We start from the raw sequence: 288358 nt of genomic DNA, 5'->3' as shown, positions 1-288358 counted from the left end.
TTTATCTGGTCTCTGGTAACTTGCTGCATTGTGATATCACACAGTATAATAATGATGTCCTCCACGTGTATGACACCACATATAGCTGTATACTGCCGCACCTCTACACATACAGATGTAGCCACCTTTATCTGGTCTCTGATAACTTGCTGCATTGTGATATCACACAGTATAATAATGATGTCCTCTCCGTGTATGACACCACATATAGCTGTATACTGCCGCACCACTACACATACAGATGTAGCCACCTTTATCTGGTCTCTGGTAACTTGCTGCATTGTGATATCACACAGTATAATAATGATCTCCTCTCCGTGTATGACACCACATATAGCTGTATACTGCCGCACCTCTACACACACAGATGTAGCCACCTTTATCTGGACTCTGGTAACTTGCTGCATTGTGATATCACTCAGTATAATAATGATGTCCTCTCCGTGTATGACACCACATATAGCTGTATACTGCCGCACCACTACACATACAGATGTAGCCACCTTTATCTGGTCTCTGATAACTTGCTGCATTGTGATATCACACAGTATAATAATGATGTCCTCTCCGTGTATGACACCACATATAGCTGTATACTGCCGCACCACTACACATACAGATGTAGCCACCTTTATCTGGTCTCTGGTAACTTGCTGCATTGTGATATCACACAGTATAATAATGATGTCCTCTCCGTGTATGACACCACATATAGCTGTATACTGCCGCACCACTACACATACAGATGTAGCCACCTTTATCTGGACTCTGATAACTTGCTGCATTGTGATATCACACAGTATAATAATGATGTCCTCTCCGTGTATGACACCACATATAGCTGTATACTGCCGCACCACTACACATACAGATGTAGCCACCTTTATCTGGTCTCTGGTAACTTGCTGCATTGTGATATCACACAGTATAATAATGATGTCCTCCCCGTGTATGACACCACATATAGCTGTATACTGCCGCACCACTACACATACAGATGTAGCCACCTTTATCTGGACTCTGATAACTTGCTGCATTGTGATATCACACAGTATAATAATGATGTCCTCCCCGTGTATGACACCACATATAGCTGTATACTGCCGCACCACTACACATACAGATGTAGCCACCTTTATCTGGTCTCTGGTAACTTGCTGCATTGTGATATCGCACAGTATAATAATGATGTCCTCTCCGTGTATGACATCACATATAGCTGTATACTGCCGCACCACTACACATACAGATGTAGCCACCTTTATCTGGACTCTGGTAACTTGCTGCATTGTGATATCACACAGTATAATAATGATGTCCTCTCCGTGTATGACACCACATATAGCTGTATACTGCCGCACCACTACACATACAGATGTAGCCACCTTTATCTGGTCTCTGGTAACTTGCTGCATTGTGATATCACACAGTATAATAATGATGTCCTCTCCGTGTATGACACCACATATAGCTGTATACTGCCGCACCACTACACATACAGATGTAGCCACCTTTATCTGGTCTCTGGTAACTTGCTGCATTGTGATATCACACAGTATAATAATGATGTCCTCTCCGTGTATGACACCACATATAGCTGTATACTGCCGCACCACTACACATACAGATGTAGCCACCTTTATCTGGACTCTGGTAACTTGCTGCATTGTGATATCACACAGTATAATAATGATGTCCTCTCCGTGTATGACACCACATATAGCTGTATACTGCCGCACCACTACACATACAGATGTAGTCACCTTTATCTGGTCTCTGGTAACTTGCTGCATTGTGATATCACACAGTATAATAATGATCTCCTCTCCGTGTATGACATCACATATAGCTGTATACTGCCGCACCACTACACATACAGATGTAGTCACCTTTATCTGGACTCTGATAACTTGCTGCATTGTGATATCACACAGTATAATAATGATGTCCTCTCCGTGTATGACACCACATATAGCTGTATACTGCCGCACCACTACACATACAGATGTAGTCACCTTTATCTGGACTCTGGTAACTTGCTGCATTGTGATATCACACAGTATAATAATGATGTCCTCTCCGTGTATGACACCACATATAGCTGTATACTGCCGCACCACTACACATACAGATGTAGCCACCTTTATCTGGTCTCTGGTAACTTGCTGCATTGTGATATCACACAGTATAATAATGATCTCCTCCCCGTGTATGACACCACATATAGCTGTATACTGCCGCACCACTACACATACAGATGTAGCCACCTTTATCTGGTCTCTGGTAACTTGCTGCATTGTGATATCACACAGTATAATAATGATGTCCTCTCCGTGTATGACACCACATATAGCTGTATACTGCCGCACCACTACACATACAGATGTAGCCACCTTTATCTGGACTCTGGTAACTTGCTGCATTGTGATATCACACAGTATAATAATGATGTCCTCTCCGTGTATGACACCACATATAGCTGTATACTGCCGCACCACTACACATACAGATGTAGCCACCTTTATCTGGACTCTGGTAACTTGCTGCATTGTGATATCACACAGTATAATAATGATGTCCTCTCCGTGTATGACACCACATATAGCTGTATACTGCCGCACCACTGCACATACAGATGTAGCCACCTTTATCTGGTCTCTGGTAACTTGCTGCATTGTGATATCACACAGTATAATAATGATCTCCTCTCCGTGTATGACACCACATATAGCTGTATACTGCCGCACCACTACACATACAGATGTAGCCACCTTTATCTGGTCTCTGATAACTTGCTGCATTGTGATATCACACAGTATAATAATGATGTCCTCTCCGTGTGTGACACCACATATAGCTGTATACTGCCGCACCACTACACATACAGATGTAGCCACCTTTATCTGGTCTCTGGTAACTTGCTGCATTGTGATATCACACAGTATAATAATGATGTCCTCTCCGTGTATGACACCACATATAGCTGTATACTGCCGCACCACTACACATACAGATGTAGCCACCTTTATCTGGTCTCTGATAACTTGCTGCATTGTGATATCACACAGTATAATAATGATGTCCTCTCCGTGTATGACACCACATATAGCTGTATACTGCCGCACCTCTACACATACAGATGTAGCCACCTTTATCTGGTCTCTGATAACTTGCTGCATTGTGATATCACACAGTATAATAATGATCTCCTCTCCGTGTATGACACCACATATAGCTGTATACTGCCGCACCACTACACACACAGATGTAGCCACCTTTATCTGGTCTCTGGTAACTTGCTGCATTGTGATATCACACAGTATAATAATGATGTCCTCTCCGTGTATGACACCACATATAGCTGTATACTGCCGCACCACTACACATACAGATGTAGCCACCTTTATCTGGTCTCTGATAACTTGCTGCATTGTGATATCACACAGTATAATAATGATGTCCTCCCCGTGTATGACACCACATATAGCTGTATACTGCCGCACCACTACACATACAGATGTAGCCACCTTTATCTGGTCTCTGGTAACTTGCTGCATTGTGATATCACACAGTATAATAATGATGTCCTCTCCGTGTATGACACCACATATAGCTGTATACTGCCGCACCACTACACATACAGATGTAGCCACCTTTATCTGGTCTCTGGTAACTTGCTGCATTGTGATATCACACAGTATAATAATGATGTCCTCTCCGTGTATGACACCACATATAGCTGTATACTGCCGCACCTCTACACATACAGATGTAGTCACCTTTATCTGGTCTCTGATAACTTGCTGCATTGTGATATCACACAGTATAATAATGATGTCCTCCCCGTGTATGACACCACATATAGCTGTATACTGCCGCACCACTACACATACAGATGTAGCCACCTTTATCTGGTCTCTGGTAACTTGCTGCATTGTGATATCACACAGTATAATAATGATGTCCTCTCCGTGTATGACATCACATATAGCTGTATACTGCCGCACCACTACACATACAGATGTAGCCACCTTTATCTGGACTCTGATAACTTGCTGCATTGTGATATCACACAGTATAATAATGATGTCCTCTCCGTGTATGACACCACATATAGCTGTATACTGCCGCACCACTACACATACAGATGTAGTCACCTTTATCTGGTCTCTGATAACTTGCTGCATTGTGATATCACACAGTGTAATAATGATGTCCTCTCCGTGTATGACACCACATATAGCTGTATACTGCCGCACCACTACACATACAGATGTAGCCACCTTTATCTGGTCTCTGGTAACTTGCTGCATTGTGATATCACACAGTATAATAATGATGTCCTCTCCGTGTATGACACCACATATAGCTGTATACTGCCGCACCACTACACATACAGATGTAGCCACCTTTATCTGGTCTCTGGTAACTTGCTGCATTGTGATATCACACAGTATAATAATGATGTCCTCCCCGTGTATGACACCACATATAGCTGTATACTGCCGCAACACTACACATACAGATGTAGCCACCTTTATCTGGTCTCTGGTAACTTGCTGCATTGTGATATCACACAGTATAATAATGATGTCCTCTCCGTGTATGACACCACATATAGCTGTATACTGCCGTACCACTACACATACAGATGTAGCCACCTTTATCTGGACTCTGGTAACTTGCTGCATTGTGATATCACACAGTATAATAATGATGTCCTCTCCGTGTATGACACCACATATAGCTGTATACTGCCGCACCACTACACATACAGATGTAGCCACCTTTATCTGGTCTCTGGTAACTTGCTGCATTGTGATATCACACAGTATAATAATGATGTCCTCTCCGTGTATGACATCACATATAGCTGTATACTGCCGCACCACTACACATACAGATGTAGCCACCTTTATCTGGTCTCTGGTAACTTGCTGCATTGTGATATCACACAGTATAATAATGATGTCCTCTCCGTGTATGACACCACATATAGCTGTATACTGCCGCACCACTACACATACAGATGTAGCCACCTTTATCTGGTCTCTGGTAACTTGCTGCATTGTGATATCACACAGTATAATAATGATGTCCTCTCCGTGTATGACACCACATATAGCTGTATACTGCCGCACCACTACACATACAGATGTAGCCACCTTTATCTGGTCTCTGGTAACTTGCTGCATTGTGATATCACACAGTATAATAATGATGTCCTCTCCGTGTATGACATCACATATAGCTGTATACTGCCGCACCACTACACATACAGATGTAGCCACCTTTATCTGGACTCTGGTAACTTGCTGCATTGTGATATCACACAGTATAATAATGATGTCCTCTCCGTGTATGACACCACATATAGCTGTATACTGCCGCACCACTACACATACAGATGTAGCCACCTTTATCTGGACTCTGGTAACTTGCTGCATTGTGATATCACACAGTATAATAATGATGTCCTCTCCGTGTATGACACCACATATAGCTGTATACTGCCGCACCACTACACATACAGATGTAGCCACCTTTATCTGGACTCTGATAACTTGCTGCATTGTGATATCACACAGTATAATAATGATGTCCTCTCCGTGTATGACACCACATATAGCTGTATACTGCCGCTACACTACACATACAGATGTAGCCACCTTTATCTGGTCTCTGGTAACTTGCTGCATTGTGATATCACACAGTATAATAATGATGTCCTCTCCGTGTATGACACCACATATAGCTGTATACTGCCGCACCACTACACATACAGATGTAGTCACCTTTATCTGGTCTCTGATAACTTGCTGCATTGTGATATCACACAGTATAATAATGATGTCCTCCCCGTGTATGACATCACATATAGCTGTATACTGCCGCACCACTACACATACAGATGTAGCCACCTTTATCTGGTCTCTGGTAACTTGCTGCATTGTGATATCACACAGTATAATAATGATGTCCTCCCCGTGTATGACATCACATATAGCTGTATACTGCCGCACCACTACACATACAGATGTAGCCACCTTTATCTGGTCTCTGGTAACTTGCTGCATTGTGATATCACACAGTATAATAATGATGTCCTCTCCGTGTATGACACCACATATAGCTGTATACTGCCGCACCACTACACACACAGATGTAGCCACCTTTATCTGGTCTCTGGTAACTTGCTGCATTGTGATATCACACAGTATAATAATGATGTCCTCCCCGTGTATGACACCACATATAGCTGTATACTGCCGCACCACTACACATACAGATGTAGCCACCTTTATCTGGACTCTGGTAACTTGCTGCATTGTGATATCACACAGTATAATAATGATGTCCTCTCCGTGTATGACACCACATATAGCTGTATACTGCCGCACCACTACACATACAGATGTAGCCACCTTTATCTGGTCTCTGATAACTTGCTGCATTGTGATATCACACAGTATAATAATGATGTCCTCTCCGTGTATGACATCACATATAGCTGTATACTGCCGCACCACTACACATACAGATGTAGCCACCTTTATCTGGTCTCTGGTAACTTGCTGCATTGTGATATCACACAGTATAATAATGATGTCCTCTCCGTGTATGACACCACATATAGCTGTATACTGCCGTACCACTACACATACAGATGTAGCCACCTTTATCTGGACTCTGGTAACTTGCTGCATTGTGATATCACACAGTATAATAATGATGTCCTCTCCGTGTATGACACCACATATAGCTGTATACTGCCGCACCACTACACATACAGATGTAGCCACCTTTATCTGGTCTCTGATAACTTGCTGCATTGTGATATCACACAGTATAATAATGATGTCCTCTCCGTGTATGACACCACATATAGCTGTATACTGCCGCACCACTACACATACAGATGTAGCCACCTTTATCTGGACTCTGATAACTTGCTGCATTGTGATATCACACAGTATAATAATGATGTCCTCTCCGTGTATGACACCACATATAGCTGTATACTGCCGCTACACTACACATACAGATGTAGCCACCTTTATCTGGAGTCTGGTAACTTCCTGCATTGTGATATCACACAGTATAATAATGATGTCCTCCCCGTGTATGACACCACATATAGCTGTATACTGCCGCTACACTACACATACAGATGTAGCCACCTTTATCTGGTCTCTGGTAACTTGCTGCATTGTGATATCACACAGTATAATAATGATGTCCTCTCCGTGTATGACACCACATATAGCTGTATACTGCCGCACCACTACACATACAGATGTAGTCACCTTTATCTGGTCTCTGATAACTTGCTGCATTGTGATATCACACAGTATAATAATGATGTCCTCCCCGTGTATGACATCACATATAGCTGTATACTGCCGCACCACTACACATACAGATGTAGCCACCTTTATCTGGTCTCTGGTAACTTGCTGCATTGTGATATCACACAGTATAATAATGATGTCCTCCCCGTGTATGACACCACATATAGCTGTATACTGCCGCACCACTACACATACAGATGTAGCCACCTTTATCTGGACTCTGGTAACTTGCTGCATTGTGATATCACACAGTATAATAATGATGTCCTCTCCGTGTATGACACCACATATAGCTGTATACTGCCGCACCACTACACATACAGATGTAGCCACCTTTATCTGGTCTCTGATAACTTGCTGCATTGTGATATCACACAGTATAATAATGATGTCCTCTCCGTGTATGACATCACATATAGCTGTATACTGCCGCACCACTACACATACAGATGTAGCCACCTTTATCTGGTCTCTGGTAACTTGCTGCATTGTGATATCACACAGTATAATAATGATGTCCTCTCCGTGTATGACACCACATATAGCTGTATACTGCCGCACCACTACACATACAGATGTAGCCACCTTTATCTGGACTCTGGTAACTTGCTGCATTGTGATATCACACAGTATAATAATGATGTCCTCTCCGTGTATGACACCACATATAGCTGTATACTGCCGCACCACTACACATACAGATGTAGCCACCTTTATCTGGTCTCTGGTAACTTGCTGCATTGTGATATCACACAGTATAATAATGATGTCCTCCCCGTGTATGACACCACATATAGCTGTATACTGCCGCACCACTACACATACAGATGTAGCCACCTTTATCTGGTCTCTGGTAACTTGCTGCATTGTGATATCACACAGTATAATAATGATGTCCTCTCCGTGTATGACACCACATATAGCTGTATACTGCCGTACCACTACACATACAGATGTAGCCACCTTTATCTGGACTCTGATAACTTGCTGCATTGTGATATCACACAGTATAATAATGATGTCCTCTCCGTGTATGACACCACATATAGCTGTATACTGCCGCACCACTACACATACAGATGTAGTCACCTTTATCTGGTCTCTGGTAACTTGCTGCATTGTGATATCACACAGTATAATAATGATGTCCTCTCCGTGTATGACACCACATATAGCTGTATACTGCCGCACCACTACACATACAGATGTAGCCACCTTTATCTGGACTCTGGTAACTTGCTGCATTGTGATATCACACAGTATAATAATGATGTCCTCTCCGTGTATGACACCACATATAGCTGTATACTGCCGCACCACTACACATACAGATGTAGCCACCTTTATCTGGTCTCTGGTAACTTGCTGCATTGTGATATCACACAGTATAATAATGATGTCCTCTCCGTGTATGACACCACATATAGCTGTATACTGCCGCACCACTACACATACAGATGTAGCCACCTTTATCTGGTCTCTGGTAACTTGCTGCATTGTGATATCACACAGTATAATAATGATGTCCTCTCCGTGTATGACACCACATATAGCTGTATACTGCCGCACCTCTACACATACAGATGTAGCCACCTTTATCTGGACTCTGGTAACTTGCTGCATTGTGATATCACACAGTATAATAATGATGTCCTCTCCGTGTATGACACCACATATAGCTGTATACTGCCGCACCACTACACATACAGATGTAGCCACCTTTATCTGGACTCTGGTAACTTGCTGCATTGTGATATCACACAGTATAATAATGATGTCCTCTCCGTGTATGACACCACATATAGCTGTATACTGCCGCACCACTACACATACAGATGTAGCCACCTTTATCTGGTCTCTGGTAACTTGCTGCATTGTGATATCACACAGTATAATAATGATGTCCTCCCCGTGTATGACACCACATATAGCTGTATACTGCCGCACCACTACACATACAGATGTAGCCACCTTTATCTGGTCTCTGGTAACTTGCTGCATTGTGATATCACACAGTATAATAATGATGTCCTCTCCGTGTATGACACCACATATAGCTGTATACTGCCGCACCACTACACATACAGATGTAGCCACCTTTATCTGGTCTCTGGTAACTTGCTGCATTGTGATATCACACAGTATAATAATGATGTCCTCCCCGTGTATGACATCACATATAGCTGTATACTGCCGCACCACTACACATACAGATGTAGCCACCTTTATCTGGACTCTGGTAACTTGCTGCATTGTGATATCACACAGTATAATAATGATGTCCTCCCCGTGTATGACACCACATATAGCTGTATACTGCCGCACCACTACACATACAGATGTAGCCACCTTTATCTGGTCTCTGGTAACTTGCTGCATTGTGATATCACACAGTATAATAATGATGTCCTCTCCGTGTATGACACCACATATAGCTGTATACTGCCGCACCTCTACACATACAGATGTAGCCACCTTTATCTGGTCTCTGATAACTTGCTGCATTGTGATATCACACAGTATAATAATGATGTCCTCTCCGTGTGTGACACCACATATAGCTGTATACTGCCGCACCACTACACATACAGATGTAGCCACCTTTATCTGGTCTCTGGTAACTTGCTGCATTGTGATATCACACAGTATAATAATGATGTCCTCTCCGTGTGTGACACCACATATAGCTGTATACTGCCGCACCACTACACATACAGATGTAGCCACCTTTATCTGGACTCTGGTAACTTGCTGCATTGTGATATCACACAGTATAATAATGATCTCCTCTCCGTGTATGACACCACATATAGCTGTATACTGCCGCACCACTACACATACAGATGTAGCCGCCTTTATCTGGTCTCTGGTAACTTGCTGCATTGTGATATCACACAGTATAATAATGATGTCCTCCCCGTGTATGACACCACATATAGCTGTATACTGCCGTACCACTACACATACAGATGTAGCCACCTTTATCTGGTCTCTGGTAACTTGCTGCATTGTGATATCACACAGTATAATAATGATGTCCTCTCCGTGTATGACACCACATATAGCTGTATACTGCCGCACCACTACACATACAGATGTAGCCACCTTTATCTGGTCTCTGGTAACTTGCTGCATTGTGATATCACACAGTATAATAATGATGTCCTCCCCGTGTATGACACCACATATAGCTGTATAATGCCGCAACACTACACATACAGATGTAGCCACCTTTATCTGGTCTCTGGTAACTTGCTGCATTGTGATATCACACAGTATAATAATGATGTCCTCTCCGTGTATGACATCACATATAGCTGTATACTGCCGCACCACTACACATACAGATGTAGCCACCTTTATCTGGTCTCTGGTAACTTGCTGCATTGTGATATCACACAGTATAATAATGATGTCCTCTCCGTGTATGACACCACATATAGCTGTATACTGCCGCACCACTACACATACAGATGTAGCCACCTTTATCTGGACTCTGGTAACTTGCTGCATTGTGATATCACACAGTATAATAATGATCTCCTCCCCGTGTATGACACCACATATAGCTGTATACTGCCGCACCACTACACATACAGATGTAGCCACCTTTATCTGGACTCTGGTAACTTGCTGCATTGTGATATCACACAGTATAATAATGATGTCCTCTCCGTGTGTGACACCACATATAGCTGTATACTGCCGCACCACTACACACACAGATGTAGTCACCTTTATCTGGTCTCTGGTAACTTGCTGCATTGTGATATCACACAGTATAATAATGATGTCCTCTCCGTGTATGACACCACATATAGCTGTATACTGCCGCACCACTACACATACAGATGTAGCCACCTTTATCTGGACTCTGGTAACTTGCTGCATTGTGATATCACACAGTATAATAATGATGTCCTCTCCGTGTATGACACCACATATAGCTGTATACTGCCGCACCACTACACATGCAGATGTAGCCACCTTTATCTGGTCTCTGGTAACTTGCTGCATTGTGATATCACACAGTATAATAATGATGTCCTCTCCGTGTATGACACCACATATAGCTGTATACTGCCGCACCACTACACATACAGATGTAGCCACCTTTATCTGGTCTCTGATAACTTGCTGCATTGTGATATCACACAGTATAATAATGATGTCCTCTCCGTGTATGACACCACATATAGCTGTATACTGCCGTACCACTACACATACAGATGTAGCCACCTTTATCTGGTCTCTGGTAACTTGCTGCATTGTGATATCACACAGTATAATAATGATGTCCTCTCCGTGTATGACACCACATATAGCTGTATACTGCCGCACCACTACACATACAGATGTAGCCACCTTTATCTGGTCTCTGGTAACTTGCTGCATTGTGATATCACACAGTATAATAATGATGTCCTCCCCGTGTATGACACCACATATAGCTGTATACTGCCGCAACACTACACATACAGATGTAGTCACCTTTGTCTGGACTCTGGTAACTTGCTGCATTGTGATATCACACAGTATAATAATGATGTCCTCTCTGTGTATGACATCACATATAGCTGTATACTGCCGCACCACTACACATACAGATGTAGCCACCTTTATCTGGACTCTGGTAACTTGCTGCATTGTGATATCACACAGTATAATAATGATGTCCTCTCCGTGTATGACACCACATATAGCTGTATACTGCCGCACCACTACACATACAGATGTAGCCACCTTTATCTGGTCTCTGGTAACTTGCTGCATTGTGATATCACACAGTATAATAATGATGTCCTCTCCGTGTGTGACACCACATATAGCTGTATACTGCCGCACCACTACACATACAGATGTAGTCACCTTTATCTGGACTCTGATAACTTGCTGCATTGTGATATCACACAGTATAATAATGATGTCCTCTCCGTGTATGACACCACATATAGCTGTATACTGCCGCACCTCTACACATACAGATGTAGTCACCTTTATCTGGTCTCTGGTAACTTGCTGCATTGTGATATCACACAGTATAATAATGATGTCCTCTCCGTGTATGACACCACATATAGCTGTATACTGCCGCACCACTACACATACAGATGTAGCCACCTTTATCTGGACTCTGGTAACTTGCTGCATTGTGATATCACACAGTATAATAATGATGTCCTCTCCGTGTATGACACCACATATAGCTGTATACTGCCGCACCACTACACATACAGATGTAGTCACCTTTATCTGGTCTCTGGTAACTTGCTGCATTGTGATATCACACAGTATAATAATGATGTCCTCTCCGTGTATGACACCACATATAGCTGTATACTGCCGCACCACTACACATACAGATGTAGCCCCCTTTATCTGGTCTCTGGTAACTTGCTGCATTGTGATATCACACAGTATAATAATGATGTCCTCTCCGTGTATGACACCACATATAGCTGTATACTGCCGCACCACTACACATACAGATGTAGCCACCTTTATCTGGTCTCTGGTAACTTGCTGCATTGTGATATCACACAGTATAATAATGATGTCCTCTCCGTGTATGACACCACATATAGCTGTATACTGCCGCACCACTACACATACAGATGTAGCCACCTTTATCTGGTCTCTGATAACTTGCTGCATTGTGATATCACACAGTATAATAATGATGTCCTCCCCGTGTATGACACCACATATAGCTGTATACTGCCGCACCACTACACATACAGATGTAGCCACCTTTATCTGGTCTCTGGTAACTTGCTGCATTGTGATATCACACAGTATAATAATGATGTCCTCTCCGTGTATGACATCACATATAGCTGTATACTGCCGCACCACTACACATACAGATGTAGCCACCTTTATCTGGACTCTGATAACTTGCTGCATTGTGATATCACACAGTATAATAATGATGTCCTCTCCGTGTATGACACCACATATAGCTGTATACTGCCGCACCACTACACATACAGATGTAGCCACCTTTATCTGGACTCTGGTAACTTGCTGCATTGTGATATCACACAGTATAATAATGATGTCCTCTCCGTGTATGACACCACATATAGCTGTATACTGCCGCACCACTACACATACAGATGTAGCCACCTTTATCTGGTCTCTGGTAACTTGCTGCATTGTGATATCACACAGTATAATAATGATGTCCTCTCCGTGTATGACACCACATATAGCTGTATACTGCCGCACCACTACACATACAGATGTAGCCACCTTTATCTGGTCTCTGATAACTTGCTGCATTGTGATATCACACAGTATAATAATGATGTCCTCCCTGTGTATGACACCACATATAGCTGTATACTGCCGCACCACTACACATACAGATGTAGCCACCTTTATCTGGTCTCTGATAACTTGCTGCATTGTGATATCACACAGTATAATAATGATGTCCTCTCCGTGTATGACACCACATATAGCTGTATACTGCCGCACCACTACACATACAGATGTAGCCACCTTTATCTGGTCTCTGGTAACTTGCTGCATTGTGATATCACACAGTATAATAATGATGTCCTCTCCGTGTATGACACCACATATAGCTGTATACTGCCGCACCACTACACATACAGATGTAGCCACCTTTATCTGGTCTCTGGTAACTTGCTGCATTGTGATATCACACAGTATAATAATGATGTCCTCTCCGTGTATGACACCACATATAGCTGTATACTGCCGCACCACTACACATACAGATGTAGCCACCTTTATCTGGTCTCTGGTAACTTGCTGCATTGTGATATCACACAGTATAATAATGATGTCCTCCCCGTGTATGACATCACATATAGCTGTATACTGCCGCACCACTACACATACAGATGTAGCCACCTTTATCTGGTCTCTGGTAACTTGCTGCATTGTGATATCACACAGTATAATAATGATGTCCTCCCCGTGTATGACATCACATATAGCTGTATACTGCCGCACCTCTACACATACAGATGTAGCCACCTTTATCTGGTCTCTGGTAACTTGCTGCATTGTGATATCACACAGTGTAATAATGATGTCCTCTCCGTGTATGACACCACATATAGCTGTATACTGCCGCACCACTACACATACAGATGTAGCCACCTTTATCTGGACTCTGGTAACTTGCTGCATTGTGATATCACACAGTATAATAATGATGTCCTCTCCGTGTATGACACCACATATAGCTGTATACTGCCGCACCACTACACATACAGATGTAGTCACCTTTATCTGGTCTCTGGTAACTTGCTGCATTGTGATATCACACAGTATAATAATGATGTCCTCTCCGTGTATGACACCACATATAGCTGTATACTGCCGCACCACTACACACACAGATGTAGCCACCTTTATCTGGACTCTGGTAACTTGCTGCATTGTGATATCACACAGTATAATAATGATGTCCTCTCCGTGTATGACACCACATATAGCTGTATACTGCCGCCCACTACACATACAGATGTAGTCACCTTTATCTGGTCTCTGGTAACTTGCTGCATTGTGATATCACACAGATGTAGCCACCTTTATCTGGTCTCTGGTAACTTGCTGCATTGTGATATCACACAGTATAATAATGATGTCCTCCCCGTGTATGACACCACATATAGCTGTATACTGCCGCACCTCTACACATACAGATGTAGCCACCTTTATCTGGTCTCTGATAACTTGCTGCATTGTGATATCACACAGTATAATAATGATGTCCTCTCCGTGTGTGACACCACATATAGCTGTATACTGCCGCACCTCTACACATACAGATGTAGCCACCTTTATCTGGTCTCTGGTAACTTGCTGCATTGTGATATCACACAGTATAATAATGATGTCCTCTCCGTGTATGACACCACATATAGCTGTATACTGCCGCACCTCTACACACACAGATGTAGCCACCTTTATCTGGACTCTGGTAACTTGCTGCATTGTGATATCACACAGTATAATAATGATGTCCTCCCCGTGTATGACACCACATATAGCTGTATACTGCCGCACCACTACACATACAGATGTAGCCACCTTTATCTGGTCTCTGGTAACTTGCTGCATTGTGATATCACACAGTATAATAATGATGTCCTCTCCGTGTATGACACCACATATAGCTGTATACTGCCGCACCACTACACATACAGATGTAGCCACCTTTATCTGGACTCTGGTAACTTGCTGCATTGTGATATCACACAGTATAATAATGATGTCCTCTCCGTGTATGACACCACATATAGCTGTATACTGCCGCACCACTACACATACAGATGTAGCCACCTTTATCTGGACTCTGATAACTTGCTGCATTGTGATATCACACAGTATAATAATGATGTCCTCTCCGTGTATGACACCACATATAGCTGTATACTGCCGCACCACTACACATACAGATGTAGTCACCTTTATCTGGACTCTGGTAACTTGCTGCATTGTGATATCACACAGTATAATAATGATGTCCTCTCCGTGTATGACACCACATATAGCTGTATACTGCCGCACCACTACACATACAGATGTAGTCACCTTTATCTGGTCTCTGGTAACTTGCTGCATTGTGATATCACACAGTATAATAATGATGTCCTCTCCGTGTATGACACCACATATAGCTGTATACTGCCGCACCACTGCACATACAGATGTAGCCACCTTTATCTGGTCTCTGATAACTTGCTGCATTGTGATATCACACAGTATAATAATGATGTCCTCTCCGTGTATGACACCACATATAGCTGTATACTGCCGCACCTCTACACATACAGATGTAGCCACCTTTATCTGGACTCTGGTAACTTGCTGCATTGTGATATCACACAGTATAATAATGATGTCCTCTCCGTGTATGACACCACATATAGCTGTATACTGCCGCACCACTACACATACAGATGTAGCCACCTTTATCTGGACTCTGGTAACTTGCTGCATTGTGATATCACACAGTATAATAATGATGTCCTCTCCGTGTATGACATCACATATAGCTGTATACTGCCGCACCACTACACATACAGATGTAGCCACCTTTATCTGGTCTCTGGTAACTTGCTGCATTGTGATATCACACAGTATAATAATGATGTCCTCTCCGTGTGTGACACCACATATAGCTGTATACTGCCGCACCACTACACATACAGATGTAGCCCCCTTTATCTGGTCTCTGGTAACTTGCTGCATTGTGATATCACACAGTATAATAATGATGTCCTCTCCGTGTATGACACCACATATAGCTGTATACTGCCGCTCCACTACACATACAGATGTAGCCACCTTTATCTGGAGTCTGGTAACTTGCTGCATTGTGATATCACACAGTATAATAATGATCTCCTCCCCGTGTATGACACCACATATAGCTGTATACTGCCGCACCACTACACACACAGATGTAGCCACCTTTATCTGGACTCTGGTAACTTGCTGCATTGTGATATCACACAGTATAATAATGATGTCCTCTCCGTGTATGACACCACATATAGCTGTATACTGCCGCACCAGTACACATACAGATGTAGTCACCTTTATCTGGTCTCTGGTAACTTGCTGCATTGTGATATCACACAGTATAATAATGATCTCCTCTCCGTGTATGACACCACATATAGCTGTATACTGCCGCACCACTACACATACAGATGTAGCCACCTTTATCTGGACTCTGGTAACTTGCTGCATTGTGATATCACACAGTATAATAATGATGTCCTCCCCGTGTATGACACCACATATAGCTGTATACTGCCGCACCACTACACATACAGATGTAGTCACCTTTATCTGGACTCTGGTAACTTGCTGCATTGTGATATCACACAGTATAATAATGATCTCCTCTCCGTGTATGACACCACATATAGCTGTATACTGCCGCACCACTACACATACAGATGTAGCCACCTTTATCTGGACTCTGATAACTTGCTGCATTGTGATATCACACAGTATAATAATGATGTCCTCTCCGTGTATGACACCACATATAGCTGTATACTGCCGCACCACTACACATACAGATGTAGCCACCTTTATCTGGTCTCTGGTAACTTGCTGCATTGTGATATCACACAGTATAATAATGATGTCCTCTCCGTGTATGACACCACATATAGCTGTATACTGCCGCACCACTACACATACAGATGTAGCCACCTTTATCTGGTCTCTGGTAACTTGCTGCATTGTGATATCACACAGTATAATAATGATGTCCTCCCCGTGTATGACACCACATATAGCTGTATACTGCCGCACCACTACACATACAGATGTAGCCACCTTTATCTGGACTCTGGTAACTTGCTGCATTGTGATATCACACAGTATAATAATGATGTCCTCTCCGTGTATGACACCACATATAGCTGTATACTGCCGCACCACTACACATACAGATGTAGCCACCTTTATCTGGTCTCTGGTAACTTGCTGCATTGTGATATCACACAGTATAATAATGATGTCCTCTCCGTGTATGACACCACATATAGCTGTATACTGCCGTACCACTACACATACAGATGTAGCCACCTTTATCTGGACTCTGGTAACTTGCTGCATTGTGATATCACACAGTATAATAATGATGTCCTCTCCGTGTATGACACCACATATAGCTGTATACTGCCGCACCACTACACATACAGATGTAGCCACCTTTATCTGGACTCTGGTAACTTGCTGCATTGTGATATCACACAGTATAATAATGATGTCCTCTCCGTGTATGACACCACATATAGCTGTATACTGCCGCACCACTACACATACAGATGTAGCCACCTTTATCTGGTCTCTGGTAACTTGCTGCATTGTGATATCACACAGTATAATAATGATGTCCTCTCCGTGTATGACATCACATATAGCTGTATACTGCCGCACCACTACACATACAGATGTAGCCACCTTTATCTGGTCTCTGGTAACTTGCTGCATTGTGATATCACACAGTATAATAATGATGTCCTCTCCGTGTATGACACCACATATAGCTGTATACTGCCGCACCACTACACATACAGATGTAGCCACCTTTATCTGGACTCTGGTAACTTGCTGCATTGTGATATCACACAGTATAATAATGATGTCCTCTCCGTGTATGACACCACATATAGCTGTATACTGCCGCACCACTACACATACAGATGTAGCCACCTTTATCTGGACTCTGGTAACTTGCTGCATTGTGATATCACACAGTATAATAATGATGTCCTCTCCGTGTATGACACCACATATAGCTGTATACTGCCGCACCACTACACATACAGATGTAGCCACCTTTATCTGGTCTCTGATAACTTGCTGCATTGTGATATCACACAGTATAATAATGATGTCCTCTCCGTGTATGACACCACATATAGCTGTATACTGCCGCACCACTACACATACAGATGTAGCCACCTTTATCTGGACTCTAGTAACTTGCTGCATTGTGATATCACACAGTATAATAATGATGTCCTCTCCGTGTATGACACCACATATAGCTGTATACTGCCGCACCACTACACATACAGATGTAGCCACCTTTATCTGGTCTCTGGTAACTTGCTGCATTGTGATATCACACAGTATAATAATGATGTCCTCCCCGTGTATGACACCACATATAGCTGTATACTGCCGCACCACTACACATACAGATGTAGCCACCTTTATCTGGTCTCTGGTAACTTGCTGCATTGTGATATCACACAGTATAATAATGATGTCCTCCCCGTGTATGACACCACATATAGCTGTATACTGCTGTACCACTACACATACAGATGTAGCCACCTTTATCTGGACTCTGGTAACTTGCTGCATTGTGATATCACACAGTGTAATAATGATGTCCTCTCCGTGTATGACACCACATATAGCTGTATACTGCCGCACCACTACACACACAGATGTAGCCACCTTTATCTGGACTCTAGTAACTTGCTGCATTGTGATATCACACAGTATAATAATGATGTCCTCTCCGTGTATGACACCACATATAGCTGTATACTGCCGCACCACTACACATACAGATGTAGCCACCTTTATCTGGTCTCTGGTAACTTGCTGCATTGTGATATCACACAGTATAATAATGATGTCCTCTCCGTGTATGACACCACATATAGCTATATACTGCCGCACCACTACACATACAGATGTAGCCACCTTTATCTGGTCTCTGATAACTTGCTGCATTGTGATATCACACAGTATAATAATGATGTCCTCCCCGTGTATGACATCACATATAGCTGTATACTGCCGCACACTACACATACAGATGTAGCCACCTTTATCTGGACTCTGGTAACTTGCTGCATTGTGATATCACACAGTATAATAATGATGTCCTCTCCGTGTATGACACCACATATAGCTGTATACTGCCGCACCACTACACATACAGATGTAGCCACCTTTATCTGGTCTCTGGTAACTTGCTGCATTGTGATATCACACAGTATAATAATGATGTCCTCTCCGTGTATGACACCACATATAGCTGTATACTGCCGCACCACTACACATACAGATGTAGCCACCTTTATCTGGACTCTGGTAACTTGCTGCATTGTGATATCACACAGTATAATAATGATGTCCTCTCCGTGTATGACACCACATATAGCTGTATACTGCCGCACCTCTACACATACAGATGTAGCCACCTTTATCTGGACTCTGGTAACTTGCTGCATTGTGATATCACACAGTATAATAATGATGTCCTCTCCGTGTATGACATCACATATAGCTGTATACTGCCGCACCACTACACATACAGATGTAGCCACCTTTATCTGGTCTCTGGTAACTTGCTGCATTGTGATATCACACAGTATAATAATGATGTCCTCTCCGTGTATGACACCACATATAGCTGTATACTGCCGCACCACTACACATACAGATGTAGCCACCTTTATCTGGTCTCTGGTAACTTGCTGCATTGTGATATCACACAGTATAATAATGATGTCCTCTCCGTGTATGACACCACATATAGCTGTATACTGCCGCACCTCTACACATACAGATGTAGCCACCTTTATCTGGTCTCTGGTAACTTGCTGCATTGTGATATCACACAGTATAATAATGATGTCCTCTCCGTGTATGACACCACATATAGCTGTATACTGCCGCACCACTACACATACAGATGTAGCCACCTTTATCTGGTCTCTGATAACTTGCTGCATTGTGATATCACACAGTATAATAATGATGTCCTCTCCGTGTATGACACCACATATAGCTGTATACTGCCGCACCACTACACATACAGATGTAGCCACCTTTATCTGGTCTCTGATAACTTGCTGCATTGTGATATCACACAGTATAATAATGATGTCCTCTCCGTGTATGACACCACATATAGCTGTATACTGCCGCACCACTACACATACAGATGTAGTCACCTTTATCTGGACTCTGGTAACTTGCTGCATTGTGATATCACACAGTATAATAATGATGTCCTCCCCGTGTATGACACCACATATAGCTGTATACTGCCGCACCTCTACACATACAGATGTAGCCACCTTTATCTGGACTCTGGTAACTTGCTGCATTGTGATATCACACAGTATAATAATGATGTCCTCTCCGTGTATGACACCACATATAGCTGTATACTGCCGCACCACTACACATACAGATGTAGTCACCTTTATCTGGTCTCTGGTAACTTGCTGCATTGTGATATCACACAGTATAATAATGATGTCCTCTCCGTGTATGACACCACATATAGCTGTATACTGCCGCACCACTACACATACAGATGTAGTCACCTTTATCTGGACTCTGGTAACTTGCTGCATTGTGATATCACACAGTATAATAATGATGTCCTCCCCGTGTATGACACCACATATAGCTGTATACTGCCGCACCACTACACATACAGATGTAGCCACCTTTATCTGGACTCTGGTAACTTGCTGCATTGTGATATCACACAGTATAATAATGATGTCCTCTCCGTGTATGACACCACATATAGCTGTATACTGCCGTACCACTACACATACAGATGTAGTCACCTTTATCTGGTCTCTGATAACTTGCTGCATTGTGATATCACACAGTATAATAATGATGTCCTCTCCGTGTATGACACCACATATAGCTGTATACTGCCGCACCACTACACATACAGATGTAGCCACCTTTATCTGGTCTCTGATAACTTGCTGCATTGTGATATCACACAGTATAATAATGATGTCCTCTCCGTATATGACACCACATATAGCTGTATACTGCCGCACCACTACACATACAGATGTAGCCACCTTTATCTGGTCTCTGGTAACTTGCTGCATTGTGATATCACACAGTATAATAATGATGTCCTCTCCGTGTATGACACCACATATAGCTGTATACTGCCGCACCACTACACATACAGATGTAGCCACCTTTATCTGGACTCTGATAACTTGCTGCATTGTGATATCACACAGTATAATAATGATGTCCTCTCCGTGTATGACACCACATATAGCTGTATACTGCCGCACCACTACACATACAGATGTAGTCACCTTTATCTGGTCTCTGGTAACTTGCAGCATTGTGATATCACACAGTATAATAATGATGTCCTCTCCGTGTATGACACCACATATAGCTGTATACTGCCGCACCACTACACATACAGATGTAGTCACCTTTATCTGGTCTCTGGTAACTTGCTGCATTGTGATATCACACAGTATAATAATGATGTCCTCCCCGTGTATGACACCACATATAGCTGTATACTGCCGCACCACTACACATACAGATGTAGCCACCTTTATCTGGTCTCTGGTAACTTGCTGCATTGTGATATCACACAGTATAATAATGATGTCCTCTCCGTGTATGACACCACATATAGCTGTATACTGCCACTCCACTACACATACAGATGTAGCCACCTTTATCTGGTCTCTGGTAACTTGCTGCATTGTGATATCACACAGTATAATAATGATGTCCTCTCCGTGTATGACACCACATATAGCTGTATACTGCCGCACCACTACACATACAGATGTAGTCACCTTTATCTGGACTCTGGTAACTTGCTGCATTGTGATATCACACAGTATAATAATGATGTCCTCTCCGTGTATGACATCACATATAGCTGTATACTGCCGCACCACTACACATACAGATGTAGTCACCTTTATCTGGACTCTGATAACTTGCTGCATTGTGATATCACACAGTATAATAATGATGTCCTCTCCGTGTATGACACCACATATAGCTGTATACTGCCGCACCACTACACATACAGATGTAGCCACCTTTATCTGGAGTCTGATAACTTGCTGCATTGTGATATCACACAGTATAATAATGATGTCCTCTCCGTGTATGACACCACATATAGCTGTATACTGCCGCACCACTACACATACAGATGTAGCCACCTTTATCTGGACTCTGATAACTTGCTGCATTGTGATATCACACAGTATAATAATGATGTCCTCTCCGTGTATGACACCACATATAGCTGTATACTGCCGCACCACTACACATACAGATGTAGCCACCTTTATCTGGTCTCTGGTAACTTGCTGCATTGTGATATCACACAGTATAATAATGATGTCCTCTCCGTGTATGACACCACATATAGCTGTATACTGCTGCACCACTACACATACAGATGTAGCCACCTTTATCTGGTCTCTGGTAACTTGCTGCATTGTGATATCACACAGTATAATAATGATGTCCTCTCCGTGTATGACACCACATATAGCTGTATACTGCCGCACCACTACACATACAGATGTAGCCACCTTTATCTGGTCTCTGGTAACTTGCTGCATTGTGATATCACACAGTATAATAATAATGTCCTCTCCGTGTATGACACCACATATAGCTGTATACTGCCGCACCACTACACACACAGATGTAGCCACCTTTATCTGGTCTCTGGTAACTTGCTGCATTGTGATATCACACAGTATAATAATAATGTCCTCTCCGTGTATGACACCACATATAGCTGTATACTGCCGCACCACTACACATACAGATGTAGCCACCTTTATCTGGTCTCTGGTAACTTGCTGCATTGTGATATCACACAGTATAATAATGATGTCCTCTCCGTGTATGACACCACATATAGCTGTATACTGCCGTACCACTACACATACAGATGTAGCCACCTTTATCTGGACTCTGGTAACTTGCTGCATTGTGATATCACACAGTATAATAATGATGTCCTCCCCGTGTATGACACCACATATAGCTGTATACTGCCGCACCACTACACATACAGATGTAGCCACCTTTATCTGGACTCTGATAACTTGCTGCATTGTGATATCACACAGTATAATAATGATGTCCTCTCCGTGTATGACACCACATATAGCTGTATACTGCCGCACCACTACACATACAGATGTAGCCACCTTTATCTGGACTCTAGTAACTTGCTGCATTGTGATATCACACAGTATAATAATGATGTCCTCTCCGTGTATGACACCACATATAGCTGTATACTGCCGCACCACTACACACACAGATGTAGCCACCTTTATCTGGTCTCTGGTAACTTGCTGCATTGTGATATCACACAGTATAATAATGATGTCCTCTCCGTGTATGACACCACATATAGCTGTATACTGCCGCACCACTACACATACAGATGTAGTCACCTTTATCTGGACTCTGATAACTTGCTGCATTGTGATATCACACAGTATAATAATGATGTCCTCTCCGTGTATGACACCACATATAGCTGTATACTGCCGCACCACTACACATACAGATGTAGCCACCTTTATCTGGTCTCTGATAACTTGCTGCATTGTGATATCACACAGTATAATAATGATGTCCTCTCCGTGTATGACACCACATATAGCTGTATACTGCCGCACCACTACACATACAGATGTAGCCACCTTTATCTGGTCTCTGGTAACTTGCTGCATTGTGATATCACACAGTATAATAATGATGTCCTCTCCGTGTATGACATCACATATAGCTGTATACTGCCGCACCACTACACATACAGATGTAGTCACCTTTATCTGGTCTCTGGTAACTTGCTGCATTGTGATATCACACAGTATAATAATGATGTCCTCTCCGTGTATGACACCACATATAGCTGTATACTGCCGCACCTCTACACATACAGATGTAGCCACCTTTATCTGGTCTCTGATAACTTGCTGCATTGTGATATCACACAGTATAATAATGATGTCCTCTCTGTGTATGACACCACATATAGCTGTATACTGCCGCACCACTACACATACAGATGTAGCCACCTTTATCTGGTCTCTGATAACTTGCTGCATTGTGATATCACACAGTATAATAATGATGTCCTCTCTGTGTATGACACCACATATAGCTGTATACTGCCGCAACACTACACATACAGATGTAGCCACCTTTATCTGGACTCTGGTAACTTGCTGCATTGTGATATCACACAGTATAATAATGATCTCCTCTCCGTGTATGACATCACATATAGCTGTATACTGCCGCACCACTACACATACAGATGTAGTCACCTTTATCTGGTCTCTGATAACTTGCTGCATTGTGATATCACACAGTATAATAATGATGTCCTCTCCATGTATGACACCACATATAGCTGTATACTGCCGCACCACTACACATACAGATGTAGCCACCTTTATCTGGACTCTGGTAACTTGCTGCATTGTGATATCACTCAGTATAATAATGATGTCCTCTCCGTGTATGACACTACATATAGCTGTATACTGCCGCACCACTACACATACAGATGTAGCCACCTTTATCTGGTCTCTGATAACTTGCTGCATTGTGATATCACACAGTATAATAATGATGTCCTCTCTGTGTATGACACCACATATAGCTGTATACTGCCGCACCACTACACATACAGATGTAGTCACCTTTATCTGGACTCTGGTAACTTGCTGCATTGTGATATCACACAGTATAATAATGATGTCCTCTCCGTGTATGACACCACATATAGCTGTATACTGCCGCACCACTACACATACAGATGTAGCCACCTTTATCTGGACTCTGATAACTTGCTGCATTGTGATATCACACAGTATAATAATGATGTCCTCCCCGTGTATGACATCACATATAGCTGTATACTGCCGCACCACTACACATACAGATGTAGTCACCTTTATCTGGACTCTGGTAACTTGCTGCATTGTGATATCACACAGTATAATAATGATGTCCTCCCCGTGTATGACACCACATATAGCTGTATACTGCCGCACCACTACACATACAGATGTAGTCACCTTTATCTGGACTCTGGTAACTTGCTGCATTGTGATATCACACAGTATAATAATGATGTCCTCTCTGTGTATGACACCACATATAGCTGTATACTGCCGCACCACTACACATACAGATGTAGCCACCTTTATCTGGTCTCTGGTAACTTGCTGCATTGTGATATCACACAGTATAATAATGATGTCCTCTCCGTGTATGACACCACATATAGCTGTATACTGCCGCACCACTACACATACAGATGTAGTCACCTTTATCTGGACTCTGGTAACTTGCTGCATTGTGATATCACACAGTATAATAATGATGTCCTCTCCGTGTATGACACCACATATAGCTGTATACTGCCGCAACACTACACATACAGATGTAGCCACCTTTATCTGGTCTCTGGTAACTTGCTGCATTGTGATATCACACAGTATAATAATGATGTCCTCTCCGTGTATTACACCACATATAGCTGTATACTGCCGCACCACTACACATACAGATGTAGCCACCTTTATCTGGACTCTGGTAACTTGCTGCATTGTGATATCACACAGTATAATAATGATGTCCTCTCTGTGTATGACACCACATATAGCTGTATACTGCCGCACCACTACACATACAGATGTAGCCACCTTTATCTGGTCTCTGGTAACTTGCTGCATTGTGATATCACACAGTATAATAATGATGTCCTCTCCGTGTATGACACCACATATAGCTGTATACTGCCGCACCACTACACATACAGATGTAGCCACCTTTATCTGGACTCTGGTAACTTGCTGCATTGTGATATCACACAGTATAATAATGATGTCCTCCCCGTGTATGACACCACATATAGCTGTATACTGCCGCACCACTACACATACAGATGTAGCCACCTTTATCTGGTCTCTGGTAACTTGCTGCATTGTGATATCACACAGTATAATAATGATGTCCTCTCCGTGTATGACACCACATATAGCTGTATACTGCCGCACCACTACACATACAGATGTAGCCACCTTTATCTGGACTCTGGTAACTTGCTGCATTGTGATATCACACAGTATAATAATGATGTCCTCTCCGTGTATGACATCACATATAGCTGTATACTGCCGCACCACTACACATACAGATGTAGTCACCTTTATCTGGTCTCTGGTAACTTGCTGCATTGTGATATCACACAGTGTAATAATGATGTCCTCTCCGTGTATGACACCACATATAGCTGTATACTGCCGCACCACTACACATACAGATGTAGTCACCTTTATCTGGTCTCTGGTAACTTGCTGCATTGTGATATCACACAGTGTAATAATGATGTCCTCTCCGTGTATGACACCACATATAGCTGTATACTGCCGCACCACTACACATACAGATGTAGCCACCTTTATCTGGTCTCTGATAACTTGCTGCATTGTGATATCACACAGTATAATAATGATGTCCTCCCCGTGTATGACATCACATATAGCTGTATACTGCCGCACCACTGCACATACAGATGTAGCCACCTTTATCTGGACTCTGGTAACTTGCTGCATTGTGATATCACACAGTATAATAATGATGTCCTCCCCGTGTATGACACCACATATAGCTGTATACTGCCGCAACACTACACATACAGATGTAGCCACCTTTATCTGGACTCTGGTAACTTGCTGCATTGTGATATCACACAGTATAATAATGATGTCCTCTCCGTATATGACACCACATATAGCTGTATACTGCCGTACCACTACACATACAGATGTAGCCACCTTTATCTGGTCTCTGGTAACTTGCTGCATTGTGATATCACACAGTATAATAATGATGTCCTCCCCGTGTATGACACCACATATAGCTGTATACTGCCGCAACACTGCACATACAGATGTAGCCACCTTTATCTGGACTCTGATAACTTGCTGCATTGTGATATCACACAGTATAATAATGATGTCCTCTCCGTGTATGACACCACATATAGCTGTATACTGCCGCACCACTACACATACAGATGTAGCCACCTTTATCTGGACTCTGATAACTTGCTGCATTGTGATATCACACAGTATAATAATGATGTCCTCCCCGTGTGTGACATCACATATAGCTGTATACTGCCGTACCACTACACATACAGATGTAGCCACCTTTATCTGGACTCTGATAACTTGCTGCATTGTGATATCACACAGTATAATAATGATGTCCTCTCCGTGTATGACACCACATATAGCTGTATACTGCCGCACCACTACACATACAGATGTAGCCACCTTTATCTGGACTCTGATAACTTGCTGCATTGTGATATCACACAGTATAATAATGATGTCCTCTCCGTGTATGACACCACATATAGCTGTATACTGCCTCACCACTACACATACAGATGTAGCCACCTTTATCTGGTCTCTGGTAACTTGCTGCATTGTGATATCACACAGTATAATAATGATGTCCTCCCCGTGTATGACACCACATATAGCTGTATACTGCCGCACCACTACACATACAGATGTAGCCACCTTTATCTGGTCTCTGATAACTTGCTGCATTGTGATATCACACAGTATAATAATGATGTCCTCTCCGTGTATGACACCACATATAGCTGTATACTGCCGCACCACTACACATACAGATGTAGCCACCTTTATCTGGACTCTGGTAACTTGCTTCATTGTGATATCACACAGTATAATAATGATGTCCTCTCCGTGTATGACACCACATATAGCTGTATACTGCCGCACCACTACACATACAGATGTAGCCACCTTTATCTGGTCTCTGGTAACTTGCTGCATTGTGATATCACACAGTATAATAATGATGTCCTCTCCGTGTATGACACCACATATAGCTGTATACTGCCGCACCACTACACATACAGATGTAGTCACCTTTATCTGGTCTCTGGTAACTTGCTGCTTTGTGATATCACACAGTATAATAATGATGTCCTCTCCGTGTATGACACCACATATAGCTGTATACTGCCGCACCACTACACATACAGATGTAGCCACCTTTATCTGGTCTCTGATAACTTGCTGCATTGTGATATCACACAGTATAATAATGATGTCCTCTCCATGTATGACACCACATATAGCTGTATACTGCCGCACCACTACACATACAGATGTAGCCACCTTTATCTGGACTCTGGTAACTTGCTGCATTGTGATATCACACAGTATAATAATGATGTCCTCTCCGTGTATGACACCACATATAGCTGTATACTGCCGCACCACTACACATACAGATGTAGTCACCTTTATCTGGACTCTGGTAACTTGCTGCATTGTGATATCACACAGTATAATAATGATGTCCTCTCCATGTATGACACCACATATAGCTGTATACTGCCGCACCACTACACATACAGATGTAGCCACCTTTATCTGGTCTCTGATAACTTGCTGCATTGTGATATCACACAGTATAATAATGATGTCCTCTCCGTGTATGACACCACATATAGCTGTATACTGCCGCACCACTACACACACAGATGTAGCCACCTTTATCTGGTCTCTGGTAACTTGCTGCATTGTGATATCACACAGTATAATAATGATGTCCTCCCCGTGTATGACACCACATATAGCTGTATACTGCCGCACCTCTACACATACAGATGTAGCCACCTTTATCTGGTCTCTGGTAACTTGCTGCATTGTGATATCACACAGTATAATAATGATGTCCTCTCCGTGTATGACACCACATATAGCTGTATACTGCCGCACCACTACACATACAGATGTAGCCACCTTTATCTGGACTCTGGTAACTTGCTGCATTGTGATATCACACAGTATAATAATGATGTCCTCTCCGTGTATGACATCACATATAGCTGTATACTGCCGCACCACTACACATACAGATGTAGCCACCTTTATCTGGTCTCTGGTAACTTGCTGCATTGTGATATCACACAGTATAATAATGATGTCCTCTCCGTGTATGACACCACATATAGCTGTATACTGCCGCACCACTACACATACAGATGTAGCCACCTTTATCTGGTCTCTGGTAACTTGCTGCATTGTGATATCACACAGTATAATAATGATGTCCTCTCCGTGTATGACACCACATATAGCTGTATACTGCCGCACCACTACACATACAGATGTAGTCACCTTTATCTGGACTCTGGTAACTTGCTGCATTGTGATATCACACAGTATAATAATGATGTCCTCTCCGTGTATGACATCACATATAGCTGTATACTGCCGCACCACTACACATACAGATGTAGCCACCTTTATCTGGTCTCTGGTAACTTGCTGCATTGTGATATCACACAGTATAATAATGATGTCCTCTCCGTGTATGACACCACATATAGCTGTATACTGCCGCACCTCTACACATACAGATGTAGCCACCTTTATCTGGTCTCTGATAACTTGCTGCATTGTGATATCACACAGTATAATAATGATGTCCTCTCCGTGTATGACACCACATATAGCTGTATACTGCCGCACCTCTACACATACAGATGTAGCCACCTTTATCTGGTCTCTGGTAACTTGCTGCATTGTGATATCACACAGTATAATAATGATGTCCTCCCCGTGTATGACACCACATATAGCTGTATACTGCCGTACCACTACACATACAGATGTAGCCACCTTTATCTGGTCTCTGGTAACTTGCTGCATTGTGATATCACACAGTATAATAATGATGTCCTCTCCGTGTATGACATCACATATAGCTGTATACTGCCGCACCACTACACATACAGATGTAGCCACCTTTATCTGGTCTCTGATAACTTGCTGCATTGTGATATCACACAGTATAATAATGATGTCCTCCCCGTGTATGACACCACATATAGCTGTATACTGCCGCACCACTACACATACAGATGTAGCCACCTTTATCTGGTCTCTGATAACTTGCTGCATTGTGATATCACACAGTATAATAATGATGTCCTCTCTGTGTATGACACCACATATAGCTGTATACTGCCGCAACACTACACATACAGATGTAGTCACCTTTATCTGGACTCTGGTAACTTGCTGCATTGTGATATCACACAGTATAATAATGATGTCCTCTCCGTGTATGACACCACATATAGCTGTATACTGCCGTACCACTACACATACAGATGTAGCCACCTTTATCTGGACTCTGGTAACTTGCTGCATTGTGATATCACACAGTATAATAATGTTGTCCTCTCCGTGTATGACACCACATATAGCTGTATACTGCCGCACCACTACACATACAGATGTAGCCACCTTTATCTGGTCTCTGGTAACTTGCTGCATTGTGATATCACACAGTATAATAATGATGTCCTCTCCGTGTATGACATCACATATAGCTGTATACTGCCGCACCACTACACATACAGATGTAGCCACCTTTATCTGGTCTCTGATAACTTGCTGCATTGTGATATCACACAGTATAATAATGATGTCCTCTCCGTGTATGACACCACATATAGCTGTATACTGCCGCACCACTACACATACAGATGTAGCCACCTTTATCTGGACTCTGATAACTTGCTGCATTGTGATATCACACAGTATAATAATGATGTCCTCCCCGTGTATGACACCACATATAGCTGTATACTGCCTCACCACTACACATACAGATGTAGCCACCTTTATCTGGTCTCTGGTAACTTGCTGCATTGTGATATCACACAGTATAATAATGATGTCCTCCCCGTGTATGACACCACATATAGCTGTATACTGCCGCACCACTACACATACAGATGTAGCCACCTTTATCTGGTCTCTGATAACTTGCTGCATTGTGATATCACACAGTATAATAATGATGTCCTCTCCGTGTATGACACCACATATAGCTGTATACTGCCGCACCACTACACATACAGATGTAGCCACCTTTATCTGGACTCTGGTAACTTGCTTCATTGTGATATCACACAGTATAATAATGATGTCCTCTCCGTGTATGACACCACATATAGCTGTATACTGCCGCACCACTACACATACAGATGTAGCCACCTTTATCTGGTCTCTGGTAACTTGCTGCATTGTGATATCACACAGTATAATAATGATGTCCTCTCCGTGTATGACACCACATATAGCTGTATACTGCCGCACCTCTACACATACAGATGTAGCCACCTTTATCTGGTCTCTGATAACTTGCTGCATTGTGATATCACACAGTATAATAATGATGTCCTCTCCGTGTATGACACCACATATAGCTGTATACTGCCGCACCACTACACATACAGATGTAGTCACCTTTATCTGGTCTCTGGTAACTTGCTGCTTTGTGATATCACACAGTATAATAATGATGTCCTCTCCGTGTATGACACCACATATAGCTGTATACTGCCGCACCTCTACACATACAGATGTAGCCACCTTTATCTGGTCTCTGATAACTTGCTGCATTGTGATATCACACAGTATAATAATGATGTCCTCTCCGTGTATGACACCACATATAGCTGTATACTGCCGCACCACTACACATACAGATGTAGTCACCTTTATCTGGTCTCTGGTAACTTGCTGCTTTGTGATATCACACAGTATAATAATGATGTCCTCTCCGTGTATGACACCACATATAGCTGTATACTGCCGCACCACTACACATACAGATGTAGTCACCTTTATCTGGTCTCTGGTAACTTGCTGCATTGTGATATCACACAGTGTAATAATGATGTCCTCTCCGTGTATGACACCACATATAGCTGTATACTGCCGCACCACTACACATACAGATGTAGTCACCTTTATCTGGACTCTGGTAACTTGCTGCATTGTGATATCACACAGTATAATAATGATGTCCTCTCCATGTATGACACCACATATAGCTGTATACTGCCGCACCACTACACATACAGATGTAGCCACCTTTATCTGGACTCTGGTAACTTGCTGCATTGTGATATCACACAGTATAATAATGATGTCCTCTCCGTGTATGACACCACATATAGCTGTATACTGCCGCACCACTACACATACAGATGTAGTCACCTTTATCTGGACTCTGGTAACTTGCTGCATTGTGATATCACACAGTATAATAATGATGTCCTCTCCATGTATGACACCACATATAGCTGTATACTGCCGCACCACTACACATACAGATGTAGCCACCTTTATCTGGTCTCTGATAACTTGCTGCATTGTGATATCACACAGTATAATAATGATGTCCTCTCCGTGTATGACACCACATATAGCTGTATACTGCCGCACCACTACACACACAGATGTAGCCACCTTTATCTGGTCTCTGGTAACTTGCTGCATTGTGATATCACACAGTATAATAATGATGTCCTCCCCGTGTATGACACCACATATAGCTGTATACTGCCACACCACTACACATACAGATGTAGCCACCTTTATCTGGTCTCTGATAACTTGCTGCATTGTGATATCACTCAGTATAATAATGATGTCCTCTCCGTGTATGACACCACATATAGCTGTATACTGCCGCACCTCTACACATACAGATGTAGCCACCTTTATCTGGTCTCTGGTAACTTGCTGCATTGTGATATCACACAGTATAATAATGATGTCCTCTCCGTGTATGACACCACATATAGCTGTATACTGCCGCACCACTACACATACAGATGTAGCCACCTTTATCTGGACTCTGGTAACTTGCTGCATTGTGATATCACACAGTATAATAATGATGTCCTCTCCGTGTATGACATCACATATAGCTGTATACTGCCGCACCACTACACATACAGATGTAGCCACCTTTATCTGGTCTCTGGTAACTTGCTGCATTGTGATATCACACAGTATAATAATGATGTCCTCTCCGTGTATGACACCACATATAGCTGTATACTGCCGCACCACTACACATACAGATGTAGCCACCTTTATCTGGTCTCTGGTAACTTGCTGCATTGTGATATCACACAGTATAATAATGATGTCCTCTCCGTGTATGACACCACATATAGCTGTATACTGCCGCACCACTACACATACAGATGTAGTCACCTTTATCTGGACTCTGGTAACTTGCTGCATTGTGATATCACACAGTATAATAATGATGTCCTCTCCGTGTATGACACCACATATAGCTGTATACTGCCGTACCACTACACATACAGATGTAGCCACCTTTATCTGGTCTCTGATAACTTGCTGCATTGTGATATCACACAGTATAATAATGATGTCCTCTCCGTGTATGACACCACATATAGCTGTATACTGCCGCACCTCTACACATACAGATGTAGCCACCTTTATCTGGTCTCTGGTAACTTGCTGCATTGTGATATCACACAGTATAATAATGATGTCCTCCCCGTGTATGACACCACATATAGCTGTATACTGCCGTACCACTACACATACAGATGTAGCCACCTTTATCTGGTCTCTGGTAACTTGCTGCATTGTGATATCACACAGTATAATAATGATGTCCTCTCCGTGTATGACATCACATATAGCTGTATACTGCCGCACCACTACACATACAGATGTAGCCACCTTTATCTGGTCTCTGATAACTTGCTGCATTGTGATATCACACAGTATAATAATGATGTCCTCCCCGTGTATGACACCACATATAGCTGTATACTGCCGCACCACTACACATACAGATGTAGCCACCTTTATCTGGTCTCTGATAACTTGCTGCATTGTGATATCACACAGTATAATAATGATGTCCTCTCTGTGTATGACACCACATATAGCTGTATACTGCCGCAACACTACACATACAGATGTAGTCACCTTTATCTGGACTCTGGTAACTTGCTGCATTGTGATATCACACAGTATAATAATGATGTCCTCTCCGTGTATGACATCACATATAGCTGTATACTGCCGCACCACTACACATACAGATGTAGCCACCTTTATCTGGTCTCTGGTAACTTGCTGCATTGTGATATCACTCAGTATAATAATGATGTCCTCTCCGTGTATGACATCACATATAGCTGTATACTGCCGCACCACTACACATACAGATGTAGCCACCTTTATCTGGACTCTGGTAACTTGCTGCATTGTGATATCACACAGTATAATAATGATGTCCTCTCCGTGTATGACATCACATATAGCTGTATACTGCCGTACCACTACACATACAGATGTAGCCACCTTTATCTGGACTCTGGTAACTTGCTGCATTGTGATATCACACAGTATAATAATGTTGTCCTCTCCGTGTATGACACCACATATAGCTGTATACTGCCGCACCACTACACATACAGATGTAGCCACCTTTATCTGGTCTCTGGTAACTTGCTGCATTGTGATATCACACAGTATAATAATGATGTCCTCTCCGTGTATGACATCACATATAGCTGTATACTGCCGCACCACTACACATACAGATGTAGCCACCTTTATCTGGTCTCTGATAACTTGCTGCATTGTGATATCACACAGTATAATAATGATGTCCTCTCCGTGTATGACACCACATATAGCTGTATACTGCCGCACCACTACACATACAGATGTAGCCACCTTTATCTGGTCTCTGGTAACTTGCTGCATTGTGATATCACACAGTATAATAATGATGTCCTCTCCGTGTATGACACCACATATAGCTGTATACTGCCGCACCACTACACATACAGATGTAGCCACCTTTATCTGGACTCTGGTAACTTGCTGCATTGTGATATCACACAGTATAATAATGATGTCCTCTCCGTGTATGACACCACATATAGCTGTATACTGCCGCACCACTACACATACAGATGTAGCCACCTTTATCTGGACTCTGGTAACTTGCTGCATTGTGATATCACACAGTATAATAATGATGTCCTCTCCGTGTATGACACCACATATAGCTGTATACTGCCGCACCACTACACATACAGATGTAGTCACCTTTATCTGGTCTCTGGTAACTTGCTGCATTGTGATATCACACAGTATAATAATGATGTCCTCTCCGTGTATGACACCACATATAGCTGTATACTGCCGCACCTCTACACATACAGATGTAGCCACCTTTATCTGGTCTCTGGTAACTTGCTGCATTGTGATATCACACAGTATAATAATGATGTCCTCTCCGTGTATGACACCACATATAGCTGTATACTGCCGCACCACTACACATACAGATGTAGCCACCTTTATCTGGACTCTGGTAACTTGCTGCATTGTGATATCACACAGTATAATAATGATGTCCTCTCTGTGTATGACACCACATATAGCTGTATACTGCCGCACCACTACACATACAGATGTAGCCACCTTTATCTGGTCTCTGGTAACTTGCTGCATTGTGATATCACACAGTATAATAATGATGTCCTCCCCGTGTATGACACCACATATAGCTGTATACTGCCGCACCACTACACATACAGATGTAGCCACCTTTATCTGGTCTCTGGTAACTTGCTGCATTGTGATATCACACAGTATAATAATGATGTCCTCTCCGTGTATGACACCACATATAGCTGTATACTGCTGCACCACTACACATACAGATGTAGCCACCTTTATCTGGACTCTGGTAACTTGCTGCATTGTGATATCACACAGTATAATAATGATGTCCTCTCCGTGTATGACACCACATATAGCTGTATACTGCCGTACCACTACACATACAGATGTAGTCACCTTTATCTGGTCTCTGGTAACTTGCTGCATTGTGATATCACACAGTATAATAATGATGTCCTCTCCGTGTATGACACCACATATAGCTGTATACTGCTGCACCACTACACATACAGATGTAGCCACCTTTATCTGGACTCTGGTAACTTGCTGCATTGTGATATCACACAGTATAATAATGATGTCCTCCCCGTGTATGACACCACATATAGCTGTATACTGCCGCACCACTGCACATACAGATGTAGCCACCTTTATCTGGACTCTAGTAACTTGCTGCATTGTGATATCACACAGTATAATAATGATGTCCTCTCCGTGTATGACACCACATGTAGCTGTATACTGCCGCACCACTACACATACAGATGTAGCCACCTTTATCTGGACTCTGATAACTTGCTGCATTGTGATATCACACAGTATAATAATGATGTCCTCCCCGTGTATGACACCACATATAGCTGTATACTGCCGCACCACTACACATACAGATGTAGTCACCTTTATCTGGTCTCTGGTAACTTGCTGCATTGTGATATCACACAGTATAATAATGATGTCCTCTCCGTGTATGACACCACATATAGCTGTATACTGCCGCACCACTACACATACAGATGTAGCCACCTTTATCTGGAGTCTGGTAACGCTGCATTGTGATATCACACAGTATAATAATGATGTCCTCTCCGTGTATGACACCACATATAGCTGTATACTGCCGCTCCACTACACATACAGATGTAGCCACCTTTATCTGGTCTCTGGTAACTTGCTGCATTGTGATATCACACAGTATAATAATGATGTCCTCTCCGTGTATGACACCACATATAGCTGTATACTGCCGCACCACTACACATACAGATGTAGCCACCTTTATCTGGACTCTGGTAACTTGCTGCATTGTGATATCACACAGTATAATAATGATGTCCTCTCCGTGTATGACACCACATATAGCTGTATACTGCCGCACCACTACACATACAGATGTAGCCACCTTTATCTGGACTCTGGTAACTTGCTGCATTGTGATATCACACAGTATAATAATGATGTCCTCTCCGTGTATGACACCACATATAGCTGTATACTGCCGTACCACTACACATACAGATGTAGCCACCTTTATCTGGTCTCTGGTAACTTGCTGCATTGTGATATCACACAGTATAATAATGATGTCCTCTCCGTGTATGACACCACATATAGCTGTATACTGCCGCACCACTACACATACAGATGTAGCCACCTTTATCTGGTCTCTGATAACTTGCTGCATTGTGATATCACACAGTATAATAATGATGTCCTCTCCGTGTATGACACCACATATAGCTGTATACTGCCGCACCACTACACACACAGATGTAGCCACCTTTATCTGGTCTCTGGTAACTTGCTGCATTGTGATATCACACAGTATAATAATGATGTCCTCTCCGTGTATGACATCACATATAGCTGTATACTGCCGCACCACTACACATACAGATGTAGTCACCTTTATCTGGTCTCTGATAACTTGCTGCATTGTGATATCACACAGTATAATAATGATGTCCTCCCCGTGTATGACACCACATATAGCTGTATACTGCCGCACCACTACACATACAGATGTAGCCCCCTTTATCTGGTCTCTGGTAACTTGCTGCATTGTGATATCACACAGTATAATAATGATGTCCTCTCCGTGTATGACACCACATATAGCTGTATACTGCCGCACCACTACACATACAGATGTAGCCACCTTTATCTGGACTCTGATAACTTGCTGCATTGTGATATCACACAGTATAATAATGATGTCCTCCCCGTGTATGACACCACATATAGCTGTATACTGCCGCACCACTACACATACAGATGTAGCCACCTTTATCTGGAGTCTGGTAACGCTGCATTGTGATATCACACAGTATAATAATGATGTCCTCTCCGTGTATGACACCACATATAGCTGTATACTGCCGCTCCACTACACATACAGATGTAGCCACCTTTATCTGGTCTCTGGTAACTTGCTGCATTGTGATATCACACAGTATAATAATGATGTCCTCTCCGTGTATGACACCACATATAGCTGTATACTGCCGCACCACTACACATACAGATGTAGCCACCTTTATCTGGACTCTGGTAACTTGCTGCATTGTGATATCACACAGTGTAATAATGATGTCCTCTCCGTGTATGACACCACATATAGCTGTATACTGCCGTACCACTACACATACAGATGTAGCCACCTTTATCTGGTCTCTGGTAACTTGCTGCATTGTGATATCACACAGTATAATAATGATGTCCTCTCCGTGTATGACACCACATATAGCTGTATACTGCCGTACCACTACACATACAGATGTAGCCACCTTTATCTGGTCTCTGGTAACTTGCTGCATTGTGATATCACACAGTATAATAATGATGTCCTCCCCGTGTATGACACCACATATAGCTGTATACTGCCGTACCACTACACATACAGATGTAGCCACCTTTATCTGGTCTCTGGTAACTTGCTGCATTGTGACATCACACAGTATAATAATGATCTCCTCTCCGTGTATGACACCACATATAGCTGTATACTGCCGCACCACTACACATACAGATGTAGCCACCTTTATCTGGAGTCTGGTAACGCTGCATTGTGATATCACACAGTATAATAATGATGTCCTCTCCGTGTATGACACCACATATAGCTGTATACTGCCGCACCACTACACATACAGATGTAGTCACCTTTATCTGGACTCTGGTAACTTGCTGCATTGTGATATCACTCAGTATAATAATGATGTCCTCTCCGTGTATGACACCACATATAGCTGTATACTGCCGCACCACTACACATACAGATGTAGCCACCTTTATCTGGACTCTGGTAACTTGCTGCATTGTGATATCACACAGTATAATAATGATGTCCTCTCCGTGTATGACACCACATATAGCTGTATACTGCCGCACCACTACACATACAGATGTAGCCACCTTTATCTGGACTCTGGTAACTTGCTGCATTGTGATATCACACAGTATAATAATGATGTCCTCTCCGTGTATGACACCACATATAGCTGTATACTGCCGCACCACTACACATACAGATGTAGTCACCTTTATCTGGTCTCTGGTAACTTGCTGCATTGTGATATCACACAGTATAATAATGATGTCCTCTCCGTGTATGACACCACATATAGCTGTATACTGCCGCACCACTACACATACAGATGTAGCCACCTTTATCTGGACTCTGATAACTTGCTGCATTGTGATATCACACAGTATAATAATGATGTCCTCCCCGTGTATGACACCACATATAGCTGTATACTGCCGCACCACTACACATACAGATGTAGCCACCTTTATCTGGAGTCTGGTAACGCTGCATTGTGATATCACACAGTATAATAATGATGTCCTCTCCGTGTATGACACCACATATAGCTGTATACTGCCGCTCCACTACACATACAGATGTAGCCACCTTTATCTGGTCTCTGGTAACTTGCTGCATTGTGATATCACACAGTATAATAATGATGTCCTCTCCGTGTATGACACCACATATAGCTGTATACTGCCGCACCACTACACATACAGATGTAGCCACCTTTATCTGGACTCTGGTAACTTGCTGCATTGTGATATCACACAGTGTAATAATGATGTCCTCTCCGTGTATGACACCACATATAGCTGTATACTGCCGTACCACTACACATACAGATGTAGCCACCTTTATCTGGTCTCTGGTAACTTGCTGCATTGTGATATCACACAGTATAATAATGATGTCCTCTCCGTGTATGACACCACATATAGCTGTATACTGCCGTACCACTACACATACAGATGTAGCCACCTTTATCTGGTCTCTGGTAACTTGCTGCATTGTGATATCACACAGTATAATAATGATGTCCTCCCCGTGTATGACACCACATATAGCTGTATACTGCCGTACCACTACACATACAGATGTAGCCACCTTTATCTGGTCTCTGGTAACTTGCTGCATTGTGACATCACACAGTATAATAATGATCTCCTCTCCGTGTATGACACCACATATAGCTGTATACTGCCGCACCACTACACATACAGATGTAGCCACCTTTATCTGGAGTCTGGTAACGCTGCATTGTGATATCACACAGTATAATAATGATGTCCTCTCCGTGTATGACACCACATATAGCTGTATACTGCCGCACCACTACACATACAGATGTAGTCACCTTTATCTGGACTCTGGTAACTTGCTGCATTGTGATATCACTCAGTATAATAATGATGTCCTCTCCGTGTATGACACCACATATAGCTGTATACTGCCGCACCACTACACATACAGATGTAGCCACCTTTATCTGGACTCTGGTAACTTGCTGCATTGTGATATCACACAGTATAATAATGATGTCCTCTCCGTGTATGACACCACATATAGCTGTATACTGCCGCACCACTACACATACAGATGTAGCCACCTTTATCTGGACTCTGGTAACTTGCTGCATTGTGATATCACACAGTATAATAATGATGTCCTCTCCGTGTATGACACCACATATAGCTGTATACTGCCGCACCACTACACATACAGATGTAGTCACCTTTATCTGGACTCTAGTAACTTGCTGCATTGTGATATCACACAGTATAATAATGATGTCCTCTCCGTGTATGACACCACATATAGCTGTATACTGCCGCACCACTACACATACAGATGTAGCCACCTTTATCTGGTCTCTGATAACTTGCTGCATTGTGATATCACACAGTATAATAATGATGTCCTCCCCGTGTATGACACCACATATAGCTGTATACTGCCGTACCACTACACATACAGATGTAGCCACCTTTATCTGGTCTCTGGTAACTTGCTGCATTGTGATATCACACAGTATAATAATGATGTCCTCTCCGTGTATGACACCACATATAGCTGTATACTGCCGCACCACTACACATACAGATGTAGTCACCTTTATCTGGACTCTGGTAACTTGCTGCTTTGTGATATCACACAGTGTAATAATGATGTCCTCTCCGTGTATGACACCACATATAGCTGTATACTGCCGCACCACTACACATACAGATGTAGCCACCTTTATCTGGTCTCTGGTAACTTGCTGCATTGTGATATCACACAGTATAATAATGATGTCCTCTCCGTGTATGACACCACATATAGCTGTATACTGCCGCACCACTACACATACAGATGTAGCCACCTTTATCTGGTCTCTGATAACTTGCTGCATTGTGATATCACACAGTATAATAATGATGTCCTCTCCGTGTATGACACCACATATAGCTGTATACTGCCACACCACTACACATACAGATGTAGTCACCTTTATCTGGTCTCTGGTAACTTGCTGCATTGTGATATCACACAGTATAATAATGATGTCCTCTCCGTGTATGACACCACATATAGCTGTATACTGCCGCACCACTACACATACAGATGTAGCCACCTTTATCTGGACTCTGGTAACTTGCTGCATTGTGATATCACACAGAATAATAATGATGTCCTCCCCGTGTATGACACCACATATAGCTGTATACTGCCGCACCACTACACATACAGATGTAGCCACCTTTATCTGGACTCTGATAACTTGCTGCATTGTGATATCACACAGTATAATAATGATGTCCTCTCCGTGTATGACACCACATATAGCTGTATACTGCCGCACCACTACACATACAGATGTAGTCACCTTTATCTGGTCTCTGATAACTTGCTGCATTGTGATATCACACAGTATAATAATGATGTCCTCTCCGTGTATGACACCACATATAGCTGTATACTGCCGCACCACTACACATACAGATGTAGCCACCTTTATCTGGTCTCTGGTAACTTGCTGCATTGTGATATCACACAGTATAATAATGATGTCCTCTCCGTGTATGACACCACATATAGCTGTATACTGCCGCACCACTACACATACAGATGTAGTCACCTTTATCTGGTCTCTGGTAACTTGCTGCATTGTGATATCACACAGTATAATAATGATGTCCTCTCCGTGTATGACACCACATATAGCTGTATACTGCCGCACCACTACACATACAGATGTAGTCACCTTTATCTGGTCTCTGGTAACTTGCTGCATTGTGATATCACACAGTATAATAATGATGTCCTCTCCGTGTATGACACCACATATAGCTGTATACTGCCGCTCCACTACACATACAGATGTAGCCACCTTTATCTGGACTCTGATAACTTGCTGCATTGTGATATCACACAGTATAATAATGATGTCCTCTCCGTGTATGACACCACATATAGCTGTATACTGCCTCACCACTACACATACAGATGTAGCCACCTTTATCTGGTCTCTGGTAACTTGCTGCATTGTGATATCACACAGTATAATAATGATGTCCTCTCCGTGTATGACACCACATATAGCTGTATACTGCCACACCACTACACATACAGATGTAGTCACCTTTATCTGGACTCTGGTAACTTGCTGCATTGTGATATCACACAGTATAATAATGATGTCCTCTCCGTGTATGACACCACATATAGCTGTATACTGCCGCACCACTACACATACAGATGTAGCCACCTTTATCTGGTCTCTGGTAACTTGCTGCTTTGTGATATCACACAGTATAATAATGATGTCCTCCCCGTGTATGACACCACATATAGCTGTATACTGCCGCACCACTACACATACAGATGTAGCCACCTTTATCTGGTCTCTGGTAACTTGCTGCATTGTGATATCACACAGTATAATAATGATGTCCTCCCCGTGTATGACACCACATATAGCTGTATACTGCCACACCACTACACATACAGATGTAGTCACCTTTATCTGGTCTCTGGTAACTTGCTGCATTGTGATATCACACAGTATAATAATGATGTCCTCTCCGTGTATGACACCACATATAGCTGTATACTGCCGCACCACTACACATACAGATGTAGCCACCTTTATCTGGTCTCTGGTAACTTGCTGCATTGTGATATCACACAGTATAATAATAATGTCCTCTCCGTGTATGACACCACATATAGCTGTATACTGCCGCACCACTACACATACAGATGTAGTCACCTTTATCTGGTCTCTGGTAACTTGCTGCATTGTGATATCACACAGTATAATAATGATGTCCTCCCCGTGTATGACATCACATATAGCTGTATACTGCCGCACCACTACACATACAGATGTAGCCACCTTTATCTGGTCTCTGATAACTTGCTGCATTGTGATATCACACAGTATAATAATGATGTCCTCTCCGTGTATGACACCACATATAGCTGTATACTGCCGCACCACTACACATACAGATGTAGTCACCTTTATCTGGACTCTGGTAACTTGCTGCATTGTGATATCACACAGTATAATAATGATGTCCTCTCCGTGTATGACACCACATATAGCTGTATACTGCCGCACCACTACACATACAGATGTAGCCACCTTTATCTGGTCTCTGGTAACTTGCTGCATTGTGATATCACACAGTATAATAATGATGTCCTCTCCGTGTATGACACCACATATAGCTGTATACTGCCGCACCACTACACATACAGATGTAGTCACCTTTATCTGGACTCTGGTAACTTGCTGCATTGTGATATCACACAGTATAATAATGATGTCCTCTCCGTGTATGACACCACATATAGCTGTATACTGCCGCACCACTACACATACAGATGTAGCCACCTTTATCTGGACTCTGGTAACTTGCTGCATTGTGATATCACACAGAATAATAATGATGTCCTCCCCGTGTATGACACCACATATAGCTGTATACTGCCGCACCACTACACATACAGATGTAGCCACCTTTATCTGGTCTCTGGTAACTTGCTGCATTGTGATATCACACAGTATAATAATGATGTCCTCTCCATGTATGACACCACATATAGCTGTATACTGCCGCACCACTACACATACAGATGTAGCCACCTTTATCTGGTCTCTGGTAACTTGCTGCATTGTGATATCACACAGTATAATAATGATGTCCTCTCCGTGTATGACACCACATATAGCTGTATACTGCCGCACCACTACACATACAGATGTAGTCACCTTTATCTGGTCTCTGATAACTTGCTGCATTGTGATATCACACAGTATAATAATGATGTCCTCTCCGTGTATGACACCACATATAGCTGTATACTGCCGCACCACTACACATACAGATGTAGCCACCTTTATCTGGACTCTGGTAACTTGCTGCATTGTGATATCACACAGTATAATAATGATGTCCTCTCCGTGTATGACACCACATATAGCTGTATACTGCCGCACCACTACACATACAGATGTAGCCACCTTTATCTGGACTCTAGTAACTTGCTGCATTGTGATATCACACAGTATAATAATGATGTCCTCCCCGTGTATGACACCACATATAGCTGTATACTGCCGCACCACTACACATACAGATGTAGTCACCTTTATCTGGTCTCTGGTAACTTGCTGCATTGTGATATCACACAGTATAATAATGATGTCCTCCCCGTGTATGACACCACATATAGCTGTATACTGCCGCACCACTACACATACAGATGTAGCCACCTTTATCTGGTCTCTGGTAACTTGCTGCATTGTGATATCACACAGTATAATAATGATGTCCTCTCCGTGTATGACACCACATATAGCTGTATACTGCCGCACCACTACACATACAGATGTAGCCACCTTTATCTGGACTCTGATAACTTGCTGCATTGTGATATCACACAGTATAATAATGATGTCCTCTCCGTGTATGACACCACATATAGCTGTATACTGCCGCACCACTACACATACAGATGTAGTCACCTTTATCTGGACTCTGATAACTTGCTGCATTGTGATATCACACAGTATAATAATGATGTCCTCTCCGTGTATGACACCACATATAGCTGTATACTGCCGCACCACTACACATACAGATGTAGCCACCTTTATCTGGACTCTGGTAACTTGCTGCATTGTGATATCACACAGTATAATAATGATCTCCTCTCCGTGTATGACATCACATATAGCTGTATACTGCCGTACCACTACACATACAGATGTAGCCACCTTTATCTGGTCTCTGGTAACTTGCTGCATTGTGATATCACACAGTATAATAATGATCTCCTCCCCGTGTATGACACCACATATAGCTGTATACTGCCGCACCACTACACATACAGATGTAGCCACCTTTATCTGGTCTCTGGTAACTTGCTGCATTGTGATATCACACAGTATAATAATGATGTCCTCTCCGTGTATGACACCACATATAGCTGTATACTGCCGCACCTCTACACATACAGATGTAGCCACCTTTATCTGGACTCTGGTAACTTGCTGCATTGTGATATCACACAGTATAATAATGATGTCCTCTCCGTGTATGACACCACATATAGCTGTATACTGCCGCACCACTACACATACAGATGTAGTCACCTTTATCTGGTCTCTGATAACTTGCTGCATTGTGATATCACACAGTATAATAATGATGTCCTCTCCGTGTATGACACCACATATAGCTGTATACTGCCGCACCACTACACATACAGATGTAGTCACCTTTATCTGGAGTCTGGTAACGCTGCATTGTGATATCACACAGTATAATAATGATGTCCTCCCCGTGTATGACACCACATATAGCTGTATACTGCCGCACCACTACACATACAGATGTAGTCACCTTTATCTGGTCTCTGGTAACTTGCTGCATTGTGATATCACACAGTATAATAATGATGTCCTCTCCGTATATGACACCACATATAGCTGTATACTGCCGTACCACTACACATACAGATGTAGCCACCTTTATCTGGACTCTGGTAACTTGCTGCATTGTGATATGACACAGTATAATAATGATGTCCTCTCCGTGTATGACACCACATATAGCTGTATACTGCCGCACCACTACACATACAGATGTAGCCACCTTTATCTGGACTCTGGTAACTTGCTGCATTGTGATATCACACAGTATAATAATGATGTCCTCTCCGTGTATGACACCACATATAGCTGTATACTGCCGCACCACTACACATACAGATGTAGCCACCTTTATCTGGTCTCTGGTAACTTGCTGCATTGTGATATCACACAGTATAATAATGATGTCCTCTCCGTGTATGACACCACATATAGCTGTATACTGCCGCACCACTACACATACAGATGTAGCCACCTTTATCTGGACTCTGGTAACTTGCTGCATTGTGATATCACACAGTATAATAATGATGTCCTCTCCGTGTATGACACCACATATAGCTGTATACTGCCGCACCACTACACATACAGATGTAGTCACCTTTATCTGGTCTCTGGTAACTTGCTGCATTGTGATATCACACAGTATAATAATGATGTCCTCTCCGTGTATGACACCACATATAGCTGTATACTGCCGCACCACTACACATACAGATGTAGCCACCTTTATCTGGACTCTGATAACTTGCTGCATTGTGATATCACACAGTATAATAATGATGTCCTCCCCGTGTATGACACCACATATAGCTGTATACTGCCGCACCACTACACATACAGATGTAGCCACCTTTATCTGGAGTCTGGTAACGCTGCATTGTGATATCACACAGTATAATAATGATGTCCTCTCCGTGTATGACACCACATATAGCTGTATACTGCCGCTCCACTACACATACAGATGTAGCCACCTTTATCTGGTCTCTGGTAACTTGCTGCATTGTGATATCACACAGTATAATAATGATGTCCTCTCCGTGTATGACACCACATATAGCTGTATACTGCCGCACCACTACACATACAGATGTAGCCACCTTTATCTGGACTCTGGTAACTTGCTGCATTGTGATATCACACAGTGTAATAATGATGTCCTCTCCGTGTATGACACCACATATAGCTGTATACTGCCGTACCACTACACATACAGATGTAGCCACCTTTATCTGGTCTCTGGTAACTTGCTGCATTGTGATATCACACAGTATAATAATGATGTCCTCTCCGTGTATGACACCACATATAGCTGTATACTGCCGTACCACTACACATACAGATGTAGCCACCTTTATCTGGTCTCTGGTAACTTGCTGCATTGTGATATCACACAGTATAATAATGATGTCCTCCCCGTGTATGACACCACATATAGCTGTATACTGCCGTACCACTACACATACAGATGTAGCCACCTTTATCTGGTCTCTGGTAACTTGCTGCATTGTGACATCACACAGTATAATAATGATCTCCTCTCCGTGTATGACACCACATATAGCTGTATACTGCCGCACCACTACACATACAGATGTAGCCACCTTTATCTGGAGTCTGGTAACGCTGCATTGTGATATCACACAGTATAATAATGATGTCCTCTCCGTGTATGACACCACATATAGCTGTATACTGCCGCACCACTACACATACAGATGTAGTCACCTTTATCTGGACTCTGGTAACTTGCTGCATTGTGATATCACTCAGTATAATAATGATGTCCTCTCCGTGTATGACACCACATATAGCTGTATACTGCCGCACCACTACACATACAGATGTAGCCACCTTTATCTGGACTCTGGTAACTTGCTGCATTGTGATATCACACAGTATAATAATGATGTCCTCTCCGTGTATGACACCACATATAGCTGTATACTGCCGCACCACTACACATACAGATGTAGCCACCTTTATCTGGACTCTGGTAACTTGCTGCATTGTGATATCACACAGTATAATAATGATGTCCTCTCCGTGTATGACACCACATATAGCTGTATACTGCCGCACCACTACACATACAGATGTAGTCACCTTTATCTGGACTCTAGTAACTTGCTGCATTGTGATATCACACAGTATAATAATGATGTCCTCTCCGTGTATGACACCACATATAGCTGTATACTGCCGCACCACTACACATACAGATGTAGCCACCTTTATCTGGTCTCTGATAACTTGCTGCATTGTGATATCACACAGTATAATAATGATGTCCTCCCCGTGTATGACACCACATATAGCTGTATACTGCCGTACCACTACACATACAGATGTAGCCACCTTTATCTGGTCTCTGGTAACTTGCTGCATTGTGATATCACACAGTATAATAATGATGTCCTCTCCGTGTATGACACCACATATAGCTGTATACTGCCGCACCACTACACATACAGATGTAGTCACCTTTATCTGGACTCTGGTAACTTGCTGCTTTGTGATATCACACAGTGTAATAATGATGTCCTCTCCGTGTATGACACCACATATAGCTGTATACTGCCGCACCACTACACATACAGATGTAGCCACCTTTATCTGGTCTCTGGTAACTTGCTGCATTGTGATATCACACAGTATAATAATGATGTCCTCTCCGTGTATGACACCACATATAGCTGTATACTGCCGCACCACTACACATACAGATGTAGCCACCTTTATCTGGTCTCTGATAACTTGCTGCATTGTGATATCACACAGTATAATAATGATGTCCTCTCCGTGTATGACACCACATATAGCTGTATACTGCCACACCACTACACATACAGATGTAGTCACCTTTATCTGGTCTCTGGTAACTTGCTGCATTGTGATATCACACAGTATAATAATGATGTCCTCTCCGTGTATGACACCACATATAGCTGTATACTGCCGCACCACTACACATACAGATGTAGCCACCTTTATCTGGACTCTGGTAACTTGCTGCATTGTGATATCACACAGAATAATAATGATGTCCTCCCCGTGTATGACACCACATATAGCTGTATACTGCCGCACCACTACACATACAGATGTAGCCACCTTTATCTGGACTCTGATAACTTGCTGCATTGTGATATCACACAGTATAATAATGATGTCCTCTCCGTGTATGACACCACATATAGCTGTATACTGCCGCACCACTACACATACAGATGTAGTCACCTTTATCTGGTCTCTGATAACTTGCTGCATTGTGATATCACACAGTATAATAATGATGTCCTCTCCGTGTATGACACCACATATAGCTGTATACTGCCGCACCACTACACATACAGATGTAGCCACCTTTATCTGGTCTCTGGTAACTTGCTGCATTGTGATATCACACAGTATAATAATGATGTCCTCTCCGTGTATGACACCACATATAGCTGTATACTGCCGCACCACTACACATACAGATGTAGTCACCTTTATCTGGTCTCTGGTAACTTGCTGCATTGTGATATCACACAGTATAATAATGATGTCCTCTCCGTGTATGACACCACATATAGCTGTATACTGCCGCACCACTACACATACAGATGTAGTCACCTTTATCTGGTCTCTGGTAACTTGCTGCATTGTGATATCACACAGTATAATAATGATGTCCTCTCCGTGTATGACACCACATATAGCTGTATACTGCCGCTCCACTACACATACAGATGTAGCCACCTTTATCTGGACTCTGATAACTTGCTGCATTGTGATATCACACAGTATAATAATGATGTCCTCTCCGTGTATGACACCACATATAGCTGTATACTGCCTCACCACTACACATACAGATGTAGCCACCTTTATCTGGTCTCTGGTAACTTGCTGCATTGTGATATCACACAGTATAATAATGATGTCCTCTCCGTGTATGACACCACATATAGCTGTATACTGCCACACCACTACACATACAGATGTAGTCACCTTTATCTGGACTCTGGTAACTTGCTGCATTGTGATATCACACAGTATAATAATGATGTCCTCTCCGTGTATGACACCACATATAGCTGTATACTGCCGCACCACTACACATACAGATGTAGCCACCTTTATCTGGTCTCTGGTAACTTGCTGCTTTGTGATATCACACAGTATAATAATGATGTCCTCCCCGTGTATGACACCACATATAGCTGTATACTGCCGCACCACTACACATACAGATGTAGCCACCTTTATCTGGTCTCTGGTAACTTGCTGCATTGTGATATCACACAGTATAATAATGATGTCCTCCCCGTGTATGACACCACATATAGCTGTATACTGCCACACCACTACACATACAGATGTAGTCACCTTTATCTGGTCTCTGGTAACTTGCTGCATTGTGATATCACACAGTATAATAATGATGTCCTCTCCGTGTATGACACCACATATAGCTGTATACTGCCGCACCACTACACATACAGATGTAGCCACCTTTATCTGGTCTCTGGTAACTTGCTGCATTGTGATATCACACAGTATAATAATAATGTCCTCTCCGTGTATGACACCACATATAGCTGTATACTGCCGCACCACTACACATACAGATGTAGTCACCTTTATCTGGTCTCTGGTAACTTGCTGCATTGTGATATCACACAGTATAATAATGATGTCCTCCCCGTGTATGACATCACATATAGCTGTATACTGCCGCACCACTACACATACAGATGTAGCCACCTTTATCTGGTCTCTGATAACTTGCTGCATTGTGATATCACACAGTATAATAATGATGTCCTCTCCGTGTATGACACCACATATAGCTGTATACTGCCGCACCACTACACATACAGATGTAGTCACCTTTATCTGGACTCTGGTAACTTGCTGCATTGTGATATCACACAGTATAATAATGATGTCCTCTCCGTGTATGACACCACATATAGCTGTATACTGCCGCACCACTACACATACAGATGTAGCCACCTTTATCTGGTCTCTGGTAACTTGCTGCATTGTGATATCACACAGTATAATAATGATGTCCTCTCCGTGTATGACACCACATATAGCTGTATACTGCCGCACCACTACACATACAGATGTAGTCACCTTTATCTGGACTCTGGTAACTTGCTGCATTGTGATATCACACAGTATAATAATGATGTCCTCTCCGTGTATGACACCACATATAGCTGTATACTGCCGCACCACTACACATACAGATGTAGCCACCTTTATCTGGACTCTGGTAACTTGCTGCATTGTGATATCACACAGAATAATAATGATGTCCTCCCCGTGTATGACACCACATATAGCTGTATACTGCCGCACCACTACACATACAGATGTAGCCACCTTTATCTGGTCTCTGGTAACTTGCTGCATTGTGATATCACACAGTATAATAATGATGTCCTCTCCATGTATGACACCACATATAGCTGTATACTGCCGCACCACTACACATACAGATGTAGCCACCTTTATCTGGTCTCTGGTAACTTGCTGCATTGTGATATCACACAGTATAATAATGATGTCCTCTCCGTGTATGACACCACATATAGCTGTATACTGCCGCACCACTACACATACAGATGTAGTCACCTTTATCTGGTCTCTGATAACTTGCTGCATTGTGATATCACACAGTATAATAATGATGTCCTCTCCGTGTATGACACCACATATAGCTGTATACTGCCGCACCACTACACATACAGATGTAGCCACCTTTATCTGGACTCTGGTAACTTGCTGCATTGTGATATCACACAGTATAATAATGATGTCCTCTCCGTGTATGACACCACATATAGCTGTATACTGCCGCACCACTACACATACAGATGTAGCCACCTTTATCTGGACTCTAGTAACTTGCTGCATTGTGATATCACACAGTATAATAATGATGTCCTCCCCGTGTATGACACCACATATAGCTGTATACTGCCGCACCACTACACATACAGATGTAGTCACCTTTATCTGGTCTCTGGTAACTTGCTGCATTGTGATATCACACAGTATAATAATGATGTCCTCCCCGTGTATGACACCACATATAGCTGTATACTGCCGCACCACTACACATACAGATGTAGCCACCTTTATCTGGTCTCTGGTAACTTGCTGCATTGTGATATCACACAGTATAATAATGATGTCCTCTCCGTGTATGACACCACATATAGCTGTATACTGCCGCACCACTACACATACAGATGTAGCCACCTTTATCTGGACTCTGATAACTTGCTGCATTGTGATATCACACAGTATAATAATGATGTCCTCTCCGTGTATGACACCACATATAGCTGTATACTGCCGCACCACTACACATACAGATGTAGTCACCTTTATCTGGACTCTGATAACTTGCTGCATTGTGATATCACACAGTATAATAATGATGTCCTCTCCGTGTATGACACCACATATAGCTGTATACTGCCGCACCACTACACATACAGATGTAGCCACCTTTATCTGGACTCTGGTAACTTGCTGCATTGTGATATCACACAGTATAATAATGATCTCCTCTCCGTGTATGACATCACATATAGCTGTATACTGCCGTACCACTACACATACAGATGTAGCCACCTTTATCTGGTCTCTGGTAACTTGCTGCATTGTGATATCACACAGTATAATAATGATCTCCTCCCCGTGTATGACACCACATATAGCTGTATACTGCCGCACCACTACACATACAGATGTAGCCACCTTTATCTGGTCTCTGGTAACTTGCTGCATTGTGATATCACACAGTATAATAATGATGTCCTCTCCGTGTATGACACCACATATAGCTGTATACTGCCGCACCTCTACACATACAGATGTAGCCACCTTTATCTGGACTCTGGTAACTTGCTGCATTGTGATATCACACAGTATAATAATGATGTCCTCTCCGTGTATGACACCACATATAGCTGTATACTGCCGCACCACTACACATACAGATGTAGTCACCTTTATCTGGTCTCTGATAACTTGCTGCATTGTGATATCACACAGTATAATAATGATGTCCTCTCCGTGTATGACACCACATATAGCTGTATACTGCCGCACCACTACACATACAGATGTAGTCACCTTTATCTGGAGTCTGGTAACGCTGCATTGTGATATCACACAGTATAATAATGATGTCCTCCCCGTGTATGACACCACATATAGCTGTATACTGCCGCACCACTACACATACAGATGTAGTCACCTTTATCTGGTCTCTGGTAACTTGCTGCATTGTGATATCACACAGTATAATAATGATGTCCTCTCCGTATATGACACCACATATAGCTGTATACTGCCGTACCACTACACATACAGATGTAGCCACCTTTATCTGGACTCTGGTAACTTGCTGCATTGTGATATGACACAGTATAATAATGATGTCCTCTCCGTGTATGACACCACATATAGCTGTATACTGCCGCACCACTACACATACAGATGTAGCCACCTTTATCTGGACTCTGGTAACTTGCTGCATTGTGATATCACACAGTATAATAATGATGTCCTCTCCGTGTATGACACCACATATAGCTGTATACTGCCGCACCACTACACATACAGATGTAGCCACCTTTATCTGGTCTCTGGTAACTTGCTGCATTGTGATATCACACAGTATAATAATGATGTCCTCTCCGTGTATGACACCACATATAGCTGTATACTGCCGCACCACTACACATACAGATGTAGCCACCTTTATCTGGTCTCTGATAACTTGCTGCATTGTGATATCACACAGTATAATAATGATGTCCTCCCCGTGTATGACACCACATATAGCTGTATACTGCCGCTCCACTACACATACAGATGTAGCCACCTTTATCTGGACTCTGATAACTTGCTGCATTGTGATATCACACAGTATAATAATGATGTCCTCTCCGTATATGACACCACATATAGCTGTATACTGCCGTACCACTACACATACAGATGTAGCCACCTTTATCTGGACTCTGGTAACTTGCTGCATTGTGATATCACACAGTATAATAATGATGTCCTCTCTGTGTATGACACCACATATAGCTGTATACTGCCGCAACACTACACATACAGATGTAGCCACCTTTATCTGGACTCTGATAACTTGCTGCATTGTGATATCACACAGTATAATAATGATGTCCTCTCCGTATATGACACCACATATAGCTGTATACTGCCGCACCACTACACATACAGATGTAGCCACCTTTATCTGGTCTCTGATAACTTGCTGCATTGTGATATCACACAGTATAATAATGATGTCCTCTCCGTGTATGACACCACATATAGCTGTATACTGCCGCACCACTACACATACAGATGTAGCCACCTTTATCTGGACTCTAGTAACTTGCTGCATTGTGATATCACACAGTATAATAATGATGTCCTCTCCGTGTATGACACCACATATAGCTGTATACTGCCGCACCACTACACATACAGATGTAGCCACCTTTATCTGGACTCTGGTAACTTGCTGCATTGTGATATCACACAGTATAATAATGATGTCCTCTCCGTGTATGACACCACATATAGCTGTATACTGCCGCACCACTACACATACAGATGTAGCCACCTTTATCTGGTCTCTGATAACTTGCTGCATTGTGATATCACACAGTATAATAATGATGTCCTCTCCGTATATGACACCACATATAGCTGTATACTGCCGCACCACTACACATACAGATGTAGCCACCTTTATCTGGTCTCTGATAACTTGCTGCATTGTGATATCACACAGTATAATAATGATGTCCTCTCCGTATATGACACCACATATAGCTGTATACTGCCGCACCACTACACATACAGATGTAGCCACCTTTATCTGGACTCTGATAACTTGCTGCATTGTGATATCACTCAGTATAATAATGATGTCCTCTCCGTGTATGACACCACATATAGCTGTATACTGCCGCACCACTACACATACAGATGTAGCCACCTTTATCTGGACTCTAGTAACTTGCTGCATTGTGATATCACACAGTATAATAATGATGTCCTCTCCGTGTATGACACCACATATAGCTGTATACTGCCGCACCACTACACATACAGATGTAGCCACCTTTATCTGGACTCTGGTAACTTGCTGCATTGTGATATCACACAGTATAATAATGATGTCCTCTCCGTGTATGACACCACATATAGCTGTATACTGCCGCACCACTACACATACAGATGTAGCCACCTTTATCTGGTCTCTGATAACTTGCTGCATTGTGATATCACACAGTATAATAATGATGTCCTCTCTGTGTATGACACCACATATAGCTGTATACTGCCGCACCACTACACATACAGATGTAGCCACCTTTATCTGGACTCTGGTAACTTGCTGCATTGTGATATCACACAGTATAATAATGATGTCCTCTCCGTGTATGACACCACATATAGCTGTATACTGCCGCACCACTACACATACAGATGTAGCCACCTTTATCTGGACTCTGGTAACTTGCTGCTTTGTGATATCACACAGTGTAATAATGATGTCCTCTCCGTGTATGACACCACATATAGCTGTATACTGCCGCACCACTACACATACAGATGTAGTCACCTTTATCTGGTCTCTGGTAACTTGCTGCATTGTGATATCACACAGTATAATAATGATGTCCTCTCCGTGTATGACACCACATATAGCTGTATACTGCCGCACCACTACACATACAGATGTAGCCACCTTTATCTGAACTCTGGTAACTTGCTGCATTGTGATATCACACAGTATAATAATGATGTCCTCTCCGTGTATGACACCACATATAGCTGTATACTGCCGCACCACTACACATACAGATGTAGCCACCTTTATCTGGTCTCTGGTAACTTGCTGCATTGTGATATCACACAGTATAATAATGATGTCCTCCCCGTGTATGACACCACATATAGCTGTATACTGCCGCACCACTACACATACAGATGTAGCCACCTTTATCTGGTCTCTGGTAACTTGCTGCATTGTGATATCACACAGTATAATAATGATGTCCTCTCCGTGTATGACATCACATATAGCTGTATACTGCCGCACCACTACACATACAGATGTAGCCACCTTTATCTGGTCTCTGGTAACTTGCTGCATTGTGATATCACACAGTATAATAATGATGTCCTCTCCGTGTATGACACCACATATAGCTGTATACTGCCGCACCACTACACATACAGATGTAGCCACCTTTATCTGGACTCTAGTAACTTGCTGCATTGTGATATCACACAGTATAATAATGATGTCCTCTCCGTGTATGACACCACATATAGCTGTATACTGCCGCACCACTACACATACAGATGTAGTCACCTTTATCTGGACTCTGGTAACTTGCTGCATTGTGATATCACACAGTATAATAATGATGTCCTCCCCGTGTATGACACCACATATAGCTGTATACTGCCGCACCACTACACATACAGATGTAGCCACCTTTATCTGGTCTCTGGTAACTTGCTGCATTGTGATATCACACAGTATAATAATGATGTCCTCTCCGTGTATGACACCACATATAGCTGTATACTGCCGCACCACTACACATACAGATGTAGCCACCTTTATCTGGACTCTAGTAACTTGCTGCATTGTGATATCACACAGTATAATAATGATGTCCTCTCCGTGTATGACACCACATATAGCTGTATACTGCCGCACCACTACACATACAGATGTAGTCACCTTTATCTGGACTCTGGTAACTTGCTGCATTGTGATATCACACAGTATAATAATGATGTCCTCCCCGTGTATGACACCACATATAGCTGTATACTGCCGCACCACTACACATACAGATGTAGTCACCTTTATCTGGTCTCTGGTAACTTGCTGCATTGTGATATCACACAGTATAATAATGATGTCCTCCCCGTGTATGACACCACATATAGCTGTATACTGCCGCACCACTACACATACAGATGTAGTCACCTTTATCTGGACTCTGGTAACTTGCTGCATTGTGATATCACACAGTATAATAATGATGTCCTCCCCGTGTATGACACCACATATAGCTGTATACTGCCGCACCACTACACATACAGATGTAGCCACCTTTATCTGGACTCTGGTAACTTGCTGCTTTGTGATATCACACAGTGTAATAATGATGTCCTCTCCGTGTATGACACCACATATAGCTGTATACTGCCGCACCACTACACATACAGATGTAGCCACCTTTATCTGGACTCTGGTAACTTGCTGCTTTGTGATATCACACAGTGTAATAATGATGTCCTCTCCGTGTATGACACCACATATAGCTGTATACTGCCGCACCACTACACATACAGATGTAGCCACCTTTATCTGGACTCTGGTAACTTGCTGCATTGTGATATCACACAGTATAATAATGATGTCCTCCCCGTGTATGACACCACATATAGCTGTATACTGCCGCACCACTACACATACAGATGTAGCCACCTTTATCTGGTCTCTGGTAACTTGCTGCATTGTGATATCACACAGTATAATAATGATGTCCTCTCCGTGTATGACACCACATATAGCTGTATACTGCCGCAACACTACACATACAGATGTAGCCACCTTTATCTGGTCTCTGGTAACTTGCTGCATTGTGATATCACACAGTATAATAATGATGTCCTCTCCGTGTATGACACCACATATAGCTGTATACTGCCGCACCACTACACATACAGATGTAGCCACCTTTATCTGGTCTCTGGTAACGCTGCATTGTGATATCACACAGTATAATAATGATGTCCTCTCCGTGTATGACACCACATATAGCTGTATACTGCCGCACCACTACACATACAGATGTAGCCACCTTTATCTGGACTCTAGTAACTTGCTGCATTGTGATATCACACAGTATAATAATGATGTCCTCTCCGTGTATGACACCACATATAGCTGTATACTGCCGCAACACTACACATACAGATGTAGCCACCTTTATCTGGTCTCTGGTAACTTGCTGCATTGTGATATCACACAGTATAATAATGATGTCCTCCCCGTGTATGACACCACATATAGCTGTATACTGCCGCACCACTACACATACAGATGTAGCCACCTTTATCTGGACTCTAGTAACTTGCTGCATTGTGATATCACACAGTATAATAATGATGTCCTCTCCGTGTATGACACCACATATAGCTGTATACTGCCGCACCACTACACATACAGATGTAGCCACCTTTATCTGGTCTCTGGTAACTTGCTGCATTGTGATATCACACAGTATAATAATGATGTCCTCTCCGTGTATGACATCACATATAGCTGTATACTGCCGCACCACTACACATACAGATGTAGTCACCTTTATCTGGACTCTGGTAACTTGCTGCATTGTGATATCACACAGTATAATAATGATGTCCTCTCCGTGTATGACACCACATATAGCTGTATACTGCCGCACCACTACACATACAGATGTAGTCACCTTTATCTGGACTCTGATAACTTGCTGCATTGTGATATCACACAGTATAATAATGATGTCCTCTCCGTGTATGACACCACATATAGCTGTATACTGCCGCACCACTACACATACAGATGTAGTCACCTTTATCTGGTCTCTGGTAACTTGCTGCATTGTGATATCACACAGTATAATAATGATGTCCTCTCCGTGTATGACATCACATATAGCTGTATACTGCCGCACCACTACACATACAGATGTAGCCACCTTTATCTGGACTCTGGTAACTTGCTGCATTGTGATATCACACAGTATAATAATGATGTCCTCCCCGTGTATGACACCACATATAGCTGTATACTGCCGCACCACTACACATACAGATGTAGCCACCTTTATCTGGACTCTGGTAACTTGCTGCATTGTGATATCACACAGTATAATAATGATGTCCTCTCCGTGTATGACACCACATATAGCTGTATACTGCCGCAACACTACACATACAGATGTAGCCACCTTTATCTGGTCTCTGATAACTTGCTGCATTGTGATATCACACAGTATAATAATGATGTCCTCCCCGTGTATGACACCACATATAGCTGTATACTGCCGCACCACTACACATACAGATGTAGCCACCTTTATCTGGAGTCTGATAACTTGCTGCATTGTGATATCACACAGTATAATAATGATGTCCTCTCCGTGTATGACACCACATATAGCTGTATACTGCCGCACCTCTACACATACAGATGTAGCCACCTTTATCTGGTCTCTGGTAACTTGCTGCATTGTGATATCACACAGTATAATAATGATGTCCTCTCCGTGTATGACACCACATATAGCTGTATACTGCCGCACCACTACACATACAGATGTAGCCACCTTTATCTGGTCTCTGGTAACTTGCTGCATTGTGATATCACACAGTATAATAATGATGTCCTCTCCGTGTATGACACCACATATAGCTGTATACTGCCGCACCACTACACATACAGATGTAGCCACCTTTATCTGGTCTCTGGTAACTTGCTGCATTGTGATATCACACAGTATAATAATGATGTCCTCCCCGTGTATGACACCACATATAGCTGTATACTGCCGCACCACTACACATACAGATGTAGCCACCTTTATCTGGACTCTGATAACTTGCTGCATTGTGATATCACACAGTATAATAATGATGTCCTCCCCGTGTATGACACCACATATAGCTGTATACTGCCGCACCACTACACATACAGATGTAGCCACCTTTATCTGGTCTCTGGTAACTTGCTGCATTGTGATATCACACAGTATAATAATGATGTCCTCCCCGTGTATGACACCACATATAGCTGTATACTGCCGCACCACTACACATACAGATGTAGCCACCTTTATCTGGACTCTGGTAACTTGCTGCATTGTGATATCACACAGTATAATAATGATGTCCTCTCCGTGTATGACACCACATATAGCTGTATACTGCCGCACCACTACACATACAGATGTAGCCACCTTTATCTGGACTCTGGTAACTTGCTGCATTGTGATATCACACAGTATAATAATGATGTCCTCTCCGTGTATGACACCACATATAGCTGTATACTGCCGTACCACTACACATACAGATGTAGCCACCTTTATCTGGTCTCTGGTAACTTGCTGCATTGTGATATCACACAGTATAATAATGATGTCCTCCCCGTGTATGACACCACATATAGCTGTATACTGCCGCACCACTACACATACAGATGTAGCCACCTTTATCTGGACTCTGGTAACTTGCTGCATTGTGATATCACACAGTATAATAATGATGTCCTCCCCGTGTATGACACCACATATAGCTGTATACTGCCGCACCACTACACATACAGATGTAGCCACCTTTATCTGGTCTCTGGTAACTTGCTGCATTGTGATATCACACAGTATAATAATGATGTCCTCTCCGTGTATGACACCACATATAGCTGTATACTGCCGCTACACTACACACACAGATGTAGCCACCTTTATCTGGACTCTGGTAACTTGCTGCATTGTGATATCACACAGTATAATAATGATGTCCTCTCCGTGTATGACACCACATATAGCTGTATACTGCCGCAGCACTACACATACAGATGTAGCCACCTTTATCTGGACTCTCAATGTATGACATCATCTCTGATCCTGTGCCGCAGATTGAACTGTTGTACACGGATGGCAGATGGACGAGGCACGGAGATTTATGCTGGCTCACCTCGTTAGGTGAAAAGATATCGGAAACATATTCCAAACAATATTATCTTGGGCTGGGAAACATATCCAGGATCTCGAAGCTCACCCGGAGTTGGAAGTTGAGCTCCACCTCACACAGGGGGTTAAAATCGGTCCATGCTGATCGAACCCGAAGAACGGATCATCTTTTTCTCTAAGTAAAGAGATTTCCTTCCTATACCTGGCTCATCACATTATCCTTGACAAAATCCATTCGGATGAAGATACAATTGACATATCGAAGGGGCCCCTCGATTGTAACAAAATAGATAAGTGCACTTGTATTAGTAGATAAATTCTATACTGTTTACCTAATATATTTATACTATACTGTGTATCTAATGTTGAGCTTCTACTTATTAGCAAACCCTTTTGTGATCAGTTTTCCGGATAATATGTTTTAGGGATCTAATTTTGTGTTGGTTATATCTGTCTATCGACTATACTATGTATCGATATGGCAAATCGATTTAATTTAAATTTTTATGAATACATTTGTACCTTTATATCAAAATCTCACCTGGAGTGTGCTGGTTTAGGTCCAATATTTGTTTTTGCTATTATAATTAGAGGTGCAGTGTATGGCACTACTATAATTAGAGGTGCAGTGTATGGCGCTATTATATTTAGGGGTGCAGTGTGCGGCACCATGAGAATTTTATCTTCATTTATAGGAGCAGAAATGAATGAAAAGTGAGAAGCTTAAGACATCTGAGCGGAAAACTGCAGAAATGGGCCGTAGCCGTGAGAAGTCATCATAGAGGTCTGGACGGGATCGAGAAGAAAAGAGAAAAATAACAACTAGAATCTGAGACGTCACCGGTGAGTCACTTATTGTAAATGTTTATTGTGCCTCTAATCAGTACTGTAGTCACTGTATGATCTGCAGCGAGATGATGGGTGGTACGATTTTATTTTATTTTTGTGAGGCTGATAGTGATGTGGAACAGCCAGAGGGATGTCACTTAAGATCTGGGGGGCGACATTTGAATTTTCACCTCAGGCAGCACAAAAGCTGAAATCGACCCTACCTGTACCTGTGCCCGAACCTGTGCCTGAAGCTGTGTCTGAACCTGTACCTGTGCTGTACCTGTGCCTGAACCTGTACTTCTGCCTGTACCTGAGCATATACCTGTACCTGAACCTGTACCTGTGCTGTGCCTGTACTTCTGTCTGAACCTGTACCTGTACTTCTGCCTGTACCTCAGCATATACCTGTACCTGAACCTGTACCTGTGCTGTGCCTGTACCCGTACCTGTTCTTCTGCCTGCACCTGCGCCTGTACTTCTGCCTGTACCTGTGCCTGAACCTGTACCTGTACTTCTGCCTGTACCTGAGCATATACCTGTGCCTGTACCCGTGCCTGTTCTTCTGCCTGTATTTCTGCCTGTTCTTCTGCCTGTACCTGCGCCTGTACTTCTGCCTGTACCTGTGCCTGTACTTCTGCCTGTACCTGTGCCTGTACTTCTGCCTGTACCTGTACCTGTGCCTGTACTTCTGCCTGTACTTCTCTCTTGTACTTCTGCCTCTACCTGTGCCTTTGCCTTTACCTGTACTTCTGCCTGTACCTGTGCCTGTACCTGTGCCTGTACTTCTGCCTGTGCCTGCACTTCTGCCTGCACTTCTGCCTGTACTTCTGCCTGTACCTGTGCCTGTACCTGTGCCTGTACCTGCACTTCTGCCTGTGCCTGCACTTCTGCCTGTACCTGCGCCTGCACTTCTGCCTGTACTTCTGCCTGTAATGATGGGGGTAGGGAAACGGACAAGTGAGCCCTAGTCTACCCGCCACTCTGTCCCTGCCTACTTGCAACGACCCGCCCTAGGCGACGGGGTACAACTGGGCGGCGGTCCCTACGCTCAGTAAGTGCACGAGACAAACAGACAAGGGAACACAAAGCAAGGGAAAAGGGGCAGTTGCCCACGGCAACACCGTGAGCAACAAGAGAAGTGAACAAGCCGAGTAAAACCAGGAGTGCACGAGGTACCAAACGCAGAGCAGGAGAGTAGTCAGTAAGCCAGGGTCTGTATGGAGCAGGATCAAATAGTTAGAAGCTGTAGCAGGGCCAGGAAACCACACGAGAAGAATCACAAGCAAAGGAGGAACAGGAAAGGCAGGTATAAATAGACAGAGGGCGGGAGCTAGCTCCGTCTGGCCAGGCTGCGATAGGCTCTCCAACTCCTAAGCCTGCCATCCTGAGTGGTGGAAGATGGAGTCAGTCTCACAGACATAGAATCAGGTGCAGACTGATTACCTATGGGCGTATACACAGAAGTTGTGCCTGGAAGATCCTTTACACTGCCTGTACATGTGTGTGTACTTCTGCCTGTACCTGTGCCTGTACCTGTGCCTGTACCTGTACTTCTGCCTGTACCTGTGCCTGTACTTCTGCCTGTACCTGTGTCTTTACCTGTACTTCTGTCTGTACCTGTGCCTGTACCTGTGCCTATACTTCTTGCTGTACCTGTGCCTGTACTTCTGCCTGTGCCTGTACCTGTGCCTGTACCTGTACTTCTGCCTGTGCCTGTACTTCTGCCTGTGCCTGTACTTCTGCCTGTACCTTTACCTGTACTTCTGCCTGTACCTGTACTTCTGCCTGTACCTGTACTTCTGCCTGTGCCTGTACTACTGCCTGTACCTGAGCCTGTACTTCTGCCTGTGCCTGTACTTCTGCCTGTTCCTGTGCCTGTACCTGTGCCTATACTTCTGCCTGTACCTGTGCCTGTACTTCTGCCTGAACCTGTGCCTTTACCTGTACTTCTATCTGTACCTGTGCCTGTACCTGTGCCTATACTTCTTGCTGTACCTGTGCCTGTACTTCTGCCTGTACCTGTGCCTGTACTTCTGCCTGTACCTGTGCCTGTACCTGTGACTATACTTCTGTCTGTACCTGTAATTCTGCCTGTACATGTGCCTGTACTTCTGCATGTGTCTGTACCTATACCTGTACTTCTGCCTGTACCTGAACTTCTGACTTTGCCTTTACCTGTGCCTGTACTTCTGCTTGTGCCTGTACCCGTGCCTGTACATCTGCCTGTACTTCTGCCTATACCTGTACCTTACTTGTGCGTGTACCTGTTCCTGTGCCTTTACTTCTGCCTTTACCTGTGCTGTGACTGTGTCTGTACTTCTGCCTGTACCTGTGCCTGTGCATGTACCTGTGACTGTATGTCTGGCAGTACCTGTGCCTGTACTTCTGCCTGTACCTGTGCCTGTACCTGTGTGTGTAATTTTACGTGTACCTGTAGTTCTGCCTGTACATGTGCCTGTACTTCTGCCTGTACCTGTGCCTGTACTTCTGCCTGTGCCTGTACTTCTGCCTGTTCCTGTGCCTGTACCTGTGCCTATACTTCTGCCTGTACCTGTGCCTGTACTTCTGCCTGTACCTGTGCCTTTACCTGTACTTCTGTCTGTACCTGTGCCTGTACCTGTGACTATACTTCCTGCTGTACCTTTGCCTGTACTTCTGCCTGTACCTGTGCCTGTACTTCTGCCTGTACTTCTGCCTGTACTTGTGCCTGTACCTGTACCTGTACCTGTGCCTGTACTTCTGCCTGTACCTGTGCCTGTACTTCTACCTGTGCCTGTACTTCTGCCTGTACCTGTGCCTGTACTTCTGCCTGTACCTGTGCCTGTACCTGTGACTATACTTCTGTCTGTACCTGTGCCTGTAATTCTGCCTGTACGTGTGCCTGTACTTCTGCATGTGGCTGTACCTATACCTGTACTTCTGCCTGTACCTGAACTTCTGCCTGTGCCTTTACCTGTGCCTGTACTTCTGCTTGTGCCTGTACCCGTGCCTGTACATCTGCCTGTACTTCTGCCTATACCTGTACCTTACTTGTGCGTGTACCTGTTCCTGTGCCTTTACTTCTGCCTTTACCTGTGCTGTGACTGTGTCTGTACTTCTGCCTGTACCTATGCCTGTACCTGTGACTGTACGTCTGGCAGTACCTGTGCCTGTACTTCTGCCTGTGCCTGTACTTCTGCCTGTACCTGTGCCTGTACCTGTGTGTGTACTTGTACGTGTACCTGTAGTTCTGCCTGTACATGTGCCTGTACTTCTGCCTGTACCTGTGTCTGTGCCTGTACTTCTGCCTGTACCTGTGCCTGTACCTTTGCCTGTACTTCAGCCTGTACATGTGCCTGTTCTGCTGCCTGTACCTGTGCCTGTACTTCTGCCTGTACCTGTGCCCGAACCTGTACCTGTTCTTCTGCCTGTACCTATGCCTGTACTTCTGCCTTTACCTGTACCTGTACTTCTGCTTGTGTCTGTACCTGTGCCTGTACTTCTGCCTGTACCTCTGCCTGTACTTTTGCCTGTACCTGTACCAGTACCTGTGCCTGTACTTCTGCCTGTACCTCTGCCTGTACTTCTGCCTGTACCTGTACCAGTACCTGTGCCTGTACTTCTGCCTGTACCTCTGCCTGTACTTCTGCCTGTACCTGTACCAGTACTTCTGCCTGTACCTGTGCCTGTACTTCTGCCTGTACCTGTACCAGTACTTCTGCCTGTACCTGTGCCTGTACTTCTGCCTGTACCTGTACCTGTGCATGTGCCTGTACTTCTGCCTGGATATATAGAAAACCCAAAAGCACTCCAAGAGACAAGCGATAATATTGATTCCAAGGAAGAACTATTTTATTTTCATTCATTCCACATGGTATGATATTGTATAAATCACAATTTATTTGGTGCAAGCGATAGGTATGACGTTTTGCCTAACCAAGGCCTTTCTCACAATCGCTGCAAGTAATTTCAGTAAAGGATTAGGGTATATGGCGTCTGCCAGAAACGACTGAAACGACTTGCAGCGATTGTGAGAAAGGCCTTGGTTAGGCGAAACGTCATACCTATCGCTTGCACCAAATAAATTGTGATTTATACAATATCATACCATGTGGAATGAATGAAAATAAAATAATTCTTCCTTGGAATCAATATTATCGCTTGTCTCTTGGAGTGCTTTTGGGTTTTCTATATATCCATTAGTGGGGTACAACCCGAACCTGGATAGCACCAACAAATTGGAGTGCATCCTTCCTATCTTAATTTAAAAATTGTACTTCTGCCTGTACCTGTGCCTTACTTGTGCGTGTATCGGTGCCTTTACTTCTGCCTTTACCTGTGCTGTGACTGTGCCTGTACTTCTCCCTGTACCTGTGTCTATTATAGAAACAAAAAAGAGTCCAACAGCAATGAAAATAGAAGGGGCTAGCTGCTATACGGTAGAGCATGCTCCCCTGGTAACAAAATAGGCACTCCTATACAGACATTTATGCACAGAGAGGAGAAAAGGAGAATACACGCCTATATGTAAAACGTAACTTTATTGACATTAACATATGGTATATTTAAAATGTATAAAACAGATGCACACAAAGGACTAAAGGACACTGTTCCAATAACAGTAGAAAAAGGACACATTGTTCAGACTATGTAAAGATCATGCCGGAGAGCAAGGAAAGTCAATGCTGAAAGTGGAATTACAGCCATATGGTAACATGCATAGCACTAGTATTCAACTCTAACAATGAGAATCAAAGGCAAAACAGTGTGCACAGATAAACTAGTAGTTAGACACAATAACCATGAAGTGGCTTACAAGGCTGAGCTCAGAGAATAAACTCTAAAAAGGTGTATAGGAAATTAGCTAAGGACAAATCTCTTACCCATAAACGGCTATAGATGCAGTCTGACAGTGTGCACTGGACCCCAACGCGCGTTTCGCACTTTGCTTCCTCAAGGGGTTTATACTAGTGCTATGCATGTTACCATATGGCTGTATTTCCACTTTCAGCATTGACTTTCCTTGCTCTCCGGCATGAGCTTTACACAGTCTGAACAATGTGTCCTTTTTCTACTGTTATTGGAACAGTGTCCTTTAGTCCTTTGTGTGCATCTGTTTTATACATTTTAAATATACCATATGTTAATGTCAATAAAGTTACGTTTTACATATAGGCGTGTATTCTCCTTTTCTCCTCTCTGTGCATAAATGTACCTGTGTCTATGCCTGTACTTCTGTCTGTACCTGTACCTGTACTTCTGCCTGTACCTGTGCCTGTACCTGTGCCTGTACCTGTGCCTGTACTTCTGCCTGTACCTGTGCCTGTACTTCTGCCTGTACCTGTGCCTGTACCTGTGCCTGTACTTGTGCCTGTACTTCTGCCTGTACCTGTGCCTGTGCTGTACCTGTGACTGTACTTCTGCCTGTACCTGTGCCTGTACTTCTGCCTGTGCTGTACCTGTGCCTGTACTTCTGCCTGTACCTGTGCCTGTACTTCTGCCTGTACCTGTGCCTGCAATTCTGCATGTACCTGTGCCTGTAACTGTGCTTGTAACTGAGCCTGTACTTCTGCCTGTACCTCTGCCTGTGCAAAAAACTTCTGCATGTACCTGTGCCTGTAAATCTGCCTGTAACTGTGCTTGTAACTGAGTCTGTACTTCTGACTGTACCTGTGTCTGCACTTCTGCCATTACCTGTACATCTGTCTGTACCTGTGCCTGTACTTCTGCCTGTACCTGTGCCTGTACCTGTGCATGTACCTGTGACTGTACTTCTGGCAGTACCTGTGCCTGTACTTCTCCCTGTACCTGTACTTCGGCCTGTACCTGTGCCTGTACCTGTGTGTGTACTTGTACGTGTACCTGTGCCTGTACTTCTGCCTTTACCTGTGTCTGTGCCTGTACTTCTTCCTGTACTTCTGTCTGTACCTGTACTTATGCCTGTACCTGTGCCTGTACTTCTGCCTGTACATGTGCCTGTTCTTCTGCCTGTACCTGTGCCTGTAATTCTGCCTTTACCTGTGCCTGTACTTCTGCTTGTGCCTGTACCTGTGCCTGTACTTCTGCCTGTACCTGTGCCTGTACTTCTCTCTGTACCTGTGCCTGTACTTCTTCCTGTACCTGTGCCTGTACTTCTGCCTGTACCTGTGCCTGTGCCTGTACTTCTGCCTGTGCTGTACCTGTGCCTGTGCCTGTACTTCTGCCTGTACCTGTACTTCTGTCTGTACCTGTGTCTGTACCTGTGCCTGTACTTCTGCCTGTACCTGTGCCTGTACTTCTGCCTGTACCTGTGCCTCTACTTCTGCCTGTGCCTGTACCTGTGACTGTACCTGTAATTCTGCATGTACCTGTGCCTGTAAATCTGCCTGTACCTGTAACTGTGCTTGTAACTGAGCCTGTACTTCTGCCTGTACCTGTACTTCTGCCTGTACCTGTGCCTGTACCTATGCCTGTGCTGTACCTGTGACTGTACTTCTGCCTGTACCTGTGCCTGTACTTCTGCCTGTGCTGTACCTGTGCCTGTACTCCTGCCTGTACCTGTGCCTGTACTTCTGCCTGTACCTGTGCCTGTACTTCTGCCTGTACCTGTGCCTGTACTTCTCTCTGTACCTGTGCCTATACTTCTGCCTGTGCCTGTACTTCTTCCTGTACCTGTGCCTGTACTTCTGCCTGTACCTGTGCCTGTACCTGTGCCTGTACTTCTGCCTGTGCTGTACCTGTGCCTGTGCCTGTACTTCTGCCTGTACCTGTGCCTGTACTTCTGTCTGTACCTGTGTCTGTACCTGTGCCTGTACTTCTGCCTGTACCTGTGCCTCTACTTCTGCCTGTGCCTGTACCTGTGACTGTACCTGTAATTCTGCATGTACCTGTGCCTGTAAATCTGCCTGTACCTGTAACTGTGCTTGTAACTGAGCCTGTACTTCTGCCTGTACCTGTACTTCTGCCTGTACCTGTGCTGTACCTGTGCCTGTACTTCTGCCTGTGCCTGTACCTGTGCCTGTGCCTGTATCTGTGCCTGTACTTCTGTCTGTACCTGTGTCTGTACCTGTGCCTGTACTTCTGTCTGTACCTGTGCCTGTACTTCTGTCTGTACCTGTGCCTGTACTTCTGTCTGTACCTGTGCCTGAACCTTTACCTGTGCCTGTGCCTGTATCTGTGCCAGTACATGTGCCTGTACCTGTGCCTGAACCTCTGCCTGTACATCTGCCTGTTATTCTGTCTGTTTATTTGCCTGTACTGCTGTCTGTACCTGTGTCTGTATCTGTGCCTGTACTTCTGTCTGTACCTGTGCCTGTTCTTCTTCCTGTATCTGTGCCTGTACTGCTGTCTGCACCTGTACCTGTGCCTGTACCTGTGCCTGTACTTGTGTCTGTACCTGTACTGCTGTCTGTACCTGTGCCTGAACCTCTGCCTGTATCTGTGTGTGTACCTGTACCTGTACCTGTGCCTGTACCTGTGCCTTTACTTCTGCCTGTACCTGTCTATACCTGTGCCTGAACCTCTGCCTGTATCTGTGTGTGTACCTGTACCTGTGCCTGTACCTGTGCCTTTACTTCTGCCTGTACCTGTGCTTGTACCTGTCTATACCTGTACCTGTACCTGTGCCTGTGCCTGTACCTGTCCTTTTGGCGTCTTTACTGGAGGAATCACTCACTAAATATGTCGAGATTTCATCAAATTATGGAGCCGGTGCTGCGGATTCTCAATAATCATGTGGAACTTTTTCAGGATCCTCCTCTCCGTCACCACAGCCGCCGGATCCAGCAAACACCCGACCACGCGGCTGACATCCAAATTTATTTATCCAACCACGAACATCCATCGCCCTGGTGATGCCGATCCAGCACGGTAAAGAGGATCGCACTCCCCACAAGAGATTCATAAAACATTAATAGCGTGAATGTACAGACGATAAGAGACCGTAAACGTCGCAAGAAATAAAGACGACTCCGCCCCGTCTGATATCGATTTCTTATACAACTTTTCACCATTCCGCTTCCAGTTTATAATCAAGAAAACTCCCAGATTCTTATAATTATCGACTAGTGACACTTCCTGCCCAATAGTCACCGGATCAATTCTCTGCCGATCCTACTGGAATCAATCCCCGATCCTCTGGTTTTACGATGCTCAACACCGACCGCTTCCCATTGGCCCAGACACTGAAGCCGTCCATCAGCTCCCTGTAGTCAAGGTCACACCGTCAGCGATACACCCCCTCCCCCACCATGGAATCACCCGAGTACTTCTACAAGTGACATAAAGCCCAGACACCCAATTCACCATCTGACCCCCCCATCCCATAAACTTATCTCCCTACAAGCTCTGGTATCGCCGTAATCGTACCGACCCGCAGAATAAAATATAATGGTCATTTATAGCCCAGGGTGAACGCCGTAAAAAATAAATAAAAAACATTGTCAGAATTCCTGGTTTTTGGTCACCCGGCTTGCCGAAAATTAGAATAAAAAGTGATAAGAAAAAATCGCATGTGCCCCAAAATGGTACCAATGAAAACTACAGATTGTCCCGCAAAGAATAAGCCGTCACACGGCTCCGGTGGTGAAAAAATAAAAAAAGTTCCGGCTCTCAGAATACGGCGATGCAAAATGTGCAGAGTTTTCCAAAAGCGGATAAGATCAGGCGCCATTTATCAGTGCGACACCGGCCACATATCTGCAGATTATTATTTATTTACCCCATTATTATACCCTCTTATTATGCCCCTGATGTACCCCGCCCAGCCTACATATACCCTGATGTGCCCCGCCCAGCCTACATATACCCTGATGTACCCCGCCCAGCCTACATATACCCTGATGTACCCCGCCCAGCCTACATATACCCTGATGTGCCCCGCCCAGCCTACATATACCCTGATGTACCCCGCCCAGCCTACATATACCCTGATGTACCCCGCCCAGCCTACATATACCCTGATGTACCCCGCCCAGCTTACATATGCCCTGATGTACCCCGCCCAGCCTACATATACCCTGATGTACCCCGCCCAGCTTACATATACCCTGATGTGCCCCGCCCAGCCTACATATACCCTGATGTACCCCGCCCAGCCTACATATACCCTGATGTGCCCCGCCCAGCCTACATGTGCCCTGAGGTACTCCGCCCAGCCTACATATACCCTGATGTACCCCGCCCAGCCTACATATACCCTGATGTGCCCCGCCCAGCCTACATATACCCTGATGTACCCCGCCCAGCCTACATATACCCTGATGTACCCCGCCCAGCTTACATATACCCTGATGTACCCCGCCCAGCCTACATATACCCTGATGTACCCCGCCCAGCCTACATATACCCTGATGTACCCCGCCCAGCCTACATATACCCTGATGTACCCCGCCCAGCTTACATATACCCTGATGTGCCACGCCCAGCCTACATATACCCTGATGTACCCCGCCCAGCCTACATATACCCTGATGTGCCCCGCCCAGCCTACATATACCCTGATGTACCCCGCCCAGCCTACATATACCCTGATGTACCCCGCCCAGCTTACATATACCCTGATGTGCCCCGCCCAGCCTACATATACCCTGATGTACCCCGCCCAGCCTACATATACCCTGATGTGCCCCGCCCAGCCTACATATACCCTGATGTACCCCGCCCAGCCTACATATACCCTGATGTGCCCCGCCCAGCCTACATATACCCTGATGTACCCCGCCCAGCCTACATGTGCCCCCACATTATAAACTGAAATACCAGCAAAACGCCAGAGCTACTACCAAGCAACATCTGTGCTCCAAAAGCCAAATGGCGCTCCTTCCCTTCTGAGCCCTACAGCGTGCCCAAACAGCCGTGTACAACCACAAATCTGGCATCGCTGGGAGAACCCGGTTAATATTTTATGAGGTATTTGTGGCACAAACTGGGCACAACATATTATGCACTAAAATGGCACATCAGTGGAAAATTTTAATTTTCACTTTGCACCATCCGCTGGGCATTTAACCCTTCGCGCACCATGACTTGATAGCATGTCGTGGTGTGGGGGGTGATGTATGGAGCGTCTCACACACTGAGCCTGTGCCATACGCTGCGGGTGTCAGCTGTGTATTACAGCTGATACCCGGGACTAGCGGACAGAAACAGCGAGGCTGTAAAAATGACAATATACTGCAATACATTAGTATTGCAGTGTATTCTACCAGTGATCTAACGATCGCCGGTTCAAGTCTCCGATGGGGACTAATAAAATGTGTAAAAACAAAAGTAAATAGTTATTATTAGTGGAAAAAATGAAATAAATATTTAAAGTCCAAAAAAAAACCTTTCCACATTTTTTCTCTAAAGTAATGTAAAAAAATAAAAAAAATACACAAAATCGGTATCTCTGCGTCCATAAAAGTCCAAACTATTACAACATACCGTTATTTAACTCGCACGGTGAACGCCGTGAAAAATAAAGAATTTAAAGCGGCAAAATCACAGTTTTTTGGTCACCTTGGCTCTACCAAAAAATGTAATAAAAAGTGCTAAAAAAGTCGTATGTACCAAAAAATGGTACCAATAAAAACGACAGCTCGTCCCGCAAAAAATAAGCCCCCACACCGCTCAATCCACGGAAAAAGAAAAAAGTTGTGGCTCTCGGAATGCGGGGAGAAAAAAAATGAAAAAGAAAAAGAAAAACATGGATCAGTCTGGAAAGGGTTAATTACTTTCTAATGGGAACCATTTATGACCACATGTGGGGTATCGCCGTACTCGGGAGAAATTGCTTTACAAATGTTGGGGTGCATTTTCTCCTTTATCCTTCGTGAAATTGAAAAAATTCAACGTTTTAGTTGAAATAATGTTGATATTCATTTTCACGGCCCAATTCTAATAAATTCTGCAAAAGACGTGGGGGGCCTAAATGCTCACCATACCCCTAGATAGATTCCTTAAGTGGTGTAGTTTCCAAAATGTGGTTACTTTAGGGGGGTTACCACTGTTTTGGTCCCTCGGGGGCTTTGCAAATGCGACATGACACCCGAAAACCAATCCAGCTAAATCTGCGCTCCAAAAGCCAAATGGCGCTCCTTCCCTTCTAAGCCCCGCTGTGGGTCTAAACAGCAGTTTATTACCACATATGGCGTATTTACGTAATCGGGAGAAATTGTTTGACAAATGTTGGGGTGATTTTTCTCCTTTATTCCTTGTAAAAATATTTAAAATGACTACGTTTTTTCAGAAAAAATTTAGATTTTTACCTTTACAGAATAATTCCAATGAATTCAGCAAAACAACTGTGGGGTCAAAATGCTAACTTTACCCCTACAAAAATTCCTTGAGGGGTGTAGTTTCCAAAATGGGGTCACTTTTGGGGGGTTTTAACTATTTTGTTCCCTCCAGGGCTTTTTAAACGCGACACGGCACTGAAAACTATTCCAGCAAAATCAGAAATCCAAATGGCGCTCCTTCCCTTCTGAGCCCTGCTGTGGGTCCAAATAGCAGTTTATTACAACATATGGGGTATTACTATAATCGGGAGAAATTGCTTTACAAATGTTGGGGTGTTTTTTCTACTTTATTCCTTGTAAAAATTAAAAAATTCTATGTTTTTTTTTTAGAAAAAAAGTAGATTTTTATCTTTGCAGACTGATTCAAATAAATTTAGCAAAAAAACTGTGGGTTCAAAATGCTAACTATACCCCTAGATAAATTCCCTGAGGGGTATAGTTTCCAAAATGGGGTCACTTTTTGGTGGTCTTTACTGTTTTGGTACCACAAGACGTCTTCTAACCGGACATGGGGCCTAAAATATATTCTAAAAAAAGGAAGGCCCCAAAATCCACCAGGTGCTCCTCTGCTTCTGAGGCCGGTGTTTCAGTCCATGACCGCACTAGGGCCACATGTGGGATATTTCTAAAAACTGCAGAATCTGGGCAATAAATATTGAGTTCATTTCTTGGGTAAAACCTTCTGTGGCACAGAAAGAACTGTATTACAAATGAATTTTGGCCCAAAAAAATGAAATTTGTAAATTTCACCTCTACTTTGCTTTAATTCCTGTGAAACGCCTAAAGGGTTAAACTACTTTCTGAATGTGGGTTTGAATACTTTGAGGGGTGCAGTTTTCAAAATGTGGTGAATTATGGGGGTTTTCTAATATATAAGGCCCTCAAAGCCACTTCACAACTGACCTGGCCCCTGTATAAACAGGCTTTTGATATTTTCTTGAAAATATGAGAAATTGCTGCTAAAGGGTATGTGCACACACACTAATTACGTCCGTAATTGACGGACGTATTTCGGCCGCAAGTCCCGGACCGAACACACTGCAGGGAGCCGGGCTCCTAGCATCATACTTATGTACGATGCTAGGAGTCCCTGCCTCGCTGCAGGACAACTGTCCCGTACTGAAAACATGTTTCAAGTACGGGACAGCAGTTCCACGGAGTAGCAGGGACTCCTAGCATCGTACAGAAGTATGATGCTAGGAGCCCGGCTCCCTGCAGTGTGTTCGGTCCGGGACTTGCGGCCGAAATACGTCCGTCCATTACGGACGTAATTAGTGTGTGTGCACATACCCAAAGTTCTAAAGTTCTGAGCCTCGTAACGTCCTAGAGAAATAAAAAGATGTTCGAAAAACGATGCAAACATAAAGTAGACACATGGGGGATGGTAACTAGTAACTATTTTGTGTGGTATTACTATCTGTTTTACAAGTAGATACATTGAAATTTCGAAAAATGCTAATTTTTGCAAATTTTCTCTAAATCTTGGTGTTTTTTACAAATAAATATTGCATGTATCGACCAAGTTTTTTCAGTAACATAAAGTACAATATGTCAGGAGAAAACAATCTCAGAATCGCTTGGATAGGTAAAAGAATTCCGGAGTTACTACCACATAAAGTGACACATATCAGATTTTAAAAATCGGCTTCGTCCTGAAGGCCAAAACAGGCTCAGTCCTGAAGGGGTTAATAACCTCAGCGAGGTCCTCAGCAAGTAGGACAACCCCACCGGCTTCTACACCTTTTACAAATAGTTATCATACATCCACAGAGGGAACCATTAGACCTCCCTGTGCCAATGTATTAACAGGCAACTGTGACACCCCCAGCGGAGTGCGACTGATCACCCCGAGCCAGAACCGACGCTAGACCCGACGCTAGACCCGACGTCAGACCCGACACCAGATCTGACGCCAGACCCAGCGCCAGACCCGACGCCAGACACGACGCCAGACCCAGCGCCAGACCCGAGGCCAGATCCGACGCCAGATCCGACACCAGATCCGACGCCAGACCCGGCGCCATACCCGACACCAGACTCGACGCCAGACCCGACGCCAAACCCGAAGCCCGATCCGACGCCAGACCCGAAGCCAGACCCGACACCAGACCCGACACCAGACCCAACACCAGATCTGACACCAGACCCGACACCAGATTTAGACACTAAATCCGACGCCATTGCCGACGTCAGACCCGACACCAGACCCGAGACCAGATCCAACACCAGACCCGACACTAAATCCGACACCAGAGCCGACACCAGACCCGACACCAGATCCGACCCGACACCAGACCCGACACCAGACCCGACGCCAGACCCGACACCAGACCCAACGCCAAACCCGACGCCAGACCCGACACCAGATACAACTTCAGACCCGACGCCAGACCCGACACCAGACCCGACACCAAATCCATCACCAGATTCAACACCAGACCCGACGCCAGACCCGAAGCCTGACCCGACGCCAGATCCGACGCCAGATCCGACGCCAGACCCGACGGCAGATCCGATGCCAGACCCGACACCAGACCCGACACCAGACCCGAGACCAGACCCGACACTAAATCCGATACCAGAGCCGAAACCAGAGCCGACACCGGACCCGACGCCAGACCCGAAGCCTGACCCGACGCCAGATCCGACGCCAGACCCGACGCCAGACCCAAAGGAGGGTTATAAGACGTGTGCGGCCCTTGACCTCTATGTAGACGGGTCCCGGTTCCTCATCACTTTGCATCCACGTCGTCCAGAGAAGGATCAAGAGTGCGACGAGCCAAGTCATGGAGCCAATGGTGTGTCTACAGTCGCGGACCCCCGGGCCTATTGATTACAGAAATAAACCATAGGGCAGGGGCATAAATTTAATGTAAAATCTACGACTGGGCCCCTACCTGCCATGAGCCTCCAGGTGTGACGGCGCCCCCTATAGTTATTCCTGTAATGTCCCCCGACACCGGTTCCGACACCAGACCCGACACCAGATCCGACGCCATATCCGACGCCAGACCCGACGCCAGATCCGACGCCATATCTGACGCCAGACCCGACGGCAGACCCGACGCCAGACCCGACGCCAGACCCGACGCCAAACCCGATGCCAGACCCGAGACCAGATCCGACACCAGACCCGACACTAAATCCGATACCAGAGCCGACACCGGACCCGACACCGGATCCGACACCCAGTCCCTGCAGATATCCGTGCTTCTCCCTGCACTCCAGTCCCTGCAGATATCCCTGCTTCACCCTGCACTCCAGTCCCTGCAGATATCCGTGCTTCACCCTGCACTCCAGTCCCTGCAGATATCCCTGCTTCACCTTGCGCTCCAGTCCCTGCAGATATCCGAGCTTCACCCTGCGCTCCAGTCCCTGCACTTTAGTGTTGGATCCTGATAGTGATGATGAGGGTTATAAGACGTGTGCGGCCCTTGACCTCTATGTAGACGGGTCCCGGTTCCTCATCACTTTGCATCCACGTCGTCCAGAGAAGGATCAAGAGTGCGACGAGCCAAGTCATGGAGCCAATGGAGCGTCTACAGTCGCGGACCCCCGGGCCTATTGATTACAGAAATAACCCATAGGGCAGGGGCATAAATCTAATGTAAAATCTACGACTGGGCCCCTACCTGCCATGAGCCTCCAGGTGTGATGGCGCCCCCTATAGTTATTCCTGTAATTTCCCCTGGCAAGAGGCTGGTAGTGGGGATAGGGGGTGGATGTCCGGAGCCCCCTCTCCTCCATATACATCTCATATTCTGAGGCTATTTACTGGATCAATTTACACATTAGTCCTAGAAGTGACATTTCCAGGACTGGAGGTAGTCGCATCACCCCAAGTATGTCATGAGGACCCCCGGATGGGAGCCGCATGGTGGGGGCTGCTGACCCCTCAGCCTTCCATGCTTTGTCGGGGGTCCCATCATTAAAACAATGAATGTTGTATCTGTAGAGCGGCTGATAACAGGATGTGGCCTGGTCCTGGCCGTGACCTCTGGGACGACCTTCTTCCATGTCTCGGCCGTTTCCTGTTTTCAGGATGTTGCTCCGTGTAATCGCGCGCGGCGCTTCCATTCTTCACAATTTCACTTTTTTTTCTCGACAGATTTAGCTGAGGTAGAAATATTCACCAACGTCTTTTCCTTCACATTCAGCAAATTCTCTCACGGGTCTCGAAGGAGAGAAGAAAACAAGGAAAGGAGGAGAATCGGGATGAAGAGTTCATGGAGGCGCCGCCATCAGGGTACAGAACCGAGGTTACTGCTGTCAGGGGCCTGTCCAAAAATATATAAGAGTAAGGGGAGCACCCGCCCCTCCTGCCGCCGCCGCCGTCAGGGTACAGAACCGAGGTTACTTCTGTCAGGGGCCTGGCCAAAAATATATGAGTAAGGGGAGCACCCGCCCCTCCCGCCGCCGCTGCCGCCTGATGATCCACCACAATGGGGTCCATACCATTTACTTTGGTGACAAGAAACAAAGAATTGTATTGTTGACAGCCCAGTGCTTCACAGGAGGACTAAGAAGGCGGCTGTCATGACAACGCATCGGCACCCTGTGATTGCACGGTGAGGGTGATGGGATGATGGAGCCGCTATTAACCGGAACATCTAAGTGGTTTTACGGCCAGGACTGACGTGATCTCCGATACCGGATCCTGGAGCGGGGTGTCAGCGGAGATATACCTGCACAGCCCGCGCGCGCTCCATACCATGTTTATTAGATGGCGGCGCTGATAGGACGTTTATCTGGTGATGATATTGAACATGTTGGCCATTTCTTTCCTGTGAGGATATATATATATATATATATATATATATATGTACTGTACACAATATTTGGAATACATGATGGACTGTAATGGATTTCCTTCAAATAGGCGTAAACTAAAGGAGGACCCAGGCGGTATTATTCGCTCACTTGTTATATTAAAGCATATCACCCATCAGTCCCGGATTCTAGGCGGTGTCCCGCTGTCCCAGGCTGCCGGTGGTTTGTCCTCAGGACGTAGATAGAGTTGAATCCAATGCTGAAGCAGGGAACCGTCAGCTCCCTGCTTCACCATTCAACTATGGAGTCCCCGGCCAGAGCAACGAAAGATCTGCCCAGTGCTCCAGTCTTGGAAAAGCTCTGACTTCACTCTCCATATAAGGACGATGACATCAGAGTCTACCCTAGGAGCGGAATCCCCGGCCACAGCATGGCCAATAATCTGACTGAGGATTTCGCCCCAGAGGGAGCTCCAATAGCGCTATCTACAGGGGCACTGGCACTCTATATGTGGACACTGGCACCATCTATGTGGGCACTATCTACAGGGCCATTATACTGTATGGGGGCATTATACTGTATGGGGGCAGCTATGGGGCTTTATACTGTATAGGGGCATTATACTGTATGGGGGCAGCTGTGGGGCTTTATACTGTATGGGGGCATTATAATGTATGGGGGCATTATACTGTATTGGGGCAGCTATGGGGGCATTATACAGTATGGGGGAAGCTATAGGGGCATTATACTGTATAGGGTATTATACTGTATGAGGCAGCTATGGGGCTTTATACTGTATGGGGGAATTATACTATATGGGGCAGCTATGGTGCTTTATACTGTATGGGGGCAGCTATGGGGGCATTATACTGTATGGGGGCATTATAATGTATGGGGGCAGCTATGGGACTTTATACTGTATGGGGAGGCTATAAGGGCAGTATACTATATGGGGCAGCTATGGGGCATTTTATTGTATGGGGCATTATTCTGTATGGAGGCATTATACTGTATGGGGGCATTATACTGTATGGGGGCATTATAATGTATCGGGCAGCTATGGGGCTTTATACTGTATGGGGGAAGCTATAAGGGCAGTATACTATATGGGGGCAGCTATGGGGATTTATACTGTGTGGGGGAATAATTCTGTATGGGGGCATTATTCTGTATGGGGGCATTATACTGTATGGGGGCAGTATTCTGTATGGGGGCGTTATACTGTATGGGGGCATTATTCTGTATGGGGGTATTATTCTGTATGGGGGCATTATACTGTATGGGGGCATTATACTGTATGGGGCATTATAGTGTATTGGGGCATTATTCTGTATGGGGGTATTATTCTGTATGGGGGCATTATACTGTATGGAGGTATTATTCTGTATGGGGGCATTATACTGTATGGGGGCATTATACTGTATGGGGACATTATACTGTATGGAGGTATTATTCTGTATGGGGGCATTATACTGTATGGGGGCATTATACTGTATGGGGGCATTATACTGTATGGGGCATTATACTGTATGGGGGCATTATACTGTTTGGGGCATTATTCTGTATTTGGGCATTATTCTGTATGGGGGCATTATTCTGTATGGGGGAAGCTATAAGGGCAGTATACTATATGGGGTCATTATTTTGCATGGGGCATTATACTGTTTAGGCGCATTATTCTGTATGGGGCATTATTCTGTATGCGGCAGCTTTGGGGGCATTATACTGTAAGGGGGCATTATACTGTATGGGGATTTATACTGTATGGGGGCAGCTATGGGGGCACTAAACTGAATGGGGGCATTATTCTGTATGGGGGCAGCTATGGGGGCATTATACTCTATGGGGGCATTATTCTGTATGGGGGTATTATACTGTATGGGGGCATTATACTGTATGGGGACATTATACTGTATGGAGGCATTATACTGTATGGGGGCATTATTCTGTATGGGGGCATTATACTGTATGGGGGCATTATTCTGTATGGAGGCATTATTCTGTATGGGGGCATTATACTGTATGGGGGCATTATACTGTATGGGGCATTATTCTGTATGGGGGCATTATACTGTATGGGACATTATACTGTATGGGGGCATTATACTGTATGGTGGCATTATACTGTATGGGGGCATTATTCTGTATGGGGGCATTATACTGTATGGGACATTATACTGTATGGGGGCATTATACTGTATGGTGGCATTATACTGTATGGGGGCATTATACTGTATGGGACATTATACTGTATGGGGGCATTATACTGTATGGGGGCATTATACTGTATGGGGCATTATTCTGTATGGGACATTATACTGTATGGGGACATTATACTGTATGGTGGCATTATACTGTATGGGGGCATTATTCTGTATGGGGGCATTATTCTGTATGGGGACATTATACTGTATGGGGCATTATACTGTATGGGGACATTATACTGTATGGGGGCATTATACTGTATGGGGGCATTATTCTGTATGGAGGCATTATACTGTATGGGGGCATTATACTGTATGGAGGCATTATTCTGTATGAGGGCATTATACTGTATGGGGGCATTATTCTGTATGGGGACATTATACTGTATGGGGGCATTATACTGTATGGGGACATTATACTGTATGGGGACATTATACGGTATGGGGGCATTATACTGTATGGGGACATTATACTGTATGGGGGCATTATACTGTATGGGGGCATTATAGTGTATGGGGGCATTATAGTGTATGGGGCATTATACTGTATGGGGCATTATACAGTATGGGGCATTATACTGTATGGGGGCATTATTCTGTATGGGGGCATTATTCTGTATGGGGACATTATACTGTATGGGGGCATTATACTGTATGGGGGCATTATACTGTATGGGGCAGTATACTGTATGGGGATATTATACTGTATGGGGCATTATACTGTATGGGGGCATTATACTGTATGGGGACATTATACTGTATGGGGACATTATACGGTATGGGGACATTATACTGTATGGGGGCATTATACTGTATGGGGCATTATACTGTATGGGGTCATTATTCTGTATGGGGTCATTATTCTGTATGGAGGCATTATACTGTATGGAGGCATTATACTGTATGGGGGCATTATACTGTGTGGGGGAATTATACTGTGCGGGGGCATTATTCTGTATAGAGGCATTATACTGTATGGGGGCATTATACTGTATGGGGTCATTATTCTGTATGGGGTCATTATTCTGTATGGAGGCATTATACTCTATGGGGACATTATACTGTATGGGGGCATTATACTGTATGGGGGCATTATACTGTATGGGGGCATTATACTGTATGGGGCATTATACTGTATGGGGGCATTATACTGTATGGCGCATTATTCTGCATGGAGGCATTTTACTGTATGGGGGCATTATTCTGTATGGGGACATTATACTGTATGGGGGCATTATTCTGTATGGGGGCATTATATTGTATGGGGCATTATACTGTATGGGCACATTATACTGTATGGGGGCATTATTCTGTATGGGGACATTATTCTGTATGGTGGCATTATTCTGTATGGGGTATTATACTGTATGGGGGCATTATACTGTATGGGGGCATTATATTGTATGGGGCATTATACTGTATGGGGACATTATACTGTATGGGGGCATTATTCTGTATGGGGGCATTATTCTGTATGGTGGCATTATTCTGTATGGGGTATTATACTGTATGGGGCATTATACTGTATGGAGGCATTATTCTGTATGGGGTCATTATTCTGTATGGAGGTATTATACTGTATGGGGGCATTATACTGTGTGGGGGAATTATTCTGTATGGGGGCATTATACTGTATGGGGCATTATACTGTATGGGGGCATTATACTGTATGGCACATTATTCTGCATGGAGGCATTATACTGCATGGGGGCATTATTCTGTATGGGGACATTATACTGTATGGGGGCATTATTCTGTATGGGGGCATTATACTGTATGGGGCATTATACTGTATGGGGGCATTATACTGTATGGGGGCATTATACTGTATGGGGACATTATACTGTATGGGGGCATTATACTGTATGGGGGCATTATTCTGTATGGGGGCATTATACTGTATGGGGCATTAAAGTGTATGGGGCATTATACTGTATGGGGGCATTATACTGTATAGGGACATTATACTGTATGGAGGTATTATTCTGTATGAAGGCATTATACTGTATGGGGCATTATAGTGTATGGGGCATTATACTGTATGGGGACATTATACTGTATGGAGGTATTATACTGTATGGGGCATTATAGTGTATGGGGCATTATACTGTATTGGGGCATTATACTCTATGGGGGCATTATACTGTATGGAGGCATTATACTGTATGGGGCATTATAGTGTATGGGGCATTATACTCAATGGGGGCATTATACTCTATGGGGGCATTATACTGTATGGGGGCATTATGCTGTATGGGGCATTATATTGTATGGGGCATTATACTGTATGGGGGCATTATACTGTATGGGGACATTATACTGTATGGGGATATTATTCTGTATGGGGGCATTATACTGTATGGGGGCATTATACTGTATGGGGACATTATACTGTATGGAGGTATTATTCTGTATGGGGGCATTATACTGTATGGGGGCATTATACTGTATGGGGCATTATACTGTATGGGGCATTATACTGTATGGGAGCATTATACTGTTTGGGGCATTATTCTGTATTTGGGCATTATTCTGTATGGGGGCATTATTCTGTATGGGGGAAGCTATAAGGGCAGTATACTATATGGGGTCATTATTTTGCATGGGGCATTATACTGTTTAGGCGCATTATTCTGTATGGGGCATTATTCTGTATGCGGCAGCTTTGGGGGCATTATACTGTAAGGGGGCATTATACTGTATGGGGATTTATACTGTATGGGGGCAGCTATGGGGGCACTAAACTGAATGGGGGCATTATTCTGTATGGGGGCAGCTATGGGGGCATTATACTCTATGGGGGCATTATTCTGTATGGGGGTATTATACTGTATGGGGGCATTATACTGTATGGAGGCATTATACTGTATGGGGGAATTATTCTGTATGGGGGCATTATACTGTATGGGGGCATTATTCTGTATGGAGGCATTATTCTGTATGGGGGCATTATACTGTATGGGGGCATTATACTGTATGGGGCATTATTCTGTATGGGGGCATTATACTGTATGGGACATTATACTGTATGGGGGCATTATACTGTATGGGGGCATTATACTGTATGGGGGCATTATTCTGTATGGGGGCATTATACTGTATGGGACATTATACTGTATGGGGGCATTATACTGTATGGTGGCATTATACTGTATGGGGGCATTATACTGTATGGGACATTATACTGTATGGGGGCATTATACTGTATGGGGGCATTATTCTGTATGGGGGCATTATACTGTATGGGGCATTATTCTGTATGGGACATTATACTGTATGGGGACATTATACTGTATGGTGGCATTATACTGTATGGGGGCATTATTCTGTATGGGGGCATTATACTGTATGGGGGCATTATACTGTATGGGGGCATTATTCTGTATGGAGGCATTATACTGTATGGGGGCATTATACTGTATGGAGGCATTATTCTGTATGAGGGCATTATACTGTATGGGGCATTATACTGTATGGGGACATTATACTGTATGGGGCATTATACTGTAAGGGGGCATTATTCTGTATGGAGGCATTATACTGTATGGGGGCATTATACTGTATGGAGGCATTATTCTGTATGAGGGCATTATACTGTATGGGGGCATTATTCTGTATGGGGACATTATACTGTATGGGGGCATTATACTGTATGGGGACATTATACTGTATGGGGACATTATACGGTATGGGGGCATTATACTCTATGGGGACATTATACTGTATGGGGGCATTATACTGTATGGGGGCATTATAGTGTATGGGGGCATTATAGTGTATGGGGCATTATACTGTATGGGGCATTATACTGTATGGGGGCATTATACTGTATGGGGGCATTATACTGTATGGGGCATTATACTGTATGGGGGCATTATACTGTGCGGGGGCATTATTCTGTATAGAGGCATTATACTGTATGGGGGCATTATACTGTATGGGGTCATTATTCTGTATGGGGTCATTATTCTGTATGGAGGCATTATACTGTATGGAGGCATTATACTGTATGGGGGCATTATACTGTGTGGGGGAATTATTCTGTATGGGGGCATTATACTGTATGGGGCATTATACTGTATGGGGGCATTATACTGTATGGCGCATTATTCTGCATGGAGGCATTATACTGTATGGGGGCATTATTCTGTATGGGGACATTATACTGTATGGGGGCATTATTCTGTATGGGGGCATTATATTGTATGGGGCATTATACTGTATGGGGACATTATACTGTATGGGGGCATTATTCTGTATGGGGGCATTATTCTGTATGGTGGCATTATTCTGTATGGGGTATTATACTGTATGGGGGCATTATACTGTATGGGGGCATTATATTGTATGGGGCATTATACTGTATGGGGACATTATACTGTATGGGGGCATTATTCTGTATGGGGGCATTATTCTGTATGGTGGCATTATTCTGTATGGGGTATTATACTGTATGGGGCATTATACTGTATGGGGGCATTATTCTGTATGGGGTCATTATTCTGTATGGAGGCATTATACTGTATGGGGACATTATACTGTATGGAGGCATTATTCTGTATGGGGTCATTATTCTGTATGGAGGTATTATACTGTATGGGGGCATTATACTGTGTGGGGGAATTATTCTGTATGGGGGCATTATACTGTATGGGGCATTATACTGTATGGGGGCATTATACTGTATGGGGCATTATACTGTATGGGGGCATTATACTGTATGGCGCATTATTCTGCATGGAGGCATTATACTGTATGGGGGCATTATTCTGTATGGGGACATTATACTGTATGGGGGCATTATTCTGTATGGGGGCATTATACTGTATGGGGCATTATACTGTATGGGGGCATTATACTGTATGGGGACATTATACTGTATGGGGGCATTATACTGTATGGGGGCATTATTCTGTATGGGGGCATTATACTGTATGGGGCATTAAAGTGTATGGGGCATTATACTGTATGGGGGCATTATACTGTATGGGGACATTATACTGTATGGAGGTATTATTCTGTATGGAGGCATTATACTGTATGGGGCATTATAGTGTATGGGGCATTATACTGTATGGGGACATTATACTGTATGGAGGTATTATACTGTATGGGGCATTATAGTGTATGGGGCATTATACTGTATGGGGGCATTATACTCTATGGGGGCATTATACTGTATGGAGGCATTATACTGTATGGGGCATTATAGTGTATGGGGCATTATACTCAATGGGGGCATTATACTCTATGGGGGCATTATACTGTATGGGGGCATTATACTGTATGGGGCATTATATTGTATGGGACATTATACTGTATGGGGCATTATACTGTATGGGGACATTATACTGTATGGGGATATTATTCTGTATGGGGACATTATACTGTATGGGGGCATTATACTGTATGGGGCATTATACTGTATGGGGGCATTATACTGTATGGGGGCATTATACTGTATGGGGGCATTCTACTCTATGGGGACATTATACTGTATGGAGGCATTATACTGTATGGGGCATTATAGTGTATGGGGCATTATACTGTATGGGGGCATTATACTCTATGGGGGCATTATACTGTATGGGGGCATTATACTGTATGGGGCATTATAGTGTATGGGGCATTATACTGTGTGGGGGCATTATACTGTATGGGGACATTATACTGTATGGGGGTATTATTCTGTATGGGGACATTATACTGTATGGGGGCATTATACTGTATGGGGCATTATACTGTATGGGGGCATTATACTCTATGGGGGCATTATACTGTATGGAGGCATTATACTCTATGGGGGCATTATTCTGTAGGGGGCATTATACTGTATGGGGACATTATACTGTATGGAGGCATTATACTCTATGGGGACATTATGCTGTATGGGGCCATTATTCTGTATGGGGGCATTATACTGTATGGGGGCATTATACTTTATGGAGGCATTATACTGTATGGGGGCATTATACTGTATGGGGACATTATACTGTATGGGGGCATTATTCTGTATGGGGGTATTATACTGTATTGGGACATTATACTCTATGGGGACATTATTCTGTATGGGGGCATTATACTGTAGGGGGCATTATTCTGTATGGAGGCATTATACTGTATGGAGGCATTATACTGTATGGGGGCATTATTCTGTATGGGGACATTATACTGTATGGGGCATTATACTGTATGGGGGCATTATTCTGTATGGGGGCATTATACTGTATGGGGGCATTATACTGTATGGAGGTATTATTCTGTATGGGGGCATTATACTGTATGGGGGAATTATTCTGTATGGGGGCATTATTCTGTATGGGGCATTATACTATATGGGGGCAGCTATGGGGCATTATGCTGTATGGAGGTATTATTCTGTATGGGGGCATTATACTGTATGGGGGCATTATTCTGTATGGGGGCATTATACTGTATGGGGCATTATACTATATGGGGGCAGCTATGGGGCATTATACTGTATGGGGGCATTATTCTGTATGGGGGCATTATACTGTATGGGGCATTATACTATATGGGGGCAGCTATGGGGCATTATACTGTATGGGGGCATTATTCTGTATGGGGTCATTATACTGTATGGGGGCATTATACTGTATGGGGCATTATACTGTATGGGGGAATTATTCTGTATGGGGGCATTATACTGTATGGGGCATTATAGTGTATGGTGGCATTATACTGTATGGGGGCATTATTCTGTATGGGGGCATTATACTGTATGGGGGCATTATACTGTATGGTGGCATTATTCTGTATGGGGGCATTATACTGTGTGGGGGCATTATACTGTATGGGGGCATTATTCTGTATGGGGGCATTATACTGTATGGGGGCATTATACTGTATGGGGTCATTATACTGTATGGGGACATTATACTGTATGGGGGCATTATTCTGTATGGAGGTATTATACTGTATGGGGGCATTATACTGTATGGGGGCATTATACTGTATGGGGACATTATACTGTATGGGGGCATTATACTGTATGGGGTCATTATACTGTATGGGGACATTATACTGTATGGGGGCATTATTCTGTATGGGGGCATTATTCTGTATTGGGCATTATACTGTATGGGGACATTATACTGTATGGGGGCATTATACTGTATGGAGGCATTATACTGTATGGGGCATTATTCTGTATGGGGGCATTATACTGTATGGGGGCATTATTCTGTATGGAGGCATTATAGTTTATGGGGGCATTATTCTGTATGGAGGCATTATGCTGTATGGGGGCATTATACTGTATGGGGCATTATACTGTATGGGGGCATTATTATGTGTGGGGGCATTATACTGTATGGAGGCAATATACTGTATGGGGCATTATTCTGTATGGGGCATTATACTGTATGGGGACATTATACTGTATGGGGACATTATTCTGTATGGGGCATTATACTGTATGGGGGCATTATACTGTATGGGGGCATTATTCTGTATGGAGGCATTATACTGTATGGGGGCATTATTCTGTATGGGGCATTATACTGTATGGGGGCATTATTCTGTATGGGGCATTATACTGTATGGGGGCATTATTCTGTATGGGGCATTATACTGTATGGGGACATTATACTGTATGGGGGCATTATACTGTATGGGGACATTATTCTGTATGGGGGCATTATTCTGTATGGGGCATTATACTGTATGGGGCATTATACTCTATGGGGGCATTATTCTGTATGGGGCATTATACTGTATGGGGGCATTATACTGTATGGGGCATTATTCTGTATGGGGGCATTATACTGTATGGGGGCATTATACTGTATGAGGACATTATACTGTATGGGGCATTATACTGTATGGGGCATTATACTGTGTGGGGCATTATACTGTGTGGGGCATTATACTGTATGGGGCATTATACTGTGTGGGGCATTATACTGTATGGGGGCATTATACTGTATGGGGGCATTATACTGTATTGGGCATTATACTGTGTGGGGCATTATACTGTATGGGGGAATTATTCTGTATGGGGGCATTATACTGTATGGGGCTATTATACTGTATGGGGACATTATACTGTATGGGGGCATTATTCTGTATGGGGCATTATACTGTATGGGGCATTATACTATATGGGGCAGCTATGGGGCATTATACTGTATGGGGGCATTATACTGCATGGGGCATTATACTATATGGGGGCAGCTATAGGGCATTTTTTTGTATGGGGGCATTATACTGTGTAATGTCCGTGGCTGCGGGCTGTCAGCTTCAATCCCCTCCTGACAGCCGCAGCCACGAGTCGGCAAGCGCTGGCCCCAGCCTCCTCAGCCGGATCCCATAGGGTGCGCGCACGCTCATGCCCGCTCTTAAAGGGGCAGCACGCGTACCGGACTTTTGATGAACTTTGACCCGTGAATACCCTGGACTATAAGAGGGCTCCAGCCCCCTGCCTCTATGCCTGAGCGTTGTTGTTGTTGTTCCCTATAGTTTATGTGATGGCCTCCTAGTGTTTTTCCTGTTCCTTGCATTCCATACCTTCCTGGTCTAGCACGGAGCTGTGCCAAAGTCGTACCGTGCTGTATCCACGTCCACCTGCTGCCTAATCCCAGCCGAGCCTGCCCCATTGCTGTCTGCACTGCCACAGGTACCTATAGAACTATAGACTCTCACCTGCTCCCTGTTGGCCAGCTGCCTTACCGCCAAGGCGGTACGGCCCAGTGGGTCCATAGACCCTTCCTGAGAGTACACTCAGTGAGGCTCTGGTGGCTGCATTCTGGCATGGACTATCTTCCAGAATTAAAGACGAACTTGCCGCCCGGGATCTGCCGTCTACCCTGGATGACCTCATCCTCCTCTCTGCCCGGATTGATATGCGGATCCGTGAACGCCTCCAAGAGGTTCAACAGAAGGGAGCCCTTCCTAGTCTGGCCCCTACGTTGCAGCAACCCCTGCTGTCCACAAATGCCGATCCTCCTGAAAAGTCGCTAATAACGGATCATTATAAGTTGTCTGCCCAAGAGAAACAACGCAGACGCACATCTGGACTCTGTCTATATTGCGGCCTCGATGGCCATCTGGTGCGCCAGTGCCCCAAAAAAATCCCAAAACCTAGGATTGCTCGGAGTGACGATCTTAGGTAAAGATGGACTTCCGTCTAGATTGCCCATACCCGTGACTATAGTGTCCGGTGAGAGAACGGATCAGGTCTCTGCTTATCTGGACTCTGGTTCCGCTGCTAATCTCATCCGCAGTTACAGAATACAATTAAAAATAGAAATAATAAAAATATAACCAAAATTTCCTCTGTTGGCAATTTGACGTTTAATGCGAATCCTGTGCCCACTATACCCTGTTCCCAATCCACCTCAGAGGTTCCCCTAGTTAATTCGAGCAAGTTTTATCCTCAAACACCTGTTTCCATCCCTAATACTTTATGAGGTCGAACACCCCAATATGCCTTCAAAGCTGCCAATCTGGACGCACATCTTAAATGATCTAATCTTATTCCAGACACACCCCCCCCCCCCAACTGACCGTGCCCCCGGTCACTCCGAGCTCTCACTCCCGGGACATCCTTCTACCTCTGCTAAAAAGCCCAAAATCTCAGACCATCACGTCGTTCTTTCCAAAAATTCAAAAAGCTTCATCCAATCAAAAATTAGAAGTAGATTTAGAGGGTGCCGAGGGGGTCGACGCAAACCTCCCCCGTCTTCCAAAAAACCACAAACGGAAACAGTGAAACTTACTCCCTCCATTACACCACCTCTTACTTATACATCACCAATAACCACCACGCCTATCAGAGGGGATGTTCATCCCATGTCTACTTTTTATCCCGTCCACCATCGGGGTCCAGCCTTGGAAACATTTTTGTAATGATTTTAAAACAATCGAACAGCCCGTTGAGTTTACAGATAACTTAGATAAATCTGAACGGAGTGCCCTAAAAAGCTTACAGAGGAACCAACAAATTGTCATACGCTCAGCATATAAGGGTGGTATCACCATACAGGACCGTATAGATTATACATATTGTCATACGTTCAGCATATAAGGGTGGTGGTATCACCATACAGGACCGTATAGATTATACGAATGAGGCCCCTCGACTACTCTCAGATACAATGTTCTATGAGAAGTTACAGTCCAACCCCATTTCTCTATATGAAATGGAATACAAAGCTCTCATTGAATCGGCTTTCTTAGATGATATTTTATGCAAAAATTATTTTTAACGGTTCCCTCTCCCACTATCCCATTTTTATATCATTTGCCCAAGATTCATAAATCTCTATTAAATCCTCCAGGTCGACCGATCATTTCGGGGATCGGGTCACTAACCAGCAATTTATCGCATTTCATTGACTTGCACCTTCAGCCATTTGTTGTTAAATTGCCCTCATATTTAAAGTATTCCACTCATCTGATCAGAGAGTTGATATGTTCATGATATGTCGGATATCTGCTTTCTAACAGCGGATGTATCATCTTTATACACAAATATGCCGCACGAACTTGGTATAGAAGATGTCACTTCATTTTTGGTTTCAGACCCTCGTTTTCCAAATAAATCAGATTAACTTTTTAAGAAACTGTATTGATTTCTTTTTAACTCAATGTTTTCACATTTGAGGGGCATTTCTTTAGACGGGTTAAGGGCTCTGCGATGGGGTCACGTTTTGCCCCATCGTACGCTAACCTCTATATGGGTATCTTTTAAGATCGATACATTTACGGAGATCATAGTTACAAAGACGAGATCATTTATTATTAACGTTATATCGACGATGTTTTTCCTCATTAAAGGAGATGCATCCTTGACCACTTCATTTGTGAACCATCTCAAGAGCAACATTTTCGGACTCCCTTTCACACATACATTTTCAAACAGTAAAATAAATTTTCTTGATCTCACAATTGAGAAGACCTGCCACTCTTTCACTGCAAAAAATCAGTGGACGTAAAGAGTTATCTGGATTTCAAGAGCGCTCATTACCCTCCTTGGCTAAAAAAAACGTACAGTTTGGCCAGTTCAGGAGGATACGAAAAAACTGTTCTAGTGATCAGGAGTTTTCTAAAGAATGTGACCTTCTGAAAACTAGGTTTAAAGAAAAAAAAATGTCCTTTGAGTTTAATTAAGGGTGCCGAATCTAGAGCAAGTCAACTAACCCAATGTAAATCCTGCAGCCCATGATACGAAAAAAGACAAACGTGTGGATCATAGATGCAATTTTATCACTTCTTTTAATTAGATTAATTGTATCCACCCTCCAAAAACATTGGCGTATTCTGACCAATGATCCATTCATGAAAACGCTCCTTCCGGTCAAACCTAAAATTACTTTTAGAAGAGCAAAAAGTCGAATGAATCTGACAGCCCCCGGTAAACTGCGCAATATCCAACCAAATTCTGACTAAATGTTCACGTCCATGAATGGCGCCTTCCGTTGTGGCCATGTACGATGCCTTTGTTGTTCCAGTATTGCCAACAAAAAGGTCGATTTCATTTCCATGGTAACCAAAGAGATTTTCCCAATTACAAGTTTTCCGAACAGTGGTAGAAAGTTTACCTGCAGATTCCGCTGACAGATTTATTAGATTGAAACAGGGGGACATTTTTGGATCTATAAATTAGGGACTTTGCATCCCAACGGACTTAATGACATAACCGAGTCCTCATTGGATTAGTTTTGTTAGAATGTTTTTTATTATATTTATCCGATGTATTATCCATGTTTTACGTTTCCATTTGTTTATTAATTGTTACATCTTTCATAATTACATGTTATTTCTTTTTTCTCTTCATTTTTCCCCTCATCCAAATTGACTGTCTTTTTCGCGTATCATCTTGGACTCACGTCCTCTTATTTTACTATCTCTTTTTTACTATCTTCACCATTTATACAAAGTTTCTTTCAGTCTTATCTAAAATTACTTTCACAACCCTTTTCTTTTTGTTTTCCCTTTTTCCTTCCCATCCAAACTGACGGTCTTTTTTGCGTGTCTTCTCGCGCTTCTGTTTTCAATGCCTTTGGCTCCCGTATTCCCTGCGGTTGCCTCGACTCCGCTTACGCCCAATCATATTACTGCTCCGCTTTTAGCTGTCTTTCTTCTCTACCCTGGTGAGTTTTTATATTTACATTTATAATGACTTCGTCCTTTTTATTGCCGTTTTTGTATTTTTTCACACACAATGTTTCATAATGTTAATGTTTTAATGTTTTAATGCTTGTATTTTTCCGTGGCTGTATACAGCCAGCCTCGTGTTTCTTTGAACTTTGAACTCTGACCCGCCTCTCTTTGGCGTTTTTTTTCGGCGCGCTGTTGCAACGTATTCAATCAATTAATTATTACAATCTCTATGTTTACCCCCTTATATATACACCTATGTCGATTGTATGTATTTCTCTTGCCTGACGAAGACACTAGTCCGGTGTTGAAACGCGTAGCATCCATTCTATTTTAATCATTATTAAACATGAACTTGGGATCATTTTCATCCTAAGCAGCGCCACTGTCTACGCCACTTTCTGCCCTTTACTTTTTCTAAACTAGACCTGGGGCTTACAACCTAGTCCGGATTCGTCAGGGCGATGAATGGAAGACGGCATGTAACACCCGTGATGGACACTATGAGTATCTAGTAATGCCCTTCGGCCTGTGTAATGCCCGCGCGGTCTTCCAGGAGTTTGTGAATGACATTTTCTGTGACCTCCTCTATGTTTGTGTTGTAGTCTACCTTAATGACATCTTGATTTTTTCTCCAGATCCTATGACGCACCAGAGACATGTCCGTCAAGTTCTGCTACGGTAAAGGGAGAATCGTATGTACGCAAAGCTGGAGAAGTGCGTATTTGACAAGGATGCTCTACCCTTCCTGGGCTACATCGTCTCTAATCAAGGTCTCGAGATGTATCCTGAGAAGGTAAAGTCTGTCCTGGAGTGGCCACGCCCCAAGGCTTGAGGGCCATACAGCGCTTTCTGGGATTCGCTAATTTTTACAGGCAGTTTATTCCGAACTTCTCCTCACTGCATTCTCCCATCTCTAACCTTACCAAGAAGGGTATGAACGCCAAGGTGGGGACTCCCGAGGTAGAGTCCGCATTCAATAGCCTAAAGTGTGCCTTCACGTCAGCCTCTATCCTCCATCATCCGGATGACTCTCTGCAGTTCTCGTTAGAGGTGGACGCGTCCTCTGTCGGTGCTGGTGCACTCCTGTTCCAGAGAGGTCCCAAGGGCAAGTCAAAGGTATGTGGATACTTCTCTAAGCTCTTCTCTTCCGCAGAACGCAACTACTCGATCGGGGATCGGGAGTTACTGGCCATCAAATTGGCTCTGGAGGAGTGGAGACATCTACTAGAGGGTGCAGCTCATCCCATCCTGATTTTTACGGACCATAAGAACCTCACCTATCTCCAGACGGCCCAATAGCTGAACCCTCGTCAGGCCAGGTGGTCGCTGTTCTTTGCAAGGTTTCTGATGCCTTGTCCAGGTCTTTCGAGACAGAAGACACCATTGAGAATACACAGAATATTATCGATCCATCCTGCATTGTCTCGGTCAATCCCCTGCAAGTTGGGGACATTCCACCAGGGAGGACTTTTGTGCGCCTGGCTGACCGTGGAAGAATCCTCCGCTGGGGTCACTCCTCTAGACTGGCAGGTCACGTGGCGACCCGTAAGACTCGGGATCTGATTGCTCATCATTTCTGGTGGCCCACGCTGCCCAAGGATATTGTGGACTTCGTTTCTTCCTGTGCTATATGTGCAGCCAACAAAGCCGCCCACTCCAGACCTGCTGGTCTGCTCCAGCCATTGCCTGTGCCAATGCTCCCTGGCAGCATATAGCTATGGACTTTATCACGAACCTGCCTCTCTCTGCTGGATGCAGTGCTGTCTGGGTAGTGGTGGACCGATTTTCCAACATGGCCCAGTTCATTCCTCTGACCGGTCTTCCTTCCACTCCTCAGTTGGCCAAGTTATTTATCCAACACATCTTCCGCCTGCACGGCTTGCCGCAGCATATTGTGTCTGATCAGGGGGAAGGGGGTTCAGTTTACCTCGAGGTTTTGGAGAGCCCTCTGCGGACTTCTGGGCGTGAAGGTGGACTTTTCCTCGGCCTACCATCCTCAGTCTAATGGTCAGGTTGAGAGGATCAACCAGATTTTGGAGAACTTCCTACGCCACTTCATCTTCAAGCAGCTTGATGACTGGGTGCAGCTGCTCCCATAGGCGGAGTTCTCCTACAATAATCACACCAGCGAGTCTACTAGGAATACACCGTTCTGCATTCTCTATGGCCAGCACCCACAAATTCCTCTCCCGGTGCCTGATACTTCCGATGTACCTGCAGCTGACTCCACGTTTAGAGACTTTTTGCAGATCTGGCAGCAGACTCGATCCTCCATCCTAATGGCAGTGGACCGCATGAAACGGAAGGCTGACACAAGGAGAAGGGAACCTCCTCAGTTTCTTCCTGGCACTAAGGTCTGGCGGTCGTCCAGGAACATCCGACTGAGGGTGCCGTCGTGCAAATTTGCTTCCAGGTTCCTTGGACCATTCGAGATCCTGCAGCAGATCAACCCTGTCGCCTACAAGCTTCGGCTGTCTCCTACCCTCAGGATTCCCAACTCCTTCCATTTCTCCCTCCTGAAACCAGTGGTCCTGAAACGCTATTTCAAGACTCCCAGCCCTGTGGTTGCCTCCATCGGCCCTTCGGACATCTTTGAGTTTAAGGAGATACTGGACACCAAGAGAGTGAGAGGAAAGACTTTTTATTTGGTGGATTGGAGGGGGTTTGATCCTGAAGAGAGGTCCTGGGAGCCAGAGGAGAACCTCAATGCCCCTACTCTTCTGAAGAATTTTCTCTCTCGCTCTGGTCCCAAGAAGAGGGGGCATAAGAAGGGGGATACTGTAATGTCCGTGGCTGCGGGACATCAGCTCCAACCTCCCCCTGACAGCTGCAGCCACGAGTCGGCAAGCGCTGGCCCCAGCCTCCTCCTCAAGAGACGCCAGCGCTCGCATCAACTCACCTCTGCCGGATCCCGGAGGGTGGGACTATGCAGCAGGTAGACGTCAGGCGAGGTGAAGCAGGTCAGACGTGGATACAGCACGGTATAACTTTGGCACAGCTCAGTGCTCGACCAGGAAGGTATGGAATGCAAGGAACAGGAACTGGAACAGGTACAGGAACAGGAAACACACTAGGAGGCCATCACATAAACTATAGGGAACACAACAACACTCAGGCATAGAGGCAGGGGGCTGGACCCCTCTTGTAGTCCAGGGTACTCACGGGTCAAAGTTCATCAAAAGGTCCGGTGTGCGCGCTGCCGCTTTAAGAGCGGGCACGAGCGTGCGCGCACCGGACCTTTTGATGAACTTTGACCCGTGAGTACCCTGGACTATAAGTGGGGTCCAGCCCCCTGACTCTATCCCTGAGTGTAGACAACCTAACCAAAAACCTCGCGCCAAAGAAATGGCATGTAGTGGGGTCCCCTATAGCAATTAAACCTAAAAACGAACCAATTGGGACAGATCCCTAAAAAGAATATTGTACTCAAGGTAAAAAGCACAAAAAATATCTTTATTAAATATAATGACAAAATAACACAATGATAGGAAAAGAGAAGTAATACAGCATATACGGAGACATATACAGCAGGGTCAGATGGAAAAGACCATGACCGACAGAATCAACCATATACTAATGATCACTCACACGCTCCAATAATATCCAATAATAACACAAGCCCAGGGGTGTGTAATATAAATCCCACATGTAGCAATAGCAATGCAAAGGTGGCCTATATACTATCAAAGCCTATACAAAATGTGATAATCCGTGGGAAGGGCAGGATAACATATGGCAGCATACATATGATGGTACTACGTCAAAACCAGCACAATGTGTAAAAAGGTGCAGCTAAATAAATATGCATATGATAATGCGTAGAAGGTCAGCACAGTATAGCTAAATAGATATACATATACTGCTAGGTTAAAGTCAGCACAAGTAAAGAGTGCAGCTGTTGACGTGTGTCAAGAAATATTGTAGCTCAAATAGCCATAGAAAAGTACAGCTGCCATAGTTAAACAGAATAGCCCAAGAGTAAGTACGGGTTTAGCAAAAGCACATACACATACCCTGGGACATGTTGAGAGAGCGTGGAGGATCAGAAGATCTGGGTGAACGAACGCCTCGACACGCGTTTCGCCCGATAGACCGGCTTCGTCAGGAGGCTAATTTAAAATGCTACTCCAGGGTTATAAATAGAGAACATAAAGTTAGGCTCACCTGTGATGAGCGCAAATCGGCGCTCGGAACACACGCCCAGTGACGCCCACATCACGGGACGCGCCGCGCGTCAGATGGAGAGACGCCGCATGATGAAAAATCACCATGGCGACGTAGGACGCTAAGCGGCACTCCCGGATGTAGGCCCCACTGTGCATGCGCAACCGAGCGTCTGTGCGGACACCACAAGGGAGACAACAAAAGACAGGACTAACACAATGGCAGTTAGGAGTGGGAAGTAACTACGAGAAAGGAATCCATCCAACGGAATCCAGTGATAAAGGATAAATACAGATAAAGCAGGATGTTTATATAAAAAAAAAATATAAAAATAATAAGATATAATGAGAAAAACGGGGGGAAGTGCACACATGACAGGACTGTGCACAATAAGCAAAAAGTGAAAAAAGAAATAAATAAACTGTAATCCAGTGGATATGTGAAACAGGTGCATGTTTGTATAATAATAAATATAATACATAATGTGAAAAGTGAATTTATGGTAAACTAAGAATAATAATAAATATACATTAATGTGAATGGGCAATACCTAAACACCCTATAAAAATAGATATATATAATACAGAAAAATATATATAAAAATAAAATAGTGACAAGTGAATGCATATATATATATAAATAAACATGAACAAAAGAGTGAAATACATCAAGATATATGTTTCAAATAGATCAATATACTCCATCCCATATATCCCATTATATACAACAAATGGAAAGCCGACAATGTGGGACCCAAAATAATATAATAAAATTGAATCCACAGTATCGGCAATAAATACACACATATGGACATATTGGTGGATGTACAGAATGCTGCGAAATCAAATATACAAAAAATAAATATAAAAAATACTACATAGTGTATATTAGAATGTTTACATATATATATATATATATATATATATATATAAAAATAGAAGTGTCTTCCTATACAATTAGTGGAAAAACGCAGCAATCGCTTCAAAAATTTAGAAAAATACACATATTGACAGAAATAATCATACAAAAAATACATAATACATCAAAATTATATTCACAACATGTGTATAACTTCTCCACTTCTGGTTTGCAATGAAAGCCATATGCGATCCTCGTAGATATATAGAGAAGTAGACCCACTCGCTGGACAAGATAAACTGCAATATACAAAAGCAGATATAAAACACAAGAAAAAAACCCTAGAGAAAATAAAATTCACGCAAGGTTAAAAAATTACAAGAAAGGCCTAAAACTAGTGGCTTCGTTTAAGCCAGATGGAGCTACAGTATTAAGTAACGTGATCCACTTCATCTCTTTTCTCAATAACGCCACACGTACATCCCCACCTCTACAACCCAGAAAGATCTTGTCAATTCCACGTACCTCAAAACCCTTAGGATTACAGGAGTGGAACTCGCGAAAATGCCGTGCAACAGGCTGGAGTTTGTCGATATCCACGACATTAAGTGCCGATTTGATCTTACTCACGTGTTCCAGCACCCGCACCTTCAATTGCCTGGTGGTCATGCCAACATAGATAAGCCCACACGGACAGGTAGCAAAGTACACCACAGCTACGGTGTTACACGTAATGTGGTAGACAATTTTATAATCTTTCCTTCCACTTGAGCTATGAAAGTTAGAGGTACGTAGAATGTATTTACAGGCAGAACAATGACCGCAGTTATACGAGCCCCAAGGAGGGCCTCTACTCCCAAACGGGTTGGGGGGAGCACTAGGAATATAGTGACTCGCAGTCAAAAGGTCCTTAAGATTTTTAGACCGCCTCCAAGTAATGGAGGGATAACTGGGTAAGACCCCTGCCAAGTCGCGATCAGTGAGAAGGACCCGCCAGTGCTTTTGCAAAATATCACGAATCTCAGTCCAATGAGGGTTGAAAGTAGTGATAAATCGGACATTCTGATCTGTTTTATGTCTCTTGGGTCTACTCACCAGAAGTTCATCGCGAGTTGAATTTTTGGCTCTTAGATAGCCTTTCTTTAAGACCCTCTGGCTATACCCACGACTCTTGAATCTTGCTGTAAGATCCAATGCTTGACGCTCAAAGTTGCTGTCACTGGAGCAGATACGCTTTGCCCTCAAAAACTGGCCCACGGGTATGGATGTTGTAACCTTCGGGTAGTGGGCAGACGTAGCATGGAGGAGGGCATTTGTGGAAGTTTTTTTCCTGAAAATGTCGGTAGAAATAAAACCGCTATCATCTCTGCAAATACAGATATCCAGAAAGTCAACGCGAGTTAAACTAAACTGCCACGTCAGTTTGATATTGATATCATTCCTATTAAGGGAATCGAGGAAAGATACCAAGCTAGACGTGGAGCCCTGCCAGATGAATAGAATATCATCTATATACCGTGACCACAGGAGCACTGAATCATGACCCGGAGTCTGTTGCACAGTCTCCCACTCCCACAGCCCCAGTAACAAATTAGCATATGAGGGCGCACAGGTGGCCCCCATTGCTGTGCCCTGGAGCTGTAGGAAGAGACGGTCCTTGAATACAAAAAAATTGTGTGTTAGTGCAAAGTCGAGAAGGCATAGAATAAACTCAATAAGATCCGGGTCATGATTAGTCATCTGTAAAAAATGTCTAGATGCTCGGATCCCGTGGTCATGGCATATAGATGTATACAGGGACTCCACGTCACATGTGACAAGAAGCATGTCATCCTCAAGATGCAGCCCGTCAAGGCGTTGTAACATATCCGTGGTATCCCTGATATATGACGGCAGGGTTTCCACACATTTCTGTAGATAGAAATCCACAAATCTGCAGATGTTCTCACATAAGCCTCCAATCCCTGACACTATTGGACGCCCGGGAGGGCAGATGACATTTTTATGCACTTTAGGCAGTAAATAAAAAGTGGGTTTGATGGGAAAGTCCACGGAAAGACCATCTCTTAATTTGGAATTGATAGTATTTGAATCCACACCTCGTTGCAATAAACTATCTAGTTCTGCTTTAAAGGCTAGCGTAGGGTCCGATGGTAACCTACGGTAACAATGGCTCATATCTAGTTGACGAAAGGCCTCACATTCATACATCTGTGCCGGCCATAATACAACATTACCCCCCTTATCAGCTGGTTTAATAATAACATCCCTAAGTTTTCTAAGTTCTAGAATAGCCTGCCTCTCCTTATAGTTGAGATTGCATGATGTACTAGACTCGGAAATACTTTCCAGATCCTTCTTGACTAGTTTGAAGAAAATATCCACTGAGGGGCATAGAGTGAAAGGGGGGAAATGTTGGGAGCGGCGGCACAGATGCATGGGAAGTCTGGGATCAGTGTGAGCCTCCTGTTCCTCTAACAGTGATAAAATGGCATCAAATGCCTGTTTCTCTGCCGGGGAGCCCATAGCAGCACTGTAATCCCTTCTACCAAAATGTTTTTTGAAAAGTAGTTTTCTAGAAAAGAGAGCCAAATCCTTAATGGTGGTAAAAAGATCAAATTTACCCGTGGGGGAAAAAGACAGACCCTATAAGTGGGGTCCAGCCCCCTGACTCTATCCCTGAGTGTTGTTGTGTTCCCTATAGTTTATGTGATGGCCTCCTAGTGTGTTTCCTGTTCCTGTACCTGTTCCAGTTCCTGTTCCTTGCATTCCATACCTTCCTGGTCGAGCACTGTGCTGTGCCAAAGTCATACCGTGCTGTATCCACGTCTGACCTGCTTCACCTCGCCTGACGTCCGCCTGCTGCCTAGTCCCAGCTGAGCCTGCCCTGCTGCTGTCCGAGCTGCCACAGGTACCTATACAAACTATAGACATTCACTTGCGCCCTGTTGGCCAGCTGCCAAGGCGGTACGGCCCAGTGGGTCCACAGACCCTTCGTGACAGTGTGGCAGTGTGTGGCGGTGTGTAGCAGTGTGTCACGGTGTGTGGCGGTGTGTATGGCAGTGTGTTGCAGTGTGTTGCAGTGTGTGTGGCAGTGTGTCGGATTATTGCAGTGTGTCACGGTGTGTGGAGGTGTGTGTGGCAGTGTGACACGGTGTGTGACACGGTGAGTGTGACACGGTGTGTCGCGGTGTGTGGCAGTGTGTTGGATTGTCGTGATGCCTGAGACTCCGCTCCGCAGTTTAGCCACAAGCCAAATCGGTTAGTAACACAGGGTGTCCATCCGTCCTCTGTTGGCCCCATGACAGTCACTACTTCTACGGGCCCTATGACAACTACATCTTGAGAGTTTGAATGACAATCACTTATTTGTGAAATATTCTCCGACACGTCCTGAGATATTTGTTTTATAGACTTTCTATTTGTGTTGAGTCCCCCAACAATATGTTCCCAGTATATATATATACACTAGTTATATCCTGCAGTAAGGACCGGTAGATTATAGTAAAATAGTAGAAACTGCCTCAGAACTGTGTGTGACCCCGGCCCGGAGGCTAATCTGAGCCGGATTTACAAAATGACTGCAGGAAGGGCCGGAATTACGAAACTGAAGATGACTTTATTTTATTCGTTTGCTTTATTTACAGGATGAAGTTGAGATTATCCAGGACTGAGATTATGACTCGTAGTAAAGTCCCCGCCCCCCCGCACCGCCAGTCCTTCTGTCCTTTCTATGGACCGTCATTCCCAAGAACTGACGATCCAACAGCGTCCCGGTGGTGAAGAAGACAAAAAGAAAAGGGTCCATTCTATGGTCAACCAGGGAAGGAAGTGAAGTCACCTCGGTAACAGGCCATTGGTGATGAGGGGCACAATAATCCCCCACACCAGAGACCCCGTACTCATAGGGGAGACGATCAGAAAGCAGACACCGGAAGAGACATTTCTATTTCCAGATATTTCTATTTCCAGACATTCGACAAACTTAAAAAAATTCTTTGTGGTGTGAATTGGGCAAAAGACAGGGATTCTCCATTGTTGTTTGGGTTTCGTTTTTAACGGCGTTCATCGTGTTAATTGTACGGGTTGATTTGATTATGACAATACCACATTTATCGTATTTTTCGGACTATAAGACGCACTTTTTGGCAAGAATAAATCTGTCTAAAAAAGTCCCTGCATCTTACAGTCATTAGGCAAGAGGCCCGGCTGCGCCAGACCCTCCTGACCGCTTCCTTAACCTCTTCCCGACCTATGACGTGCCGGCACGTCATGGAGTGGGGGGGGGGGTGATGTTTGGAGCGGGCTCATGCGCTGAGCCAGCCCATACACTGCAGATGTCAGCTGTGTTTTACAGTCGTCACGCTGCTCTAACGACCAGGAACAGCGATCGTGGCATTTAAACTCCCACTCTGACAGCCCAATGCCCCCCCTGCAACGTGATCGGGGAGCGCCAATGGTTGTCATAGCAACCCAGGGGCTAATTTAAGGCCTCCAGGTCTGCCTCTGCTCAGGGCTTGGCAGGAGCCTGTAAAAATGACAATATACTGCTATACATTAATATCTAACAATCGCTGGTTCAAGTCCCCGAGGGGGACTAATGTGTAAAAAATGTTTTATCAATTTTCAGGAGTTTTAGAAAAAATAGGAAAATGAAACAGAAGTTTTTAGTTTGTAAAAGTAGTAAAGTATGAAATAATATTTTCCTTTTTCCTGTTTAAAGTGCGTCTTATAGTCCGAAAAATACGGTATATTGTTTTATCTTTGTAAAAGTCGTAAAACATAAAAATAAACTATTTGTTTAAAATTTTTTCTTTATGTTGCCAAATTCTGGGAGGCAGAAGTTTTTTATTTTTCCGTCGATTGAGCGCTGTGAGGGCTCTTAATTTTTGCGTGGCGAGCTGTCGTTTTTATTGGTAACATTTTGGGTTATTTGCGACTTTTTGATCCCTTTTTATTCCATTTTTTGGGAGCTAAGATGACCAAATAACATATATTCTGCCGTTTAATTTTTTTTTTTACGGCGTTCACAGCGTGGGTTAAATAACGTTATATTGTAATTGTTTAGATTTTTACGGATGCGGCGACTCCAGTTATGTTAATTATTATTTTTAACATAACAAAAAAAATATGGGAATTTGTTTTTCGTACTTTTAATATATATTTTTTAAGCATTAAGAAAAACTTTATTGGCTGTTTTTCATTTTCTGATTAGTCCTCCTGGGGGACTTGAACCGGTGATCGTTGGATCGCTCGCACTGTATGCTGCAATACTAATGTATCACAGTATATCGTGATTTCTGCCTCTGACAGGGCTTAATAGGAGCCAAAAGATGGCAGACCTGGGGGCTTATTAGACCCCCAGGCTGGCAGGACAACCATCAGCACCCCGCGATCGCGTCTCTGGAAGGGGGTTGATGAGCTGTCGGAAGAGGCCTAACGGATTAGATGCTGCGTCGCTATTAACTGTGGCATCTAAGGGGTTAAACGGGCGGATCGAAGTGATCAATGATTCTGCCTGTTGCAGTGTCGTACAGCCGACACCCACTCAGCATGGGGCGCGCTCAGCCCGTGACCCCGCTCCTTACTTCCCCTTGACGACTGCCACGTGCAGTTCCGTGACATTGCGTTAAGGGGTTAAAGTGGTAGTACCAGGGGTGGGTTGTAGGTAAGGGTTAATTTTAGTTGCTTCTGCCACTTTTTGCAATGATGTACCAAGAGGTAAGAAGGCAACGAGGCCGGAAACTTCTAGAATCTGGAGATTTGCCGGGGGTTGTGTAAGGAGATACTAGAAACCATCAGGATAATAAGAAACGTGGGACCAAGACGGCAGAGCCCCCCGTAAGTGCTGCGTCCCGGACCCGCTCATTGACCTCGGGGGTGTGGAGATATCCTGCGGCTGTCCCCAGATAAGTCACGTGAACACTCCGCTCCACCCGGCGGGCCCCGCCTACCTTCTTCATCTGCTCTTTATGTTTTATCTTCTGACTTCTTTGTATCTTTTGATCTATTTTTTGTTCACGATATCTCTTACTTAGCGATGGTGGGTGGACCGATTGATTCTCACAAAGATCCTGATGACTCCTTCCTCCACCATCTCCCTGCGCAGGTCCGGCCCAATGAGGTCCGTCAGTGCTTCATAGCGCTCTCCTGGGAGACGTCACTGCCTGGTGGTAGAGTTCAGCTCCTCAACCGTTAGGTGGTCGTCTGATCATCTTCAGGATCAAGGAACTGATCAGTCACATCCCGTCAGTGATCCCAGGGACTACAGCAATCTCTAACGACTCCCATCGCTCCCTCCTTTCCTGCCACAATGTTTCCGGTCTCGTCCCGCGGCTCAGTCACGAATGTGTGAAAAATAGTTACTCAGCCTTCCCCAGGTGGGTCGGTGTGGAACGAAAGTTGATGCACTTGGACTCATCCTTAAAGTGTCTTCTCAGGCCCGGTGACAGGACAACAGAGGCAGACGGGGGGATGGTGAAGGCGATATCATCAGAGGGGGAGGCAGGGGGCTGTTCAAAAGGCAGGGAATGGGCTGGGGTAGGGACCAGGGGGGCAGGAGACGACCTCTTACCCTGTTTCTTGCTCTTCTTGGCAGCTGGGGCTGGTGTGGGCTTTACACTTGATGGGCATATGTCTTCTACCTGTAGGGGCAGTCTTTGTAGATGTGCCCACCTGGCCGCAGAGTTTTCTCTTACTCGGACAGTCATTGGCTTTGTTTCCTGCAACACGTCAAATCATGCAGCCCAACTCCCTGCAGCCCCCATGTTGTGCCCCTTCCTGCTGAAGTTTTGGCAGATTTGCGATATTTCGGAGTAATAGATGAGTTTTGAAGAGTTGCCCACGGAGAATGTCTGGGGCAGGTGCTGGAAGTCCTCTTCTGCTGATGCGGAGGATAACAGACCACCTGAAGGTCCAAAAAGCAGTTTCTGTAGAAGATGTAAGTAGGGTCCCGCACCAGGGCAGAAGCGCTTGACTTCTCTTTGAACAGGGGATTCAGGTCTCATTGCTTTGACCGTCTTTCCAGATGTTTATTGATGCAAAAGTCATTTAGAAAATGCCGGTAACAATGGTCTGGATGCAAATGGTCTCGGCCCGGAAAAACTGTGGTCCAGGATCAACTTCTTCACAACAACCCCCAGGCTCATATCTGGTACTCTCCCATCATCCTCTGTTTGAAGATAACTATCTGGTTCATGCAGGGCTCCAGTGAAGGGGAGACTCGGCCGGGCCACTTGCTGATCTCTTGCTAGGGGTTCTGGGGGTTGGCCTTGTTGTCGACCGTAGACATGGCAGTAGAAGGCTCCGTCTCTTTAAGACTGTGTCATGATACATCGTTTCCTGATTTCTTTGTCTTAGGAGTCATGGTGGACTCCTGAAAAGACAAGTTCCCAGTAACTCTTGCAATTGTCTACACTTTTTTCAGCGAAGGTCCTCGTCAAAGTCTTCCTTGGCGCCAGACAGTCATCCGGTAGTTTTTTTGGTCTACACCCAGGAGGGAATGGAGGGCCAAGAGGTAGATCTAAACCACAAGGCAGTCAAGCTCCAGACCAAGAGGTGATCAGAGACCTGGTCACTCATTCCCAAACGATTGGCCCTGCACCCAATACAAGCGGTGGACTGAAGACGAAGCTTAATCAACGACGATGTCCAAAGGCCGAGTGCCGGAGTTACCAAGAGACCAGTGCTGACGAGTGGAGTAAGAGCAGTGAAGACACTACAGCCGCCCAGGGAGAGACATCTTAGTAACCATGGTATACCCGCTCCCCGAGCCACCGTCCAGTGCTGACGAGTGGAGTAAGGGCAGCAAAGACACTACAGCCGCCCGGGGAGAGACATCCTATTAACCATGGTAGCCCCGCTCCCGAGTCTCCGTCCTGTGATAGACGAGTGTTGGTGTAAAGCAGCACCAGGAGGGGGCGTCATATTCAATCTTAGCCGTATGACTGGATATCCCCTGAAACCACTGCTAGATGTGGTCCTACAAGATGTTAGCTTATGGGGCGCACTTACTTTTCTACATTTGCATCATGGCCATTTTTGGAATAATTAAGCAGAATGTTCCCTCTTGTTTGTCCCATGTTCTCTGCTACGTTTGGTCCTAATGTCCATCTTTCATGCGGGGCGGCAGACCCTGACTGGGACCTCTGCCCATTTTCCTCTGTGGACCGTCTTCTAAATTTCGATTTCATTTTTTTGTTATAAATTTCCTCTTTTTAACACTTTGGAGAGATCTGTCATAACGCTTTCTGGCGTGCTGCGCGGTCATCGGTGACGATCAGTTACAACATGTATCTCACCATTTATAGTCACTGCTTTCTGTGTCCTCCGACAATCCATGCAACCAAAGACTGCGAAGGGGTGGACTGTATATCTGCCGGGATGCTGCCCCCGGCTGTAGGGGGTCTACTTGCCTTCTCAATGATGCACATGGCAGCGCTCACCTGTCTGTTCTCGGGGGCGCTACTGTGGCTGTCACTATAATAGGCACTCTGACCAGAAATGACGTTCTATTACACATTGAGAACATGGTGGGAGACCTCAGGCTGATAATCCTGATCCCTCCTCATAAACAATAAAAGGAGATCCTGGAATCTTAGAGGTCAGAATGTTTCCTAAATGTTTTAGTGTCGTGGATACAGATGGATGTGAAGGACCTGATGTATTGAATGTCTCTTTCTCTCCTATAGTCACCGTCTCAGTGCTGCATCTATCAGAGACATCGTGTACCAGCAATGAGATTTATAGGTCCCTCCACAGTCAACACCCCACCCAAGATTATGTCATACTACTCACTAGTGTAGGACCCTGGCTGCCATCTGACTACCTAGTTGTGTAGGACCCTGGCTCCCATCTACAAAGTTGTGTAGGACCATGGGTCCCATCTACCTAGTTGTGTAGAACCCTGGCTGCCATCTGACTACCTAGTTGTGTAGGACCCTGGCTGCCATCTGACTACCTAGTTGTGTAGGACTCTGGCTCCCATCTACCTAATTGTGTAGGACCCTGGCTCCCATCTACCTAGTTGTGTAGGAACCTGGCTCCCATCTACCTAGTTGTGTAGGACCCTGGCTGCCATCTGACTACCTAGTTGTGTAGGACCCTAGCTGCCATCTGACTACCTAGTTGTATGGGACCCTGGCTCCCATCTACCTAGTTGTGTAGGACCCTGGCTCCCATCTACCTAGTTGTGTAGGACCCTGGCTGCCATCTGACTACCTAGTTGTGTAGGACCCTGGCTGCCATCTGACTACCTAGTTGTGTACGACCCTGGCTGCCATCTGCTACCTAGTTGTGTAGGACCCTGGCTCCCATCTACCTAGTTGTGTAGGACCCTAGCTGCCATCTGCTACCTAGTTGTGTAGGACCCTGGCTCCCATCTACCTAGTTGTGTAGGACCCTGGCTCCCATCTACCTAGTTGTGTAGGACCCTGGCTCCCATATACCTAGTTGTGTAGGACCCTGGCTCCCATCTACCTAGTTGTGTAGGACCCTGGCTGCCATCTGACTACCTAGTTGTGTAGGACTCTGGCTCCCATCTACCTAGTTGTGTAGGACCCTGGCTCCCATCTACCTAGTTGTGTAGGACCCTGGCTCCCATCTACCTAGTTGTGTTGGACCCTGGCTGCCATCTACCTAGTTGTGTAGGACCCTGGCTCCCATCTACCTAGTTGTGTAGGACCCTGGCTCCCATCTACCTAGTTGTGTAGGACCCTGGCTGCCATCTGATTACCTAGTTGTGTAGGACCCTGGCTCCCATCTACCTAGATGTGTAGGACCCTGGCTCCCATCTACCTAGTTGTGTAGGACCCTGGCTGCCATCTGACTACCTAGTTGTGTAGGACCCTAGCTGCCATCTGACTACCTAGTTGTATGGGACCCTGGCTCCCATCTACCTAGTTGTGTAGGACCCTGGCTCCCATCTACCTAGCTGTGTAGGACCCTGGCTGCCATCTGACTACCTAGTTGTGTAGGACCCTGGCTGCCATCTGACTACCTAGTTGTGTACGACCCTGGCTGCCATCTGCTACCTAGTTGTGTAGGACCCTGGCTCCCATCTACCTAGTTGTGTAGGACCCTAGCTGCCATCTGCTACCTAGTTGTGTAGGACCCTGGCTCCCATCTACCTAGTTGTGTAGGACCCTGGCTCCCATCTACCTAGTTGTGTAGGACCCTGGCTCCCATATACCTAGTTGTGTAGGACCCTGGCTGCCATCTGACTACCTAGTTGTGTATGACTCTGGCTCCCATCTACCTAGTTGTGTAGGACCCTGGCTCCCATCTACCTAGTTGTGTAGGACCCTGGCTCCCATCTACCTAGTTGTGTAGGACCCTGGCTGCCATCTACCTAGTTGTGTAGGACCCTGGCTCCCATCTACCTAGTTGTGTAGGACCCTGGCTCCCATCTACCTAGTTGTGTAGGACCCTGGCTGTCATCTGATTACCTAGTTGTGTAGGACCCTGGCTCCCATCTACCTAGATGTGTAGGACCCTGGCTTCCATCTACCTAGTTGTGTAGGACCCTGGCTGCCATCTGACTACCTAGTTCTGTAGGACCCTGGCTCCCATCTACCTAGTTCTGTAGGACCCTGGCTGCCATCTGACTACCTAGTTTTGTAGGACCCTGTCTGCCATCTACCTAGTTGTGTAGGACCCTGGCTGCCATCTGACTACCTAGTTGTGTAGGACCCTGGCTGCCATCTGACTACCTAGTTGTGTAGGTAACTGGCTCCCTTCTACCTGCCCATTTGTACCTTTCACCTGACTACCCACTAGTATAGGCCACTAGACCTCGCTTCTTATCTGACTACTCACTTGTTTACGACCTTGATTCTTATCTGACTACTCACTTGTGTAGGACCTTGGCTCTTATCTGACTACTCACTTGTGTAGGACCTTGGCTCCTATCTGACTACTGACTTGTGTAGGACCTTGGCTCCTATCTGACTACTCACTTGTTTAGGACCTCGGCTCTTATCTGACTACTGACTTGTGTAGGACCTTGGCTCCTATCTGACTACTCACTTGTGTAGGACCCTGGCTGCCGCCTGACTACTCACTTGTGTAGGACCCTGGCTGCCACCTGACTACTCACTTGTGTAGGACCCTGGCTGCCGCCTGACTACTCACTTATATCTTCCATCTGACTACTCACTTGTGTAGGACCTTGGCTCCTATCTGACTACTCACTTGTTTAGGACCTTGGTTCTTATCTGACTACTCACTTGTGTAGGACCTTGGCTTCTCTCTGACTTCTCACTTGTGTAGGACCTCGGCTCTTATCTGACTACTCACTTGTGTAGGACCTCGGCTCTTATCTGACTACTCACTTGTATCTTCCATCTGACTACCCACTAGTGTAGAACCCTATAATGCCAGCCATTGGCTTCTCCAGAGTTTGGTGACTTGATAACCCCCAGAGCTGAGCAGAAACCACATGACAAGATGTAAATATATAACATTTTATTTATCCACATAAAATAGTTTCATTTTTTATTACTGTACGGTATGTAACCCTTTACCTTCCCGAGCCCTGAAGCACACTGCTCTTTTATGCTGGGTCCTGAAGAGCATCTCACTTCTTGAACCTCTCTTGTGACAGGGCCTGCAGAACATTGCACATCTAACCCCTCCATGGCTTTGTTTGAGAGCTAAGGAGACATCCATGAATCTACTGCCCCTCACAGGGGAAGTTATTGTCCATATTGCCCAATGCTCTTAGGGCATGTGCGTGGGGATGGGGGGGAATAATGGGGGATTTGTCCATTAATTCCATGTCCTCCCCCTTCCAGTATAAGACGCATGCACAAAATAAACGCAGACAGCGAGATAAAAAACCAGGACTAAAAGTCTTTTTGTACAACAGGCTCAACCCACAGCAGGGGTCGGCTCACAAGGAAACCACTCCCACGAGGAGCCGAGCAAGAACAGAAGAGCCAGCTTGTGATCTATAGAGAATTTGTGCATGTATAAAATACACACAGAAAAACTCATAGAAACACAATGGTTTAGGTCTCCTGTTTTGTTGGAGGATATGTCAGCCCCATTTAGAAGTAATCAGGCACTCCAGGTAGGGGTGGCAACCTGAGGCCAGGTAGGTGCCGGAGTGCCTCATTGCCTCCAGAGATACAATGCTCCAGGAGAGAGAAGTCTCCACTATTTAAGGTGGGATTGGAGAAGGAGGCTTGTTTTAAAGTCTTTCTCGGGAAGGCACCCAGATGTAGGGCCCTGAGAGATCCTCGATGATCCCCTTAACTTTATGGTAGACCTCTTCAAAGCTGTCTCCCTCGACCACCGCTGTGGAGAAGAAGACAAAGAATATGTGGTCAAAGGTAGGAAAAAACATCTTCAGATTAGTCATGTAGTGAACGTAGCCAACTCTGGAGGGCAAACATTGACGTACGGGCTACAACAGTCTGTGGTCAGGGGGTAACATGCGGATGGGTTCACAGATATAACAGAGGGGTCACATCACTCAATGATCCGGGATCCTGCAGAGGCCTCCTCAGCGTCTTTATATGAACTAAGACTATTGCGGATGACTAATGTGAATAGTGGTGAAACTGTCTTCAAAAATGGATAAACTAAACAGGTGCCCCCACTGGGTCCCCTGCTGTATTACAGTGTCGAGGACTGTCCGCACTAAACATGGTAAAACATTTCCTGCTAGTTCTGAATATGAAGAAATGAGCAGTCACCCCGGCAGATACAAGTCTACGAGAAGCGCGGTCTCGATATTCCACACTTCACCGGCAGGTCTCACCTGAAAAACACTCTGTGAAGTCTTGTTCCAGCTTCGTGGACCTCTCATAGGTTTTTCTGGCTTGTTCCTCGGTTAGACGTTTGTTAATTTCTCTGCCAAAGAGGTAAAAAAGGGAAAAAAGCTGTGAGCGGCAAAGATGGTCCTCACATAGGGCCATGTCCAAACCTTACACTACAGATCTCTACACTAGAACATCACTGATGAAGCAGATCTCTACACTAGAACATCGCTGATGGAGCAGATCTCTACACTAGAACATCACTGATGGAGCAGATCTCTACACTAGAACATCACTGATGGAGCAGATCTCTACACTAGAACATCGCTGATGGAGCAGATCTCTACACTAGAACATCACTGATGGAGCAGATCTTTACACTAGAACATCACTGATGGAGCAGATCTCTACACTAGAACATCACTGATGGAGCAGATCTCTACACTAGAACATCACTGATGGAGCAGATCTCTACACTAGAAGATCACTGATGGAGCAGATCTCTACACTAGAACATCACTGATGGAGCAGATCTCTACACTAGAACATCACTGATGGAGCAGATCTCTACACTAGAACATCATTGATGGAGCAGATCTCTACACTAGAACATTACTGATGGAGCAGATCTCTACACTAGAACATCACTGATGGAGCAGATCTCTACACTAGAACATCGCTGATGGAGCAGATCTCTACACTAGAACATCACTGATGGAGCAGATCTTTACACTAGAACATCACTGATGGAGCAGATCTCTACACTAGAAGATCACTGATGGAGCAGATCTCTACACTAGAACATCACTGATGGAGCAGATCTCTACACTAGAACATCACTGATGGAGCAGATCTCTACACTAGAAGATCACTGATGGAGCAGATCTCTACACTAGAACATCACTGATGGAGCAGATCTCTACACTAGAACATCACTGATGGAGCAGATCTCTACACTAGAACATCACTGATGAAGCAGATCTCTACACTAGAACATCACTGATGGAGCAGATCTCTACACTAGAACATCACTGATGGAGCAGATCTCTACACTAGAACATCACTGATGAAGCAGATCTCTACACTAGAACATCACTGATGGAGCAGATCTCTACACTAGAACACCACTGATGGAGCAGATCTCTACACTAGAACATCACTGATGGAGCAGATCTCTACACTAGAACATGACTGATGGAGCAGATCTCTACACTAGAACATCACTGATGGAGCAGATCTCTACACTAGAACATCACTGATGGAGCAGATCTCTACACTAGAACATCACTGATGGAGCAGATCTCTACACTAGAACATCGCTGATGGAGCAGATCTTTACACTAGAACATCACTGATGGAGCAGATCTCTACACTAGAACATCACTGATGGAGCAGATCTCTACACTAGAACATCACTGATGGAGCAGATCTTTACACTAGAACATCACTGATGGAGCAGATCTCTACACTAGAACATCGCTGATGGAGCAGATCTCTACACTAGAACATCACTGATGGAGCAGATCTCTACACTAGAACATCACTGATGGAGCAGATCTCTACACTAGAACATCACTGATGGAGCAGATCTCTACACTAGAACATCACTGATGGAGCAGATCTCTACACTAGAACACCACTGATGGAGCAGATCTCTACACTAGAACATCACTGATGGAGCAGATCTCTACACTAGAACATCACTGATGGAGCAGATCTCTACACTAGAACATCACTGATGGAGCAGATCTCTACACTAGAACATCACTGATGGAGCAGATCTCTACACTAGAACATCACTGATGGAGCAGATCTCTACACTAGAACATCGCTGATGGAGCAGATCTCTACACTAGAACATCACTGATGGAGCAGATCTCTACACTAGAACATCACTGATGAAGCAGATCTCTACACTAGAACATCACTGATGGAGCAGATCTCTACACTAGAACATCGCTGATGGAGCAGATCTCTACACTAGAACATCACTGATGAAGCAGATCTCTACACTAGAACATCGCTGATGGAGCAGATCTCTACACTAGAACATCGCTGATGGAGCAGATCTCTACACTAGAACATCACTGATGGAGCAGATCTCTACACTAGAACATCGCTGATGGAGCAGATCTTTACACTAGAACATCACTGATGGAGCAGATCTCTACACTAGAACATCACTGATGAAGCAGATCTCTACACTAGAACATCACTGATGGAGCAGATCTCTACACTAGAACACCACTGATGGAGCAGATCTTTACACTAGAACATCACTGATGGAGCAGATCTTTACACTAGAACATCATAGATGGAGCAGATCTCTACACAAGAACATCACTGATGGAGCAGATCTCTACACTAGAACACCACTGATGGAGCAGATCTCTACACTAGAACATCACTGATGGAGCAGATCTCTACACTAGAACATGACTGATGGAGCAGATCTCTACACTAGAACATCACTGATGGAGCAGATCTCTACACTAGAACATCACTGATGGAGCAGATCTCTACACTAGAACATCACTGATGGAGCAGATCTCTACACTAGAACATCACTGATGGAGCAGATCTTTACACTAGAACATCATAGATGGAGCAGATCTCTACACAAGAACATCACTGATGGAGCAGATCTCTACACTAGAACACCACTGATGGAGCAGATCTCTACACTAGAACATCACTGATGGAGCAGATCTCTACACTAGAACATGACTGATGGAGCAGATCTCTACACTAGAACATCACTGATGGAGCAGATCTCTACACTAGAACATCACTGATGGAGCAGATCTCTACACTAGAACATCACTGATGGAGCAGATCTCTACACTAGAACATCGCTGATGGAGCAGATCTTTACACTAGAACATCACTGATGGAGCAGATCTCTACACTAGAACATCACTGATGGAGCAGATCTCTACACTAGAACATCACTGATGGAGCAGATCTCTACACAAGAACATCATTGATGGAGCAGATCTCTACACTAGAACATTACTGATGGAGCAGATCTCTACACTAGAACATCACTGATGGAGCAGATCTCTACACTAGAACATCACTGATGGAGCAGATCTTTACACTAGAACATCACTGATGGAGCAGATCTCTACACTAGAACATCAGTGATGGAGCAGATCTCTACACTAGAACATCACTGATGGAGCAGATCTCTACACTAGAACATCAGTGATGGAGCAGATTTCTACACTAGAACATCGCTGATGGAGCAGATCTCTACACTAGAACATCACTGATGGAGTAGATCTTTACACTAGAACATCACTGATGGAGCAGATCTCTACACTAGAACATCAGTGATGGAGCAGATCTCTACACTAGAACATCGCTGATGGAGCAGATCTCTACACTAGAACATCACTGATGGAGCAGATCTCTACACCAGAACATCACTGATGGAGCAGATCTCTACACTAGAACATCACTGATGGAGCAGATCTCTACACTAGAACATCACTGATGGAGCAGATCTCTACACTAGAACATCACTGATGGAGCAGATCTCTACACCAGAACATCACTGATGGAGCAGATCTCTACACCAGAACATCACTGATGGAGCAGATCTCTACACTAGAACATCACTGATGGAGCAGATCTCTACACTAGAACATCACTGATGGAGCAGATCTCTACACTAGAACATCACTGATGGAGCAGATCTCTACACTAGAACATCACTGATGGAGCAGATCTCTACACTAGAACATCACTGATGGAGCAGATCTCTACACTAGAACATCATTGATGGAGCAGATCTCTACACTACAACATCACTGATGGAGCAGATCTCTACACTAGAACATCACTGATGGAGCAGATCTCTACACTAGAACATCACTGATGGAGCAGATCTCTACACTAGAACATCACTGATGGAGCAGATCTCTACACTAGAACATCACTGATGGAGCAGATCTCTACACTAGAACATCACTGATGGAGCAGATCTCTATGATGTTCTATCCTAAGTTTGATTCGTGTATAAATTTGAGATATATGGAGCCGGATCACTGACTATTATCTCCTCACTGGTCCAGACATTATCATTAGTTTATTGCAGGTTCAGTTAGAACTTACAGAATGTTTTCCAGGGACTTAGGCCGTATAAAAATGGCGATGGGCTGGAGTTGAGCTGCCTGAAGACGTCTGACAGCATTGGCAGAGACATCCAGGATACAATGCTTCCCCTGGGGAGAGATCACAGAGGGTTGAGGTCATGAAGGTAGAACAAGACTCCGACACAAAGTACAATGGATCCTTCTTCAGGATGACGCCATGAATACCTGTTCCGCGACCTCCCGGACGCTCTGCACACTCGTCCCATACAGGTGTCCATTATATTGTCCGGCCTCAATAAATTTATGACCTTGAATGTCTTTCTCCATCTTTTCTCGGGATGACACGAAGTGGTAATCTCTTGCATCCACCTCGTAATCCCGTTTTGGACGCGTCGTATCTGCAGAGTAGAATGAGGTAAGTAAATACTGCTGGTCTATGGTTGACCTGATACATAATCTCAAATCCCAGATAATCAGGGGGATGATCCCCTCCAAATATCCAATATCACCCCTTCTGTACAGGCTTGACCATGAAATGACCTGCGTCCGGTAAACCTCGGAAATGATTACATCATCACGGCTATAAATGGACCATGAGCCCAAGAGGAAAAACATGTAGTTGTGCGTTGATTGGTACCACACCTATGAGATAGATAATATTCTGCTTCAGTGATGGGCGACTCTTCTCAGCTGGGACTGTCTACAGCTGGGACTGTCTATAGCTGGGACGGTCTACAGAAGTCGTATGGGACAGATCAGGCCTCAGCAATTTCTACATTTCTTCTCTTGCCTTCACTTTGGATCTGGGTCATTTCCCTGCTTGAGGCCTAATGACCTGTCAGCTTTGAGACAGCTTACTGACACTGGGCACTAAAGCTTTTTACAATGGTTCGATGAGCTCCTCCATGTTCCGGGGCTGGGATGAGGATGTTTTTGGTGAACGTGACTCTGCTTCATCTGCCCATAGGACCTTCTCCCACAGGGATTGCAGATTTCAGATGACTCTACAGTCACTATACCAATAATTGGTGACACTGGGCATGTTGGACCTTGACAGTCATCTTGGACCTGTCTTGAACTTGTCCTTGGTTCTTCCTCTACCACTTGAACAATCTTTCGATACTGGGCAGAGACGTCTCCCACAGACCTATCACTGAACTCCTCTGACAAGGCACACAAAGACCCCAGAAATATTGAGTCACCGAAAAACCAACGTCTGACCATTTCCTCACACAACAAGAATACTTACGAGGAACGCAGGAGCCAAACTTATCAGGAAATTCAGACAGAAGGTCATCATTAACCCTGTCCTTCCCAGGGCCCAGGATTATGATAGGACGGGCATAGTGCACTGCACGTAAAAGAGAGAAGGTCCCATTATAAGGATGTAACGAGAGGAGCACTCCTCAACATTCAAGACAAACGCCACCAACCTTCCATATGTACAACGGTCTCGTAACTGAGCACTGTCTCCTCCCGACCTATACAGAGGCAAAAAGAGGGAGATGTCAGACTGAGCCACAGGAATAGCAGAGCAAAAGACCGAGATGTAGTCACAGAGCTGGGTGTGAGGTCAGGACAGGATGGAGGTGTAGTGTAGAGTTGGGTGTGTGAGGTCAATACAGGAATAGCAGAGATATAGGATGGAGGTGTAGTGTAGAGCTGGGTGTGTACAGCACAGGAATAGCAGAGATATAGGATGGAGGTGTAGTGTAGAGCTGGGTGTGTACAGCACAGGAATAGCAGAGATATAGGATGGAGGTGTAGTGTAGAGCTGGGTGTGTACAGCACAGGAATAGCAGAGATATAGGATGGAGGTGTAGTGTAGAGCTGGGTGTGTACAGCGCAGGAATAGCAGAGATATAGGATGGAGGTGTAGTGTAGAGCTGGGTGTGTACAGCACAGGCATAGCAGAGATATAGGATGGAGGTGTAGTGTAGAGCTGGGTGTGTACAGCACAGGAATAGCAGAGATATAGGATGGAGGTGTAGTGTAGAGCTGGGTGTGTACAGCACAGGCATAGCAGAGATATAGGATGGAGGTGTAGTGTAGAGCTGGGTGTGTACAGCACAGGCATAGCAGAGATATAGGATGGAGGTGTAGTGTAGAGCTGGGTGTGGGGTCACGAGGGAGCAGCTTTGGTCGGGATGGATGGAGGGATCACAAGACTAGGAGTTGGATGTGGTGGGGAGATACATACTCTGAGAACCCGTAGTGCTGCTTCGGTCCTGTGCAGCGGAGGAGAGAAGTGAGAAGGTAGAGACAGACATACTAGGTAAGAGAGTGGCTACGTTACATGAGAGGACAGTAATCATGGGCTGAGAAGAAGGTGAGATGATCATATACAGTATGTATATATATATATATACAATAGACAGACAATAATGCCCCTCATATTCCAGTGGAGGCCACATGACGCATCCACATCGCAGGCGATCACACTACACTCCAATGGTGGTCACAGATGGACAATATACGTTCTGCTTGATGTTCTCTAGTGAGCTCTTATGTTTTAGGAGAGGAGGATGGGGTGGTCCATGTGGGGCTTCCCACCCCCACCCCTATTGTTACGAACAGTCTAAAGGGGGACGAGCCCTGCACAGGTTCATTAGACCGTGATCCCCGACCTCCTCTACGTGTCACACATCTTATTTTAGTGCTCAGCCTTTTGTGAAGACGATCATCCCGTAACTTTGGAGAGTTCTCAGTGTCCTCGTGTAAGGACTGGTAATCCCAATATACCCCATCAGCGTCCTTCCAGAGACTGTCCCAATATAAAGACCACCGATGCCACGTCTACACAAGTCAACTCATCATGGAGGTCCACGAACCCCAATAACTCTGATCAGCTGTGTGGTATCTAACTGTATCTAATCCCCAAACAGTGACACTGGAACCACAACACAACATTGTCTCACCTTTACCTTTAACCGAGACCACTCTCGTCTCTCAACCCTGCGGAGAGAAAGAAAACATGAGAACCTGCCAGCCGCTGGTGTGACTCTTCTGATGTTCTACTGATGGCTCTGGTCAGACTGAAGGACTCGAGGTCCTGGAGTGGGCTCGATGCATTGACTTTTCGGTCTGCACTTGGCTCTGACAGGGTTAGATTGTTTGTTTGCAGTTTTTAGATTGATAGGATAACCAAAGCCAGGGGTGTAACTATTGGGGGTTGTGGTTGCCCCTGGGTCCTGGAGTCTGAGGTGGCCCACAAGGCCCAGGGGCTTTAAGTTATTCGTCTGACCAAACCCTAAGAGTGTGGTCAGCCACAAATCTTTAGAAATTGTCCTTGAAGCTTGAAGAAACAGTCATTGAATTGACTAACGCTCCTCCTCACTGTGACTGGCCCATTATATACCACTAGGTGTTCTACTAGGTGGAGGGTCTATCACGTGTCTGTCAGTCCTGGGTAGGTCCATTCTCACCGGGACCTTTGTGATAGCTCACCTTCTCTTACTGGGAATGAAGCCGATCTCTTCTCCCTCTGGTTGGACACGTCTCGCCTGCCACCACTCCTCATCAGTAGCATCTATAACATGGAGGACATCTCCAAACTTGAAGCTCAGTGCTTGACTGAGGAAGCCACAGTCCCGTGTCTTGTCATAGTCAAAAAGAGCCCTGTGAGTAGGTCAATTAGAGGTTAATGAGGGGACTGAACTTCACCCTCACATAACAGGAAGAATATAAAGACAGAATAAGAGCAGAGACATTGGAGGAGATTTACTAAGCAACATGCACCAACCCAACCAACCAACCCAACCAACCAACCAACCCAACCCACCAACCAACGAACCAACCAACCAACCCAACCCACCAACCAACCAACCAACGAATCAACCAACCAACCCACCCAACCAACCAACCAACCAACCAACCAACCAACCAATCCAACCAACCAACCAACCAACCAACCAACCAACCAACCAACCAACCAACCAACCAACCAACCAACCCAACACATAATGCTGGATTTGTAAACCACCCCCATTGACCTGATCAGACATGATGGTTGTCCTGTCTTATATCCCCACCAGACTCCTTACCTGATGTAGAATCCTCTCTTGCCACCATTAGCGTTATGTAGAGAAGCACTGCCAGAGCCAAGACTACTGTTCATCAGCTGCTCCCGCAGGTCATGGATCTTGGCTTCGAACCTGCTGTACTCTGTGAGGTCAATGATATGTCATCAGTATTGTAGGACTCCTAATAGACATTACATGCCAGCTTCTATCTCATGAGAGGCAGGCGTGAGAAAGTAACGAGATATCAGCGAGGTTCCTGGACTGAAGAACAGTCTACATTCCCCATATACTGTAACACAACGGCCCTACGTATAAGACATCATCTAGCATAGAAGACCCTCTCATCGTACTGCTTCATGGTGACTATGTCTTCATACATTTATATAGGGGCAGAGCTCTTACCCTCAGGCTTGTACTGGGCAATGATCGTGACTGTCTGACCCGCGTTCTTGAGAGCCAGAGCTGCTTGTTCATGAGTGGCGTTCCTCAAATCCACCCCATTCACCTGAAATGAAATGAGAAGAGTCTCAACCAGGACAGCCGGTCCCTCAGTCATCTGAAAATGCTGAGATCACAGCACAGACAATCGCCATAATGAGCAGCAACTGGCAACATCAAGTCCATGTTTACTCTGCGGTCAGGTCTAACACACCCATGGTCCTACAGCCAGAAGATAGAGGAGCAGATTGTTCCAGGCATCGCAGAGAACCTTTATGGACTTCAGCAATCTCTCCGCTCCCTGCAGGTAATCCCAGACCACCTCTATGATGAGGTGATAAGGTCTCTGGGGAGGTCACCACATCTGCTCTAGATCTTCTAGCTCTTTATGATGTTGGCCGTATCTCTGGCCTCATTATCCAGCTGATGGTATTGTGTGATAGAGGAGAATCTACTCGTAATTCTCAGTATTCTTATAACCTGGATGACATCATCAGCATGACACCAGTAAGAGTCCTCCACCATGTGCCACTGCAGACACCATCCACGAAGATCCACAAACCTTCTACAACCTCCTGCTGAAACCGGACATGTCACATTTTATCTTGTATCTACTGTCCAGTACCCAGGCTTTCCTCGGCGTGGCCTCACATGGGGTCGTTTTGGCAGCAACTCTTCCATGTTCTCCATGTGACAAGACCTGTCTGGTCTATGGACGGCTGTAAATGGGTTTCAATGGTTTCAGTGTCTTCGGATCTGATTGAGTCAAGGATTTATTCCAATTTTAAAGGGACCTTATCTCCTGCACTCCGACCACTAGACCTCACATGGTTTCTTCACGATTCTTCAGTAGGAGCCTCCTCTCTGATGTTCTTGATCATTTCCACCTTTAGTTTTCTGGTTCTTTGCGCTGGTTCATCCTGTTCTGTGTTAGGATCAGTTTGGATCAATGTTCAGTGACCTTCTGATCTGACCGGCGTGAAATCACATCACATGACACAATAAAATGCATTCAGAAAACAGTAGAAACAACCACAAACCAACATGAAAGCCCTGAAGTCACGTTACTCACAGACAAGATCTGATCTCCCTTCCGTAAAGCTCCACTCAGGTCAGCCGGACCCCCCGCCAATATAAATGAGATGAATATTCCTTCACCATCTTCTCCTCCAACAATATTAAATCCAAGCCCCGTGGAGCCACGATGTATGACAATCCTGCGGGGTTCCCTGCAGTACAATGACGAAGTCACATGTAATCTATTCCAACCAATCAGCTTGTCTGATCAAACCTGATCCCTGTCCATCTACTGCTCCATCATCCTTCCTACCAGTCTCATCTATCTTCTATCCTCCACCTCCACCTTCTATCTTGTATGATCTATCTGATCCCTGTCCATCTACTGCTCCATCATCTCATGTTCTCTTACCTTATACTCTACAATATTTCTCCATCATACATCCTACCTGTCTCATCTATCTTCTCTCCTCCACCTCCTCCTTCTATCTTGTATGATCTGTCTGATCCCTGTCCATCTACTGCTCCACCATCTCATGTTCTCTTACCTTATCCTCTACAATATCTCTCCATCATACATCCTACCTGTCTCATCTATCTTCTCTCCTCCACCTCCTCCTTCTATCTTGTATGATCTATCTGATCACTGTCCATCTACTGCTCCACCATCTCATGTTCTCTTACCTTATCCTCTACAATATCTCTCCATCATACATCCTACCTGTCTCATCTATCTTCTCTCCTCCACCTCCTCCTTCTATCTTGTATGATCTGTCTGATCCCTGTCCATCTACTGCTCCATCATCTCATGTTCTCTTACCTTATCCTCTACAATATCTCTCCATCATACATCCTACCTGTCTCATCTATCTTCTATCCTCCACCTTCTCCTTCTATCTTGTATGATCTATCTGATTCCTGTCCATCTACTGCTCCACCATCTCATGTTCTCTTACCTTATCCTCTACAATATATCTCCATCATACATCCTACCTGTCTCATCTATCTTCTGTCCTCCACCTCCTCCATCTATCTTGTATGATCTGTCTGATCCCTGTCCATCTACTGCTCCATCATCTCATGTTCTCTTACCTTATCCTCTACAATATCTCTACATCATACATCCTACCTGTCTCATCTATCTTCTATCCTCCACCTCCTCCTTCTATCTTGTATGATCTGTCTGATCACTGTCCATCTACTGCTCCATCATCTCATGTTCTCTTACATTATCCTCTACAATATCTCTCCATCATACATCCTACCTGTCTCATCTATCTTCTATCCTCCACCTTCTCCTTCTATCATGTATGATCTGTCTGATCCCTGTCCATCTACTGCTCCACCATCTCATGTTCTCTTACCTTATCCTCTACAATATCTCTCCATCATACATCCTACCTCTCTCATCTATCTTCTATCCTCCACCTCTTCCTTCTATCTTGTATGACCTGTCTGATCCCTGTCCATCTACTGCTCCATCATCTCATGTTCTCTTACCTTATCCTCTACAATATTTCTCCATCATACATCCTACCTGTCTCATCTATCTTCTGTCCTCCACCTCCTCCTTCTATCATGTATGATCTGTCTGATCCCTGTCCATCTACTGCTCCATCATCTCATGTTCTCTTACCTTATCCTCTACTATATCTCTCCATCATACATCCTACCTGTCTCATCTATCTTCTATCCTCCACCTCCTCCTTCTATCATGTATGATCTATCTGATCCCTGTCCATCTACTGCTCCATCATCTCATGTTCTCTTACCTTATCCTCTACTATATCTCTCCATCATACATCCTACCTGTCTCATCTATCTTCTCTCCTCCACAACCTCCTTCTATCTTGTATGATCTGTCTGATCCCTGTCCATCTACTGCTCCATTATCTCATGTTCTCTTACCTTATCCTCTACAATATCTCTCCATCATACATCCTACCTGTCTCATCTATCTCCTCTCCTCCACCTCCTCCTTCTATCATGTATGATCTGTCTGATCCCTGTCCATCTACTGCTCCATCATCTCATGTTCTCTTACCTTATCCTCTACAATATCTCTCCATCATACATCCTACCTGTCTCATCTATCTTCTATCCTCCACCTCCTCCTTCTATCATGTATGATCTGTCTGATCCCTGTCCATCTACTGCTCCATCATCTCATGTTCTCTTACCTTATCCTCTACAATATCTCTCCATCATACATCCTACCTGTCTCATCTATCTTCTATCCTCCACCTCCTCCTTCTATCTTGTATGATCTGTCTGATCCCTGTCCATCTACTGCTCCATCATGTCATGTTCTATTACCTTATCCTCTACAATATTTCTCCATCATACATCCTACCTGTCTCATCTATCTTCTATCCTCCACCTCCTCCTTCTATCTTGTATGATCTGTCTCATCCCTGTCCATCTACTGCTCCACCATCTCATGTTCTCTTACCTTATCCTCTACAATATCTCTCCATCATACTTCCTACCTGTCTCATCTATCTTCTCTCCTCCACCTCCTCCTTCTATGTTGTATGATCTGTCTGATCCCTGTCCATCTACTGCTCCACCATCTCATGTTCTCTTACCTTATCCTCTACAATATCTCTCCATCATACATCATACCTGTCTCATCTATCTTCTATCCTCCACCTCCTCCTTCTATCTTGTATGATCTGTCTGATCCCTGTCCATCTACTGCTCCATCATCTCATGTTCTCTTACCTTATCCTCTACAATATTTCTCCATCATACATCCTACCTGTCTCATCTATCTTCTATCCTCCACCTCCTCCTTCTATCTTGTATGATCTATCTGATCCCTGTCCATTTACTGCTCTATCATCTCATGTTCTCTTACCTTATCCTCTACAATATCTCTCCATCATACATCCTACCTGTCTCATCTATCTTCTATCCTCCACCTTCTCCTTCTATCTTGTATGATCTGTCTGATCCCTGTCCATCTACTGCTCCATCATCTCATCTTCTCTTACCTTATCCTCTACAATATCTCTCCATCATACATCCTACCTGTCTCATCTATCTTCTCTTCTCCACCTCCACCTTCTATCTTGTATGATCTGTCTGATCCCTGTCCATCTACTGCTCCATCATCTCATGTTCTCTTACCTTATCCTCTACAATATCTCTCCATCATACATCCTACCTGTCTCATCTATCTTCTATCCTCCACCACCTCCTTCTATCATGTATGATCTGTCTGATCCCTGTCCATCTACTGCTCCACCATCTCATGTTCTCTTACCTTATCCTCTACAATATCTCTCCATCATACATCCTACCTGTCTCATCTATCTTCTATCCTCCACCACCTCCTTCTATCATGTATGATCTGTCTGATCCCTGTCCATCTACTGCTCCATCATCTCATGTTCTCTTACCTTATCCTCTACAATATCTCTCCATCATACATCCTACCTGTCTCATCTATCTTCTCTCCTCCACCTCCTCCTTCTATCATGTATGATCTATCTGATCCCTGTCCATCTACTGCTCCATTATCTCATGTTCTCTTACCTTATCCTCTACAATATCTCTCCATCATACATCATACCTGTCTCATCTATCTTCTATCCTCCACCTCCTCCTTCTATCTTGTATGATCTGTCTGATCCCTATCCATCTACTGCTCCATCATCTCATGTTCTCTTACCTTATCCTCTACAATATCTCTCCATCATACATCCTACCTGTCTCATCTATCTTCTCTCCTCCACCACCTCCTTCTATCATGTATGATCTATCTGATCCCTGTCCATCTACTGCTCCACCATCTCATGTTCTATTACCTTATCCAATACAATATCTCTCCATCATACATCCTACCTGTCTCATCTATCTTCTATCCTCCACCTCCTCCTTCTATCTTGTATGATCTGTCTGATCCCTGTCCATCTACTGCTCCATCATCTCATGTTCACTTACCTTATCCTCTACAATATCTCTCCATCATACATCCTACCTGTCTCATCTATCCTCTATCCTCCACCTCCTCCTTCTATCTTGTATGATCTGTCTGATCCCTGTCCATCTACTGCTCCACCATCTCATGTTCTCTTACCTTATCCTCTACAATATCTCTCCATCATACATCCTACCTGTCTCATCTATCTTCTCTCCTCCACCTCCTCCTTCTATCATGTATGATCTATCTGATCCCTGTCCATCTACTGCTCCACCATCTCATGTTCTATTACCTTATCCTCTACAATATTTCTCCATCATACATCCTACCTGTCTCATCTATCTTCTGTCCTCCACCTCCTCCTTCTATCTTGTATGATCTATCTGATCCCTGTCCATCTACTGCTCCACCATCTCATGTTCTCTTATCTTATCCTCTACAATATCTCTCCATTATACATCCTACCTGTCTCATCTATCTTCTGTCCTCCACCTCCTCCTTCTATCTTGTATGATCTGTCTGATCCCTGTCCATCTACTGCTTCATCATCTCATCTTCTCTTACCTTATCCTCTACAATATCTCTCCATCATACATCCTACCTGTCTCATCTATCTTCTGTCCTCCACCTCCTCCTTCTATCATGTATGATCTGTCTGATCCCTGTCCATCTACTGCTCCATCATCTCATGTTCTCTTACCTTATCCTCTACAATATATCTCCATCATACATCCTACCTGTCTCATCTATCTTCTATCCTCCACCTCCTCCTTCTATCTTGTATGATCTGTCTCATCCCTGTCCATCTACTGCTCCACCATCTCATGTTCTCTTACCTTATCCTCTACAATATCTCTCATCATACATCCTACCTGTCTCATCTATCTTCTATCCTCCACCTCCTCCTTCTATCTTGTATGATCTGTCTGATCCCTGTCCATCTACTGCTCCACCATCTCATGTTCTCTTACCTTATCCTCTACAATATCTCTCCATCATACATCATACCTGTCTCATCTATCTTCTCTCCTCCACCTCTTCCTTCTATCTTGTATGATCTATCTGATCCCTGTCCATCTACTGCTCCACCATCTCATGTTCTCTTACCTTATCCTCTACAATATCTCTCCATCATACATCCTACCTGTCTCATCTATCTTCTATCCTCCACCTCCTCCTTCTATCTTGTATGATCTGTCTGATCCCTGTCCATCTACTGCTCCATCATCTCATGTTCTATTACCTTATCCAATACAATATTTCTCCATCATACATCCTACCTGTCTCATCTATCTTCTATCCTCCACCTCCTCCTTCTATCTTGTATGATCTGTCTGATCCCTGTCCATCTACTGCTCCACCATCTCATGTTCTCTTACCTTATCCAATACAATATCTCTCCATCATACATCCTACCTGTCTCATCTATCTTCTGTCCTCCACCTCCTCCTTCTATCATGTATGGTCTGTCTGATCCCTGTCCATCTACTGCTCCATCATCTCATGTTCTCTTACCTTATCCTCTACAATATTTCTCCATCATACATCCTACCTGTCTCATCTATCTTCTGTCCTCCGCCTCCTCCTTCTATGTTGTATGATCTATCTGATCCCTGTCCATCTACTGCTCCATCATCTCATGTTCTCTTATCTTATCCTCTACAATATCTCTCCATTATACATCCTACCTGTCTCATCTATCTTCTGTCCTCCACCTCCTCCTTCTATCATGTATGATCTGTCTGATCCCTGTCCATCTACTGCTCCATCATCTCATGTTCTCTTACCTTATCCTCTACAATATATCTCCATCATACATCCTACCTGTCTCATCTATCTTCTATCCTCCACCTCCTCCTTCTATCTTGTATGATCTGTCTCATCCCTGTCCATCTACTGCTCCACCATCTCATGTTCTCTTACCTTATCCTCTACAATATCTCTCATCATACATCCTACCTGTCTCATCTATCTTCTCTCCTCCACCTCCTCCTTCTATCTTGTATGATCTATCTGATCCCTGTCCATCTACTGCTCCACCATCTCATGTTCTCTTACATTATCCTCTACAATATCTCTCCATCATACATCCTACCTGTCTCATCTATCTTCTATCCTCCACCTCCTCCTTCTATCTTGTATGATCTGTCTGATCCCTGTCCATCTACTGCTCCACCATCTCATGTTCTCTTACCTTATCCTCTACAATATCTCTCCATCATACATCATACCTGTCTCATCTATCTTCTCTCCTCCACCTCTTCCTTCTATCTTGTATGATCTATCTGATCCCTGTCCATCTACTGCTCCACCATCTCATGTTCTCTTACCTTATCCTCTACAATATCTCTCCATCATACATCCTACCTGTCTCATCTATCTTCTATCCTCCACCTCCTCCTTCTATCTTGTATGATCTGTCTGATCCCTGTCCATCTACTGCTCCATCATCTCATGTTCTATTACCTTATCCAATACAATATTTCTCCATCATACATCCTACCTGTCTCATCTATCTTCTATCCTCCACCTCCTCCTTCTATCTTGTATGATCTGTCTGATCCCTGTCCATCTACTGCTCCACCATCTCATGTTCTCTTACCTTATCCAATACAATATCTCTCCATCATACATCCTACCTGTCTCATCTATCTTCTGTCCTCCACCTCCTCCTTCTATCATGTATGGTCTGTCTGATCCCTGTCCATCTACTGCTCCATCATCTCATGTTCTCTTACCTTATCCTCTACAATATTTCTCCATCATACATCCTACCTGTCTCATCTATCTTCTGTCCTCCGCCTCCTCCTTCTATGTTGTATGATCTATCTGATCCCTGTCCATCTACTGCTCCATCATCTCATGTTCTCTTACCTTATCCTCTACAATATTTCTCCATCATACATCCTACCTGTCTCATCTATCTTCTGTCCTCCGCCTCCTCCTTCTATGTTGTATGATCTATCTGATCCCTGTCCATCTACTGCTCCATCATCTCATGTTCTCTTACCTTATCCTCTACAATATTTCTCCATCATACATCCTACCTGTTTCATCTATCTTTTATCCTCCACCTCCTCCTTCTATCATGTATGATCTGTCTGATCCCTGTCCATCTACTGCTCCATCATCTCATGTTCTCTTACCTTATCCTCTACAATATCTCTCCATCATACATCCTACCTGTCTCATCTATCTTCTGTCCTCCACCTCTTCCTTCTATCTTGTATGATCTATCTGATCCCTGTCCATCTACTGCTCCACCATCTCATGTTCTCTTACCTTATCCTCTACAATATCTCTCCATCATACATCCTACCTGTCTCATCTATCTTCTATCCTCCACCTCCTCCTTCTATCTTGTATGATCTGTCTGATCCCTGTCCATCTACTGCACCATCATGTCATGTTCTCTTACCTTATCCTCTACAATATCTCTCCATCATACATCCTACCTGTCTCATCTATCTTCTGTCCTCCACCTCTTCCTTCTATCTTGTATGATCTATCTGATCCCTGTCCATCTACTGCTCCACCATCTCATGTTCTCTTACCTTATCCTCTACAATATCTCTCCATCATACATCCTACCTGTCTCATCTATCTTCTATCCTCCGCCTCCTCCTTCTATGTTGTATGATCTATCTGATCCCTGTCCATCTACTGCTCCATCATCTCATGTTCTCTTACCTTATCCTCTACAATATTTCTCCATCATACATCCTACCTGTTTCATCTATCTTTTATCCTCCACCTCCTCCTTCTATCATGTATGATCTGTCTGATCCCTGTCCATCTACTGCTCCATCATCTCATGTTCTCTTACCTTATCCTCTACAATATCTCTCCATTATACATCCTACTTGTCTCATCTATCTTCTATCCTCCACCTCCTCCTTCTATCATGTATGATCTATCTGATCCCTGTCCATCTACTGCTCCACCATCTCATGTTCTCTTACCTTATCCTCTACAATATCTCTCCATCATACATCCTACCTGTCTCATCTATCTTCTATTCTCCACCTCCTCCTTCTATCTTGTATGATCTGTCTGATCCCTGTCCATCTACTGCTCCACCATCTCATGTTCTCTTACCTTATCCTCTACAATATCTCTCCATCATACATCCTACCTGTCTCATCTATCTTCTGTCCTCCGCCTCCTCCTTCTATGTTGTATGATCTATCTGATCCCTGTCCATCTACTGCTCCATCATCTCATGTTCTCTTACCTTATCCTCTACAATATTTCTCCATCATACATCCTACCTGTCTCATCTATCTTCTGTCCTCCGCCTCCTTCTTCTATGTTGTATGATCTATCTGATCCCTGTCCATCTACTGCTCCATCATCTCATGTTCTCTTACCTTATCCTCTACAATATTTCTCCATCATACATCCTACCTGTTTCATCTATCTTTTATCCTCCACCTCCTCCTTCTATCATGTATGATCTGTCTGATCCCTGTCCATCTACTGCTCCATCATCTCATGTTCTCTTACCTTATCCTCTACAATATCTCTCCATCATACATCCTACCTGTCTCATCTATCTTCTGTCCTCCACCTCTTCCTTCTATCTTGTATGATCTATCTGATCCCTGTCCATCTACTGCTCCACCATCTCATGTTCTCTTACCTTATCCTCTACAATATCTCTCCATCATACATCCTACCTGTCTCATCTATCTTCTATCCTCCACCTCCTCCTTCTATCTTGTATGATCTGTCTGATCCCTGTCCATCTACTGCTCCATCATGTCATGTTCTCTTACCTTATCCTCTACAATATCTCTCCATCATACATCCTACCTGTCTCATCTATCTTCTGTCCTCCACCTCTTCCTTCTATCTTGTATGATCTATCTGATCCCTGTCCATCTACTGCTCCACCATCTCATGTTCTCTTACCTTATCCTCTACAATATCTCTCCATCATACATCCTACCTGTCTCATCTATCTTCTATCCTCCACCTCCTCCTTCTATCTTGTATGATCTGTCTGATCCCTGTCCATCTACTGCTCCATCATCTCATGTTCTCTTACCTTATCCTCTACAATATCTCTCCATCATACATCCTACCTGTCTCATCTATCTTCTATCCTCCGCCTCCTCCTTCTATGTTGTATGATCTATCTGATCCCTGTCCATCTACTGCTCCATCATCTCATGTTCTCTTACCTTATCCTCTACAATATTTCTCCATCATACATCCTACCTGTTTCATCTATCTTTTATCCTCCACCTCCTCCTTCTATCATGTATGATCTGTCTGATCCCTGTCCATCTACTGCTCCATCATCTCATGTTCTCTTACCTTATCCTCTACAATATCTCTCCATTATACATCCTACTTGTCTCATCTATCTTCTATCCTCCACCTCCTCCTTCTATCATGTATGATCTATCTGATCCCTGTCCATCTACTGCTCCACCATCTCATGTTCTCTTACCTTATCCTCTACAATATCTCTCCATCATACATCCTACCTGTCTCATCTATCTTCTATCCTCCACCTCCTCCTTCTATCTTGTATGATCTGTCTGATCCCTGTCCATCTACTGCTCCACCATCTCATGTTCTCTTACCTTATCCTCTACAATATCTCCCCATCATACATCCTACCTGTCTCATCTATCTTCTATCCTCCACCTCCTCCTTCTATCTTGTATGATCTGTCTGATCCCTGTCCATCTACTGCTCCATCATCTCATGTTCTCTTACCTTATCCTCTACAATATCTCTCCATCATACATCCTACCTGTCTCATCTATCTTCTATCCTCCACCTCTTCCTTCTATCTTGTATGATCTATCTGATCCCTGTCCATCTACTGCTCCACCATCTCATGTTCTCTTACCTTATCCAATACAATATTTCTCCATCATACATCCTACCTGTTTCATCTATCTTCTCTCCTCCATCTCCTCCTTCTATCTTGTATGATCTATCTGATCCCTGTCCATCTACTGCTCCACCATCTCATGTTCTCTTACCTTATCCTCTACAATATCTCTCCATCATACATCCTACCTGTCTCATCTATCTTCTGTCCTCCACCTCCTCCTTCTATCATGTATGATCTGTCTGATCCCTGTCCATCTACTGCTCCATCATCTCATGTTCTCTTACCTTATCCTCTACAATATCTCTCCATCATACATCCTACCTGTCTCATCTATCTTCTATCCTCCACCTCCTCCTTCTATCATGTATGATCTATCTGATCCCTGTCCATCTACTGCTCCATCATCTCATGTTCTCTTACCTTATCCTCTACAATATCTCTCCATTATACATCCTACCTGTCTCATCTATCTTCTATCCTCCACCTCCTCCTTCTATCATGTATGATCTATCTGATCCCTGTCCATCTACTGCTCCACCATCTCATGTTCTCTTACCTTATCCTCTACAATATCTCTCCATCATACATCCTACCTGTCTCATCTATCTTCTGTCCTCCACCTCCTCCTTCTATGTTGTATGATCTATCTGATCCCTGTCCATCTACTGCTCCATCATACATCCTACCTGTCTCATCTATCTTCTGTCCTCCACCTCCTCCTTCTATCATGTATGATCTATCTGATCCCTGTCCATCTACTGCTCCATCATACATCCTACCTGTCTCATCTATCTTCTGTCCTCCACCTCCTCCTTCTATCTTGTATGATCTGTCTGACCCCTGTCCATCTACTGCTCCACCATCTCATGTTCTCTTACCTTATCCTCTACAATATCTCTCCATCATACATCCTACCTGTCTCATCTATCTTCTATCCTCCACCTCCTCCTTCTATCTTGTATGATCTATCTGATCCCTGTCCATCTACTGCTCCACCATCTCATGTTCTCTTACCTTATCCTCTACAATATTTCTCCATCATACATCCTACCTGTCTCATCTATCTTCTATCCTCCACCTCCTCCTTCTATCATGTATGATCTATCTGATCCCTGTCCATCTACTGCTCCATCATCTCATGTTCTATTACCTTATCCAATACAATATTTCTCCATCATACATCCTACCTGTCTCATCTATCTTCTATCCTCCACCTCCTCCTTCTATCTTGTATGATCTATCTGATCCCTGTCCATCTACTGCTCCACCATCTCATGTTCTCTTACCTTATCCTCTACAATATCTCTCCATCATACATCCTACCTGTCTCATCTATCTTCTCTCCTCCACCTCCTCCTTCTATCTTGTATGATCTATCTGATCCCTGTCCATCTACTGCTCCACCATCTCATGTTCTCTTACCTTATCCTCTACAATATCTCCATCATACATCCTACCTGTCTCATCTATCTTCTATCCTCCACCTCCTCCTTCTATCATGTATGATCTATCTGATCCCTGTCCATCTACTGCTCCATCATCTCATGTTCTCTTACCTTATCCTCTACAATATCTCTCCATCATACATCCTACCTGTCTCATCTATCTTCTATCCTCCACCTTCTCCTTCTATCTTGTATGATCTATCTGATTCCTGTCCATCTACTGCTCCACCATCTCATGTTCTCTTACCTTATCCTCTACAATATATCTCCATCATACATCCTACCTGTCTCATCTATCTTCTATCCTCCACCTCCTCCTTCTATCATGTATGGTCTGTCTGATCCCTGTCCATCTACTGCTCCACCATCTCATGTTCTCTTACCTTATCCTCTACAATATCTCTCCATCATACATCCTACCTGTCTCATCTATCTTCTATCCTCCACCTCCTCCTTCTATCCTGTATGATCTGTCTGATCCCTGTCCATCTACTGCTCCATCATCTCATGTTCTATTACCTTATCCTCTACAATATCTCTCCATCATACATCCTACCTGTCTCATCTATCTTCTCTCCTCCACCTCCTCCTTCTATCATGTATGATCTGTCTGATCCCTGTCCATCTACTGCTCCACCATCTCATGTTCTCTTACCTTATCCTCTACAATATCTCTACATCATACATCCTACCTGTCTCATCTATCTTCTCTCCTCCACCTCCTCCTTCTATCTTGTATGATCTGTCTGATCCCTGTCCATCTACTGCTCCACCATCTCATGTTCTCTTACCTTATCCTCTACAATATCTCTCCATCATACATCCTACCTGTCTCATCTATCTTCTATCCTCCACCTCCTCCTTCTATCTTGTATGATCTGTCTGATCACTGTCCATCTACTGCTCCATCATCTCATGTTCTCTTACATTATCCTCTACAATATCTCTCCATCATACATCCTACCTCTCTCATCTATCTTCTATCCTCCACCTCTTCCTTCTATCTTGTATGACCTGTCTGATCCCTGTCCATCTACTGCTCCATCATCTCATGTTCTCTTACCTTATCCTCTACAATATTTCTCCATCATACATCCTACCTGTCTCATCTATCTTCTGTCCTCCACCTCCTCCTTCTATCATGTATGATCTGTCTGATCCCTGTCCATCTACTGCTCCATCATCTCATGTTCTCTTACCTTATCCTCTACTATATCTCTCCATCATACATCCTACCTGTCTCATCTATCTTCTATCCTCCACCTCCTCCTTCTATCATGTATGATCTATCTGATCCCTGTCCATCTACTGCTCCATCATCTCATGTTCTCTTACCTTATCCTCTACTATATCTCTCCATCATACATCCTACCTGTCTCATCTATCTTCTATCCTCCACCTCCTCCTTCTATCATGTATGATCTGTCTGATCCCTGTCCATCTACTGCTCCATCATCTCATGTTCTCTTACCTTATCCTCTACAATATCTCTCCATCATACATCCTACCTGTCTCATCTATCTTCTATCCTCCACCTCCTCCTTCTATCTTGTATGATCTGTCTGATCCCTGTCCATCTACTGCTCCATCATGTCATGTTCTATTACCTTATCCTCTACAATATTTCTCCATCATACATCCTACCTGTCTCATCTATCTTCTATCCTCCACCTCCTCCTTCTATCTTGTATGATCTGTCTCATCCCTGTCCATCTACTGCTCCACCATCTCATGTTCTCTTACCTTATCCTCTACAATATCTCTCCATCATACTTCCTACCTGTCTCATCTATCTTCTCTCCTCCACCTCCTCCTTCTATGTTGTATGATCTGTCTGATCCCTGTCCATCTACTGCTCCACCATCTCATGTTCTCTTACCTTATCCAATACAATATCTCTCCATCATACATCCTACCTGTCTCATCTATCTTCTATCCTCCACCTCCTCCTTCTATCATGTATGATCTGTCTGATCCCTGTCCATCTACTGCTCTATCATCTCATGTTCTATTACCTTATCCTCTACAATATCTCTCCATCATTCATCCTACCTGTCTCATCTATCTTCTATCCTCCACCTCCTCCTTCTATCTTGTATGATCTGTCTGATCCCTGTCCATCTACTGCTCCATCATCTCATGTTCTCTTACCTTATCCTCTACAATATTTCTCCATCATACATCCTACCTGTCTCATCTATCTTCTATCCTCCACCTCCTCCTTCTATCTTGTATGATCTATCTGATCCCTGTCCATTTACTGCTCTATCATCTCATGTTCTCTTACCTTATCCTCTACAATATCTCTCCATCATACATCCTACCTGTCTCATCTATCTTCTATCCTCCACCTCCTCCTTCTATCTTGTATGATCTGTCTGATCCCTGTCCATCTACTGCTCCATCATGTCATGTTCTCTTACCTTATCCTCTACAATATCTCTCCATCATACTTCCTACCTGTCTCATCTATCTTCTATCCTCCACCTTCTCCTTCTATCTTGTATGATCTATCTGATCCCTGTCCATTTACTGCTCTATCATCTCATGTTCTCTTACCTTATCCTCTACAATATCTCTCCATCATTCATCCTACCTGTCTCATCTATCTTCTATCCTCCACCTCCTCCTTCTATCTTGTATGATCTGTCTGATCCCTGTCCATTTACTGCTCTATCATCTCATGTTCTCTTACCTTATCCTCTACAATATCTCTCCATCATACATCCTACCTGTCTCATCTATCTTCTATCCTCCACCACCTCCTTCTATCATGTATGATCTGTCTGATCCCTGTCCATCTACTGCTCCACCATCTCATGTTCTCTTACCTTATCCTCTACAATATCTCTCCATCATACATCCTACCTGTCTCATCTATCTTCTATCCTCCACCACCTCCTTCTATCATGTATGATCTGTCTGATCCCTGTCCATCTACTGCTCCATCATCTCATGTTCTCTTACCTTATCCTCTACAATATCTCTCCATCATACATCCTACCTGTCTCATCTATCTTCTCTCCTCCACCTCCTCCTTCTATCATGTATGATCTATCTGATCCCTGTCCATCTACTGCTCCATTATCTCAAGTTCTCTTACCTTATCCTCTACAATATCTCTCCATCATACATCATACCTGTCTCATCTATCTTCTATCCTCCACCTCCTCCTTCTATCTTGTATGATCTGTCTGATCCCTATCCATCTACTGCTCCATCATCTCATGTTCTCTTACCTTATCCTCTACAATATCTCTCCATCATACATCCTACCTGTCTCATCTATCTTCTCTCCTCCACCACCTCCTTCTATCATGTATGATCTATCTGATCCCTGTCCATCTACTGCTCCACCATCTCATGTTCTATTACCTTATCCAATACAATATCTCTCCATCATACATCCTACCTGTCTCATCTATCTTCTATCCTCCACCTCCTCCTTCTATCTTGTATGATCTATCTGATCCCTGTCCATCTACTGCTCCATCATCTCATGTTCACTTACCTTATCCTCTACAATATCTCTCCATCATACATCCTACCTGTCTCATCTATCCTCTATCCTCCACCTCCTCCTTCTATCTTGTATGATCTGTCTGATCCCTGTCCATCTACTGCTCCACCATCTCATGTTCTCTTACCTTATCCTCTACCATATCTCTCCATCATACATCCTACCTGTCTCATCTATCTTCTCTCCTCCACCTCCTCCTTCTATCATGTATGATCTATCTGATCCCTGTCCATCTACTGCTCCACCATCTCATGTTCTATTACCTTATCCTCTACAATATTTCTCCATCATACATCCTACCTGTCTCATCTATCTTCTGTCCTCCACCTCCTCCTTCTATCTTGTATGATCTATCTGATCCCTGTCCATCTACTGCTCCATCATCTCATGTTCTCTTACCTTATCCTCTACAATATCTCTCCATCATACATCCTACCTGTCTCATCTATCTTCTATCCTCCACCTCCTCCTTCTATCTTGTATGATCTATCTGATCCCTGTCCATCTACTGCTCCACCATCTCATGTTCTCTTATCTTATCCTCTACAATATCTCTCCATTATACATCCTACCTGTCTCATCTATCTTCTGTCCTCCACCTCCTCCTTCTATCTTTTATGATCTGTCTGATCCCTGTCCATCTACTGCTTCATCATCTCATCTTCTCTTACCTTATCCTCTACAATATCTCTCCATCATACATCCTACCTGTCTCATCTATCTTCTGTCCTCCACCTCCTCCTTCTATCATGTATGATCTGTCTGATCCCTGTCCATCTACTGCTCCATCATCTCATGTTCTCTTACCTTATCCTCTACAATATATCTCCATCATACATCCTACCTGTCTCATCTATCTTCTATCCTCCACCTCCTCCTTCTATCTTGTATGATCTGTCTCATCCCTGTCCATCTACTGCTCCACCATCTCATGTTCTCTTACCTTATCCTCTACAATATCTCTCATCATACATCCTACCTGTCTCATCTATCTTCTATCCTCCACCTCCTCCTTCTATCTTGTATGATCTGTCTGATCCCTGTCCATCTACTGCTCCACCATCTCATGTTCTCTTACCTTATCCTCTACAATATCTCTCCATCATACATCATACCTGTCTCATCTATCTTCTCTCCTCCACCTCTTCCTTCTATCTTGTATGATCTATCTGATCCCTGTCCATCTACTGCTCCACCATCTCATGTTCTCTTACCTTATCCTCTACAATATCTCTCCATCATACATCCTACCTGTCTCATCTATCTTCTATCCTCCACCTCCTCCTTCTATCTTGTATGATCTGTCTGATCCCTGTCCATCTACTGCTCCACCATCTCATGTTCTCTTACCTTATCCTCTACAATATTTCTCTATCATACATCCTACCTGTCTCATCTATCTTCTATCCTCCACCTCCTCCTTCTATCTTGTATGATCTATCTGATCCCTGTCCATCTACTGCTCCACCATCTCATGTTCTCTTACCTTATCCTCTACAATATCTCTCCATCATACATCCTACCTGTCTCATCTATCTTCTATCCTCCACCTCCTCCTTCTATCTTGTATGATCTATCTGATCCCTGTCCATCTACTGCTCCACCATCTCATGTTCTCTTACCTTATCCTCTACAATATCTCCATCATACATCCTACCTGTCTCATCTATCTTCCATCCTCCACCTTCTCCTTCTATCTTGTATGATCTATCTGATCCCTGTCCATCTACTGCTCCATCATCTCATGTTCTCTTACCTTATCCTCTACAATATCTCTCCATCATACATCCTACCAGTCTCATCTATCTTCTCTCCTCCACCACCTCCTTCTATCATGTATGATCTATCTGATCCCTGTCCATCTACTGCTCCACCATCTCATGTTCTCTTACCTTATCCTCTACAATATATCTCCATCATACATCCTACCTGTCTCATCTATCTTCTATTCTCCACCTCCTCCTTCTATCTTGTATGATCTGTCTGATCCCTGTCCATCTACTGCTCCACCATCTCATGTTCTCTTACCTTATCCTCTACAATATCTCTCCATCATACATCCTACCTGTCTCATCTATCTTCTATCCTCCACCTTCTCCTTCTATCTTGTATGATCTATCTGATCCCTGTCCATCTACTGCTCCATCATCTCATGTTCTCTTACCTTATCCTCTACAATATCTCTCCATCATACATCCTACCAGTCTCATCTATCTTCTCTCCTCCACCACCTCCTTCTATCATGTATGATCTATCTGATCCCTGTCCATCTACTGCTCCACCATCTCATGTTCTCTTACCTTATCCTCTACAATATATCTCCATCATACATCCTACCTGTCTCATCTATCTTCTATTCTCCACCTCCTCCTTCTATCTTGTATGATCTGTCTGATCCCTGTCCATCTACTGCTCCATCATCTCATGTTCTATTACCTTATCCAATACAATATTTCTCCATCATACATCCTACCTGTCTCATCTATCTTCTATCCTCCACCTCCTCCTACTATCTTGTATGATCTACCTGATCCCTGTCCATCTACTGCTCCACCATCTCATGTTCTCTTACCTTATCCTCTACAATATCTCTCCATCATACATCCTACCTGTCTCATCTATCTTCTATCCTCCACCTCCTCCTTCTATCTTGTATGATCTGTCTGATCCCTGTCCATCTACTGCTCCACCATCTCATGTTCTCTTACCTTATCCTCTACAATATCTCTCCATCATACATCCTACCTGTCTCATCTATCTTCTATCCTCCACCTCCTCCTTCTATCTTGTATGATCTGTCTGATCCCTGTCCATCTACTGCTCCACCATCTCATGTTCTCTTACCTTATCCTCTACAATATCTCTCCATCATACATCCTACCTGTCTCATCTATCTTCTATCCTCCACCTCCTCCTTCTATCTTGTATGATCTGTCTGATCCCTGTCCATCTACTGCTCCACCATCTCATGTTCTCTTACCTTATCCAATACAATATCTCTCCATCATACATCCTACCTGTCTCATCTATCTTCTGTCCTCCACCTCCTCCTTCTATCATGTATGGTCTGTCTGATCCCTGTCCATCTACTGCTCCATCATCTCATGTTCTCTTACCTTATCCTCTACAATATTTCTCCATCATACATCCTACCTGTCTCATCTATCTTCTGTCCTCCGCCTCCTCCTTCTATGTTGTATGATCTATCTGATCCCTGTCCATCTACTGCTCCATCATCTCATGTTCTCTTACCTTATCCTCTACAATATTTCTCCATCATACATCCTACCTGTCTCATCTATCTTCTGTCCTCCGCCTCCTCCTTCTATGTTGTATGATCTATCTGATCCCTGTCCATCTACTGCTCCATCATCTCATGTTCTCTTACCTTATCCTCTACAATATTTCTCCATCATACATCCTAACTGTTTCATCTATCTTTTATCCTCCACCTCCTCCTTCTATCATGTATGATCTGTCTGATCCCTGTCCATCTACTGCTCCATCATCTCATGTTCTCTTACCTTATCCTCTACAATATCTCTCCATCATACATCCTACCTGTCTCATCTATCTTCTGTCCTCCACCTCTTCCTTCTATCTTGTATGATCTATCTGATCCCTGTCCATCTACTGCTCCACCATCTCATGTTCTCTTACCTTATCCTCTACAATATCTCTCCATCATACATCCTACCTGTCTCATCTATCTTCTATCCTCCACCTCCTCCTTCTATCTTGTATGATCTTTCTGATCCCTGTCCATCTACTGCTCCATCATGTCATGTTCTCTTACCTTATCCTCTACAATATCTCTCCATCATACATCCTACCTGTCTCATCTATCTTCTGTCCTCCACCTCTTCCTTCTATCTTGTATGATCTATCTGATCCCTGTCCATCTACTGCTCCACCATCTCATGTTCTCTTACCTTATCCTCTACAATATCTCTCCATCATACATCCTACCTGTCTCATCTATCTTCTATCCTCCGCCTCCTCCTTCTATGTTGTATGATCTATCTGATCCCTGTCCATCTACTGCTCCATCATCTCATGTTCTCTTACCTTATCCTCTACAATATTTCTCCATCATACATCCTACCTGTTTCATCTATCTTTTATCCTCCACCTCCTCCTTCTATCTTGTATGATCTGTCTGATCCCTGTCCATCTACTGCTCCATCATCTCATGTTCTCTTACCTTATCCTCTACAATATCTCTCCATCATACATCCTACCTGTCTCATCTATCTTCTATCCTCCACCTCCTCCTTCTATCATGTATGATCTGTCTGATCCCTGTCCATCTACTGCTCCATCATCTCATGTTCTCTTACCTTATCCAATACAATATTTCTCCATCATACATCCTACCTGTTTCATCTATCTTCTCTCCTCCATCTCCTCCTTCTATCTTGTATGATCTATCTGATCCCTGTCCATCTACTGCTCCACCATCTCATGTTCTCTTACCTTATCCTCTACAATATCTCTCCATCATACATCCTACCTGTCTCATCTATCTTCTATCCTCCGCCTCCTCCTTCTATGTTGTATGATCTATCTGATCCCTGTCCATCTACTGCTCCATCATCTCATGTTCTCTTACCTTATCCAATACAATATCTCCCCATCATACATCATACCTGTCTCATCTATCTTCTATCCTCCACCTCTTCCTTCTATCTTGTATGATCTATCTGATCCCTGTCCATCTACTGCTCCACCATCTCATGTTCTCTTACCTTATCCAATACAATATTTCTCCATCATACATCCTACCTGTTTCATCTATCTTCTCTCCTCCATCTCCTCCTTCTATCTTGTATGATCTGTCTGACCCCTGTCCATCTACTGCTCCATCATCTCATGTTCTATTACCTTATCCAATACAATATTTCTCCATCATACATCCTACCTGTTTCATCTATCTTCTCTCCTCCATCTCCTCCTTCTATCTTGTATGATCTATCTGATCCCTGTCCATCTACTGCTCCACCATCTCATGTTCTCTTACCTTATCCTCTACAATATCTCTCCATCATACATCCTACCTGTCTCATCTATCTTCTGTCCTCCACCTCCTCCTTCTATCATGTATGATCTGTCTGATCCCTGTCCATCTACTGCTCCATCATCTCATGTTCTCTTACCTTATCCTCTACAATATCTCTCCATCATACATCCTACCTGTCTCATCTATCTTCTATCCTCCACCTCCTCCTTCTATCATGTATGATCTATCTGATCCCTGTCCATCTACTGCTCCATCATCTCATGTTCTCTTACCTTATCCTCTACAATATCTCTCCATTATACATCCTACCTGTCTCATCTATCTTCTATCCTCCACCTCCTCCTTCTATCATGTATGATCTATCTGATCCCTGTCCATCTACTGCTCCACCATCTCATGTTCTCTTACCTTATCCTCTACAATATCTCTCCGTCATACATCCTACCTGTCTCATCTATCTTCTATCCTCCACCTCCTCCTTCTATCATGTATGATCTGTCTGACCCCTGTCCATCTACTGCTCCACCATCTCATCTTCTCTTACCTTATCCTCTACAATATCTCTCCATCATACATCCTACCTGTCTCATCTATCTTCTATCCTCCACCTCCTCCTTCTATGTTGTATGATCTATCTGATCCCTGTCCATCTACTGCTCCATCATACATCCTACCTGTCTCATCTATCTTCTGTCCTCCACCTCCTCCTTCTATCATGTATGATCTATCTGATCCCTGTCCATCTACTGCTCCATCATACATCCTACCTGTCTCATCTATCTTCTGTCCTCCACCTCCTCCTTCTATCATGTATGATCTGTCTGATCCCTGTCCATCTACTGCTCCATCATCTCATGTTCTCTTACCTTATCCTCTACAATATCTCTCCATCATACATCCTACCTGTCTCATCTATCTTCTATCCTCCACCTCCTCCTTCTATCATGTATGATCTATCTGATCCCTGTCCATCTACTGCTCCATCATCTCATGTTCTATTACCTTATCCAATACAATATTTCTCCATCATACATCCTACCTGTCTCATCTATCTTCTATCCTCCACCTCCTCCTTCTATCATGTATGATCTGTCTGATCCCTGTCCATCTACTGCTCCACCATCTCATGTTCTCTTACCTTATCCTCTACAATATCTCTCCATCATACATCCTACCTGTCTCATCTATCTTCTCTTCTCCACCTCCTCCTTCTATCATGTATGATCTATCTGATCCCTGTCCATCTACTGCTCCACCATCTCATGTTCTCTTACATTATCCTCTACAATATCTCCCCATCATACATCCTACCTGTCTCATCTATCTTCTGTCCTCCACCTCCTCCTTCTATCATGTATGATCTATCTGATCCCTGTCCATCTACTGCTCCACCATCTCATGTTCTCTTACCTTATCCTCTACAATATCTCTCCATCATACATCCTACCTGTCTCATCTATCTTCTATCCTCCACCTCCTCCTTCTATCTTGTATGATCTGTCTGATCCCTGTCCATCTACTGCTCCATCATCTCATGTTCTCTTACCTTATCCTCTACAATATTTCTCCATCATACATCCTACCTGTTTCATCTATCTTCTATCCTCCGCCTCCTCCTACTATCATGTATGATCTGTCTGATCCCTGTCCATCTACTGCTCCACCATCTCATGTTCTCTTACCTTATCCTCTACAATATCTCTCCATCATACATCCTACCTGTCTCATCTATCTTCTATCCTCCACCTTCTCCTTCTATCATGTATGATCTATGTGATCCCTGTCCATCTACTGCTCCACCATCTCATGTTCTCTTACCTTATCCTCTACAATATCTCCCCATCATACATCCTGCCTGTCTCATCTATCTTCTATCCTCCACCTCTTCCTTCTATCTTGTATGATCTATCTGATCCCTGTCCATCTACTGCTCCACCATTTCATGTACTATTACCTTATCCTCTACAATATCTCTCCATCATACATCCTACCTGTCTCATCTATCTTCTATCCTCCACCTACTCCTTCTATCATGTATGATCTGTCTGATCCCTGTCCATCTACTGCTTCATCATCTCATCTTCTCTTACATTATCCTCTACAATATCTCTCCATCATACATCCTACCTGTCTCATCTATCTTCTATCCTCCACCTCCTCCTTCTATCATGTATGGTCTGTCTGATCCCTGTCCATCTACTGCTCCATCATCTCATGTTCTCTTACCTTATCCTCTACAATATTTCTCCATCATACATCCTACCTGCTTCATCTATCTTCTGTCCTCCACCTCCTCCTTCTATCTTGTATGATCTGTCTGATCCCTGTCCATCTACTGCTCCATCATCTCATGTTCTCTTACCTTATCCTCTACAATATCTCCCCATCATACATCCTACCTGTCTCATCTATCTTCTATCCTCCACCTCTTCCTTCTATCTTGTATGATCTATCTGATCCCTGTCCATCTACTGCTCCACCATTTCATGTACTATTACCTTATCCTCTACAATATCTCTCCATCATACATCCTACCTGTCTCATCTATCTTCTATCCTCCACCTCCTCCTTCTATCATGTATGATCTGTCTGATCCCTGTCCATCTACTGCTCCATCATCTCATGTTCTCTTACCTTATCCTCTACAATATCTCTCCATCATACATCCTACCTGTCTCATCTATCTTCTCTCCTCCACCTCCTCCTTCTATCATGTATGATCTGTCTGATCCCTGTCCATCTACTGCTCCATCATCTCATGTTCTCTTACCTTATCCTCTACAATATCTCTCCATCATACATCCTGCCTGTCTCATCTATCTTCTATCCTCCACCTCTTCCTTCTATCTTGTATGATCTATCTGATCCCTGTCCATCTACTGCTCCACCATTTCATGTACTATTACCTTATCCTCTACAATATCTCTCCATCATACATCCTACCTGTCTCATCTATCTTCTATCATCCACCTCCTCCTTCTATCTTGTATGGTCTGTCTGATCCCTGTCCATCTACTGCTCTATCATCTCATGTTCTCTTACCTTATCCTCTACAATATCTCCATCATACATCCTACCTGTCTCATCTATCTTCTCTCCTCCACCTCCTCCTTCTATCATGTATGATCTATCTGATCCCTGTCCATCTACTGCTCCACCATCTCATGTTCTCTTACCTTATCCTCTACAATATCTCTCCATCATACATCCTACCTGTCTCATCTATCTTCTCTCCTCCACCTCTTCCTTCTATCTTGTATGATCTATCTGACCCCTGTCCATCTACTGCTCCACCATCTCATGTTCTCTTACCTTATCCTCTACAATATCTCTCCATCATACATCCTACCTGTCTCATCTATCTTCTCTTCTCCACCTCCACCTTCTATCTTGTATGGTCTGTCTGATCCCTGTCCATCTACTGCTCCACCATCTCATGTTCTCTTACCTTATCCTCTACAATATTTCTCCATCATACATCCTACCTGTCTCATCTATCTTCTATCCTCCACCTCCTCCTTCTATCTTGTATGGTCTGTCTGATCCCTGTCCATCTACTGCTCCACCATCTCATGTTCTCTTACCTTATCCTCTACAATATCTCCATCATACATCCTACCTGTCTCATCTGTCTTCTCTTCTCCACCTCCTCCCTCTATCTTGTATGATCTATCTGATCCCTGTCCATCTACTGCTCCACCATATCATGTTCTCTTACCTTATCCTCTACAATATCTCTCCATCATACATCCTACCTGTCTCATCTATCTTCTCTCCTCCACCTCCTCCTTCTATCATGTATGATCTGTCTGATCCCTGTCCATCTACTGCTCCATCATCTCATGTTCTCTTACCTTATCCTCTACAATATCTCTCCATCATACATCATACCTGTCTCATCTATCTTCTATCCTCCACCTCCTCCTTCTATCTTGTATGATCTGTCTGATCCCTGTCCATCTACTGCTCCATCATCTCATGTTCTCTTACCTTATCCTCTACAATATCTCTCCATCATACATCCTACCTGTCTCATCTATCTTCTATCCTCCACCTCCTCCTTCTATCTTGTATGATCTGTCTGATCCCTGTCCATCTACTGCTCCATCATGTCATGTTCTCTTACCTTATCCTCTACAATATCTCTCCATCATACATCCTACCTGTCTCATCTATCTTCTCTCCTCCACCTCCTCCTTCTATCTTGTATGATCTGTCTGACCCCTGTCCATCTACTGCTCCACCATCTCATGTTCTCTTACCTTATCCTCTACAATATCTCTCCATCATACATCCTACCTGTCTCATCTATCTTCTCTCCTCCACCTCCTCCTTCTATCATGTATGATCTGTCTGATCCCTGTCCATCTACTGCTCCATCATCTCATGTTCTCTTACCTTATCCTCTACAATATCTCTCCATCATACATCCTGCCTGTCTCATCTATCTTCTATCCTCCACCTCTTCCTTCTATCTTGTATGATCTATCTGATCCCTGTCCATCTACTGCTCCACCATTTCATGTACTATTACCTTATCCTCTACAATATCTCTCCATCATACATCCTACCTGTCTCATCTATCTTCTATCATCCACCTCCTCCTTCTATCTTGTATGGTCTGTCTGATCCCTGTCCATCTACTGCTCTATCATCTCATGTTCTCTTACCTTATCCTCTACAATATCTCCATCATACATCCTACCTGTCTCATCTATCTTCTCTCCTCCACCTCCTCCTTCTATCTTGTATGATCTGTCTGATCCCTGTCCATCTACTGCTCCACCATCTCATGTTCTCTTACCTTATCCTCTACAATATCTCTCCATCATACATCCTACCTGTCTCATCTATCTTCTCTCCTCCACCTCTTCCTTCTATCTTGTATGATCTATCTGATCCCTGTCCATCTACTGCTCCACCATCTCATGTTCTCTTACCTTATCCTCTACAATATCTCTCCATCATACATCCTACCTGTCTCATCTATCTTCTCTTCTCCACCTCCACCTTCTATCTTGTATGGTCTGTCTGATCCCTGTCCATCTACTGCTCCACCATCTCATGTTCTCTTACCTTATCCTCTACAATATTTCTCCATCATACATCCTACCTGTCTCATCTATCTTCTATCCTCCACCTCCTCCTTCTATCTTGTATGGTCTGTCTGATCCCTGTCCATCTACTGCTCCACCATCTCATGTTCTCTTACCTTATCCTCTACAATATCTCCATCATACATCCTACCTGTCTCATCTGTCTTCTCTTCTCCACCTCCTCCCTCTATCTTGTATGATCTATCTGATCCCTGTCCATCTACTGCTCCACCATATCATGTTCTCTTACCTTATCCTCTACAATATCTCTCCATCATACATCCTACCTGTCTCATCTATCTTCTCTCCTCCACCTCCTCCTTCTATCATGTATGATCTGTCTGATCCCTGTCCATCTACTGCTCCATCATCTCATGTTCTCTTACCTTATCCTCTACAATATCTCTCCATCATACATCATACCTGTCTCATCTATCTTCTATCCTCCACCTCCTCCTTCTATCTTGTATGATCTGTCTGATCCCTGTCCATCTACTGCTCCATCATCTCATGTTCTCTTACCTTATCCTCTACAATATCTCTCCATCATACATCCTACCTGTCTCATCTATCTTCTATCCTCCACCTCCTCCTTCTATCTTGTATGATCTGTCTGATCCCTGTCCATCTACTGCTCCATCATGTCATGTTCTCTTACCTTATCCTCTACAATATCTCTCCATCATACATCCTACCTGTCTCATCTATCTTCTCTCCTCCACCTCCTCCTTCTATCTTGTATGATCTGTCTGACCCCTGTCCATCTACTGCTCCACCATCTCATGTTCTCTTACCTTATCCTCTACAATATCTCTCCATCATACATCCTACCTGTCTCATCTATCTTCTCTCCTCCACCTCCTCCTTCTATCATGTATGATCTGTCTGATCCCTGTCCATCTACTGCGCCATCATCTCATGTTCTCTTACCTTATCTTCTACAATATCTCTCCATCATACATCCTACCTGTCTCATCTATCTTCTGTCCTCCACCTCCTCCTTCTATCTTGTATGATCTATCTGACCCCTGTCCATCTACTGCTCCACCATCTCATGTTCTCTTACCTTATCCTCTACAATATCTCTCCATCATACATCCTACCTGTCTCATCTATCTTCTCTCCTCCACCACCTCCTTCTATCATGTATGATCTGTCTGATCCCTGTCCATCTACTGCTCCATCATCTCATGTTCTCTTACCTTATCCAATACAATATCTCTCCATCATACATCCTACCTGTCTCATCTATCCTCCACCACCTCCTTCTATCTTGTATGATCTGTCTGATCCCTGTCCATCTACTGCTCCATCATCTCATGTTCTCTTACCTTATCCTCTACAATATCTCTCCATCATACATCCTACCTGTCTCATCTATCTTCTCTTCTCCACCTCCTCCTTCTATCTTGTATGGTCTGTCTGATCCCTGTCCATCTACTGCTCCACCATCTCATGTTCTCTTACCTTATCCTCTACAATATCTCTCCATCATACATCCTACCTGTCTCATCTATCTTCTATCCTCCACCTCCTCCCTCTATCTTGTATGATCTATCTGATCCCTGTCCATCTACTGCTCCATCATCTCATGTTCTCTTACCTTATCCTCTACAATATCTCTCCATCATACATCCTACCTGTCTCATCTATCTTCTCTCCTCCACCTCCTCCTTCTATCTTGTATGATCTGTCTGACCCCTGTCCATCTACTGCTCCACCATCTCATGTTCTCTTACCTTATCCTCTACAATATCTCTCCATCATACATCCTACCTGTCTCATCTATCTTCTCTCCTCCACCACCTCCTTCTATCATGTATGATATGTCTGATCCCTGTCCATCTACTGCTCCATCATCTCATGTTCTCTTACCTTATCCAATACAATATCTCTCCATCATACATCCTACCTGTCTCATCTATCTTCTATCCTCCACCTCCTCCTTCTATCCTGTATGATCTATCTGATCCCTGTCCATCTACTGCTCCACCATCTCATGTTCTCTTACCTTATCCTCTACAATATCTCTCCATCATACATCCTACCTGTCTCATCTATCTTCTCTCCTCCACCTCCTCCTTCTATCATGTATGATCTGTCTGATCCCTGTCCATCTACTGCTCCATCATCTCATGTTCTCTTACCTTATCCTCTACAATATCTCTCCATCATACATCCTACCTGTCTCATCTATCTTCTGTCCTCCACCTCCTCCTTCTATCTTGTATGATCTATCTGATCCCTGTCCATCTACTGCTCCACCATCTTATGTTCTCTTACCTTATCCTCTACAATAACTCTCCATCATACATCCTACCTGTCTCATCTATCTTCTCTCCTCCACCTCCTCCTTCTATCATGTATGATCTATCTGATCCCTGTCCATCTACTGCTCCATCATCTCATGTTCTATTACCTTATCCAATACAATATCTCTCCATCATACATCCTACCTGTCTCATCTATCTTCTATCCTCCACCTCCTCCTTCTATCTTGTATGATCTGTCTGATCCCTGTCCATCTACTGCTCCATCATCTCATGTTCTCTTACCTTATCCTCTACAATATCTCTCCATCATACATCCTACCTGTCTCATCTATCTTCTCTCCTCCACCTCCTCCTTCTATCTTGTATGATCTATCTGATCCCTGTCCATCTACTGCTCCACCATCTCATGTTCTCTTACCTTATCCTCTACAATATCTCTCCATCATACATCCTACCTGTCTCATCTATCTTCTATCCTCCACCTTCTCCTTCTATCATGTATGATCTATCTGATCCCTGTCCATCTACTGCTCCACCATCTCATGTTCTCTTACCTTATCCTCTACAATATCTCTCCATCATACATCCTACCTGTCTCATCTATCTTCTGTCCTCCACCTCCTCCTTCTATCTTGTATGATCTGTCTGATCCCTGTCCATCTACTGCTCCATCATCTCATGTTCTCTTACCTTATCCTCTACAATATCTCTCCATCATACATCCTACCTGTCTCATCTATCTTCTGTCCTCCACCTCCTCCTTCTATCTTGTATGATCTATCTGATCCCTGTCCATCTACTGCTCCACCATCTTATGTTCTCTTACCTTATCCTCTACAATATCTCTCCATCATACATCCTACCTGTCTCATCTATCTTCTCTCCTCCACCTCCTCCTTCTATCATGTATGATCTGTCTGATCCCTGTCCATCTACTGCTCCATCATCTCATGTTCTATTACCTTATCCAATACAATATCTCTCCATCATACATCCTACCTGTCTCATCTATCTTCTATCCTCCACCTCCTCCTTCTATCTTGTATGATCTGTCTGATCCCTGTCCATCTACTGCTCCATCATCTCATGTTCTCTTACCTTATCCTCTACAATATCTCTCCATCATACATCCTACCTGTCTCATCTATCTTCTCTCCTCCACCTCCTCCTTCTATCTTGTATGATCTATCTGATCCCTGTCCATCTACTGCTCCACCATCTCATGTTCTCTTACCTTATCCTCTACAATATCTCTCCATCATACATCCTACCTGTCTCATCTATCTTCTATCCTCCACATTCTCCTTCTATCATGTATGATCTATCTGATCCCTGTCCATCTACTGCTCCACCATCTCATGTTCTCTTACCTTATCCTCTACAATATCTCTCCATCATACATCCTGCCTGTCTCATCTATCTTCTATCCTCCACCTCTTCCTTCTATCTTGTATGATCTATCTGATCCCTGTCCATCTACTGCTCCATCACCCCATTTTCTCTTACCTTATCCTCTACAATATCTCTCCATCATACATCCTACCTGTCTCATCTATCTTCTATCCTCCACCTCCTCCTTCTATCTTGTATGATCTGTCTGATCCCTGTCCATCTACTGCTCCATCATGTCATGTTCTATTACCTTATCCTCTACAATATCTCTCCATCATACATCCTACCTGTCTCATCTATCTTCTATCCTCCACCTCCTCCTTCTATCATGTATGATCTGTCTGATCCCTGTCCATCTACTGCTCCACCATCTCATGTTCTCTTACCTTATCCTCTACAATATCTCTCCATCATACATCCTACCTGTCTCATCTATCTTCTATCCTCCACCTCCTCCTTCTATCTTGTATGATCTGTCTGATCCCTGTCCATCTACTGCTCCACCATCTCATGTTCTCTTACCTTATCCTCTACAATATCTCTCCATCATACATCCTACCTGTCTCATCTATCTTCTATCCTCCACCTTCTCCTTCTATCTTGTATGATCTATCTGATCCCTGTCCATCTACTGCTCCACCATCTCATGTTCTCTTACCTTATCCTCTACAATATCTCTCCATCATACATCCTACCTGTCTCATCTATCTTCTATCCTCCACCTCTTCCTTCTATCTTGTATGATCTATCTGATCCCTGTCCATCTACTGCTCCACCATCTCATGTTCTCTTACCTTATCCTCTACAATATCTCTCCATCATACATCCTACCTGTCTCATCTATCTTCTATCCTCCACCTCCTCCTTCTATCATGTATGGTCTGTCTGATCCCTGTCCATCTACTGCTCCACCATCTCATGTTCTCTTACCTTATCCTCTACAATATCTCTCCATTATACATCCTACCTGTCTCATCTATCTTCTGTCCTCCACCTCCTCCTTCTATCTTGTATGATCTGTCTGATCCCTGTCCATCTACTGCTCCATCATGTCATGTTCTATTACCTTATCCTCTACAATATTTCTCCATCATACATCCTACCTGTCTCATCTATCTTCTATCCTCCACCTCCTCCTTCTATCTTGTATGATCTATCTGTTCCCTGTCCATCTACTGCTCCACCATCTCATGTTCTCTTACCTTATCCTCTACAATATCTCTCCATCATACATCCTACCTGTCTCATCTATCTTCTATCCTCCACCTTCTCCTTCTATCATGTATGATCTATCTGATCCCTGTCCATCTACTGCTCCACCATCTCATGTTCTCTTACCTTATCCTCTACAATATCTCTCCATCATACATCCTACCTGTCTCATCTATCTTCTATCCTTCACCTCCTCCTTCTATCATGTATGGTCTGTCTGATCCCTGTCCATCTACTGCTCCATCATCTCATGTTCTCTTACCTTATCCTCTACAATATCTCTCCATCATACATCCTACCTGTCTCATCTATCTTCTATCCTCCACCTCCTCCTTCTATCATGTATGATCTGTCTGATCCCTGTCCATCTACTGCTCCATCGTCTCATGTTCTCTTACCTTATCCAATACAATATCTCTCCATCATACATCCTACCTGTCTCATCTATCTTCTGTCCTCCACCTCCTCCTTCTATCTTGTATGATCTATCTGATCCCTGTCCATCTACTGCTCCATCATCTCATGTTCTCTTACCTTATCCTCTACAATATCTCTCCATCATACATCCTACCTGTCTCATCTATCTTCTATCCTCCACCTCCTCCTTCTATCTTGTATGATCTGTCTGATCCCTGTCCATCTACTGCTCCATCATCTCATGTTCTCTTACCTTATCCTCTACAATATCTCTCCATCATACATCCTACCTGTCTCATCTATCTTCTATCCTCCACCTTCTCCTTCTATCTTGTATGATCTATCTGATTCCTGTCCATCTACTGCTCCATCATCTCATGTTCTCTTACCTTATCCTCTACAATATCTCTCCATCATACATCCTACCTGTCTCATCTATCTTCTATCCTTCACCTCCTCCTTCTATCATGTATGGTCTGTCTGATCCCTGTCCATCTACTGCTCCATCATCTCATGTTCTCTTACCTTATCCTCTACAATATCTCCCCATCATACATCCTGCCTGTCTCATCTATCTTCTATCCTCCACCTCTTCCTTCTATCTTGTATGATCTGTCTGATCCCTGTCCATCTACTGCTCCATCATCTCATGTTCTCTTACCTTATCCTCTACAATATCTCTCCATCATACATCCTGCCTGTCTCATCTATCTTCTATCCTCCACCTCCTCCTTCTATCTTGTATGATCTGTCTGATCCCTGTCCATCTACTGCTCCATCATGTCATGTTCTCTTACCTTATCCTCTACAATATCTCTCCATCATACTTCCTACCTGTCTCATCTATCTTCTATCCTCCACCTTCTCCTTCTATCTTGTATGATCTGTCTGATCCCTGTCCATCTACTGCTCCATCATCTCATCTTCTCTTACCTTATCCTCTACAATATCTCTCCATCATACATCCTACCTGTCTCATCTATCTTCTATCCTCCACCACCTCCTTCTATCATGTATGGTCTGTCTGATCCCTGTCCATCTACTGCTCCATCATCTCATGTTCTCTTACCTTATCCTCTACAATATATCTCCATCATACATCCTACCTGTCTCATCTATCTTATATCCTCCACCTCCTCCTTCTATCTTGTATGATCTATCTGATCCCTGTCCATCTACTGCTCCATCATCTCATGTTCTCTTACATTATCCTCTACAATATCTCTCCATCATACATCCTACCTGTCTCATCTATCTTCTATTCTCCACCTCCTCCTTCTATCTTGTATGATCTGTCTGATCCCTGTCCATCTACTGCTCCACCATCTCATGTTCTCTTACCTTATCCTCTACAATATCTCTCCATCATACATCCTACCTGTCTCATCTATCTTCTATCCTCCACCTCCTCCTTCTATCATGTATGATCTGTCTGATCCCTGTCCATCTACTGCTCCACCATCTCATGTTCTCTTACCTTATCCAATACAATATCTCTCCATCATACATCCTACCTGTCTCATCTATCTTCTATCCTCCACCTCCTCCTTCTATCATGTATGATCTGTCTGATCCCTGTCCATCTACTGCTCCACCATCTCATGTTCTCTTACCTTATCCTCTACAATATATCTCCATCATACATCCTACCTGTCTCATCTATCTTCTATTCTCCACATCCTCCTTCTATCTTGTATGATCTGTCTGATCCCTGTCCATCTACTGCTCCATCATCTCATGTTCTCTTACCTTATCCTCTACAATATCTCTCCATCATACATCCTACCTGTCTCATCTATCTTCTGTCCTCCACCTCCTCCTTCTATCATGTATGGTCTGTCTGATCCCTGTCCATCTACTGCTCCATCATCTCATGTTCTCTTACCTTATCCTCTACAATATCTCTCCATCATACATCCTACCTGTCTCATCTATATTCTATTCTCCACCTCCTCCTTCTATCTTGTATGATCTATCTGATCCCTGTCCATCTACTGCTCCACCATCTCATGTTCTCTTACCTTATCCTCTACAATATCTCTCCATCATACATCCTACCTGTCTCATCTATCTTCTCTCCTCCACCTCCTCCTTCTATCTTGTATGATCTGTCTGATCCCTGTCCATCTACTGCTCCACCATCTCATGTTCTCTTACCTTATCCTCTACAATATCTCTCCATCATACATCCTACCTGTCTCATCTATCTTCTGTCCTCCACCTCCTCCTTCTATCATGTATGATCTATCTGATCCCTGTCCATCTACTGCTCCACTATCTCATGTTCTCTTACCTTATCCTCTACAATATCTCTCCATCATACATCCTACCTGTCTTATCTATCTTCTATCCTCCACCTCCTCCTTCTATCTTGTATGATCTGTCTGATCCCTGTCCATCTACTGCTCCACCATCTCATGTTCTCTTACATTATCCTCTACAATATCTCTCCATTATACATCCTACCTGTCTCATCTATCTTCTATCCTCCACCTCCTCCATCTATCTTGTATGATCTGTCTGATCCCTGTCCATCTACTGCTCCATCATCTCATGTTCTCTTACCTTATCCTCTACAATATCTCTCCATTATACATCCTACCTGTCTCATCTATCTTCTATCCTCCACCTCCTCCTTCTATCCTGTATGATCTATCTGATCCCTGTCCATCTACTGCTCCATCATCTCATGTTCTCTTACCTTATCCTCTACAATATCTCTCCATCATACATCCTACCTGTCTCATCTATCTCCTATCCTCCACCTCCTCCTTCTATCTTGTATGATCTGTCTGATCCCTGTCCATCTACTGCTCCATTATCTCATGTTCTCTTACCTTATCCTCTACAATATCTCTCCATCATACATCATACCTGTCTCATCTATCTTCTCTCCTCCACCTCCTCCTTCTATCTTGTATGATCTGTCTGATCCCTGTCCATCTACTGCTCCACCATCTCATGTTCTCTTACCTTATCCTCTACAATATCTCTCCATCATACATCCTACCTGTCTCATCTGTCTTCTCTTCTCCACCTCCTCCTTCTATCTTGTATGATCTATCTGATCCCTGTCCATCTACTGCTCCACCATCTCATGTTCTCTTACCTTATCCTCTACAATATTTCTCCATCATACATCCTACCTGTCTCATCTATCTTCTATCCTCCACCTCCTCCCTCTATCTTGTATGATCTATCTGATCCCTGTCCATCTACTGCTCCACCATCTCATGTTCTCTTACCTTATCCTCTACAATATCTCTCCATCATACATCCTACCTGTCTCATCTATCTTCTCTCCTCCACCTCCTCCTTCTATCTTGTATGATCTGTCTGATCCCTGTCCATCTACTGCTCCATCATCTCATGTTCTCTTACCTTATCCTCTACAATATTTCTCCATCATACATGTCTCATCTATCTTCTCTCCTCCACCTCCTCCTTCTATCTTGTATGATCTGTCTGATCCCTGTCCATCTACTGCTCCATCACCCCATGTTCTCTTACCTTATCCTCTACAATATCTCTCCATCATACATCCTACCTGTCTCATCTATCTTCTATCCTCCACCTCCTCCTTCTATCTTGTATGATCTGTCTGATCCCTGTCCATCTACTGCTCCATCATGTCATGTTCTATTACCTTATCCTCTACAATATTTCTCCATCATACATCCTACCTGTCTCATCTATCTTCTATCCTCCACCTCCTCCCTCTATCTTGTATGATCTATCTGATCCCTGTCCATCTACTGCTCCACCATCTCATGTTCTCTTACCTTATCCTCTACAATATCTCTCCATCATACATCCTACCTGTCTCATCTATCTTCTCTCCTCCACCTCCTCCTTCTATCTTGTATGATCTGTCTGATCCCTGTCCATCTACTGCTCCATCATCTCATGTTCTCTTACCTTATCCTCTACAATATTTCTCCATCATACATGTCTCATCTATCTTCTCTCCTCCACCTCCTCCTTCTATCTTGTATGATCTGTCTGATCCCTGTCCATCTACTGCTCCATCACCCCATGTTCTCTTACCTTATCCTCTACAATATCTCTCCATCATACATCCTACCTGTCTCATCTATCTTCTATCCTCCACCTCCTCCTTCTATCTTGTATGATCTGTCTGATCCCTGTCCATCTACTGCTCCATCATCTCATGTTCTCTTACCTTATCCTCTACAATATTTCTCCATCATACATCCTACCTGTCTCATCTATCTTCTCTCCTCCACCTCCTCCTTCTATCTTGTATGATCTATCTGATCCCTGTCCATCTACTGCTCCACCATCTCATGTTCTCTTACCTTATCCTCTACAATATCTCTCCATCATACATCCTACCTGTCTCATCTATCTTCTATCCTCCACCTCCTCCTTCTATCTTGTATGATCTGTCTGATCCCTGTCCATCTACTGCTCCATCATGTCATGTTCTATTACCTTATCCTCTACAATATTTCTCCATCATACATCCTACCTGTCTCATCTATCTTCTATCCTCCACCTTCTCCTTCTATCATGTATGATCTATCTGATCCCTGTCCATCTACTGCTCCACCATCTCATGTTCTCTTACCTTATCCTCTACAATATCTCTCCATCATACATCCTACCTGTCTCATCTATCTTCTATCCTCCACCTCCTCCTTCTATCATGTATGATCTGTCTGATCCCTGTCCATCTACTGCTCCATCGTCTCATGTTCTCTTACCTTATCCTCTACAATATCTCTCCATCATACATCCTACCTGTCTCATCTATCTTCTATCCTCCACCTCCTCCTTCTATCATGTATGATCTGTCTGATCCCTGTCCATCTACTGCTCCATCGTCTCATGTTCTCTTACCTTATCCAATACAATATCTCTCCATCATACATCCTACCTGTCTCATCTATCTTCTGTCCTCCACCTCCTCCTTCTATCCTGTATGATCTATCTGATCCCTGTCCATCTACTGCTCCATCATCTCATGTTCTCTTACCTTATCCTCTACAATATCTCTCCATCATACATCCTGCCTGTCTCATCTATCTTCTATCCTCCACCTCCTCCTTCTATCTTGTATGATCTGTCTGATCCCTGTCCATCTACTGCTCCATCATGTCATGTTCTCTTACCTTATCCTCTACAATATCTCTCCATCATACTTCCTACCTGTCTCATCTATCTTCTATCCTCCACCTTCTCCTTCTATCTTGTATGATCTGTCTGATCCCTGTCCATCTACTGCTCCATCATCTCATCTTCTCTTACCTTATCCTCTACAATATCTCTCCATCATACATCCTACCTGTCTCATCTATCTTCTATCCTCCACCACCTCCTTCTATCATGTATGGTCTGTCTGATCCCTGTCCATCTACTGCTCCATCATCTCATGTTCTCTTACCTTATCCTCTACAATATATCTCCATCATACATCCTACCTGTCTCATCTATCTTATATCCTCCACCTCCTCCTTCTATCTTGTATGATCTATCTGATCCCTGTCCATCTACTGCTCCATCATCTCATGTTCTCTTACATTATCCTCTACAATATCTCTCCATCATACATCCTACCTGTCTCATCTATCTTCTATTCTCCACCTCCTCCTTCTATCTTGTATGATCTGTCTGATCCCTGTCCATCTACTGCTCCACCATCTCATGTTCTCTTACCTTATCCTCTACAATATCTCTCCATCATACATCCTACCTGTCTCATCTATCTTCTATCCTCCACCTCCTCCTTCTATCATGTATGATCTGTCTGATCCCTGTCCATCTACTGCTCCACCATCTCATGTTCTCTTACCTTATCCAATACAATATCTCTCCATCATACATCCTACCTGTCTCATCTATCTTCTATCCTCCACCTCCTCCTTCTATCATGTATGATCTATCTGATCCCTGTCCATCTACTGCTCCACCATCTCATGTTCTATTACCTTATCCAATACAATATCTCTCCATCATACATCCTACCTGTCTCATCTATCTTCTATCCTCCACCTCCTCCTTCTATCATGTATGATCTGTCTGATCCCTGTCCATCTACTGCTCCACCATCTCATGTTCTCTTACCTTATCCTCTACAATATATCTCCATCATACATCCTACCTGTCTCATCTATCTTCTATTCTCCACATCCTCCTTCTATCTTGTATGATCTGTCTGATCCCTGTCCATCTACTGCTCCATCATCTCATGTTCTCTTACCTTATCCTCTACAATATCTCTCCATCATACATCCTACCTGTCTCATCTATCTTCTGTCCTCCACCTCCTCCTTCTATCATGTATGGTCTGTCTGATCCCTGTCCATCTACTGCTCCATCATCTCATGTTCTCTTACCTTATCCTCTACAATATCTCTCCATCATACATCCTACCTGTCTCATCTATATTCTATTCTCCACCTCCTCCTTCTATCTTGTATGATCTATCTGATCCCTGTCCATCTACTGCTCCACCATCTCATGTTCTCTTACCTTATCCTCTACAATATCTCTCCATCATACATCCTACCTGTCTCATCTATCTTCTCTCCTCCACCTCCTCCTTCTATCTTGTATGATCTGTCTGATCCCTGTCCATCTACTGCTCCACCATCTCATGTTCTCTTACCTTATCCTCTACAATATCTCTCCATCATACATCCTACCTGTCTCATCTATCTTCTGTCCTCCACCTCCTCCTTCTATCATGTATGATCTATCTGATCCCTGTCCATCTACTGCTCCACTATCTCATGTTCTCTTACCTTATCCTCTACAATATCTCTCCATCATACATCCTACCTGTCTTATCTATCTTCTATCCTCCACCTCCTCCTTCTATCTTGTATGATCTGTCTGATCCCTGTCCATCTACTGCTCCACCATCTCATGTTCTCTTACATTATCCTCTACAATATCTCTCCATTATACATCCTACCTGTCTCATCTATCTTCTATCCTCCACCTCCTCCATCTATCTTGTATGATCTGTCTGATCCCTGTCCATCTACTGCTCCATCATCTCATGTTCTCTTACCTTATCCTCTACAATATCTCTCCATTATACATCCTACCTGTCTCATCTATCTTCTATCCTCCACCTCCTCCTTCTATCCTGTATGATCTATCTGATCCCTGTCCATCTACTGCTCCATCATCTCATGTTCTCTTACCTTATCCTCTACAATATCTCTCCATCATACATCCTACCTGTCTCATCTATCTCCTATCCTCCACCTCCTCCTTCTATCTTGTATGATCTGTCTGATCCCTGTCCATCTACTGCTCCATTATCTCATGTTCTCTTACCTTATCCTCTACAATATCTCTCCATCATACATCATACCTGTCTCATCTATCTTCTCTCCTCCACCTCCTCCTTCTATCTTGTATGATCTGTCTGATCCCTGTCCATCTACTGCTCCACCATCTCATGTTCTCTTACCTTATCCTCTACAATATCTCTCCATCATACATCCTACCTGTCTCATCTGTCTTCTCTTCTCCACCTCCTCCTTCTATCTTGTATGATCTATCTGATCCCTGTCCATCTACTGCTCCACCATCTCATGTTCTCTTACCTTATCCTCTACAATATTTCTCCATCATACATCCTACCTGTCTCATCTATCTTCTATCCTCCACCTCCTCCCTCTATCTTGTATGATCTATCTGATCCCTGTCCATCTACTGCTCCACCATCTCATGTTCTCTTACCTTATCCTCTACAATATCTCTCCATCATACATCCTACCTGTCTCATCTATCTTCTCTCCTCCACCTCCTCCTTCTATCTTGTATGATCTGTCTGATCCCTGTCCATCTACTGCTCCATCATCTCATGTTCTCTTACCTTATCCTCTACAATATTTCTCCATCATACATGTCTCATCTATCTTCTCTCCTCCACCTCCTCCTTCTATCTTGTATGATCTGTCTGATCCCTGTCCATCTACTGCTCCATCACCCCATGTTCTCTTACCTTATCCTCTACAATATCTCTCCATCATACATCCTACCTGTCTCATCTATCTTCTCTCCTCCACCTCCTCCTTCTATCTTGTATGATCTGTCTGATCCCTGTCCATCTACTGCTCCATCATCTCATGTTCTCTTACCTTATCCTCTACAATATTTCTCCATCATACATGTCTCATCTATCTTCTCTCCTCCACCTCCTCCTTCTATCTTGTATGATCTGTCTGATCCCTGTCCATCTACTGCTCCATCACCCCATGTTCTCTTACCTTATCCTCTACAATATCTCTCCATCATACATCCTACCTGTCTCATCTATCTTCTATCCTCCACCTCCTCCTTCTATCTTGTATGATCTGTCTGATCCCTGTCCATCTACTGCTCCATCATGTCATGTTCTATTACCTTATCCTCTACAATATTTCTCCATCATACATCCTACCTGTCTCATCTATCTTCTATCCTCCACCTCCTCCCTCTATCTTGTATGATCTATCTGATCCCTGTCCATCTACTGCTCCACCATCTCATGTTCTCTTACCTTATCCTCTACAATATCTCTCCATCATACATCCTACCTGTCTCATCTATCTTCTCTCCTCCACCTCCTCCTTCTATCTTGTATGATCTGTCTGATCCCTGTCCATCTACTGCTCCATCATCTCATGTTCTCTTACCTTATCCTCTACAATATTTCTCCATCATACATGTCTCATCTATCTTCTCTCCTCCACCTCCTCCTTCTATCTTGTATGATCTGTCTGATCCCTGTCCATCTACTGCTCCATCACCCCATGTTCTCTTACCTTATCCTCTACAATATCTCTCCATCATACATCCTACCTGTCTCATCTATCTTCTATCCTCCACCTCCTCCTTCTATCTTGTATGATCTGTCTGATCCCTGTCCATCTACTGCTCCCATCATCTCATGTTCTCTTACCTTATCCTCTACATATTACTCCATCATACATCCTACCTGTCTCATCTATCTTCTCTCCTCCACCTCCTCCTTCTATCTTGTATGATCTATCTGATCCCTGTCCATCTACTGCTCCACCATCTCATGTTCTCTTACCTTATCCTCTACAATATCTCTCCATCATACATCCTACCTGTCTCATCTATCTTCTATCCTCCACCTCCTCCTTCTATCTTGTATGATCTGTCTGATCCCTGTCCATCTACTGCTCCATCATGTCATGTTCTATTACCTTATCCTCTACAATATTTCTCCATCATACATCCTACCTGTCTCATCTATCTTCTATCCTCCACCTTCTCCTTCTATCATGTATGATCTATCTGATCCCTGTCCATCTACTGCTCCACCATCTCATGTTCTCTTACCTTATCCTCTACAATATCTCTCCATCATACATCCTACCTGTCTCATCTATCTTCTGTCCTCCACCTCCTCCTTCTATCATGTATGATCTGTCTGATCCCTGTCCATCTACTGCTCCATCGTCTCATGTTCTCTTACCTTATCCTCTACAATATCTCTCCATCATACATCCTACCTGTCTCATCTATCTTCTATCCTCCACCTCCTCCTTCTATCATGTATGATCTGTCTGATCCCTGTCCATCTACTGCTCCATCGTCTCATGTTCTCTTACCTTATCCAATACAATATCTCTCCATCATACATCCTACCTGTCTCATCTATCTTCTGTCCTCCACCTCCTCCTTCTATCTTGTATGATCTGTCTGATCCCTGTCCATCTACTGCTCCACCATCTCATGTTCTCTTACCTTATCCTCTACAATATCTCTCCATCATACATCCTACCTGTCTCATCTATCTTCTCTCCTCCACCTCCTCCTTCTATCTTGTATGATCTATCTGATCCCTGTCCATCTACTGCTCCATCATCTCATGTTCTCTTACCTTATCCTCTACAATATCTCTCCATCATACATCCTACCTGTCTCATCTATCTTCTCTCCTCCACCTCCTCCTTCTATCTTGTATGATCTATCTGATCCCTGTCCATCTACTGCTCCATCATCTCATGTTCTCTTACCTTATCCTCTACAATATCTCTCCATCATACATCCTACCTGTCTCATCTATCTTCTCTCCTCCACCTCCTCCTTCTATCTTGTATGATCTATCTGATCCCTGTCCATCTACTGCTCCACCATCTCATGTTCTCTTACCTTATCCTCTACAATATCTCTCCATCATACATCCTACCTGTCTCATCTATCTTCTATCCTCCACCTCCTCCTTCTATCTTGTATGATCTGTCTGATCCCTGTCCATCTACTGCTCCATCATCTCATGTTCTCTTACCTTATCCTCTACAATATCTCTCCATCATACATCCTACCTGTCTCATCTATCTTCTATCCTCCACCTCCTCCTTCTATCATGTATGATCTGTCTGATCCCTGTCCATCTACTGCTCCATCGTCTCATGTTCTCTTACCTTATCCTCTACAATATCTCTCCATCATACATCCTACCTGTCTCATCTATCTTCTATCCTCCACCTCCTCCTTCTATCATGTATGATCTGTCTGATCCCTGTCCATCTACTGCTCCATCGTCTCATGTTCTCTTACCTTATCCAATACAATATCTCTCCATCATACATCCTACCTGTCTCATCTATCTTCTGTCCTCCACCTCCTCCTTCTATCCTGTATGATCTATCTGATCCCTGTCCATCTACTGCTCCATCATCTCATGTTCTCTTACCTTATCCTCTACAATATCTCTCCATCATACATCCTACCTGTCTCATCTATCTTCTATCCTCCACCTTCTCCTTCTATCTTGTCTGATCTATCTGATTCCTGTCCATCTACTGCTCCATCATCTCATGTTCTCTTACCTTATCCTCTACAATATCTCTCCATCATACATCCTACCTGTCTCATCTATCTTCTATCCTTCACCTCCTCCTTCTATCATGTATGGTCTGTCTGATCCCTGTCCATCTACTGCTCCATCATCTCATGTTCTCTTACCTTATCCTCTACAATATCTCTCCATCATACATCCTACCTGTCTCATCTATCTTCTATTCTCCACCTCCTCCTTCTATATTGTATGATCTATTTGATCCCTGTCCATCTACTGCTCCACCATCTCATGTTCTCTTACCTTATCCTCTACAATATCTCTCCATCATACATCCTACCTGTCTCATCTATCTTCTATCCTCCACCTCCTCCTTCTATCTTGTATGATCTGTCTGATCCCTGTCCATCTACTGCTCCACCATCTCATGTTCTCTTACCTTATCCTCTACAATATCTCTCCATCATACTTCCTACCTGTCTCATCTATCTTCTATCCTCCACCTTCTCCTTCTATCTTGTATGATCTGTCTGATCCCTGTCCATCTACTGCTCCATCATCTCATCTTCTCTTACCTTATCCTCTACAATATCTCTCCATCATACATCCTACCTGTCTCATCTATCTTCTATCCTCCACCACCTCCTTCTATCATGTATGGTCTGTCTGATCCCTGTCCATCTACTGCTCCATCATCTCATGTTCTCTTACCTTATCCTCTACAATATATCTCCATCATACATCCTACCTGTCTCATCTATCTTCTATCCTCCACCTTCTCCTTCTATCATGTATGATCTATCTGATCCCTGTCCATCTACTGCTCCATCATCTCATGTTCTCTTACCTTATCCTCTACAATATCTCTCCATCATACTTCCTACCTGTCTCATCTATCTTCTATCCTCCACCTTCTCCTTCTATCTTGTATGATCTGTCTGATCCCTGTCCATCTACTGCTCCATCATCTCATCTTCTCTTACCTTATCCTCTACAATATCTCTCCATCATACATCCTACCTGTCTCATCTATCTTCTATCCTCCACCACCTCCTTCTATCATGTATGGTCTGTCTGATCCCTGTCCATCTACTGCTCCATCATCTCATGTTCTCTTACCTTATCCTCTACAATATATCTCCATCATACATCCTACCTGTCTCATCTATCTTCTATCCTCCACCTTCTCCTTCTATCATGTATGATCTATCTGATCCCTGTCCATCTACTGCTCCATCATCTCATCTTCTCTTACCTTATCCTCTACAATATCTCTCCATCATACATCCTACCTGTCTCATCTATCTTCTATCCTCCACCTCCTCCTTCTATCTTGTATGGTCTATCTGATCCCTGTCCATCTACTGCTCCATCATCTCATGTTCTCTTACCTTATCCTCTACAATATTTCTCCATCATACATCCTACCTGTCTCATCTATCTTCTATCATCCACCTCCTCCTTCTATCTTGTATGGTCTATCTGATCCCTGTCCATCTACTGCTCCATCATCTCATGTTCTCTTACCTTATCCTCTACAATATCTCTCCATCATACATCCTACCTGTCTCATCTATCTTCTATCCTCCACCTCCTCCTTCTATCCTGTATGATCTATCTGATCCCTGTCCATCTACTGCTCCACCATCTCATGTTCTCTTACCTTATCCTCTACAATATATCTCCATCATACATCCTACCTGTCTCATCTATCTTCTCTCCTCCACCACCTCCTTCTATCATGTATGATCTGTCTGATCCCTGTCCATCTACTGCTCCATCATCTCATGTTCTCTTACCTTATCCTCTACAATATCTCTCCATCATACATCCTACCTGTCTCATCTATCTTCTATTCTCCACCTCCTCCTTCTATCTTGTATGATCTGTCTGATCCCTGTCCATCTACTGCTCCACCATCTCATGTTCTCTTACCTTATCCTCTACAATATCTCTCCATCATACATCCTACCTGTCTCATCTATCTACTATCCTCCACCTCCTCCTTCTATCATGTATGATCTGTCTGATCCCTGTCCATCTACTGCTCCACCATCTCATGTTCTCTTACCTTATCCAATACAATATCTCTCCATCATACATCCTACCTGTCTCATCTATCTTCTATCCTCCACCACCTCCTTCTATCATGTATGATCTGTCTGATCCCTGTCCATCTACTGCTCCATCATCTCATGTTCTCTTACCTTATCCTCTACAATATCTCTCCATCATACATCCTACCTGTCTCATCTATCTTCTATTCTCCACCTCCTCCTTCTATCTTGTATGATCTGTCTGATCCCTGTCCATCTACTGCTCCACCATCTCATGTTCTCTTACCTTATCCTCTACAATATCTCTCCATCATACATCCTACCTGTCTCATCTATCTTCTATTCTCCACCTCCTCCTTCTATCTTGTATGATCTATCTGATCCCTGTCCATCTACTGCTCCACCATCTCATGTTCTCTTACCTTATCCAATACAATATCTCTCCATCATACATCCTACCTGTCTCATCTATCTTCTATCCTCCACCTCCACCTTCTATCATGTATGATCTACCTGATCCCTGTCCATCTACTGCTCCACCATCTCATGTTCTCTTACCTTATCCTCTACAATATCTCTCCATCATACATCCTACCTGTCTCATCTATCTTCTATCCTCCACCTCCTCCTTCTATCTTGTATGATCTGTCTGATCCCTGTCCATCTACTGCTCCACCATATCATGTTCTCTTACCTTATCCTCTACAATATCTCCCCATCATACATCCTACCTGTCTCATCTATCTTCTATCCTCCACCTCCTCCTTCTATCTTGTATGATCTATCTGATCCCTGTCCATCTACTGCTCCACCATCTCATGTTCTCTTACCTTATCCTCTACAATATCTCTCCATCATACATCCTACCTGTCTCATCTATCTTCTATCCTCCACCTCCTCCTTCTATCATGTATGATCTGTCTGATCCCTGTCCTTCTACTGCTCCATCATCTCATGTTCTCTTACCTTATCCTCTACAATATCTCTCCATCATACATCCTACCTGTCTCATCTATCTCCTATCCTCCACCTCCTCCTTCTATCTTGTATGATCTGTCTGATCCCTGTCCATCTACTGCTCCATTATCTCATGTTCTCTTACCTTATCCTCTACAATATCTCTCCATCATACATCATACCTGTCTCATCTATCTTCTCTCCTCCACCTCCTCCTTCTATCATGTATGATCTATCTGATCCCTGTCCATCTACTGCTCCATCATCTCATGTTCTCTTACCTTATCCAATACAATATCTCTCCATCATACTTCCTACCTGTCTCATCTATCTTCTCTCCTCCATCTCCTCCTTCTATCTTGTATGATCTATCTGATCCCTGTCCATCTACTGCTCCATCATCTCATGTTCTCTTACCTTATCCAATACAATATCTCTCCATCATACATCCTACCTGTCTCATCTATCTTCTCTCCTCCACCTCTTCCTTCTATCTTGTATGATCTATCTGATCCCTGTCCATCTACTGCTCCATCATCTCATGTTCTCTTACCTTATCCTCTACAATATCTCTCCATCATACATCCTACCTGTCTCATCTATCTTCTCTCCTCCACCTCCTCCTTCTATCTTGTATGATCTGTCTGATCCCTGTCCATCTACTGCTCCATCATCTCATGTTCTCTTACCTTATCCTCTACAATATTTCTCCATCATACATCCTACCTGTCTCATCTATCTTCTATCCTCCACCTCCTCCCTCTATCTTGTATGATCTGTCTGATCCCTGTCCATCTACTGCTCCACCATCTCATGTTCTCTTACCTTATCCTCTACAATATCTCTCCATCATACATCCTACCTGTCTCATCTATCTTCTATCCTCCACCTCCTCCTTCTATCTTGTATGATCTGTCTGATCCCTGTCCATCTACTGCTCCATCATCTCATGTTCTCTTACCTTATCCTCTACAATATCTCCATCATACATCCTACCTGTCTCATCTATCTTCTGTCCTCCACCTCTTCCTTCTATCATGTATGATCTATCTGATCCCTGTCCATCTACTGCTCCATCATCTCATGTTCTCTTACCTTATCCTCTACAATATCTCTCCATCATACATCCTACCTGTCTCATCTATCTTCTCTCCTCCACCTCCTCCTTCTATCTTGTATGATCTGTCTGATCCCTGTCCATCTACTGCTCCATCATCTCATGTTCTCTTACCTTATCCTCTACAATATCTCTCCGTCATACATCCTACCTGTCTCATCTATCTTCTATCCTCCACCTCCTCCTTCTATCTTGTATGATCTGTCTGATCCCTGTCCATCTACTGCTCCACCATCTCATGTTCTCTTACCTTATCCTCTACAATATCTCTCCATCATACATCCTACCTGTCTCATCTATCTTCTCTCCTCCACAACCTCCTTCTATCTTGTATGATCTATCTGATCCCTGTCCATCTACTGCTCCATCATCTCATGTTCTCTTACCTTATCCTCTACAATATCTCTCCAATATAAATCCTACCTGTCTCATCTATCTTCTATCCTCCACCTCCTCCTTCTATCTTGTATGATCTGTCTGATCCCTGTCCATCTACTGCTCCATCATCTCATGTTCTCTTACCTTATCCTCTACAATATCTCTCCATCATACATCCTACCTGTCTCATCTATCTTCTATCCTCCACCTCTTCCTTCTATCTTGTATGATCTATCTGATCCCTGTCCATCTACTGCTCCACCATCTCATGTTCTCTTACCTTATCCTCTACAATATTTCTCCATCATACATCCTACCTGTCTCATCTATCTTCTATCCTCCACCTCCTCCCTCTATCTTGTATGATCTATCTGATCCCTGTCCATCTACTGCTCCACCATCTCATGTTCTCTTACCTTATCCTCTACAATATTTCTCCATCATACATCCTACCTGTCTCATCTATCTTCTATCCTCCACCTCCTCCTTCTATCTTGTATGATCTGTCTGATCCCTGTCCATCTACTGCTCCATCATCTCATGTTCTCTTACCTTATCCTCTACAATATCTCTCCATCATACATCCTACCTGTCTCATCTATCTTCTCTCCTCCACCTCCTCCTTCTATCTTGTATGATCTGTCTGACCCCTGTCCATCTACTGCTCCACCATCTCATGTTCTCTTACCTTATCCTCTACAATATCTCTCCATCATACATCCTACCTGTCTCATCTATCTTCTCTCCTCCACCACCTCCTTCTATCATGTATGATCTGTCTGATCCCTGTCCATCTACTGCTCCATCATCTCATGTTCTCTTACCTTATCCTCTACAATATCTCTCCATCATACATCCTACCTGTCTCATCTATCTTCTATCCTTCACCTCCTCCTTCTATCATGTATGGTCTGTCTGATCCCTGTCCATCTACTGCTCCACCATCTCATGTTCTCTTACCTTATCCTCTACTATATCTCTCCATCATACATCCTACCTGTCTCATCTATCTTCTATCCTCCACCTCTTCCTTCTATCTTGTATGATCTGTCTGATCCCTGTCCATCTACTGCTCCACCATTTCATGTACTATTACCTTATCCTCTACAATATCTCTCCATCATACATCCTACCTGTCTCATCTATCTTCTATCCTCCACCTCCTCCTTCTATCCTGTATGATCTATCTGATCCCTGTCCATCTACTGCTCCACCATCTCATGTTCTCTTACCTTATCCTCTACAATATCTCTCCATCATACATCCTACCTGTCTCATCTATCTTCTATCCTCCACCTCCTCCTTCTATCATGTATGATCTATCTGATCCCTGTCCATCTACTGCTCCACCATCTCATGTTCTCTTACCTTATCCTCTACAATATCTCTCCATCATACATCCTACCTGTCTCATCTATCTTCTCTCCTCCACCTCCTCCTTCTATCATGTATGATCTGTCTGATCCCTGTCCATCTACTGCTCCACCATCTCATGTTCTCTTACCTTATCCTCTACAATATCTCTCCATCATACATCCTACCTGTCTCATCTATCTTCTATCATCCACCTCCTCCTTCTATCATGTATGATCTATCTGATCCCTGTCCATCTACTGCTCCATCATCTCATGTTCTCTTACCTTATCCTCTACAATATCTCTCCATCATACATCCTACCTGTCTCATCTATCTTCTATCCTCCACCTCCTCCTTCTATCTTGTATGATCTGTCTGATCCCTGTCCATCTACTGCTCCATCATGTCATGTTCTATTACCTTATCCTCTACAATATTTCTCCATCATACATCCTACCTGTCTCATCTATCTTCTCTCCTCCACCTCCTCCTTCTATCTTGTATGATCTATCTGATCCCTGTCCATCTACTGCTCCACCATCTCATGTTCTCTTACCTTATCCTCTACAATATCTCTCCATCATACATCCTACCTGTCTCATCTATCTTCTCTCCTCCACCTCCTCCTTCTATCTTGTATGATCTGTCTGATCCCTGTCCATCTACTGCTCCATCATCTCATGTTCTATTACCTTATCCTCTACAATATTTCTCCATCATACATCCTACCTGTCTCATCTATCTTCTATCCTCCACCTCCTCCTTCTATCATGTATGATCTGTCTGATCCCTGTCCATCTACTGCTCCATCATACATCCTACCAGTCTCATCTATCTTCTATCCTCCACCTCCTCCTTCTATCTTGTATGATCTATCTGATCCCTGTCCATCTACTGCTCCACCATCTCATGTTCTCTTACCTTATCCTCTACAATATCTCTCCATCATACATCCTACCTGTCTCATCTATCTTCTCTCCTCCACCTCCTCCTTCTATCTTGTATGATCTATCTGATCCCTGTCCATCTACTGCTCCACCATCTCATGTTCTCTTACCTTATCCTCTACAATATCTCTCCATCATACATCCTACCTGTCTCATCTATCTTCTGTCCTCCACCTCCTCCTTCTATCTTGTATGATCTGTCTGATCCCTGTCCATCTACTGCTCCACCATCTCATGTTCTCTTACCTTATCCTCTACAATATCTCTCCATCATACATCCTACCTGTCTCATCTATCTTCTATCCTCCACCTCCTCCTTCTATCTTGTATGATCTGTCTGATCCCTGTCCATCTACTGCTCCACCATCTCATGTTCTCTTACCTTATCCTCTACAATATCTCTCCATCATACATCCTACCTGTCTCATCTATCTTCTATCCTCCACCTCCTCCTTCTATCTTGTATGATCTGTCTGATCCCTGTCCATCTACTGCTCCATCATGTCATGTTCTATTACCTTATCCTCTACAATATTTCTCCATCATACATCCTACCAGTCTCATCTATCTTCTATCCTCCACCTTCTCCTTCTATCTTGTATGATCTGTCTGATCCCTGTCCATCTACTGCTCCACCATCTCATGTTCTCTTACCTTATCCTCTACAATATCTCTCCATCATACATCCTACCTGTCTCATCTATCTTCTATCCTCCACCTCCTCCTTCTATCTTGTATGATCTGTCTGATCCCTGTCCATCTACTGCTCCACCATCTCATGTTCTCTTACCTTATCCTCTACAATATCTCTCCATCATACATCCTACCTGTCTCATCTATCTTCTGTCCTCCACCTCCTCCTTCTATCTTGTATGATCTATCTGATCCCTGTCCATCTACTGCTCCATCATCTCATGTTCTCTTACCTTATCCTCTACAATATCTCCCCATCATACATCCTACCTGTCTCATCTATCTTCTATCCTCCACCTCCTCCTTCTATCATGTATGATCTGTCTGATCCCTGTCCATCTACTGCTCCACCATCTCATGTTCTCTTACCTTATCCTCTACAATATCTCTCCATCATACATCCTACCTGTCTCATCTATCTTCTATCCTCCACCTCTTCCTTCTATCTTGTATGATCTATCTGATCCCTGTCCATCTACTGCTCCACCATCTCATGTTCTCTTACCTTATCCTCTACAATATCTCTCCATCATACATCCTACCTGTCTCATCTATCTTCTATCCTCCACCTCCTCCTTCTATCTTGTATGATCTGTCTGATCCCTGTCCATCTACTGCTCCATCATGTCATGTTCTATTACCTTATCCTCTACAATATTTCTCCATCATACATCCTACCTGTCTCATCTATCTTCTGTCCTCCACCTCCTCCTTCTATCATGTATGATCTGTCTGATCCCTGTCCATCTACTGCTCCACCATCTCATGTTCTCTTACCTTATCCTCTACAATATCTCTCCGTCATACATCCTGCCTGTCTCATCTATCTTCTATCCTCCACCTCCTCCTTCTATCATGTATGATCTATCTGATCCCTGTCCATCTACTGCTCCACCATCTCATGTTCTCTTACCTTATCCTCTACAATATCTCTCCATCATACATCCTACCTGTCTCATCTATCTTCTCTCCTCCACCTCCTCCTTCTATCTTGTATGATCTATCTGATCCCTGTCCATCTACTGCTCCACCATCTCATGTTCTCTTACCTTATCCTCTACAATATCTCTCCATCATACATCCTACCTGTCTCATCTATCTTCTGTCCTCCACCTCCTCCTTCTATCTTGTATGATCTGTCTGATCCCTGTCCATCTACTGCTCCACCATCTCATGTTCTCTTACCTTATCCTCTACAATATCTCTCCATCATACATCCTACCTGTCTCATCTATCTTCTATCCTCCACCTCCTCCTTCTATCTTGTATGATCTGTCTGATCCCTGTCCATCTACTGCTCCACCATCTCATGTTCTCTTACCTTATCCTCTACAATATCTCTCCATCATACATCCTACCTGTCTCATCTATCTTCTATCCTCCACCTCCTCCTTCTATCTTGTATGATCTGTCTGATCCCTGTCCATCTACTGCTCCATCATGTCATGTTCTATTACCTTATCCTCTACAATATTTCTCCATCATACATCCTACCAGTCTCATCTATCTTCTATCCTCCACCTTCTCCTTCTATCTTGTATGATCTGTCTGATCCCTGTCCATCTACTGCTCCACCATCTCATGTTCTCTTACCTTATCCTCTACAATATCTCTCCATCATACATCCTACCTGTCTCATCTATCTTCTATCCTCCACCTCCTCCTTCTATCTTGTATGATCTGTCTGATCCCTGTCCATCTACTGCTCCACCATCTCATGTTCTCTTACCTTATCCTCTACAATATCTCTCCATCATACATCCTACCTGTCTCATCTATCTTCTGTCCTCCACCTCCTCCTTCTATCTTGTATGATCTATCTGATCCCTGTCCATCTACTGCTCCATCATCTCATGTTCTCTTACCTTATCCTCTACAATATCTCCCCATCATACATCCTACCTGTCTCATCTATCTTCTATCCTCCACCTCCTCCTTCTATCATGTATGATCTGTCTGATCCCTGTCCATCTACTGCTCCACCATCTCATGTTCTCTTACCTTATCCTCTACAATATCTCTCCATCATACATCCTACCTGTCTCATCTATCTTCTATCCTCCACCTCTTCCTTCTATCTTGTATGATCTATCTGATCCCTGTCCATCTACTGCTCCACCATCTCATGTTCTCTTACCTTATCCTCTACAATATCTCTCCATCATACATCCTACCTGTCTCATCTATCTTCTATCCTCCACCTCCTCCTTCTATCTTGTATGATCTGTCTGATCCCTGTCCATCTACTGCTCCATCATGTCATGTTCTATTACCTTATCCTCTACAATATTTCTCCATCATACATCCTACCTGTCTCATCTATCTTCTGTCCTCCACCTCCTCCTTCTATCATGTATGATCTGTCTGATCCCTGTCCATCTACTGCTCCACCATCTCATGTTCTCTTACCTTATCCTCTACAATATCTCTCCGTCATACATCCTGCCTGTCTCATCTATCTTCTATCCTCCACCTCCTCCTTCTATCATGTATGATCTATCTGATCCCTGTCCATCTACTGCTCCACCATCTCATGTTCTCTTACCTTATCCTCTACAATATCTCTCCATCATACATCCTACCTGTCTCATCTATCTTCTATCCTCCACCTCCTCCTTCTATCTTGTATGATCTGTCTGATCCCTGTCCATCTACTGCTCCACCATCTCATGTTCTCTTACCTTATCCTCTACAATATCTCTCCATCATACATCCTACCTGTCTCATCTATCTTCTATCCTCCACCTCTTCCTTCTATCTTGTATGATCTATCTGATCCCTGTCCATCTACTGCTCCATCACCCCATGTTCTCTTACCTTATCCTCTACAATATCTCTCCATCATACATCCTACCTGTCTCATCTATCTTCTATCCTCCACCTCCTCCTTCTATCTTGTATGATCTGTCTGATCCCTGTCCATCTACTGCTCCATCATGTCATGTTCTATTACCTTATCCTCTACAATATTTCTCCATCATACATCCTACCTGTCTCATCTATCTTCTGTCCTCCACCTCCTCCTTCTATCATGTATGATCTGTCTGATCCCTGTCCATCTACTGCTCCACCATCTCATGTTCTCTTACCTTATCCTCTACAATATCTCCCCATCATACATCCTACCTGTCTCATCTATCTTCTATCCTCCACCTCCTCCTTCTATCATGTATGATCTATCTGATCCCTGTCCATCTACTGCTCCACCATCTCATGTTCTCTTACCTTATCCTCTACAATATCTCTCCATCATACATCCTACCTGTCTCATCTATCTTCTATCCTCCACCTCCTCCTTCTATCTTGTATGATCTGTCTGATCCCTGTCCATCTACTGCTCCATCATCTCATGTTCTCTTACCTTATCCTCTACAATATCTCTCCATCATACATCCTACCTGTCTCATCTATCTTCTATCCTCCACCTCCTCCTTCTATCTTGTATGATCTGTCTGATCCCTGTCCATCTACTGCTCCATCATGTCATGTTCTATTACCTTATCCTCTACAATATCTCTCCATTATACTTCCTACCTGTCTCATCTATCTTCTGTCCTCCACCTCCTCCTTCTATCATGTATGATCTGTCTGATCCCTGTCCATCTACTGCTCCACCATCTCATGTTCTCTTACCTTATCCTCTACAATATCTCTCCGTCATACATCCTACCTGTCTCATCTATCTTCTATCCTCCACCTCCTCCTTCTATCTTGTATGATCTATCTGATCCCTGTCCATCTACTGCTCCACCATCTCATGTTCTCTTACCTTATCCTCTACAATATCTCTCCATCATACATCCTACCTGTCTCATCTATCTTCTATCCTCCACCTCCTCCTTCTATCCTGTATGATCTATCTGATCCCTGTCCATCTACTGCTCCACCATCTCATGTTCTCTTACCTTATCCTCTACAATATCTCTCCATCATACATCCTACCTGTCTCATCTATCTTCTCTCCTCCACCACCTCCTTCTATCATGTATGATCTATCTGATCCCTGTCCATCTACTGCTCCACCATCTCATGTTCTCTTACCTTATCCTCTACAATATCTCTCCATCATACATCCTACCTGTCTCATCTATCTTCTATCCTCCACCTCCTCCTTCTATCTTGTATGATCTGTCTGATCCCTGTCCATCTACTGCTCCATCATGTCATGTTCTCTTACATTATCCTCTACAATATCTCTCCATCATACATCCTACCTGTCTCATCTATCTTCTATCCTCCACCTCCTCCTTCTATCTTGTATGATCTATCTGATCCCTGTCCATCTACTGCTCCATCATCTCATGTTCTCTTACCTTATCCTCTACAATATCTCTCCATCATACATCCTACCTGTCTCATCTATCTTCTATCCTCCACCTCCTCCTTCTATCTTGTATGATCTGTCTGATCCCTGTCCATCTACTGCTCCATCATCTCATGTTCTCTTACCTTATCCAATACAATATCTCTCCATCATACATCCTACCTGTCTCATCTATCTTCTATCCTCCACCTCCTCCTTCTATCTTGTATGATCTGTCTGATCCCTGTCCATCTACTGCTCCATCATCTCATGTTCTCTTACCTTATCCAATACAATATCTCTCCATCATACATCCTACCTGTCTCATCTATCTTCTATCCTCCACCTCCTCCTTCTATCATGTATGGTCTGTCTGATCCCTGTCCATCTACTGCTCCACCATCTCATGTTCTCTTACCTTATCCTCTACAATATCTCTCCATCATACATCCCACCTGTCTCATCTATCTTCTCTCCTCCACCACCTCCTTCTATCATGTATGGTCTGTCTGATCCCTGTCCATCTACTGCTCCATCATCTCATCTTCTCTTACCTTATCCTCTACAATATCTCTCCATCATACATCCTACCTGTCTCATCTATCTTCTATCCTCCACCACCTCCTTCTATCATGTATGGTCTGTCTGATCCCTGTCCATCTACTGCTCCATCATCTCATGTTCTCTTACCTTATCCTCTACAATATATCTCCATCATACATCCTACCTGTCTCATCTATCTTCTATCCTCCACCTCCTCCTTCTATCTTGTATGATCTATCTGATCCCTGTCCATCTACTGCTCCATCATCTCATGTTCTCTTACCTTATCCTCTACAATATCTCTCCATCATACATCCTACCTGTCTCATCTATCTTCTCTCCTCCACCACCTCCTTCTATCATGTATGATCTATCTGATCCCTGTCCATCTACTGCTCCACCATCTCATGTTCTCTTACCTTATCCTCTACAATATCTCTCCATCATACATCCTACCTGTCTCATCTATCTTCTATCCTCCACCTCCTCCTTCTATCATGTATGATCTGTCTCATCCCTGTCCATCTACTGCTCCACCATCTCATGTTCTCTTACCTTATCCTCTACAATATCTCTCCATCATACATCCTACCTGTCTCATCTATCTTCTATCCTCCACCTCCTCCTTCTATCTTGTATGATCTGTCTGATCCCTGTCCATCTACTGCTCCACCATCTCATGTTCTCTTACCTTATCCTCTACAATATATCTCCATCATACATCCTACCTGTCTCATCTATCTTCTATTCTCCACATCCTCCTTCTATCTTGTATGATCTGTCTGATCCCTGTCCATCTACTGCTCCACCATCTCATGTTCTCTTACCTTATCCTCTACAATATCTCTCCATCATACATCCTACCTGTCTCATCTATCTTCTATCCTCCACCTCCTCCTTCTATCATGTATGATCTGTCTGATCCCTGTCCATCTACTGCTCCACCATCTCATGTTCTCTTACCTTATCCAATACAATATATCTCCATCATACATCCTACCTGTCTCATCTATCTTCTGTCCTCCACCTCCTCCTTCTATCATGTATGATCTGTCTGATCCCTGTCCATCTACTGCTCCATCATCTCATGTTCTCTTACCTTATCCTCTACAATATCTCCCCATCATACATCCTACCTGTCTCATCTATCTTCTATCCTCCACCTCCTCCTTCTATCTTGTATGATCTGTCTGATCCCTGTCCATCTACTGCTCCACCATCTCATGTTCTCTTACCTTATCCTCTACAATATCTCTCCATCATACATCCTACCTGTCTCATCTATCTTCTGTCCTCCACCTCCTCCTTCTATCTTGTATGATCTATCTGATCCCTGTCCATCTACTGCTCCACCATCTCATGTTCTCTTACCTTATCCTCTACAATATCTCCCCATCATACATCCTACCTGTCTCATCTATCTTCTATCCTCCACCTCCTCCTTCTATCCTGTATGATCTATCTGATCCCTGTCCATCTACTGCTCCACCATCTCATGTTCTCTTACCTTATCCTCTACAATATCTCTCCATCATACATCATACCTGTCTCATCTATCTTCTGTCCTCCACCTCCTCCTTCTATCTTGTATGGTCTGTCTGATCCCTGTCCATCTACTGCTCCATCATCTCATGTTCTCTTACCTTATCCTCTACAATATCTCCCCATCATACATCCTACCTGTCTCATCTATCTTCTATCCTCCACCTCCTCCTTCTATCCTGTATGATCTATCTGATCCCTGTCCATCTACTGCTCCACCATCTCATGTTCTCTTACCTTATCCTCTACAATATCTCTCCATCATACATCCTACCTGTCTCATCTATCTTCTATCCTCCACCTTATCCTTCTATCTTGTATGATCTGTCTGATCCCTGTCCATCTACTGCTCCACCATCTCATGTTCTCTTACCTTATCCTCTACAATATCTCTCCATCATACATCCTACCTGTCTCATCTATCTTCTATCCTCCACCTCCTCCTTCTATCATGTATGATCTATCTGATCCCTGTCCATCTACTGCTCCATCGTCTCATGTTCTCTTACCTTATCCTCTACAATATCTCTCCATCATACATCCTACCTGTCTCATCTATCTCCTATCCTCCACCTCCTCCTTCTATCTTGTATGATCTGTCTGATCCCTGTCCATCTACTGCTCCATTATCTCATGTTCTCTTACCTTATCCTCTACAATATCTCTCCATCATACATCATACCTGTCTCATCTATCTTCTCTCCTCCACCTCTTCCTTCTATCTTGTATGATCTATCTGATCCCTGTCCATCTACTGCTCCACCATCTCATGTTCTCTTACCTTATCCTCTACAATATCTCTCCATCATACATCCTACCTGTCTCATCTATCTTCTATCCTCCACCTCCTCCTTCTATCTTGTATGATCTGTCTCATCCCTGTCCATCTACTGCTCCATCATCTCATGTTCTCTTACATTATCCAATACAATATCTCTCCATCATACATCCTACCTGTCTCATCTATCTTCTATCCTCCACCACCTCCTTCTATCTTGTATGATCTGTCTGATCCCTGTCCATCTACTGCTCCACCATCTCATGTTCTCTTACCTTATCCTCTACAATATCTCTCCATCATACATCCTACCTGTCTCATCTATCTTCTATCCTCCACCTCCTCCTTCTATCTTGTATGATCTGTCTGATCCCTGTCCATCTACTGCTCCACCATCTCATGTTCTCTTACCTTATCCTCTACAATATTTCTCCATCATACATCCTACCTGTCTCATCTATCTTCTATTCTCCACATCCTCCTTCTATCTTGTATAATCTGTCTGATCCCTGTCCATCTACTGCTCCATCATCTCATGTTCTCTTACCTTATCCTCTACAATATCTCTCCATCATACATCCTACCTGTCTCATCTATCTTCTATCCTCCACCTCCTCCTTCTATCTTGTATAATCTGTCTGATCCCTGTCCATCTACTGCTCCATCATCTCATGTTCTCTTACCTTATCCTCTACAATATCTCTCCATCATACTTCCTACCTGTCGCATCTATCTTCTCTCCTCCACCTCCTCCTTCTATCATGCATGATCTATCTGATCCCTGTCCATCTACTGCTCCATCATCTCATGTTCTCTTACCTTATCCTCTACAATATCTCTCCATCATACATCCTACCTGTCTCATCTATCTTCTCTCCTCCACCTCCTCCTTCTATCTTGTATGATCTGTCTGATCCCTGTCCATCTACTGCTCCATCATCTCATGTTCTCTTACCTTATCCTCTACAATATCTCTCCATCATACATCCTACCTGTCTCATCTATCTTCTCTCCTCCACCTCCTCCTTCTATCATGTATGATCTGTCTGATCCCTGTCCACCTACTGCTCCATCATCTCATGTTCTCTTACCTTATCCTCTACAATATCTCTCCATCATACATCCTACCTGTCTCATCTATCTTCTGTCCTCCACCTCCTCCTTCTATCTTGTATGATCTATCTGATCCCTGTCCATCTACTGCTCCATCATCTCATGTTCTCTTACCTTATCCTCTACAATATCTCTCCAATATACATCCTACCTGTCTCATCTATCTTCTATCCTCCACCTCCTCCTTCTATCTTGTATGATCTGTCTGATCCCTGTCCATCTACTGCTCCACCATCTCATGTTCTCTTACCTTATCCAATATAATATCTCTCCATCATACATCCTACCTGTCTCTTCTATCTTCTCTCCTCCACCTCCTCCTTCTATCTTGTATGATCTGTCTGATCCCTGCCCATCTACTGCTCCATCATCTCATGTTCTCTTACCTTATCCTCTACAATATCTCTCCATCATACATCCTGCCTGTCTCATCTATCTTCTATCCTCCACCTCCTCCTTCTATCTTGTATGATCTGTCTGATCCCTGTCCATCTACTGCTCCACCATCTCATGTTCTCTTACCTTATCCTCTACAATATCTCTCCATCATACATCCTACCTGTCTCATCTATCTTCTATCCTCCACCTCCTCCTTCTATCTTGTATGATCTGTCTGATCCCTGTCCATCTACTGCTCCATCATCTCATGTTCTCTTACCTTATCCTCTACAATATCTCTCCATCATACATCCTACCTGTCTCATCTATCTCCTATCCTCCACCTCCTCCTTCTATCATGTATGATCTGTCTGATCCCTGTCCATCTACTGCTCCATCATCTCATGTTCTCTTACCTTATCCTCTACAATATCTCTCCATCATACATCCTACCTGTCTCATCTATCTTCTATCCTCCACCTTATCCTTCTATCTTGTATGATCTGTCTGATCCCTGTCCATCTACTGCTCCATCATCTCATGTTCTCTTACCTTATCCTCTACAATATCTCTCCATCATACTTCCTACCTGTCTCATCTATCTTCTCTCCTCCACCTCCTCCTTCTATCATGCATGATCTATCTGATCCCTGTCCATCTACTGCTCCACCATCTCATGTTCTCTTACCTTATCCTCTACAATATCTCTCCATCATACATCCTACCTGTCTCATCTATCTTCTCTCCTCCACCTCTTCCTTCTATCTTGTATGATCTATCTGATCCCTGTCCATCTACTGCTCCACCATCTCATGTTCTCCTACCTTATCCTCTACAATATCTCTCCATCATACATCCTACCTGTCTCATCTATCTTCTCTCCTCCACCTCCTCCTTCTATCTTGTATGATCTATCTGATCCCTGTCCATCTACTGCTCCATCATCTCATGTTCTCTTACCTTATCCTCTACAATATCTCTCCATCATACTTCCTACCTGTCTCATCTATCTTCTCTCCTCCACCTCCTCCTTCTATCATGCATGATCTATCTGATCCCTGTCCATCTACTGCTCCACCATCTCATGTTCTCTTACCTTATCCTCTACAATATCTCTCCATCATACATCCTACCTGTCTCATCTATCTTCTCTCCTCCACCTCCTCCTTCTATCTTGTATGATCTATCTGATCCCTGTCCATCTACTGCTCCATCATCTCATGTTCTCTTACCTTATCCTCTACAATATCTCTCCATCATACATCCTACCTGTCTCATCTATCTTCTATCCTCCACCTCCTCCTTCTATCCTGTATGATCTATCTGATCCCTGTCCATCTACTGCTCCACCATCTCATGTTCTCTTACCTTATCCTCTACAATATCTCTCCATCATACATCCTACCTGTCTCATCTATCTTCTGTCCTCCACCTCCTCCTTCTATGTTGTATGATCTATCTGATCCCTGTCCATCTACTGCTCCACCATCTCATGTTCTCTTACCTTATCCTCTACAATATCTCTCCATCATACATCCTACCTGTCTCATCTATCTTCTCTCCTCCACCACCTCCTTCTATCATGTATGATCTGTCTGATCCCTGTCCATCTACTGCTCCATCATCTCATGTTCTCTTACCTTATCCTCTACAATATCTCTCCATCATACATCCTACCTGTCTCATCTATCTTCTATCCTCCACCTCCTCCTTCTATCATGTATGATCTATCTGATCCCTGTCCATCTACTGCTCCATCATCTCATGTTCTCTTACCTTATCCTCTACAATATCTCTCCATCATACATCCTACCTGTCTCATCTATCTTCTCTCCTCCACCACCTCCTTCTATCATGTATGATCTGTCTGATCCCTGTCCATCTACTGCTCCATCATCTCATGTTCTCTTACCTTATCCAATACAATATCTCTCCATCATACATCCTACCTGTCTCATCTATCTTCTGTCCTCCACCTCCTCCTTCTATCTTGTATGATCTGTCTGATCCCTGTCCATCTACTGCTCCATTATCTCATGTTCTCTTACCTTATCCTCTACAATATCTCCCTATCATACATCCTACCTGTCTCATCTATCTTCTCTCCTCCACCTCTTCCTTCTATCTTGTATGATCTATCTGATCCCTGTCCATCTACTGCTCCACCATCTCATGTTCTCTTACCTTATCCTCTACAATATCTCTCCATCATACATCCTACCTGTCTCATCTATCTTCTATTCTCCACATCCTCCTTCTATCTTGTATGATCTGTCTGATCCCTGTCCATCTACTGCTCCATCATCTCATGTTCTCTTACCTTATCCTCTACAATATCTCTCCATCATACATCCTACCTGTCTCATCTATCTTCTATCCTCCACCTCCTCCTTCTATCATGTATGATCTGTCTGATCCCTGTCCATCTACTGCTCCACCATCTCATGTTCTCTTACCTTATCCAATACAATATATCTCCATCATACATCCTACCTGTCTCATCTATCTTCTGTCCTCCACCTCCTCCTTCTATCATGTATGATCTGTCTAATCCCTGTCCATCTACTGCTCCATCATCTCATGTTCTCTTACCTTATCCTCTACAATATCTCTCCATCATACATCCTACCTGTCTCATCTATCTTCTATCCTCCACCTCCTCCTTCTATCTTGTATGATCTATCTGATCCCTGTCCATCTACTGCTCCATCATCTCATGTTCTCTTACCTTATCCTCTACAATATCTCCCCATCATACATCCTACCTGTCTCATCTATCTTCTATCCTCCACCTCCTCCTTCTATCTTGTATGATCTGTCTGATCCCTGTCCATCTACTGCTCCACCATCTCATGTTCTCTTACCTTATCCTCTACAATATCTCTCCATCATACATCCTACCTGTCTCATCTATCTTCTGTCCTCCACCTCCTCCTTCTATCTTGTATGATCTATCTGATCCCTGTCCATCTACTGCTCCATCATCTCATCTTCTCTTACCTTATCCTCTACAATATCTCTCCATCATACATCCTACCTGTCTCATCTATCTTCTATCCTCCACCACCTCCTTCTATCATGTATGGTCTGTCTGATCCCTGTCCATCTACTGCTCCATCATCTCATGTTCTCTTACCTTATCCTCTACAATATATCTCCATCATACATCCTACCTGTCTCATCTATCTTCTATCCTCCACCTCCTCCTTCTATCTTGTATGATCTATCTGATCCCTGTCCATCTACTGCTCCATCATCTCATGTTCTCTTACCTTATCCTCTACAATATTTCTCCATCATACATCCTACCTGTCTCATCTATCTTCTATCCTCCACCTCCTCCTTCTATCCTGTATGATCTATCTGATCCCTGTCCATCTACTGCTCCACCATCTCATGTTCTCTTACCTTATCCTCTACAATATCTCTCCATCATACATCCTACCTGTCTCATCTATCTTCTCTCCTCCACCACCTCCTTCTATCATGTATGATCTATCTGATCCCTGTCCATCTACTGCTCCACCATCTCATGTTCTCTTACCTTATCCTCTACAATATCTCTCCATCATACATCCTACCTGTCTCATCTATCTTCTATCCTCCACCTCCTCCTTCTATCATGTATGATCTGTCTCATCCCTGTCCATCTACTGCTCCACCATCTCATGTTCTCTTACCTTATCCTCTACAATATCTCTCCATCATACATCCTACCTGTCTCATCTATCTTCTATCCTCCACCTCCTCCTTCTATCTTGTATGATCTGTCTGATCCCTGTCCATCTACTGCTCCACCATCTCATGTTCTCTTACCTTATCCTCTACAATATATCTCCATCATACATCCTACCTGTCTCATCTATCTTCTATTCTCCACATCCTCCTTCTATCTTGTATGATCTGTCTGATCCCTGTCCATCTACTGCTCTATCATCTCATGTTCTCTTACCTTATCCTCTACAATATCTCTCCATCATACATCCTACCTGTCTCATCTATCTTCTATCCTCCACCTTCTCCTTCTATCATGTATGATCTATCTGATCCCTGTCCATCTACTGCTCCACCATCTCATGTTCTCTTACCTTATCCTCTACAATATCTCTCCATCATACATCCTACCTGTCTCATCTATCTTCTATCCTCCACCTCCTCCTTCTATCATGTATGATCTGTCTGATCCCTGTCCATCTACTGCTCCACCATCTCATGTTCTCTTACCTTATCCAATACAATATATCTCCATCATACATCCTACCTGTCTCATCTATCTTCTGTCCTCCACCTCCTCCTTCTATCATGTATGATCTGTCTGATCCCTGTCCATCTACTGCTCCATCATCTCATGTTCTCTTACCTTATCCTCTACAATATCTCTCCATCATACATCCTACCTGTCTCATCTATCTTCTATCCTCCACCTCCTCCTTCTATCTTGTATGATCTATCTGATCCCTGTCCATCTACTGCTCCATCATCTCATGTTCTCTTACCTTATCCTCTACAATATCTCCCCATCATACATCCTACCTGTCTCATCTATCTTCTATCCTCCACCTCCTCCTTCTATCTTGTATGATCTGTCTGATCCCTGTCCATCTACTGCTCCACCATCTCATGTTCTCTTACCTTATCCTCTACAATATCTCTCCATCATACATCCTACCTGTCTCATCTATCTTCTGTCCTCCACCTCCTCCTTCTATCTTGTATGATCTATCTGATCCCTGTCCATCTACTGCTCCATCATCTCATGTTCTCTTACCTTATCCTCTACAATATCTCCCCATCATACATCCTACCTGTCTCATCTATCTTCTATCCTCCACCTCCTCCTTCTATCCTGTATGATCTATCTGATCCCTGTCCATCTACTGCTCCACCATCTCATGTTCTCTTACCTTATCCTCTACAATATCTCTCCATCATACATCCTACCTGTCTCATCTATCTTCTATCCTCCACCTCCTCCTTCTATCCTGTATGATCTATCTGATCCCTGTCCATCTACTGCTCCACCATCTCATGTTCTCTTACCTTATCCTCTACAATATCTCTCCATCATACATCCTACCTGTCTCATCTATCTTCTGTCCTCCACCTCCTCCTTCTATGTTGTATGATCTATCTGATCCCTGTCCATCTACTGCTCCACCATCTCATGTTCTCTTACCTTATCCTCTACAATATCTCTCCATCATACATCCTACCTGTCTCATCTATCTTCTCTCCTCCACCACCTCCTTCTATCATGTATGATCTGTCTGATCCCTGTCCATCTACTGCTCCATCATCTCATGTTCTCTTACCTTATCCTCTACAATATCTCTCCATCATACATCCTACCTGTCTCATCTATCTTCTCTCCTCCACCTCCTCCTTCTATCTTGTATGATCTATCTGATCCCTGTCCATCTACTGCTCCATCATCTCATGTTCTCTTACCTTATCCTCTACAATATCTCTCCATCATACATCCTACCTGTCTCATCTATCTTCTATCCTCCACCTCCTCCTTCTATCCTGTATGATCTATCTGATCCCTGTCCATCTACTGCTCCACCATCTCATGTTCTCTTACCTTATCCTCTACAATATCTCTCCATCATACATCCTACCTGTCTCATCTATCTTCTGTCCTCCACCTCCTCCTTCTATGTTGTATGATCTATCTGATCCCTGTCCATCTACTGCTCCACCATCTCATGTTCTCTTACCTTATCCTCTACAATATCTCTCCATCATACATCCTACCTGTCTCATCTATCTTCTCTCCTCCACCACCTCCTTCTATCATGTATGATCTGTCTGATCCCTGTCCATCTACTGCTCCATCATCTCATGTTCTCTTACCTTATCCTCTACAATATCTCTCCATCATACATCCTACCTGTCTCATCTATCTTCTATCCTCCACCTCCTCCTTCTATCATGTATGATCTATCTGATCCCTGTCCATCTACTGCTCCATCATCTCATGTTCTCTTACCTTATCCTCTACAATATCTCTCCATCATACATCCTACCTGTCTCATCTATCTTCTCTCCTCCACCACCTCCTTCTATCATGTATGATCTGTCTGATCCCTGTCCATCTACTGCTCCATCATCTCATGTTCTCTTACCTTATCCAATACAATATCTCTCCATCATACATCCTACCTGTCTCATCTATCTTCTGTCCTCCACCTCCTCCTTCTATCTTGTATGATCTGTCTGATCCCTGTCCATCTACTGCTCCATTATCTCATGTTCTCTTACCTTATCCTCTACAATATCTCCCTATCATACATCCTACCTGTCTCATCTATCTTCTCTCCTCCACCTCTTCCTTCTATCTTGTATGATCTATCTGATCCCTGTCCATCTACTGCTCCACCATCTCATGTTCTCTTACCTTATCCTCTACAATATCTCTCCATCATACATCCTACCTGTCTCATCTATCTTCTCTCCTCCACCTCCTCCTTCTATCATGTATGATCTGTCTGATCCCTGTCCATCTACTGCTCCACCATCTCATGTTCTCTTACCTTATCCAATACAATATATCTCCATCATACATCCTACCTGTCTCATCTATCTTCTGTCCTCCACCTCCTCCTTCTATCATGTATGATCTGTCTAATCCCTGTCCATCTACTGCTCCATCATCTCATGTTCTCTTACCTTATCCTCTACAATATCTCTCCATCATACATCCTACCTGTCTCATCTATCTTCTATCCTCCACCTCCTCCTTCTATCTTGTATGATCTATCTGATCCCTGTCCATCTACTGCTCCATCATCTCATGTTCTCTTACCTTATCCTCTACAATATCTCCCCATCATACATCCTACCTGTCTCATCTATCTTCTATCCTCCACCTCCTCCTTCTATCTTGTATGATCTGTCTGATCCCTGTCCATCTACTGCTCCACCATCTCATGTTCTCTTACCTTATCCTCTACAATATCTCTCCATCATACATCCTACCTGTCTCATCTATCTTCTGTCCTCCACCTCCTCCTTCTATCTTGTATGATCTATCTGATCCCTGTCCATCTACTGCTCCATCATCTCATCTTCTCTTACCTTATCCTCTACAATATCTCTCCATCATACATCCTACCTGTCTCATCTATCTTCTATCCTCCACCACCTCCTTCTATCATGTATGGTCTGTCTGATCCCTGTCCATCTACTGCTCCATCATCTCATGTTCTCTTACCTTATCCTCTACAATATATCTCCATCATACATCCTACCTGTCTCATCTATCTTCTATCCTCCACCTCCTCCTTCTATCTTGTATGATCTATCTGATCCCTGTCCATCTACTGCTCCATCATCTCATGTTCTCTTACCTTATCCTCTACAATATTTCTCCATCATACATCCTACCTGTCTCATCTATCTTCTATCCTCCACCTCCTCCTTCTATCCTGTATGATCTATCTGATCCCTGTCCATCTACTGCTCCACCATCTCATGTTCTCTTACCTTATCCTCTACAATATCTCTCCATCATACATCCTACCTGTCTCATCTATCTTCTCTCCTCCACCACCTCCTTCTATCATGTATGATCTATCTGATCCCTGTCCATCTACTGCTCCACCATCTCATGTTCTCTTACCTTATCCTCTACAATATCTCTCCATCATACATCCTACCTGTCTCATCTATCTTCTATCCTCCACCTCCTCCTTCTATCATGTATGATCTGTCTCATCCCTGTCCATCTACTGCTCCACCATCTCATGTTCTCTTACCTTATCCTCTACAATATCTCTCCATCATACATCCTACCTGTCTCATCTATCTTCTATCCTCCACCTCCTCCTTCTATCTTGTATGATCTGTCTGATCCCTGTCCATCTACTGCTCCACCATCTCATGTTCTCTTACCTTATCCTCTACAATATATCTCCATCATACATCCTACCTGTCTCATCTATCTTCTATTCTCCACATCCTCCTTCTATCTTGTATGATCTGTCTGATCCCTGTCCATCTACTGCTCCACCATCTCATGTTCTCTTACCTTATCCTCTACAATATCTCTCCATCATACATCCTACCTGTCTCATCTATCTTCTATCCTCCACCTCCTCCTTCTATCATGTATGATCTGTCTGATCCCTGTCCATCTACTGCTCCACCATCTCATGTTCTCTTACCTTATCCAATACAATATATCTCCATCATACATCCTACCTGTCTCATCTATCTTCTGTCCTCCACCTCCTCCTTCTATCATGTATGATCTGTCTGATCCCTGTCCATCTACTGCTCCATCATCTCATGTTCTCTTACCTTATCCTCTACAATATCTCTCCATCATACATCCTACCTGTCTCATCTATCTTCTATCCTCCACCTCCTCCTTCTATCTTGTATGATCTATCTGATCCCTGTCCATCTACTGCTCCATCATCTCATGTTCTCTTACCTTATCCTCTACAATATCTCCCCATCATACATCCTACCTGTCTCATCTATCTTCTATCCTCCACCTCCTCCTTCTATCTTGTATGATCTGTCTGATCCCTGTCCATCTACTGCTCCACCATCTCATGTTCTCTTACCTTATCCTCTACAATATCTCTCCATCATACATCCTACCTGTCTCATCTATCTTCTGTCCTCCACCTCCTCCTTCTATCTTGTATGATCTATCTGATCCCTGTCCATCTACTGCTCCATCATCTCATGTTCTCTTACCTTATCCTCTACAATATCTCCCCATCATACATCCTACCTGTCTCATCTATCTTCTATCCTCCACCTCCTCCTTCTATCCTGTATGATCTATCTGATCCCTGTCCATCTACTGCTCCACCATCTCATGTTCTCTTACCTTATCCTCTACAATATCTCTCCATCATACATCCTACCTGTCTCATCTATCTTCTATCCTCCACCTCCTCCTTCTATCCTGTATGATCTATCTGATCCCTGTCCATCTACTGCTCCACCATCTCATGTTCTCTTACCTTATCCTCTACAATATCTCTCCATCATACATCCTACCTGTCTCATCTATCTTCTGTCCTCCACCTCCTCCTTCTATGTTGTATGATCTATCTGATCCCTGTCCATCTACTGCTCCACCATCTCATGTTCTCTTACCTTATCCTCTACAATATCTCTCCATCATACATCCTACCTGTCTCATCTATCTTCTCTCCTCCACCACCTCCTTCTATCATGTATGATCTGTCTGATCCCTGTCCATCTACTGCTCCATCATCTCATGTTCTCTTACCTTATCCTCTACAATATCTCTCCATCATACATCCTACCTGTCTCATCTATCTTCTATCCTCCACCTCCTCCTTCTATCATGTATGATCTATCTGATCCCTGTCCATCTACTGCTCCATCATCTCATGTTCTCTTACCTTATCCTCTACAATATCTCTCCATCATACATCCTACCTGTCTCATCTATCTTCTCTCCTCCACCACCTCCTTCTATCATGTATGATCTGTCTGATCCCTGTCCATCTACTGCTCCATCATCTCATGTTCTCTTACCTTATCCAATACAATATCTCTCCATCATACATCCTACCTGTCTCATCTATCTTCTGTCCTCCACCTCCTCCTTCTATCTTGTATGATCTGTCTGATCCCTGTCCATCTACTGCTCCATTATCTCATGTTCTCTTACCTTATCCTCTACAATATCTCCCTATCATACATCCTACCTGTCTCATCTATCTTCTCTCCTCCACCTCTTCCTTCTATCTTGTATGATCTATCTGATCCCTGTCCATCTACTGCTCCACCATCTCATGTTCTCTTACCTTATCCTCTACAATATCTCTCCATCATACATCCTACCTGTCTCATCTATCTTCTCTCCTCCACCTCCTCCTTCTATCTTGTATGATCTATCTGATCCCTGTCCATCTACTGCTCCATCATCTCATGTTCTATTACCTTATCCTCTACAATATTTCTCCATCATACATCCTACCTGTCTCATCTATCTTCTATCCTCCACCTCCTCCTTCTATCTTGTATGATCTATCTGATCCCTGTCCATCTACTGCTCCATCATCTCATGTTCTCTTACCTTATCCTCTACAATATCTCTCCATCATACATCCTACCTGTCTCATCTATCTTCTATCCTCCACCTCCTCCTTCTATCTTGTATGATCTGTCTGATCCCTGTCCATCCACTGCTCCATCATCTCATGTTCTCTTACCTTATCCAATACAATATCTCTCCATCATACATCCTACCTGTCTCATCTATCTTCTATCCTCCACCTCCTCCTTCTATCTTGTATGATCTGTCTGATCCCTGTCCATCTACTGCTCCACCATCTCATGTTCTCTTACCTTATCCTCTACAATATCTCTCCATCATACATCCTACCTGTCTCATCTATCTTCTATCCTCCACCTCCTCCTTCTATCATGTATGATCTGTCTGATCCCTGTCCATCTACTGCTCCACCATCTCATGTTCTCTTACCTTATCCAATACAATATCTCTCCATCATACATCCTACCTGTCTCATCTATCTTCTATCCTCCACCTCCTCCTTCTATCATGTATGGTCTGTCTGATCCCTGTCCATCTACTGCTCCACCATCTCATGTTCTCTTACCTTATCCTCTACAATATCTCTCCATCATACATCCTACCTGTCTCATCTATCTTCTCTCCTCCACCACCTCCTTCTATCATGTATGGTCTGTCTGATCCCTGTCCATCTACTGCTCCATCATCTCATCTTCTCTTACCTTATCCTCTACAATATCTCTCCATCATACATCCTACCTGTCTCATCTATCTTCTATCCTCCACCACCTCCTTCTATCATGTATGGTCTGTCTGATCCCTGTCCATCTACTGCTCCATCATCTCATGTTCTCTTACCTTATCCTCTACAATATATCTCCATCATACATCCTACCTGTCTCATCTATCTTCTATCCTCCACCTCCTCCTTCTATATTGTATGATCTATCTGATCCCTGTCCATCTACTGCTCCATCATCTCATGTTCTCTTACCTTATCCTCTACAATATCTCTCCAATATACATCCTACCTGTCTCATCTATCTTCTATCCTCCACCTCCTCCTTCTATCTTGTATGATCTGTCTGATCCCTGTCCATCTACTGCTCCACCATCTCATGTTCTCTTACCTTATCCAATATAATATCTCTCCATCATACATCCTACCTGTCTCTTCTATCTTCTCTCCTCCACCTCCTCCTTCTATCTTGTATGATCTGTCTGATCCCTGCCCATCTACTGCTCCATCATCTCATGTTCTCTTACCTTATCCTCTACAATATCTCTCCATCATACATCCTGCCTGTCTCATCTATCTTCTATCCTCCACCTCCTCCTTCTATCTTGTATGATCTGTCTGATCCCTGTCCATCTACTGCTCCACCATCTCATGTTCTCTTACCTTATCCTCTACAATATCTCTCCATCATACATCCTACCTGTCTCATCTATCTTCTATCCTCCACCTCCTCCTTCTATCTTGTATGATCTGTCTGATCCCTGTCCATCTACTGCTCCATCATCTCATGTTCTCTTACCTTATCCTCTACAATATCTCTCCATCATACATCCTACCTGTCTCATCTATCTCCTATCCTCCACCTCCTCCTTCTATCATGTATGATCTGTCTGATCCCTGTCCATCTACTGCTCCATCATCTCATGTTCTCTTACCTTATCCTCTACAATATCTCTCCATCATACATCCTACCTGTCTCATCTATCTTCTATCCTCCACCTTATCCTTCTATCTTGTATGATCTGTCTGATCCCTGTCCATCTACTGCTCCATCATCTCATGTTCTCTTACCTTATCCTCTACAATATCTCTCCATCATACTTCCTACCTGTCTCATCTATCTTCTCTCCTCCACCTCCTCCTTCTATCATGCATGATCTATCTGATCCCTGTCCATCTACTGCTCCACCATCTCATGTTCTCTTACCTTATCCTCTACAATATCTCTCCATCATACATCCTACCTGTCTCATCTATCTTCTCTCCTCCACCTCTTCCTTCTATCTTGTATGATCTATCTGATCCCTGTCCATCTACTGCTCCACCATCTCATGTTCTCCTACCTTATCCTCTACAATATCTCTCCATCATACATCCTACCTGTCTCATCTATCTTCTCTCCTCCACCTCCTCCTTCTATCTTGTATGATCTATCTGATCCCTGTCCATCTACTGCTCCATCATCTCATGTTCTCTTACCTTATCCTCTACAATATCTCTCCATCATACTTCCTACCTGTCTCATCTATCTTCTCTCCTCCACCTCCTCCTTCTATCATGCATGATCTATCTGATCCCTGTCCATCTACTGCTCCACCATCTCATGTTCTCTTACCTTATCCTCTACAATATCTCTCCATCATACATCCTACCTGTCTCATCTATCTTCTCTCCTCCACCTCCTCCTTCTATCTTGTATGATCTATCTGATCCCTGTCCATCTACTGCTCCATCATCTCATGTTCTCTTACCTTATCCTCTACAATATCTCTCCATCATACATCCTACCTGTCTCATCTATCTTCTATCCTCCACCTCCTCCTTCTATCCTGTATGATCTATCTGATCCCTGTCCATCTACTGCTCCACCATCTCATGTTCTCTTACCTTATCCTCTACAATATCTCTCCATCATACATCCTACCTGTCTCATCTATCTTCTGTCCTCCACCTCCTCCTTCTATGTTGTATGATCTATCTGATCCCTGTCCATCTACTGCTCCACCATCTCATGTTCTCTTACCTTATCCTCTACAATATCTCTCCATCATACATCCTACCTGTCTCATCTATCTTCTCTCCTCCACCACCTCCTTCTATCATGTATGATCTGTCTGATCCCTGTCCATCTACTGCTCCATCATCTCATGTTCTCTTACCTTATCCTCTACAATATCTCTCCATCATACATCCTACCTGTCTCATCTATCTTCTATCCTCCACCTCCTCCTTCTATCATGTATGATCTATCTGATCCCTGTCCATCTACTGCTCCATCATCTCATGTTCTCTTACCTTATCCTCTACAATATCTCTCCATCATACATCCTACCTGTCTCATCTATCTTCTCTCCTCCACCACCTCCTTCTATCATGTATGATCTGTCTGATCCCTGTCCATCTACTGCTCCATCATCTCATGTTCTCTTACCTTATCCAATACAATATCTCTCCATCATACATCCTACCTGTCTCATCTATCTTCTGTCCTCCACCTCCTCCTTCTATCTTGTATGATCTGTCTGATCCCTGTCCATCTACTGCTCCATTATCTCATGTTCTCTTACCTTATCCTCTACAATATCTCCCTATCATACATCCTACCTGTCTCATCTATCTTCTCTCCTCCACCTCTTCCTTCTATCTTGTATGATCTATCTGATCCCTGTCCATCTACTGCTCCACCATCTCATGTTCTCTTACCTTATCCTCTACAATATCTCTCCATCATACATCCTACCTGTCTCATCTATCTTCTATTCTCCACATCCTCCTTCTATCTTGTATGATCTGTCTGATCCCTGTCCATCTACTGCTCCATCATCTCATGTTCTCTTACCTTATCCTCTACAATATCTCTCCATCATACATCCTACCTGTCTCATCTATCTTCTATCCTCCACCTCCTCCTTCTATCATGTATGATCTGTCTGATCCCTGTCCATCTACTGCTCCACCATCTCATGTTCTCTTACCTTATCCAATACAATATATCTCCATCATACATCCTACCTGTCTCATCTATCTTCTGTCCTCCACCTCCTCCTTCTATCATGTATGATCTGTCTAATCCCTGTCCATCTACTGCTCCATCATCTCATGTTCTCTTACCTTATCCTCTACAATATCTCTCCATCATACATCCTACCTGTCTCATCTATCTTCTATCCTCCACCTCCTCCTTCTATCTTGTATGATCTATCTGATCCCTGTCCATCTACTGCTCCATCATCTCATGTTCTCTTACCTTATCCTCTACAATATTTCTCCATCATACATCCTACCTGTCTCATCTATCTTCTATCCTCCACCTCCTCCTTCTATCCTGTATGATCTATCTGATCCCTGTCCATCTACTGCTCCACCATCTCATGTTCTCTTACCTTATCCTCTACAATATCTCTCCATCATACATCCTACCTGTCTCATCTATCTTCTCTCCTCCACCACCTCCTTCTATCATGTATGATCTATCTGATCCCTGTCCATCTACTGCTCCACCATCTCATGTTCTCTTACCTTATCCTCTACAATATCTCTCCATCATACATCCTACCTGTCTCATCTATCTTCTATCCTCCACCTCCTCCTTCTATCATGTATGATCTGTCTCATCCCTGTCCATCTACTGCTCCACCATCTCATGTTCTCTTACCTTATCCTCTACAATATCTCTCCATCATACATCCTACCTGTCTCATCTATCTTCTATCCTCCACCTCCTCCTTCTATCTTGTATGATCTGTCTGATCCCTGTCCATCTACTGCTCCACCATCTCATGTTCTCTTACCTTATCCTCTACAATATATCTCCATCATACATCCTACCTGTCTCATCTATCTTCTATTCTCCACATCCTCCTTCTATCTTGTATGATCTGTCTGATCCCTGTCCATCTACTGCTCCACCATCTCATGTTCTCTTACCTTATCCTCTACAATATCTCTCCATCATACATCCTACCTGTCTCATCTATCTTCTATCCTCCACCTCCTCCTTCTATCATGTATGATCTGTCTGATCCCTGTCCATCTACTGCTCCACCATCTCATGTTCTCTTACCTTATCCAATACAATATATCTCCATCATACATCCTACCTGTCTCATCTATCTTCTGTCCTCCACCTCCTCCTTCTATCATGTATGATCTGTCTGATCCCTGTCCATCTACTGCTCCATCATCTCATGTTCTCTTACCTTATCCTCTACAATATCTCTCCATCATACATCCTACCTGTCTCATCTATCTTCTATCCTCCACCTCCTCCTTCTATCTTGTATGATCTATCTGATCCCTGTCCATCTACTGCTCCATCATCTCATGTTCTCTTACCTTATCCTCTACAATATCTCCCCATCATACATCCTACCTGTCTCATCTATCTTCTATCCTCCACCTCCTCCTTCTATCTTGTATGATCTGTCTGATCCCTGTCCATCTACTGCTCCACCATCTCATGTTCTCTTACCTTATCCTCTACAATATCTCTCCATCATACATCCTACCTGTCTCATCTATCTTCTGTCCTCCACCTCCTCCTTCTATCTTGTATGATCTATCTGATCCCTGTCCATCTACTGCTCCATCATCTCATGTTCTCTTACCTTATCCTCTACAATATCTCCCCATCATACATCCTACCTGTCTCATCTATCTTCTATCCTCCACCTCCTCCTTCTATCCTGTATGATCTATCTGATCCCTGTCCATCTACTGCTCCACCATCTCATGTTCTCTTACCTTATCCTCTACAATATCTCTCCATCATACATCCTACCTGTCTCATCTATCTTCTATCCTCCACCTCCTCCTTCTATCCTGTATGATCTATCTGATCCCTGTCCATCTACTGCTCCACCATCTCATGTTCTCTTACCTTATCCTCTACAATATCTCTCCATCATACATCCTACCTGTCTCATCTATCTTCTGTCCTCCACCTCCTCCTTCTATGTTGTATGATCTATCTGATCCCTGTCCATCTACTGCTCCACCATCTCATGTTCTCTTACCTTATCCTCTACAATATCTCTCCATCATACATCCTACCTGTCTCATCTATCTTCTCTCCTCCACCACCTCCTTCTATCATGTATGATCTGTCTGATCCCTGTCCATCTACTGCTCCATCATCTCATGTTCTCTTACCTTATCCTCTACAATATCTCTCCATCATACATCCTACCTGTCTCATCTATCTTCTATCCTCCACCTCCTCCTTCTATCATGTATGATCTATCTGATCCCTGTCCATCTACTGCTCCATCATCTCATGTTCTCTTACCTTATCCTCTACAATATCTCTCCATCATACATCCTACCTGTCTCATCTATCTTCTCTCCTCCACCACCTCCTTCTATCATGTATGATCTGTCTGATCCCTGTCCATCTACTGCTCCATCATCTCATGTTCTCTTACCTTATCCAATACAATATCTCTCCATCATACATCCTACCTGTCTCATCTATCTTCTGTCCTCCACCTCCTCCTTCTATCTTGTATGATCTGTCTGATCCCTGTCCATCTACTGCTCCATTATCTCATGTTCTCTTACCTTATCCTCTACAATATCTCCCTATCATACATCCTACCTGTCTCATCTATCTTCTCTCCTCCACCTCTTCCTTCTATCTTGTATGATCTATCTGATCCCTGTCCATCTACTGCTCCACCATCTCATGTTCTCTTACCTTATCCTCTACAATATCTCTCCATCATACATCCTACCTGTCTCATCTATCTTCTCTCCTCCACCTCCTCCTTCTATCTTGTATGATCTATCTGATCCCTGTCCATCTACTGCTCCATCATCTCATGTTCTATTACCTTATCCTCTACAATATTTCTCCATCATACATCCTACCTGTCTCATCTATCTTCTATCCTCCACCTCCTCCTTCTATCTTGTATGATCTATCTGATCCCTGTCCATCTACTGCTCCATCATCTCATGTTCTCTTACCTTATCCTCTACAATATCTCTCCATCATACATCCTACCTGTCTCATCTATCTTCTATCCTCCACCTCCTCCTTCTATCTTGTATGATCTGTCTGATCCCTGTCCATCCACTGCTCCATCATCTCATGTTCTCTTACCTTATCCAATACAATATCTCTCCATCATACATCCTACCTGTCTCATCTATCTTCTATCCTCCACCTCCTCCTTCTATCTTGTATGATCTGTCTGATCCCTGTCCATCTACTGCTCCACCATCTCATGTTCTCTTACCTTATCCTCTACAATATCTCTCCATCATACATCCTACCTGTCTCATCTATCTTCTATCCTCCACCTCCTCCTTCTATCATGTATGATCTGTCTGATCCCTGTCCATCTACTGCTCCACCATCTCATGTTCTCTTACCTTATCCAATACAATATCTCTCCATCATACATCCTACCTGTCTCATCTATCTTCTATCCTCCACCTCCTCCTTCTATCATGTATGGTCTGTCTGATCCCTGTCCATCTACTGCTCCACCATCTCATGTTCTCTTACCTTATCCTCTACAATATCTCTCCATCATACATCCTACCTGTCTCATCTATCTTCTCTCCTCCACCACCTCCTTCTATCATGTATGGTCTGTCTGATCCCTGTCCATCTACTGCTCCATCATCTCATCTTCTCTTACCTTATCCTCTACAATATCTCTCCATCATACATCCTACCTGTCTCATCTATCTTCTATCCTCCACCACCTCCTTCTATCATGTATGGTCTGTCTGATCCCTGTCCATCTACTGCTCCATCATCTCATGTTCTCTTACCTTATCCTCTACAATATATCTCCATCATACATCCTACCTGTCTCATCTATCTTCTATCCTCCACCTCCTCCTTCTATATTGTATGATCTATCTGATCCCTGTCCATCTACTGCTCCATCATCTCATGTTCTCTTACCTTATCCTCTACAATATTTCTCCATCATACATCCTACCTGTCTCATCTATCTTCTATCCTCCACCTCCTCCTTCTATCCTGTATGATCTATCTGATCCCTGTCCATCTACTGCTCCACCATCTCATGTTCTCTTACCTTATCCTCTACAATATCTCTCCATCATACATCCTACCTGTCTCATCTATCTTCTCTCCTCCACCACCTCCTTCTATCATGTATGATCTATCTGATCCCTGTCCATCTACTGCTCCACCATCTCATGTTCTCTTACCTTATCCTCTACAATATCTCTCCATCATACATCCTACCTGTCTCATCTATCTTCTATCCTCCACCTCCTCCTTCTATCATGTATGATCTGTCTCATCCCTGTCCATCTACTGCTCCACCATCTCATGTTCTCTTACCTTATCCTCTACAATATCTCTCCATCATACATCCTACCTGTCTCATCTATCTTCTATCCTCCACCTCCTCCTTCTATCTTGTATGATCTGTCTGATCCCTGTCCATCTACTGCTCCACCATCTCATGTTCTCTTACCTTATCCTCTACAATATATCTCCATCATACATCCTACCTGTCTCATCTATCTTCTATTCTCCACATCCTCCTTCTATCTTGTATGATCTGTCTGATCCCTGTCCATCTACTGCTCCATCATCTCATGTTCTCTTACCTTATCCTCTACAATATCTCTCCATCATACATCCTACCTGTCTCATCTATCTTCTATCCTCCACCTCCTCCTTCTATCATGTATGATCTGTCTGATCCCTGTCCATCTACTGCTCCACCATCTCATGTTCTCTTACCTTATCCAATACAATATATCTCCATCATACATCCTACCTGTCTCATCTATCTTCTGTCCTCCACCTCCTCCTTCTATCATGTATGATCTGTCTAATCCCTGTCCATCTACTGCTCCATCATCTCATGTTCTCTTACCTTATCCTCTACAATATCTCTCCATCATACATCCTACCTGTCTCATCTATCTTCTATCCTCCACCTCCTCCTTCTATCATGTATGATCTGTCTGATCCCTGTCCATCTACTGCTCCATCATCTCATGTTCTCTTACCTTATCCTCTACAATATCTCTCCAATATACATCCTACCTGTCTCATCTATCTTCTATCCTCCACCTCCTCCTTCTATCTTGTATGATCTATCTGATCCCTGTCCATCTACTGCTCCATCATCTCATGTTCTCTTACCTTATCCTCTACAATATCTCCCCATCATACATCCTACCTGTCTCATCTATCTTCTCTCCTCCACCTCCTCCTTCTATCTTGTATGATCTGTCTCATCCCTGTCCATCTACTGCTCCACCATCTCATGTTCTCTTACATTATCCTCTACAATATCTCTCCATCATACATCATACCTGTCTCATCTATCTTCTATCCTCCACCTCCTCCTTCTATCATGTATGATCTGTCTCATCCCTGTCCATCTACTGCTCCACCATCTCATGTTCTCTTACCTTATCCTCTACAATATCTCTCCATCATACATCCTACCTGTCTCATCTATCTTCTCTCCTCCACCTCCTCCTTCTATCTTGTATGATCTATCTGATCCCTGTCCATCTACTGCTCCATCATCTCATGTTCTATTACCTTATCCAATACAATATTTCTCCATCATACATTATACCTGTCTCATCTATCTTCTCTCCTCCACCTCCTCCTTCTATCTTGTATGATCTATCTGATCCCTGTCCATCTACTGCTCCATCATCTCATGTTCTCTTACATTATCCTCTACAATATCTCTCCATCATACATCCTACCTGTCTCATCTATCTTCTATCCTCCACCTCCTCCTTCTATCTTGTATGATCTGTCTGATCCCTGTCCATCTACTGCTCCACCATCTCATGTTCTCTTACCTTATCCTCTACAATATTTCTCCATCATACATCCTACCTGTCTCATCTATCTTCTATCCTCCACCTCCTCCTTCTATCTTGTATGATCTATCTGATCCCTGTCCATCTACTGCTCCACCATCTCATGTTCTCTTACCTTATCCTCTACAATATCTCTCCATCATACATCCTACCTGTCTCATCTATCTTCTCTCCTCCACCTCCTCCTTCTATCTTGTATGATCTATCTGATCCCTGTCCATCTACTGCTCCATCATCTCATGTTCTATTACCTTATCCAATACAATATTTCTCCATCATACATTATACCTGTCTCATCTATCTTCTATCCTCCACCTCCTCCTTCTATCTTGTATGATCTGTCTGATCCCTGTCCATCTACTGCTCCATCATCTCATGTTCTCTTACCTTATCCAATACAATATCTCTCCATCATACATCCTACCTGTCTCATCTATCTTCTATCCTCCACCTCCTCCTTCTATCTTGTATGATCTATCTGATCCCTGTCCATCTACTGCTCCACCATCTCATGTTCTCTTACCTTATCCTCTACAATATCTCTCCATCATACATCCTACCTGTCTCATCTATCTTCTCTCCTCCACCTCCTCCTTCTATCTTGTATGATCTATCTGATCCCTGTCCATCTACTGCTCCATCATCTCATGTTCTATTACCTTATCCAATACAATATTTCTCCATCATACATTATACCTGTCTCATCTATCTTCTCTCCTCCACCTCTTCCTTCTATCTTGTATGATCTATCTGATCCCTGTCCATCTACTGCTCCACCATCTCATGTTCTCTTACCTTATCCAATACAATATCTCTCCATCATACATCCTACCTGTCTCATCTATCTTCTATCCTCCACCTCCTCCTTCTATCATGTATGATCTATCTGATCCCTGTCCATCTACTGCTCCATCATCTCATGTTCTCTTACCTTATCCTCTACAATATCTCCCCATCATACATCCTACCTGTCTCATCTATCTTCTATCCTCCACCTCCTCCTTCTATCTTGTATGATCTGTCTGATCCCTGTCCATCTACTGCTCCATCATCTCATGTTCTCTTACCTTATCCTCTACAATATCTCTCCATCATACTTCCTACCTGTCTCATCTATCTTCTCTCCTCCACCTCCTCCTTCTATCATGCATGATCTATCTGATCCCTGTCCATCTACTGCTCCACTATCTCATGTTCTCTTACCTTATCCTCTACAATATCTCTCCATCATACATCCTACCTGTCTCATCTATCTTCTATCCTCCACCTCCTCCTTCTATCCTGTATGATCTGTCTGATCCCTGTCCATCTACTGCTCCATCATCTCATGTTCTCTTACCTTATCCTCTACAATATCTCTCCATCATACATCCTACCTGTCTCATCTATCTTCTATCCTCCACCTCCTCCTTCTATCTTGTATGATCTGTCTGATCCCTGTCCATCTACTGCTCCACCATCTCATCTTCTCTTACCTTATCCTCTACAATATCTCTCCATCATACATCCTACCTGTCTCATCTATCTTCTATCCTCCACCTCCTCCTTCTATCATGTATGATCTATCTGATCCCTGTCCATCTACTGCTCCATCATCTCATCTTCTCTTACCTTATCCTCTACAATATTTCTCCATCATACATCCTACCTGTCTCATCTATCTTCTATCCTCCACCTCCTCCTTCTATCATGTATGATCTATCTGATCCCTGTCCATCTACTGCTCCATCATCTCATCTTCTCTTACCTTATCCTCTACAATATCTCTCCATCATACATCCTGCCTGTCTCATCTATCTTCTATCCTCCACCTCCTCCTTCTATCTTGTATGATCTGTCTGATCCCTGTCCATCTACTGCTCCACCATCTCATCTTCTCTTACCTTATCCTCTACAATATCTCTCCATCATACATCCTACCTGTCTCATCTATCTTCTATCCTCCACCTCCTCCTTCTATCTTGTATGGTCTGTCTGATCCCTGTCCATCTACTGCTCCATCATCTCATGTTCTCTTACCTTATCCTCTACAATATCTCTCCATCATACATCCTACCTGTCTCATCTATCTTCTATCCTCCACCTCCTCCTTCTATCTTGTATGGTCTGTCTGATCCCTGTCCATCTACTGCTCCACCATCTCATGTTCTCTTACCTTATCCTCTACAATATCTCTCCATCATACATCCTACCTGTCTCATCTATCTTCTCTCCTCCACCTCCTCCTTCTATCTTGTATGATCTATCTGATCACTGTCCATCTACTGCTCCACCATCTCATGTTCTCTTACCTTATCCTCTACAATATCTCTCCATCATACATCCTACCTGTCTCATCTATCTTCTATCCTCCACCTCCTCCTTCTATCCTGTATGATCTATCTGATCCCTGTCCATCTACTGCTCCACCATCTCATGTTCTCTTACCTTATCCAATACAATATCTCTCCATCATACATCCTACCTGTCTCATCTATCTTCTGTCCTCCACCTCCTCCTTCTATCATGTATGGTCTGTCTGATCCCTGTCCATCTACTGCTCCACCATCTCATCTTCTCTTACCTTATCCTCTACAATATCTCTCCATCATACATCCTACCTGTCTCATCTATCTTCTCTCCTCCACCTCCTCCTTCTATCTTGTATGATCTATCTGATCCCTGTCCATCTACAGCTCCACCAACTCATGTTCTCTTACCTTATCCCCTACAATATCTCCATCATACATCCTACCTGTCTCATCTATCTTCTCTCCTCCACCTCCTCCTTCTATCTTGTATGATCTATCTGATCCCTGTCCATCTACTGCTCCACCATCTCATGTTCTCTTACCTTATCCTCTACTATATCTCTCCATCATACATCCTACCTGTCTCATCTATCTTCTATCCTCCACCTCCTCCTTCTATCATGTATGATCTATCTGATCCCTGTCCATCTACTGCTCCATCATACATCCTACCTGTCTCATCTATCTTCTATCCTCCACCTCCTCCTTCTATCATGTATGGTCTGTCTGATCCCTGTCCATCTACTGCTCCACCATCTCATCTTCTCTTACCTTATCCTCTACAATATCTCTCCATCATACATCCTACCTGTCTCATCTATCTTCTCTCCTCCACCTCCTCCTTCTATCTTGTATGATCTGTCTGATCCCTGTCCATCTACTGCTCCACCATCTCATGTTCTCTTACCTTATCCTCTACTATATCTCTCCATCATACATCCTACCTGTCTCATCTATCTTCTATCCTCCACCTCCTCCTTCTATCTTGTATGATCTGTCTGATCCCTGTCCATCTACTGCTCCATCATCTCATGTTCTCTTACCTTATCCTCTACAATATCTCTCCATCATACATCCTACCTGTCTCATCTATCTTCTATCCTCCACCACCTCCTTCTATCATGTATGGTCTGTCTGATCCCTGTCCATCTACTGCTCCATCATCTCATGTTCTCTTACCTTATCCTCTACAATATCTCTCCATCATACATCCTACCTGTCTCATCTATCTTCTATCCTCCACCTCCTCCTTCTATCATGTATGATCTGTCTGATCCCTGTCCATCTACTGCTCCATCATCTCATGTTCTCTTACCTTATCCTCTACAATATCTCTCCATCATACATCCTACCTGTCTCATCTATCTTCTATCCTCCACCTCCTCCTTCTATCATGTATGATCTGTCTGATCCCTGTCCATCTACTGCTCCATCATCTCATGTTCTCTTACCTTATCCTCTACAATATCTCTCCATCATACATCCTACCTGTCTCATCTATCTTCTATCCTCCACCTCCTCCTTCTATCTTGTATGGTCTGTCTGATCCCTGTCCATCTACTGCTCCATCATCTCATGTTCTCTTACCTTATCCTCTACAATATATCTCCATCATACATCCTACCTGTCTCATCTATCTTCTGTCCTCCACCTCCTCCTTCTATCTTGTATGGTCTATCCGATCACTGACATGTATACCACCACTCCACCATTCCTGAACCCATTTAATACTTTGGTTCCTGCTCATCTTCTCTACTGCTTCTCCATCTTTGTCTTATTGGACCAGACTTATTTCTTTTTTTTTCTACTGGTTCCCACCCCTCTGTTTTTGAGCCTTCTCATCTACCCTCTATGTATTCTCTCTCTCTTACCGTGGCACCTCCTCTTCTCCCATAAGTTCTTTTGGGATGGGGGAGTATCTGCGGGGTGAAGTTGGCGTCATAATTGGCGCATATTCAGGGCCTAGATAACTTGGGTGGCACAGGTCACTGTCCAGTTGTTGGGAGTAAGCTGGAGAGATATGAGGAGAAGAAACAACTTGAAGCTCTGTATGAAGTAACTACACAGGAGGAGATAATTAAGGGGAGGAAATTAGAGGGGACAATACAGGCTCTTCCTATATAGAGGAGGTTCCTTACAGGTGGTGATGTCCGGGGGGGCGTAGGAGTCATTCAGATAGACGTTGGTTGGTTTGGCCACTTTCAGGTAGACAATGTCTGATGTGTTCTTCAGTGCTGCAACCGCGTCTTCATGCATCACATCTTCCAGACTGACGTGGTTCACCTGAAGAACAGCACAGGCCAGTAAGGATGGATAATGTAGGAGAACATATGTATCTACAGGGACATGCCTCCAAGTACCAGGAATCTAATCCCCTCGGGCCCAGTCACAATGTGGTCATGTCTGGAGGCTCTGCTTACAAAGTAGAATAACATATTATCAGCATTCTTCTGTCTTGTTGGTGATTTGACAACAGGAAGTGCATCCATATTGTGACAACAGGAAGTGCAGCCATATTGTGACAACAGGAAATGCACCCATATTGTGAAAACAGGAAATGCACCCATATTGTGACAACAGGAAGTGCAGACATATTGTGACAAAAGAAAGTGCAGACATATTGTGACAGAAGGAAGTGCAGCCATATTGTGACAACTGGAATTGCAGACATATTGTGACAACAGGAAGTGCACCCATATTGTGACAACTGGAAGTGTAGCTATATTGAGACAACAGAAAGTGCAGACGTTTTGTGACAGAAGGAAGTGCAGCCATATTGTGACAACAGGAAGTACAGCCATATTGTGACAACAGAAAGTGCAGCAATCAAGTGACAACAGGAAGTGCAGCCATATTGTGACAACAGGAAGTGCAGAAATATTGTGAGAACAGGAAGTGCAGCCATATTGTGAGAACAGGAAGTGCAGCACCATATTGTCACAGCAGGAAGTGCTGCAATTTTCTGAAAACAGGAAGTGCAGCCATATTGTGAAAACAGGAAGTGCAGCCACATTGTGTAAACAGGAAGTGCAACCATATTGTGAAAGCAGGAAGTGCAGGCATATTGTGACAACAGGAAGTGCAGCCATATTGTGACAGAAGGACGTGCAGCCATATTGTGACAACAGGAAGTACAACCATATTGTGAGAACAGGAACTGCAGCCATATTGTGCCAGCAGGAAGTGCAACTATATTGTGAAAACGGGAAGTGCAGCCATATTGGTTTTCACCTTTTAATCAGCTTCTCAGTGAATTGTATGTTGTTGTTAAAGGAACAAGATGGCAGAAAACCAGCAAAAAAAATTATTCAAAGGTGACAACAAATATGGCTGCACTTCCTGTTGTCACAAAATGGCTGCCATAACAATCTAGGTAACTTTACCTTTGTAAACAGAAGACGATGCGTGTACTGTGGCTGCTCCTCTAATGTCTAATTGACTATTAAATAGACAATTTTATGTTTTGGATGATAATCCACTTGAAAATCAATGCACCTGCTCGGTTGTTTCCAGACTTCAATGGAGACAACCACGTACATAAACGATCATCTCTCCACTAAGTCTCACCCTATATGTGTCTGCCGCCGGCTGATTTGTGGAGCCAAGGTCACGGGAACCCTGTTCTCCCCAAACCTGTTCTCCAGCTCCTGAGTTATCTTAGTGCCCTACAACAGCTGCTGGTTGAGAACCACTGCCGTCCGCCATTACTGTGCCCAGAGGTGATGTCACTCTGCTTTGCACAGAATAGCATTTCCACAACACCTCCCCAGCTCCATCTCTCCTGGACACAACTCAACGTGAAATGTAAGAAATGAAAACTTTTGTGCACTATATAACATATGAAGCCTCGCACCCCCCACGATCATCCCAGAACAGTAGACTATGGCTCTGGCCAGAACCATGGACCGTATATATCTTTGTAAGTAAAGATCTGGATCCGAGGTCTACATGAAGAAGTATTCCACCTAAGCTTTATAGTGACCATACTAACCCAAGCACGACTGGTACATCTGTATACACTGAGCATCATTGACTCTGACCTCAAGTCTAGACACTTTCTACTCTCCGAAGGAAGCCCCAGCCACCATGAAGGTTCCCTCACACCATAGTCATAACCTTATCAAATACCAAGACTCTGGAAACAACACCAGCTAAGACTAATCACAGCCAAACTTCTTCCCAAGGTCTATGAGACTAATGATATATAATGTGCTACCTCCCCCACACCATGGAAAAATGTACCCTATATAGGTAGACACCACTCCCCATGAAATGCCTGCCACCATGTCCACATTACCAAAGTACACTGGTACAAGTAATGACGGAGTAGACCTGTCACGTTCTGCATTATATGTTTAGATAACAGTGACTGAACCAGAAACATACAGCAGAACTAGGACAGATCCGGATGTTCCTGGAGTATAATTTTAGTAGGGTCCAGAATGAGACTGCTTCTTCTCCCTAATGACTCAGAGAGAGTGACAGATACAAGGCTGGATGAACATGACCAGGTCTGATTGGAGCAATGACTACGCTCATCTCCAAGATCCATGACCAGGTCTGATTGGAGCAATGACTACGCTCATCTCCAAGATCCATGACCAGGTCTGATTGGAGCAATGACTACGCTCATCTCCAAGATCCATGACCATGTCTGATTGGAGCAATGACTACGCACATCTCCAAGATCCATGACCATGTCTGATTGGAGCAATGACTACGCACATCTCCAAGATCCATGACCAGGTCTGATTGTAGCAATGACTATGCACATCTCCAAGATCCATGACCATGTCTGATTGGAGCAATGCCTATGCACATCTCCAAGATCCATGACCATGTCTGATTGGGGCAATGACTACGCACATCTCCAAGATCCATGACCATGTCTGATTGGAGCAATGACTACGCACATCTCCAAGATCCATGACCAGGTCTGATTAGAGCAATGACTACGCACATCTCCAAGATCCATGACCAGGTTTGATTGGAGCAATGACTACGCACATCTCCAAGATCCATGACCTGGTCTGATTGGAGCAATGACTACGCACATCTCCAAGATCCATGACCAGTTCTGATCGAGTAATGACTACGCAAATCTCCAAGATCCATGACCAGGTCTGATTGGAGCAATGACTACGCACATCTCCAAGATCCATGACCGGGCTCGATACCCTCATCTTTACTACATGGAACGCTCATATTCTAGAGAGCGCAGTTTTAATGATGGAGATGATCCGTGGTCACGTCTTATCAGGGATGACGTAGAGCTGGACACTTGTGTCTCGGTAAAGAGGTCCTTACAAGACTTAATGATCTGGAGACAGCTGCTCATGTTGTATAAAGAATAACTGCAAAATATCCAGCAGCTTGTAGTATGGTGTGACCTGTATTACTACATAGACGTGGAAATCGATGATCAACCCTTCAGGAAGAAAATTAATTAGGACCCAATCTCACCGCAAGAATCTTGTCTCCAATTTGTAGCCGCATGTCCTTATGTGCAGCACCACCCTCAATAATCTTGGTAACATAAATACTGTTATCACCCGGAATATGCTGATTACCAACACCACCAGCAATGCTGAATCCAAGACCTGATGGATAGAGAAGAAAGAGAAGATAGGATGATAAGGGTAATAAAGACAAGAATGTAGAGAGAATAGGAGTGATGTCACATAGAAGCAGCCTGTGAGGAGGACATGGAGGGAGGAGACAGGAGTGATGTCACATAGAAGCTGCCTGTAAGGAGGACATGTAGAGAGGAGACAGGAGTGATGTCACATAGAAGCAGCCTGTGAGGAGGAGATGGAGGGAGGAGAAAGGAGTGATGTCACATAGAAGCAGCCTGTGAGGAGGAGATGGAGAGAGGAGACAGGAGTGATGTCACATAGAAGCAGCCTGTGAGGAGGAGATGGAGAGAGGAGACAGGAATGATGTCACATAGAAGCAGCCTGTGAGGAGGAGATGGAGAGAGGAGACAGGAGTGATGTCACATAGAAGCAGCCTGTGAGGAGGAGATGGAGGGAGGAGACAGGAGTGATGTCACATAGAAGTAGCCTGTGAGGAGGAGATGGAGAGAGGAGACAGGAGTGATGTCACATAGAAGCAGCCTGTGAGGAGGAGATGGAGAGAGAAGACAGGAGTAATGTCACATAGAAGCAGCCTGTGAGGAGGAGATGGAGAGAGGAGACAGGAGTGATGTCACATAGAAGCAGCCTGTGAGGAGAAGATGGAGAGAGGAGACAGAAGTGATGTCACATAGAAGCAGCCTGTGAGGAGGACATAGGGAGAGGAGACAGGTGTGAGGTCACATAGAAGCAGCCTGTGAGGAGGACATGGAGAGAGGAGACAGGAGTGATGTCACATAGAAGCAGCCTGTGAGGAGGAGATGGAGAGAGGAGACAGGAATGATGTTGTCACATAGAAGCAGCCTGTGAGGAGGAGATGGAGAGAGGAGACAGGAGTGATGTCACATAGAAGCAGCCTGTGAGGAGGAGATGGAGAGAGGAGACAGGAGTGATGTCACATAGAAGCAGCCTGTGAGGAGGACATGTAGAGAGGAGACAGGAGTGATGTCACATAGAAGCAGCCTGTGAGGAGGAGATGGAGGGAGGAGAAAGGAGTGATGTCACATAGAAGCAGCCTGTGAGGAGGAGATGGAGAGAGGAGACAGGAGTGATGTCACATAGAAGCAGCCTGTGAGGAGGAGATGGAGAGAGGAGACAGGAATGATGTCACATAGAAGCAGCCTGTGAGGAGGAGATGGAGAGAGGAGACAGGAGTGATGTCACATAGAAGCAGCCTGTGAGGAGGAGATGGAGGGAGGAGACAGGAGTGATGTCACATAGAAGTAGCCTGTGAGGAGGAGATGGAGAGAGAAGACAGGAGTAATGTCACATAGAAGCAGCCTGTGAGGAGGAGATGGAGAGAGGAGACAGGAGTGATGTCACATAGAAGCAGCCTGTGAGGAGAAGATGGAGAGAGGAGACAGAAGTGATGTCACATAGAAGCAGCCTGTGAGGACATAGGGAGAGGAGACAGGTGTGAGGTCACATAGAAGCAGCCTGTGAGGAGGACATGGAGAGAGGAGACAGGAGTGATGTCACATAGAAGCAGCCTGTGAGGAGGAGATGGAGAGAGGAGACAGGAATGATGTTGTCACATAGAAGCAGCCTGTGAGGAGGAGATGGAGAGAGGAGACAGGAGTGATGTCACATAGAAGCAGCCTGTGAGGAGAAGATGGAGGGAGGAGACAGAAGTGATGTCACATAGAAGCAGCCTGTGAGGAGGACATGGAAAGAGGAGACAGAAGTGATCTCACATAGAAGCAGCCTGTGAGGAGGACATAGGGAGAGGAGACAGGAGAGATGTCAAATAGAAGCAGCCTGTGAGGAGGACATGGAGAGAGGAGACAGGAGTGATGTCACATAGAAGCAGCCTGTGAGGAGGAGAAGGAGAGAGGAGACAGGAGTGATGTCACATAGAAGCAGCCTGTGAGGAGGAGATGGAGAGAGGAGACAGGAGTGATGTCACATAGAAGCAGCCTGTGAGGAGGAGATGGAGAGAGGAGACAGGAGTGATGTCACATAGAAGCAGCCTGTGCGGAGGAGATGGGGAGAGGAGACAGGAGTGATGTCACATAGAAGCAGCCTGTGAGGAGGACATGGAGGGAGGAGACAGGAGTGATGTCACATAGAAGCAGCCTGTGAGGAGGAGATTGAGAGAGGAGACAGGAGTGATGTTGTCACATAGAAGCAGCCTGTGAGGAGGAGATGGAGAGAGGAGACAGGAGTGATGTCACATAGAAGCAGCCTGTGAGGAGGACATGGAGAGAGGAGACAGGTGTGAGGTCACATAGAAGCATCCTGTGAGGAGGAGATGGAGAGAGGAGACAGGAGTGATGTCACATAGAAGCAGCCTGTGAGGAGAACATGGAGAGAGGAGACAGGACTGATGTCACATAGAAGCAGCCTGTGAGGAGGAGATGGAGAGAGGAGACAGGAGTGATGTCACATAGAAGCAGCATATGAGGAGGAGATGGAGGGAGGAGACAGGAGTGATGTCACATAGAAGCAGCCTGTGAGGAGGACATGGAGAGAGGAGACAGGAGTGATGTCACATAGAGGCAGCCTGTGCGGAGGAGATGGAGAGAGGAGACAGGAGTGATGTCACATAGAAGCAGCCTGTGAGGAGGACATGGAGAGAGGAGACAGGACTGATGTCACATAGAACCAGCCTGTGAGAAGGACATGGAGAGAGGAGGCAGGAGTGATGTCACATAGAAGCAGCCTGTGAGGAGGACATAGGGAGAGGAGACAGGTGTGAGGTCACATAGAAGCATCCTGTGAGGAGGAGATGGAGAGAGGAGACAGGAGTGATGTCACATAGAAGCAGCCTGTGAGGAGAACATGGAGAGAGGAGACAGGACTGATGTCACATAGAAGCAGCCTGTGAGGAGGAGATGGAGAGAGGAGACAGGAGTAATGTCACATAGAAGCAGCATATGAGGAGGAGATGGAGGGAGGAGACAGGAGTGATGTCACATAGAAGCAGCCTGTGAGGAGGACATGGAGAGAGGAGACAGGAGTGATGTCACATAGAAGCAGCCTGTGCGGAGGAGATGGAGAGAGGAGACAGGAGTGATGTCACATAGAAGCAGCCTGTGAGGAGGACATGGAGAGAGGAGACAGGACTGATGTCACATAGAACCAGCCTGTGAGGAGGACATGGAGAGAGGAGGCAGGAGTGATGTCACATAGAAGCAGCCTGTGAGGAGGACATAGGGAGAGGAGACAGGAGTGATGTCACATAGAAGCAGCCTGTGAGGAGGAGATGGAGAGAGGAGACAGGAGTGATGTAACATAGTAGCAGCTTGTGAGGAGGAGATGGAGAGAGGAGACAGGAATGATGTTGTCACATAGAAGCAGCCTGTGAGGAGGAGATGGAGAGAGGAGACAGGAGTGATTTCACATAGAAGAAGCATCTGAGGAGGAGATGGAGAGAGGAGACAGGAGTGATGTCACATAGAAGCAGCCTGTGAGGAGGAGATGGAGAGAGGAGACAGGAGTGATGTCACATAGAAGCAGCCTGTGAGGAGGACATGGAGAGAGGAGACAGGAGTGATGTCACATAGAAGCAGCCTGTGAGGAGGAGATGAAGAGAGGAGACAGGAGTGATGTCACATAGAAGCAGCCTGTGAGGAGGAGATGGAGAGAGGAGACAGGAATGATGTTGTCACATAGAAGCAGCCTGTGAGGAGGAGATGGAGAGAGGAGACAGGAGTGATGTCACATAGAAGCAGCCTGTGAGGAGGAGATGGAGGGAGGAGACAGAAGTGATGTCACATAGAAGCAGCCTGTGAGGAGGACATGGAAAGAGGAGACAGAAGTGATCTCACATAGAAGCAGCCTGTGAGGAGGACATAGGGAGAGGAGACAGGAGAGATGTCAAATAGAAGCAGCCTGTGAGGAGGACATGAAGAGAGGAGACAGGAGTGATGTCACATAGAAGCAGCCTGTGAGGAGGAGAAGGAGAGAGGAGACAGGAGTGATGTCACATAGAAGCAGCCTGTGAGGAGGAGATGGAGAGAGGAGACAGGAGTGATGTCACATAGAAGCAGCCTGTGAGGAGGAGATGGAGAGAGGAGACAGGAGTGATGTCACATAGAAGCAGCCTGTGCGGAGGAGATGGGGAGAGGAGACAGGAGTGATGTCACATAGAAGCAGCCTGTGAGGAGGACATGGAGGGAGGAGACAGGAGTGATGTCACATAGAAGCAGCCTGTGAGGAGGAGATTGAGAGAGGAGACAGGAGTGATGTTGTCACATAGAAGCAGCCTGTGAGGAGGAGATGGAGAGAGGAGACAGGAGTGATGTCACATAGAAGCAGCCTGTGAGGAGGACATGGAGAGAGGAGACAGGTGTGAGGTCACATAGAAGCATCCTGTGAGGAGGAGATGGAGAGAGGAGACAGGAGTGATGTCACATAGAAGAGGCCTGTGAGGAGAACATGGAGAGAGGAGACAGGACTGATGTCACATAGAAGCAGCCTGTGAGGAGGAGATGGAGAGAGGAGACAGGAGTGATGTCACATAGAAGCAGCATGTGAGGAGGAGATGGAGGGAGGAGACAGGAGTGATGTCACATAGAAGCAGCCTGTGAGGAGGACATGGAGAGAGGAGACAGGACTGATGTCACATAGAACCAGCCTGTGAGGAGGACATGGAGAGAGGAGGCAGGAGTGATGTCACATAGAAGCAGCCTGTGAGGAGGACAATATGAGAGGAGACAGGAGTGATGTCACATAGAAGCAGCCTGTGAGGAGGAGATGGAGAGAGGAGACAGGAGTGATGTCACATAGAAGCAGCATATGAGGAGGAGATGGAGGGAGGAGACAGGAGTGATGTCACATAGAAGCAGCCTGTGAGGAGGACATGGAGAGAGGAGACAGGTGTGATGTCACATAGAAGCAGCCTGTGCGGAGGAGATGGAGAGAGGAGACAGGAGTGATGTCACATAGAAGCAGCCTGTGAGGAGGACATGGAGAGAGGAGACAGGACTGATGTCACATAGAACCAGCCTGTGAGAAGGACATGGAGAGAGGAGGCAGGAGTGATGTCACATAGAAGCAGCCTGTGAGGAGGACATAGGGAGAGGAGACAGGTGTGAGGTCACATAGAAGCATCCTGTGAGGAGGAGATGGAGAGAGGAGACAGGAGTGATGTCACATAGAAGCAGCCTGTGAGGAGAACATGGAGAGAGGAGACAGGACTGATGTCACATAGAAGCAGCCTGTGAGGAGGAGATGGAGAGAGGAGACAGGAGTAATGTCACATAGAAGCAGCATATGAGGAGGAGATGGAGGGAGGAGACAGGAGTGATGTCACATAGAAGCAGCCTGTGAGGAGGACATGGAGAGAGGAGACAGGAGTGATGTCACATAGAAGCAGCCTGTGCGGAGGAGATGGAGAGAGGAGACAGGAGTGATGTCACATAGAAGCAGCCTGTGAGGAGGACATGGAGAGAGGAGACAGGACTGATGTCACATAGAACCAGCCTGTGAGGAGGACATGGAGAGAGGAGGCAGGAGTGATGTCACATAGAAGCAGCCTGTGCGGAGGAGATGGGGAGAGGAGACAGGAGTGATGTCACATAGAAGCAGCCTGTGAGGAGGACATGGAGGGAGGAGACAGGAGTGATGTCACATAGAAGCAGCCTGTGAGGAGGATATTGAGAGAGGAGACAGGAGTGATGTTATCACATAGAAGCAGCCTGTGAGGAGGAGATGGAGAGAGGAGACAGGAGTGATGTCACATAGAAGCAGCCTGTGAGGAGGACATGGAGAGAGGAGACAGGTGTGAGGTCACATAGAAGCATCCTGTGAGGAGGAGATGGAGAGAGGAGACAGGAGTGATGTCACATAGAAGCAGCCTGTGAGGAGAACATGGAGAGAGGAGACAGGACTGATGTCACATAGAAGCAGCCTGTGAGGAGGACATGGAAAGAGGAGACAGAAGTGATGTCACATAGAAGCAGCCTGTGAGGAGGACATGGAGGGAAGAGACAGTAGTGATGTCACATAGAAGCAGCCTGTGCGGAGGAGATGGAGGGAGGAGACAGGAGTGATGTCACATAGAAGCAGCCTGTGCGGAGGAGATGGAGGGAGGAGACAGGAGTGATGTCACATAGAAGCAGCCTGTGAGGAGGAGATGGAGAGAGGAGACAGGAGTGATGTCACATAGAAGCAGCCTGTGAGGAGGACATGGAGAGAGGAGACAGGAGTGATGTCACATAGAAGCAGCCTGTGAGGAGGAGATGAAGAGAGGAGACAGGAGTGATGTCACATAGAAGCAGCCTGTGAGGAGGAGATGGAGAGAGGAGACAGGAGTGATGTCACATAGAAGCAGCCTGTGAGGAGGACATGGAGGGAGGAGACAGGAGTGATGTCACATAGAAGCAGCCTGTGAGGAGGACATGGAGGGAGGAGACAGGAGTGATGTCACATAGAAGCAGCCTGTGAGGAGGAGATGGAGAGAGGAGACAGGAGTGATGTCACATAGAAGCAGCTTGTGAGGAGGAGATGGAGAGAGGAGACAGGAGTGATGTCACATAAAAGCAGCCTGTGAGGAGGACATGGAAAGAGGAGACAGAAGTGATGTCACATAGAAGCAGCCTGTGAGGAGGACATGGAGGGAAGAGACAGTAGTGATGTCACATAGAAGCAGCCTGTGCGGAGGAGATGGAGGGAGGAGACAGGAGTGATGTCACATAGAAGCAGCCTGTGAGGAGGAGATGGAGAGAGGAGACAGGAGTGATGTCACATAGAAGCAGCCTGTGAGGAGGACATGGAGAGAGGAGACAGGAGTGATGTCACATAGAAGTAGCCTGTGAGGAGGAGATGGAGAGAGGAGACAGGAGTGATGTCACATAGAAGCAACCTGTGAGGAGGAGATGGAGAGAGGAGACAGGAGTGATGTCACATAGAAGCAGCCTGTGAGGAGGAGATGGAGAGAGGAGACAGGAGTGATGTCACATAGAAGCAGCCTGTGAGGAGGAGATGGAGAGAGGAGACAGGAGTGATGTCACATAGAAGCAGCCTGTGAGGAGGACATGGAGGGAGGAGACAGGAGTGATGTCACATAGAAGTAGCCTGTCAGGAGGAGATGGAGAGAGTAGACAGGAGTGATGTCACATAGAAGCAGCCTGTGAGGAGGAGATGGAGAGAGGAGACAGGAGTGATTTCACATAGAAGCAGCCTGTGAGGAGGAGATGGAGAGAGGAGACAGGAGTGATGTCACATAGAAGCAGCCTGTGAGGAGGAGATGGAGAGAGGAGACAGGAGTGATGTCACATAGAAGCAGCATATGAGGAGGAGATGGAGGGAGGAGACAGGAGTGATGTCACATAGAAGCAGCCTGTGAGGAGGACATGGAGAGAGGAGACAGGAGTGATGTCACATAGAGGCAGCCTGTGCGGAGGAGATGGAGAGAGGAGACAGGAGTGATGTCACATAGAAGCAGCCTGTGAGGAGGACATGGAGAGAGGAGACAGGACTGATGTCACATAGAACCAGCCTGTGAGGAGGACATAGGGAGAGGAGACAGGAGTGATGTCACATAGAAGCAGCCTGTGAGGAGGAGATGGAGAGAGGAGACAGGAGTGATGTCACATAGAAGCAGCCTGTGAGGAGGACATGGAGAGAGGAGACAGGACTGATGTCACATAGAACCAGCCTGTGAGGAGGACATAGGGAGAGGAGACAGGAGTGATGTCACATAGAAGCAGCCTGTGAGGAGGAGATGGAGAGAGGAGACAGGAGTGATGTCACATAGAAGCAGCATATGAGGAGGAGATGGAGGGAGGAGACAGGAGTGATGTCACATAGAAGCAGCCTGTGAGGAGGACATGGAGAGAGGAGACAGGAGTGATGTCACATAGAAGCAGCCTGTGCGGAGGAGATGGAGAGAGGAGACAGGAGTGATGTCACATAGAAGCAGCCTGTGAGGAGGACATGGAGAGAGGAGACAGGACTGATGTCACATAGAACCAGCCTGTGAGGAGGACATGGAGAGAGGAGGCAGGAGTGATGTCACATAGAAGCAGCCTGTGAGGAGGACATAGGGAGAGGAGACAGGTGTGAGGTCACATAGAAGCATCCTGTGAGGAGGAGATGGAGAGAGGAGACAGGAGTGATGTCACATAGAAGCAGCCTGTGAGGAGAACATGGAGAGAGGAGACAGGACTGATGTCACATAGAAGCAGCCTGTGAGGAGGAGATGGAGAGAGGAGACAGGAGTAATGTCACATAGAAGCAGCATATGAGGAGGAGATGGAGGGAGGAGACAGGAGTGATGTCACATAGAAGCAGCCTGTGAGGAGGAGATGGAAAGAGGAGACAGGAGTGATGTAACATAGTAGCAGCCTGTGAGGAGGAGATGGAGAGAGGAGACAGGAGTGATTTCGCATAGAAGCAGCCTGTGAGGAGGAGATGGAGAGAGGAGACAGGAGTGATGTCACATAGAAGAAGCCTCTGAGGAGGAGATGGAGAGAGGAGACAGGAGTGATGTCACATAGAAGCAGCCTGTGAGGAGGAGATGGAGAGAGGAGACAGGAGTGATGTCACATAGAAGCAGCCTGTGAGGAGGACATGGAGAGAGGAGACAGGAGTGATGTCACATAGAAGCAGCCTGTGAGGAGGAGATGAAGAGAGGAGACAGGAGTGATGTCACATAGAAGCAGCCTGTGAGGAGGAGATGGAGAGAGGAGACAGGAGTGATGTCACATAGAAGCAGCCTGTGAGGAGGACATGGAGGGAGGAGACAGGAGTGATGTCACATAGAAGCAGCCTGTGAGGAGGAGATGGAGAGAGGAGACAGGAGTGATGTCACATAGAAGCAGCCTGTGAGGAGGAGATGGAGAGAGGAGACAGGAGTGATGTCACATAGAAGCAGCTTGTGAGGAGGAGATGGAGAGAGGAGACAGGAGTGATGTCACATAGAAGCAGCCTGTGAGGAGGACATGGAAAGAGGAGACAGAAGTGATGTCACATAGAAGCAGCCTGTGAGGAGGACATGGAGGGAAGAAACAGTAGTGATGTCACATAGAAGCAGCCTGTGCGGAGGAGATGGAGGGAGGAGACAGGAGTGATGTCACATAGAAGCAGCCTGTGAGGAGGAGATGGAGAGAGGAGACAGGAGTGATGTCACATAGAAGCAGCCTGTGAGGAGGACATGGAGAGAGGAGACAGGAGTGATGTCACATAGAAGTAGCCTGTGAGGAGGAGATGGAGAGAGGAGACAGGAGTGATGTCACATAGAAGCAGCCTGTGAGGAGGAGATGGAGAGAGGAGACAGGAGTGATGTCACATAGAAGCAGCCTGTGAGGAGGAGATGGAGAGAGGAGACAGGAGTGATGTCACATAGAAGCAGCCTGTGAGGAGGAGATGGAGAGAGGAGACAGGAGTGATGTCACATAGAAGCAGCCTGTGAGGAGGACATGGAGGGAGGAGACAGGAGTGATGTCACATAGAAGTAGCCTGTCAGGAGGAGATGGAGAGAGTAGACAGGAGTGATGTCACATAGAAGCAGCCAGTGAGGAGGAGATGGAGAGAGGAGACAGGAGTGATTTCACATAGAAGCAGCCTGTGAGGAGGAGATGGAGAGAGGAGACAGGAGTGATGTCACATAGAAGCAGCCTGTGAGGAGAAGATGGAGAGAGGAGACAGGAGTGATGTCACATAGAAGCAGCCTGTGAGGAGGAGATGGAGAGAGGAGACAGGAGTGATGTCACATAGAAGCAGCCTGTGAGGAGGACATGGAGGGAGGAGACAGGAGTGAAGTCACATAGAAACAGCCTGTGCGGAGGAGATGGAGAGAGGAGACAGGAGTGATGTCACATAGAAGTAGCCTGTGAGGAGGACATAGGGAGAGGAGACAGGAGTGATGTCACATAGAAGCAGCCTGTGAGGAGGACATAGGGAGAGGAGACAGGAGTGATGTCACATAGAAGCAGCCTGTGAGGAGGAGATGGAGAGAGGAGACAGGAGTGATGTAACATAGTAGCAGCCTGTGAGGAGGAGATGGAGAGAGGAGACAGGAGTGATTTCGCATAGAAGCAGCCTGTGAGGAGGAGATGGAGAGAGGAGACAGGAGTGATGTCACATAGAAGAAGCCTGTGAGGAGGAGAAGAAGGGAGGAGACAGGAGTGATGTCACATAGAAGCAGCCTGTGAGGAGGAGATGGAGAGAGTAGACAGGAGTGATGTGACATAGAAGCAGCCTGTGAGGAGGAGATGGAGAGAGGAGACAGGAGTGATGTCACAAAGAAGCAGCCTGTGAGAAGGACATGGAAAGAGGAGACAGAAGTGATGTCACATAGAAGCAGCCTGTGAGGAGGACATAGGGAGAGGAGACAGGAGTGATGTCACATAGAAGCAGCCTGTGAGGAGGACATGGAGAGAGGAGACAGGAGTGATGTCACATAGAAGCAGCCTGTGAGGAGGACATGGAGAGAGGAGACAGGAGTGATGTCACATAGAAGCAGCCTGTGAGGAGGAGATGGAGAGAGAAGACAGGAGTGATGTTGTCACATAGAAGCTGCCTGTGAGGAGGAGATGGAGAGAGGAGACAGGAGTGATGTTGTCACATAGAAGCAGCCTGTGAGGAGGAGATGGAGAGAGGAGACAGGACTGATGTCACATAGAACCAGCCTGTGAGGAGGACATGGAGAGAGGAGACAGGAGTGATGTCACATAGAAGCAGCCTGTGAGGAGGACATAGGGAGAGGAGACAGGAGTGATGTCACATAGAAGCTGCCTGTGAGGAGGAGATGGAGAGAGGAGACAGGAGTGATGTCACATAGAAGCAGCCTCTGAGGAGGAGATGGAGAGAGGAGACAGGAGTGATGTCACATAGAAGCAGCCTGTGAGGAGGACATGGAGAGAGGAGACAGGAGTGATGTCACATAGAAGCAGCCTGTGAGGAGGAGATGGAGAGAGGAGACAGGAGTGATGTCACATAGAAGCAGCCTGTGAGGAGGAGATGGAGAGAGGAGACAGGAGTGATGTCACATAGAAGCAGCCTGTGAGGAGAAGATGGATAAAGGAGACAGAAGTGATGTCACATAGAAGCAGCCTGTGAGGAGGAGATGGAGAGAGGAGACAGGAGTGATGTAACATAGTAGCAGCCTGTGAGGAGGAGATGGAGAGAGGAGACAGGAGTGATGTCACATAGAAGCAGCCTGTGTCGAGGAGATGGGGAGAGGAGACAGGAGTGATGTCACATAGAAGCAGCCTGTGAGGAGGACATGGAGGGAGGAGACAGGAGTGATGTCACAATGAAGCAGCCTGTGAGGAGGAGATGGAGAGAGGAGACAGGAGTGATGTTGTCACATAGAAGCAGCCTGTGAGGAGGAGATGGAGAGAGGAGACAGGAGTGATGTCACATAGAAGAAGCCTGTGAGGAGGACATAGGGAGAGGAGACAGGAGTGATGTCACATAGAAGCAGCCTGTGAGGAGGAGATGGAGAGAGGAGACAGGAGTGATGTCACATAGAAGCAGCCTGTGAGGAGGAGATGGAGAGAGGAGACAGGAATGATGTCACATAGAAGCAGCCTGTGAGGAGGACATGGAGAGAGGAGACAGGAGTGATGTCACATAGAAGTAGCCTGTGAGGAGGAGATGGAGAGAGGAGACAGGAGTGATGTCACATAGAAGCAGCCTGTGAGGAGGAGATGGAGAGAGGAGACAGGAGTGATGTCACATAGAAGCAGCCTGTGAGGAGGACATAGGGAGAGGAGACAGGAGTGATGTCACATAGAAGCAGCCTGTGAGGAGGACATGGAGAGAGGAGACAGGAGTGATGTCACATAGAAGCAGCCTGTGAGGAGGAGATGGAGAGAGGAGACAGGAGTGATGTTGTCACATAGAAGCAGCCTGTGAGGAGGAGATGGAGAGAGGAGACAGGAGTGATGTTGTCACATAGAAGCAGACTGTGAGGAGGAGATGGAGAGAGGAGACAGGACTGATGTCACATAGAACCAGCCTGTGAGGAGGACATGGAGAGAGGAGACAGGAGTGATGTCACATAGAAGCAGCCTGTGAGGAGGACATAGGGAGAGGAGACAGGAGTGATGTCACATAGAAGCTGCCTGTGAGGAGGAGATGGAGAGAGGAGACAGGAGTGATGTCACATAGAAGCAGCCTCTGAGGAGGAGATGGAGAGAGGAGACAGGAGTGATGTCACATAGAAGCAGCCTGTGAGGAGGAGATGGAGAGAGGAGACAGGAGTGATGTCACATAGAAGCAGCCTGTGAGGAGGAGATGGAGAGAGGAGACAGGAGTGATGTCACATAGAAGCAGCCTGTGAGGAGGAGATGGAGAGAGGAGACAGGAGTGATGTCACATAGAAGCAGCCTGTGAGGAGAAGATGGATAGAGGAGACAGAAGTGATGTCACATAGAAGCAGCCTGTGAGGAGGAGATGGAGAGAGGAGACAGGAGTGATGTAACATAGTAGCAGCCTGTGAGGAGGAGATGGAGAGAGGAGACAGGAGTGATGTCACATAGAAGCAGCCTGTGCCGAGGAGATGGGGAGAGGAGACAGGAGTGATGTCACATATAAGCAGCCTGTGAGGAGAAGATGGAGAGAGGAGACAGAAGTGATGTCACATAGAAGCAGCCTGTGAGGAGGACATGGAGGGAGGAGACAGGAGTGATGTCACATAGAAGCAGCCTGTGAGTGATGTTGTCACATAGAAGCAGCCTGTGAGGAGGAGATGGAGAGAGGAGACAGGACTGATGTCACATAGAAGCAGCCTGTGAGGAGGAGATGGAGAGAGGAGACAGGAGTGATGTCACATAGAAGCAGCCTGTGAGGAGGACATGGAGGGAGGAGACAGGAGTGATGTCACATAGAAGTAGCCTGTGAGGAGGAGATGGAGAGAGGAGACAGGAGTGATGTCACATAGAAGCAGCCTGTGAGGAGGAGATGGAGAGAGGAGACAGGAGTGATGTCACATAGAAGCAGCCTGTGAGGAGGACATAGGGAGAGGAGACAGGAGTGATGTCACATAGAAGCAGCCTGTGAGGAGGACATGGAGAGAGGAGACAGGAGTGATGTCACATAGAAGCAGCCTGTGAGGAGGACATGGAGAGAGGAGACAGGAGTGATGTCACATAGAAGCAGCCTGTGAGGAGGAGATGGAGAGAGGAGACAGGAGTGATGTTGTCACATAGAAGCAGCCTGTGAGGAGGAGATGGAGAGAGGAGACAGGAGTGATGTTGTCACATAGAAGCAGACTGTGAGGAGGAGATGGAGAGAGGAGACAGGACTGATGTCACATAGAACCAGCCTGTGAGGAGGACATGGAGAGAGGAGACAGGAGTGATGTCACATAGAAGCAGCCTGTGAGGAGGACATAGGGAGAGGAGACAGGAGTGATGTCACATAGAAGCTGCCTGTGAGGAGGAGATGGAGAGAGGAGACAGGAGTGATGTCACATAGAAGCAGCCTCTGAGGAGGAGATGGAGAGAGGAGACAGGAGTGATGTCACATAGAAGCAGCCTGTGAGGAGGAGATGGAGAGAGGAGACAGGAGTGATGTCACATAGAAGCAGCCTGTGAGGAGGAGATGGAGAGAGGAGACAGGAGTGATGTCACATAGAAGCAGCCTGTGAGGAGGAGATGGAGAGAGGAGACAGGAGTGATGTCACATAGAAGCAGCCTGTGAGGAGAAGATGGATAGAGGAGACAGAAGTGATGTCACATAGAAGCAGCCTGTGAGGAGGAGATGGAGAGAGGAGACAGGAGTGATGTAACATAGTAGCAGCCTGTGAGGAGGAGATGGAGAGAGGAGACAGGAGTGATGTCACATAGAAGCAGCCTGTGCCGAGGAGATGGGGAGAGGAGACAGGAGTGATGTCACATATAAGCAGCCTGTGAGGAGAAGATGGAGAGAGGAGACAGAAGTGATGTCACATAGAAGCAGCCTGTGAGGAGGACATGGAGGGAGGAGACAGGAGTGATGTCACATAGAAGCAGCCTGTGAGTGATGTTGTCACATAGAAGCAGCCTGTGAGGAGGAGATGGAGAGAGGAGACAGGACTGATGTCACATAGAAGCAGCCTGTGAGGAGGAGATGGAGAGAGGAGACAGGACTGATGTCACATAGAACCAGCCTGTGAGGAGGACATGGAGAGAGGAGACAGGAGTGATGTCACATAGAAGCAGCCTGTGAGGAGGAGATGGAGAGAGGAGACAGGAGTGATGTCACATAGAAGCAGCCTGTGAGGAGGAGATGGAGAGAGGAGACAGGAGTGATGTCACATAGAAGCAGCCTGTGAGGAGGACATAGGGAGAGGAGACAGGAGTGATGTCATATAGAAGAAGCCTGTAATGAGGACATAGGGAGAGGAGACAGGAGTGATGTCACATAGAAGCAGCCTGTGAGGAGGAGATGGAAGGAGGAGACAGGAGTGATGTCACATAGAAGCAGCCTGTGAGGAGGAGATGGAGAGAGGAGACAGGAGTGATGTCACATAGAAGCAGCCTGTGAGGAGGAGATGGAGAGAGGAGACAGGAGTGATGTCACATAGAAGCAGCCTGTGAGGAGGAGATGGAGAGAGGAGACAGGAGTGATGTCACATAGAAGCAGCTTGTGAGGAGGACATGGAGGGAGGAGACAGGAGTGAAGTCACATAGAAACAGCCTGTGCGGAGGAGATGGAGAGAGGAGACAGGAGTGATGTCACATAGAAGTAGCCTGTGAGGAGGACATAGGGAGAGGAGACAGGAGTGATGTCACATAGAAGCAGCCTGTGAGGAGGACATAGGGAGAGGAGACAGGAGTGATGTCACATAGAAGCAGCCTGTGAGGAGGAGATGGAGAGAGGAGACAGGAGTGATGTCACATAGAAGCAGCCTCTGAGGAGGAGATGGAGAGAGGAGACAGGAGTGATGTCACATAGAAGCAGCCTGTGAGGAGGAGATGGAGAGAGGAGACAGGAGTGATGTCACATAGAAGCAGCCTGTGAGGAGGAGATGGAGAGAGGAGACAGGAGTGATGTCACATAGAAGCAGCCTGTGAGGAGGACATAGAGAGAGGAGACAGGAGTGATGTCACATAGAAGCAGCCTGTGAGGAGGACATAGAGAGAGGAGACAGGAGTGATGTCACATAGAAGCAGCCTGTGAGGAGGAGATGAAGGGAGGAGACAGGAGTGATGTCACATAGAAGCAGCCTGTGAGGAGGACATGGAGGGAGGAGACAGGAGTGATGTCACATAGAAGCAGCCTGTGAGGAGGACATGGAGAGAGGAGACAGGAGTGATGTGACATAGAAGCAGCCTGTGAGGAGGACATAGAGAGAGGAGACAGGAGTGATGTCACATAGAAGCAGCCTGTGAGGAGGAGATGGAGGGAGGAGACAGGAGTGATGTCACATAGAAGCAGCCTGTGAGGAGGACATGGAGGGAGGAGACAGGAGTGATGTCACATAGAAGCAGCCTGTGAGGAGGAGATGGAGAGAGGAGACAGGAGTGATGTCACATAGAAGCAGCCTGTGAGGAGGACATGGAGAGAGGAGACAGGAGTGATGTCACATAGAAGCAGCCTGTGAGGAGGAGATGGAAAGAGGAGACAGGAGTGATGTTGTCACATAGAAGCAGCCTCTGAGGAGGAGATGGAGAGAGGAGACAGGAGTGATGTCACATAGAAGCAGCCTGTGAGGAGGAGATGGAGAGAGGAGACAGGAGTGATGTCACATAGAAGCAGCCTGTGAGGAGGACATGGAGAGAGGAGACAGGAGTGATGTCACATAGAAGCAGCCTGTGAGGAGGAGATGGAGAGAGGAGACAGGAGTGATGTTGTCACATAGAAGCAGCCTGTGAGGAGGAGATGGAGAGAGGAGACAGGAGTGATGTCACATAGAAGCAGCCTGTGAGGAGGACATAGGGAGAGGAGACAGGAGTGATGTCACATAGAAGCAGCCTCTGAGGAGGAGATGGAGAGAGGAGACAGGAGTGATGTCACATAGAAGCAGCCAGTGAGGAGGAGATGGAGGGAAGAGACAGGAGTGATGTCACATAGAAGCAGCCTGTGAGGAGGAGATGGAGAGAGGAGACAGGAGTGATGTCACATAGAAGCAGCCTGTGAGGAGGACATGGAGAGCGGAGACAGGAGTGATGTCACATAGAAGCAGCCTGTGAGGAGGAGATGGAGAGAGGAGACAGGAGTGATGTTGTCACATAGAAGCAGCCTCTGAAGAGGAGATGGAGAGAGGAGACAGGAGTGATGTCACATAGAAGCAGCCTGTGAGGAGGAGATGGAGAGAGGAGACAGGAGTGATGTCACATAAAAGCAGCCTGTGAGGAGGACATGGAGAGAGGAGACAGGAGTGATGTCACATAGAAGCAGCCTGTGAGGAGGAGATGGAGAGAGGAGACAGGAGTGATGTTGTCACATAGAAGCAGCCTGTGAGGAGGAGATGGAGAGAGGAGACAGGACTGATGTCACATAGAAGCAGCCTGTGAGGAGGACATGGAGAGAGGAGACAGGAGTGATGTCACATAGAAGCAGCCTGTGAGGAGGACATAGGGAGAGGAGACAGGAGTGATGTCACATAGAAGCAGCCTGTGAGGAGGAGATGGAGAGAGGAGACAGGAGTGATGTCACATAGAAGCAGCCTCTGAGGAGGAGATGGAGAGAGGAGACAGGAGTGATGTCACATAGAAGCAGCCTGTGAGGAGGAGATGGAGAGAGGAGACAGGAGTGATGTCACATAGAAGCAGCCTGTGAGGAGGAGATGGAGAGAGGAGACAGGAGTGATGTCACATAGAAGCAGCCTGTGAGGAGGACATAGAGAGAGGAGACAGGAGTGATGTCACATAGAAGCAGCCTGTGAGGAGGACATAGAGAGAGGAGACAGGAGTGATGTCACATAGAAGCAGCCTGTGAGGAGGAGATGGAGGGAGGAGACAGGAGTGATGTCACATAGAAGCAGCCTGTGAGGAGGACATGGAGGGAGGAGACAGGAGTGATGTCACATAGAAGCAGCCTGTGAGGAGGACATGGAGAGAGGAGACAGGAGTGATGTCACATAGAAGCAGCCTGTGAGGAGGACAAGGAGGGAGGAGACAGAAGTGATGTCACATAGAAGCAGCCTGTGAGGAGGAGATGGAGAGAGGAGACAGGAGTGATGTCACATAGAAGCAGCCAGTGAGGAGGAGATGGAGGGAGGAGACAGGAGTGATGTCACATAGAAGCAGGCTGTGAGGAGGACATGGAGGGAGGAGACAGGAGTGATGTCACATAGAAGCATCCTGTGAGGAGGACATGGAGAGAGGAGACAGGAGTGATGTCACATAGAAGCAGCCTGTGAGGAGGACAAGGAGGGAGGAGACAGAAGTGATGTCACATAGAAGCAGCCTGTGAGGAGGAGATGGAGAGAGGAGACAGGAGTGATGTCACATAGAAGCAGCCTGTGAGGAGGACAAGGAGGGAGGAGACAGGAGTGATGTCACATAGAAGCAGCCTGTGAGGAGGACATGGAGAGAGGAGACAGGAGTAATGTCACATAGAAGCAGCCTGTGAGGAGGACATGGAGGGAGGAGACAGGAGTGATGTCACATAGAACCAGCCTGTGAGGAGGAGATGGAGAGAGGAGACAGGAGTGATGTCACATAGAAGCAGCCTGTGAGGAGGACATGGAGAGAGGAGACAGGAGTGATGTCACATAGAAGCAGCCTGTGAGGAGGACATGGAGAGAGGAGACAGGAGTGATGTCACATAGAAGCAGCCAGTGTGTATATATAAGTTATATCCTAGCGTAATAACATATTATATAATAGGTCACATCTCCGGCCTGTATAATAATATCTATAATGGGGTTCTGCATGCCGGTCAGTTATTGTATATCCACCAATAATGTAATATGTTGCATATGAATAATTTCTAAAGAGATGATATAAATTCCAAGAGCATCTCCACCCGCCACTGTGCCAACCATGCCAACATGTCTACAATGCCCGGGTTCCGCCCCGGCATTTTCTTTTCGGCTGTTTCTCACTTTACCTTTCGGACCCTTAATCAGTTTGATTTCAATGATTTTCTCAGATGCCGGCTTCCTGCGCATCACGTAGAGACGGACAATGGAACCGGCGTCCTTCAAAGCTTCCACCGCCGTGCTGTGTGTCACCTCACGCACATCCACCTCATTCACAAAGAGGATACTGTCGTTCACCCTGAGGGAGGGAGTTATGGGGTGGAAGTGACAGGAGAGAATGTGGGGGGAGGTCAGGATGGAGCAGGGGATGAGTGGTGGAATAAAGGTGCATGGAGAGGGGAAGAGGACACAAGAGAGAGGTGATCAGTGCCAGGACATACAAGACTGCACAAAACACTCACAATCAAGAGAAAAGGAAAAATACAACCCAAGACTTTCTAATGATCGTGGAGAACCTGGCCAGGCTGCCGGGATGTTCAGGTGCCCCTCCTGCCATGTCTCATCTCAGTAAGTGACAACCATATAGTGGCGTCACCATGCTGGTCCCTTATCTAATGATCATGGATAACCTGGCCAGGATGCCGGGATGTTCAGGTGCCCCTCCTGCCATGTCTCATCTCAGTAAGTGACAACCATATAGTGGCGTCACCATGCTGGTCCCTTATCTAATGATCGTGGAGAACCTGGCCAGGCTGCCGGGATGTTCAGGTGCCCCTTCGGCCATGTCTCATCTCAGTAAGTGACAACCATATAGTGGCGTCACCATGCTGGTCCCTTATCTAATGATCATGGATAACCTGGCCAGGATGCCGGGATGTTCAGGTGCCCCTCCTGCCATGTCTCATCTCAGTAAGTGACAACCATATAGTGGCATCACCATGCTGGTCCCTTATCTAATGATCGTGGAGAACCTGGCCAGGCTGCCGGGATGTTCAGGTGCCCCTCCTGCCATGTCTCATCTCAGTAAGTGACAACCATATAGTGGCATCACCATGCCGCTCCCTTATCTAATGATCGTGGAGAACCTGGCCAGGCTGCCGGGATGTTCAGGTGCCCCTCCTGCCATGTCTCATCTCAGTACGTGACAACCATATAGTGGTGTCACCATGCTGGTCCCTTATCTAATGATCATGGATAACCTGGCCAGGATGCCGGGATGTTCAGGTGCCCCTCCTGCCATGTCTCATCTCAGTAAGTGACAACCATATAATGGCATCACCATGCTGGTCCCTTATCTAATTATCGTGGAGAACCTGGCCAGGCTGCCGGGATGTTCAGGTGCCCCTCCTGTCATGTCTCATCTCAGTAAGTGACAACCATGTAGTGGCATCACCATGCCGGTCCCTTATCTAATGATCGTGGAGAACCTGGCCAGGCTGCCGGGATGTTTAGGTGCCCCTCCTGCCATGTCTCATCTCAATAAGTGACAACCATATAGTGGCATCACCATGCTGGTCCCTTATCTAATGATCATGGAGAACCTGGCCAGGCTGCCGGGATGTTCAGGTGCCCCTCCTGCCATGTCTCATCTCAGTACGTGAAAACCATATAGTGGCATCACCATGCTGGCCCCTTATCTAATGATCGTGGAGAACCTGGCCAGGCTGCCGGGATGTTCAGGTGCCCCTCCTGCCATGTCTCATCTCAGTAAGTGAAAACCATATAGTGGCATCACCATGCTGGTCCCTTATCTAATGATCGTGGAGAACCTGGCCAGGCTGCCGGGATGTTCAGGTGCCCCTCCTGCCATGTCTCATCTCAGTAAGTGACAACCATATAGTGGCATCACCATGCTGGCCCCTTATCTAATGATCGTGGAGAACCTGGCCAGGCTGCCGGGATGTTCAGGTGCCCCTCCTGCCATGTCTCATCTCAGTAAGTGACAACCATGTAGTGGCTTCACCATGCTGGTCCCTTATCTAATGATCATGGATAACCTGGCCAGGCTGCCGGGATGTTTAGGTGCCCCTCCTGCCATGTCTCATCTCAATAAGTGACAACCATATAGTGGCGTCACCATGCTGGTCCCTTATCTAATGATCATGGAGAACCTGGCCAGGCTGCCGGGATGTTCAGGTGCCCCTCCTGCCATGTCTCATCTCAGTAAGTGACAACCATATAGTGGCATCACCATGCTGGTCCCTTATCTAATGATCGTGGAGAACCTGGCCAGGCTGCCGGGATGTTCAGGTGCCCCTCCTGCCATGTCTCATCTCAGTAAGTGACAACCATATAGTGGCGTCACCATGCTGGTCCCTTATCTAATGATCGTGGAGAACCTGGCCAGGCTGCCGGGATGTTCAGGTGCCCCTCCTGCCATGTCTCATCTCAGTAAGTGACAACCATATAGTGGCGTCACCATGCTGGTCCCTTATCTAATGATCGTGGAGAACCTGGCCAGGCTGCCGGGATGTTCAGGTGCCCCTCCTGCCATGTCTCATCTCAGTAAGTGACAACCATATAATGGCATCACCAAGCTGGTCCCTTATCTAATGATCGTGGAGAACCTGGCCAGGCTGCCGGGATGTTCAGGTGCCCCTCCTGCCATGTCTCATCTCAGTAAGTGACAACCATATAGTGGCATCACCAAGCTGGTCCCTTATCTAATGATCGTGGAGAACCTGGCCAGGCTGCCGGGATGTTCAGGTGCCCCTCCTGCCATGTCTCATCTCAGTAAGTGACAACCATATAGTGGCGTCACCATGCTGGTCCCTTATCTAATGATCATGGATAACCTGGCCAGGATGCCGGGATGTTCAGGTGCCCCTCCTGCCATGTCTCATCTCAGTAAGTGACAACCATATAGTGGCATCACCATGCTGGTCCCTTATCTAATGATCGTGGAGAACCTGGCCAGGCTGCCGGGATGTTCAGGTGCCCCTCCTGCCATGTCTCATCTCAGTAAGTGACAACCATATAGTGGCGTCACCATGCTGGTCCCTTATCTAATGATCATCGAGAACCTGGCCAGGCTGCCGGGATGTTCAGGTGCCCCTCCTGTCATGTCTCATCTCAGTAAGTGACAACCATATAGTGGCGTCACCATGCTGGTCCCTTATCTAATGATCGTGGAGAACCTGGCCAGGCTGCCGGGATGTTCAGGTGCCCCTCCTGTCATGTCTCATCTCAGTAAGTGACAACCATATAGTGGCGTCACCATGCTGGTCCCTTATCTAATGATCGTGGAGAACCTGGCCAGGCTGCCGGGATGTTCAGGTGCCCCTCCTGCCATGTCTCATCTCAGTACGTGACAACCATATAGTGGCATCACCATGCTGGTCCCTTATCTAATGATCGTGGAGAACCTGGCCAGGCTGCCGGGATGTTCAGGTGCCCCTCCTGCCATGTCTCATCTCAGTAAGTGACAACCATATAGTGGCATCACCATGCTGGTCCCTTATCTAATGATCATGGAGAACCTGGCCAGGCTGCCGGGATGTTCAGGTGCCCCTCCTGTCATGTCTCATCTCAGTACGTGACAACCATATAATGGCATCACCATGCTGGTCCCTTATCTAATAATCGTGGAGAACCTGGCCAGGCTGCCGGGATGTTCAGGTGCCCCTCCTGCCATGTCTCATCTCAGTACGTGACAACCATATAGTGGCGTCACCATGCCGGTCCCTTATCTAATGGTGGGAGCTTCTCTTAAGGTCTCCTGTTCCACAGATGTCATTACGGACCCTCCTGAACTCCACTTCTAGTCTCCATTTGTCGCAATTCTCTGAATCACCTAAAACGTAATGACATCTTTTTCTGTCCAATAATAACGGGACATATAACCAGGGTGACGCTCTCAGATGCTGTAATTGGACCCCACCAATGGAGAGCAGCAAATGTTTAGCCTTATGGGAGGAAGGGGAAGAGTGTGGATCACTGGTGTAAATTGGTTTGATATATAGGGCATGTGGGCTACTATTTAAAACATGAAACAGAGGGATAACAAATGTAAGGCTGTAGAGGAGGCAAACAATGGAACTTTACAGATAAGAGAGAATTTACTATCTATGCGAGATGTAAAGAGAAATCCAACCAATAGTAGTGCACGGCTGCACACGGGCCCTACGTACATGGAAGATATACATCATCTGTAGAGCACCTACCTGAGCCGTCCATCCTGAGCAGCTGCTCCACCCGGAATGATCTTGGTGATGAAAATGCTGGGGTCATCTCCTACATGAGGGTTATCTGTTCCTCCTGCGATGCTGAACCCCAAACCTGAGTTACCCTGAAAATAGAAAGTCTTTTAGATCATAGGTAAATGGGAAACCCAGGATGTAACATTGTATGAGTTATGAGGGCTCCAACAAAGACCGTGCAAGAAAATAATAATAAATAGTGGACTGATAATAATAATAAATAGTGGACTGATGATAATAAATAGTGGACTGATAATAATAATAATAAATAGTGGACTGATAATAATAAATAGTGGACTGATAATAATAATAAATAGTGGACTGATAATAATAATAAATAGTGGACTAATAATAATAATAATAATAATAATAATAATAATAATAATAATAAATAGTGGACTGATAATAATAATAATAATAATAATAATAATAATAATAAATAGTGGACTAATAATAATAATAATAATAATAATAATAATAATAATAATAATAATAAATAGTGGACTGATAATAATAATAATAATAATAATAATAAATAGTGGACTAATAATAATAATAAATAGTGGACTGATAATAATAATAAATAGTGGACTGATAATAATAATAAATAGTGGACTGATAATAATAATAATAATAATAATAATAATAATAATAATAATAAATAGTGGACTGATAATAATAATAATAATAATAATAATAATAATAATAATAAATAGTGGACTGATAATAATAAATAGTGGACTGATAATAATAATAAATAGTGGACTAATAATAATAATAATAATAATAATAATAATAATAATAAATAGTGGACTGATAATAATAATAATAATAATAATAATAATAATAATAATAAATAGTGGACTGATAATAATAATAATAATAATAATAATAATAATAATAAATAGTGGACTAATAATAATAATAAATAGTAGACTAATAATAATAATAATAATAAATAGTGGACTGATAATAATAAATAGTGGACTAATAATAATAATAAATAGTGGACTAATAATAATAATAATAATAATAAATAGTGGACTGATAATAATAATAAATAGTGGACTGATAATAATAATAATAATAAATAGTGGACTGATAATAATAAATAGTGGACTGATAATAATAATAAATAGTGGACTGATAATAATAATAAATAGTGGACTGATAATAATAAATAGTGGACTGATAATAATAATAAATAGTGGACTGATAATAATAATAAATAGTGGACTGATAATAATAATAATAAATAGTGGACTGATAATAATAATAATAAATAGTGGACTGATAATAATAATAATAATAATAATAATAATAATAATAATAATAATAAATAGTGGACTGATAATAATAAATAGTGGACTGATAATAATAATAAATAGTGGACTGATAATAATAATAAATAGTGGACTGATAATAATAATAAATAGTGGACTGATAATAATAATAAATAGTGGACTAATAATAATAAATAGTGGACTGATAATAATAATAAATAGTGGACTGATGATAATAATAATAAATAGTGGACTGATAATAATAATAATAATAAATAGTGGACTGATAATAATAATAAATAGTGGACTAATAATAATAATAAATAGTGGACTGATAATAATAATAAATAGTGGACTGATGATAATAATAATAAATAGTGGACTGATAATAATAATAATAATAATAAATAGTGGACTGATAATAATAATAATAATAATAAATAGTGGACTGATAATAATAAATAGTGGACTGATAATAATAAATAGTGGACTGATAATAATAATAAATAGTGGACTGATAATAATAATAAATAGTGGACTGATAATAATAATAAATAGTGGACTGATAATAATAATAAATAGTGGACTGATAATAATAATAAATAGTGGACTGATAATAATAATAAATAGTGGTCTGATGATAATAAATAGTGGACTGATAATAATAATAATAATAATAATAATAATAATAATAATAATAAATAGTGGACTGATAATAATAAATAGTGGACTGATAATAATAATAATAATAATAAATAGTGGACTGATAATAATAAATAGTGGACTAATAATAATAATAAATAGTGGACTGATAATAATAATAAATAGTGGTCTGATAATAATAATAAATAGTGGACTGATAATAATAATAATAATAATAATAATAATAATAATAATAAATAGTAGACTAATAATAATAATAATAATAAATAGTGGACTGATAATAATAAATAGTGGACTGATAATAATAAATAGTGGACTGATAATAATAATAAATAGTGGACTAATAATAATAAATAGTGGACTGATAATAATAATAAATAGTGGACTGATAATAATAATAAATAGTGGACTGATAATAATAAATAGTGGACTAATAATAATAATAAATAGTGGACTAATAATAATAATAATAATAATAATAAGTAGTGGACTGATAATAATAAATAGTGGACTGATAATAATAATAAATAGTGGACTGATAATAATAATAATAATAATAATAATAATAATAATAATAATAAATAGTGGACTGATAATAATAAATAGTGGACTGATAATAATAATAATAAATAGTAGACTAATAATAATAATAATAATAATAATAATAATGATAATAATAATAATAATAATAATAATAATAATAATAAATAGTGGACTGATAATAATAATAAATAGTGGACTGATAATAATAAATAGTAGACTGATAATAATAATAAATAGTGGACTAATAATAATAATAAATAGTGGACTGATAATAATAATAAATAGTGGACTGATAATAATAATAATAATAATAAATAGTGGACTGATAATAATAATAATAATAAATAGTGGACTGATAATAATAAATAGTGGACTGATAATAATAATAAATAGTGGACTGATAATAATAATAAATAGTGGACTGATAATAATAATAAATAGTGGACTGATAATAATAATAAATAGTGGACTGATAATAATAATAAATAGTGGACTGATAATAATAATAAATAGTGGACTAATAATAATAAATAGTGGACTGATGATAATAAATAGTGGACTGATAATAATAATAATAATAATAATAATAATAATAATAATAAATAGTGGACTGATAATAATAAATAGTGGACTGATAATAATAATAATAATAATAATAATAATAATAATAATAATAAATAGTGGACTGATAATAATAAATAGTGGACTAATAATAATAATAAATAGTAGACTAATAATAATAATAATAAATAGTGGACTGATAATAATAAATAGTGGACTAATAATAATAATAAATAGTGGACTAATAATAATAATAATAATAATAAATAGTGGACTGATAATAATAAATAGTGGACTAATAATAATAATAAATAGTAGACTAATAATAATAATAATAATAATAATAAATAGTGGACTGATAATAATAATAAATAGTGGACTGATAATAATAATAATAATAATAATAATAAATAGTAGACTAATAATAATAATAATAATAATAATAATAAATAGTGGACTGATAATAATAATAATAATAATAATAATAATAATAAATAGTGGACTGATAATAATAATAATAATAAATAGTGGACTGATAATAATAATAAATAGTGGACTGATAATAATAATAAATAGTGGACTGATAATAATAAATAGTGGACTGATAATAATAATAAATAGTGGACTGATAATAATAATAAATAGTGGACTGATAATAATAAATAGTGGACTGATAATAATAATAAATAGTGGACTGATAATAATAAATAGTGGACTGATAATAATAAATAGTGGACTGATAATAATAATAAATAGTGGACTAATAATAATAAATAGTGGACTGATAATAATAATAAATAGTGGACTGATAATAATAATAAATAGTGGACTAATAATAATAAATAGTGGACTGATAATAATAATAAATAGTGGACTAATAATAATAAATAGTGGACTGATAATAATAATAAATAGTGGTCTGATGATAATAATAATAATAAATAGTGGACTGATAATAATAATAATAATAATAAATAGTGGACTGATAATAATAATAAATAGTGGACTGATAATAATAATAAATAGTGGACTGATAATAATAATAAATAGTGGACTGATAATAATAATAAATAGTGGACTAATAATAATAATAAATAGTGGACTAATAATAATAAATAGTGGACTGATAATAATAATAAATAGTGGACTAATAATAATAAATAGTGGACTGATAATAATAATAAATAGTGGTCTGATGATAATAATAATAAATAGTGGACTGATAATAATAATAATAATAATAAATAGTGGACTGATAATAATAATAAATAGTGGACTGATAATAATAAATAGTGGACTGATAATAATAATAAATAGTGGACTAATAATAATAATAAATAGTGGACTGATAATAATAATAATAAATAGTGGACTGATAATAATAATAATAAATAGTGGACTGATAATAATAATAATAATAAATAGTGGACTGATAATAATAATAATAATAATAATAATAATAATAATAAATAGTGGACTGATAATAATAAATAGTGGACTGATAATAATAAATAGTGGACTGATAATAATAAATAGTGGACTGATAATAATAAATAGTGGACTGATAATAATAATAAATAGTGGACTGATAATAATAATAATAAATAGTGGACTGATAATAATAATAAATAGTGGACTGATAATAATAATAAATAGTGGACTGATAATAATAATAAATAGTGGACTGATAATAATAATAAATAGTGGACTAATAATAATAAATAGTGGACTGATGATAATAAATAGTGGACTAATAATAATAATAATAATAATAATAATAATAAATAGTGGACTGATAATAATAATAAATAGTGGACTGATAATAATAATAAATAGTGGACTGATAATAATAATAATAATAATAAATAGTGGACTGATAATAATAATAATAAATAGTGGACTGATAATAATAATAAATAGTGGACTGATAATAATAATAAATAGTGGTCTGATAATAATAAATAGTGGACTGATAATAATAATAAATAGTGGACTAATAATAATAATAAATAGTGGACTGATAATAATAAATAGTGGACTGATAATAATAATAAATAGTGGACTGATAATAATAATAAATAGTGGACTGATAATAATAATAATAATAAATAGTGGACTGATAATAATAATAAATAGTGGACTGATAATAATAATAAATAGTGGACTAATAATAATAATAAATAGTGGACTGATAATAATAAATAGTGGACTGATAATAATAATAAATAGTGGACTGATAATAATAATAAATAGTGGACTGATAATAATAATAATAATAAATAGTGGACTGATAATAATAATAAATAGTGGACTGATAATAATAAATAGTGGACTGATAATAATAAATAGTGGACTGATAATAATAATAATAAATAGTGGACTGATAATAATAATAAATAGTGGACTGATAATAATAATAAATAGTGGACTGATAATAATAATAAATAGTGGACTGATAATAATAATAATAATAATAAATAGTGGACTGATAATAATAATAAATAGTGGACTGATAATAATAAATAGTGGACTGATAATAATAATAAATAGTGGACTGATAATAATAATAATAAATAGTGGACTGATAATAATAATAAATAGTGGACTGATAATAATAATAATAAATAGTGGACTGATAATAATAATAAATAGTGGACTGATAATAATAATAAATAGTGGTCTGATAATAATAATAAATAGTGGACTGATAATAATAAATAGTGGACTGATAATAATAAATAGTGGTCTGATAATAATAATAAATAGTGGACTGATAATAATAATAAATAGTGGACTGATAATAATAATAAATAGTGGACTGATAATAATAATAAATAGTGGACTGATAATAATAATAAATAGTGGTCTGATAATAATAATAAATAGTGGACTGATAATAATAATAAATAGTGGTCTGATAATAATAATAAATAGTGGACTGATAATAATAAATAGTGGACTGATAATAATAAATAGTGGACTGATAATAATAATAAATAGTGGACTGATAATAATAATAATAATAATAATAATAATAATAATAAATAGTGGACTGATAATAATAATAAATAGTGGACTGATAATAATAAATAGTAGACTGATAATAATAATAAATAGTGGACTAATAATAATAATAAATAGTGGACTGATAATAATAATAAATAGTGGACTGATAATAATAATAATAATAAATAGTGGACTGATAATAATAATAATAATAAATAGTGGACTGATAATAATAAATAGTGGACTGATAATAATAATAAATAGTGGACTGATAATAATAATAAATAGTGGACTGATAATAATAATAAATAGTGGACTGATAATAATAATAAATAGTGGACTGATAATAATAATAAATAGTGGACTGATAATAATAATAAATAGTGGACTAATAATAATAAATAGTGGACTGATGATAATAAATAGTGGACTGATAATAATAATAATAATAATAATAATAATAATAATAATAAATAGTGGACTGATAATAATAAATAGTGGACTGATAATAATAATAATAATAATAATAATAATAATAATAAATAGTGGACTGATAATAATAAATAGTGGACTAATAATAATAATAAATAGTAGACTAATAATAATAATAATAATAATAAATAGTGGACTGATAATAATAAATAGTGGACTAATAATAATAATAAATAGTGGACTAATAATAATAATAATAATAATAATAATAATAATAATAAATAGTGGACTGATAATAATAAATAGTGGACTAATAATAATAATAAATAGTAGACTAATAATAATAATAATAATAATAATAAATAGTGGACTGATAATAATAATAAATAGTGGACTGATAATAATAATAATAATAATAATAATAATAATAAATAGTAGACTAATAATAATAATAATAATAATAATAATAATAATAATAAATAGTGGACTGATAATAATAATAATAATAATAATAATAATAATAAATAGTGGACTGATAATAATAATAATAATAAATAGTGGACTGATAATAATAATAAATAGTGGACTGATAATAATAATAAATAGTGGACTAATAATAATAAATAGTGGACTGATAATAATAATAAATAGTGGACTAATAATAATAAATAGTGGACTGATAATAATAATAAATAGTGGTCTGATGATAATAATAATAAATAGTGGACTGATAATAATAATAATAATAATAAATAGTGGACTGATAATAATAATAAATAGTGGACTGATAATAATAATAAATAGTGGACTGATAATAATAATAAATAGTGGTCTGATGATAATAAATAGTGGACTGATAATAATAATAATAATAATAATAATAATAATAATAAATAGTGGACTGATAATAATAAATAGTGGACTGATAATAATAATAATAATAATAATAAATAGTGGACTGATAATAATAAATAGTGGACTAATAATAATAATAAATAGTGGACTGATAATAATAATAAATAGTGGTCTGATAATAATAATAAATAGTGGACTGATAATAATAATAATAATAATAATAATAATAATAATAATAATAATAAATAGTAGACTAATAATAATAATAATAATAATAATAAGTAGTGGACTGATAATAATAAATAGTGGACTAATAATAATAATAAATAGTGGACTAATAATAATAATAATAATAATAAATAGTGGACTGATAATAATAAATAGTGGACTGATAATAATAATAAATAGTGGACTGATAATAATAATAATAATAATAATAATAATAATAATAATAAATAGTGGACTGATAATAATAAATAGTGGACTGATAATAATAATAATAAATAGTAGACTAATAATAATAATAATAATAATAATAATAATGATAATAATAATAATAATAATAATAATAATAATAATAATAATAATAAATAGTGGACTGATAATAATAATAAATAGTGGACTGATAATAATAAATAGTAGACTGATAATAATAATAAATAGTGGACTGATAATAATAATAAATAGTGGACTAATAATAATAATAAATAGTGGACTGATAATAATAATAAATAGTGGACTGATAATAATAATAATAATAAATAGTGGACTGATAATAATAATAATAATAAATAGTGGACTGATAATAATAAATAGTGGACTGATAATAATAATAAATAGTGGACTGATAATAATAATAAATAGTGGACTGATAATAATAATAAATAGTGGACTGATAATAATAATAAATAGTGGACTGATAATAATAATAAATAGTGGACTAATAATAATAAATAGTGGACTGATGATAATAAATAGTGGACTAATAATAATAATAATAATAATAAATAGTGGACTGATAATAATAAATAGTGGACTGATAATAATAATAATAATAATAATAATAATAATAATAATAAATAGTGGACTGATAATAATAAATAGTGGACTAATAATAATAATAAATAGTAGACTAATAATAATAATAATAATAAATAGTGGACTGATAATAATAAATAGTGGACTAATAATAATAATAAATAGTGGACTAATAATAATAATAATAATAATAAATAGTGGACTGATAATAATAAATAGTGGACTAATAATAATAATAAATAGTAGACTAATAATAATAATAATAATAATAATAAATAGTGGACTGATAATAATAATAAATAGTGGACTGATAATAATAATAATAATAATAATAATAATAATAATAATAAATAGTAGACTAATAATAATAATAATAATAATAATAATAATAAATAGTGGACTGATAATAATAATAATAATAATAATAATAATAAATAGTGGACTGATAATAATAATAATAATAAATAGTGGACTGATAATAATAATAAATAGTGGACTGATAATAATAATAAATAGTGGACTGATAATAATAATAAATAGTGGACTGATAATAATAAATAGTGGACTGATAATAATAATAAATAGTGGACTGATAATAATAAATAGTGGACTGATAATAATAATAAATAGTGGACTAATAATAATAATAAATAGTGGACTGATAATAATAATAATAAATAGTGGACTGATAATAATAATAATAAATAGTGGACTGATAATAATAATAATAATAAATAGTGGACTGATAATAATAATAATAATAATAATAATAATAAATAGTGGACTGATAATAATAAATAGTGGACTGATAATAATAAATAGTGGACTGATAATAATAAATAGTGGACTGATAATAATAAATAGTGGACTGATAATAATAATAAATAGTGGACTGATAATAATAATAATAATAATAATAATAATAATAATAATAATAATAATAAATAGTGGACTGATAATAATAATAAATAGTGGTCTGATAATAATAATAAATAGTGGACTGATAATAATAATAAATAGTGGACTGATAATAATAATAAATAGTGGACTGATAATAATAATAAATAGTGGACTAATAATAATAAATAGTGGACTGATGATAATAAATAGTGGACTGATAATAATAATAATAATAATAATAATAATAATAAATAGTGGACTGATAATAATAATAAATAGTGGACTGATAATAATAATAAATAGTGGACTGATAATAATAATAATAAATAGTGGACTGATAATAATAATAATAAATAGTGGACTGATAATAATAATAAATAGTGGACTGATAATAATAATAAATAGTGGTCTGATAATAATAAATAGTGGACTGATAATAATAATAAATAGTGGACTAATAATAATAATAAATAGTGGACTGATAATAATAAATAGTGGACTGATAATAATAATAAATAGTGGACTGATAATAATAATAAATAGTGGACTGATAATAATAATAATAATAAATAGTGGACTGATAATAATAATAAATAGTGGACTGATAATAATAATAAATAGTGGACTAATAATAATAATAAATAGTGGACTGATAATAATAAATAGTGGACTGATAATAATAATAAATAGTGGACTGATAATAATAATAAATAGTGGACTGATAATAATAATAATAATAAATAGTGGACTGATAATAATAATAAATAGTGGACTGATAATAATAAATAGTGGACTGATAATAATAAATAGTGGACTGATAATAATAATAATAAATAGTGGACTGATAATAATAATAAATAGTGGACTGATAATAATAATAAATAGTGGACTGATAATAATAATAATAATAAATAGTGGACTGATAATAATAATAAATAGTGGACTGATAATAATAAATAGTGGACTGATAATAATAATAAATAGTGGACTGATAATAATAATAATAAATAGTGGACTGATAATAATAATAAATAGTGGACTGATAATAATAATAATAAATAGTGGACTGATAATAATAATAAATAGTGGTCTGATAATAATAATAAATAGTGGACTGATAATAATAAATAGTGGACTGATAATAATAAATAGTGGTCTGATAATAATAATAAATAGTGGACTGATAATAATAATAAATAGTGGTCTGATAATAATAATAAATAGTGGACTGATAATAATAATAAATAGTGGACTGATAATAATAATAAATAGTGGACTGATAATAATAATAAATAGTGGTCTGATAATAATAATAAATAGTGGACTGATAATAATAATAAATAGTGGTCTGATAATAATAATAAATAGTGGACTGATAATAATAAATAGTGGACTGATAATAATAAATAGTGGACTGATAATAATAATAAATAGTGGACTGATAATAATAATAATAATAATAATAATAATAATAATAATAATAATAATAATAATAAATAGTGGACTGATAATAATAATAAATAGTGGACTGATAATAATAATAAATAGTGGACTGATGATAATAATAAATAGTGGACTGATAATAATAATAATAATAATAATAAATAGTGGACTAATAATAATAAATAGTGGACTGATAATAATAATAAATAGTGGACTGATAATAATAAATAGTGGACTGATAATAATAATAATAATAATAATAATAAATAGTGGACTGATAATAATAATAAATAGTGGACTGATAATAATAATAATAAATAGTGGACTAATAATAATAATAAATAGTGGACTAATAATAATAATAAATAGTGGACTGATAATAATAATAAATAGTGGACTGATAATAATAATAATAATAAATAGTGGACTGATAATAATAATAAATAGTGGTCTGATAATAATAAATAGTGGACTAATAATAATAATAAATAGTGGACTAATAATAATAATAAATAGTGGTCTGATAATAATAATAAATAGTGGACTGATAATAATAATAATAATAATAATAATAATAATAATAATAAATAGTGGACTGATAATAATAATAAATAGTGGTCTGATAATAATAATAAATAGTGGACTGATAATAATAATAAATAGTGGACTAATAATAATAATAAATAGTGGACTGATAATAATAATAAATAGTGGACTGATAATAATAATAATAATAATAATAATAATAATAATAATAAATAGTGGACTGATAATAATAATAAATAGTGGTCTGATAATAATAATAAATAGTGGACTGATAATAATAATAAATAGTGGACTAATAATAATAATAAATAGTGGACTGATAATAATAATAAATAGTGGACTAATAATAATAATAAATAGTGGACTGATAATAATAAATAGTGGACTGATAATAATAATAAATAGTGGACTGATAATAATAATAAATAGTGGACTGATGATAATAAATAGTGGACTAATAATAATAATAAATAGTGGACTGATAATAATAAATAGTGGACTGATAATAATAATAATAATAATAATAATAATAATAATAATAATAATAAATAGTGGACTGATAATAATAATAAATAGTGGTCTGATAATAATAATAAATAGTGGACTGATAATAATAAATAGTGGACTGATAATAATAATAATAATAATAATAATAAATAGTGGACTGATAATAATAATAAATAGTGGACTAATAATAATAATAAATAGTGGACTGATAATAATAATAAATAGTGGACTGATAATAATAATAATAATAATAATAATAATAATAATAATAATAATAATAATAAATAGTGGACTGATAATAATAATAAATAGTGGTCTGATAATAATAATAAATAGTGGACTAATAATAATAATAAATAGTGGACTAATAATAATAATAAATAGTGGACTGATAATAATAATAAATAGTGGACTGATAATAATAATAAATAGTGGACTGATAATAATAATAAATAGTGGACTAATAATAATAATAAATAGTGGACTGATAATAATAATAAATAGTGGACTAATAATAATAATAAATAGTGGACTGATAATAATAAATAGTGGACTGATAATAATAATAAATAGTGGACTGATAATAATAATAAATAGTGGACTGATGATAATAAATAGTGGACTAATAATAATAATAAATAGTGGACTGATAATAATAAATAGTGGACTGATAATAATAATAATAATAATAATAATAATAATAATAAATAGTGGACTGATAATAATAATAAATAGTGGACTGATAATAATAATAAATAGTGGACTGATAATAATAATAAATAGTGAACTAATAATAATAATAAATAGTGGACTGATGATAATAAATAGTGGACTGATAATAATAATAAATAGTGGACTGATAATAATAATAAATAGTGGACTGATAATAATAATAAATAGTGGACTGATAATAATAAATAGTGGACTGATAATAATAATAAATAGTGGACTGATAATAATAATAATAAATAGTGGACTGATAATAATAATAAATAGTGGTCTGATAATAATAAATAGTGGACTAATAATAATAATAATAAATAGTGGTCTGATAATAATAATAAATAGTGGACTGATAATAATAAATAGTGGACTGATAATAATAATAAATAGTGGACTGATAATAATAATAAATAGTGGTCTGATAATAATAATAAATAGTGGACTGATAATAATAAATAGTGGACTGATAATAATAAATAGTGGACTGATAATAATAATAAATAGTGGACTAATAATAATAATAAATAGTGGACTGATAATAATAATAAATAGTGGTCTGATAATAATAATAAATAGTGGACTGATAATAATAAATAGTGGACTGATAATAATAATAATAATAATAATAATAAATAGTGGACTGATAATAATAATAAATAGTGGACTGATAATAATAATAATAAATAGTGGACTAATAATAATAATAAATAGTGGACTAATAATAATAATAAATAGTGGACTGATAATAATAATAAATAGTGGACTGATAATAATAATAATAATAAATAGTGGACTGATAATAATAATAAATAGTGGTCTGATAATAATAAATAGTGGACTAATAATAATAATAAATAGTGGACTAATAATAATAATAAATAGTGGTCTGATAATAATAATAAATAGTGGACTGATAATAATAATAATAATAATAATAATAATAATAATAATAAATAGTGGACTGATAATAATAATAAATAGTGGTCTGATAATAATAATAAATAGTGGACTGATAATAATAATAAATAGTGGACTAATAATAATAATAAATAGTGGACTGATAATAATAATAAATAGTGGACTGATAATAATAATAATAATAATAATAATAATAATAATAATAATAAATAGTGGACTGATAATAATAATAAATAGTGGTCTGATAATAATAATAAATAGTGGACTGATAATAATAATAAATAGTGGACTAATAATAATAATAAATAGTGGACTGATAATAATAATAAATAGTGGACTAATAATAATAATAAATAGTGGACTGATAATAATAAATAGTGGACTGATAATAATAATAAATAGTGGACTGATAATAATAATAAATAGTGGACTGATGATAATAAATAGTGGACTAATAATAATAATAAATAGTGGACTGATAATAATAAATAGTGGACTGATAATAATAATAATAATAATAATAATAATAATAATAATAATAATAATAAATAGTGGACTGATAATAATAATAAATAGTGGTCTGATAATAATAATAAATAGTGGACTGATAATAATAAATAGTGGACTGATAATAATAATAATAATAATAATAATAAATAGTGGACTGATAATAATAATAAATAGTGGACTAATAATAATAATAAATAGTGGACTGATAATAATAATAAATAGTGGACTGATAATAATAATAATAATAATAATAATAATAATAATAATAATAATAATAAATAGTGGACTGATAATAATAATAAATAGTGGTCTGATAATAATAATAAATAGTGGACTAATAATAATAATAAATAGTGGACTAATAATAATAATAAATAGTGGACTGATAATAATAATAAATAGTGGACTGATAATAATAATAAATAGTGGACTGATAATAATAATAAATAGTGGACTAATAATAATAATAAATAGTGGACTGATAATAATAATAAATAGTGGACTAATAATAATAATAAATAGTGGACTGATAATAATAAATAGTGGACTGATAATAATAATAAATAGTGGACTGATAATAATAATAAATAGTGGACTGATGATAATAAATAGTGGACTAATAATAATAATAAATAGTGGACTGATAATAATAAATAGTGGACTGATAATAATAATAATAATAATAATAATAATAATAATAAATAGTGGACTGATAATAATAATAAATAGTGGACTGATAATAATAATAAATAGTGGACTGATAATAATAATAAATAGTGAACTAATAATAATAATAAATAGTGGACTGATGATAATAAATAGTGGACTGATAATAATAATAAATAGTGGACTGATAATAATAATAAATAGTGGACTGATAATAATAATAAATAGTGGACTGATAATAATAAATAGTGGACTGATAATAATAATAAATAGTGGACTGATAATAATAATAATAAATAGTGGACTGATAATAATAATAAATAGTGGTCTGATAATAATAAATAGTGGACTAATAATAATAATAATAAATAGTGGTCTGATAATAATAATAAATAGTGGACTGATAATAATAAATAGTGGACTGATAATAATAATAAATAGTGGACTGATAATAATAATAAATAGTGGTCTGATAATAATAATAAATAGTGGACTGATAATAATAAATAGTGGACTGATAATAATAAATAGTGGACTGATAATAATAATAAATAGTGGACTAATAATAATAATAAATAGTGGACTGATAATAATAATAAATAGTGGTCTGATAATAATAATAAATAGTGGACTGATAATAATAAATAGTGGACTGATAATAATAATAAATAGTGGACTGATAATAATAAATAGTGGACTGATGATAATAATAAATAGTGGACTGATAATAATAAATAGTGGACTGATGATAATAATAAATAGTGGACTGATAATAATAATAATAATAATAATAATAATAATAAATAGTGGTCTGATAATAATAATAAATAGTGGACTGATAATAATAAATAGTGGACTGATGATAATAATAAATAGTGGACTGATAATAATAATAAATAGTGGTCTGATAATAATAATAATAAATAGTGGACTGATGATAATAAATAGTGGACTGATGATAATAATAAATAGTGGACTGATAATAATAATAATAAATAGTGGTCTGATAATAATAATAAATAGTGGACTGATAATAATAATAATAAATAGTGGACTGATAATAATAATAATAATAATAAATAGTAGACTGATAATAATAATAATAATAAATAGTGGACTGATGATAATAAATAGTGGACTGATAATAATAATAAATAGTCGGAAAATAATAAGTAATAGTGGACTGATAAAATGAAATAATAGAAGGAGAGAGAGATAGATAGATAGATAGATAGATAGATAGATAGATAGATAGATAGATAGATAGATAGATAGATAGATAGATAGATAGATAGAAGGATAGATATGAGATAGATAGATAGATAGATAGATAGATAGATAGATAGATAGATAGATAGATAGATAGATAGATAGATAGATAGATATGAGATAGATAGATAGATAGATAGATAGATATGAGATAGATAGATAGATAGATAGATAGATAGATAGATAGATAGATAGATAGATATGAGATAGATAGATAGATAGATAGATAGATAGATAGATAGATAGATAGATAGATAGATAGATAGATAGATAGATAGATAGATATGAGATAGATAGATAGATATGAGAGATAGATATGAGAGATAGATAGATAGATAGATAGATAGATAGATAGATAGATAGATAGATAGATAGATAGATAGAGAGAGAGAGAGATAGATAGATAGATATGAGGTAGATAGATAGATAGATAGATAGATAGATAGATAGATAGATAGATAGATAGATAGATAGATAGATAGATAGATAGATAGATAGATAGATAGATAGAGAGAGAGATAGATAGATAGATATGAGAGATAGATATGAGGTAGATAGATAGATAGATAGATAGATAGATAGATAGATAGATAGATAGATAGATAGATAGATAGATAGATAGATAGATAGATAGATAGATAGATAGATAGATAGATATTTCTTGGTCATACTCTTTCTAGTGTGATTTCTTCGTATTCCATTTCTGCCTCTGTCCCGTTCACCTGTAGAAGGATGACATATGGTAATTAGTTTGCTTTACGGGGGAGGACCTGACATTGAGCTCTAGATCTCCTGCTGTACATTATACTTACATAGGCTGGTGCTTCTAGAGTGTCAGTATTCACGATCACTGGAGGAGAGCTGGCCTGTAAGACAGAAGACACATGGAGCTCAGTCTTGGATCTACTATTCCTCTGGTTTATAGTATTCTCTGGGCCTTTTATGGGGAAGACATCTTTGAATTATGAAGCAATGAATAGAGAAGAGAAAAAAGACGAGCAGCAACAACATGGAGTCCATCACATCATGAAGACAACACTGAGAAGCCGAAGACCCAACACAAGACATTCTGGAGGAACACAAGTCATAGGGAAGCCGGGAGGAGGAGAGCGGTGTGATCTAATAGACACAGAAACATCCATCCAGACCATCTCAGACACCAAACATCCTCAGGAGTGAACCCCTCACTACCTCCAAATGTAAAGCATGAGACTAGATCCCGAGACCAAAGACCAAGCTCCAAAATCAGATCACCAATCCCAACAACATGAGGGTGAAGAAGAGAGAAACTGAACCTCAGAGAAGAATAAATGTGGAAGTTTTACAGTAATGGAAACGGACAAACTCTTTATACTACAGCAGTGATAATATAGGTGGAATTCAAGCCAAAGGGACGGACTGTAAGAGACCACACAAGTCTGTATGATCAGCTTCTCCCCTCACCTCCTGTCTCCACTACATGACTGTATGATCAGCTTCTCTCCTCACCCCGTCTCCTCTACATGACTGTATGATCAGCTTCTCCTCACCTCCTGTCTCCACTACATGACTGTATGATCAGCTTCTCTCCTCACCTCCTGTCTCCACTACATGACTGTATGATCAGCTTCTCTCCTCACCTCCTGTCTCCTCTACATGACTGTGTGATCAGCTTCTCTCCTCACCTCCTGTCTCCACTACATGACTGTATGATCAGCTTCTCCTCACCTCCTGTCTCCACTACATGACTGTATGATCAGCTTCTCCTCTCACCTCCTGTCTCCACTACATGACTGTATGATCAGCTTCTCTCCTCACCTCCTGTCTCCACTACATGACTGTATGATCAGCTTCTCTCCTCACCTCCTGTGTCCTCTACATGACTGTATGATCAGCTTCTCCCCTCACCTCCTGTCTCCACTACATGACTGTATGATCAGCTTCTCTCCTCACCTCCTGTGTCCTCTACATGACTGTATGATCAGCTTCTCTCCTCACCTCCTGTCTCCACTACATGACTGTATGATCAGCTTCTCTCCTCACCTCCTGTCTCCACTACATGACTGTATGATCAGCTTCTCTCCTCACCCCCTGTCTCCTCTACATGACAGTATGATCAGCTTCTCTCCTCACCTCCTGTCTCCACTACATGACTGTATGATCAGCTTCTCCCCTCACCTCCTGTCTCCACTACATGACTGTATGATCAGCTTCTCTCCTCACCCCCTGTCTCCTCTACATGACTGTATGATCAGCTTCTCCTCTCACCTCCTGTCTCCACTACATGACTGTATGATCAGCTTCTCCCCTCACCTCCTGTCTCCACTACATGACTGTATGATCAGCTTCTCCTCACCTCCTGTCTCCGCTACATGACTGTATTATCAGCTTCTCCTCTCACCTCCTGTCTCCACTACATGACTGTATGATCAGCTTCTCTTCTCACCTCCTGTCTCCACTACATGACTGTATGATCAGCTTCTCTCCTCACCTCCTGTCTCCACTACATGACTGTATGATCAGCTTCTCTCCTCACCTCCTGTCTCCACTACATGACTGTATGATCAGCTTCTCCCCTCACCTCCTGTCTCCACTACATGACTGTATGATCAGCTTCTCTCCTCACCTCCTGTCTCCACTACATGACTGTATGATCAGCTTCTCTCCTCACCTCCTGTCTCCACTACATGACTGTATGATCAGCTTCTCTCCTCACCTCCTGTCTCCACTACATGACTGTATGATCAGCTTCTCCCCTCACCTCCTGTCTCCACTACATAACTGTATGATCAGCTTCTCTCCTCACCACCTGTCTCCACTACATGACTGTATGATCAGCTTCTCCCCTCACCTCCTGTCTCCACTACATGACTGTATGATCAGCTTCTCCTCACCTCCTGTCTCCACTACATGACTGTATTATCAGCTTCTCCTCTCACCTCCTGTCTCCTCTACATGACTGTATTATCAGCTTCTCCTCTCACCTCCTGTCTCCTCTACATGACTGTATGATCAGCTTCTCCCCTCACCTCCTGTCTCCACTACATGACTGTATGATCAGCTTCTCCTCACCTCCTGTCTCCGCTACATGACTGTATTATCAGCTTCTCCCCTCACCTCCTGTCTCCACTACATGACTGTATGATCAGCTTCACCCCTCACCTCCTGTCTCCACTACATAACTGTATGATCAGCTTCTCCCCTCACCTCCTGTCTCCACTACATGACTGTATGATCAGCTTCTCCTCACCTCCTGTCTCCGCTACATGACTGTATTATCAGCTTCTCCTCTCACCTCCTGTCTCCACTACATGACTGTATGATCAGCTTCTCTTCTCACCTCCTGTCTCCACTACATGACTGTATGATCAGCTTCTCTCCTCACCTCCTGTCTCCACTACATGACTGTATGATCAGCTTCTCTCCTCACCTCCTGTCTCCACTACATGACTGTATGATCAGCTTCTCCCCTCACCTCCTGTCTCCACTACATGACTGTATGATCAGCTTCTCTCCTCACCTCCTGTCTCCACTACATGACTGTATGATCAGCTTCTCTCCTCACCTCCTGTCTCCTCTACATGACTGTATGATCAGCTTCTCTCCTCACCTCCTGTCTCCTCTACATGACTGTATGATCAGCTTCTCCCCTCACCTCCTGTCTCCACTACATGACTGTATGATCAGCTTCTCCCCTCACCTCCTGTCTCCACTACATGACTGTATGATCAGCTTCTCCTCTCACCTCCTGTCTCCGCTACATGACTGTATTATCAGCTTCTCCTCTCACCTCCTGTCTCCACTACATGACTGTATGATCAGCTTCTCTCCTCACCTCCTGTCTCCACTACATGACAGTATGATCAGCTTCTCCTCACCTCCTGTCTCCGCTACATGACTGTATTATCAGCTTCTCCTCTCACCTCCTGTCTCCACTACATGACTGTATGATCAGCTTCTCCTCACCTCCTGTCTCCACTACATGACTGTATGATCAGCTTCTCCCCTCACCTCCTGTCTCCACTACATAACTGTATGATCAGCTTCTCCTCTCACCTCCTGTCTCCTCTACATGACTGTATGATCAGCTTCTCCTCACCTCCTGTCTCCACTACATGACTGTATGATCAGCTTCTCCCCTCACCTCCTGTCTCCACTACATGACTGTATGATCAGCTTCTCCCCTCACCTCCTGTCTCCACTACATGACTGTATGATCAGCTTCACCCCTCACCTCCTGTCTCCACTACATAACTGTATGATCAGCTTCTCTCCTCACCTCCTGTCTCCACTACATGACTGTATGATCAGCTTCTCCCCTCACCTCCTGTCTCCACTACATGACTGTATGATCAGCTTCTCCTCACCTCCTGTCTCCGCTACATGACTGTATTATCAGCTTCTCCTCTCACCTCCTGTCTCCACTACATGACTGTATGATCAGCTTCTCTCCTCACCTCCTGTCTCCACTACATGACTGTATGATCAGCTTCTCCCCTCATCTCCTGTCTCCACTACATGACTGTATGATCAGCTTCTCTCCTCCTGTCTCCACTACATGACTGTATGATCAGCTTCTCCTCTCACCTCCTGTCTCCACTACATGACTGTATGATCAGCTTCTCCCCTCTCCTCCTGTCTCCTCTACATGACTGTATGATCAGCTTCTCTCCTCATCTCCTGTCTCCACTACATGACTGTATGTTCAGCTTCTCTCCTCACCTCCTGTCTCTACTACATGACTGTATGATCAGCCTCTCCTCTCAACTCCTGTCTCCACTACATGACTGTATGATCAGCTTCTCTCCTCACCTCCTGTCTCCACTACATGACTGTATGATCAGCTTCTCCCCTCACCTCCTGTCTCCACTACATGACTGTATGATCAGCTTCTCTCCTCACCTCCTGTATCCTCTACATGACTGTATGATCAGCTTCTCTCCTCACCTCCTGTCTCCTCTACATGACTGTATGATCAGCTTCTCTCCTCACCTCCTGTCTCCACTACATGACTGTATGATCAGCTTCTCCTTACCTCCTGTCTCCACTACATGACTGTATGATCAGCTTCTCTCCTCACCTCATGTCTCCACTACATGACTGTATGATCAGCTTCTCTCCTCACCCCCTGTCTCCTCTACATGACAGTATGATCAGCTTCTCTCCTCACCTCCTGTCTCCACTACATGACTGTATGATCAGCTTCTCCCCTCATCTCCTGTCTCCACTACATGACTGTATGATCAGCTTCTCTCCTCCTGTCTCCTCTACATGACTGTATGATCAGCTTCTCTCCTCTCACCTCCTGTCTCCTCTACATGACTGTGTGATCAGCTTCTCCTCTCACCTCCTGTCTCCACTACATGACTGCGTGATCAGCTTCTCTCCTCACCTCCTGTCTCCTCTACATGACTGTATGATCAGCTTCTCTCCTCACCTCCTGTGTCCTCTACATGACTGTATGATCGGCTTTTCTCCTCTCACCTCCTGTCTCCACTACATGACTGTATGATCAGCTCCTCTCACCTCCTGTCTCCACTACATGACTGTATTATCAGCTTCTCCTCTCACCTCCTGTCTCCACTACATGACTGTATGATCAGCTTCTCTCCTCACCTCCTGTCTCCACTACATGACTGTATGATCAGCTTCTCCCCTCACCTCCTGTCTCCACTACATGACTGTATGATCAGCTTCTCTCCTCACCTCCTGTGTCCTCTACATGACTGTATGATCAGCTTCTCCTCTCACCTCCTGTCTCCTCTACATGACTGTATGATCAGCTTCTCCCCTCTCCTCCTGTCTCCACTACATGACTGTAGGATCAGCTTCTCTCCTCACCTCCTGTCTCCTCTACATGACTGTATGATCAGCTTCTCTCCTCAACTCCTGTCTCCACTACATGACTGTATGATCAGCTTCTCATCTCACCTCCTCTCCACTACATGACTGTATGATCAGCTTCACTCCTCACATCCTGTCTCCACTACATGACTGTATGATCAGCTTCTCTCCTCACCTCCTGTCTCCACTACATGACTGTATGATCAGCTTCTCCTCTCACCTCCTGTCTCCTCTACATTACTGTATGATCAGCTTCTCTCCTCACCTCCTGTCTGCACTACATCACTGTATGATCAGCTTCTCTCCTCACCTCCTGTCTCCTCTACATGACTGTATGATCAGCTTCTCTCCTCACCTCCTGTCTCCACTACATGACTGTATGATCAGCTTCTCTCCTCACCTCCTGTCTCCACTACATGACTGTATGATCAGCTTCTCTCCTCACCTCCTGTCTCCTCTACATGACTGTATGATCAGCTTCTCTCCTCACCTCCTGTCTCTACTACATGACTGTATGATCAGCTTCTCCCCTCATCTCCTGTCTCCACTACATGACTGTATGATCAGCTTCTCTCCTCACCTCCTGTCTCCTCTACATGACTGTATGATCAGCTTCTCTCCTCACCTCCTGTCTCCACTACATGACTGTATGATCAGCTTCTCCTCTCACCTCCTGTCTCCACTACATGACTGTATGATCAGCTTCTCCCCTCTCCTCCTGTCTCCTCTACATGACTGTATGATCAGCTTCTCCCCTCACCTCCTGTCTCCACTACATGACTGTATGATCAGCTTCTCTCCTCACCTCCTGTCTCCACTACATGACTGTATGATCAGCTTCTCCCCTCATCTCCTGTCTCCACTACATGACTGTATGATCAGCTTCTCTCCTCACCTCCTGTCTCCTCTACATGACTGTATGATCAGCTTCTCTCCTCACCTCCTGTCTCCACTACATGACTGTATGATCAGCTTCTCCTCTCACCTCCTGTCTCCACTACATGACTGTATGATCAGCTTCTCCCCTCTCCTCCTGTCTCCTCTACATGACTGTATGATCAGCTTCTCTCCTCACCTCCTGTCTCCACTACATGACTGTATGATCAGCTTCTCTCCTCACCTCCTGTCTCCACTACATGACTGTATGATCAGCTTCTCTCCTCACCTTCTGTCTCCACTACATGACTGTATGATCAGCTTCTCTCCTCACCTCCTGTCTCCACTACATGACTGTATGATCAGCTTCTCTCCTCACCTCCTGTCTCCACTACATGACTGTATGATCAGCTTCTCTCCTCACCTCCTGTCTCCACTACATGACTGTATGATCAGCTTCTCTCCTCACCTCCTTTCTCAACTACATGACTGTATGATCAGCTTCTCTCCTCACCTCATGTCTCCTCTACATGACAGTATGATCAGCTTCTCTCCTCACCTCCTGTCTCCACTACATGACTGTATGATCAGCTTCTCCCCTCATCTCCTGTCTCCACTACATGACTGTATGATCAGCTTCTCTCCTCCTGTCTCCACTACATGACTGTATGATCAGCTTCTCCTCCCACCTCCTGTCTCCACTACATGACTGTATGATCAGCTTCTCTCCTCACATCCTGTCTCCACTACATGACTGTATGATCAGCTTCTCTCCTCACCTCCTGTCTCCACTACATGACTGTATGATCAGCTTCTCCTCACCTCCTGTCTCCACTACATGACTGTATGATCAGCTTCTCCTCTCACCTCCTGTCTCCACTACATGACTGTATGATCAGCTTCTCTCCTCACCTCCTGTCTCCTCTACATGACTGTATGATCAGCTTCTCTCCTCACCTCCTGTCTCCTCTACATGACTGTATGATCAGCTTCTCTCCTCTCACCTCCTGTCTCCTCTACATGACTGTATGATCAGCTTCTCCCCTCATCTCCTGTCTCCACTACATGACTGTATGATCAGCTTCTCTCCTCCTGTCTCCACTACATGACTGTATGATCAGCTTCTCCTCCCACCTCCTGTCTCCACTACATGACTGTATGATCAGCTTCTCTCCTCACATCCTGTCTCCACTACATGACTGTATGATCAGCTTCTCTCCTCACCTCCTGTCTCCACTACATGACTGTATGATCAGCTTCTCCTCACCTCCTGTCTCCACTACATGACTGTATGATCAGCTTCTCCTCTCACCTCCTGTCTCCACTACATGACTGTATGATCAGCTTCTCTCCTCACCTCCTGTCTCCACTACATGACTGTATGATCAGCTTCTCTCCTCACCTCCTGTCTCCACTACATGACTGTATGATCAGCTTCTCTCCTCACCTCCTGTCTCCACTACATGACTGTATGATCAGCTTCTCTCCTCACCTCCTGTCTCCGCTACATGACTGTATTATCAGCTTCTCCTCTCACCTCCTGTCTCCACTACATGACTGTATGATCAGCTTCTCCTCTCACTTCCTGTCTCCACTACATGACTGTATGATCAGCTTCTCCCCTCACCTCCTGTCTCCACTACATGGCTGTATTATCAGCTTCTCTCCTCACCTCTTTTGTCCACTACACAACTGTATGATCAGCTTATCCCCTCACCGACTGTCTCCACTACATGACTGTATGATCAGCTTCTCTCCTCACCGCCTGTCTCCACTACATGACTGTATGATCAGCTTCTCCCCTCACCTCCTGTCTCCACTACATGACTGTATGATCAGCTTCTCTCCTCACCTCCTGTCTCCACTACATGACTGTATGATCAGCTTCTCTCCTCACCTCCTGTCTCCACTACATGACTGTATGATCAGCTTCTCTCCTCACATCCTGTCTCCACTACATGACTGTATGATCAGCTTCTCTCCTCACCTCCTGTCTCCACTACATGACTGTATGATCAGCTTCTCCCCTCACCTCCTGTCTCCACTACATGACTGTATGATCAGCTTCTCCCCTCACCTCCTGTCTCCACTACATGACTGTATGATCAGCTTCACCCCTCACCTCCTGTCTCCACTACATAACTGTATGATCAGCTTCTCTCCTCACCTCCTGTCTCCACTACATGACTGTATGATCAGCTTCTCCCCTCACCTCCTGTCTCCACTACATGACTGTATGATCAGCTTCTCCTCACCTCCTGTCTCCGCTACATGACTGTATTATCAGCTTCTCCTCTCACCTCCTGTCTCCACTACATGACTGTATGATCAGCTTCTCTTCTCACCTCCTGTCTCCACTACATGACTGTATGATCAGCTTCTCTCCTCACCTCCTGTCTCCACTACATGACTGTATGATCAGCTTCTCTCCTCACCTCCTGTCTCCACTACATGACTGTATGATCAGCTTCTCCCCTCACCTCCTGTCTCCACTACATGACTGTATGATCAGCTTCTCCTCTCACCTCCTGTCTCCGCTACATGACTGTATTATCAGCTTCTCCTCTCACCTCCTGTCTCCACTACATGACTGTATGATCAGCTTCTCTCCTCACCTCCTGTCTCCACTACATGACAGTATGATCAGCTTCTCCTCACCTCCTGTCTCCGCTACATGACTGTATTATCAGCTTCTCCTCTCACCTCCTGTCTCCACTACATGACTGTATGATCAGCTTCTCCCCTCACCTCCTGTCTCCACTACATAACTGTATGATCAGCTTCTCCTCTCACCTCCTGTCTCCTCTACATGACTGTATGATCAGCTTCTCCCCTCACCTCCTGTCTCCACTACATGACTGTATGATCAGCTTCTCCCCTCACCTCCTGTCTCCACTACATGACTGTATGATCAGCTTCACCCCTCACCTCCTGTCTCCACTACATAACTGTATGATCAGCTTCTCTCCTCACCTCCTGTCTCCACTACATGACTGTATGATCAGCTTCTCCCCTCACCTCCTGTCTCCACTACATGACTGTATGATCAGCTTCTCCTCACCTCCTGTCTCCGCTACATGACTGTATTATCAGCTTCTCCTCTCACCTCCTGTCTCCACTACATGACTGTATGATCAGCTTCTCTCCTCACCTCCTGTCTCCACTACATAACTGTATGATCAGCTTCTCTCCTCACCTCCTGTCTCCACTACATGACTGTATGATCAGCTTCTCCCCTCACCTCCTGTCTCCACTACATGACTGTATGATCAGCTTCTCCTCACCTCCTGTCTCCGCTACATGACTGTATTATCAGCTTCTCCTCTCACCTCCTGTCTCCACTACATGACTGTATGATCAGCTTCTCTCCTCACCTCCTGTCTCCACTACATGACTGTATGATCAGCTTCTCCCCTCACCTCCTCTCTCCACTACATGACTGTATGATCAGCTTCTCTCCTCTCCTCCTGTCTCCACTACATGACTGTATGATCAGCTTCTCCCCTCACCTCCTGTCTCCACTACATGACTGTATGATCAGCTTCTCTCCTCACCTCCTGTCTCCACTACATGACTGTATGATCAGCTTCTCTCCTCACCTCCTGTCTCCACTACATGACTGTATGATCAGCTTCTCCCCTCTCCTCCTGTCTCCTCTACATGACTGTATGATCAGCTTCTCTCCTCACCTGTCTCCACTACATGACTGTATGATCAGCTTCTCTCCTCACCTCCTGTCTCCACTACATGACTGTATGATCAGCTTCTCTCCTCACCTCCTGTCTCCACTACATGACTGTATGATCAGCTTCTCTCCTCACCTCCTGTCTCCACTACATGACTGTATGATCAGCTTTTCCTCTCACCTCCTGTCTCCTCTCCATGACTGTATGATCAGCTTCTCTCCTCACCTCCTGTCTCCACTACATGACTGTATGATCAGCTTCTCTCCTCAGCTCTTGTCTCCACTACATGACTGTATGATCAGCTTCTCTCCTCACCTCCTGTCTCCACTACATGACTGTATGATCAGCTTCTCCTCTCACCTCCTGTCTCCTCTACATGACTGTATGATCAGCTTCTCCCCTCTCCTCCTGTCTCCACTACATGACTGTAGGATCAGCTTCTCTCCTCACCTCCTGTCTCCTCTACATGACTGTATGATCAGCTTCTCTCCTCAACTCCTGTCTCCACTACATGACTGTATGATCAGCTTCTCCCCTCACCTCCTGTCTCCACTACATGACTGTATGATCAGCTTCTCTCCTCACCTCCTGTATCCTCTACATGACTGTATGATCAGCTTCTCTCCTCACCTCCTGTCTCCTCTACATGACTGTATGATCAGCTTCTCTCCTCACCTCCTTTCTCAACTACATGACTGTATGATCAGCTTCTCTCCTCACCTCCTGTCTCCACTACATGACTGTATGATCAGCTTCTCCCCTCATCTCCTGTCTCCACTACATGACTGTATGATCAGCTTCTCTCCTCCTGTCTCCACTACATGACTGTATGATCAGCTTCTCCTCTCACCTCCTGTCTCCACTACATGACTGTATGATCAGCTTCTCCCCTCTCCTCCTGTCTCCTCTACATGACTGTATGATCAGCTTCTCTCCTCATCTCCTGTCTCCACTACATGACTGTATGTTCAGCTTCTCTCCTCACCTCCTGTCTCTACTACATGACTGTATGATCAGCCTCTCCTCTCACCTCCTGTCTCCACTACATGACTGTATGATCAGCTTCTCCCCTCATCTCCTGTCTCCACTACATGACTGTATGATCAGCTTCTCTCCTCCTGTCTCCTCTACATGACTGTATGATCAGCTTCTCTCCTCTCACCTCCTGTCTCCACTACATGACTGTGTGATCAGCTTCTCTCCTCACCTCCTGTCTCCTCTACATGACTGTATGATCAGCTTCTCTCCTCACCTCCTGTGTTCTCTACATGACTGTATGATCAGCTTTTCTCCTCTCACCTCCTGTCTCCACTACATGACTGTATGATCAGCTCCTCTCACCTCCTGTCTCCACTACATGACTGTATTATCAGCTTCTCCTCTCACCTCCTGTCTCCACTACATGACTGTATGATCAGCTTCTCTCCTCACCTCCTGTCTCCACTACATGACTGTATGATCAGCTTCTCCCCTCACCTCCTGTCTCCACTACATGACTGTATGATCAGCTTCTCTCCTCACCTCCTGTGTCCTCTACATGACTGTATGATCAGCTTCTCCTCTCACCTCCTGTCTCCTCTACATGACTGTATGATCAGCTTCTCCCCTCTCCTCCTGTCTCCACTACATGACTGTAGGATCAGCTTCTCTCCTCACCTCCTGTCTCCTCTACATGACTGTATGATCAGCTTCTCTCCTCAACTCCTGTCTCCACTACATGACTGTATGATCAGCTTCTCATCTCACCTCCTCTCCACTACATGACTGTATGATCAGCTTCACTCCTCACATCCTGTCTCCACTACATGACTGTATGATCAGCTTCTCTCCTCACCTCCTGTCTCCACTACATGACTGTATGATCAGCTTCTCCTCTCACCTCCTGTCTCCTCTACATTACTGTATGATCAGCTTCTCTCCTCACCTCCTGTCTGCACTACATCACTGTATGATCAGCTTCTCTCCTCACCTCCTGTCTCCTCTACATGACTGTATGATCAGCTTCTCTCCTCACCTCCTGTCTCCACTACATGACTGTATGATCAGCTTCTCTCCTCACCTCCTGTCTCCACTACATGACTGTATGATCAGCTTCTCTCCTCACCTCCTGTCTCCTCTACATGACTGTATGATCAGCTTCTCTCCTCACCTCCTGTCTCTACTACATGACTGTATGATCAGCTTCTCCCCTCATCTCCTGTCTCCACTACATGACTGTATGATCAGCTTCTCTCCTCACCTCCTGTCTCCTCTACATGACTGTATGATCAGCTTCTCTCCTCACCTCCTGTCTCCACTACATGACTGTATGATCAGCTTCTCCTCTCACCTCCTGTCTCCACTACATGACTGTATGATCAGCTTCTCCCCTCTCCTCCTGTCTCCTCTACATGACTGTATGATCAGCTTCTCCCCTCACCTCCTGTCTCCACTACATGACTGTATGATCAGCTTCTCTCCTCACCTCCTGTCTCCACTACATGACTGTATGATCAGCTTCTCCCCTCATCTCCTGTCTCCACTACATGACTGTATGATCAGCTTCTCTCCTCACCTCCTGTCTCCTCTACATGACTGTATGATCAGCTTCTCTCCTCACCTCCTGTCTCCACTACATGACTGTATGATCAGCTTCTCCTCTCACCTCCTGTCTCCACTACATGACTGTATGATCAGCTTCTCCCCTCTCCTCCTGTCTCCTCTACATGACTGTATGATCAGCTTCTCTCCTCACCTCCTGTCTCCACTACATGACTGTATGATCAGCTTCTCTCCTCACCTCCTGTCTCCACTACATGACTGTATGATCAGCTTCTCTCCTCACCTTCTGTCTCCACTACATGACTGTATGATCAGCTTCTCTCCTCACCTCCTGTCTCCACTACATGACTGTATGATCAGCTTCTCTCCTCACCTCCTGTCTCCACTACATGACTGTATGATCAGCTTCTCTCCTCACCTCCTGTCTCCACTACATGACTGTATGATCAGCTTCTCTCCTCACCTCCTTTCTCAACTACATGACTGTATGATCAGCTTCTCTCCTCACCTCATGTCTCCTCTACATGACAGTATGATCAGCTTCTCTCCTCACCTCCTGTCTCCACTACATGACTGTATGATCAGCTTCTCCCCTCATCTCCTGTCTCCACTACATGACTGTATGATCAGCTTCTCTCCTCCTGTCTCCACTACATGACTGTATGATCAGCTTCTCCTCCCACCTCCTGTCTCCACTACATGACTGTATGATCAGCTTCTCTCCTCACATCCTGTCTCCACTACATGACTGTATGATCAGCTTCTCTCCTCACCTCCTGTCTCCACTACATGACTGTATGATCAGCTTCTCCTCACCTCCTGTCTCCACTACATGACTGTATGATCAGCTTCTCCTCTCACCTCCTGTCTCCACTACATGACTGTATGATCAGCTTCTCCTCACCTCCTGTCTCCTCTACATGACTGTATGATCAGCTTCTCTCCTCTCACCTCCTGTCTCCTCTACATGACTGTATGATCAGCTTCTCTCCTCTCACCTCCTGTCTCCTCTACATGACTGTGTGATCAGCTTCTCCTCTCACCTCCTGTCTCCACTACATGACTGTATGATCAGCTTCTCTCCTCACCTCCTGTCTCCTCTACATGACTGTATGATCAGCTTCTCTCCTCACCTCCTGTGTCCTCTACATGACTGTATGATCAGCTTTTCTCCTCTCACCTCCTGTCTCCACTACATGACTGTATGATCAGCTTCTCTCCTCACCTCCTGTCTCCACTACATGACTGTATGATCAGCTTCTCTCCTCACCTCCTGTCTCCACTACATGACTGTATGATCAGCTTCTCTCCTCACCTCCTGTCTCCACTACATGACTGTATGATCAGCTTCTCTCCTCACCTCCTGTCTCCGCTACATGACTGTATTATCAGCTTCTCCTCTCACCTCCTGTCTCCACTACATGACTGTATGATCAGCTTCTCCTCTCACTTCCTGTCTCCACTACATGACTGTATGATCAGCTTCTCCCCTCACCTCCTGTCTCCACTACATGGCTGTATTATCAGCTTCTCTCCTCACCTCTTTTGTCCACTACACAACTGTATGATCAGCTTATCCCCTCACCGACTGTCTCCACTACATGACTGTATGATCAGCTTCTCTCCTCACCGCCTGTCTCCACTACATGACTGTATGATCAGCTTCTCCCCTCACCTCCTGTCTCCACTACATGACTGTATGATCAGCTTCTCTCCTCACCTCCTGTCTCCACTACATGACTGTATGATCAGCTTCTCCCCTCACCTCCTGTCTCCACTACATGACTGTATGATCAGCTTCTCTCCTCACCTCCTGTCTCCACTACATGACTGTATGATCAGCTTCTCTCCTCACCTCCTGTCTCCACTACATGACTGTATGATCAGCTTCTCTCCTCACCTGTCTCCACTACATGACTGTATGATTAGCTTCTATCCTCACCTCCTGTCTCCTCTACATGACTGTATGATCAGCTTCTCTCCTCACCTGTCTCCACTACATGACTGTATGATCAGCTTCTCTCCTCACCTCCTGTCTCCACTACATGACTGTATGATCAGCTTCTCTCCTCACCTCCTGTCTCCACTACATGACTGTATGATCAGCTTCTCTCCTCACCTCCTGTCTCCACTACATGACTGTATGATCAGCTTCTCTCCTCACCTCCTTTCTCAACTACATGACTGTATGATCAGCTTCTCTCCTCACCTCATGTCTCCTCTACATGACAGTATGATCAGCTTCTCTCCTCACCTCCTGTCTCCACTACATGACTGTATGATCAGCTTCTCCCCTCATCTCCTGTCTCCACTACATGACTGTATGATCAGCTTCTCTCCTCCTGTCTCCACTACATGACTGTATGATCAGCTTCTCCTCCCACCTCCTGTCTCCACTACATGACTGTATGATCAGCTTCTCTCCTCACCTCCTGTCTCCACTACATGACTGTATGATCAGCTTCTCTCCTCACCTCCTGTCTCCACTACATGACTGTATGATCAGCTTCTCTCCTCACCTCCTGTCTCCACTACATGACTGTATGATCAGCTTCTCTCCTCACATCCTGTCTCCACTACATGACTGTATGATCAGCTTCTCTCCTCACCTCCTGTCTCCACTACATGACTGTATGATCAGCTTCTCCTCACCTCCTGTCTCCACTACATGACTGTATGATCAGCTTCTCCTCTCACCTCCTGTCTCCACTACATGACTGTATGATCAGCTTCTCCTCACCTCCTGTCTCCTCTACATGACTGTATGATCAGCTTCTCTCCTCTCACCTCCTGTCTCCTCTACATGACTGTATGATCAGCTTCTCTCCTCTCACCTCCTGTCTCCTCTACATGACTGTGTGATCAGCTTCTCCTCTCACCTCCTGTCTCCACTACATGACTGTATGATCAGCTTCTCTCCTCACCTCCTGTCTCCTCTACATGACTGTATGATCAGCTTCTCTCCTCACCTCCTGTGTCCTCTACATGACTGTATGATCAGCTTTTCTCCTCTCACCTCCTGTCTCCACTACATGACTGTATGATCAGCTTCTCTCCTCACCTCCTGTCTCCACTACATGACTGTATGATCAGCTTCTCTCCTCACCTCCTGTCTCCACTACATGACTGTATGATCAGCTTCTCTCCTCACCTCCTGTCTCCACTACATGACTGTATGATCAGCTTCTCTCCTCACCTCCTGTCTCCGCTACATGACTGTATTATCAGCTTCTCCTCTCACCTCCTGTCTCCACTACATGACTGTATGATCAGCTTCTCCTCTCACTTCCTGTCTCCACTACATGACTGTATGATCAGCTTCTCCCCTCACCTCCTGTCTCCACTACATGGCTGTATTATCAGCTTCTCTCCTCACCTCTTTTGTCCACTACACAACTGTATGATCAGCTTATCCCCTCACCGACTGTCTCCACTACATGACTGTATGATCAGCTTCTCTCCTCACCGCCTGTCTCCACTACATGACTGTATGATCAGCTTCTCCCCTCACCTCCTGTCTCCACTACATGACTGTATGATCAGCTTCTCTCCTCACCTCCTGTCTCCACTACATGACTGTATGATCAGCTTCTCCCCTCACCTCCTGTCTCCACTACATGACTGTATGATCAGCTTCTCTCCTCACCTCCTGTCTCCACTACATGACTGTATGATCAGCTTCTCTCCTCACCTCCTGTCTCCACTACATGACTGTATGATCAGCTTCTCTCCTCACCTCCTGTCTCCACTACATGACTGTATGATCAGCTTCTCTCCTCACCTGTCTCCACTACATGACTGTATGATCAGCTTCTCTCCTCACCTCCTGTCTCCACTACATGACTGTATGATCAGCTTCTCTCCTCACCTCCTGTCTCCACTACATGACTGTATGATCAGCTTCTCTCCTCACCTCCTGTCTCCACTACATGACTGTATGATCAGCTTTTATCCTCACCTCCTGTCTCCTCTACATGACTGTATGATCAGCTTCTCTCCTCACCTGTCTCCACTACATGACTGTATGATCAGCTTCTCTCCTCACCTCCTGTCTCCACTACATGACTGTATGATCAGCTTCTCTCCTCACCTCCTGTCTCCACTACATGACTGTATGATCAGCTTCTCTCCTCACCTCCTGTCTCCACTACATGACTGTATGATCAGCTTTTCCTCTCACCTCCTGTCTCCTCTCCATGACTGTATGATCAGCTTCTCTCCTCACCTCCTGTCTCCACTACATGACTGTATGATCAGCTTCTCTCCTCAGCTCTTGTCTACACTACATGACTGTATGATCAGCTTCTCTCCTCACCTCCTGTCTCCACTACATGACTGTATGATCAGCTTCTCCTCTCACCTCCTGTCTCCTCTACATGACTGTATGATCAGCTTCTCCCCTCTCCTCCTGTCTCCACTACATGACTGTAGGATCAGCTTCTCTCCTCACCTCCTGTCTCCTCTACATGACTGTATGATCAGCTTCTCTCCTCAACTCCTGTCTCCACTACATGACTGTATGATCAGCTTCTCCCCTCACCTCCTGTCTCCACTACATGACTGTATGATCAGCTTCTCTCCTCACCTCCTGTATCCTCTACATGACTGTATGATCAGCTTCTCTCCTCACCTCCTGTCTCCTCTACATGACTGTATGATCAGCTTCTCTCCTCACCTCCTTTCTCAACTACATGACTGTATGATCAGCTTCTCTCCTCACCTCATGTCTCCTCTACATGACAGTATGATCAGCTTCTCTCCTCACCTCCTGTCTCCACTACATGACTGTATGATCAGCTTCTCTCCTCATCTCCTGTCTCTACTACATGACTGTATGATCAGCCTCTCCTCTCAACTCCTGTCTCCACTACATGACTGTATGATCAGCTTCTCTCCTCACCTCCTGTCTCCACTACATGACTGTATGATCAGCTTCTCCCCTCACCTCCTGTCTCCACTACATGACTGTATGATCAGCTTCTCTCCTCACCTCCTGTATCCTCTACATGACTGTATGATCAGCTTCTCTCCTCACCTCCTGTCTCCTCTACATGACTGTATGATCAGCTTCTCTCCTCACCTCCTGTCTCCACTACATGACTGTATGGTCAGCTTCTCTCCTCACCACCTGTCTCCACTACATGACTGTATGATCAGCTTCTCCCCTCACCTCCTGTCTCCACTACATGACTGTATGATCAGCTTCTCTCCTCACCTCCTGTCTCCTCTACATGACTGTATGATCAGCTTCTCTCCTCACCTCCTGTCTCCACTACATGACTGTATGATCAGCTTCTCCTTACCTCCTGTCTCCACTACATGACTGTATGATCAGCTTCTCTCCTCACCTCATGTCTCCACTACATGACTGTATGATCAGCTTCTCCCCTCACCTCCTGTCTCCACTACATGACTGTATGATCAGCTTCTCCCCTCACCTCCTGTCTCCACTACATGACTGTATGATCAGCTTCTCTCCTCACCCCCTGTCTCCTCTACATGACAGTATGATCAGCTTCTCTCCTCACCTCCTGTCTCCACTACATGACTGTATGATCAGCTTCTCCCCTCATCTCCTGTCTCCACTACATGACTGTATGATCAGCTTCTCTCCTCCTGTCTCCTCTACATGACTGTATGATCAGCTTCTCTCCTCTCACCTCCTGTCTCCTCTACATGACTGTGTGATCAGCTTCTCCTCTCACCTCCTGTCTCCACTACATGACTGTGTGATCAGCTTCTCTCCTCACCTCCTGTCTCCTCTACATGACTGTATGATCAGCTTCTCTCCTCACCTCCTGTGTCCTCTACATGACTGTATGATCAGCTTTTCTCCTCTCACCTCCTGTCTCCACTACATGACTGTATGATCAGCTCCTCTCACCTCCTGTCTCCACTACATGACTGTATTATCAGCTTCTCCTCTCACCTCCTGTCTCCACTACATGACTGTATGATCAGCTTCTCTCCTCACCTCCTGTCTCCACTACATGACTGTATGATCAGCTTCTCCCCTCACCTCCTGTCTCCACTACATGACTGTATGATCAGCTTCTCTCCTCACCTCCTGTCTCCACTACATGACTGTATGATCAGCTTCTCTCCTCACCTCCTGTCTCCACTACATGACTGTATGATCAGCTTCTCCTCTCACCTCCTGTCTCCACTACATGACTGTATGATCAGCTTCTCCCCTCTCCTCCTGTCTCCTCTACATGACTGTATGATCAGCTTCTCTCCTCACCTCCTGTCTCCACTACATGACTGTATGATCAGCTTCTCTCCTCACCTCCTTTCTCAACTACATGACTGTATGATCAGCTTCTCTCCTCACCTCATGTCTCCTCTACATGACAGTATGATCAGCTTCTCTCCTCACCTCCTGTCTCCACTACATGACTGTATGATCAGCTTCTCTCCTCATCTCCTGTCTCTACTACATGACTGTATGATCAGCCTCTCCTCTCAACTCCTGTCTCCACTACATGACTGTATGATCAGCTTCTCTCCTCACCTCCTGTCTCCACTACATGACTGTATGATCAGCTTCTCCCCTCACCTCCTGTCTCCACTACATGACTGTATGATCAGCTTCTCTCCTCACCTCCTGTATCCTCTACATGACTGTATGATCAGCTTCTCTCCTCACCTCCTGTCTCCTCTACATGACTGTATGATCAGCTTCTCTCCTCACCTCCTGTCTCCACTACATGACTGTATGGTCAGCTTCTCTCCTCACCACCTGTCTCCACTACATGACTGTATGATCAGCTTCTCCCCTCACCTCCTGTCTCCACTACATGACTGTATGATCAGCTTCTCTCCTCACCTCCTGTCTCCTCTACATGACTGTATGATCAGCTTCTCTCCTCACCTCCTGTCTCCACTACATGACTGTATGATCAGCTTCTCCTTACCTCCTGTCTCCACTACATGACTGTATGATCAGCTTCTCTCCTCACCTCATGTCTCCACTACATGACTGTATGATCAGCTTCTCCCCTCACCTCCTGTCTCCACTACATGACTGTATGATCAGCTTCTCCCCTCACCTCCTGTCTCCACTACATGACTGTATGATCAGCTTCTCTCCTCACCCCCTGTCTCCTCTACATGACAGTATGATCAGCTTCTCTCCTCACCTCCTGTCTCCACTACATGACTGTATGATCAGCTTCTCCCCTCATCTCCTGTCTCCACTACATGACTGTATGATCAGCTTCTCTCCTCCTGTCTCCTCTACATGACTGTATGATCAGCTTCTCTCCTCTCACCTCCTGTCTCCTCTACATGACTGTGTGATCAGCTTCTCCTCTCACCTCCTGTCTCCACTACATGACTGTGTGATCAGCTTCTCTCCTCACCTCCTGTCTCCTCTACATGACTGTATGATCAGCTTCTCTCCTCACCTCCTGTGTCCTCTACATGACTGTATGATCAGCTTTTCTCCTCTCACCTCCTGTCTCCACTACATGACTGTATGATCAGCTCCTCTCACCTCCTGTCTCCACTACATGACTGTATTATCAGCTTCTCCTCTCACCTCCTGTCTCCACTACATGACTGTATGATCAGCTTCTCTCCTCACCTCCTGTCTCCACTACATGACTGTATGATCAGCTTCTCCCCTCACCTCCTGTCTCCACTACATGACTGTATGATCAGCTTCTCTCCTCACCTCCTGTCTCCACTACATGACTGTATGATCAGCTTCTCTCCTCACCTCCTGTCTCCACTACATGACTGTATGATCAGCTTCTCCTCTCACCTCCTGTCTCCACTACATGACTGTATGATCAGCTTCTCCCCTCTCCTCCTGTCTCCTCTACATGACTGTATGATCAGCTTCTCTCCTCACCTCCTGTCTCCACTACATGACTGTATGATCAGCTTCTCTCCTCACCTCCTGTCTCCACTACATGACTGTATGATCAGCTTCTCTCCTCACCTTCTGTCTCCACTACATGACTGTATGATCAGCTTCTCTCCTCACCTCCTGTCTCCACTACATGACTGTATGATCAGCTTCTCTCCTCACCTCCTGTCTCCACTACATGACTGTATGATCAGCTTCTCTCCTCACCTCCTGTCTCCACTACATGACTGTATGATCAGCTTCTCTCCTCACCTCCTTTCTCAACTACATGACTGTATGATCAGCTTCTCTCCTCACCTCATGTCTCCTCTACATGACAGTATGATCAGCTTCTCTCCTCACCTCCTGTCTCCACTACATGACTGTATGATCAGCTTCTCCCCTCATCTCCTGTCTCCACTACATGACTGTATGATCAGCTTCTCTCCTCCTGTCTCCACTACATGACTGTATGATCAGCTTCTCCTCCCACCTCCTGTCTCCACTACATGACTGTATGATCAGCTTCTCTCCTCACATCCTGTCTCCACTACATGACTGTATGATCAGCTTCTCTCCTCACCTCCTGTCTCCACTACATGACTGTATGATCAGCTTCTCCTCACCTCCTGTCTCCACTACATGACTGTATGATCAGCTTCTCCTCTCACCTCCTGTCTCCACTACATGACTGTATGATCAGCTTCTCCTCACCTCCTGTCTCCTCTACATGACTGTATGATCAGCTTCTCTCCTCTCACCTCCTGTCTCCTCTACATGACTGTATGATCAGCTTCTCTCCTCTCACCTCCTGTCTCCTCTACATGACTGTGTGATCAGCTTCTCCTCTCACCTCCTGTCTCCACTACATGACTGTATGATCAGCTTCTCTCCTCTCACCTCCTGTCTCCTCTACATGACTGTGTGATCAGCTTCTCCTCTCACCTCCTGTCTCCACTACATGACTGTATGATCAGCTTCTCCTCACCTCCTGTCTCCACTACATGACTGTATGATCAGCTTCTCCTCTCACCTCCTGTCTCCACTACATGACTGTATGATCAGCTTCTCCTCACCTCCTGTCTCCTCTACATGACTGTATGATCAGCTTCTCTCCTCACCTCCTGTCTCCACTACATGACTGTATGATCAGCTTCTCCTCACCTCCTGTCTCCTCTACATGACTGTATGATCAGCTTCTCCTCACCTCCTGTCTCCTCTACATGACTGTATGATCAGCTTCTCTCCTCTCACCTCCTGTCTCCTCTACATGACTGTGTGATCAGCTTCTCCTCTCACCTCCTGTCTCCACTACATGGCTGTATTATCAGCTTCTCTCCTCACCTCTTTTGTCCACTACACAACTGTATGATCAGCTTATCCCCTCACCGCCTGTCTCCACTACATGACTGTATGATCAGCTTCTCCCCTCACCTCCTGTCTCCACTACATGACTGTATGATCAGCTTCTCTCCTCACCTCCTGTCTCCACTACATGACTGTATGATCAGCTTCTCCCCTCACCTCCTGTCTCCACTACATGACTGTATGATCAGCTTCTCTCCTCACCTCCTGTCTCCACTACATGACTGTATGATCAGCTTCTCTCCTCACCTCCTGTCTCCACTACATGACTGTATGATCAGCTTCTCTCCTCACCTGTCTCCACTACATGACTGTATGATTAGCTTCTATCCTCACCTCCTGTCTCCTCTACATGACTGTATGATCAGCTTCTCTCCTCACCTGTCTCCACTACATGACTGTATGATCAGCTTCTCTCCTCACCTCCTGTCTCCACTACATGACTGTATGATCAGCTTCTCTCCTCACCTCCTGTCTCCACTACATGACTGTATGATCAGCTTCTCTCCTCACCTCCTTTCTCAACTACATGACTGTATGATCAGCTTCTCTCCTCACCTCATGTCTCCTCTACATGACAGTATGATCAGCTTCTCTCCTCACCTCCTGTCTCCACTACATGACTGTATGATCAGCTTCTCCCCTCATCTCCTGTCTCCACTACATGACTGTATGATCAGCTTCTCTCCTCCTGTCTCCACTACATGACTGTATGATCAGCTTCTCCTCTCACCTCCTGTCTCCACTACATGACTGTATGATCAGCTTCTCCTCACCTCCTGTCTCCTCTACATGACTGTATGATCAGCTTCTCTCCTCTCACCTCCTGTCTCCTCTACATGACTGTATGATCAGCTTCTCTCCTCTCACCTCCTGTCTCCTCTACATGACTGTGTGATCAGCTTCTCCTCTCACCTCCTGTCTCCACTACATGACTGTATGATCAGCTTCTCTCCTCACCTCCTGTCTCCTCTACATGACTGTATGATCAGCTTCTCTCCTCACCTCCTGTGTCCTCTACATGACTGTATGATCAGCTTTTCTCCTCTCACCTCCTGTCTCCACTACATGACTGTATGATCAGCTTCTCTCCTCACCTCCTGTCTCCACTACATGACTGTATGATCAGCTTCTCTCCTCACCTCCTGTCTCCACTACATGACTGTATGATCAGCTTCTCTCCTCACCTCCTGTCTCCACTACATGACTGTATGATCAGCTTCTCTCCTCACCTCCTGTCTCCGCTACATGACTGTATTATCAGCTTCTCCTCTCACCTCCTGTCTCCACTACATGACTGTATGATCAGCTTCTCCTCTCACTTCCTGTCTCCACTACATGACTGTATGATCAGCTTCTCCCCTCACCTCCTGTCTCCACTACATGGCTGTATTATCAGCTTCTCTCCTCACCTCTTTTGTCCACTACACAACTGTATGATCAGCTTATCCCCTCACCGACTGTCTCCACTACATGACTGTATGATCAGCTTCTCTCCTCACCGCCTGTCTCCACTACATGACTGTATGATCAGCTTCTCCCCTCACCTCCTGTCTCCACTACATGACTGTATGATCAGCTTCTCTCCTCACCTCCTGTCTCCACTACATGACTGTATGATCAGCTTCTCCCCTCACCTCCTGTCTCCACTACATGACTGTATGATCAGCTTCTCTCCTCACCTCCTGTCTCCACTACATGACTGTATGATCAGCTTCTCTCCTCACCTCCTGTCTCCACTACATGACTGTATGATCAGCTTCTCTCCTCACCTGTCTCCACTACATGACTGTATGATTAGCTTCTATCCTCACCTCCTGTCTCCTCTACATGACTGTATGATCAGCTTCTCTCCTCACCTGTCTCCACTACATGACTGTATGATCAGCTTCTCTCCTCACCTCCTGTCTCCACTACATGACTGTATGATCAGCTTCTCTCCTCACCTCCTGTCTCCACTACATGACTGTATGATCAGCTTCTCTCCTCACCTCCTGTCTCCACTACATGACTGTATGATCAGCTTTTATCCTCACCTCCTGTCTCCTCTACATGACTGTATGATCAGCTTCTCTCCTCACCTGTCTCCACTACATGACTGTATGATTAGCTTCTATCCTCACCTCCTGTCTCCTCTACATGACTGTATGATCAGCTTCTCTCCTCACCTGTCTCCACTACATGACTGTATGATCAGCTTCTCTCCTCACCTCCTGTCTCCACTACATGACTGTATGATCAGCTTCTCTCCTCACCTCCTGTCTCCACTACATGACTGTATGATCAGATTCTCTCCTCACCTCCTGTCTCCACTACATGACTGTATGATCAGCTTTTCCTCTCACCTCCTGTCTCCTCTCCATGACTGTATGATCAGCTTCTCTCCTCACCTCCTGTCTCCACTACATGACTGTATGATCAGCTTCTCTCCTCAGCTCTTGTCTACACTACATGACTGTATGATCAGCTTCTCTCCTCACCTCCTGTCTCCACTACATGACTGTATGATCAGCTTCTCCTCTCACCTCCTGTCTCCTCTACATGACTGTATGATCAGCTTCTCCCCTCTCCTCCTGTCTCCACTACATGACTGTAGGATCAGCTTCTCTCCTCACCTCCTGTCTCCTCTACATGACTGTATGATCAGCTTCTCTCCTCAACTCCTGTCTCCACTACATGACTGTATGATCAGCTTCTCCCCTCACCTCCTGTCTCCACTACATGACTGTATGATCAGCTTCTCTCCTCACCTCCTGTATCCTCTACATGACTGTATGATCAGCTTCTCTCCTCACCTCCTGTCTCCTCTACATGACTGTATGATCAGCTTCTCTCCTCACCTCCTTTCTCAACTACATGACTGTATGATCAGCTTCTCTCCTCACCTCATGTCTCCTCTACATGACAGTATGATCAGCTTCTCTCCTCACCTCCTGTCTCCACTACATGACTGTATGATCAGCTTCTCCCCTCATCTCCTGTCTCCACTACATGACTGTATGATCAGCTTCTCTCCTCCTGTCTCCACTACATGACTGTATGATCAGCTTCTCCTCTCACCTCCTGTCTCCACTACATGACTGTATGATCAGCTTCTCCCCTCTCCTCCTGTCTCCTCTACATGACTGTATGATCAGCTTCTCTCCTCATCTCCTGTCTCTACTACATGACTGTATGATCAGCCTCTCCTCTCAACTCCTGTCTCCACTACATGACTGTATGATCAGCTTCTCTCCTCACCTCCTGTCTCCACTACATGACTGTATGATCAGCTTCTCCCCTCACCTCCTGTCTCCACTACATGACTGTATGATCAGCTTCTCTCCTCACCTCCTGTATCCTCTACATGACTGTATGATCAGCTTCTCTCCTCACCTCCTGTCTCCTCTACATGACTGTATGATCAGCTTCTCTCCTCACCTCCTGTCTCCACTACATGACTGTATGGTCAGCTTCTCTCCTCACCACCTGTCTCCACTACATGACTGTATGATCAGCTTCTCCCCTCACCTCCTGTCTCCACTACATGACTGTATGATCAGCTTCTCTCCTCACCTCCTGTCTCCTCTACATGACTGTATGATCAGCTTCTCTCCTCACCTCCTGTCTCCACTACATGACTGTATGATCAGCTTCTCCTTACCTCCTGTCTCCACTACATGACTGTATGATCAGCTTCTCTCCTCACCTCATGTCTCCACTACATGACTGTATGATCAGCTTCTCCCCTCACCTCCTGTCTCCACTACATGACTGTATGATCAGCTTCTCTCCTCACCCCCTGTCTCCTCTACATGACAGTATGATCAGCTTCTCTCCTCACCTCCTGTCTCCACTACATGACTGTATGATCAGCTTCTCCCCTCATCTCCTGTCTCCACTACATGACTGTATGATCAGCTTCTCTCCTCCTGTCTCCTCTACATGACTGTATGATCAGCTTCTCTCCTCTCACCTCCTGTCTCCTCTACATGACTGTGTGATCAGCTTCTCCTCTCACCTCCTGTCTCCACTACATGACTGTGTGATCAGCTTCTCTCCTCACCTCCTGTCTCCTCTACATGACTGTATGATCAGCTTCTCTCCTCACCTCCTGTGTCCTCTACATGACTGTATGATCAGCTTTTCTCCTCTCACCTCCTGTCTCCACTACATGACTGTATGATCAGCTCCTCTCACCTCCTGTCTCCACTACATGACTGTATTATCAGCTTCTCCTCTCACCTCCTGTCTCCACTACATGACTGTATGATCAGCTTCTCTCCTCACCTCCTGTCTCCACTACATGACTGTATGATCAGCTTCTCCCCTCACCTCCTGTCTCCACTACATGACTGTATGATCAGCTTCTCTCCTCACCTCCTGTCTCCACTACATGACTGTATGATCAGCTTCTCTCCTCACCTCCTGTCTCCACTACATGACTGTATGATCAGCTTCTCCTCTCACCTCCTGTCTCCACTACATGACTGTATGATCAGCTTCTCCCCTCTCCTCCTGTCTCCTCTACATGACTGTATGATCAGCTTCTCTCCTCACCTCCTGTCTCCACTACATGACTGTATGATCAGCTTCTCTCCTCACCTCCTGTCTCCACTACATGACTGTATGATCAGCTTCTCTCCTCACCTTCTGTCTCCACTACATGACTGTATGATCAGCTTCTCTCCTCACCTCCTGTCTCCACTACATGACTGTATGATCAGCTTCTCTCCTCACCTCCTGTCTCCACTACATGACTGTATGATCAGCTTCTCTCCTCACCTCCTGTCTCCACTACATGACTGTATGATCAGCTTCTCTCCTCACCTCCTTTCTCAACTACATGACTGTATGATCAGCTTCTCTCCTCACCTCCTGTCTCCACTACATGACTGTATGATCAGCTTCTCTCCTCACCTCCTGTCTCCACTACATGACTGTATGATCAGCTTTTATCCTCACCTCCTGTCTCCTCTACATGACTGTATGATCAGCTTCTCTCCTCACCTGTCTCCACTACATGACTGTATGATTAGCTTCTATCCTCACCTCCTGTCTCCTCTACATGACTGTATGATCAGCTTCTCTCCTCACCTGTCTCCACTACATGACTGTATGATCAGCTTCTCTCCTCACCTCCTGTCTCCACTACATGACTGTATGATCAGCTTCTCTCCTCACCTCCTGTCTCCACTACATGACTGTATGATCAGCTTCTCTCCTCACCTCCTGTCTCCACTACATGACTGTATGATCAGCTTTTCCTCTCACCTCCTGTCTCCTCTCCATGACTGTATGATCAGCTTCTCTCCTCACCTCCTGTCTCCACTACATGACTGTATGATCAGCTTCTCTCCTCAGCTCTTGTCTACACTACATGACTGTATGATCAGCTTCTCTCCTCACATCCTGTCTCCACTACATGACTGTATGATCAGCTTCTCTCCTCACCTCCTGTCTCCACTACATGACTGTATGATCAGCTTCTCCTCACCTCCTGTCTCCACTACATGACTGTATGATCAGCTTCTCCTCTCACCTCCTGTCTCCACTACATGACTGTATGATCAGCTTCTCCTCACCTCCTGTCTCCTCTACATGACTGTATGATCAGCTTCTCTCCTCTCACCTCCTGTCTCCTCTACATGACTGTATGATCAGCTTCTCTCCTCTCACCTCCTGTCTCCTCTACATGACTGTGTGATCAGCTTCTCCTCTCACCTCCTGTCTCCACTACATGACTGTATGATCAGCTTCTCTCCTCACCTCCTGTCTCCACTACATGACTGTATGATCAGCTTCTCCTCACCTCCTGTCTCCACTACATGACTGTATGATCAGCTTCTCCTCTCACCTCCTGTCTCCACTACATGACTGTATGATCAGCTTCTCCTCACCTCCTGTCTCCTCTACATGACTGTATGATCAGCTTCTCTCCTCACCTCCTGTCTCCACTACATGACTGTATGATCAGCTTCTCCTCACCTCCTGTCTCCTCTACATGACTGTATGATCAGCTTCTCCTCACCTCCTGTCTCCTCTACATGACTGTATGATCAGCTTCTCTCCTCTCACCTCCTGTCTCCTCTACATGACTGTGTGATCAGCTTCTCCTCTCACCTCCTGTCTCCACTACATGGCTGTATTATCAGCTTCTCTCCTCACCTCTTTTGTCCACTACACAACTGTATGATCAGCTTATCCCCTCACCGCCTGTCTCCACTACATGACTGTATGATCAGCTTCTCCCCTCACCTCCTGTCTCCACTACATGACTGTATGATCAGCTTCTCTCCTCACCTCCTGTCTCCACTACATGACTGTATGATCAGCTTCTCCCCTCACCTCCTGTCTCCACTACATGACTGTATGATCAGCTTCTCTCCTCACCTCCTGTCTCCACTACATGACTGTATGATCAGCTTCTCTCCTCACCTCCTGTCTCCACTACATGACTGTATGATCAGCTTCTCTCCTTACCTGTCTCCACTACATGACTGTATGATTAGCTTCTATCCTCACCTCCTGTCTCCTCTACATGACTGTATGATCAGCTTCTCTCCTCACCTGTCTCCACTACATGACTGTATGATCAGCTTCTCTCCTCACCTCCTGTCTCCACTACATGACTGTATGATCAGCTTCTCTCCTCACCTCCTGTCTCCACTACATGACTGTATGATCAGCTTCTCTCCTCACCTCCTGTCTCCACTACATGACTGTATGATCAGCTTCTCTCCTCACCTCCTTTCTCAACTACATGACTGTATGATCAGCTTCTCTCCTCACCTCATGTCTCCTCTACATGACAGTATGATCAGCTTCTCTCCTCACCTCCTGTCTCCACTACATGACTGTATGATCAGCTTCTCCCCTCATCTCCTGTCTCCACTACATGACTGTATGATCAGCTTCTCTCCTCCTGTCTCCACTACATGACTGTATGATCAGCTTCTCCTCCCACCTCCTGTCTCCACTACATGACTGTATGATCAGCTTCTCTCCTCACATCCTGTCTCCACTACATGACTGTATGATCAGCTTCTCTCCTCACCTCCTGTCTCCACTACATGACTGTATGATCAGCTTCTCCTCACCTCCTGTCTCCACTACATGACTGTATGATCAGCTTCTCCTCTCACCTCCTGTCTCCACTACATGACTGTATGATCAGCTTCTCCTCACCTCCTGTCTCCTCTACATGACTGTATGATCAGCTTCTCTCCTCTCACCTCCTGTCTCCTCTACATGACTGTATGATCAGCTTCTCTCCTCTCACCTCCTGTCTCCTCTACATGACTGTGTGATCAGCTTCTCCTCTCACCTCCTGTCTCCACTACATGACTGTATGATCAGCTTCTCTCCTCACCTCCTGTCTCCACTACATGACTGTATGATCAGCTTCTCTCCTCACCTCCTGTCTCCACTACATGACTGTATGATCAGCTTCTCTCCTCACCTCCTGTCTCCACTACATGACTGTATGATCAGCTTCTCTCCTCACCTCCTGTCTCCACTACATGACTGTATGATCAGCTTTTCCTCTCACCTCCTGTCTCCTCTCCATGACTGTATGATCAGCTTCTCTCCTCACCTCCTGTCTCCACTACATGACTGTATGATCAGCTTCTCTCCTCAGCTCTTGTCTACACTACATGACTGTATGATCAGCTTCTCTCCTCACCTCCTGTCTCCACTACATGACTGTATGATCAGCTTCTCCTCTCACCTCCTGTCTCCTCTACATGACTGTATGATCAGCTTCTCCCCTCTCCTCCTGTCTCCACTACATGACTGTAGGATCAGCTTCTCTCCTCACCTCCTGTCTCCTCTACATGACTGTATGATCAGCTTCTCTCCTCAACTCCTGTCTCCACTACATGACTGTATGATCAGCTTCTCCCCTCACCTCCTGTCTCCACTACATGACTGTATGATCAGCTTCTCTCCTCACCTCCTGTATCCTCTACATGACTGTATGATCAGCTTCTCTCCTCACCTCCTGTCTCCTCTACATGACTGTATGATCAGCTTCTCTCCTCACCTCCTTTCTCAACTACATGACTGTATGATCAGCTTCTCTCCTCACCTCATGTCTCCTCTACATGACAGTATGATCAGCTTCTCTCCTCACCTCCTGTCTCCACTACATGACTGTATGATCAGCTTCTCCTCACCTCCTGTCTCCACTACATGACTGTATGATCAGCTTCTCCTCTCACCTCCTGTCTCCACTACATGACTGTATGATCAGCTTCTCCTCACCTCCTGTCTCCTCTACATGACTGTATGATCAGCTTCTCTCCTCACCTCCTGTCTCCACTACATGACTGTATGATCAGCTTCTCCTCACCTCCTGTCTCCTCTACATGACTGTATGATCAGCTTCTCCTCACCTCCTGTCTCCTCTACATGACTGTATGATCAGCTTCTCTCCTCTCACCTCCTGTCTCCTCTACATGACTGTGTGATCAGCTTCTCCTCTCACCTCCTGTCTCCACTACATGGCTGTATTATCAGCTTCTCTCCTCACCTCTTTTGTCCACTACACAACTGTATGATCAGCTTATCCCCTCACCGCCTGTCTCCACTACATGACTGTATGATCAGCTTCTCCCCTCACCTCCTGTCTCCACTACATGACTGTATGATCAGCTTCTCTCCTCACCTCCTGTCTCCACTACATGACTGTATGATCAGCTTCTCCCCTCACCTCCTGTCTCCACTACATGACTGTATGATCAGCTTCTCTCCTCACCTCCTGTCTCCACTACATGACTGTATGATCAGCTTCTCTCCTCACCTCCTGTCTCCACTACATGACTGTATGATCAGCTTCTCTCCTCACCTGTCTCCACTACATGACTGTATGATTAGCTTCTATCCTCACCTCCTGTCTCCTCTACATGACTGTATGATCAGCTTCTCTCCTCACCTGTCTCCACTACATGACTGTATGATCAGCTTCTCTCCTCACCTCCTGTCTCCACTACATGACTGTATGATCAGCTTCTCTCCTCACCTCCTGTCTCCACTACATGACTGTATGATCAGCTTCTCTCCTCACCTCCTGTCTCCACTACATGACTGTATGATCAGCTTCTCTCCTCACCTCCTTTCTCAACTACATGACTGTATGATCAGCTTCTCTCCTCACCTCATGTCTCCTCTACATGACAGTATGATCAGCTTCTCTCCTCACCTCCTGTCTCCACTACATGACTGTATGATCAGCTTCTCCCCTCATCTCCTGTCTCCACTACATGACTGTATGATCAGCTTCTCTCCTCCTGTCTCCACTACATGACTGTATGATCAGCTTCTCCTCCCACCTCCTGTCTCCACTACATGACTGTATGATCAGCTTCTCTCCTCACATCCTGTCTCCACTACATGACTGTATGATCAGCTTCTCTCCTCACCTCCTGTCTCCACTACATGACTGTATGATCAGCTTCTCCTCACCTCCTGTCTCCACTACATGACTGTATGATCAGCTTCTCCTCTCACCTCCTGTCTCCACTACATGACTGTATGATCAGCTTCTCCTCACCTCCTGTCTCCTCTACATGACTGTATGATCAGCTTCTCTCCTCTCACCTCCTGTCTCCTCTACATGACTGTATGATCAGCTTCTCTCCTCTCACCTCCTGTCTCCTCTACATGACTGTGTGATCAGCTTCTCCTCTCACCTCCTGTCTCCACTACATGACTGTATGATCAGCTTCTCTCCTCACCTCCTGTCTCCACTACATGACTGTATGATCAGCTTCTCTCCTCACCTCCTGTCTCCACTACATGACTGTATGATCAGCTTCTCTCCTCACCTCCTGTCTCCACTACATGACTGTATGATCAGCTTCTCTCCTCACCTCCTGTCTCCACTACATGACTGTATGATCAGCTTTTCCTCTCACCTCCTGTCTCCTCTCCATGACTGTATGATCAGCTTCTCTCCTCACCTCCTGTCTCCACTACATGACTGTATGATCAGCTTCTCTCCTCAGCTCTTGTCTACACTACATGACTGTATGATCAGCTTCTCTCCTCACCTCCTGTCTCCACTACATGACTGTATGATCAGCTTCTCCTCTCACCTCCTGTCTCCTCTACATGACTGTATGATCAGCTTCTCCCCTCTCCTCCTGTCTCCACTACATGACTGTAGGATCAGCTTCTCTCCTCACCTCCTGTCTCCTCTACATGACTGTATGATCAGCTTCTCTCCTCAACTCCTGTCTCCACTACATGACTGTATGATCAGCTTCTCCCCTCACCTCCTGTCTCCACTACATGACTGTATGATCAGCTTCTCTCCTCACCTCCTGTATCCTCTACATGACTGTATGATCAGCTTCTCTCCTCACCTCCTGTCTCCTCTACATGACTGTATGATCAGCTTCTCTCCTCACCTCCTTTCTCAACTACATGACTGTATGATCAGCTTCTCTCCTCACCTCATGTCTCCTCTACATGACAGTATGATCAGCTTCTCTCCTCACCTCCTGTCTCCACTACATGACTGTATGATCAGCTTCTCCCCTCATCTCCTGTCTCCACTACATGACTGTATGATCAGCTTCTCTCCTCACCTCCTGTCTCCTCTACATGACTGTATGATCAGCTTCTCTCCTCACCTCCTTTCTCAACTACATGACTGTATGATCAGCTTCTCTCCTCACCTCATGTCTCCTCTACATGACAGTATGATCAGCTTCTCTCCTCAACTCCTGTCTCCACTACATGACTGTATGATCAGCTTCTCCCCTCACCTCCTGTCTCCACTACATGACTGTATGATCAGCTTCTCTCCTCACCTCCTGTATCCTCTACATGACTGTATGATCAGCTTCTCTCCTCACCTCCTGTCTCCTCTACATGACTGTATGATCAGCTTCTCTCCTCACCTCCTTTCTCAACTACATGACTGTATGATCAGCTTCTCCCCTCACCTCCTGTCTCCACTACATGACTGTATGATCAGCTTCTCTCCTCACCTCCTGTCTCCACTACATGACTGTATGATCAGCTTCTCTCCTCACCTCCTGTCTCCACTACATGACTGTATGATCAGCTTCTCTCCTCACCTGTCTCCACTACATGACTGTATGATTAGCTTCTATCCTCACCTCCTGTCTCCTCTACATGACTGTATGATCAGCTTCTCTCCTCACCTGTCTCCACTACATGACTGTATGATCAGCTTCTCTCCTCACCTCCTGTCTCCACTACATGACTGTATGATCAGCTTCTCTCCTCACCTCCTGTCTCCACTACATGACTGTATGATCAGCTTCTCTCCTCACCTCCTGTCTCCACTACATGACTGTATGATCAGCTTCTCTCCTCACCTCCTTTCTCAACTACATGACTGTATGATCAGCTTCTCTCCTCACCTCATGTCTCCTCTACATGACAGTATGATCAGCTTCTCTCCTCACCTCCTGTCTCCACTACATGACTGTATGATCAGCTTCTCCCCTCATCTCCTGTCTCCACTACATGACTGTATGATCAGCTTCTCTCCTCCTGTCTCCACTACATGACTGTATGATCAGCTTCTCCTCCCACCTCCTGTCTCCACTACATGACTGTATGATCAGCTTCTCTCCTCACATCCTGTCTCCACTACATGACTGTATGATCAGCTTCTCTCCTCACCTCCTGTCTCCACTACATGACTGTATGATCAGCTTCTCCTCACCTCCTGTCTCCACTACATGACTGTATGATCAGCTTCTCCTCTCACCTCCTGTCTCCACTACATGACTGTATGATCAGCTTCTCCTCACCTCCTGTCTCCTCTACATGACTGTATGATCAGCTTCTCTCCTCTCACCTCCTGTCTCCTCTACATGACTGTATGATCAGCTTCTCTCCTCTCACCTCCTGTCTCCTCTACATGACTGTGTGATCAGCTTCTCCTCTCACCTCCTGTCTCCACTACATGACTGTATGATCAGCTTCTCTCCTCACCTCCTGTCTCCACTACATGACTGTATGATCAGCTTCTCTCCTCACCTCCTGTCTCCACTACATGACTGTATGATCAGCTTCTCTCCTCACCTCCTGTCTCCACTACATGACTGTATGATCAGCTTCTCTCCTCACCTCCTGTCTCCACTACATGACTGTATGATCAGCTTTTCCTCTCACCTCCTGTCTCCTCTCCATGACTGTATGATCAGCTTCTCTCCTCACCTCCTGTCTCCACTACATGACTGTATGATCAGCTTCTCTCCTCAGCTCTTGTCTACACTACATGACTGTATGATCAGCTTCTCTCCTCACCTCCTGTCTCCACTACATGACTGTATGATCAGCTTCTCCTCTCACCTCCTGTCTCCTCTACATGACTGTATGATCAGCTTCTCCCCTCTCCTCCTGTCTCCACTACATGACTGTAGGATCAGCTTCTCTCCTCACCTCCTGTCTCCTCTACATGACTGTATGATCAGCTTCTCTCCTCAACTCCTGTCTCCACTACATGACTGTATGATCAGCTTCTCCCCTCACCTCCTGTCTCCACTACATGACTGTATGATCAGCTTCTCTCCTCACCTCCTGTATCCTCTACATGACTGTATGATCAGCTTCTCTCCTCACCTCCTGTCTCCTCTACATGACTGTATGATCAGCTTCTCTCCTCACCTCCTTTCTCAACTACATGACTGTATGATCAGCTTCTCTCCTCACCTCATGTCTCCTCTACATGACAGTATGATCAGCTTCTCTCCTCACCTCCTGTCTCCACTACATGACTGTATGATCAGCTTCTCCCCTCATCTCCTGTCTCCACTACATGACTGTATGATCAGCTTCTCTCCTCCTGTCTCCACTACATGACTGTATGATCAGCTTCTCCTCTCACCTCCTGTCTCCACTACATGACTGTATGATCAGCTTCTCCCCTCTCCTCCTGTCTCCTCTACATGACTGTATGATCAGCTTCTCTCCTCATCTCCTGTCTCTACTACATGACTGTATGATCAGCCTCTCCTCTCAACTCCTGTCTCCACTACATGACTGTATGATCAGCTTCTCTCCTCACCTCCTGTCTCCACTACATGACTGTATGATCAGCTTCTCCCCTCACCTCCTGTCTCCACTACATGACTGTATGATCAGCTTCTCTCCTCACCTCCTGTATCCTCTACATGACTGTATGATCAGCTTCTCTCCTCACCTCCTGTCTCCTCTACATGACTGTATGATCAGCTTCTCTCCTCACCTCCTGTCTCCACTACATGACTGTATGGTCAGCTTCTCTCCTCACCACCTGTCTCCACTACATGACTGTATGATCAGCTTCTCCCCTCACCTCCTGTCTCCACTACATGACTGTATGATCAGCTTCTCTCCTCACCTCCTGTCTCCTCTACATGACTGTATGATCAGCTTCTCTCCTCACCTCCTGTCTCCACTACATGACTGTATGATCAGCTTCTCCTTACCTCCTGTCTCCACTACATGACTGTATGATCAGCTTCTCTCCTCACCTCATGTCTCCACTACATGACTGTATGATCAGCTTCTCCCCTCACCTCCTGTCTCCACTACATGACTGTATGATCAGCTTCTCCCCTCACCTCCTGTCTCCACTACATGACTGTATGATCAGCTTCTCTCCTCACCCCCTGTCTCCTCTACATGACAGTATGATCAGCTTCTCTCCTCACCTCCTGTCTCCACTACATGACTGTATGATCAGCTTCTCCCCTCATCTCCTGTCTCCACTACATGACTGTATGATCAGCTTCTCTCCTCCTGTCTCCTCTACATGACTGTATGATCAGCTTCTCTCCTCTCACCTCCTGTCTCCTCTACATGACTGTGTGATCAGCTTCTCCTCTCACCTCCTGTCTCCACTACATGACTGTGTGATCAGCTTCTCTCCTCACCTCCTGTCTCCTCTACATGACTGTATGATCAGCTTCTCTCCTCACCTCCTGTGTCCTCTACATGACTGTATGATCAGCTTTTCTCCTCTCACCTCCTGTCTCCACTACATGACTGTATGATCAGCTCCTCTCACCTCCTGTCTCCACTACATGACTGTATTATCAGCTTCTCCTCTCACCTCCTGTCTCCACTACATGACTGTATGATCAGCTTCTCTCCTCACCTCCTGTCTCCACTACATGACTGTATGATCAGCTTCTCCCCTCACCTCCTGTCTCCACTACATGACTGTATGATCAGCTTCTCTCCTCACCTCCTGTGTCCTCTACATGACTGTATGATCAGCTTCTCCTCTCACCTCCTGTCTCCTCTACATGACTGTATGATCAGCTTCTCCCCTCTCCTCCTGTCTCCACTACATGACTGTAGGATCAGCTTCTCTCCTCACCTCCTGTCTCCTCTACATGACTGTATGATCAGCTTCTCTCCTCAACTCCTGTCTCCACTACATGACTGTATGATCAGCTTCTCATCTCACCTCCTCTCCACTACATGACTGTATGATCAGCTTCACTCCTCACATCCTGTCTCCACTACATGACTGTATGATCAGCTTCTCTCCTCACCTCCTGTCTCCACTACATGACTGTATGATCAGCTTCTCCTCTCACCTCCTGTCTCCTCTACATTACTGTATGATCAGCTTCTCTCCTCACCTCCTGTCTGCACTACATCACTGTATGATCAGCTTCTCTCCTCACCTCCTGTCTCCTCTACATGACTGTATGATCAGCTTCTCTCCTCACCTCCTGTCTCCACTACATGACTGTATGATCAGCTTCTCCTTACCTCCTGTCTCCACTACATGACTGTATGATCAGCTTCTCTCCTCACCTCCTGTCTCCTCTACATGACTGTATGATCAGCTTCTCTCCTCACCTCCTGTCTCTACTCAATGACTGTATGATCAGCTTCTCCCCTCATCTCCTGTCTCCACTACATGACTGTATGATCAGCTTCTCTCCTCACCTCCTGTCTCCTCTACATGACTGTATGATCAGCTTCTCTCCTCACCTCCTGTCTCCACTACATGACTGTATGATCAGCTTCTCCTCTCACCTCCTGTCTCCACTACATGACTGTATGATCAGCTTCTCCCCTCTCCTCCTGTCTCCTCTACATGACTGTATGATCAGCTTCTCCCCTCACCTCCTGTCTCCACTACATGACTGTATGATCAGCTTCTCTCCTCACCTCCTGTCTCCACTACATGACTGTATGATCAGCTTCTCCCCTCATCTCCTGTCTCCACTACATGACTGTATGATCAGCTTCTCTCCTCACCTCCTGTCTCCTCTACATGACTGTATGATCAGCTTCTCTCCTCACCTCCTGTCTCCACTACATGACTGTATGATCAGCTTCTCCTCTCACCTCCTGTCTCCACTACATGACTGTATGATCAGCTTCTCCCCTCTCCTCCTGTCTCCTCTACATGACTGTATGATCAGCTTCTCTCCTCACCTCCTGTCTCCACTACATGACTGTATGATCAGCTTCTCTCCTCACCTCCTGTCTCCACTACATGACTGTATGATCAGCTTCTCTCCTCACCTTCTGTCTCCACTACATGACTGTATGATCAGCTTCTCTCCTCACCTCCTGTCTCCACTACATGACTGTATGATCAGCTTCTCTCCTCACCTCCTGTCTCCACTACATGACTGTATGATCAGCTTCTCTCCTCACCTCCTGTCTCCACTACATGACTGTATGATCAGCTTCTCTCCTCACCTCCTTTCTCAACTACATGACTGTATGATCAGCTTCTCTCCTCACCTCATGTCTCCTCTACATGACAGTATGATCAGCTTCTCTCCTCACCTCCTGTCTCCACTACATGACTGTATGATCAGCTTCTCCCCTCATCTCCTGTCTCCACTACATGACTGTATGATCAGCTTCTCTCCTCCTGTCTCCACTACATGACTGTATGATCAGCTTCTCCTCCCACCTCCTGTCTCCACTACATGACTGTATGATCAGCTTCTCTCCTCACATCCTGTCTCCACTACATGACTGTATGATCAGCTTCTCTCCTCACCTCCTGTCTCCACTACATGACTGTATGATCAGCTTCTCCTCACCTCCTGTCTCCACTACATGACTGTATGATCAGCTTCTCCTCTCACCTCCTGTCTCCACTACATGACTGTATGATCAGCTTCTCCTCACCTCCTGTCTCCTCTACATGACTGTATGATCAGCTTCTCTCCTCTCACCTCCTGTCTCCTCTACATGACTGTATGATCAGCTTCTCTCCTCTCACCTCCTGTCTCCTCTACATGACTGTGTGATCAGCTTCTCCTCTCACCTCCTGTCTCCACTACATGACTGTATGATCAGCTTCTCTCCTCACCTCCTGTCTCCTCTACATGACTGTATGATCAGCTTCTCTCCTCACCTCCTGTGTCCTCTACATGACTGTATGATCAGCTTTTCTCCTCTCACCTCCTGTCTCCACTACATGACTGTATGATCAGCTTCTCTCCTCACCTCCTGTCTCCACTACATGACTGTATGATCAGCTTCTCTCCTCACCTCCTGTCTCCACTACATGACTGTATGATCAGCTTCTCTCCTCACCTCCTGTCTCCACTACATGACTGTATGATCAGCTTCTCTCCTCACCTCCTGTCTCCACTACATGACTGTATTATCAGCTTCTCCTCTCACCTCCTGTCTCCACTACATGACTGTATGATCAGCTTCTCTCCTCACCTCCTGTCTCCACTACATGACTGTATGATCAGCTTCTCCCCTCACCTCCTGTCTCCACTACATGACTGTATGATCAGCTTCTCTCCTCACCTCCTGTGTCCTCTACATGACTGTATGATCAGCTTCTCCTCTCACCTCCTGTGTCCTCTACATGACTGTATGATCAGCTTCTCCCCTCACCTCCTGTCTCCACTACATGACTGTATGATCAGCTTCTCTCCTCACCTCCTGTGTCCTCTACATGACTGTATGATCAGCTTCTCTCCTCACCTCCTGTGTCCTCTACATGACTGTATGATCAGCTTCTCTCCTCACCCCGTCTCCTCTACATGACTGTATGATCAGCTTCTCTCCTCACCTCCTGTCTCCACTACATGACTGTATAATCAGCTTCTCTCCTCACCTCCTGTCTCCACTACATGACTGTATGATCAGCTTCTCCTCTCACCTCCTGTCTCCACTACATGACTGTATGATCAGCTTCTCTCCTCACCTCCTGTGTCCTCTACATGACTGTATGATCAGCTTCTCCCCTCACCTCCTGTCTCCACTACATGATTGTATGATCAGCTTCTCTCCTCACCTCCTGTCTCCACTACATGACTGTATGATCAGCTTCTCTCCTCACCTCCTGTGTCCTCTACATGACTGTATGATCAGCTTCTACCCTCTCCTCCTGTCTCCTCTACATGACTGTATGATCAGCTTCTCTCCTCACCTCCTGTCTCCACTACATGACTGTATGATCAGCTTCTCCTCTCACCTCCTGTCTCCTCTTCATGACTGTATGATCAGCTTCTCCTCTCACCTCCTGTCTCCACTACATGACTGTATGATCAGTTTCTCTCCTCTCCTCCTGTCTCCACTACATGACTGTATGATCAGCTTCTCCTCTCACCTCCTGTCTCCACTACATGACTGTATGATCAGCTTCTCCCCTCACCTCCTGTCTCCACTACATGACTGTATGATCAGCTTCTCCCCTCACCTCCTGTCTCCTCTACATGACTGTATGATCAGCTTCTCTCCTCTCACCTCCTGTCTCCACTACATGACTGTATGATCAGCTTCTCTCCTCACCTCCTGTCTCCTCTACATGACTGTATAATCAACTTCTGCTCTCACCTCCTGTCCCCACTACATGACTGTATGATCAGCTTCTCCCCTCACCTCCTGTCTCCACTACATTACTGTATGATCAGCTTCTACTCTCACCTCCTGTCTCCAGCACATGACTGTATGATCAGCTTCTCTCCTCTCACCTCCTGTCTCCACTACATGACTGTATGATCAGCTTCTCCCCTCACCTCCTGTCTCCACTACATGACTGTATGATCAGCTTCTCCCCTCACCTCCTGTCTCCACTACATGACTGTATGATCAGCTTCTCCCCTCTCCTCCTGTCTCCTCTACATGACAGTATGATCAGCTTCTCTCCTCACCTCCTGTCTCCACTACATGACTGTATGATCAGCTTCTCCCCTCATCTCCTGTCTCCACTACATGACTGTATGATCAGCTTCTCTCCTCCTGTCTCCACTACATGACTGTATGATCAGCTTCTCCTCCCACCTCCTGTCTCCACTACATGACTGTATGATCAGCTTCTCTCCTCACATCCTGTCTCCACTACATGACTGTATGATCAGCTTCTCTCCTCACCTCCTGTCTCCACTACATGACTGTATGATCAGCTTCTCCTCACCTCCTGTCTCCACTACATGACTGTATGATCAGCTTCTCCTCTCACCTCCTGTCTCCACTACATGACTGTATGATCAGCTTCTCCTCACCTCCTGTCTCCTCTACATGACTGTATGATCAGCTTCTCTCCTCTCACCTCCTGTCTCCTCTACATGACTGTATGATCAGCTTCTCTCCTCTCACCTCCTGTCTCCTCTACATGACTGTGTGATCAGCTTCTCCTCTCACCTCCTGTCTCCACTACATGACTGTATGATCAGCTTCTCTCCTCTCACCTCCTGTCTCCTCTACATGACTGTGTGATCAGCTTCTCCTCTCACCTCCTGTCTCCTCTACATGACTGTATGATCAGCTTCTCCTCTCACCTCCTGTCTCCACTACATGACTGTATGATCAGCTTCTCCTCTCACCTCCTGTCTCCTCTACATGACTGTATGATCAGCTTCTCCTCACCTCCTGTCTCCACTACATGACTGTATAATCAGCTTCTCTCCTCACCTCCTGTCTCCACTACATGACTGTATGATCAGCTTCTCTCCTCACCTCCGGTCTCCACTACATGACTGTGTTATTAGCTTCTCCTCTCACCTCCTGTCTCCTCTACATGACTGTATGATCAGCTTCTCTCCTCACCTCCTGTGTCCTCTACATGACTGTATGATCAGCTTCTCTCCTCACCTCCTGTCTCCTCTACATGACTGTATGATCAGCTTCTCTCCTCACCTCCTGTCTCCACTACATGACTGTATGATCAGCTTCTCCCCTCACCGCCTGTCTCCACTACATGACTGTATGATCAGCTTCTCTCCTCACCTCCTGTCTCCACTACATGACTGTATGATCAGCTTCTCCTCACCTCCTGTCTCCCCTACATGACTGTATGATCAGCTTCTCTCCTCACTTCCTGTCTCCACTACATGACTGTATGATCAGCTTCTCTCCTCACCTCCTGTCTCCACTACATGACTGTATGATCAGCTTCTCCTCTCACCTCCTGTCTCCTCTACATGACTGTATGATCAGCTTCTCCTCTCACCTCCTGTCTCCACTACATGACTGTATGATCAGCTTCTCTCCTCACCTCCTGTCTCCACTACATGACTGTATGATCAGCTTCTCTCCTCACCTCCTGTCTCCACTACATGACTGTATGATCAGCTTCTCCCCTCACCTCCTGTCTCCACTACATGACTGTATGATCAGCTTCTCCTCACCTCCTGTCTCCACTACATGACTGTATAATCAGCTTCTCTCCTCACCTCCTGTCTCCACTACATGACTGTATGATCAGCTTCTCTCCTCACCTCCTGTCTCCACTACATGACTGTATGATCAGCTTCTCCTCTCACCTCCTGTCTCCACTACATGACTGTATGATCAGCTTCTCTCCTCACCTCCTGTCTCCACTACATGACTGTATGATCAGCTTCTCCTCTCACCTCCTGTCTCCACTACATGACTGTATGATCAGCTTCTCCTCTCAAATCCTGTCTCCTCTACATGACTGTATGATCAGCTTCTCTCCTCACCTCCGGTCTCCACTACATGACTGTGTTATCAGCTTCTCCTCTCACCTCCTGTCTCTTCTACATGACTGTATGATCAGCTTCTCTCCTCACCCCCTGTCTCCTCTACATGACAGTATGATCAGCTTCTCTCCTCACCCCCTGTCTCCTCTACATGACAGTATGATCAGCTTCTCTCCTCACCTCCTGTCTCCACTACATGACTGTATGATCAGCTTCTCTCCTCACCTCCTTTCTCAACTACATGACTGTATGATCAGCTTCTCTCCTCACCTCATGTCTCCACTACATGACTGTATGATCAGCTTCTCTCCTCACCCCCTGTCTCCTCTACATGACAGTATGATCAGCTTCTCTCCTCACCTCCTGTCTCCACTACATGACTGTATGATCAGCTTCTCCCCTCATCTCCTGTCTCCACTACATGACTGTATGATCAGCTTCTCTCCTCACCTCCTGTCTCCTCTACATGACTGTATGATCAGCTTCTCTCCTCACCTCCTGTCTCCACTACATGACTGTATGATCAGCTTCTCCTCTCACCTCCTGTCTCCACTACATGACTGTATGATCAGCTTCTCCTCCTGTCTCCTCTACATGACTGTATGATCAGCTTCTCTCCTCACCTCCTGTCTCCACTACATGACTGTATGATCAGCCTCTCCCCTCACCTCCTGTCTCCACTACATGACTGTATGATCAGCTTCTCTCCTCACCTCCTGTCTCCACTACATGACTGTATGATCAGCTTCTCTCCTCACCTCCTGTCTCCACTACATGACTGTATGATCAGCTTCTCTCCTCACCTCCTGTCTCCACTACATGACTGTATGATCAGCTTCTCTCCTCACCTCCTGTCTCCACTACATGACTGTATGATCAGCTTCTCTCCTCACCTCCTTTCTCAACTACATGACTGTATGATCAGCTTCTCTACTCACCTCATGTCTCCACTACATGACTGTATGATCAGCTTCTCTCCTCACCCCCTGTCTCCTCTACATGACAGTATGATCAGCTTCTCTCCTCACCTCCTGTCTCCACTACATGACTGTATGATCAGCTTCTCCCCTCATCTCCTGTCTCCACTACATGACTGTATGATCAGCTTCTCTCCTCGTGTCTCCACTACATGACTGTATGATCAGCTTCTCCTCCCACCTCCTGTCTCCACTACATGACTGTATGATCAGCTTCTCTCCTCACATCCTGTCTCCACTACATGACTGTATGATCAGCTTCTCTCCTCACCTCCTGTCTCCTCTACATGACTGTATGATCAGCTTCTCCTCACCTCCTGTCTCCACTACATGACTGTATGATCAGCTTCTCCTCTCACCTCCTGTCTCCACTACATGACTGTATGATCAGCTTCTCCTCACCTCCTGTCTCCTCTACATGACTGTATGATCAGCTTCTCTCCTCTCACCTCCTGTCTCCTCTACATGACTGTATGATCAGCTTCTCTCCTCTCACCTCCTGTCTCCTCTACATGACTGTGTGATCAGCTTCTCCTCTCACCTCCTGTCTCCACTACATGACTGTATGATCAGCTTCTCTCCTCTCACCTCCTGTCTCCTCTACATGACTGTGTGATCAGCTTCTCCTCTCACCTCCTGTCTCCTCTACATGACTGTATGATCAGCTTCTCCTCTCACCTCCTGTCTCCACTACATGACTGTATGATCAGCTTCTCCTCACCTCCTGTCTCCACTACATGACTGTATAATCAGCTTCTCTCCTCACCTCCTGTCTCCACTACATGACTGTATGATCAGCTTCTCTCCTCACCTCCGGTCTCCACTACATGACTGTGTTATTAGCTTCTCCTCTCACCTCCTGTCTCCTCTACATGACTGTATGATCAGCTTCTCTCCTCACCTCCTGTGTCCTCTACATGACTGTATGATCAGCTTCTCTCCTCACCTCCTGTCTCCTCTACATGACTGTATGATCAGCTTCTCTCCTCACCTCCTGTCTCCACTACATGACTGTATGATCAGCTTCTCCCCTCACCGCCTGTCTCCACTACATGACTGTATGATCAGCTTCTCTCCTCACCTCCTGTCTCCACTACATGACTGTATGATCAGCTTCTCCTCACCTCCTGTCTCCCCTACATGACTGTATGATCAGCTTCTCTCCTCACTTCCTGTCTCCACTACATGACTGTATGATCAGCTTCTCTCCTCACCTCCTGTCTCCACTACATGACTGTATGATCAGCTTCTCCTCTCACCTCCTGTCTCCTCTACATGACTGTATGATCAGCTTCTCCTCTCACCTCCTGTCTCCACTACATGACTGTATGATCAGCTTCTCTCCTCACCTCCTGTCTCCACTACATGACTGTATGATCAGCTTCTCTCCTCACCTCCTGTCTCCACTACATGACTGTATGATCAGCTTCTCCCCTCACCTCCTGTCTCCACTACATGACTGTATGATCAGCTTCTCCTCACCTCCTGTCTCCACTACATGACTGTATAATCAGCTTCTCTCCTCACCTCCTGTCTCCACTACATGACTGTATGATCAGCTTCTCTCCTCACCTCCTGTCTCCACTACATGACTGTATGATCAGCTTCTCCTCTCACCTCCTGTCTCCACTACATGACTGTATGATCAGCTTCTCTCCTCACCTCCTGTCTCCACTACATGACTGTATGATCAGCTTCTCCTCTCACCTCCTGTCTCCACTACATGACTGTATGATCAGCTTCTCCTCTCAAATCCTGTCTCCTCTACATGACTGTATGATCAGCTTCTCTCCTCACCTCCGGTCTCCACTACATGACTGTGTTATCAGCTTCTCCTCTCACCTCCTGTCTCTTCTACATGACTGTATGATCAGCTTCTCTCCTCACCCCCTGTCTCCTCTACATGACAGTATGATCAGCTTCTCTCCTCACCTCCTGTCTCCACTACATGACTGTATGATCAGCTTCTCTCCTCACCTCCTTTCTCAACTACATGACTGTATGATCAGCTTCTCTCCTCACCTCATGTCTCCACTACATGACTGTATGATCAGCTTCTCTCCTCACCCCCTGTCTCCTCTACATGACAGTATGATCAGCTTCTCTCCTCACCTCCTGTCTCCACTACATGACTGTATGATCAGCTTCTCCCCTCATCTCCTGTCTCCACTACATGACTGTATGATCAGCTTCTCTCCTCACCTCCTGTCTCCTCTACATGACTGTATGATCAGCTTCTCTCCTCACCTCCTGTCTCCACTACATGACTGTATGATCAGCTTCTCCTCTCACCTCCTGTCTCCACTACATGACTGTATGATCAGCTTCTCCTCCTGTCTCCTCTACATGACTGTATGATCAGCTTCTCTCCTCACCTCCTGTCTCCACTACATGACTGTATGATCAGCCTCTCCCCTCACCTCCTGTCTCCACTACATGACTGTATGATCAGCTTCTCTCCTCACCTCCTGTCTCCACTACATGACTGTATGATCAGCTTCTCTCCTCACCTCCTGTCTCCACTACATGACTGTATGATCAGCTTCTCTCCTCACCTCCTGTCTCCACTACATGACTGTATGATCAGCTTCTCTCCTCACCTCCTGTCTCCACTACATGACTGTATGATCAGCTTCTCTCCTCACCTCCTTTCTCAACTACATGACTGTATGATCAGCTTCTCTACTCACCTCATGTCTCCACTAGATGACTGTATGATCAGCTTCTCTCCTCACCCCCTGTCTCCTCTACATGACAGTATGATCAGCTTCTCTCCTCACCTCCTGTCTCCACTACATGACTGTATGATCAGCTTCTCCCCTCATCTCCTGTCTCCACTACATGACTGTATGATCAGCTTCTCTCCTCGTGTCTCCACTACATGACTGTATGATCAGCTTCTCCTCCCACCTCCTGTCTCCACTACATGACTGTATGATCAGCTTCTCTCCTCACATCCTGTCTCCACTACATGACTGTATGATCAGCTTCTCTCCTCACCTCCTGTCTCCTCTACATGACTGTATGATCAGCTTCTCTCCTCACCTCCTGTCTCCACTACATGACTGTATGATCAGCTTCTCTCCTCACCTCCTGTCTCCACTACATGACTGTATGATCAGCTTCTCTCCTCACCTCCTGTCTCCACTACATGACTGTATGATCAGCT

General features: G+C 43.7%; 1 protein-coding gene across 2 annotated transcripts; it reads right to left on the bottom strand.

Moving 5' to 3' along the window:
* Positions 1–108759: 108759 nt before the first annotated feature.
* On the bottom strand, positions 108760–243031 carry DLG4 (discs large MAGUK scaffold protein 4). Of its 2 annotated transcripts, none has more exons than XM_075847399.1 (19): positions 242981–243031; positions 242840–242890; positions 226270–226394; positions 222235–222404; positions 204131–204267; positions 200806–200950; positions 200539–200677; positions 119705–119861; positions 118597–118699; positions 118216–118336; positions 117620–117790; positions 117091–117127; positions 116373–116400; positions 115606–115653; positions 115422–115523; positions 114398–114570; positions 114192–114301; positions 110075–110166; positions 108760–109608 (listed from the first exon to the last, which is right to left on the bottom strand). In XM_075847399.1, exons 2-19 carry the CDS (start codon positions 242867–242869, stop codon positions 109502–109504), a joined length of 1995 nt encoding a protein of 664 aa, XP_075703514.1. In that variant the 5' UTR covers positions 242870–242890; positions 242981–243031; the 3' UTR covers positions 108760–109501. The 2 variants fall into 2 exon arrangements, with proteins under 2 accessions (XP_075703514.1, XP_075703515.1); XM_075847400.1 differs by having other exon boundaries at positions 117097–117127.
* Between the last annotated feature and the right edge of the window lie 45327 nt (positions 243032–288358).

The sequence above is a fragment of the Rhinoderma darwinii genome (genome assembly GCF_050947455.1).
Source record: "Rhinoderma darwinii isolate aRhiDar2 chromosome 3 unlocalized genomic scaffold, aRhiDar2.hap1 SUPER_3_unloc_5, whole genome shotgun sequence".
In the NCBI taxonomy this organism is placed as follows: domain Eukaryota; kingdom Metazoa; phylum Chordata; class Amphibia; order Anura; family Rhinodermatidae; genus Rhinoderma; species Rhinoderma darwinii.
The sequence above is the reverse complement of the archived record's forward strand: the minus strand, read 5'-3'. Positions and strand labels throughout refer to the sequence as shown.

Excerpts from the sequence above, each read along its gene's own strand:
- DLG4 (XM_075847399.1), bottom strand. The coding sequence starts at position 242,869 with ATGGAATACGAAGAAATCACACTAGAAAGA. Across the intron at positions 204,268-222,234 it reads ACTGATTAAGGGTCCGAAAG|GTCTTGGATTCAGCATTGCT; the intron begins GTAAAGTGAGAA and ends TCTATCCATCAG. Across the intron at positions 115,524-115,605 it reads GACCGTTGTACATATGGAAG|TGCACTATGCCCGTCCTATC; the intron begins GTTGGTGGCGTT and ends TTTTACGTGCAG.